Here is a 288358-nt window from a genome sequence, read left to right on the forward strand (position 1 = left end):
CTTTTCGTTGGTCGAGACTCCGTTCCGTATCGCCGATCGTAGTTTACGGCAAAATCAATAAAAGGTTACGCAGTGTTACAAACAAACAGTTACATAAACGTTGTGTACAGTCGATCTCTATTTTTGTTATCCGTACGTCAAAACTTTCCCAGCACGCTTCGTATGTCAGACGGTGTTATTTCGAAAGTGGTGCGGTTGTGTACCACGCTCGAGTCAGAGAGGCACGCGGCGCACCGATTGACAGGAGACGATTAACGAGAATCGAAAGAGACATTTGAAAAGCGGACGCTTAATTCGGCCGTGATTCTGGCGCGCATCCCCAATCGAATGACGCTTTTAACGAACCACGAATCATCGTCATCGGAACCACACGTGTCCCGATCGTAAAATCGGCGTCGCGACAGCACGATGTGTCTCTAAATTTCACAGATTCGCGTGTCGGTGTTTGTTGAGCCGCGACACGTTCGCACTCCGAAAATACAAGTGCACTCGAAGAGGCGAACGAGGGCTCGATAGAATCGTAACAAAGGCGCGCGCGCGCGCGCGCGCGTGGAGGCACACGAGTGTAATACATATCTCTCGAGAAACTTGGAAAGATCGACTCACCGAGCACAGTCGTACAATCTCCTTGATGCTCCCCGGCGGTGAAACGTCGAGACGCAGATGCGATCGAGAGTCGATCGATACCCGCGAAGAATCGGTCGGCACTAACAACAAACCACACTTGTTCCCCCGTTGTATACAAACACACGCGTTGAACACGCCAAGTAGTCACCACACACGTACGGCACTGTCGTAACACACGTGTACGTATATACGTATATTCACACAACAGCAGCAGATACAAAGTGATACAAGAGAGAAATCGAGAGACGGGGGCACAGAGAAGAGACACGCACACGAGGTGGTCCACGCTGGTCGAGTTGCACCAAAGCTCGATGAACTTCTGTCTCTCTGTGACCGCACTCTGAATATATATATATATATATTCCGCGACACGTCGTCTAGGTCGCGTCGTCACCGTTCAACGGCCAGTTTAGACCGAACTATCCGTACCTGTACACGGCACGGTTCATTCTGAGCGGTCGGTATACCGCTCGTTCGTAAGAAAAATCACGATCGCTCCGGGACGCAGATTCCCCGCACCAGTCGCGCACAACTTGTTTACTAGAACGCGCACCACGCCATGCCCCGTGAATGCGCGACCGCCTCCGTGCTCCCCTCGTCCCGCCGCGAGCAAAACAAGACTCTGCGCAGTGGCCTACCGCGCACCTTCCGGGCCATGTTCGCACGAGCCGATGTGTGCGCCGTTTGTCGTTGCCTCGTGCTCCACCAAAGGCGCCTTCGTCCCCTCGTCGGACAACGTTCGCCCCCTCTCTTTCTCGCTGGATCGAGACACCGTGAGCGCTATCCTCCTTCTCCCTTTCTCCTTCTCCCTCTCAATGGCTTTTTATCTGTCCCTCCTTCTCCCTCTCTCATTCTATCACTCTTTCACTCACTCTCCCTCCCTCTGTCTCTCTCTATCTCGTGGCTCTCTCGGTCCTGCGTTCCGCGACCGACTCGACTCCGCTTCGCGGGTTCCATTTCCCCTTCCTTTCTCCCGAACCAAGCTCGTGTCTCTATCACGTTGCCTCCACACGATAGCCCAGCTATATCGTCCGACGAGGCATAACGGCCGCCGCGTAGAATTCAACGGATCTCGTCTTACGCGTTCTACGACGCAACCACAGTTCGCCACGTAACGCGTAAATCGAGCGGGTCATCGTACCCTTGCGCCGCCACACGTTGCTTACGTTCCTTCGGAAAATTCCGTGGACCAGTCTGCGGTCGTACAGCGACATCTAAGAAGGACTAGTGAGAAGTTACGGTCGCGTTGGTACGGACGGTTTCTAAAGTACCCCGCAATGGACAAAAATATTGGCGCGAAAAGTGTATACATATGTATTCTGTTTATGTATTTATTTAGACGCTATAGTCTTTTGTACTTTCTTGTTAGTTTTGGTTAGATTGATAACAGCATTATTAATAGTTTCTGCAACTGTACTATACTTCTGTTCGATAAAGTCGTACTCCGATAATTGTTTTACTGAAAAAGTTTTATTACTACGTTTTACAATACAGCTTCTTCGACATAGTGGACAAATAGAAAAATGGATTATTTAATGCATCAATGATTATACCGTGAAAATGATAGGATCACTATGTGCTAAAAGTGTTCTTAAGTTAGACATCGCGATACCGAGAGTAAAGTGGCAAGGCCCAGTGCCATGGAGACAGCGCAGACAAGCGATAGAGTATCTCTGTTGTAATTCGGACAGAGTTCCGGTTGTCTGCACCTCCTGAAAAAAGATTCGATAAAATACAATCTTCGCGAGTGTTCATCGGTCGTAAACGATTCTTACGATAACTTAGCATCGAATTACTCACCATTTTTCGATAAATATAACAACTACGCCCGTGACAACTTTATCGAGGAAAGTCACGGTGGAGTAAACGACGGCGCTTCGCTCCGTTCGCGGACCAATGATCTCCGCGGTCACGCTTAAAGCTGTGACCATCGTGATGGAGCTTGCAGCTCCGATTAAAATTGCAACTATGTAAATGATGGCCGCGTTGTTTCCGCCGAATTTCGTGACCACCGCGGAGAATATTCCAATAAGCGTGCCCAAGAAATAACACATCTGAAAAGAAGGTTCACAGTGTCTCTCTAAAATAATGGTACTTGTCGTGGGCATTTGTCTCTTTTACTAAGAAAAAAAACCAACGAACCTTTGTACCGCAGGATTTATTTATGTATTTCAGCAGTAAAGCCGCCACAAAGGAGGACACGTACGAGACCAGCGGCACAGTCGCCAATGCTTCTTTTCCGTCGATGTCCGTTTCTTCTATGTACAACGGCAAATACACCGTGGCCAGAGTAATGAACAGTCTACTGGCTACGTACAGCATCGCCACTCTTAACAAAATGGTCGAACTGAACCAGGAGCTTCGATTGTTCGGAGGATTATCGAGCAATCGTCGAGACTCCTCGACGTTCCCTTTATGCGGCGCAGGACTCTCTAGGAGATGTCCTTTCAAGAGAACGTGGAAGAATATGGTGGTGACCATACCGATGAACGTCAGCGTCAGTACGATGTTCTGAAAGGGATGATAGTCGTTAAGTCCATTACTCGTCTCCGTTACAAATTTCTTTTAACCCTTAAAGTTCTTAAACCCTCGAAATCCTCGAATAATAAGCCAGACCAACAACTTGTTCTTTTTTCACTGCTAATGTTTCGGTATAATGAAATAATCTATTTTTTACCGAAATAGTATTGTTGGTGATTGACAACGCAAATGAGTTTTATAAATGAATAGGTGATAGTCATTATCTTGTAATTAATTCTTTCATTTAAGATACTTACTCTAAATTTATAACTGTCTTCTTGAGCAAGTCGTACGACATCTTCCTCGTTTGTGGGCAGAACTATCCACGTGACGACGAACACCACCACCGCTGCTCCTACTTGAGCTGAATATCTGTTTTTATCGTAGACTGTGGTCAGAATTAACGCAATGAAATGTGTCCAATGGGGGAATAGGGTAGTTTTACCTTATCGCGGTTAAGTCCGCTCGTGCCAACGGTGAATTCGTCAGGGCGGGGATCATGGACAAATGGGAGATTTGCACAGCCGCCCATCCTGTTTGAAATATGCTGATGCTGACCACGTAGACGAGCATCACGGCTGTATTGGAGGGATCGGCGAACCCGCCGAAGATCACAGGGAACGTCAAGGTGACCATAAAGGAGCCGATAATATGCCACACTTTCTTCTTCCAATAACGATCGACCAGTATACCGAAAATGGGCGTCATGAGAGCATCCACGATTTGTCCTGGGAGATATCGGATAACATACATTATATTAAGAGTTAATTAATTAAATTTGTGTTCAGCTTCAAAATTCGAATATCGAGGGTGAATTATTTTAATCGATCCCCTTGAAGCGCATCGAAACTGTTGATGATACCGATAAATGTTTTAAATAAAAGTTGAATGGTTTCAGAAAGGAATTAATTTGATGGGAGTAGTTTTTTGTAGATGGATGCGTATAGGACATATAAAGGGCAAATTAATTTTTTTAAATGGAATCATATATCTGTTCGTTATTCCCTATGAAAATATAGTAAACTATTTATGTCGAAAAATAATTAGTTTAGAAGATACTTTTATTTTGATATTGCGCGCGATACTACGCGCGACATCTAACATCGAACATCACCTTTAAAAAGGTAAACGTGATATTACTATACAATATGTATTACCACTGTGGTAGTATCACCTCTCAATTTTGAAATTAAAATGTCTTTTAAACTAATGGTTTTTCGACATACAATACACCGACTAATGAATTAAAAAACTACTCACGTCAAACTATTATCGAGTGAATCGATTTGAATGACTCACCCTGTATAATCTAGGTTTAACTAAGGTTTACACGAAAGCATCCCTAATCTGTTCTCAACGATGTAAACTACTGCATATTAAAAATTAATGGATTAAGGTTTTTATAAGATTCAAAATTTCCATATGTGTATTACCTAAAAGCAAGAGGGCGCCTGCAGCAAGTGGTTGCAATAAAGCCACCCTTTGGAAGTAGATGAGGGTGTAGGAGAACCACATGGCGGCAGTGAGATCATTGAAAATGTGTCCCAGGGCGTACGCCAATTTGGTCGAAGTGCCGATTTTCCTCTCCAACAGTGGAGACCGTTCTGCATCGTTCTCCATTTTTTTTTATTTATTTAAATACTGAATCGACCACTGTTACGTTGTTGCAAGACGTTTCGAAGCAGCTCCTGTTTCAGGTGAATCCGTTGTGGTTGTGCGATGGATTCTTCATCTTCGAGGTTCTGCGCTGCACAAAGTGGATCGTGAGTATGAAGTCACTGACACAGATCACGAAGTTTCCGTGACGGTTTAATAGATAATCCGATTCTTAATGAAGCGATAATGTATCGAACACTCTTTCCCCCGAGGTATTAACAGCTGCCGTTCGATCCATTAATAGTCGCCTACGTCAAATTTTGTTACGATCGCGTATTTGAATTACAGGGACGGTTAATACAGCGAATAGACATTCATATGTATCGTGAATCAGCTATTGTTTACAATTCCGCCCACGCGTTCCGACTTCTAGTGCCACATTTCCCGGTGGTGAGGAATCATCGTTTAAAATTGCTCAATTAAAATTAACACAACGAAATCACGTAACAAATTACCGGTAATTCTTGCAAGTCTTTTCCCCGTGGAACTACGATTACGATGCGTGTAAACACGTTACGTGACTTTTCCAAGTGTCACGGAAATGATGCGCCCTGTGTTTGATATCCGGTTTATGAAACACGACGCAGGTATTTGAAACTGTCACGTCTAGAAGAAAAAGACGGAAGTGTCTTTCTAAAGTTTCCGTGCACATTTTACCGAATGCTTGTTTCGTATCAGGTATAATTCTGAGTCAATGTTTAACTGGTAGCATTGTGCATGAATTCACCTTTCGAGGACGGGCAGGTTTTTTCATGACTGTTTATATTTTCGAGTTAGAACTGATATACATTTGTTATCGCGTTAGAACACGAAAAATAAACGATTCCTCTGGAGCCTGAAAATAAGCTTCCCGACCTCTAAAGATTAAAAACACCTTTCCGTTCTATTTTTCAGTAAAAGTGTGGAAAAACGTTGAAGAACAATCATAAATAATATTGAAATAACATGGGCTTGTAAGTTTCTTAAAAACTTTATCAACTTTTTTAGCACATGTGATAACGTCACCTAATCATTAGAAAAATAAAGATTGTCGTTAATTAAACGGCAAAATCTAAAATGTCCAGTTTTTTTACTTTCACGTGCTCCACGTGGAGGGGATTAAAATTCAAAACCACAACGTAAGTCGCGGTCCCGTTTATGAATTTCGCAAAGCCTCACTCACCGTCCGCCGTCAATCCGATCAGTCAAGGAGAACGCTTAAGCGTAACAAGGATGACGAAGGGACGATGCTCGCGGAGACAGCCGTGTGTCTCAAAGGAAATCGTCGCGCGCAGCTTTCCTTTCACCTGCGAATAAATTTCCGTTAAAGGCTTTACCGCCGGCACTGGCAAAACCACGTCGCGGGCCCGAAAGCTGATTATCCCCCGATGTGATTCGCGATCGATTGACCGTTACAAGACTCGATGACCATTAACTCGATTCACTTCATTGAAAACACAGAACACACACACACACACATACACTGGTGCTCCACTGTCACAGGATATCGAATTCAACGCGTCCACCGGATGAACTCTCGAATGGCCTATTTGTTTCTGGTAATTAAAACATCACTTCCGGTGTTGCCTTCCCTGCGCGTCGATCGATCACTTTCCCGCGTCGAATTGCATACAGAAAGACCGCCAATGTCCACGGTGGTCCCCTGTTCGTAAATATCCCTCCAGGAAATGTAAACGGTCTTGAAATCGGTCTAGATCTCCCCCTAGACAGAGGAGGGCCTGCAGAGACACCGTTGCCGGAAGTCACGAGCGCCAGACTTACGGGCCCACGGCCGTGCAGAGTGACCACGAAATCAAACACTGCGATCTTTCCCGTATGACAAAGCGAACGTTAGCGTACACACGACATCCACGGGGTTCACGAGCGTGAGCCCAGAGCATGCGGCCTATCCGCCGCGTGAGCACCTGGAAGACTGGACTTTCAAACCACACGCCGTTTCCCGCTTCGTGGGCCGGCCGGCTATCGCGAAATCGACGCACGTCTCGATTACAACGTCACGGGCACGGACTCCCCTCGCCGCGATAACCGCAATCTTATCGGGAACCACGTTGCTCGTGGACAATCTCTCCTTGTTTTGCAACGGAACTTTAATCGCAACAATCAAGATTCAGGTACTTTGGGAAACTTCGGTTGAATACAGCACTCGGTATGTAAACAAACTGGGCACGGCATTGCCATTGAGTTTAATTGATGATGGATCGAGTGGGGGCCATTTTGAATACGTCGTGGTCAAGCTTGTGGTTGCTGAGAAAATGATTGATTTTGTATGAGGTGATCCTTACACGTTCGAGCTGTTTGAAGAAATGTACTATTTCTTAGAGATGGACAGATGGTATAGTCACGTTGAGAAAAACTGTAGCAATGAAATGTTCGAAACAATCGAATCATTTGTTGAATGAAACATTTAATTAAAGATGCAATTATCAATACTTACAGCGCTTGCAATAACACCAGAGAATCGGAAAATACCGAGTCTTTACGATGGCACCACGCAGAATCGTTTTACCAAACAAATGAAAAAAGTGTAGAGAGGAGGACCTGCGGCACTTGTTCACAGTTCACTGATACTTAAATTTCAAAATCGACGGAATATTGAAAAAACACTAAGGAACGATAGAAAATATGATAATCGTATTTTGACTAATTAACGTCTTCCTTTCGTGAAGATTACTACCGACTGCTTGCAGTTTTGTTTGCATTCATTGATATAGGTAGTTCGAGTGCAGAATAATCTATAACGTTTCCAGTGCAAACATTGATCGAACCGTCGGAGATACTCCGAATTTATCATTGGTAGAAATAAATTTTACACGATATAGTTTTTCCAGGTAAAATCGCGAAGAAAGCCCCTGTACATAATTAATGTCGCATGGTGTTTATAGGACGGCTATATTTGCAAGGAGGGTAGAGCTTGGGCACGATACATTTTGCTGGAAAGACACGAGTAGCTGCTGCAACTCGGTTGGATGTCTGCGGTTCGGTGCACGGCCGTGATTAATACGCCCGTGGTGCGTCTGTGTGTGTGTGGAACGTAAGGGCATCCCATAGGTGGGCAGGAACGGCTCTGTAATCCGAGCCCGCGAGAGAGAAACGCCAAGTGCGTACAGAGAGAAATCGATACCGAGCAAGTTCTTGTACGGTCTCTCCAGTTAGGCGGTCTTGCGAACTACAGACATCCCGAGAGTTCGTTCACCGGCCACAGCCACGGGCGAAACCAGTATTTCATCAAACGTGACGTATTTAGCTCACCGAGACGAATTACATACGCTCGCTGATTGAGACTGTCAATCCCCAGTCGCGAGTGCACACAACGACCACCAAGGGCATTTTTATTTAAGTTCCCTAAACTATATCTAATTAATGTAATAATTCCGAGGACACTTACGGGATGGTATTTCTTGTCTCATAACTAGGTTAGGTTCGCTTATACCCACAAGTCGGTTAACGTGTTTCTTACAAAATCAGATTTATTTCGAATAGGTGTATACAAATCGAATTCTGGCTCGAATGTACCATTGACATTAATTGAATACACGGTATACGCCACATCCCATACGTTTACAGAGTTCGTAACTGAATTACTTACGCGGTCGTATGCCTGACCTTAATTTCGTATTGCGTACCTCGAATGAACACATTTCTCCGATTTTTTTGGTACAGAAGTTGCTCCCCGGTCGATCGAGGATATCATACAGGTTTTCTGGGGTTTCGAATCCATCTTCGACTCAAAGCGTCTTAGAATAGATAAACATTTCCTTAAAAAATATAACAGTACGAAATATTCGCAAGTATCGATAAAAATGGAGTGAACGCTTCGTAAGACTGAATGCGATATATGTATGTACATAGAATATAGAATACTTCAGAAAGTCTGATGTGGACGATGGAGATAACATTCGTAGAACTGTCTCGAGATTGCTACTACAATCATGTAGTCCAATGTTCCTCGTCATGGACGAAATAGAAATTTGGTTCATCACTGGGAAGTGAGTCGAGGAACTTTTATTCTGACGAGCTTTCATGCTATAACTTCGTTTTTTCAGAGGCGGCGTACTCCGTACCTTCGAATTGCCTCAAATGAATCTGTCAATTACACTTTTTACGTTAGCGATAGCATGGGCATAATTGTATGAGAGAAAACAAATCGCAAGTACCTGTAAATGTAGATTGACTTCTGCTGATCGACTTAAATATGGAAAATTCCCGCCGCTCTTTAGGTGCGCTAATTTAGCGTTCGGATAACATTTATACATCTCTTCCCTTACTGAGTTTGATAGGGCGTATTCATCGAACACATCTATAATCGTGATGGGCAAATGACATATCTTTTGTGGTTGCACGTAACAATTTACGCAATTTATCGTCAATCGAGATGCTAGCTCTGGTTGCGTCAGACTCTCCAACTGTAAATAAAAACTGTACTTTTAGGCACGTGCTTCCAGAAACATGAGGAGTGTACAAAAATATTTACCCTTTCCACCATGAAGTCTATGGCTTCGACCATCTCGCTGTCGACTTTATCCGTCACGAAGTTCCCCATCAACATTTTTTTCAAGACTAATGAGGGTAACATCCAAAACCTGTGGAATCAAATAGATTAACCATAATTGAACGCAAAACACGTTCGAGATAACGTATCGCGTTATGTTGTTGGCGTGCTTATCTTGAAACGAGCCAGAAACAAACGACAGAACGCAACAAATTCCTCCGTTTCGAAATACGTAAAAAAACGACGTAATATACGTACACTCCCGCAGAATCGTTGTAACTGAATACCGATGTATCTGTAAAGGTGTTACAGAGTATTAATGACGCTACTCTAGGACAGTGAGCGGTAACCTCGGTGAACTTTTGAGCCAGGAAGCCACCTAAAAAGAAATATTTCACCTGAAACTTCCATTATTCTATTTGATATTATAGGGTCAACGTAACGATTCGTTCATTCTGACCTAATGAAGCGCCAAATAGGTGCACTTTATCCAATTCCATGTAGTCTAAAAGTTTTCGAAATCCATCACACCATTCCTTGATGTTCCAGTATACCGGTGCTTCCACCTGGAATTTCATTTGTACCTTAATATCGATTTATTTCGCAAATAATAGCGCGTCAGTATTATTTCTAACGCTCACTGATATAATTCGATATCCCTTGGCTGCCAAGCCCAATAATTGTTTAAAGAATACATCCGCCGTTCCGCTAACTGGTGGAAGACATATTAGTGGGCATTTTATGGTTTTCGGACTGGAATCGTATACTTTCCATCCCTAAAATAATGATACTAATTCAATAATATCAATAAAGTGCACTGACTTCGATTGAAGTCGAGTGAGAGACGACGTCGACTGTGTTGATCTGATTTCGGAGCATGATCCGGATGGCGGCATAATATGAATCGAGTATCCATACTCCTGTTTGTAACAAGATTTTCAAAACACCAATATACTGGTTATAAAATATATTTCTTATTTGTTCTATGTATACATTTCTATCTAACAATTATTTAAAAGAAATGACATCGATCGAAACGGATGCGTTAAATTCGCATAATCCTAAACATCTGACGGCATTGGTTTACTATTCAATCGCGTCCTCGAGCATGAGATTTGTTTACTACAATCGTAGTCGCGAGGTCATTATTAAGTGTATGGATTCTCGATTGCGATCTCGTCGATGAAACGATCATTCGAATCGAGAAGATGCATCGTTCGCTTAACAATTTTAAAACAACTGAATAAATTCCTACTTTACCTTAGTGCCATCAGTGTCGACAATGATTTTCCGAAGCGGAATGGAGCTGCGGAAGCTGAGATATTCCTGGCACCGGGATAAATCGTTCGAACACGACATTTTCGCCTCTACTGACGCCACCGATTGCACTGTTTATCGTTACAGGATTGTCGTGTTCAGGGTTATTGATATCTAGAAACACAGCACAGATGGTACAACTGGGACACCAGATAACAAGGCAGTACAAAATCAAAACTGCTTCATGTAATCGTTTGAAATGTACTCCAAACTATAGTCGATGTTTTTTTTTTCTAATTTCTTTATTTAACACTAGTCCAATTGTTCCATGTCGCCGCTCAACACTACAGACTAAGCCTACCTCAAGTCCAGGCTACGACTGAGATGTTCTCTTTGTTGTTGCACGTAGCAGGCATTCTCTATTCTTCTTGGCGTCTACTGGAGTACAACCGTATTATTTAGTCATTTGGACGGTCACATTACGTTAATAACACTGATTCGTGACACACAGTACCGACAGCATCAACTAGCTTACACCCCCTTTCCAACATCCTTCTGTTTTATTCTACTTGCTCTTCCCATGCAATTCGTCGCATTGTCACTAGCGGAGATGCCAATGCGCATGCGCGTGATTACGGTAAACAACCATATCCCCCCTGTCACTCTCGTATCGGTAATGTCGTACTGCTTTCTTACCGTTTCTGGTAAGGTGTTTCCATCTTTATCGAGCAGCTGCAACATTATGTACATTATTTTAGATTTACATGTATGTGTGTTTATATGTACATACATAATTTCTTTATTTTTCTTTTCATTCGCCAAAACGAGGATCATTTAACGTTTGAGATAGACAAGAAATATGTTGGTCAAACAGAAAATAGGTCTGATCTATTCCCCGCTTGGTGGCCGAGGCATGCGTGTCCTGGAGCGACCTCTACGATACAAGAAAAAATTGAAGTAACTTCCTGATCGTCTATTATTATGGAACTGTATGCAAATTTAAAATTAAGTGCTCCTGTATTTTAAATGTATTGTTTTATACATATTAACGAGAATAATATATAAAAATTAGTTCACTTAATAAGTAATTTAAATTACAGAAGGCAACAATGTAAAACAATTCCGAGACTATTTCACAAAGCTCAAGTTTACACGTTGCCTGCTATGAAAAGCACAACGTTATGCATGAAGAATCCACCAATAATTATTTCTCAAATACTGCGAGTTTTAATAGTTCCGGCCAGAAGAACCAGATAGATTTAGAATAAGATAAAGAAAGATTTATTTCATTAAACACTAATCATTGAGTTAACAATTATATAAGATATCGATGAGTCTTAAAGTAAGATCTTGTTCCACTTTGGTTTCTAATATGTGTGTCGTGAATACATAAAGTCCATAGTCTCCAACAAATATGTAGTCCAAGGGAACAGGCAATCAATTCAAATTAGCTAAGTTTATCGCTAATGAATTATAATTCGAATTCGAAAGATATTATTAGAACATTGGTGGAATACAAATAACAATTTATCAAACTTATCTATACGTAATATTTAAATCATTTTCCACGACCACATACGGATAGCTTCTTCATGAAAGAACTTGCATTCGACATACCTATTTTCGCCAACAAAGAAATGCCGTAAAAAAGCTCAGAAAATATCATTAAGAACGATTAAATTCCTAAGTAACCGTTCGGTGTCTTAAACATTAACGCGTTGTCATTCGCACGGTTAGCCACGACAAATATTTACAAAGGTCAGAAAAGAGGATCGCAACCACCGACTGATGTAGGGGTGCGGCAACGCTTACTTCGGGTATCTGCAAGTGTACTCGTAGGTGTTCGATATATACACGGAATACTTCTCTACCAACGTACCATCTGCAAGATTAACGATCTCGACGCTTTCATGGTATTGCCTTCGGGTATTCGCAGGTCGGTTTCCCATCCCCTTTCTCATTTTCATCCCCACCACCGTCCTTAGTTTCGGAATTTTCCTACCGCCCGCATAAATTCGAGGGATCCTTCCTGTGTTTTAACAAAAAAAAGAAACCCATAAGACAATCAACCCTCCGGAGGTTCGAACTTTCCGCGTTGTTTAGTACGGTCAATCACGTGCAATTACAATATTGTTCCTTCAACATGGGTCCTCTGGTATTATATATAAAAATCCCAAGGACCCTCCTTCTCTATCTGAAATCGTGAACGAAAATAGAAGAATAAATTGTCTGATTCGTACATATCTTTGTTGTAATTTTTTAGCAAACGGGGCGACACTGGTTCGCAGGTAACGACGCAAAGGCAATGAAGGGATACGAGGTTAGCTGGGGTAGATATTAACGGACCTGCCACTCGGGGGAAAGAAAGAGGGCGACGGTTGATTTTTTCACCCCCCTCGTGGCCCGGGGTGGGCGTATACAGGAGGACGCTTGGGAGACCTAAAACGCGGGAATACGGCCACCGTCTGGAATTCGTTTAATTTCGCACCGAAGAGGAGTCGCAGGAGTGACGGTTCCGTCGAACGATCAAGAAAAACAAAAAGTCACGTCACCTCGGTGAACATTAAAAATACACGGCTTTCAGTCGACGCCGCTTATGTAATCGCGTAGGAAGCGCGCGAGCGATCGTCGTTACCAACCGACGTGTGCCTTTACACTTATTTTTCTCTCTTCTTATTATTTTTTTTTAATTCCTGCAGCATTTCCGCTCGGCCGTCGGTTGACGATAATTAACCGCAATTCATCGAGCTATGGCCGGCGACCTATTCGCATGGTGTATCGCGGGCATTTATCAGCCCGCGCGATTAATCGAAAGCTTTTCAGTGCCCCACGAGTACGAAACGCTCAGGCGCAAGGTTTACATTGGCAGAGGCTCGAGTCATTAATAACCGATACCGTGGAGCTTCGTTCCTGTCCCGCGTTAATTCGACGTATCGAATCGAACGACACACCGGCGCTCGTTAATCTTCTTCCCCAATCCGTCACTCGAAGCGATTTATTTAAGGAACGAATGCACGTACACACGCGGCACTGCGTCTCTCTTTCTCGTCCCATCCTTTTCTTCCCCACTTTATTAGGCTTCTTTTTGACTCGACGCTAAAGCAAGCGCGCTCGCGCTCAGGCGAAACTTAATTAATGCTAGGAGGTACGTATGTATGTATATCGTCGACGTTACGGGAGCGATGAAATATCGTTTTTGGTGACGTACCGATCGCGTAATTCCGTCGTTCCGACGTTTTTCTACGTCTTGCGAAATTTCAAAGAGATCTCAGGCTCACCTTTACACGTGAGCCGCCACGATGTCAATTTCCAGCTCTCTCGGGCTTCCTCCGATAGATCACGGAAGTTTTGAGTTGGACATCACGCGCTGAACATGAACGATTTTTATAGTTATACGCTAAGATACGAGTTCGTACGTGGTGGGTTAAGAATCATAGCGGAATAAGTCACGCTCGTGCTGTTTCTCGTGAAATGGTGTTTTACGTTTATTGTTTAAAAAATCTTCGTACACTTATTGAAGTTGTAGAAACACGTCTGTAAATTCGGAAAACTATGAAAAAAGATTTTATACAATCTAGAAGCGAATTAGTCAATTAAGATTTACTTACATCGTTATGGTTCTAAACATTTTGGTTAGTTACAAATTATTACAGTGGTAATTTAAAGAAATGGAGCTTTTTTATTCATTTCTTTTTCAGGAATGTATGAATATCGTATTTGTTGTAATGGACAACCAATAAAAAAACAGCATTAATATTTACAATTTTTTGTACCATCACAGCAGAACTATTTGTTTTCACGTACAATCTTCTGTTTCGTCATCAGAAAATTGACCAGGATCTCGTGCTTTTTTAAAACTCTTAATAGTATTGAAAAACGGACGATAAATTAATGGATGAAAAGAGGGTAATGTGATTCTACACGCTTTGGTCTCCTTGTTTAGCAACGAAAAAAAGTACTGCCATTTTTCGGTAAACAATGAAATTACATTTTAATTAACTATCAAGGTAAACATATAATATTTTCAAGATTTGAAAAATATAGTATTAACTGAAATTTTCAAAATTTCGACTTACACCAACTCAGCCGGCCATATGGCGCGTGATTTCTATCCCGTAGTATCGTAACGTTCGTTCTCCACGTTCTTTTCTTTGCAATTTTCCACGAAGTAATAACACGATATAGAGAGACGCGGTAACCGTTCGGAAAGTATCGAGGTATGTACATATATACTCGCAGGCACGGTCGTTCGAAGTTTTATTAGATAGGAAATGGTTAATGAACGGTTCGGCGAGCGTCGAATTTTCCTAAAAATTGCCGGTCGGGCTCAGCGGTATCGTTCCTATTACCGAAAGGTTAACTGTCCGAGGATTTTAGAACACGTCTATAAATACCTGTAATAAAGCGGGCGATCATTAATCTTCGACGGTAATTTCGGTTTGCAGTGGCGACATTCGTCGTCTCCTTTGCTCTCCTTACCGCTTCCCTCGTCATCCCCCTCTGGCCGTCCCTTCTTTCCGTCCCTCCCTAGACGCTTCTTCTTCTCTCTTCCTCTCTGGGTGCACGGTTCCCCGTTTGTATCCTGCTCGTTCTCGCACTTTCTAGGATAATTAATGATCCTAAAAGCGATCTACTCACGGTTGTCTCGTTTCGGGGCAATCTTTCTACGTCCCGCTCATCACCGCCCCCGCCTCTTAAGTCCTCCTCCTCGAGCCACGGGACTTTGTTACGTGGATCAAAACGACTCCCATCCCACCGTTTAATTGCACAGGATCCCGCGATGCTTCGAGAAACGTTCGTCGATCGCGATAACGTCGTCGTGGAATCCAGTCAGCCACGCTTGAATGACTGACGAACGCCTCCGTAACTCTTCGCCGTGCGTTCAATCATGGAACTGAAGATCGTGCACGATGTTATTAATAGGGGTGTTACTTACGTGTAGAGTCTGTATCGTCGACGAGTTCAGTCATTCTGGCAGCGTCGCGAGTTTCGAGCCGACAGGAATGATTTCAACAACCGTGATCGAGGTGTAATCGATTAACACGCTCGTGTTGCACGTGCTTCGGCATTTGTCACATCGGAACGTTGAAACGAAGAGTATTTATGCGAGTAGGCATTTCTAGTAGTTATTTCAGGAATTAAAGGGTTTTTTGTATTGGGATTTTATTAACTTTTTTGTTATGGAGCTGGCTAGAATAATATATATTCACGTAGTACGGACTTAGCGATTCGAATGATACCAATATTGATTCCAGATGGAAAATTATGATACCTTACCGAACAGTATCAGAAATGTATTCTATTTTTGATACCTTTCGAGATTATAGATATTAAAGAAGACAGATCTCACCGATTGAAGAAAAAATTGGTTCCGCAATTTCATTATTTTCGACATTAGTTAATCAATCCTGAAAAAATGTAGCACCTTTCTTGCAATACCCATGAGTATATACAATAGATACTTTCAAAATAACAAATGGGTATCGATAATTTCGTGAAGTATCAAACGGATATTGTTTCGATATAATACTTGTATCGGTTTGGTATCGCTTCAAGAAGTATCGGCGTCGAAAATTGATACCACATGCCTAAAATTTGAATACCTTTGGATACTTCAGATTGAGTATTTTGGTACGGTAGCCCGAACTGGACAAGGTATGTACATATTCCTATTATAATTATTGTTGATCGTTATGACAACAACAATACCTGTCCGTTTGTTGCACGTAGTATAGCGGAAACTGTCAGTTTGATCGGAAAATATAAGACCTGTTGCTAGGTACAAACAGCATTGCCAAGTAATGTTTAATTTTTCTCGGATCTCCCATAGTAGCGAAAGGGTTAATAATTATTTAAGCATATATTTCATTGCATTTTGTATTTCTTTATGTGCCGTAAGTGCATAAAATATATGCAGTATTGCATCGGAATGATAGCGTGAGGTAAGTGGAACGTTTTTTGACTCCGCCTTTAAGATAACCAATTGCCTATTACGTATACCAATTTCTTAGTTATGCAACTCATTCAACAGCCTTTGTATGCACATGTGGTTCGTGTACACGTCCAGCAGGCGTTAAGTAGAATCTACCGTTTAATTCCGTTTCGCCATTTAAAACTCCGTGAACCCACGAATAATAAATAACAAGTAACGAGAAAAAGAAAAAAAAATGAATCTCAGAACAATTAAAATCGCTGTCTTCCGAGACTCACCCCAGAGACCTTCGACAATACTCCATTCTTTTAAACCTCACTTTTATCCTCCAGATACACATTGTACATTCTCTCGAATGGTGACGACAGGTTTTCCTAAAAGGCGAAACGATTACCACCGGACGAACCGAAGGTGGTTTCGGTGAAAACCCGAAAGGGGAGCGTAGAAGAATTTGCATAGACGGTCCAGGTGCCGCGAGGCGTCTTCGACGGCTCTTCGCACCCGTCGATCTCTAATTATCTGGAAACAGGGAACAACATCCCCTCCACCCTTCTTTCCCCCATAATAAACGAAATATTTTCATGACAATCGAGCGAACGAGAGAAGCGTTAAGAGATGCTCGCCGGGGCATTATCTCACCTTGGCTAATTCCTTCGACGCAAGTTACCAGCTCAACCTCCCGTGTACCATCGGCAACTGTCCTCTCCGTGTTTCTCCCTTCGACAAATCGGTCGTCTCTGTTCGCCCGCCAGTGAATACGGAAGCGACGAAAGCTGGAATTTCCGGTTGATTCGGCACGCTAACGATGGGGTGGTTCAACACCCCATCGTGGGGACCACGAAGACTTACGCGCGAAGCATCCCCCCCCCCCTTCTCCTCTACCATTGTCAACCTTTCGCCGCAATCTGCTCGTCGATTTGCACAATAATGGACACGCACTGGCGAACACTAAATTAACGAAGAGAGAAACCGTTGTTGCCATCGCTCGCGTCTCTGCGTTCTTCGTGCGTTTCCTCCGCTGTGCTTCGACGAGGACTTTCACTGTTAAAATTTATTTTAACAGTTTAAGAAGTTATCAACGTACAGGCAGTAGTTCCTTCGTGGCAAGCGACTATAATCGCCTATCAAAAGGACTAAACAGTTACCGATGTTAAATAATGGTTTGCAAAATGTCTATTAATTCAAGAAGTATTATTTTATTATAAAAATTGGAAATTCCACGTTCGATCAATGAAAAACATCGAGGTAATTTTTCGTTTATCTTTTACACGTTATTCGAAACACTGTATCGAAGATCATAAGTCTGCCCATCTCCGAGCGTAGAAAACCGACGAGAAATAGAAAAACGTACGGAACGGAGCTCCGAGGGAATTGACCGCGTTCCGAGAAACGGACTGCTTGAGAAACGGAATCGGTTAGCCTCGGAAGGTATAATAAAGCGAAATCATTTTCATTATTCTAATGGCTGGCAGCCCCGTACCACGTACGGGAACCACGATTTCACGAGCGAACCGACTCGAACTGACGTCCACCGCGAGCGTCGTCCAATCGTGTCAGTCCGTAAGGAGGAACGTTTATAAAACGAAAATACCTATGCACGTACTCGAAACGCCACACGATTCCGTTGGATCTTGGTGATTCATCGTCGGTCGAATAAGCTGGCGAACGGGGCACCGATGGTAATTTCAACGCTCAACGTCCCAGATTTCCGCGGGCTCGCGAGCCGTACCGATTCCGCGAACAGAAAACCTTTTCCCAGTCTGGATATCCGTTCTTGCATCAATATTTAATCGTGGCTAACAAGATGGCGGCGGTATGCACGCCACCCAGATGGGCTATAAAAGCGCGAAGGGGGCCCCGGTAATAGTTAACTCACGTTCCACGGCACATCCTTGTGCGCCCGGCCTACGACGCGAGTGCTCTATGCATCGACGACAGACGTTCACGCGAAAGAAAGAGAGAAAGAGAGTTCTCGCTGCCAATGGGGTGGGAGACGAATAGAGAGTTCGAGCCCCACGGTTTCCAAAGGTGGAACGAAGGAAGGAAGAGCAAATAGATAGGCCTCGTGGCCACGCAGAGGCCTGAGAATTGTCAATCGAAGGTGCCAAGGAACGAGAGAATGTCCCGAGGCGCGGCTTCACAAACATCCTTCTTTTGCACTCCGCCAGCGAATGGGACTCGCGTAATTGCGATCGAACATCGATTATCCGTTGTATTCTCTGACCGTGTAAGTATTACCGATTTAGTTGGCGGTGTGGATGAGTGGCAAAGGAAATATCATTTTTCGAGATTTTGTTGTTGAGAAGTTAATCGTGGATAAAAAAAAGTATCTGTATATTTGGGTCCTTTGTTATGAGTATGTTGAAGAAAGTGAACAGTAGAGAGCAATGAAATGTATATTATTTGAATGATTGCTGTTATTAATAGACTGCGCGATTTTTATGGAAATTATAGTTTCGAAAGTTAGTTATGAAGACAGGAGCAATTGTAGAAATTTATTTTCTCTCGTAAATATCTTATTGGATTCAGAATAAAGTAGAATGTCAATTTTTATTGAAAAATGTTTCAAATATTTTACTTCATAAGTATTCCAGAATTTCTTCAGATTTTTTGAAAGGCTAAAACAGTACACAAAATTAGTTTCGGGCATAAACAATTCACTGTACCTACAGTGTGTGAAAAAATATGTACGTTTGCCTACGACATGTTGTAACAGAAATTTTAATAGACAGAAGTTTCCCTTTCTCAGTGTATTATATTTGTTTACAAGACTATCTTCTATGCAATGTCGTTGTTTACTGTTTCATTTACAATTTTCAAGAATATGACACTATTCCTGAATGTTCAACGTAATCAAAAGTGATCTGTACTATATTAAACGATAGAAAAGATGCGAAATTATAAAGCCTGGATTATCGTGATACCTTCTTTTACTGCAAAAATCGAGACCGTCGGGCACACCATAATGGTAGCACGGAAATTTCCCGGGATCATTAATTTTCCAGCGGATCTGAGATCGACGATAACGCGAAATAGCCGGTAATGGCACGTATTTACGAGCGCTTTCGTAGAACAAACGAAGGACCCCCAGGTCAGGGTTTAATTTCGGAATGGCCCGGGTTAATCCCTGGGACCCTCGGCTAATGTGCTTGGGGATTCCGTAATACGACGAAAGTCGGTGCCCTCACGGCTACTTCGGCTTTCCTGCCACAATTTCTCGATTACGACCCGAGCATACGGGTGGACGAGCAGGAAACACGTGTGTGCGCGCGCGCGCGCGCGCGCGCCACGTAGGTATGTTTCGATGCGTTTGCTCGTCGATGGCATAATTATGCGTGGGCTGTGCGAAATTGATAACAACGTGAGCCTCGTACAAAAATATCGTGGAAGTGATATTGCAATAATTAAGTCGAGGGAAAACCCAGAGTCGCACGCTGTAAGAATATATTTAACGCTCGTTGAACGACCGATTGTCAGGATGTACATATATACCTATTACACGACGGCTGATATGAGCACGCAAAACCGTTTGAGAATAGAAACTGACCCAGCCAGAATGTTGCGCACGTCTCGTTCGAGCGAACGAACTGGGTTTTATTTCCCCGTCGAAGGTTCTCCTATAAAATTTTGGAAATCGTAACGGTTTAAATTGGAATGAGCGAGGTCAAGTCGAGCCACGGAGGACCGTCGGTTACAGGTCTGGTGACCTTCCGAGAAACACCGTAACGGACAATGACTACCTATCCACCGTGTCGGAAATTTCGATGGCCGATCGGTTTCCAGTTGCGGTGCAAACGACCAAACGAATTGGCAAACGCGCCTCGTTGGATGTCTTCATATTGGAGTCGTCTGAAGAAGCAGTCGTTTCCGAATAAATAGTCGCTACCTCGACCAGAAGGGTACAATTGTTCTATCCGTTTGCATTGAAACGGTCTTCTTTCGCAGAAATCAAATATCAAATGAACCATTTACATATTATTGCATAGGTATACGATAAGATAAATGATACTACGTTGCTATTTCAAGAAAGTCAACGAAGAAACGACGGGACATCCCTTCGTCCTAGTCGATATATCCTACGTTTGTCGAAGCGAGCGAAATTGTAAATCGCAGGAGTAAATCGTGCATCGTCCGTGGCGTGCAATTATCTCGCGGTTGGTCCGCGAGGTCACAGGGGCGGATCTTTACGGCGTGGTTCGGCTCGTTTCTCCGCGTAGATCCATATACCCTTATAAAGGATCACGTTTGTAAATCATAAAATTCACAGTTTCACACGGTCTCGACTTCGCCCCGGACCTTCGTCCCTTTCGTCCCTCGCCCCGGCGGAGGAGAGCCCTCTCCACGGGCTGCAATTACCTGCAATTTGTACTACGAGGCACCGTCGGCGCCATCTTGGCTGTATATGTGACGTGGGGCGCATGCAGATGCGCGCGGGAGCACACCAGCAACCGGAGGACGAACCGGGGCGAAACTGGAAGAGGAGAAGCTATAGAGACCTAACCTATGGAGAAAAACGAGAAGGAAAAAGTGGTAGGAGGAAGGAAGAAACGGGAGAAAAACCAGGAGGGGGGGGGGGATAGTTGAAAAGGGTGGATAGATATTCACCGGAGATTATTGGATTTCGGAATGTTACGGAAATCGCAACGCTTCCATTTCGGCTTTAGGAAGTCTTTTATTAAGCACTTTTTTAATTCATCACACTTGTTGTAACCCTTTCAAATAAATATTTCCAGATTTCATGCTTTTTATGCGTTGCGGAGAATGTTTCCAACAGCCACAAAAATGGCGACATCGCTGAAGGGTTCATACATAAGTACGAACACGTCGAAGCGCATGAATATTGTCATGTAGACAATATGTGACATATTACATACTTACATATTTGTATAGATAATGTGTGTATGATAGTGGTGATTGCATTAACTAAATTAGTATAATATAAGCAACACATATTATCATACGGTGGAAATTGCTTACACTTGACAAGTTACAGTGGTAGTTTAACCAAGGCGATGGTTCGAATTCGGCAATCTTCCTCTATTTGCATGGAGTTTATATATGTATATTTGTGGAGTATATACATTTTAGCATTAGACTAGCATTCGGAAACCGAGAACGAAAAACAAGGAGAATAAAATAAAAGAGTCAAAGCTTGTAGGTTCGACTGACCACGAAGTGGAGGAAGAAGAACAGGAATACGATTCGAGAATGGTATCTAGCGAAACGGGCCGAGATGAGTCTTATTACTGACGGGATCAAACAGCCGTTGGAGTGTTAACTGCCCGTGCTCGCGAACAGAAACGAACGGGCGCCGAAACCTGTGGTTTAATACCATTTGCCAGTAGGCGCGTTCGCCTCCACCCTTAGACCCTCCGACTTCCTTTCATGACGCATCGCTTAAAATGGTGGTTGACCGAATGTACTTACAATACTTACATGTACTTACCTACAATACTTACTGCACCCGTTAATTCACAAACTGCAGATGTTTATACAAAATCATACCTTCGTGGATTATTTTATATCAGATCAGAACCAAATGAAAATTTATTTCGTCTATTACAGAATTCACTACCTACACTATTATGAAAAATTTTCGAAATTTTTACCGACGGTTGTGTTTCATTGTTTCGTACAATTGTACACGCTGTATATACATAAAATTTTCTGCTTAATCGTTCCTTTCCGCCACCATATGTATCTTCATAATAACCCGTATAGATCTACCGGTGCGTTCCAACACGAAGGACATTCTGACGCTTCTCGTTTTACGTTTGTTATCACTCGCACCATTTCTTCTTTGTCGCTCGTCCATCGTGGAACGTGGCAGTGCACGAGAACAATGTTTCTTCGACAGTAATGCGTCATTTACCGAAACAAAAAAAAAAGAAAAAAAATGTGCAAGTGAGAAGGAAGGTGTATCGTGACGATCTCGAAAGAGGATCTTTCGCGGCACGGTATCGCTCCGAACGATCGTTGCAATCATGGCCAATTACCCGGCGACCTTACGCCGCCATATCCTTCCGATGGAACACGACACGGCAATGAAAAACACGACAAGGGGAAATCGCAATCTCTCCCCGGGGCACTTCCATCGAACTCTCGATCGGCCGCGAGCCGCTATTGCTGTGGAAGTTAACAAGCGTGTAGAAAAAGAAATGGAAGAATATAGACATCAACCGGGACATGGACGAGCGGTGGCCGGGCGATCGTTATCGGTCGATTGCGCCGCTTAATAATTGATTCCCTTTGCGAGGAAAATCGACAGAGTAATCATTTATTAAAGAGTAGCGGTACCGTTCCGCTATAGGTTGCAGCGCGTGCACGCACGCCTCGGAGGCAGATATCGCGAGCAGTATCCCAGGTTAAAACGGAAGCGAGAACACGGTCGCCGAGGGAAATCCCGTGCCTGAGCGCATCGAAAATCTCCGTCGTCGTGTCCCAGGGCTTGGGTTCGTGGCGCAGGGGTCGTTATCCGATAGGGTGCGCGAAAGAGTGAGAAAGATAATACCACCTCGAGAAACATACATATACGAGATACAGAGAGGGATAGAGAGAAAGAAAGAGGGAAAGAAAGTGTTGTTGTCGGTAAGGGAGAGGGTAAAGGAGGAAAGCCGAAGAGGGAGGTGTCGATACCGGGCGTGACCACAGATCTACCGCCTACCACAGCCCGATACGCGCTGCCAGGCGACGGCGTTGGCGTCATAGGCCTCCGCCCACTGAATCCTATACCGCGCCTGCTGTCTGCTCGTCCTGTCCGACTGGGGAACGCTCGTAGCCTCTACCGAATCGTGCGAGAGAGTAGAGGGGATCGTGAACGAGACCGTGCTTCCAACCGTCAGATCGCAAGGGGACGCGAGTGTGCGCGCGTCAGCTCCGTCTTCGAGTCGTTCCATCGTTCCTCTGTTTTATATTACCGGTCCGTTTTCGTTCCGTTTCGCACGATCAGTTCTCGTTTCGACTTTCTACGCTCGCCGTTGCTTGTGTAATCGACTGGGATCCTTTGAGTGACGGGACGCGATGTCGAGCGCAGAGACAGAGTAAAAACCAAGAATAATCGAATGTGCAGATCACGGTATCGTTAATATACCCGGTCAGCTCGCGTCGCGCTCGTGCGTTTTCGCGAACACACAGCCGTTCCACTCTCCGCGTGTCCTGTTCCGTCTTTTACCCCACCTTTCCCCATTCCAGCCACGAGACTTACCGTCCTACCCCCTCCCCCCGTCCCACCACTCCCGCCGTCCGTCGTTCCTTCCTTCCTTCTTCCCTGAAGTGTCAGTCCCTTTCGGTATCGCGGTGTGCGCGCATTACCGTCGTACCGAACACGACTCCCGGGCTCCAATATACCGTATACTTACACGGGTGCGCGCGCTCTCTTCGATTTGTAAACTGTCCGCCTTTTTCGATTCTACTGTGTGCTGTTTGTGCATCTCTCCCACGATCGTCGTCGACGGGAACGTAGTAGACGCTTGTTGTCGGCAAGAGGAAATCTCGCGCGCATGTCAGACATCAGTCCGCCGCCGCGTGTGTTCTTTACGGCTTGGTGACAGCACGGAGGAGAAGACATCGCATCTAGAAGGAATTGGAAGACCACGGCACCGGTGATAATCGATACGGAGCCCCAGTGAAGCTTAGACCACCGCTGTGTAACGATCGTTTGTTCGGTGGAAACGGAAAATCGATCAGAGACATGGACACGTAAATCAGTAATCGAACGGGGTGATTCATCGATGTGCAAATGATACGTGATTCGATCCACGGTATTTTTCACCGGTAACCGCGCGACCATTTACCGATTGAGCCGATATTTAATCCCTGTCCCGCGACACGTGCGATTCACGCGGCTTCCGAGAAGAAAAACGTGTCGAAGATACCAATCCCGGTTTCGTTGTCTATTTAGCTACCGCGTCTACGAAGCTACTGCGTGTGGAGTGGAACACATTGAACGGTGGGGAACGACGGAATCTAGCCGCCGTTCCGCTATCTCTCCCTCTCTCTCTTTCTACCGGTCGCGATAATACGCGAGCGTTTTGGCAGCGTGTCCGGCTGCGGGGGTGTCTCTCGTGTCGTGGCGACCGCGTTCGCGGTAAAACAGCCAAAATTCGGGTGAAGAACAGAGAACCGTTGCCATCCTACGCGATGGAAATGAGCGACGAGTATCAAGACATGGGGAACCCTGGCGGAGGGGTGGCGATGGCGAACATGCCAATTGCCCATCATCGTCACACGCCCGACAGTCCAATGGTGAGTGTTTTCCTCCTTGTCGATGCTTTTTCTACGTTTAAATCGCGCCGATGTACGCTGTCGGTGAAATGCTCGATTTTTTTGTAGTAGATGAATGTCGAATGGTGATCTGTGCTCTTGATCGTGGGTTGCAATGAAGTTCAAAGTGTATATAACATAAAATTTTTATTGAATATCGTTACATCATTCAAATGCATAAAATCAGCAATTCGCATAATAATGGATTCCGGTTGTTTATGAGAATATAGTTTTTTTATTGACTCGTGTATAGAAATTATAATCGACCAGATATCGGATTATTCAAATATCTCTTTATGCTCGATTAAACTTTGTATTATGTTAAGCTTCGGAGAATCGTGTGTGTGTTAAATACATATAAAAACGGCAGTCTACTTGTGATCTACGTACGTCCAAGATAAGTGAGGTTAGATGATAGCAAACGGTTAAACGATCCCTGGACGCGAGATGTACCACTAGGCGCGACATCTTTCTTTCTTTTTGAGAGTAATCAACGTCAACTATCCCATCTGTGGTATCGATTGATTCGAGCGTGTGTACGATCGTGCATAAACACGTTTCGAGGCCATCGTTCCGTGCGCCGTTTCTAGGAAAGCACAAACTGCTCGCGCGGACTTTGCCTCGTAACTCGTCGTGGCGAATAAAAACCATCGCGTTTCTTGTTCGCCACGGCGATCGATAAAATTGGCCGATAAATAGAGAACGGTAGCCTGTTTACGTATTTACGTCGAGCGTCACTGGAAATACGAGCGAAATGCTGTGGCATACCAGAAGGGCAGCCAAAGTTTACAAACAACGATCGTCTGGTCGCCTGGTCGCCGTTTTTTGTCCCTAACCGCGAGTTTTATGCACGTGCTTAACGTTCTTGATACAGACAGTCGCTATTCGGCTTGTTTATGTCGCGATCCCTGCTCTAGAAACCACGGATAAATTTAATGACGCCGTAAATGTTACGTAGAGAGAATTCGAGCGGGACATTCCTCACAGGAATTCGTTTCTTGGGATCGCGAAGGATAGGTGTCAGGACGATCGATTCGCGCGGGTGTAGTCCCCCGATGATCCTCGATTGCAGCGACATTGTCGCACAGCAGGGGAAATGTTTGACCACCTAAGAATAACGATATCCTTGGTAGAGGGTATCATGATATAATGTTACATGGAATAAAACGACGACGTCGGTCGTTCTCCTAACAGAATTAGCGCTGTTGTTGTTGGCACGTTTGTCCACGGTCGATTTAGTCTTCAACGATACCCTTTGACGACAGTCTTGGCCCGGCTTTTCACTCCTCGTTTTCGTTCCAGGCTGACATTAATTCTCGCGTTGTTCCATGTAATCGCGATCGCGCAATCGGTCGACCGGCATGCTAACCGGTAAATATAAACATAGAACAATGAAAATGCCGGGACAAGAATGGTCTGTGTTCAATTAATATTATCCCGTGACGTCATTAATATTCGTAAGGTATACGTGACCTCACGTGTTTATTAGCGACGAACGGAAGGCCAATATCGTTATTGGGTATATTCTGATTTTTCACATGGAATACTGACGTCATCCGAGAAATATACGAAATATGGCTGTTTGCGTAGCAGTTTTGGAGACGTATCGACCGAGATTGTTGAACACGTTGTAATGAAGATCGTGGACGCGAAAATGCAAAGCGATAAAATTCGCGCCAATATCTGACACTACAGAAACGATCTACCCAATCACGATTTACACCTATGAAAATACTCAGTTACGCTAGTTTCTTCCGTCTTAAATGTCGTTTGTGCATATCCAACGTTATTTCGTATAATCAAGCACATGGGGATGGTTCGTGCTGACACCTTCATCGCCGAGAGTGTCGGAAGCCTTTTCGTGCCTACGCTCCTCGACAAAGGTTTTACGAATAATAATAACCCGTAGTATATCCCCGCGTCGCCTATTCCACGTCAATAGATCATTCGGCCGAGGTCCAGGAAGCTCGCGTAGCGTCGCGCTTTCGATCTATGCCTCGATATGTCGGTTCTAAAAATACGATCGATACAACAGCCCCTTCCACTTCTGTCCCGGTATATTTAACAAATTTTACGTAACGGCTCGCCGACGATACACATAATACCTCTCTAATGTCGTGGTGACTGTCGCAGAATATCCACGCGAACGAAAAAGTCGTTCGCCACCTCGAACGATAATAGCCGTGTAAACAGCGCGGCGATAAGAGCGGGTTAACGAGGGTGTCGCACTGAGGGAATATATATTGTGCTCTTCGGTAAATGGCCGCGGAGGGATGCTTGGTTCGAGCGACGCGAAAGAGAGAGCGTTCTCCTCTCGTGTTGTCGCGTTGAGCGAGGAGAGAGAGGTGTAAACACGGTCCAACCGTGTGGAGAGATCACCTTTACGTCTGCGCATGCATGAGCCTGCGTGTCTCACCGGCACTCTGTGCGTTCTTCGAGTATTTGCACGCACAGTCGCGACGGGGGGATGCTGCGTCTCGCGCGGTAAGAGCTAGACGGGAAAAATGGGAAGTTCTTAGTGAAGTAAAAGACGTCTCGCCTTCTTCTCTTCAGTTGGTCTTCATTCATTGTTGCTCGGGACGGAACAGTTCAGATAGATACAATTTTGTATATTTTACTAACAGTTACTGATACCGTTATTAGTAAGGCGTGTCCTGGCGGAATTATTTTCCCTACGTTTCGCGAGCATTGCAGTTAACTATATCAGGGGTTCGAATAACATCGTATTAGTATGTCATTCCACCCCCTGATAGCTGCAATGCTTGCGAAACGTTGGGAGAATAATTCCGCCAGGACACGGCTTACAACCCCCAAAGTCTCAACAATAATAATTGTATGATACCGAGCGCTGAAAGTCTCCAGTCTCTAACAGCTACTCGTTCGATTTTTGATGAAGCATTTAGGAAATTTCCGTACTTTACAAGCACTTGTGTTGCAATAACGGAATTATTCAGTTTCCTTCTGCGACTGTGATTTTGGTTGTGGATATTGTGACGAATTGTCTTAAATCGACAGGTTTGTTGGAAGAAGAGCGAAACGGAGAAAGGCGGTTTTGGAGGACGTTCGCGAAAAAAACGGGGACAGAAAGGCAGAGTAATAAAGTAGAGACGATATGGATGGTTAGAAAGAGAGTCGGTAGAGGGGAGAAGAGGGGTTAGCCGGGTCCAACGTCGGGGAAACGATGTGCAGAGCGCGGCGCAAGGGCGGGGATTCCCCTTTCGGCCAATCGGATCGACTAGCGAGTGCGCTCACTTACGCCGCTGGCCTCGCTGTTTCACCTGCAGACGCCATGTCGTGACGTCATGTCTCGTTACGGCGGGACCAGGTAAAACATGTGCGGTACCATTGTCGAAGCAGTGCCGTGAGCGCCACCCCGCTACGAGGGTGGCGTACGTAACGTTTTAATCTTCGTCGATTTTCCTGTTCGTTCTGATTTCATCAAAATTTGATCTTAACCCAAATCTGAATTTTTCAATCACGTTTCTTATTTTCAAATTTCTCGAAACCCTTTTTAACAGCAATATATCTTGTCCATTGCAGACTAGATATCGCTGTATGCATTAGCTTTATCTGATATCCATTTTGACTCGATACAACCGACAATGTTGCGATATATTGTATATTGAACGGTACACGAAGGTTAAACAATTTTCCCCGAAGGTTATCACAATGGAGTATGTTTTAGTCTTGAATAATTATTCTGTTTAAAGAATTATTATCGGCGAGTTATCTGTTTATGAGATCGGGTATTACTGCGAGGAGTTTAAAATTGCTACTGCAAGTGGTGTATAAGCGATCGATATAGCAGAGGTGTTAGTCCAGGGTTCTCTAATTATCATTCTCCCCCCCCCCCCCCACGCCCTTGACAGTGTCCGAGCACAGTCGAATGCTCCAGTGTTTCTTTTTCGAGGGTCTGCTCGTGCTATTCCCCATTATCCTGGGCGGAGGTTGCGGCTTGGTAGAGTAGTCTCCTAGCCGGCTCTCGAGGAGCTGCGAACTATTATTCGACCGTTTTACGATAGCCCTATAAAAATCTCATAATTAGATTTTAAAGGTAATATCCTCCTCGAGAGCCTGGGCCCTTTGGTCCCGAGGAAGAGAGGGCCCGAGTCCCAAAATTGCAAACACCAATCTCCTTTCTCTTCTTGTCCCTTTTTTCATTTCGCGGGATGCATCCGTGGCCGAGAACAGAGAAGAAGAACTATTGTAATTCTCCGCTCGTCCCACCCCCAACCCCCTTCCATCCCCTCGAATTTTTGTAATACCGTGGAATATTTATATTCGACACTGTCACGTTTCGCGACGGTGGTCGTTTGTTTCCTTTATCAAATTAATGACTCGTCGATATCGCGCGTAGTTAACGACACGTTGCGATGCACGCGCTCGCTCGCATGTCCTAAAACTCATTACAGACAGCCGATAAGGCGATGGTTAAAAAGGAAGGCTGGTTAATGCCGGGATCGAATTTCACGAGCATTTTGCGCGTACTCCTGTTTCATGTTCTATATCGCGTGCATACGCGGTGTACAGTCGATGACACGCGTGTAATACACCCCTATCCTCGCATGATATTACCGATGGGAGCTGAGAAGTTTGAATCTGGAAGAAAATTATGGGACTCTTGTCGATATGATTGTAGGGGAATACACTGAAAAGTTAACACGTTCAGTGTTAGAATAGCCTTTATAAAACTTTCATAGGGTCAGAACCCTTTCTTTAACGATACGTAAGCTGTATATAAACCGACATTTGTCACAGTCTTGATTTTACTGACCGCCTCGAACTTGCTGAACGTAAATCAAAATTACCTTATTCAACTTTTTAATTAGAATGATATTTTTCACCTTGAGACTACAAAATGTAACGCTTGTACGAATGTATCATACCGGTCAAAGTGATAAGAGAGTGACACGACTGATCCACAGAAGAGTTAACGTTAAGAATTCCTACAGAAGCTTAGAATATTTTCTATCTCAATAAATTACTATATACACAAAAATACATTACAGTAATTTCAAAATAATCACTTTACCCTCTCTTAAATGAAGGCTCAACACCATCTCGAAACCGTGTCACAATTGATAAATGAGAAAGCCCTCAAAATCGCGTTGTTCCTCCAACAGCTCCAAAAACTTCCAGATACTCCATTTCTTTTCTCCAGCATCCATAGATCCGATCTTTTCAGCTCCCACGTCGCTATTGAATAATTCTTACCGTCATCGCCGTTTTCCAGAAAACGTGCCGCGGGGGGCGGAGCATGCGGATTAATCGTTTGTGAATCGTGGAAACGGGCGGCGCGATTTTCATAACCGGTGTACACGTGTACTATCGTGGTTTCAGCGTGGGCGATTTTATCGTCCTGGCACGCCGCGATGGCGTCAAACACGGGCGTTCATCGGAGCGCATCGTCGGGGACGGGATTCGCCGCGCATGCATTCCACGTTGCAGCGGCAACGCGCGTGATCGCGATCCAGCGCGCGAGCGCGGGGCAAAAGCCCCGGCACCGTCGAAGGTGGGGAATCACTGCGCGGCCCGGGCCGCGGCGTTGCGGAGGGCAAGGTGGGGGGGTTGTGCGCGGAGGACTGAATGAAATAAAGGGGAAAAAAAGAGCCGGTTGGACCGGGCTGAATCGCGATTGGTCCACGTTCGCCGCGCGGTCACGCCTGCTTTTATTTATGCGCGCCGCGCCGCGCAGCTCCCTGGCCCGACTCTCTGATGCGACGCCGACGCAAGGCGCCCCGATACTATCCCCTGGTTCCCCTCGATTTCGATTTGCCAGGGGAAAATTGTAATAATGGCAGCCAGTCGATATACGCGGGAACGATACTTCACGCGTGCCTTCGTTTAGAGTAGACCTAGGCGAATTGGTTGATGTTTTGTTTGATGGTAAAAAAAAGTAATAGTCAGAATTTAGAAGGTTGATTATGTATTAGAAATTCGTAATTAGTACACATTTAACTTGAACATTAATAATCAAAAAATCAAAAAATAGTAGAAATCGTTCTTTTGCTAACAGAAAACGAAAAAGTGAGAAATATCCGATTTGCCCCAAAAGTTGGGGCGAATTGGATAATCCAGAAATCTTAAAAAAAAATAAAATTTGAATGAAAAATGTCTTTAAATTAATTTTAAAAAATATGATTTTATGATGATGGAGTCAATTGACCCTACTTGGCATATGTATCGCATGTATAGTATCCTTTAACACCACCTCTATCAGCATAATTCTCGGAACACCACTCTTCGCAGACATTGCACTGTATCCAATCTTTATTCATTTTTTCTTGACACCATGAACCTTGATTGGCCTTTTTAACGTTATTACGACATATTTGTATACAAATAATTATCACATTTATAATCATAAAAATATTCGAACAAAAAAATTCACCCCATACATAAGGACTTTAAATTGAATAGGATACATATACGAATTCTGATACAATAATCTAAAGTATAAGAAATACCAAATTTGAACACCATACAAACTAATAATAATAAACACACTTGAATTTTCAAGCTTACTTTCTTATTTTAAATGCGAAATTGCAGATTACGTATCTTACAATTAGATTCGTACCAAAATTATAACATTCGCACGCGTTCACCTCAATAACAATATGTGCAAGCCCTAAACAAGTACGTAAAACAATTGATACGCTATTGAATTGGGTGTGGGGAACAAAGATGACGCAATATGAACAATCGAACTGTTCGTTTCCATGAGAACATAAAAAATATGGACTGAATTCTTATTTTGATTCTGCGAAAATGTGATGAGTCCATGCGACTACTAATTAAGTGTTAAAGCATAGGTAGGGGTTTGATGTTTGGTATCAATGGATCGGGAGGTCTTGTTACATTAGGAGGATAACACGATTTTTTAAATATTTTAGATACAAGGTACGGTTATATATTATTTCGAGGTAACGATAAACGTTATTTTTTTTGTCAGCTCGACCATGTCAGAGACGCTTGTCCCCTGTTTCCACGTTGTTACGAAAGTATTCATTATTGGCGACGACCGATAACGGTCGTTATACCCGTAAAGGGGGTTATCGGTGCATGTTTTATTCAAATATCGTTGTTTCGCATTGCCGGACGATATCGCGACGGTTACAAATTGGCACCTATACGGCTGAAATAATGGAAACGGGGCATTCTAAATGCCCAATAACGTTGGTTTCGTCGACTGGAATTAGAGCAGCAGCGTTGATCGCGGCGATGACTATTTAGCCTGGTAGCATTATTGTGACGCCTCTGTGACAATTACGCGTATCTATAATTCGATCTATAATTGGGAACATTACCGTAATAAATGTTCTCGTAGGTGTGCAAAAGGTGACCTTTTGTGAAAACGTTTAATTACAATACTGTTGGATAACTTCCACCGCATTCTACGCCTAAACTTGAACCTACAGTCGAGAATCTGGTTGTTCATTTTAGTAGACATTTGTATCTTCCGTTCCGTGAGTGCATCTACTATAATTACACGGTGTCTCGAAGAGTTCCTCAACTACGCGCCTCTCAGCTGCCCCGTGATACATTTATGCTTGTCAAGTTTCTTCTGGTAAATTCCCTATGGCTTCGCTGTTGTTTCTGGTCTATGAACTTCGCCCCATAAATTAACCCACTCTTCCTGGAGCCTTTTCTCTCGACCACTTTACCGTGAATCCTTTCTTTAACCATTTCGTGAACAAAAACAATTTTAAAGTTGCTTGTTATATCAACTATCCTTTGATCGATACACGGATTTCTATATCACAACGTATCATCAGTCTCGTTTCTTGTTCGATCGAAAACCGTAAAACGAGCGTAACGAAGCTTCCCCTCGAAGAAGCACCTGTAGACTGTAGGGTGACGGGGGGAAGGAGAAGAACATCGTGTAGAAGGAGGAGAAAAAGACGTCGGATCTGATTTTTCGATGGAAACGGTTGCTGTCTCTTTGGTTTGTTTGTTGTCTCGGGCGAGTCAAGTGGGACTTTCTAAGGTTAGCACCCAATTGGGTATCGCACCCCATCCCGCCACGGATGGGAAAGGTACGGGCGACCATTAGGCAAGACTTATAAGGTGGCTACTGCCACCAAGGTGGTCGTAGGGTCCTCTTAGCTGGAAAACGACCCCATGCAGGTAATGGGCCCGGCACGAGCCTATCGATTCCCCTCTGGTCGGAGAGACACGGCGGCGTACACTACAACACAGTCCTGGCCCGTGAACGCGGCACCGTTTCCAACGGTTAAGCCGATTTCACGCGGACAAGTTTCCACAAAACTGCCGTTCTTCGCAACGACGCGCTCCTTGTATTATTCATCCTTGTTCCCTTTTGTCGTGTACAAGGGGAAACGAATCGCTGGACACTGCGGGGAGACAGGATGGTCGAGGAGGATTCATTCACGAGAAATAAATAGAAGTTTCGATATCTTTTCTTGTACATTCTAGGAAATACAATTGGATAAATTATCTGTAATTCACAGAGATGATTCCTATCCAATTTAGTACATAAAATAAGAATTTAGTCCATATTTTTTATATTCTCATGGAAACGAACATTTTGATTATTTATGTTGAGTCATCCTTGTCCCATCAATTGTTTTATGCACTTGTTTAGTGCTGGCACATGTTGCCATTGAATTTTGCCCCATTATCATTAAATTATATTTTTTTAAATTAATTTAGACATTTATTACGAAAATTTGAGTTTTGTCAGAGATTTCTGGATTATCCGATTCGCCCCCAAAGTTCTCACTTTTTCGTTTTCTGTTTGCAAAAGAAAGATTTTTATTTATTTTTTATTTTTTTATTATTAATGTTCAAGTTAAATGTGTACTAATTACAAACTTATAATACATAATTAGCTTTCTAAACTTTAACTATTATTTTCTTACTATCAAACAGAAAATGATTCGATTCACCTCGGTCTACCCATATACGAGCCATTCGATGCCATTTCAATTTTGCTCTAGTGATGTATCGCGAATCGGTGGAATTCTATTAGAGAAGATGGTCTAAATACGGTTCAGTATTTTTGCTTCAGGACTTATTTCCAAACCTGTTGAAGTTTTATAAAATATAACAATTCAATGTTCCTATCTAAAACGTGTTTGCTTCATGATATGGTGTTATAATAATTATCTTTTTTGTCTTGAGTCGTATTTTCGCACTAGTTCTGCTATAATGAAGCATCTAACACGATCCCTATACTTTCAACTAGCCGACATTTAGACGTCCCATAGACTATACCATTTATCGTACAATTTATGTCGCTTCGACCATCTGAACCATAGTTACAATGCTTGTGGTGCTGTCATACGACTTTTAGACAATACAACAGGCTAAAATTCTAGTGTCCTAACCGTCAGACCAACTCTCTATGCAACTTGTCGTACGACATGTCACACGTCAAACTATATATCCTCTATAGTAGCCTTAGACCCTGGTCTAGGCGTCGGCAACCTATGACCCTGCGGGGTCAATGTTAAACTATTATTTCTATTTTCTCAAAGTGTTTGTTTCATGTTTATATTTTATAATTTATTCTATATATTATACTTTATTTGCGGAACTCAAGCGGGTCATTTAAAATTATCAAATGGGTCATTTGGTGACCCTCGGGTCATATATTGTCGACGCCTGCCCTACCCTGTATATGGACCGTCTTGTCTACCAATGACACAGCAAAACTTGCTTCTAAAATTTTCTTGAAGTCCAACTTCCCTGACACCGTCCACCCGCGAAACAAACCTTCCGATCGGATTCACTTGAATCGTGACGATTCCACGGTGGCGGCGCGTCGCAACGACAGCCTCGAAAAGGGAAATCGTGCGTATTTTCGGGTGTACCCCCGCTCCACTCTCGGTTGGGATATTTAATTTGAGCCACCTTGTGTATCGCGCCGGTCCTAAGTAAACTCCAGCGTGGATGGACTCTCCTCCTACGGTGTACGGTCCCGTGCGCGCATGCTCGACGACCACGACGACGACGACGAAGAAGAAGAAGAAGACGCTTGCCACGGTGGAAAAAGGCGAAACGGGTTTCACCGTCGAACTCGTGCAAACACCGAAGAGGGCCCCGGAGACGTGCCACGACCGACCACGAACCCTCTTGTTGACTCTTCAACTTTACTCGCGCCATGCGCCCTCTCTGTCCCACCCGACGGTGGACCTGAGATCACGGTGTTCTTTCCCTCGTCTCTCTTTCTATCTCTCTCTCCATCGTCCTCGGTACACCGGCCTCCTCCAGGTCGGTCGGGTCGTCGACTTCTTTACCTGGCCGATTCGTGGAACCGCGCGAGAAACGGAAAGAGTCGTTTAATTTAATTTTGTGCGTGTTTGATGAACACAACGGCGGTGATGGGAGAAGATATTCCATCACCGTGCGCCATGATAGGACCCGTCGACCACTCCGTGAGTCTGGGCTCTGTCGTCACACGGAATCGGTGAAATCTCGAGAACTCATGAACGTGTTTCAGTCAGGGACTTCTACCAAAACATAAAATATCGATATTATACCGGTATTTGCGGTTGTGCCTTCGCCCTATATAACTATATAAATCCTACCCTTATAGAAACCGAAAAAATTTCGATATTTATTTCGATTTTTGATAATATTTTTGATATATATAATTATAATCCCAGAGGGAAATTGGTTTCTCATTGGGGGACACGACGTTTCGACGGTTCAGAGATAGCAAAACCTCGTTTAGGAGTAATGATTTACCGCGAAATAACTCGAATCTATACATATATATATATAGTATATAATTAACAGGGCGCCTAGGTGTTTCCTATAACGTTGATCGCACGCGTTCGGTCAACATATCGATATACAACGGAACCTAATGGCGCTCTTTGCGCAACCAAATGCACTTTGCGCCTCGGTGCACGCGCGCTGCGCTCTCTCGGTTCTACGGACACAGTGAGATGGCTGACGGACTCTCGAGTGGCCCGTGTAACACTCGAGGCCCATTCACGTATCATTATCCGCAACACACCGGTGCTTCGATCTCTCGCGCGTTGTTGCAATCGGCGCAATTATATTTTTACGATCCGAGCCAAGGCTTCTATTCCGTGACTATTAAATTGTCTCCCCCCACCCAGTCGTTTCGCGATCCGGCCGGTCGCGTTAAAGTTTCTAACCTGAATACTTACCACGTATCGGCGACTGCGTACCTGTTGTTTTTCTCGTGCCGTTTTGATCGGGCCCGATCTCCACGGGGAATGCCAGGTGAAAAAGGAGCGTCAGTGAAATAATTTCACTAACGGTAGGCCCCCCGACAGGCGTTCCGTTCGTTCTCTCGGTGTATTCGTGTTTCCATTCCCCGATCGTTTTTGCCGTGGTCGCTTGCCGATCGTTTCTTCGTTCGTGCTCGCCGTGGAAAAACACCGGTCTCGTGGATATCTTGGTGTCATTAACTTCTTCGCGACTCGATGTTTGATTCGTGTAGAGGAGATGGGGGGGGGGAACCGTCTCCGAGTGGCAATTAACAGGCAATTCGTGTCGGATTATTTTTGTTCGACAGGCAAAAATACGACTCGTCAGGGTCCGTGATAGTTCAGGAAACGGTATTGTCCAGTCGTATTTCCAAAGAATATCCAAAGACAAAAGGATTAAACGGAGGGAGGGGAGGGGGTAGAGACCTTTTAACATTATCTCGGAGGATCGGTATTCTTCGAAACCATCGACGAGCCAAGCGTCGCGCGTATCCGGAGGGTTCGCTTCCTTTTCTCTCTTCGCTCCGTTCAAACAATAGGAATAATTTCGTAGAAAGTCTGCCTGTCGCCAGTCAGGTCAGACCTAATGACTTTATAACTCCCGCAAGGACGGAAAGCCCTCGACGGTGGCCGCGTTACCTTTTTTCCCTCCGTCGGTGACATCACGACATTTTCATTCCGACGACGACGTAGGCCGTCAGGTAGCTCCATAAAACTTTTCGCCATTTCTTCCCGTGTCCCTCCCCAAGAAACGGCGGTCATAACAAGCTTTCTTCTTCCTATTTTTCGTGTAAACCCCGGAGTCGAAGGTTGTTCGGATTTGTATTCGTCGGTCACAATTTCAGCATTGTGCATTTATTTACCTACCCTCCGTCGATTCTCGATGTTGTCGACGATTTTATTGTCTCGTTCGAGGGCGGTCGCGGCAATATTTTCCCGTCGAATCGACACCTTTTAAGGTCCGAATAAACCGTTCTACCGGATTCGACGGACGTGCTGGAGGATAAATACATCCCAGGACGTTGTGCCAGATTTTCCATGCAGCGAAAGTTATCATCCAGTCTATGGTAGTAGAATATTATGGACCACGCGCATCCACCGGTTGTTATTGGCGCTTTTGTGATGATTATCTCTGAGAGTGTCGGGCTACCTACCGCGGAGCGTATCATTATCGATATTTATCACCGTAGATTGATTTTCTCTAAGCGCGGATATAATAATCGTGTTTTCCCCGGTTAGCGGGAACGGGAAGCTGCACGCACGCCCTACTTTTCGTCTTCACCTTTCAACGGTGTTTGACGAGTATACTCGTCATGAGGAAATGATCGTTTTCTGATGCGGTGACGAGTATTCTCGTCATGTGAAAAAATAGATTTTACTTCAAATTGAAAAATATATTCCATCTATTGAGATAAAAGAATTAAATCGTGTAAGGTTTTCATTTATGTGAACTTTTCCTACTTTCTTTAATTACGAATTTTCTTAACTTTGTATTAATAATATTTGCCATATTAATGAATTTTGGAACGGTAAAATTATTGCTTTTTAGCTCGCAAACATATATTTTTTCCGAAATTGTTAATCAAGTATTAAGGGTAGAAATAAAGGAATTAATTTTGTGGAGGTGGTTTTTGCAAACATCCCTTCGAGTGACACTTACAAAAAAAATCAGAAGTAACGCGTCACTATTTAGTTTATTATCTATACAAGTTGCAGAAGGGTCGGATTGGTGGAACATATTTAAAAAATAATAAAACCAATACCACATGATCAATAGAAAGGTCAAAAAACATGCATATTTGGTCATTTTTCTTAGGCAAACATAGAAAACTGTATTGATAAATGTCATTACGTTGTAAAAATTACGTATTCGGTAAGTTTCAGCAATTTTTCATCCAACAATAATACATAGCATTCACGAAGCGTTTTTTCATAAAACGCTTTCCAGTTACTGCCGCTACTTGAAAATGAATGATTTGAAATAAAAAATTCGAAAACAAAATTCCGCCAACGAAGGGTGAAGAAATCTATCGATCGTCGCGCCGCTAAGGCGGCCAGCCCCGATCTCTTCCATAAATGGGGATAGTCTTTCTCTCTCTCTCTTGGTCGGAGGATTACGTGCAAGCGTATCTTCGCTGTCTTTCCGTTCAAAACGGGGACATGGAGTTTCGCGTTCCAGCGGCGACTTCGGTTTTCACGCCTTCGTCGTTAATTACGCCGCGTTTCTGCATTGGCAATACTTTGTTGCTTCATCGAACCGGGGCGAAAGAGGCCGCGGTGGCGTTCACCGCTTGTTCGCGCGCGTGCGTTCGTTCCCCGGGCGGTTTTCCTACGAAACACGCGATAATTTACGATTTGATTGCCGGCAATTAAACGAAGAAATTGTTTCGGAACGAGGAGGGGAAAAAAAAAAGTTCCCCTTTGGGAAAGCTTTGGAAAGATCGCGGACGATCGGTAGCGGAGAGAGAAGGGATGACGACGACGACGGGGTCGGGGGAATTAGCATCGGACGACTATAAGTCAAGGAACGTGTTCCGTTAGACGGTAAGGATTTGGGAAAAGGAAAGGAGAAGAAGAGTTGGTGGAGACGACAGTTTGCCCCCATCTCGCCTGGCGAACAGTATTTTCCCCGTGATGGGCGGCACGATCGCGGGGACCCAGATGGACGGCGACGATATCGATAGTCATTGTGTATCGAGAGCCCTCGTATCTCTTCGGGATTATCGATCGAGCGACCCTCGCGGTTGGGGGTCTTAAGACGGTCGTCGGGGGCTCCGTTATTTGCCTCTTGTAGAATCGTCTGTCTCCTTGTTTCCTTTCCGGCCGGTAATCCTCCTTGTTTACGTTACATCGATGTGCGTTGCTTTCGGGGAAATCCTCTGATTGGGTTTTTAACAAATTTTCCAATTCTTCTTCTCGCAGGCTTTTCACCTTATTTAGTGATTTACGGTATTACACTCTTAACCCTCTGTGGGCAATGTGGATCGTTGACGACACAAGCAAGATGCCATTTTTCCCGGAATTTTTATTTTTATTGACAAAAATTTGGATTGTATAATGCAGCCGTAACTTTGATATGTATCCCAGAATTTTGTCAAAGTCTAAAACTGTAAACTTTGACGAAACAGTAATATTTGACTTTGGCATTTAGGACCTAATTTGCTTACGGAATATGCAAAAATATGTTTGCCTATGGAGGGTTAATTGTTACGTTGCAATTGGATAATGGTATTACTCAACAGAGGATAATTGACTAGAGAATCTTTTGTTTACGTCTCTTTTCAGCCGATGTAGAGTCATTCGGATCCAATGATGGTGATCTTCGTCGTATTCTATCTTACGATATGCGAAGTACACACTCCAAAGCGTGAGATGTTGATTTTATTCTTCTGACAACATAAATATTCGCCTGCAGAAGTCACAGCTAGTTCACACAATACAATTGCCCACGGTTCTATCTTTAGAACTGCGTTCAATGGGTCAAGACGACATCACGTTCGGTTATTGTGTCGCGTCCGTACCATTTGCCTTTCGAGGATCAAGGAACAATACAGAGAGAATATATAGGTAGTCGATATAGAAATGTCAATTAATTTCGATAATAAATTCATACCAGTGTATTTTGTATTATCGTATTCCTATTGTGATTATCAAAGATCAGACGGGCGATACTAGATAGAATAATGCTTCGTTGTCCCTACGGTCCCAAGAAAATCAGTCCAGATGAAAACGCACGATTGGATTTTATGTGTATTTGAATAAGATACACGACGTAAAAGATGAGAATCACTGGAGGTAGTATTCTATCTAGCAAAAGGGACTATGTAGGGTGAGCGCACGTGCCGACCGTATGTTTCCGAAGTTCTTCTCGATGGTTTCAGAAAGGAACTTTTCAATTTCCGCTCTTGTTACTCCTGAAATGCCATTAATGGGGATAGATGCATTAAGTTCCGATGAAACCTCGAGCCATCTTCTTCGCCGTTCGCGAACTCACGCTACTATATGTATATCCTCTATAAGAATAACAATAACACGTCTTTATTACCTCACTACATAGATCAATAGACTGTGCAAAAACAATGGAATGAACTTCGTGTAAACAGAATACGGCGTGTAGAATAAATCTACGGAGCAAAGTTTAATATGCAGTATACTTGCTATTATTAGACCTAACGCGGTGTAGGAGGTAAAATTGAATTAAATTATTTATGATTATGACGAATGAAGGACGCGACGGTGTTATTAAGCACACGCATGAAGATAGAGAACATACTTTAAAAGGGAAATGTAGCTTATATCGCAGCCGTAGATCGCATTAAGGGCGAGCTATCTTCCTCTGTGAGCAGCTTAATTAATGTACAATGGGCTGCACGAATAACGCAGACCTGAGATTACAGAGCGAAACGGAAATTCTCATGTTTGTACGAATATCCGTGTTTCGGTAAAATTAGACATCGATAGGTTAGTTTTTTCACACTAAAACTATCGGCGATGAACTTATAATCTCTTACAAATTAAATAATTTCTTCGCTTCCATATTGCAAGAAAAGTTCCGAGAAACTGCATTCTGAAAATATTTTAAATATTGTCGCGAAAGTGTACTAACGAGTCATTTCGACTGCTTCGGTAGTTCTGTGTACCGTAAATTCTCGATGAGTGTTCGAAAGCTTTCTGGCACTGAACATTCCATATTTCATAAACTACTGGCCATATACGGTTGAAGCAACTATCATTGGCTTCAGAATTCCAAGCTCTATTATTGTGCTAAACCTCATGAAAAAGTCAGCGTTACACCTAGGGACATCTCCTGTCAATACCGAGAAGAGCCTTCGAACACTGATCGAGGATTTACTGTACTGTTAATTATCCTCACGTTTTGTACATGCTACGAGTCTCGAGGACCCACAACAGTGTCACCATGAATGTCCCATTCTAATTTCCCATAAGTTTTCCGTTGCAATTCATCGAGGAAGCAGCCACGAGAGAGTTTCTTCGGCGATAACAGTCTCGTCGTCGAATTTTACTTGGTAATTTTTCACGGCGCGTCGCAGTGAAAATCACGCGGGCCGTCTGGTTTCTTTTCGTCTCTCCAGGCAACAGCAACAACAACGGATTCCAACAATCGTGCAACGGTACACGGTCTTATTGTGTCCGCTGGCAGTCCGTCCGTCGTTTCGTCTCGCGGCGGCAATTGCATTCTGGCTCGGCGCGGCGAGAAGGCATCATTGTCGCCCGCGGAATACAATTAGCAGTAAATTAGCATTCGCCATCGGGGCCGATAATAAAATCCTGCATATTATAACGATTGCATCGGATCTCACAATGCCCGTTGTCGACCACAAATTATTAATTTAATGGCCCCGCGAGGAGAGACAGAGACCCGCTTGCTCCGCCAGGTACCCTTGCCACATGGAGGAATCAGTGGGGCGAGGGAATTACGACTACGGGGAAGAGCGCGACCGATGGAAATTTCTCACCGCGGAAAAAATAGCCACGTCTTCATCCTTGGGAACGCGCGCGTTTCCGGGATTTGCATGCACACACTTCGGTGTACCTACGAAGAAGAGTCGAAGTTTCTCGTTAAGGACACCTGTTGACGGACGTGTGTACCTATAACAGCGTACCCCGCCGTTACGTGACGTAATTTCCGCGAGGAAATTTCCTCCCCTCGAATCGTGGAAATTTTCTGCCGATAAAGAGCGGTGAACATACGCCGATGTTTCCTGGTAAGAGAATTTAAATAAAATGTGATCTTTCGGGGCCCCTGGTCGAGTGGTAAGAGAGAGGGGGAGAGAATGGAAGGAGGAGGGGGTTAGGTGGTCGATGTTCCAGAACGAATGAGAGAGGGAGATATTTTGGAGGTTATGCTTCGGGGCCCCGCGTCGCGCCATCAAACCTCGGAACCTCGGGGTTCGCCTCTTGACGTCTGGCGCGAGTTGCATTCGCTCGTAAAGGCGTCTCGTAACTCGAGGCGTTATAGACATCGTCGGGGGTATATAAACGTCTCATCCTATGTGCTCACCGTGCTGCAGCCACGCATCCCCTTCCCATACGTCGGCCCTCCACCGTGTAGGAACATTTATGTACAGCCCGTTGTCTCGTCGGTACATGCAACGAAGCGTGTGCGCACACACATAGAAGACGCACCAATACGGTCGACGGGGAGAGGTGGGGGGCACCGTTTCTCTCGCGCTATCTGCAGAATGCGCATAACGGGCTCTCATAACTCGGAAGAGACTTCTTTGTAGCAGCTTGGTGGCCACTAGCGCGTACACACCGTATCGATATTATCAGCAGACAGGACCGAGGCGTCGCCTTTTTCTTACGCGGCGCGGACGTCGCGTTACGGAATGCAGCCGTAACGTACTGGTAACTCGAAAACAAAAAGAAAAGAAAGACGAACGGTTCACCGGCTACGACGGCGGTTGCTGGATGTATCCCCAAGCCCGGCGAGGAGGGAACTACTCGCGCGCCGATAATGGCGCGCCGCGTAATTGGCCGGGGATTTAGTTGCGAGATAGTTGCACGCCGCGAGTCGTCGAGACGTCCTCGCAACCACGCGAGTATGTACTGGCGATCAATGAATTACGAATATTATCGAAGGGGAGGATTCTATAGGTGGCGGGCCTTTTGATCCCTCGCGATTTATCGCCGTTGGGCATCGAAGATGATTTTATGAAAAATAAAGAAATACGTGTAGTTGTGTATACATAGTATTTAAAAATTAATGTTTATGAGTGAAAATGCTATTTAGGCGTCAAAAACGCGACCACGTAAGTAGGAAGTCATAGCAACATCATCCTAAAGAAAAAGTCGTAATTTTGCTATTCACCCTATATCTATTGCACAAAATGAATCGTTAACGTATATAAGAACTACTTTAATTTTCGATGCGACAGTTATAGAGACATTGGGATTGCTCGCAGATTTGAATTAAAGATAATTAATTCTTCATATTTAATGTATAAAACTATCTCATTTAATGAAAGAGAAGTAACACGTAAAATAATTAAACGAAGTTACGCTACAATCTTAAGGTGACAGTAATTATGACATCTACCTTACTGACGGCCATTTCTGCCGTAACGAAACCGTTAAAGTAAGTCTGTGAATATTAATCGAAGGGAAATTCTATACTCGTAAAAGCAATCTCGAACGATATCGATGTAATTGTTCCTGGAGGAAGTCCGATCAGGTTAGGTGCGTTCGTGTGCTGTGATATTGACGATCGAGAATGATGGTAGCACGGGATGGGGCCGTATAGACCAGTCGACTGCGAATATATATCGGTCGGAGCGTTTTACATCGCGTTGCCCCCGGGGATACGCGCCATGGCAGCTGGAATGTTCGTTCTGCGGACGGCATTCGAAATTTCAAAGCAATCCGACGATGGTTTTCGCGATCCGTTCGTTCCAATCCTCCCCGATTATGTATCATTTATTCGTGTCTGGTTTTCTGCCCGTTTCCCAGAAGCTTCTTTTCTTTCGCTCGCGATGCCCCTTCGTGGACCCACCTTCTTTTCGATCGAACCGTGAGAAGTTTGCGCTACCAATCCCTCCTCTCGTGCAATCGGTTCTCCATTTTGTTACATTATTACCGTCGATAAATGGTTTCTCCTTTCGGACGGTGGATCATCGAACATAGATACCCCTTGGTCAGCCAGAACACCGAGACAGGAAAACGTGAGCACGGCACCACCATACACCAACCACACGGAGGGCCCCTCGCATAGATTCGCGATCCCGTTCGCTTTTGAAATAAATATAAATCTTCGTGACTGACGCCCGGGCATCATGCTTCTCGGAAGTGATGTGCAATCTTGGTAATATCTCGTAACATATTTTCGCCCCGGGGACGTGTTCATCCCGACGATTGCATTTCGCTCTGCTCTCTAACAGCTTTCAGAGCATCGCGAGAGAGACCGTAGTTCCGTGACTCACGGAGCGAGGTTTCACCGAAAGCCAGAACAGCCACGAGTAGAGGATATACCATATAATACATATACCCACTATCCAAGATGGAACTCGAAACGAGGAGGATACGAAACAGGGCAGGGGGAGAGAAAGATTGGACGGGAATGAACCCGTGGTAGGAAGGACGAGAACCCGGATCGTTTTGAATATATCGCTGGGGGCTGCCAAATCGTACCGCCCTGAGAGACCAGACCGTGCTTGTTCGCCGGCCACGGGATTCCGGATTCGAGCCCGGATTGGCGGAATCCACCGACGGGGGCCCGGATTCTCCACGGTCGATCCTCACGGGCGCCCCCGTGTCCCCTTTCCTCTTCCTGCCATCTTTCCCAGAAGCAGGACATCGAGCCAACAGGAACAAAAGTTCGCCCCGTAAAAGATCGGGGGTAATCGTTATAATTAGAGATCGTAAAGCGTCGAAGAGGCTTGCTCGCGCGCCACGATACGCGAGGAGAGAAGAAACCAATCCCCTCCTGCATGGTAAAGAGGAAGAGGAATAGAGAGACGAAAGATTGTTCCGTCGAGCTCTGCTACGGGGAACGAAACTTTGTTCAACGTCGATAACTATAATTTCCAGGCGATACGACAGACGTGCTAGCAAAGTAAATCCTCCATCGGTCGCTTCGAGATCCTCCGAGACGGAAATGAGCCACGGCCTGGCACTCCTTCCTCTTCGAGCAGCGAACGGGACACCTGCGCGCGGAGCACATAAGACTCTGTATAACCGCAAGCGTGTTTTTAATGCAGGTCTTTCGCAGACAACGCGCGGGACCAGACGAATTTTATAGGGCTGTTCGGGGTTTCGGCGCTTAACCCTTTGCAGACGGGACGGTTCGAAGCAAACCATACCGTGGGGCCAAGCCGCTGTCGCGATAGTCGTTTGAAATTACCAGCGCACATTTCTGCCTAGACTTATCATCATTATAATTATTATCCTTATTATTATTATTATTATTATTATTATCATCGGCCACAGCGATGTGTTTACGTGGGACACGTATATGAGTCTTTCGCCTCTATCCGAGTACTCCGCAAAGGGTTAACCCCTTGCCCTATAATATGAAGTCAGACTCGTGCTGACTATTTCAAAATCGATTCAACAAATATATTATTCGGTTTCCTTTCAATCGAAGTGAAATGACACGATGCTGGCATTAATATTTAACTCTTACAGTAAAAATACAGTTGCGCTAAGTACAGAATTCTTTTCGTTTCTGGGAATCTATCGACAACAATGTAATCCTGGAGTCTGCAAACGTCAAGAAAATCGTAGGGCAAGGGGTTAATAGTATGTACTCGTGGTTCGTCGTGAGTCATGTTGACCCTCGAGCAGAAAGTATGTATATAACTACTCGAGAACTGGGCAGAGCCTTCAGTCTTCCATCGATCAACTTCCCTCCCGGTCGATATTTCTTGCCATTGCGCATCGAGTAGGATGTGTTTTCCGACGATAAACCCGTGTTTTATACTAGCCGCCTGCCGCCACGGTTTACACAGGCAATAAGTAATTCAGAATCTGTAGCGTTGCTCGAGATAAGCACCTTCGCCTCGTTCGAAGCGCCATCGTCCGAGCAGCTGTGCGCTTCTCCTTCGAGTCGAGGGGAAAGAAGAGAGAGAAAGAGAGGAGGGAATCACGGCGGTCTTTCGTTCGAAAGTCAAATGTTTTTCGGCCACTCGGAGAGGTAGAAGCACGGACGGGTTTTAAAGCCGCAATTTGTTTGCTCGAAAGCCGACAATTAATGTAATTACTCGTTCAATGAGAATTACCATGCGTCTAGCGGGTAGCCCGCAGCTGGCCGCCACGTCCTCTCTGTTCTTACCCGCGATCGGGATTTTTTGTCTGATCTCTCCGGTTCGAGCGTAAAACACAAGGAAGCTGGACGAAATTGACTGGCCGGCTGACTACTGGCCCTTCGTCTTCGAGATGCGTGTTATTTCCTGGCTCAGCTGGATCTCTCCGCGTCCTTATCGTCTCCAACTAGTACCTGCCATGCTCCGGTCATTCTAGGTTATGTATCGGTGAATTTAACCTTTTAGCTACGGTGGAACTATTCGCGCAGCTGTACGGACAGCTTTACCACGGATTGCACGTAAACGATATTTGTACCGCGAATGGTGAACAGTTCTTTGCACTATAATTTCTTACACTTTAATAATTACCAGTATTTAGCTATGTTTAAAAGTAAGTAATGTACACGATTTTCGACGTGAGATAAACAATTGAGCCACTATAGTGGCGTATCGTTCAAAAGTGACATTTAGAGGAAAGCCACTACAGACTTCTCTCGATTATTGTCTGGCTTGTTCTACACGATTATTGCCCGAGCGTTATCCCCACCACTGAGAGAGGGAGGGGGCGTAGAACCTGCCAAGCGCATACTTTGTTGCCGAGATTCTCACATTTCTCCCTATATGATTATTGTCCCGGCGTGGTTCCCAATTCGGGACAATAATCGAGAAGAGTCTGTATAGTGGCGTATCGTTCAAAAGTGTCACGTAAAGGAAAGCCCCTGTAGTGTGGTGTATAGTAGCTGAAAGGTTAAACGTGGAGAATGCTGGATTCCTAGAAAATTTGTGGGTTATGGCGTTGCAGCGGGCGATGCGTTGCCAATCGTTACGGGCTGAGCTCGTATAAAGCTGCATATCAGCTTAAGGGTGGTAAGACTAACTCGATTAGTCGCATTATTGGTATCGGATAATATGCAGCGTCAGGGGTTCCTACGCTACCCGGGGGCATATTAGTAACAGAATCCGTACAAGGCTGCCTCGTTTGATATTACCTACCTCACCGCGGACACGGAGAAATACGTGTGTGTGTGTGTATGTGTATGCTTGCCTTTTCCTTGCGAGTGAACTGTACAGACGATCGACCGCGCCGCCAAGACGGTAGTCGGGCCGCCGACTGCTCCGTTGTACGTGGTGTGCCCGTATACCTCGTAAATCGAACGTAAATTACGGCCCCTTTGGAGAAAACGTTATTGCCACCCGGTCTCGAGACGTCCCCGGAAAAATATCATCCTTGTAAACCGTTTCCTCCGCGTGCTCGTTTTATTCAGCTGCGATCCGCTTGACAAATTTCCGCCGTTAAGCCTGAGTACCACCTACTCTATTGGTTGCTCCTAGCCTCTCTCTCCTGGTGATTCTTATTTCACTAGGACCCGCCATTCGAGTAATATTCCCTATGCAAGAAGTATCGTACTGGTCTCTATAAGGGAATTAAACATCACGACAAACGGTTCGCCGCACACCAAGATCTATCGAGGGGACAGAGAAAGAAAGAGACGCCTCCGTAAAAATAGAATCTTTCCTCGAGATCATCGAAGAAGACGAAACCACCACGTGCGGGTGCAACGGGAGACAGGGATCGACTTTCGGAATGGTTTATTTCCGGCGGATGTGGGGAGAGGGGAACCCTCGCAGTCTTCTCTCTCTTTCGTGCTCGAACCTTCGGAGTCATCGATGGTCCCGAAGTGCCCGATGATGATCCCCAACCCCCCCTCTTTGGTCACACGTCACTGGGAAGAGGGGGAGAGCCTCTGGTCGCGCGTAGGATAGCGCGAGAGAAAAGGCTGGGCCGCCCGTAGGCGGACGCAAATCGTCTCTTGCCGCGAGCTGCGTGCACGGTACGGTGAGGTCGCGTGCTGACACCGCCAACCTCCCCTGACGCGCAGACCTTAAGTCTGTGGCGAGAAGCCCCGTGTTTACGGTATCCCATTTCTTTCTCCGTTTACCTCCTTCGCGCCCTGTACGCGAATTTCGTCGTCGTCGACAGGCCGCGTCATACGAACCCTTTCTTGTTCGCCTAGTTGCGGTCCCAGGGGCAATCTTGGACGACCGACGAATCGATGAATGAAACCATAACGCTACCGATTGGAGCACCTACAATCGTGTCCCGTACTCTCCGATAACAATAATTCAATTTTACGTATTGTCGTTAGGGGAGTAAAACGATTTCTTTTCGTCTCAGCGAGGGGCTTCTTTGGGTATTGAGCTCTCTACTGGGACTTTTGATTAGGATTCGGTTAAGAGAATTGAGGCTGGTGGATAGTTCAGAATGGAATAATCCTTTGAACTATTTTGTCGAGTGTGAACTAGACATTGATTTTAATCATGGGTACATGCAGAGTCACCAGAGATTGCTAGTTTAAGTGTGTAAAAATTTAATATAAATCTAATAAAAACGTAATTAAAACTGGGGTTAAATCGATATATTCCTGATATCAGTGAAGATCGACCATCTTCTCGATGTTCTCCCAACACGAGTTGCACCTTAATCTCTTCTACTCGGTGATCCTACTCTGCCCATAACAATATTAACTGACGAACAACGATTAATAAAGAGCCGTACACGCAATTACCAATACTTTCCCACTCAAAATGGATCGCCGTAATAGTAATAAAAATTTTCACGAGCTTCCTCGATAGACGATCGAAGACTTCCTCTCTCGCTTCGCCGAGACGCGATCCAATCCGCATTCGTCACGATCAATATCATCCTCGGCCATAAGCGAGCGTGCGTTTTCTCGTGTTGCGCCCGAGGTTTACAAACGACGGCTAATTGCTTGTTTTACGCGCCGGCAGACCGGTAGCGCGACCGGTGCCCGAGCAGCCCGAACCCACCTAACGATTTTATGGGCGAAGCGCGGTGCCCAGCCGCCGCGGCAATCGGAAGGAGCGTGGAAACGGAGCGCTGTTAAGGTATACACATGCCGCTTTTGCCGGCTCGCGATTGTTTAGCCACGAATCTGTCTCGCTGGCTCGACGAGACCGATTCTCAAAGGAGAACCGGCACTCGACCTGGCACTTGGCACGGATCGACGGGAATAAATTCGGGCCGTTGCGTTGGTTCGAACGAGACAAGAGTGGCCACGGTGATTTACAATTTAATTGTTCAGCATCGAGCACGGCTTTTTAATTTATCTGACGAACGGCTTGCCAGACGGCGACCAGCTTCCCTCGCCACCTCCCCATGGGTGAAATTCTTGGCGACGATACGCAATTAACGCGGGCGTACAAATAGAGAGCGTTTTATCTTCATTAAATCCGCGGCTAGAAGACGGGGGGACTCTGTGTACACATGCGTCTCCACGCCTGCACTCCGAAACGACTCGTGAAAACGCGTTTCCACGAATTTCATTAGAGACGAAGACCCGATGTAAAACCCGTCAGAAGCGTGTCATTTCGCGTGAAAGGTAATCGCGGGTTGTAATTGAATCGTGGGGGAACTAGACTTTTCGATTTCGTGTTATTTATAGGTTATTAAAACGCGTTATAGTATCGAAATTTGCAACGTAGAAGCACCAAGTATGTACTGCATAAAGAACGAGATTAGATAAATAAATGATGTATTTAGTGTAAATATAAAACTAGACGATTGCGAAGAAAGGACGTGGCTAGGTATTAATAATCAGAATTACTTTAATACACAGGAATGTATGTGCAGAAATAACAGGTACAAGATTTAAAACAAAGTGATGTGAATACAAAGCTACTTAAGTCGCTAAAAATAGTGCATACGAGGCACGGTGGCGTCTTAGACCTGTTATTACAGATACAACATAAAATAAGGTCACGAAGTATAAATAATTTAGCAGCGTGTTCAAAGGAAGAGTATGAATAAATATCTATTTTTTGAACATGCGCAGATGTTACTCATATAAACATAGATAATTTTTGTAATACATATAAAATCGAATACCAAGCTTGTCTTTAAAAACTATTACTTAAAACCGTTTTGAGTATTCGATAACTGTTCGTAGAAACTTAGCTTGGAAATGATTTCAACGTATATAGTAAATCATCGATGAGTGTTCGAAAGCTCTTCGGCATTGACAAGACGAGTTCCCCATGTGTAATGTTGACTTTTTACTTGAAATTCAACCCAGTGATAGAACTTTGAATTCTGATGCCACTGATATTTGTTTCATCCGTATACAGGGTCAACCACGAATCGTGATCAGTAGAGATTACTCTGTTATTAGCAAAGAGATTACACTCATTATAGCAAATTTCTTGTCAACTCTTTTTTTTCATGATTTTTCAAGGTCACCTTCGATTTTCTTTCAAAAATTCAATTCAAAGAAAAAACTAACACATGTTGTGTTATAATACTTACCGAGTTTGTCTAGAAATCCTCTAACAGATAGGCGTAAAAAAGCGATAGGTGTATTTGCAAAAAATTGAAGGTGACCTTGAAGAATCAGGAAAAAAAAGAGTTGACAAAAAATTTGCTATAATCACATTAAAACTCTCTTTAAACCAGGTCATACCTGATAAAAACCCTGTATGTGCTTTAGTTTCTGAAATATTTATTGTTCAGTGCCGATGAGTCTTCGACCACTCATCGATCATTTACTATAACCAGTAAAGAGTGTTGATGTCTCTATGAACATCCAAGTATCCACACAATCGTATACCCCAACCGCAATTAGTGTCACGTGTTCCCCCTAATCTGTTCGTTTAGGCCCGAGGACGTGTTCGATTCGATGCTCCGAAATTAAGCCGAGACGATCCGTTCGGTGTTTGGAAAAACGTCACATCCCCAGGAGCAAGCCGTCCCTTTCTCAATTACTCCTTCCCCTCTTCGAATACTTTCATCATTAAAATAGCAACAGCCAGTTTGTCCCGACGTCCTACATCTATCCGCGTAAATACGGGTATACGCGTCGTCGGCGGTCGTGTTTGACGTGGCAACGTCAACAGGGCCCTGGAAGCTTTTACAGGCCAATATGTCACCTCTCTCACGCTTTCTCACATATCTCGTCGCAGCGCCACCCGCCTCCTCCCTGCGAACACGAGCGTGTATAGTTTACGGACTCGTTCGCCGACCGCGGTCCCGTACTTTATTATAAACACGCCTTTACGCGCGCGAACGCTGGACTGGAAGGACCACCTCGGTAGCACCCGTAGCCTCCATAACGTTGATTCAACGCGTTTATCTCCGCGATTTATGCACGGTGTCCCGTTTCATCCGAACCATTCGAACTGAACGAGTCTTCATATCTCTTTCTCTGTCTCTCTCTATGTCTCTTTCTATCGACTATCAAAATCGTTTCCAACGAACGATCGGCTGAGACATCGATCGTTTGGAACCTACTAGGTCGCGCCTTCTTTCTCTCTCTCGAGCGACAAGTCCCCCGGTGTGATTTATAGTTATATCGCCGGGGATACTTTACAGTCGAGCGAAGTTAAACGAGCCCGGGTAATATAAGTCGACAGCCGTGTTATACAGTGGTCGGTGTAATCTGGGAATAATTATCTGCGCCCCGTTCGAACCGATGTCGCTGCCCAGAAAATCTAATCTAACAATCGTTGTACATATTGCGTTTACGTAGGTTGTCTCTGGGATTTCAACATCATAGATGTGTTTAAGATTTCAAGATTGCAGTTTAAGATTGAAGATTTTTTTTTGTATTTATTCGTTGTTTTTTTTTTTTATTCTTTGACTTTTAGTTGTTGCTAAGTGGATTGCAGGTTGTAAATACGAGGGATTAACGAATTTTTCGCTCGTGTAATAAGTGATTGGCGTTGGTCGTGTCGTGAACGTATGGGGGATATAGCAGTGTGTTGGTAAACATCGCGTTTGCAGCGGGAACACTCGTCTACCGTGTAACCGATAATGCCTTTTCCGCTAGTCACTTTGAGGCACATTTGATCCTGAAACGTTTTCGCAGTGGCCAGTACATAATAACCCGCGCACGGATCCATCTTTGATCTCGTGTTTAGGGTACTGCGTCCCCGATAATTGGATTAATTAGCGTTCTTTGTCGAGCGGATCCCTGTAATCTATCGGAGATTATTCTTGGTAGCAGCTCCGAGGATCTCTCGCGCAACGAGCAGTTTCAGCTCCCCGGGACCTTACCGATCTTTCTTGAAGGTAATCGATCCGTGGCGAGAGAAGGGATCCCTCGATCTTAAACGGTAAATTCTCTCTACCAACCCTTAGATTCTAAGTAGGATAGATCGGTATCGAAGACGATTCTCGAACATTTTCTTTCTTAAATATTACTCGCGTATAATTTATCGAACTTGAAAAATAATTACTGATAAAAAGATGAACGAATCCAGCAGAAGTCAAAGAAAACGAACGTTTAAACCAGAGTTTCCCAATATTTTTTGGCTCACCACCCCTTTTTCAAAGTTTCTTTTGTTCAGTGGTCCCTTCTAGTAAACTATCTCTATATTATGAAAATTTCCAAGTGTAGTTCTGCACATAACCTATAAATCTTAAGCAGTTAAATTTAAATTAAAAAAAATAAAATAACTAGAACCCCTCCTCGGATCTAGATAGCGCTCCTTTTAGGAACCCATGGATTAGGTGAATAGGATAGAAAAATAAAAGAGACCAGAATTACAATTCAGATACAAATTTGAAATTCAGAATATGAAGTCGAATGTTCACAGTACAGTAAATTCTCGATGAGTGTTCGAAGGCTTCTTCAGCAGGGGTCCCAGGTGTACAGCTGACTTTTTAATGAGGTTTAGCACAGTGACGGACCTATGAAACCTGAAGACAATGATATTTGTGTCAACCACTTATGGCCATTAGTTTATGAAATATTTAATGTTCAGTGCCGAGGAGCCTTCGAACACTGTCATCGAGGATTTACTGTACGTATTGAACTTACCTATCTAGGACGGATGAACGAAATCTTTCGAAATACTGGGCCCTGATATCCCCATTTTTTCGTGTTCCTGGGGGGGATCAAGGGCGACCCATGGTCCGGTCGTGGTCCACGGTCGCGTATGCGCGAACGACGATTGTATTATCCCGGTAGTTAATGCTATTTCGCGAGGCGAGTTTGACGAGTTTACGACGCGATTCTACGAGGGTACAAAACGGATGGACGGACGCGACCGACCGACCGAACGTTCCCGCCGCCCCATCGCCTCATCCCGGCATCGTTTGATTTATGCCCGACGTTACCTTTGCCAACGGATTTACATCCCGATATTTATTATTCGCAATATTATCGCGCGCGCCTTTATTGCGTTAGTCGAAAAGCCTCGAACGCGCGCGACGGGTTCGCTGTCCAGCTTGCGGGGCCCTACCACCCCTCCCATCCCTTCTTTTTCTACCTTTCGATCGTCTTTTGGTTCGCGGTGTCTGTGGTCGTCACGCCTGATGTGATTTCTTTTTTTTTCCCCTTGATTCACTGTGTACTGTATCCTGGGGCCCTGAGGACCGCTTCTTGACAGTCCGGGGGGAGTCTTCGAACACTCATCGATGATGTACTGTACCTCGGCAGTGGTAATTCCTAGATCGCTTCGATCAACCAGGGACTTCTACCGGTATCATACCGGTATTTTCAATTGTACCTTCGCCCTATATGTATAACCCTGTATAAGCCCTATCCTTCTAGAAATCGAAATAATACCGGTATTTATTTCGGTTTTCGGTAATATATCGGTTTCGATATAGCATTGATGGCATAATACCGGTATCAAAACCATACCAGTTTAAGTCCTTGCGATCAACGATCGAGGGATTACCACCTCGACGGTAGATTTTGCCGCGACGAACCATCACTTTCTCGAAACAGTAACACGGAATTCGTGAGCCAATGTTCAATTGTTCGGATTTGAAACGTGTTTCGTGTGTATACATACCAGATCGAGGAGGGATGCTGGTCTAGGCAGCCACCCCGAGGCGATTCTACCGAAAATTCCACGGTATCAAGCAGATCCTTCCGCGAACAGGGGCCAGGGCCGCGCGCGGGATGATGATGATGCTCGTTTTGTCCAGGGCTCCCGATCGTGTATCATTAAATTAACGTTAAATAAACGGTTACGCGGAGGCGTAATTTCGGGGGCCCCGACTGGATTTCCGTGTGTATCCCCGAGCCCCGAGAGACCCGGTGAGCACGGACCGATTATTCATTCAAGGAGCCAAAAGAGCCACTGTCGGCTCCCGTTCTTTCTGCATGGACACGCGATCGGCCGGGCCGAACGTCGTCGTCGGTCCTCGCGTCGTCTCTTCGTTTCGCATCTTCTCGCTCCTTTTCCCTCCACTCTTTCTTCCCACCGGCGGCCTTGGATCACGCCAACCATTTCGCACCCTCCTTGTCCTGCTTCTTTTTGTTTTCTAGTCATCGTGAATCGTGACTATACACATCTTTGCTGTATTGTTTATTGAGTCCTGTGCTCGTTCTCCCTTGTTACCTGTCCGATTTAATTTCTACGAACATGTCTGTTTGGTCTTCGTGAAACCCCTTCGGTCTTGTGCTCGAAATATCCGATAAACGCTCAAACTACCCGATTGATGCTTGAACCTTTTGGTTTCTGTGTACATATGATACATCCAGATTTCGAGTTTCTTTTTCTTACGGTAGTAGGAGAATGTCTCTCTGTACAGAATTATTTCTTGGATTACATAAGGTCGATTGTATGGTATTGAAGGTATAATTTTTAATGGTTTATGTGCTTGGAAGTAATTTTTGATATTCACTGTCTATATCTTGAATGTATTGCGTTCATATGGTAATCTCCGTTACTACCTTTATATTATTGGTATTTGTGTTACTAAATTGTGCTGTATCTGGTACTCTTTACACCCAATAAATTTCTTTTATCTAAATAGTAAAACCGCGAGGTTTCTTCGACACTCATTCAGGCAAGTCTACGCGTCAAAATCGTAGCAATTACAATGAGTCTCACGTGTTCGTTCATATACCTTCAAAATGACAAATAACTGTACAAATTCCCATACAATTTCTCTTTATATATCCCCATGATTGTTACGTTTACCATAAACAATTTCTCTTAATTTCGAAATAAGATTCGCATTTTGGTACGTAATCCGCCGAAATAAATGTGGATAGCCTTCTGTATTTTTACCTGAATGAACCGTTTCAATTTAAATCCTCGTTCAAGTAAAACTCTTTCGGTTAAACATCGTTACGTTACACGGTGAAAGGGTTAAAAAAAAACATCTCTTTAGTTCACTGTGAAACTAAATGCTCGCCACTCCCCCCCCCCCCCCCCCGCAAAGACTACATAATAATATTTAATCGTACCACCGAGAAATCCACGAACCATCCACGTTCGTGCCTCATTCAACGGTCCGCAATTTGCTGAACGGTTGACAGCACCAATTCTACATATGTATAATCAGTCCTTTTCGAACCGCTGTTTATTCGTCCTGTCTCGGTACCGGTATTCAATTGAACGACACTAGCATTCTCCCAGGCAATTGGTGGGGCGAAGGGGAGGGGGAAACCAAGCGTTGACTTCGAAGCGGTCTAATTAACGATCCGTCGACAATAAACGGGGTAGGAGACAGAGAGAAATTGACGAGAAATTATTAGAAATGTTGCAACGATGACCCCGTTACACCGCGGAAGCACGAAACTCGTGAAATTGTATTTACTGCCCGAACGAAGAGGGACTTGCGCAACTTCCGTATCGCGATCGACCGCAAGATACGAGTGTGCTCTATCGTGGTCGTAAATTGCGAACAGTTTGACGCTCAGCATCAACGTGTCCATCTTATTCGGCGTTGATTGCGTTCCGAGAAGCCGATGGCAGGCGTATATTCGAGCCGCGGACTTCATCCGTTTCACATCGTGGACCAGCGGGGGCTAAAAACGAACCGGAAACGCGTTTGAAGTCTGCGCGTATCGTCCATCCTTGCTACAAATGTGACAGAACTGGGAAGCATTTGTTTTGCGAAAAATGCAAAGGACCGTCAGAAGTATCACAATCTGGCTTCGAATAGTAGGATTGACATAACTGCTGACAAGTAATTTATGAAGCTAAAAAATTACAATTTTGACGATTGATGAAAGGTTTACCTTCCGAATTTCGTGAAATGCATGAATTCCATGTTTGCTTTGTTGTCACGTTTCTAGGAAGAATATAGCGTTAAATTATGTCGACGAAAACGCATAACGATTTTAGAATGTTGGAGATGGAGGCACACGTTTATCTTCGACGGAGCAACGGTCCAAGGTCAAGGCCATTTCCTTCGTAGAGCATCTGGGACCCTCTCGGGCTCTAGTTCGTCTGGAAAACCCTGTTAGAAAAAACATTGCTTCTGTTCGGCGATAAAAGCAGTAATATTGGGTTGCTCGGAAAGTTACTATCTGTATTTTCCATATTATGTTCTTATTTATGACTTTTTTTTACAGTTTCTTTTCGTTTATCGATTAATTTTATTGTACCAGTAATACACAACTTCGATTGTTTTGGCTAAAAAAAGACTCTTCAATTTTCAATGATTTACGAAAAAAAACACGATTGAATGAGTAGCCTAACCGAATGGGAAATAAATTCGATAGTCTCACCGAGCAGGTGTCTATCGTAAAAATTCGAACTGTTTTCGGCGCAGGGGTGGTAATCTCAACCGGGAGCGGGTTGTTTTCCGGTGAGTCGAGTGGAAAATGTTGCTTGTCGACGATGTTCCCTTTATCTTAAAATGTGTCTCTGATAACCAAGGAAAAATTACACGGTGAACACTTAAGGCCCCCAGACAGCTTCCGTCCGTTCACTTTCGGTTTCCCATTCCTCGAAAGTGAAATCAATTCGATTTCCAACATCTCCCCACCTAAGGTCCAATTAGGATTCCCGGTTCGAATTCGTGCGTTCAGGAATCCGAGAAATTAGGCGACGAAACTAGTCCCCGAGGTTCTTAACGATCCGTCGTCGGCCCCCGGGGTCTGCTCCCTTCGTGGACGACAGAGAGGGAGAGAAAGAGCTGGGCTCCTCTGGTTGGACGTGGGCCTCGTGGGTGTTCGTTAAAAATTCCTCCGATATCCGATGTCGTTGGCATTATTTCAGAACGCTCGTCGTCCTGGTCGTCTCGGGGTCGGCCCGGCAATCGATCTTACTTTCCTGGTCGACGGCGGTTTTTTTTTTTTATTTTATTTTCGTGCGGATGATAAATGCGCAGATTACGCCCCGCTCGCCTCGATCGATCCATCCCCCCCCCCCTGGTGTATCGATATTTAACCCTTGGACACCACACTAGTTTGAATTTGCACCAGCAAAATATTATTTCTTCTGTTCGTTTTGAAATTGAACAACTATTTATGAAAAATGTTTATACGTAAAAAATTATTTCTCATTTTAGAACTCTTACCATTGAATTTCTGAGAACATTTAAATATATCATGAGCTCAATTTGTTTTTATCCTCTTCAAGGTCGTAATCATTAAAGATTCAAAATCCCAATTCGCACTAGTATAGTGTTCACGTGTGCTGAGGTGAGGTGTAATTTTTGAGAGTGTTAAATGTCTCTGTACCGTGCCTTTATTTTCTTCGCGCATTTACATTGTGTTCCTCGAACCAGACGACGAACATCGGGGATCGAACCGTGTCCAGGGAGTCTACTCGGGACACTCGTTGCGGGGAACACCAAATATTTGTCGGTCCAGGAGACAAAAGGGACCCGTGGCGTGGACGGTACACGCGCGGAATATTCGGCGGAGCCTCTGAAAACAACGGGGGCAAATCCGAGACCGTAAGCTCGTTAAATTCCACGAACGGTCCCGTCCACCGATTCGTTCCTATTCTTACGAGCTTGGCCCGCTATGGCGAGTGCCCACAAGCGTTTCGGTTATTCTAGGTTATGGTCTAAGACAGAGAGACACGCTTTCGCGGAAGGAAAATCGGGGATTAGGACGGTGAAGGCAGGGGCAGGCTGGGTAGAGAGGAGGAGCGAGAGAGGAGCCGATCATGTGGTCGACAGATGGTGGCCTCCCGGTTCGTTGACAATAGATTTTCGGGATTTCCCGTTTATACGAGCCGAGGAACAGCTTCTTATGCGATGTGCTCGTCGAGCGTGTTAACCAATCGTTTACTTAATCACGTTTTCGTTCCTACGAAGTTGATCAATTGTTTCTTTTTCTTCGGGTAAAAACGGTTGTTCCCTGATAACCAGTTGTGTACAAGTTTCGAACAAATTGTCAACAATAAATGACAAAAGTTATCTAAAAAAACCATAGCCATCTGTTTCCCCATTTAACTTGAGTTTTGCAGGTAACGTCAGCTGACAAAATGGTAAAATAAATTGGTAGAAAATCTCAAATTGAGGGAAACGCAATGAATATGTTGCTGTCAATGTGCGCGCAAGTTGTTTATTGAAAATCTTGCATCAAACTTGTGGCTATAATTTTATAGCAGGCATTGGACAAAATTTGGCTTTGCAGGTTTGGCTGACTGGGTTGTTTCGATTACTTTCTGTCGAAAGCTTTCGTGCTCGCGATCAGAATGCATTCTTCATCAGAAATATTAATCAGAGATTCGTGATGTATACACGCGAACGAGGCTGCAGAAGATAAGACAAGGGTGCAGAAGAAGGTCCTTTGGTTTCGCTTTAATGGACATTCCATGCATACTATACCGGGACTCTTGTGTTTTCCATCCCTTCGACCCTCTTTTTCCCGGCCCTACCCGGAGACGACGTTCATCGGTAGAGCAAACAACGATCCAATCGCGATTCCTCGATAAACCAGGGACGACATCGATGGGGAACACGTTACGAGCAAGCGGTAGTCTACCGAACGTGAGTCATCATTTTGAGCATACTTGGAACCGTTCGGCCCGAGCGTAATTAGTCCTGCAGGTAGTCAAAGGGACCAGAAGATTCTTGAAAATTCTCAAGGTCTCTGTTCGAGTTCGATCGATCCATCGATCATTGGAAAACAGAAGTCTGTCGTGAGACTTCCGAGTAATCGGTATTTATTTATTTATTAAACGGGTAATAAGTAACAAAATTAACAAAATTATAAGTCACGTTTGAAACAAAAGTAAAAAAAGAAGGAAGATGATATAGAGATTAAATTACACCTAAAGGTGTGGAAAGGACCAAAAAAGTCAATCTGATCGCTATACAGGTTATACTTTATTACGACAATATTTATTTACACATTGCATGGACTTCTTTAGTTAACTACAAAGTCAGTCCGGAAGCTCATGAAGTTACAATAACAAATCACTCTGTGCACAAATACCGTTTGGCACCAGTAGACGAATTTTCTTTGAATCGTGTTTCCTCTCTCCCTACTTCGGTGAGTCATTATTTATTCATATCGGAGATTCTACACGTCGAACACACCGAAATCTGCCAATTGGTCGTAGCTGTTGATGGACCATAAAATCGTAGCCGCGGTCTGCCACTTTTCTTCGCGCTCGCAGCGATCCTCCGCGAGTCCGCCACAACCCTTCCGTGCACGTGGTCCCTCGCGTTCTTCTGGTTACTCATCGACGACCATTCTTGAAATTTTTGGCTCGTGGAATGCTTTTCGATGCACTCTGAGGTTCCTCCGTTATAAATAAAGCTCGTAGCATAACGGGGGATCGAAATACTGCACATGACCATAATATTCGATAAATTGATCGTTAGTTGGAATTTGTTAGTTCACGGGCAGGAACTTAAGCCAGTATGATTTTGATACCGGTATTATACTATCAAAACTATACTGAAACCGATATATGTATAACCGAAAACCGAAATAAATACCGATATTTTTCGATTTCTATAAGGGTAGGAATTATAATACCGGTATAATACCATGCAAAAGTCTTTGCCTCGAAACAGGGACTTAAACCGGTATGATTTTGATATCGGTATTATGCCATCAAAGCTATACCGAAACCGATATATTACCGAACACTGAAATAAATACCGGTAATTTTTCGATTTCTGTTAGGGTAGGACTTATATAGGGTTATACATATAGGACGGAAGTACAACCGAAAATACCGGTATAATACCACTCGGTCACGGGACGTAGACGAGAAAAACGATGTTTGGAGTCCAAACTTTTGGACACAGTCACGCGAAATATCTGCGCCGTAGGCTGGATGTCGTTCGTCGGCTATTATTTATCGAAGCTCTCTTCGCTCGGAAAAAGCAGCTTCCGTCGTATCGACGATGGCGTGGGAGGGCTCTAGCGGTGATCTCCATTGGTAGTCGTCGGGACGAGAAATCGGATCGAGAGATGGCGATACAGAAATACCGAATAGTTGTCTAAAAGTGTGTGACGGACGGACAGCTGGCCGTCATTAAAACCCCATTAGCAAGGAGCTCCCCTCTGGACCGCGTAACGCAGCCCCCCCGAGTTCTAACAATATCTTTCACGACGCTCCGCCAATATTGCTCTATACCCTCCCCCTCGGCGGCCAACGCGGCAACATACACACACACGTACGTACACACGCACACACACCCGCCCTCTCGAACCCTGCCGCCTCCTTCTAGCCGGTCGTTCCTTCATGGAATTCGCACGGACGTGCCTGTTGGATTTAGATGACAATTATTGCTCTCGCGCAGACGTCCTTTGTGTGTATGCTCACCCTCGGGCCCGATGCGCTAGGAACGAGCATCGCGGGCTCGTCAACTCTCGAAAGGGTGAATGGTCTTCGTCGACGCGCCTATAATCGGTGACTAAGTATTCGCTCGAATTGTTCGAGGACCATGAAGAATTTCGTTTCACCTCCCTGTCTTTCTTTTTCGAGATTTTACGATTAGCGAGCGGGTCGGGAGATGTTTTGTCCTTCGGTACTTAAACTCTGAAAAGGGTGACAATAAGGTTTTTGGGGCTTGTAACTGATTGGTTATAATAATAGCAGGATTAGTACCAAGACTTTTTGATAAAAGTGATGAGAATTCAATGAGCGTTTCAATAATATGAATTCGTTTCGTACTTTCACCTCGAAGCGTAAATTCTCTCAGGAATGATTCCAAGTTTCCTCGTGTCTATGACCGTCTGGTAATGGTAAGCTTGCTTGGAGTTTAAGAAAAATTTAATTATTCAAGTTCCAAGACTTTCCGATAAAAATGATCAGGATTCCACGACAATATGAATTCGTTTAATACTTCCGTGCGGTAAATCACTCGCTTATTTCCATACGTCCGTGGTTACGGAAATAAATCTTATGCGTGGCCGCGGGTCAGTCCCGTGCGGACATTCCGCGGGGAGGGAGAATAAAGACGCGTCTCGCGCGTCCGTCGAGCCACGATCGATCAATCTACTTCTTTCGACGCCCTCCTCGCAGTGGCCGAAGAAAAAAGAAAATGAAAGACTAACGTCCGACCGGGAATCGACCGACTCGCTATCCGTCAAAGCTCGGTTCCGAGGGAGTAGATCTGGGAATCTGGGTCAAGTTCGAAATAACTATACGGGCACCAAAAGAGACACCCGCTCTTCGGGGCGACCCGTTTCGTCGCGCTTTTCGTGTTTACTCTATCCGAGCGGCCGCGATCTTTGCGCCAATTCCGCCAGTTCCGTGAACACACTGCGTCTCGTGTCTTCTGGTCCGATTTTACATCCGATAAGAGACATCTGTGATCGCGGACAAACTCCTTCTTTCTTAAACTCGAGTTCCTAGAAAAGTCGAATTTTCCGTTAAGACGAAATTATCGGCTCTAGATCATCGATTCTGGGCGATGGATTTCCGCTAAGGCGGTAGAGTCGAATTTTGGAGGTAGAATCAAATTTTACAGGTAGAATCGAATTTTGATGGTATAGTCGAATTTTGGAGGTAGAATCGAATTTTTGTGATACGAAATTTGGAGGTAGTATCAAATTTTGAAGGTAGAGCCGAATTTTGACAGTTGAAACGAATTTTGGGCGGTTGAGTTAAATTTTGGTGGTAGAACTGAATTTTAAGCAAATAGTCGATTTTTAGGGATAGATTGGAATTTCGGTCGGTAGAGTCAAATGCTGTCGATAGAGTCAAACATTGACGGTACAATTTTTGGATGCGGCGTTCCGCGAGCGCGGTTCCCCGGCGCAATAAAACGTGAAAAGTGTCCGAACGTCAAGAGAAGCGACTCGCCGCGACAGCCGCCCTTTCTCGCGTCCTCATCGGTCGCGCACGGGGACCGAAATAAACATTCTCCTCTCTGGCTCTCCTGTTTCTTCTCGCTCACTCGACGGACTTTTGGTGACTGGTGCGCGCGAGGCGTGCAGGAGGCGGCGTCCCGTGGACAAGAAGAGGGACAAGGAGAAAGAGGTCGTGTGCGTGCGTCTCTCTCGACTTCGGTCTTTGTAGCGGCAGATCAAACTCGGCGGGTCATTAATTAAATCTGGCGGAGCAGCCATCGTCCGTCCGTCTTTACGCCGCGTCTCCGATTTACTTTACACGAAACCGCGGCACACAGTTATAAATATGGCTCTCTCTCGCTGGCGATGGGGACCCTTTTCCCCGAACTTGATCTTGCGGACCGCCCTCGGCGACCCGGGGGAGGAGGGCAGAGAATGAGAGAATACGGTATAAGCTTCTTCGTGACGCGACGCGATCGAGAGACAGCTTTTCGCCGCGACTCCAAAAGCTCTCGGACAAATCGCGTACATCGCGCCACCACCGCGCGTCTTGTACGCTGTGGCGTATCCAGAGGGGGCCTTTGGGGCGATCGCCCCCCACCCTAGAGTAATAAAACATAAAAATATTATGTCACGTGCTGAAAAATTTATTAGGTGTATTTTGATTTTTTATTGTGTAGAAATAGTTCATGTGAATTTAGGCTATAGTATCTGATAGAAATATTAAAATAGAAATTACAGGCCAATTTCATATTTTGTGATTTCTAGGTCCATGTTTCTTTAATTGTCCATTAGAAGGACGAATAGAATTGTATCCTCGTTTTTTTTTTCAAATTTTTCAGTTGGATCCTACTATTATAAAATTGCATTTTTTACAAATAACTGCGAACATAAATGGTTAGCAAATATTTTTTTAACTGAAATAATTTTTGTCAGGTACTCTCAGGTATATCTCCGCTATGAGCACCCAGAAAGCTCATTCTGATCAGTTCGTTAGTTCACCAGTTATAATTTAAATTAGCATTAAAATTTTCAAAACTTCTTCGAGATACATTTATATATCACTGCATACTACAACATATCGAAGTATCAACAAAATCCGAAATGTTACCTCAAAAAGTGTCTGATTTACTCCAAAAGAAAGCTAAAAAATGTATCTATGTTTTTTACACATATCTCCCTCTCCCCCCACCCTAAGAAAGGCTCCTGGATCCACCACTACTAGCCTGTATATACCGTCTTTTTTCCTCGAATTCCTACCGTTTCTGTGTCATACATTCAGATCAAATCAGTCGACGAACGCACACGTGTCACCCGAATCGGAATCGATTAACATCGATTTTGCATGTCGTTGATTTATTGCCACGCATATAGGCGCGTGTTTTATTGCGATCTCGATGTAGATTCAAGAAAACGCAGCAGCCACGTAGGTGCATGGAACTTACCCCCCCGACGAGACGACCGTAGCGCGTTGCATAACCGGCGGATTGATAAAAATAATTCGTGGCCCGACGCTCTAGGGCAGGTTCTTGGGGATCTCTCGAATCTGGCGGACACGTGGAGCGCAGGCTCGCAGAAGCCAGGGATGCATGCGTAGGGTTTAACACGTTGACTGACACGGTGGTCACCCGTGATTGTCCTCTAAGTGGGGCCATGGTGGTCACCGATGACCAGCGTTACTAAATGTTTTTGAAATAAGACGATTTGCCGTCGACTAGACAATTTTTGAACAACGTAAATAGCTACGTAACAACCTAAAATAAAAAGTGCGCTATTCAAGAATTAATTATATTTATTGTAACGTAATATTTTATGGAAATATTTCAGACAAAAGTGGAGCCGATCGTTGCAGTCTTTGCAATATATCGTTATTTTTTTGGTGCAATTTTTCGCTGTTCTCGTACCGAAAATTGCAATATTTTTCTCGTATCTAGACTGCGCATGTTTATGCAAATATTAATTTTTGTTGACTGGTTTACGGAAATTGGTACTTAAGAAAATTTTCTTCCCATTATTAAAGGTTCCGTAAAGTTGTAACTAAACTAAAAACCTCATTAAACTAATCGTGTGCATACTATAAGTGCATAAAATCTGCAGTCTGCTCATAACAACACTTTGCTACAATTTCGGACGAGATATTTTATTAATTGTAAAGTCGAGTGTATCGAAACTTTAAACGCGTTCATCTCAAAACGACATTTTTGTAAATGGTTACCACGATATATCAGAAATTATTTAGGCATGTTCAGTAGGTGCATAGTTCTCTCCCGTACTAAAATGAAGTTGATATTTGCAAAATTCGAATTTTGCAACTTGAAAAACGAGCGACTTTTTTCGCGAAAATCAGCACTTTTTTGCAAGACTCCACTATTTTGTTATTTTAAAATATTATTGATACAGATTAAGAATCTTTCTCGATTTATACTTTGAGACACCGTAGACAGTTGATATAATGGCAGCCATGGAGCCAATTACAATAACTTTTAATCTGTACTACATTTTCAAACGAAAAAAATTAAGCTTATCCTATTAGTGTATACAAATTCACAGAAAAAAGTTGAACATCGCTATACCACATAGTTTTTTTCAAAAAAAATTCCTGAATTTTGTCTAATTTTTGACTCGTCACAGTAGGGAGACCCCTTAAAAGAGGATCATCGTGACCATCCGTGAACCGTGGCCACGAAAATCTGCTCGGTGAAAGATATGCGAGCAAACGTTCGTGGGACGTCGTCCCCACGGCGTACGTATATACACAAGTCCGAGGATCGAATTCCGCTGTGCGGCGGTCAGTTCACCTCTCGGTTCCGTGTCCAGGTATCCGCGAGGAGGATGTACTCTCGACGAGGTGTCCCTATAGGAAGCTTCACCTAAATAGACAGGTTTGATCGATGCGCCTTCCCGGCGATATTGATAAATAAAGGCGATTACAGCGATGACGATTCCGATGGTCAATGAATTTATATACCTGACAAAAGTCCTGGCCGAGCCGATAAATCAGTACCCACTCTCCACAGTCCTCCCCTCCCTTCCTTTCCGCTTCATCCCCCCATGCGCGACGTTCGACCGCCGGGGGGGTAATCTCTCAATCTAAATCGATCGATCTGCCAAAACGACTTCGATTCGGAGCTGTTTATCATCGGGGCCCACTTATGAATTTATTTCACCAGCGTGCACACGACTGGGCTCTCAGCCGCGTGGAACAACGAGGTACGCGAGCTCGGTGCACGTACCTACACACACGCGGCGAAGACGGAGAAAGATCTGGTGATGAAGCCGTGATCTCTACGTGGGAGCACCGCAGGGGGTCCGAACGGAACTCGTGTAGATACTTAAACTTTCGTTTTTATTGCGCGCGGATGAACGCCGGGCCATTCATTAAATCGTTTCGACTCCCACCCCCGCCCCTCTGCCTGTACCTCTTCTGTCGATACGAGCCTCTCTGGCGCGGTCCCCGTAGGTGAGACGAGACGAGGCTCGCGTAACAGCTCTTTAAATCGTCGGGATCGGGGTCCCATGGATCGGCCATGACGGAAAATCGTAAAGGTTTGTCCTTGCGTGTCTGTTTCTCTCTCTCTCTCTCTCTTTCTATCCCTCTCCCCAGTTGGCACTGAGAACAATATCCATTGTGCGAGTCAAGCGCCTAAGTACATAAAAGTATTTTGCGTTTTTTTACTTGTACACGATTAATCATCTGTCTCGAGGCTTTCGATGTATTTCGTTCCTGCTCGAGGAAAATATCGAATCGATAGGTACCACCTAACGCTCACCTGGCCGACATATTCGAGGTAATTTACTCGAAAACTCGTTTCCCTTCTAGATCGAACCGTTCCTCCTGCCACTGGGGCGTAACGAGCTCGATAACGTTCCCGCGATAACGCAACCCGTTTCTTCCGCGCGTTTCCTCGTCGTGTATTACCGGAATTTTACGCGTTTCAATTTGCCACGGGGCACACCTTTCTTCCTCGTTTTGTCCATAAAGATCTCGCGACAGGTGGCGAGCGACCGCATGAGGGCTCCAATTTCCCGGGTGTTGTCGTGTTATGCACCCTACGATAATTCGAATCGTTTCTATTTCTTCGGACGGAATAACTTATCATTATCGAAGTCGCGCATAAATTAGTAGTGCGCATCGCTGGCACAGTTTATTCGGTTTTACTGGAGGCTCTTCGAAGGCTGTTTTATATACGGGGTGTTAATAAAAATTAGGGACACTTTTACGGGGTGTCAGGATTCTACGTCTAGGATTTTACGTTTCAAACTATGACGAATTCTAGAGGCTTTGTTTACGGAGTTACTAATGGTAGGAACACATTAACATCGCGTAACGTAAAATTACACGCTATTACGTGATTTCACGTGACATTCGTAGAGTGAGCCGACGTGTGTTTTTATTGTTTTAGATTTGTGGGAGACAAATTATAATCACGTCATGCTGTTCACAAATTTGTGTATGTAAATATGTATGCAACGTGGTTGCATGTAGTTCACGTCACGTGATATTAACGTGTTTCCACCTTAATTTTTTTAAATCCTTTTCTCAAAAAAATTTAGTTAATCAATCTACGTGCGTCTCATTGGTCCAAAGAATACAAATTCATCATAATATAAAGAAAATTCAACCGAGAAAATAACAAATATTCTTTCAATTCCAAAACTTTGATAGTTTTTTTTTCTTAATGGTTGTATCTCCAAATACTAAAAATAAATTAAAATTTATGTCAAGAACAAGATAAAACTTTGTTACACATTGTAATAAATAATTATTCAGTAGATAATACTACAAGGTACTTGATTATTTCACTACTTTCCTGCTGCTATAATATTAAACTACGTAAACACTAACCTCAGTTTAGAAACGAATGGAGATAGAACAATTAAGAACTAGAGCTGAAAAAAGAAGTGTCAAAACCAAACTTTGGCGAACAATATTAAAAATTCCGTAAGTTTTCTTTACTAAAACTCACCATCGCAACGGAACTTATTAAATGCCATTTATTGAACAGCGGGCTGTAGCCTTTTTTACGGAAATACCGAACTAATTTAAATAACTTTTGTACAACTAAATTATTATTTACCTTTTTACATTAAATAAAAAATATTCGTACTAAGCAAAAATCATGACGTGATTACAAATAGGAACATTATGATGATTGTAGAAGAATTCGCGACGTTTCGCGTCTGCAAACGAAAACGGAGAGCATTTCGGTAATCATCGAGAAGAAAAACGGTAGCGCCTTTAGCGCAGACCGGAGACCGCCCACTGGTTTCACGGTCTGTAATTTATATCGGGAAACGCGACGCTGAAATCATCGAGGTGGTCGCGTTGAATAATCGACGAATCATGCGACGCGGTGTCCCGACCGCCGCGATATATCTTGCCGCGGCTCTCCGCGTACTCGAGGTGGGGTCAAATTAATCGTCCGTGTAATACGCTTGGAATCGTACTGTTTCTTCATTTTTCGACCCCCCTCTGCGTCCGCCGGCTTGCACCCGGCACTTCGTCACGAACGCACCCACGAGAGCCTCGAGGCAAGAAGACCCTTCAGCCTTTAATTTTGTTCAATTCTCGTCGTTGTCCGTTCCTGTACGCAACTCGACTACCAAGCGTATGTTCTTCGTCTTTTGATCTTCTTTTACCGAACGAATCGTATCGACTTCCTGTTTCTTCGTTCAACCACCGACGAGGTGTATGATTAGATCTTTCATCTTATGGGAGTTGGTGGCCCAGCTAAACTATAGTAACGACACCTTAAAAAACCTGCGATTTTAGTGATCTCTACATTATGATAACGGTGAATCTACGGTGAGTAGTGACACTAAAATGGCAATGTTGCCCCAGAAAAGTGTATTCTTATACCTCGTTGGTGGTTCAACGACGCATACGTTGGTCACAGATTCTTCTAGTGACGTTTTAGAGACATCTTTAGGGTAGCCCAGGGACTGTCAAATCCTTTGAATGAACTCTGAGGACCATTGCCAGACTTGAAGATTGAACGAATGTCTGTTCAGTTCTCTTTATTTCCCCCCCCCCCCCCCAAGGGTTGCTTAGGGTTTATCAAGCAAAAAAATGGCCAAAGGGTTGAGAAGGCCGGAGAGCCCGGAGAACAGAGTCAGAGGTGTCCCAGAAGGTAAAGGGAGTGGAAAACATCGAAGAAGATTGCCATAAATTCCCAAGAGGTCGTTGCAACCCATAACGTCCGCATCCCCAAAAAATCCATTACGCCCAAAGGCCTTACGAACACGTGAATTTTCGACTACGTTACTCCACCGGTAACCGTCACCCAGCACACAATTTCTCCCGTCCATCAAATTAACTTTCCCAGATAAGGGATCGGTGTCACACGGAAACATTGCATACTTCCATTCTGCGTCGTGATTCTTTTCCGGTACGTTGCAAAACCGCCACAGTTGTGCAATGTGTGCGCGCACGGATGTTTCTTCGTTCGATTCACCGCGTTCTGACGGAAAGACAAGTCTCGAAACTTTATTGCTCGGCTCGTAATTACACCAACCAGAACAGGCCATCCCGTATTATATAGAGTTAACAACGGAGTTACCGTATCGGAGATGACGTTAAGTAGATTTATCTAGGGGGATACCGTAAATTAGTCTAACGGACGTACGCAAACGAACGAAAAGGGGACAGATTCTTGTATGACGGCGCCCTGATAGTGCACGCGCGACAATAATTAGAATATTCCAAGACGGGCGTTGCTCTGCCGCGGTGCCTCGAGCGTTTAGGCGATGATTTACAGACGTTGGTCACCGAGCGTTCGAACCAGCGGCGCGGTACACACGCATGAACGCACGGTCACGTCGAGTCTCTTTGTTAACGGAGACACACGGAGTACACCCGCGAGAACCGTGCAAACTATAAGGTATAAACAATAAAACGATCGGGGAACGGCGTCGCGGCGATAAATCACGTTACGGTGCTCAGGGTTATCTACCCGCGCTGACTCGTACGGGGATAACGCGTAGCTGCCTGGCCCCCGGTAAATTTAGCTATTGTCGTGGCTAGGATATATATTAAATCTCGTTAAAACGTCTTCATGCGGCCGTGGGGCCCGACTTCAGAGGAACATAAGTCGCTGTATTGCCCCGCTGCGTGTCATCCTCGATCACGGTCTTGGGATCTGTCTGATCTCTGAATACGTTCAGATTGACATCGATTCAAGGGATGGGTAAAGGTTTTTCGTTATATTTCTGAGTGTGTAAAACTTAGAGGTTTGAGAAGTGTTATTACTAGACTGCGGAACTTTATTGGGAAATCTGTTTCGATGTGATTTAGCGAAGGTAAAATTTCACTTCAGGGACAAATTATTAAAACTGGGAAATTATTTTTTTTTCTTGTGCATCTGTTTAAAATTTATTTATGAATATTAATGATAACCAATTGGTGGGTTATCCTTTTTTTTGTTAAGATATTTCTGACTGAACGTTTATTCGCAATAAAGTCAGAAGAAACTAAACGTACATATTTGTGCGAGTATCCTTTAAGAGGTTAAAGATTTCCTTACGATTAGAATAATTTGATGTTAGCTTTACTATTTATCATATTTCACATGGTCGTTCATGCTATACAGTAAATGCTCGGTGAGTGTTCGAAGACTCCTCGAGACTAAACACTAAATATTTCACGAATTAACGTCCATATGCGACTGAAACAAATATTATTTTTATACTATCACTGTGTTAAACCTCATTAAAAAGTCAGCGTTACACCTGGGGATACCTTGCCAGTGCCGATGTTTCAGCTAGCCGTAAACGAAGCTACAACCACTCGAACGAAGATTTCATAGATACACAGGTGCTATTGTATCCAATAAAGAGAGCACAAGGTTGACGGTGTCGGAGGACCGTGAATAGAGAGCTCTTGTGATTCGATTGGCTGCCCACGAACGGGCACGAGAACGGGGGTCCCTTTCGGTGTTTTTAATAGACGAACCTACGAATTATGCAGGGACACAATCACCCGTAGGTATTCCCGGTGACAGGAACGTGGGAGTGATTCCCCGTCTACCACACGGACGACACCAGGGTACCGCGCCCACTTGTTTGCCCAGGGGGGGTGACAGTTTTACCTGAAGCTCTGGGTGGCGGCTGGGCCCCAGGACCCATAGGATCGTTCCGGTCTCTCGCGACGCTCTCTATTGAACGGCTAGGCGAGAGACATCGTGGCGAGAGAAGTGTGTCGCGAATCTACTTCCTTTTCTCGGGTTGTAAAAGAATCGATACGTGCCTCGTTAGTCAAACAACGTTCCCCTTTTACACTGTAGAGTAAAGTAGCCTAATATGAGACCTATTTCCGTTATGGAAAAGTCTTGAACGTCACAAATAATTTCAAAATTGCACTATAAGGAAACGCGTAACAAGTGATAGTTTAACAACCGATGAATGTGAAGAAGACATTGTTTTGAACGATGAACGTGATGAAGAAAATTATGATGCAGTATGCTTCTTTTGTACCGGACTTTATTCTTTATGTGTATATGGTGAACAATGGGTTCAGTGCAGAGTTGGGCAGAATTTTATTCGAATAATACACCGTGAAAAGCAGTATTATCTAAGGGTGTCGTTCTGAGCTTTAAACAGTTAATGAGATTAAATAATTGTTCAACAAATCTCGATCCATTCATAAAGAAGTATTACTTTATTATAAAAAGTGAAATTTCCACGTTTAAACAATTAAAAATGAGGAAATATTTTTTTTATCTTTTATTCGTTATTCGAAACTTTTTATCTAGATAATTAGTTTGCCCACCTCTGGTTCAATGTATCAAATGTTACCGGGGAAAAAATAAGTTTTGACAAGATGAAACCTGGGTGTCGTATTAGGCGACCAGCTTTGGAATACTTTTCATTTTGATTTTATTACGATGGAACTCTATCTGTTTTGTTATAATTTATATGTTCTAAAAGTGTACACATTTAAAACGTGTATCGTATTTCAATAAAAGTATTTTAATCGAGAATTACGCTTGCTTAAAAAAATGAGTCTCATATTCGGCTACTTTACTCTATGGGTGTTACCTCGAATGACATTAAGAAAAAGGTGAGAAACCTTGCGTGGGGCTCGTTGAGAGGCGAGAAGATCGGCGACCCCCTTCTGCCCCCTTCGTAGCGTTCTGCACCAAGGGGGGGGGGGATTCGAACACCTACGTGGAAACGGCTGGTTCCTGTTAGAACAATAGCACACCCTGGACGCGCCAGCCGTGATTATCGTAATGACGGGACCGTCCTCGAGCACCCTGGGGACACCTATTCAATGATATGATTTGTAGGCCCGCGACGGGCATACCGATCGGGAGAGCGTTAACCGTCGTAATTCATTTTCACGCCTCTGTGTCCTCCCATGTCGTTTGGTCGTTCAACTTTCTACGCCGAATGAGAAACAGTTAGTTTCGTCGAGAGTCCAGGCACTTTAACGATGTTTTATCTCGGGAACAGAAGTTACTTCGATGACGGAGGGGACTAGGAATCTCCGACGATCGGCGGGTGGATGGATCGGAATCCTAGGGACGAACTTGTTTCATATTTGATTAGGATTCCATCGACGGTGTGTCCATCGTTGGCCACCGTGAAGGGTCAATATTATCACACGTGCTTGGAACGCCGACAGAGGAAACGGTGCATGTATATCTGCTCGTCTTCTTTTTTTTTCTCTCCACTCCCCACCCTCCCTCCACCGATCACGATTTCATTTCAGATCGGGACCTTCGTTGGTTGCACCGCGGCACCTGCGCCCGATGGGCATATATTTATACAAGTCCGCCCTTTTCAGGTAGACGCAGCACCGCGGCATTTGAATACACTCGAAGATTCGATGAATCTATTTGCATCCTCGCTTGGCGGATCAAGGGGGACACACCCTGACGAGAGCCGGTGGAAGCCCCCCCTCTCGAATTCTGCTTCGTGTCGATTATCGTTGTGAGTGACAGGCCCTGCAATTTCAGTCTTGGCGCAAATTTCGCCTGAATTACAAGATATTTGCCTATCGCTAGATTATAATACACCGCGTGGCATGACTAATAAAACCACCCTAAAAATTTCAATTCTTATGTATTCTGGTTCAAATAAAAACGAACCAAGTATGATGTCTGATAATTGTGTTGAGAAATAATAATTCTGCAGAAAATGATAGATGGTATTCCCTGGAAGTTATTATTTTTTCTCTTTAAAGTGGTTGCCCTAAAATTGTTTATAAGAAATGTCCGTAAACCTAGAGTTAAAAACAAACATTCGAAATTATCGTGTTACCAAATTTCCCTTGTTACTAAGAAATATTAAGAACAACAGTATCCATTGCACTATTTCAGAAACTATTCGAGAAAAAACGATCGGGGCAACAATAGAAAAAAAAAAAATATTGAAAAAGTCGTTTCGCCGTCTAAATTACCTCGCGATACAGGTGGGAAGTTCTATACCACGGAACGGGGTAACAGTGAAATGTGTGACATGGACACTTATCGTGACGAGTCATGATTGCACCGTGTCTCGATCGCCCTAGCCCGCAGAAAGTGGTAATAGGTAGCTAATAACGAGTCGCGATACGATCGTGAGAAAGGAATTCTCGAGCGTTCGCGATAACGCACGATTCCACCGTGGCCACGAAGCAAGCGGAGTCGTACGGTCGTTTACGCCTGAAATTGAATAAGAAAAGGGGGCCACGAACGAATACAGAAAGCAATTTCATCGACACATACTCGTCTCGGGGGAATGTGCCCGATAACGACGCAAAAGGCGATTTAAAATACAGAACCGACGATTGATTCGCGACGATCACAACGTCCGAGCACGTCCCGTTTTTCCGCTCGCGGTTTACGACTGCCATTTCCGTTCACGGTAATGTCACTTTGTATAGTTTTATCTCGGCGCACCGGTGCAACGGGCACAGCCGTAAAACACTTATGACACCCGTAGCATAATAATGCCCGCTAGATAGCGGCTATCTTGGCCGGCGGTATAACGCGGCGCTCATTCGGCCATTTTCCTAATTAATGTTTAATGATTCTCGATATCTGCCCTCCTTTAACTCGCCACGATTACTACCTCGGGACGGACGGGTATATCGCGTATTCAACGACGTTCCCTGGGCTTCCATTTCGAGCCGTATAAAACACGGGTGGAACGTTTGAAGCTTGCGCAATGACATCGTCATTTATGATCGAGAATTAAAAAACAAATTGTAAAAGTCCAGAGATTTACGAGTGTGTATTAAACGTTTCCAGCTCGTTTCGTAACACGCGGAACGGACATTTAAATAATTAATGTGGGACAAATACGGATGTTAGAGTCGTACGTTGGTCTTTGCTTTGAACGCGATTCACCGACGCAGTTGATCACCGACCACCGACATAAGTAATATGAATTCAAATGTGACGTGGTAGCTACTGTCGATGTACGTAAAACGTCAGTCGAAATGGACTCCACGGCGAACGCTGTTGACTTAGAATACAGTGATATCCAGTGAAGGAACTACGGAAATATGTAATGGAGCTGGGAAATTTATGTGCTTTGTTAATATTCTGGGAAATATTTTCGTTATTTCAAACGATAGGCAAAAATTTTACTAACGAAAGTTGTAGGATTTAAATCAATAGATAGTATGGTAATAATGGTTTCTTGACAGGGTGGATTCGCTCAAGAGGAGATACAGAGGTCAATTTTGTTATCTTAATGGAATGTCCAATTTTTCATGTTTGATTTCAATAGAATATCAAATTCTAAGTATAGAAGTACTATGGTATATTTATCCTAAAATTGACCGTTTCTAAGATATTTGACCTTATGAAACATATAGGAACATGTGCGTAGTACTTTGAATCTAAACAAATAGTAGAAACGAAATAGCATTGTTGTTGGAGGTTTAGTACAGCGATAGAGCTTGAAATTTTGAAGCCAACAATATTTTTTTCAGTCGCGTATGGCCATTAGTATATGAAATATTTATTATACAGTACTGAACGGAGTTGGGGAAAATGAAATCTAATTACAAGAGCCAAATCACAATTCCAATGTAATTGCAAACCAATTACAATAACATTGTAATTAACTATACTAAATTTACAATAAAAATTACAATAACATTGTAACTAATTGTCCCGCAATTACATTGCAATTACACAATAATTGCAATTTAAATTTTCTAATTAAATTACATTTTAATGTAATTAATTATTATTGAACACTCATCGAGGATTGACTGTATAGCGATACTAAAACTGAATACTGAAATGGTACAGGGGCTTCTGACGCCCCCGAAGGATGGGACAGAAAATTACATTGCATGTTAGGTCTACTCTTATATCTCGTCTGTGGTGGGACATGTGGTATACAGGCAAATCGACACGCGATCCGCGGCGCGAGTAGTCTTCGAACGGTATAAATTAGACCTTGCTTCACATTCCCTACCATTCACGAATTATAAAGAACTTATGAGGATAGGAACATACGAAAAAAAGAAAGAAAACGAGGATTTGACATCGGTAACGATTAGAGAAACGAGTCCTTGTCGATCCTGTCCGTTTGAAGGAACTAGAGATAGCGTGAACAGCTACTCGTCAATCACGATTGATTCAATCACGTTCGTTCTAGATCTCGGTGATTTTTCTCAGTGCTTCGTGATTTTTGTGAAGGAACATAACAACAGTTCTTTGCACGCGATATATAACCTGAATATTTTATATTAATCACATGGAAACAAAAATTCGAGTTACATTGTATAAAGCGAAGGAATAATTAATGATTATAAATTACAATCTACATGTTACCTAGCAAATCATTCTTTTAGAATTTCTTGTTTCTCCTACTGATTTTCAAAAACACAAATAGTAATGTAATTCGCTATAAAATCATATTGAATACGTCTTTCTGTTTAAAGATCAAGAACTTAGGATCGCAGTGAGCAAATTCGCTCAAGATAAAAAAAATCGCAATCACGATCATGAATGAAGTTAAATCACGACCTTGATCATGATTCGACGAACACTGTGATAAATCACCGTTGGTGATTTTGTACACCATCTCTAGAAGGAACAGAGGTGGACAATGGTGAACGGAGTCGCGCGGGAAAACAAAATTGGGGGAAAGGGAGGGGGGAAAAATTAATTCCGTGGCAGGCCTCATGATATTCTCAAATAATTCGCTGCCTCTCTGTCTGTCAGTGGTCGCGTGAGTCACGCGTGTATAACTTTGCGGACAAAATCAAACGAAAAAGAAGCGATCGAAACCCTCTTTCTCTCTCGTTATTATTCGCACGCGTGCATCGAGCACGGCGGAATTAATAAGTTGTAATTACGTGTATCGTGCGGCGAAAAAAAAAAGAAGGGGGGAACAACTGCGACAGCGGGACCAGTCTAACCAGAATCATTGATCTGCTTCAGAGATGGGCAAATTCGTTATCTAGATAAAAAATTTCGAATAACGAATAAAAGATGAAAAAAAGTATTTTTAATAGCACAACCGTGATAATTTCAATTTTTACAATAACAGAATACTTCTTTTCGAATCAGTAGGCAATTGGCAAACAATTATTTCATTTCATTAACTGTTCAAAGGTCAAGGTGACGATCCCATGTACTGCTGTTTTTCACGAATAAAATTGTGCCTAACTCTGATCTGCTTTCAGTCGCATCAGGAGGAGGATTTGTCGGATCCAGACCTCCAAGACGAGGAGAGCGGCGAGGAGTTACCTCAGCAGCCGCTCCAGGGTAACACGCACACCACGGACAATGGATCCATGCCGGTCAGCACACCTACTCCATTAACACACTTGAACAGCCTGATGAGCACGCACCATCCGCACTTTCTGGCCAAGCTGAAAATGGAGGTCAGTGAAAACATTTGGGATTTTTCTTGCCGCGGCCCTACTCCCGTTTGGTTAACACGTTGAATTCAGCGGGGCGGAAGATGGGTGGGGGTGGAGGGGTCACCGACAGTCGACTTGCCAGTGGCTTCGTGGGTGTCGGTCGGTGACCACCAACCTGCCTAAAATCTGTACATTTATTTACATTTTCATTTCAATTCGGTGACGATATACCTAAATGGAATGTTATATAAATGTTAACTCCTCGAATTTCTTCGAAATCATGTCAATATTAATTAAAATGAATCTGTAATGTTTGTATACTTTTCGATATTGTTGATATTGGGCTATGAAATGGTGACTCTTCATAAACTGAATGTGTACTAGGTATGAGAATTTGTCTGCGGAAGTTTATGCAAATTTTTATGTTGTAATTTAGGGAAAATGAAGCCAAATAGAAGTAGGGTAAACATAGCAATGAATGAACATTTAAGAGATGTTGTAACTATTAAAATCGAGTTGTAAATGTTGATAATATTAATAAATGTTCGGCATATGCAAATTAGATTTTAGTATCTATATCTTTTTATTACGTATAGATATTTCAGTTTGAAAAATTGAGAAATTGTCATTAATTTAATTAAAAGAAAAAAGTACAGATTTTACCAATGAATGAACAATATTAAATTTTACAGTAAATGTACAGTCAGTATGAACATGTAACTCCTACTGCTTCCACAATATTATTAGCAACGGTCTATTTCTACCGAGAGTAGTCGTTAAAAAGTTGCATGTCAACGGGTCAAAGCTGGTAGATTCGAAATAAAAAGGAAATCTAAATAAAATTTCTGAAACTTTTTGCTCTACTGAATTTTAGTCGATTGCATATTCTATAAATGCATAAAATCCGCAGTCTAATTAGCACGAACTGAATGTTTTCCGCAACATTAGAGTTTGAAGTACATATTCCACAGTCAAACGGTTAAAGTATTACATTTTGAAGTACCCTACACTAAAAGTGTTAAGACTGGATGGTAGAAAATGTTGCTGGTAATCTAACACTCTCAGATGAAAAATGGCAAATTCTTGTCGGCTTAGAAACTAAAAGATATTGTGTTCGACAGAAAAAGGTCACAAATTTGAATAATTCTGGAAGCAATCGAACAAACGTGTAAAGTAGCGTGCAACATTATCCTTTAATCATTTGCACTCGAATAATAAAATATACTTGATATTAATGTATTACTCTACACCGATAATAAATATTTGACGACAGCGCAGCGATAGGTACAGTTTAAAATGTATTACCGGAGACTGTCGTGGACGTCACTGAATACACTATCATAAATCATTTTCTATTTGTGTGATATACTTGCAATAATATCGTGTCCGTTTAAAATAGTTTCAATTCGGTCGCGATTCGAAGAATTCGCAGTCCTTCGAGGAAAAGTTTTCAATGCCCCGCGGTCGAAAAATCGAACAATCGTTTAATCGTTTAAAAGCGGGCTCGCTGTCGAACGGTTATCTGCATAACTCGCGGTGGAACTCGGTCGGCGCAGAATTAAGCGTTCGCCGCCACAAAAACGGGGAAAAAGCGGCAACGAGTAACATAAAGTTTAGCAAATCGTGAGAGTCTGTCGCAACTTTTCTGCCACCATTGCCATAACAGTATTGATTCCTTTTTTTTCCTTGTTACGCAATAAAATTATGGGACCATTTTTAACGATCTCTGCTTTCGATTCGCAACCATTATCTGTGTTGATCTACTTTGATAGCTGTGGTTCGTTCGTGAAACGGAATACACTAGAACGCCAATCATCCCAAATAACGAATTACGATTTTTCCTGTAAAAAAATCCGTTTAAAAGAAGCACGGGGAACGTACCATCCATTACTCTTAAACGAGTTTAAAGTAACAATTAACATACCCTGGATTCGACGTACGTGAAGATAATCAAAGATATATAATTGTAGAGGAAGATGATCTTGTTTAAAAAGATAACGACAAAACTACAGAAATAGTCGTTAGGTGCAGTTAAAGTATCTATTCGCTTTATTATGCGGTCTTCCATACAATAAATATCCATCCTTCAAAATTACTTTATTTCCAATGATTTTCCACTCGTACATTACATATAGCTATGAAAAAGATTTAAAAATTCTTTCATTAACCGATTATAATAATGTACGTGACGCCACATACCAAACGGGAAGAAACGAAAAACTTGCACCGTCCTTAAAGGATCAATTCGGATAATCGGTGTTTTACTGTAGTAAAAATTTCCTGGTAGAAAATCAATTCGGTGAATTGATAATATTATTAGTCAAAGTGAAAGTAATTTTACCATTTTATTCAAAATTCGCTAATTTCTGCCGCGACAGAGCGACGTGGACGCGTTGAACAACAAAAGCGGCCTGGAAGCTCTTCAGGCGGCCATGGGCGGGACCGGGTTCAATCTTCCGTTCACGTTTCCGCCGCCAGCGGCGTTCCTGACCCCGCAGCACCACTCCCAGAACAATCATCCGCAGTCGGGCAATATCGGGGGCGGTCTTGGCAATCAGATGACATCTTCCGCGAGCTCGCATTCCAGCGAATCGTCGCAAGGCAGCGCGAGAAACGGCGGCGAACCGCGGGAGAGCAACAATCATTCGCAGAACAACACGACGGGAACGAATCATCAGCAGCAGACCAGCTGGAGTTTCGAAGAGCAGTTCAAACAGGTGCGTCAGGCAAGTATCTACATAGCTCTGTATATGCATGCTTGTTGTTGCTGTCTTTACCTGGACCACCGAACCGACGATCAGAACCGTTTGTGGGTTGTTGGCCGCCTAGGTGCAAAAACAGTATCGCCGATCTTATTATTTTAATATTATTCAATTAAAAATTTGATATGCAGTTTTTACTTTTATATATATAATAATGAATTCGATTGGCGATCTCGAACATACGCGAAACGTTCTTTAGATCAAAGGAGAAGTAAAGTCTGGTCCCTTCGGATTATTTATCCTGCCAATTCCGGAAAAACTGGACATATTAAATAGAGATTTTCGTGCTCCTTATAAATTCCCTTTTTGGATCCTCGGAGCATAACCAAAATAGCGTTCAAAGAAGAAGTTTCTTATTTTGGACATCGGGAACTTTGTGAAATTATCTGTCGAGTGTGTTAGGTCTCCTTAAAGCCTTTAAGACTTCTTTGCGATTGTTAATATTATATAAGAATACGTACTTACCCGGTTAATATTCAGTGCCGAGGAGTCTTGGAACACTTATGGAGGATTTCCTGTATCTCGAATAATCGTAGAAAACACGTATCGATTCCCTCTCCAGACGAGTGGTCGAAATCGTGGAGTGGGGAGGACGCCTCCGGCTAAACGACACGAAACGCTACAGTTCGCGGTGTATACGATCGTTCAGCCCAGATGAGGAAGGCTGGTCGTCGCGCGGGGGCGACGTGGGCGTGTAAAGCGGTCGCCCTTTGTGGGACAGTGGTTAGTGGGCACAAGGGACGCGTAATTACGGTCGGCGAGCGTGTTCGTGGCGGTGGAACCGGCTGGACGCGGGGGTGGGTGATGGCAGTCGTATAGGTGGGGGGGGGTTTAATTAATGCAACGATGGGAGCTAATTATTATTTTTACACGACCGGGAGATAATTACCGACCGACCGTCCGCCGACGGTTGCGGCAAGAAGAACCAAATGATCGCGTACAGGACACAAAGAGAGGGTGGACGAACACGGAGGAGGAGGGGGGGGTTGGGTGATACGCAAAAGAATAAAGGGTTGAGGGGGACGGGGGACGGAAGAAAAGAACGAACATGGGAAGACGATAAAATAAACGCCAGAGACGTAGATAGACGTAGCGCGGGGTGACGGACACACAAATGTGAAAAGGTTGAACGAAGTTATAGAATTAGCCGGACGCTCATCGCAGCCTTGTTAATGCTTTTTGCCCCATTCCCCAAGCCCGTGCCCCGAGCCAGCGCGCGCACGCGTGTATTTTTGCGGGGTCCTCGGATCAGCTCGTACGACGACGCTGGCAACCGGTGGTTTTCGGTTTTTGCGAAGAGGGTGTGGTGTTGGATTACCATTTAGATTGTTGTTCGCGGCCGAATGGTTCGCCGGGGTGTCCACGGCCTACGACAAACTCTACATCTCCGAGAACGGGTTATCCCGTTCTGATTTCTTGCTGGGAAATTGAACCCTTCGTCATTATCCCTGCTCCGTAGCGTTTGATCCCTTCGATAACACCTTCGAGTAAATTGAACGAGAAAAAAAAACGGACGACGAGAACAAGAACGTCTCCTTGTATTGCGGTGTGAATACATGATAAAAAGTTACATATCGAACGAGACAGGAAACGTGCATGTGGAATCAGCGAAAAAGAAAACCACATTATATTTACACAGTCTAAAATTGGATTCGTATAATTCGATGCTTACAGCGTCATATAAGTTGATTTATGTAATCGAGCAACCTATAAAATTAATTCAGATAGGCGGGCGACCATGTTTTTTTTTTTTACCTTTTCATACTTCTACATTACCGTTATCCGCCCCCGTCCGGCTCGATTTTTCTTTGAAGCCTGCAGAACACACACACACCCTCCCCTAAACGTCGATGGATCAAGGTTCACGGTTCCCCTGCTCCCAGACAGAGACTGCTCCGAATGGTACAGACTCCGCTCGATTATCGTCCTGAACTCGGTCGGGACAATAATCTTATAGGGAGAAATGCTTAAGACCCTCGTACATTCGTTTTCTGCCCGAAGCCCAAGCCTTGGCAACAAAAGTAGAGAGGCAAGAAAGTATGCGCTTGATAGGTTCCACGCCCCCCACCCCTAGTCCGTGGGGATAACGCTTGGACAATAATCGTGTAGAACAAGCCAGACGATAATCGAAAGGAGTCTCTTCAGACACGACGATGTCAGACGACAAGATAGCGAAATTTGCGCGAGGCATATACAGGGTGCAACAAAAATGTTGTAGGACCCGAAAATGGAAGATTCGTGAGATGATTTGAAACAAATTTTTCCTCAGGAAAAATGTTATCCGAGGCTCTCTTATCGAGATATTAACGAAAAACCCCGACCAATCAGAGTGCGAGTCTGCCGGCCGAGTTCGCACGGTAACGCTGGCTACCAATCGCAGCGCGTAGCCAATGTTACCGCGGGAACTAGGCCGGCAACCTCGCGCTCTGATTGGTCATGGTTTTTCGTTAATATCTCGTTAACAAAGCCTCGGATAACATTTTTGCTAAGGAAAAACTTGTTTCAAATCACCTTAAGAATCTTCCATTTTCGGATACTCCAACATTTTTGTTACACCCTGTATATCGCTGATTAAAGCGCACGGATAAGCGCGGCGGCAGAAAAGAATCTTCCATTTTCGGATACGCCAACATTTTTGTTACACCCTGTATATCGCTGATTAAAGCGCACGGATAAGCGCGGCGGCAGAACGCGCGAAAGAGCGACGGGAACACGGGTGGTGGAGGGAGAGAACCCGGGGGAAGAACACACGTAGGAATGAAAATGGAAGTCTCCACCTACTCGAGGAGCGGCGCCCGCGTCTCACGGATCGCATCCATCATTCCTGGTGGGGGCGTATTTGCCCCGGGTCTTTAATCTTTCCTCATCGCGGTGGAGAGATGGTGGTTCCCCTCGGCCACGGGGAACCTTTGGACCGTTTCTCGAAGCTGACGCAGATGGGGGCCGATGTTTGGCGGTTGTCTGGACCGACTCGCGGCCAGATTTAACTTCGTCGCGCGCGTGTCGGCGTCGTCCCGTTCCGGATCGATTCGAAATGGCCAATAGTAGAGCGAACCGATGGCCGTCGGTCCAACAGTGGGCTGTTTCGGCGATCTAGCGGGACAAACGTCGGAGGTGGTATACATAAATTGTCAGTTGGGTGGAAGTGTTTGGTATTTGGGTAACCCTTTCGTTCCCATTGTTGTCATGTGTCTGTGTAATTCAAATTACGGAATAAAATATTAGAATCGTGTATTTTCTCGTATCTGTGAGTATTTAATAGTTTCTTTTGGTCTTATGTGGTACCTTCTTATTGGTAAAATAAGACGTTATTTGTCCTCTGTTTTCTACATTTGATGGAATTCAGGCGTTGAGCATTATGTATTATAAATGTAATAGCAACTTACAAGACTATAATTTTTTACATATATTTTCAGACGGTTCATGGCTCGAATGTTTGGAACATTGGGTTTTATCGTGTATAATTATAGAAGTAAAAATTTTGTCAAATGGCAAGGAATGGGGAATGGTTTGAAAATGTTCAACCGAGAAGTTCTGATATTTAGCTAATACTGAAGCATCGTAACAATCGTTGACTGAACAACCGATTCACGTTCATCTGGCTAATCGTTATTTTCCTGAAATACATAAAATTGTCTACTATGTCGTCCCAATGTTTCTGATTCAATAGCTCGTTGTACGATTTATTAACTTTCGCTTGGTCACGATATTCGACTTTTGTCCCGTTAAATTATTACTAGACAAACCACTATGCTATGACGGTGTCGTGTTTTATCAAGCCACCCGTAACACGAATGTGGAACGACGGAAATGATGTATTCCGCGCACGCGCGATAAACGTTTATCGCGATCCACGTGTATATCAGAATGTTTTATTTCGATTTGCCCGCGTAACCGAGCCGCTCGACCATCCATTCCGGGTGAATGATAATTTTGCGTGTACACCGATCCTACACTAAAATTCACCAGCAGAGTCGCATAATTCCGTGTCGACGGTTAACGACGAATTTACGGCCCCCCCCCCGGCCGATTTCTTTCTTCGTTTTTCCACAATAACGCCACGATTGCGTTGGCAGCGTTGGCCGTCCAACGATCGTTTAGCCATTCGCGCGGCGGATTGCAATCGTTATCGGCCGTAAAAATTCGCGGTTAACGGTGAAAAGCACACTCTTGGCAGTTCGTTTGTTCCCTCCGGATCTCGTTTGCTTTATTACGAAACCGTTCGTCGAACGACGCGATCGATTAAAGTCGGGAAAAAGAAAGAGCTCCTTAACGGCCCCCCAGGAAACTAGCATGATTTACTTCAAGGCGACAAGCTGCATTGATCAACCGAGATACTTGCTTCATCCTCGATCGAAATCACCAGTTGCTTGACGATCGATTTATATGAACGGTCGTCTTATTTTCCCAACTCAATTTATCCCTCGGTGTCAAATTGACACACAGTTATAAAAACTCGATACAACGAAAAGACACATAAATTTAACATTTGCAAATTGTTTAAAATAATATCATTAAATATTACCATAATTTAAGAGTAACATCGTATTTCTTGAGGAGAAAAATTTGTGAAATCGACACAAGGGACGGATCAAAGGTTAGTATCATAGGCTCGATATTTTGCTACGAATGCTTCAGACAGCTCTAGAAGTAGGTAGGCTAAAAGTACATACGTACACCTTGATGTTCGTCGAGTTTATAGTCCGCCCGTTTGTTCTCTCGAAATAGGCTACCAGGCCGAGACTCGAGTCTCCTGTGGCTGACCCGCCATGAAAGCGGGGGCGAAAGGCCTCGGTTTCAATAAAACAGACCAAGCCTCTTCTCTACTGTACACAACGTGTACCACACATCGGTGGCTAGGATCCACTCAACCAGTAGGTACCCCCCTGTTTCAAGGTGCCTCTAAGCACACCTACACGCATCCCGCGGCGCATCATCCCTCCACGCAACCGGCGTTCACTGACCGTGCACTCGAGAGCTACCACGGCCAATATAATACTGTAGCACTATACTTTGCAGCCATTGCGAAATAACTCGTAAACCTGCAAATTGCCGGGTGTTTCGCTCCCATATATATGCGTATGTACAAGTATACACATACGTGTGTGCACGTCGACTCTTTACACCCGGTTTCCCGAGGGGCTGTGTTGGTAGCGTGCATCCATATCGTGTACAATGCACACCCACTCAGCGAGGCCGTTCCTGGCGGGGGTGCAAAAGGTGCCCCCGTACCTTGGCGGCCAAACCCAGGGGCGGCCGTTTATTATATGTAAAATTTTGGCTGGTAAGAATGACAATCGGAACTTTTTTTTATGATTCTGAAAATTTTAGATAAGTAGAGTTCAATTTAATGAATTTTATAAGTAATTTTTGTAACACTACTCGTATACAAGAATTAACTGCATGAACAGCCCATAATACCGTAAGATATTTAGACATATTTATTGGATTAAATTCGTGTAGGTAATTAATGGTCGCTATTTATCAATAACGTCGTTCCTGCAAGCTCACAAAATTTTGTCCATCGACTAGTCATAAAGGAAATACTGTATACAAAGGTAATTCAGTACCCGATGGCAATTGTCCTCATACATTTCAATAATAACCCTCGGCATAAAAGGCACGAACAGCCAGCCAGCGAGTTAATTGTCAATCGTGCACGGCTCATTGTAGTATGAAATCGTTGCACGCGAATGTGGAATAACGATAATACCGGGAACTGTTTTTCCCAGTGTCTGTTTCGCGAAACAAAGCCGTGGGCTCGAGTTCGCGAATGTCCTTGCGATACGAGAGGTGTACCCGGAGCCGCGAAACGTTGTAAATACGAGACCGAGAATGGGTACTTGGCGGCGGTATTCGTGTCTATCGAATGTTTCGAAATCGGCTCCGTCGAGTGCCGTTGCTGGCGAGAAACCACGAGAGACGTACGAATCGTAAACTGTATCGTAAAAGTTTATCCGTGACCGACGCATAATCCGCGACCAATAAACGCTTGCATTAAGATCGAGACGGGATTAAATTCATTCATCGAACAAAATGTAACTTCAGAGAAGACGGCGGCGATCCTTTATGCTGGATCTGGTCCACAGTCACGCGTATCAATTAGTCGTCGAACGATTAATAACCCCCGTTTCGCGGATTCTCGTTTCTTCCACTATCCGGTCATTATCTCGACGATTCGATTATCGATCAATTAGCAGGACCGTGCATGCAGAAGCGCAATTACGGCACGGTGCAGCGAGACGATCGTTTTGAAAGCGCTCGTTCATCGGAGAGGGAAACTTGTCCGAGCGTTCTGTGTCCCATTGTCGCACCCCTTCTTCGTGAAACGGTTTGTTAATTCGCTCGCGTTCGGCGAGTGTTGCGTTTCTTCAAAAGAATTAAACGGAGGACGTGCAGCCCTTGTTGCATCGCGAGGAATGAAAGGATTCTAACGGTGGTTGTAAATGAATACTGGTCCTTGGAATGGTTGAAATGGGTTTTTTACGAAATAGAAACCTGTAATATATGGAATCACGGAATGTCCCATTTCATAGGATTGGAGGTGTTCTTAACAAATTCAGTTTCTTGTCGGGAATTTCGATTTATTCGTTAAGTATGCTGGGAAGTGGAAGGATACTTACAGTCTGGAGTGGAATAAGATAATTAGAGGGTTCATACGACACTCTGTACTTACACCAAACAGATGAATGATGATAGCGTTGAATTATATTCTTTTAACCCTTAAATACCCATGATTCTTCCATATATAATAAAACATTTATAAATGACTTATTTATGAGCCATAAAACACATAGAAAAATAGTAGTCTTGTTTTATTTGAAAAAAAAAAAGCGTTTGTTGCAAAGTGGCTACACCATATCTAGAACATATAGGCAAATCGCAAACTAATTACCGTGAAAATTTCTGAAACAATTATTATTTATATATACATTCGACTGTATATACATTCGATTACACCATGCAGTAAACGTTTATATGCTTACTACATTAGAAAATCTTTCCAAATAACAGCACTATGTATTTAAGGGATAAATTCAAGCATAAGAAAAGCCACATAATTTCTAGGATGATTTAATTTTATAGCAGAATGACGACAGCGTTACACCATCTCAGCAATACTTAACCAGTCTCAAAGACCCCTGAATGCAGAAGCAAAATTACCGATTGCCGTGGTGTTGAGCTCGAGAACCGTGCCGGACTAATCCACTTATATTCGCTTAGAGAACCACCTGCGTTGCTTGCCCGTAAACGGCCGGTCCGTCCGACGCGTCAGCTTTTCCCCCGCGTGAAAAACGAACAAGAACAATATATATTGACCCGCGGATTCCTCGTGTTTACCCAATAATTGGATGAGGCTGTAAATATGGCTATTAAGCTACCTACGCTTTCCTCGCGCTCGCGCTCGTTAGAAGCAACCGATTGAGAGTTTGCTCCCTTGATGCCTGGCTTGCCTACCACTCTTGTTCGCGCCTCACGTCCGGTCGTTACTGAAACCACCGAGGAATCGGCCTCAACTAGCAGAATAGCTCGCCTCGATAGTGTTTTTCCTCGCAGCGAAATTATTTTTCCTTGGAAGATGCTTGCAATCGGTGGCACGGTTACTTCTGACTAATTTCGTTCCCCAATTGGAGATTCGAAGCTTTCGTGGTTTTATGGGAGAAATAATCCAAAGTTGTACCAGCGTTCTACGTTCTTTGCCTTGTAAAATTTATGGTTCGCGAGTATTACATTGAAATATGAACAGAATATTGTTTAACCCTTGCATGGTAAGGGGATAGGCCTTGGTAGAGGAAGATTCCCGAATTTGGATCATCGCCTAGGTTAGATCACTACTCCAACTTGTCAGGTGTAAGCAGTTTGCGCTCTCTGATAGACAGTGTGTGTATGGTAGTGCTGATTGCATTAACTAACTTAGTATGCAACACAAAGTTATAGTAGTAGTCCATATCGATCTAATAGGCGATGGTCCAAATTCGGCAAACTTCCCTTATCCAAAGAATGTGCAGAAATCAATTTTTATAAAAATGCAAATTTTATATTATTTTTCACAAAATGTTATAAATGAATGTGGAAGTTTTATGTATACAATGTATAGGTCACAAATGATCAGAACAACGACTTTCACGTGCTGTGAGGGTTAATAGGGAACCATTACATTTTAGAGTCCAATGTCAGTAGGAATTATTTGACCCTTTATGAAGCTAATTGCAATGAACTTTGAACATTTGTAATTAATCCCCAGGAGAAAATGCGATCGGCCAATGGAGTGCCGCATTAGGAATCGAATCCAGGATCATTCTGTAGTCAGACAATTACGTTGGCTAACTCGAGCTACCCAGGCCATTGGCGATTCCTATCATCCTAATTCATACCCGCGAAACGCTACAGTTTACACTCCAACGCCTCGAGAGTAATAATTTTACCCCAGTTCGAGCGTATTTGATCTTGGCAATTATTGGATCACCTACTCATAATTGTAGAGACTCGAGCCGAGGCTAGTCCCAGAAGAAGACGTCAAGGTGTTATCTTCATCTTAAATCGCGTGCAGGTCCTCCCCGTGCGGCGTTTAACGTTGCCACTGTCGTGACCAGGAATCCGTAATTTCTTGTAATTCCACGGAAGATAGGAATCGCGAGACCCTGAGCGCATCGATCGAGATATGACGCCTCCGTTCGGCTGCTCTGGTAAATTGGTTCGTTACGCCACCGTGCACCGCCACGAAAATGTGATTTTCCGTCACAGGATGTGACGAGCAGTTGCCCTTCGTCCAGACGTTACTTTGCAATTTATCTTTCTCTTCCTTCGATTTGATAAAAAAAAATTGCAACAATAGAAGCGTCACCGTGATAGAAACGTCTTCATCTTGTTATTAGATTGCTGTAGAAATGCATACGTTCATTTCGAAAAACCATTGCTCTTCATTGATAGTTAATCTTTCGTTAGGCTTGCGCCCTGGAACGTCTGGTATCCTTTTCCTGGTATCGACGTTAATAACAACCGACGGGTTTCTTATCGCTTGAATCGCGTGGTACCAATTCCCGCGTGCACGCCACTAAACGAGTCCGGTAAAAAACAAGCCCTCCTCCACTTTTTCTCCTAGCCTCTTCGCGCCTCCCGACGCCACGAACACGTCTTTCATCTCAAGCCGTTCATCTCGGGTCGGTTGCCTTTGCATCGATACCCTTCCGTATCCCCTGTAATGTCAATTAACCGTTATTCGTGGATTTACAATTTAAATGTACAAGTTTCGCGACTATTCGCATTGCATCCTGAATTCCAATACTCCTTACCGTCCACATAGAAAATAGTTACAAACCGAAAGTATGCCCCTGATACCATTCAACTTTTGTCTGAAACATTTTTTAATATCGTCAACAGTTTCAATAATATTCGAATGAGTCGATTTACATAACTGAAAATTTGTTGTTCTCTATACATGTTATCAGTTGGATCCTTCCGAAACTTACCACGACAGACCAGGCGCTATAAAAAGCTCTTCGTACGAAACTGTAGCAACAGGAACATTCAAATTAATTTTCCCTAAAAACCAGATTTCCGAATTATATAATTATTGCAGAAAATCAGCGATACAGCGTGGTCTTTAGAGGCCTATAGTAGAACCATCCTGGTAGCCGATCCTCGACGAGCCAGGCGGGTTAGCCGCGTCGCAGGAAGCGACGGCTCGTTGGAATTCGGGGATGTCTCCATCGGTCCCGGCGTACAAACGGCCGACACGAATCTCGACGCGCCGCCCTCGGAAGAGTTATATTTTGACCCCGGTTAGCATACCAAAGCTGCATTCTATTACACAGGGCCTGGTGCTCTCTCGCTATTATAATGAATATCTTCTCGCCGGCCCATAAGCATATATGTAAAGCACCGGTGCGCCGTTTCCATGGGGTGTCAGCCTAGTCTCAGACGAACGAGACGCGTCGTATCGACTACACACTCGTATACCTATATACACACACACATGTACACGATCCTAGCACTTTGAACGCAGACTGGTCCAGGCGTGGAGAGGGGTAGTCGGCGGAGACGAGCCGCCACGGAGGAGATATCATTTGAATTTCAATGAATCATGTGGGTGCAAGTGTCGCCCGTGTATTCATTCACGGTTCACGCTCGAGCGTACGTCTCTCGATGTATGGAACACACATATATATATATATATATACACACACGTAGTCGGATGAATGGTTCGAGCGTATAACCGAGAGCATGTTCGTATGTATGTAAAATATCATCTCCCTTCCAGAAGAAGAAACGACTCCACCCCCGCCTCACAGCGTTCTGTCGCCTCGTTCTTCGTCCGCGTGGAAAGAGGAGACAAATGTCGGGGATCGTTCGTCTCTTTCTCCGCGGCGTATTCATCGGCCCCGTGTGCTCCACGATGGGACAAAGGTGGTCTCGCGATTCAAGCCGCGGTCACAAAAGCGGATTATCCCACCGATCGTTCTTTGTCAACCGATCTCCTTTCCCCTGGCTCGCGGGCACGAGCGATTATTAGGGTAAAGTAGCCTAATATGAGACCTTTCCTAATATCAGGCCCCAGGCTATCTTCGTTACGAAGGAGTCTTGAACGTCGCAAAGAACTTCGAAAAATGCACCAAGAGTGTGAAGATGACATTTTTCCGAATGATGACAGTGATGACGCAGAATGCTTGTTTTGTACAGGACTTTATTCTTCAGATGTACATGGTGAGTGGGTTCAGTGTATCAAATGTTACCAATGGGCCCATGAAGACTACGGTACAGACGCGATTAGAAGTAATAAAAATAAGTAACGTAAGAAAAAATAAGTTTTGACAAGATAAAACCTGGGTCTCATATCAGGCGACCAGTTTTTGAATTCATGTTTTTGCATACTATCCATTCTTATTTTATTATGATGGAACTCTATCTGTCTTCTTATGATTTCTAATATGTTCTAAAAGTGTACGCATCTTACATTTAAATCATGAATCATATTTCAAGAAAAGTATTTTTAATCGAGAATTACGTGTGCTTAAAAAATGGGTCTTACATTCGGCTACTTTACGAATCGTCTAATCTCGCCCGTCCCTTACTTTCTCACCTTTCTTTGGTAACCGTATCAAAATTTCCGTAATTTGTCTTCTCTCACGTGCTGAGTGAATGGGGGGAACAGTCTTTTTTGATATGTTACTGTGACCCCCTCTCGAGACGCGCCGTGATGACGTTCTTTCGTCACGTGGATTCAGCGTGTCAGACTGACTGGAATGCGCGTAATGGAAGATCGTATAAGGTCCGTTGAAATGTCTCGGTGCATCCGACGGTGATTTTTCAGACGGTGTTGTGTTTTCAGTTTCCGTCGGTGGATGGACAATAGCGCCTTTTTTTCCAGCCGGTCGAGCTCTCGAGTCTCGTATGCAAATTCCGTCTCGAGCGGATTCCACACGATGCACTCGTCCGCGGCGGGTAATTTATACGGGTTCTGTATAACGCCGCAGTCTCTCCCGTTCGTCTCGGCTCATTACCTCGCCTTCCGCCGTGAACCCCGGCGACCAATTATCCACACTTCGCTCTCGAGACAATGCGACCCGCATGTTACAGTAAATCCTCGATCAGTGTTTGAAGGCTTCTCGGCAGTGAATATTAAATATTTCATAAATTAATGACCAGATACAGCTGAAACAAATATTATGTTTATACTACCACTGTGCGAAACCTCTTGTCAGTCTCGAGAAGCCTTTGAACACTTATCGAGGATTTACTGTACTGGATTACTATCGCTATTTCGCTCTAAAAAAGATTCTCTTAAGTACCTAAAAATACGTAGAATAAATCTCTGTTAATAGATTTCCTACTTACTTGATTATATTCGTCTAAAAATTGCCCAAAATAGTTTTCATTTTTAGGCCCAAAATGGGCGGACTCCCTTGTACACTGTGGTTCTAAGGTCCAGAATTAATATTCAAGGTAATATTACGTCTTCAGGGTCAACCTGTCAATGACGAGGAGACTTGGAACACTCATCGAGGATTTACTGTATTCTGTTCTTTTGAAAATTTCGATTGCTCGTGGATATTGTCGATACGGGCTGTTGATATTTACCACGTAATCGTCGAGATAGGGACAGTTAGTGGAAACGATACAGTGTGCTCGTAAAATAGGCCTCTGACAAGTCCATGCATATATATGTACTTCTGTTTATTTTCCGTTGCATTTTATATTTGCGACTAACTGTATTTCGTGTGCTGGCGGTAAAATGACAAATTTCAATTAGCATTCGCAACGATGGAATGTTTTTCTTGTATTTAAATACGCATTTTAAGTTGAGGTTAAATGCATCGTGTTCAAGTGTAACACGTTAAGTCGTATTAACGAATCCAATGACTAACGAGAATATTCAAAATGGCAGCGAAATTCGTGGGTTTATTCCATAGACGTATAAAAATATATATATTCTGAAAAGGTATTTCACGTAAAAATATTTGTAAAAGAACTGCAAAATCGAAAACGATCATTTTCTGACTTTGGAACGAAGTTACATATCTCTGACCGAGTCAAAATTACACCACCTTATGATACTTACATTTCAGTATTCTTTAATACTAGAACTACCAACCCATCAAAATGACGGATGACAGATTTACTATTTTACCATTACTGAAATTACAATGGTGCTTTCAATGGAATTTATGTTGGCTTTTAATTTACTACCAATCGCAGCGTGTAGGTCTCGTAGACTCGCGCTGATTGGTCGGAAGTTTTCTTTAATATCTCGTTAACAAAGACTCGGATAAAATTTTTCCCAAGGAAAAACTTCTTTCAAATCACCTCCCAAGTCTTTCGTTTCCGGGTCCTCCAACATTTTTGTTACACCCATAGCCTTGGATGATCGCGAGTACCGTGCGTGCCGATAACGAAAACCGTTCGGCACGTGGAAATTGCACACGAGCTTCATCGAAGCTATTTCTTCGAGCACACCCGTCGTTTACTGTCGGTCAAGGGGTTTGCTCGCGCATCATCCACCTCGGTGCTCATTACCCACCATTAATGTTATCCCCATTGGGATCTGACAACGGCCGAAAACGTAAGGTGTGTACCGAGGGTAAACCGCCATTGTCGGTGCGCGCCTCCACTTCCGTGATTGCAGGTGTTCCGCGAAACGGCTTTGTTCGTCGGTTCGTTCGTTCGGGAAATGCGGGCCTGAAGAAAGGAAGGCGTGCTTGAAACAGGGGGCTTTTAGTTGCTCGTTGTAAAGAGACATTGAGATCGGCCGGTGCAAGTGCGCGGTGGCAATTGGCCCTTTTTCCGCGGTACGGAATTCCGCCAAAAGGTGACGGCCGGGCAAGCCACCACGATCGTTACCATCTTCTTCCGACAAATTACAAATAATCGCCGACAGCGTGCCCCTGAGCTAACTGCACAGCTGCCGAAAAATTTGTGTAGCTGCCAGTCAAATATTGTCGTCTTCCGTATACCCTCGGTTTACCCGGAAACCGTGCACGGTACCGATTCGATCGATTTGAGTTGCGACGAGTTCCTTTCTCACGATGAGAACATCGAGTCGCTTGACACTAGGAGTACCAAAGCAGTCAACATGACTTGATTAGTTTACTACACTCTTATGACGATGGTAAAGATGTTAGAACAATGCATTTTTAAATGAAGAAATGAGTTAATTTTTATGTTTCTATATTTTCAAAAGTTTGTCATGTTTTTGGATCCGATAGAAATAGATACAAGGTTATCGTCGGTGGTTCTGGTGTTAATGACCGTTTCTGGAGCGTGCCTTGATCATGGGACACTTTGTTAGTACAGAGATTCCTCGTTGAGTGTTCAGACGTCATCCCCAGCACTAGGGATAGGGGTAGTGGAACCCAGAGTGGCCAGCAAAATCCTTCAACGAGGGAAAATGGCGGATGATACTATCTTGGTAGTGGGAGAAAATAAAGTAATGACAATCATAACGTAACCTATCACCAGGCCGACTCCAAGCTGAGTCAAGTGTCGTAACCGATCGCAATGCTACAGTTGTGACGTCATTATGTTACTTTCCCCCACTACCATGATAATATAGTCCGCCATTTTCCCCAAAATCCCTCAATCCAGTCAGGCTACTGGAACTAGTCAGGCTAGGAGCTTCGGGTAAAAAACAAATTTATAATTTGCTGATGACTTTTCGCCTATCGCGTGAATGTTCCATCGCGGAACCAAGGCCCAAACACTCAACGAAGATTATGTGTGGCGCCTTTTTGGTGGTACAAACAACTGAATCCATAAGAACGTGATCAGAAAAACGTCCTTTCCGTGAATCAGACATTCACAATTATAGTATAATATCGCCACTGGTGGCAATATAAAGCGTCGACACCTCGAAGAATCCCTCATTTTCCGTTTCGTCCCCCAAGCGATCATACGCAGGGTCTTCCATCGCGTCGCGGAAAGGTGGAAGACCGCAAACGAGCGAAGACTTTAAGGTCGTCGCGCCGTTTATTGAATTACCTCCTGTCCCCTGGCCTGTCTCCAGCGGCGAACGGCGCTCGAACGAAATTAATTTCGGCGCGGGTGCGACCGCGCACGTCCGTAATACCCCGCTCGTGGAATCGCGAGCGGAAAGGAGGTGCAAGGGCGGGGGGAGATGAAATGGCACGCGTGGGACGCGTCATTTGCATAATTGCGCTATTCCGCGACGACGCTCGTTCGCATTATTCGACCACGCGTGTAGAGCCGCGACGATGCGCGCGAGTTGAGGAGAATTCGAGCCGACTCTGGGCAAATAGAGCGAGAGGAAGTATGCGTATACAGGGTGTCGCAGAATAGCTTCGACTTCCGAAAATGAGGGGTTCCTGGGATGATTTGAAACAACTTTTTCCTTAGCGAAAATATTATCCGAGGCTTTGTTAACGAGATATTAACGAAAAGCCCCGACCAATCAGCGCGCGAGTCTGCCGGCCGAGCTTCCGCGGTAACGTCGGCTACGCGCTGCGATTGGTAGCCAACGCTACCGCGGAAGCTCGGCCGATAGACTCGCGCGCTGATTGGTCGGGGTTTTTCGTTAATACCTCGTTAACAAAGCCTCGGATAAAATTTTTGCTAAGGAAAAAGTTGTTTCAAAGCATCCCAGGAACTCCTCATTTTCGGGAGTCGAAACTGTTTTGAGACACCCTGTATGCACGATTCGGCTCCCGCGCCTCACTCGGGGCCGCTTTCAGCGGAACGCGTGCTCGAATTGATGCGAAGCGAGTGGGGCGTCACGAACATGGAACTTGGCTCGCGAGTACATCGTTCTGGACGGACAAAGTGGTCGAAACTGTTGGAAACTGTAACCTTGGGGTCTGTTCTAGTCGTTTTACCGAAACTTTTTTTTTTCTTGATTCTTGCAAGCCGAACATTTTTTTATGGATGTACAGACAAGGGTGGCTGTGTCGCTTTTGATCTCCGTGTATTTTTATATTCACACGTTGAATGCCGTGGGGATCGTCCGTGACCAACGCCGTCAACATTAATTAAAATATTTACAAAGGAAGGACCCCGATAGTCCGATTTCGATTTTAATGGATTTTGTAAGATGATTGTATAGAAGTCCCTTATAATATTAGTAGACACTCGATAATTTTATAGATATAAACAATTACATTTACGATCCTGTAAGATATACAATAATCATCAACGTTGCGTTGGCAAAGTAAAACAAAAATATTTAGGAGCTCCGATTTACCTGTCTTCGACAAATTTGACCTATGTTCGTAGTATATCTCAAAGGTACGTAACTTTAATTGCTGATGTCATTAAAATTATCAATTAGAAGTGTCTACGCCTAATATTTCATATATATATTAATAGGAACTTATATATTATCATCTTACGAAACCCCGTTAAAATAGAAGCTGGATAATTGGGGTATTTCCCTTGTTAAGTACATCAGAGCAATCTGTAATATTTGTATACTTTTCGATACTATAATTCATTTTAGAATTTTTATAGTTTCCTTCACTCGACACGCGTGACAGGCCCATCTATGGTAGCGACCCTCTAATTATTTCGAACACTCTATAAACGGGTATCAGCTTACATTAGACATCATAAGTAGTCGAAATAGATGAAGCTCTCATAAAAACATAGATCCCAATAAATCTAAGCCGCGCCGTCCAAAGAGTTCAAGATAACTCAAGGAGTCTATCGAGTGAATTTAGAGAAAGCCAGGAAACAGAAAAGGACGATACTAAATTCCTGGAATCTTCAGCGTTCAATGATCAGCAGAAATCCCGCCCATAACTCGGGACATCTGCATCCAGTCCCCCCCAAGGGAGCGCGGAACCCGATGATCTCGATGGAGCCCCCAGGGGGGATGGTCGCGAGTACGGAAAACGATGCCGTTCGGGATATTTACGGAACGTTTGAAAGCGGAGAACGGAAAATGGGAAGCGGAGATCGAGTGGCGCAAGAAACGGGATGTCGTGGGCCAGTATGTACCGATGGAAGAACGCTCGAGGGGAGGAAGAAGGAGGAACGTAGGGGCGAGAGAGCTAGGATGATAAAGAGAGAGAGATCGGGGAGGGGCACGGGTCCGCCTTTTGACACGACATGTGTCGGTCGTCTCTCCCGCGAGATCTAAGACCGGACTGTGCTTCCGCTAATCCGAGAATCGACCCTTTTAATGCGAGTCGAGTTTCGCGATTATAAATATCAGAGATACCGGGAACCCGGCCCCTGGGGACGTCTAGACCTCGAAATGAAAGCGGCTGCGTTTAGGGGGTGCGTTGGATCGAGAGAAAAAAAAGCTCACTGCGGGAGATTCCTTGCAGAAATTCGGGACTCGAGCTTTTTAAATAGCGAACTATATGTTCGAGTCGAATGTTGACGTGTGATTGGAACGTTGAGGTCTGTTCAAATCTGGGTGTATCTACACTTGAATCCGCATACGATGGATAGGGTAGTTGTACCTATTACTGCCATCTTAAGTAGCGTAACTTCATTTAATTATTTTACATGTTGTTTAACGTAAATATCGTCTCAGTTTGGAACATAAAATTAGAAAAATTTATTTTATAGTTATTCCAGTGTCTTCGTAACTGTCACCTGAAAAGTTAAAGTAATTCTTATACACTTTAACAATTTATTTTGTATAGTAGGTACAGGTTGAATAGTAACATTACGGCTCTTTTTTTAGTACGATGTCGCCATCACGCTCAAATTGCACTTTCATGTTTCAATATTAATTTTTAAATATCACGTATACACAAGTACATATATATCTTTTTTTATGTAAATCAGAGTCTTTACGTTCTTCTACAAATATACATATTTTGCGAGTAGTGAAACTTTTCTTGCGACGGTGCGATATTTGTGTTCATTGTTCTTATACAATACGTACGCAGTCTTGTATAGACAAGACTTAGCCCTTAATTGGCCAAATGGAATTCGAGGAATTGCATGAATAATTTTAGAATATTTTATTTTTATTCATTAGTTACTAGACGTTTGTTCCTTTCGCCATTTTCTTCCAACAGACCATAAAATAACTAGTTGCGTAACAAGAATCATAAGATTGGTCTAATAACTAAGAAGTAACAAGATCTCCACCTCACCACTCAAGGGTTAAAACTCCAGACCCCGAACTATAATAAACCCAGCATTATTGGTTCCTACATCGGCAAGATAACTCGAGACCATATATTCGCTTATGGCACCACACCTCCATGCTCCAGCGACATTACCGTGGATATTAACGCGCGCAACACCGATTTTATACTCTTTTTTGCCCGACCATTCATTTCGGATAATAAGTCTCTATTTAATTCCCGCGTTTATAAATTAGCCCATAAACCCGCGAGTTTGCATAACACACACTGGCGGTCGTATAAACGATCAACGTCGATCGTCTGACCACCACTGACCGACGCAAGACCGAGGGACCCAGCGACGTGTTTCAAGTTGTATACAACAACCGTCCCAGGAACTCAATGTCGCGTCAAGGGGACCGTTTGCATCGTTCCCCAGACGGTGTTCGTCTCGGCCGCGTTACGAGCGCAGTTAGCGGCTTTTCCATGTGCGGACGCAATAGCACGTTTTAAATTACCGTCCTCTCGCGGGTGAAGAGTTACGAGCTGCCGTTGCGGCGTCGGCGGTGGCTTGCAGCTGCAAGGAGCCCGGGGTGTCGTTCTCGAGCAGGCGTTAGGAAGTCGACACACACACACACACACACACATACACACGAGGGAGACGCAACGATAGCTCATGGGACAAGGTGAAGAGAGAGAGGAGCAGAAAGAAAGATGGAACGGGTAGGGACGGTCTCGTACGTCCCCGGTGACGGCACGCGACCCGTGCGATGGGTTATATCGAAGGCGTCTAGTAAAACGGGACGTCGATCCTGCGAACGAGATAATTTTAGGATAACTGTCGGCCCCAGACTGGTGCTTCTGCTGCGGTCCACATGGATCGCTGAAGAGGCCCGTGCCCACATTGTTGCGTCAAGAGCAATCCTCGATAATTTTAGACGGAAATTAGGGAAACAAACGGGACTTTTCCGTATTTTCGATATTAACCGTTTGGGGTAAGGCCACTTCGTTTCTGTGTATATATATAGAGAGAGAGAGGAAAGGGGTGGTGATTCTCATGTCGAACGTAGCAGAGGGTGGTTATCCGAGCTATTTCGTGGTCCATTTTACAGAAATACGGTCGCAGCTTTGCCATCTTATCGTAGTTCGGATATAAATCAGGAATTCGGTGAAACTTGAGGATCTGGGGATTCGAAAGGGTGTGTTTTATCGGTGCTACCGGTGGCTTTTTCTGGATATATGTACGTACGGTCTGGTCGTTTCGTTCCGTCGCGTTCCTTCGGTTCACGTTGCCACCATTGGGGACGCGATCGCTGATGCCAGCCGACCGAGGAGAAAATTTATCCTTTTTGCGTCCCTCTGCCGTTACGCCGGTGATTACCCTCGAGCGACTACTAGGATCTTTACGATTATCGCCCCCGGCAGATGAGTATCCGACGTTCAAAGACGTTGCTCCCGTTTTATGGAAATTGCATCGATTCGGGAATCCAACACCGTGGAGAATTAATTACCGGTTCACCGTCAAGTCTGGGTTTTTAGACTGTTCTGGGGAACGCGAGACAGAAAATGCTTCCTCGAACCTTGGAGATAGCATTCCTGTTCGATCTTAACCGATGAATTAACGACACGTGGTTAACTATAAAAATTGTATACAGTGGGACCTCGATTAGTGGATATAGACATATCATATACAATTCTTAGTGTAAAATTTTTACGAATTAAAATTTCTCAATCTACATTTATTTTCAAGAATGTTACATTTTGTTTCTTTAAATGAAATTACATTTTTAAAATAATTTTCTTTATTAAATCGTGGAGAAAAAATACAAGATACCAATATTTTATTTCCTAATTTAAAATACGTAGCCATATGGCAACAGTATGAACGAAGTGGTTAAGTGGAATACCCTCTAAATATACAGGGTGTCCTGTGGTAACGTTGGCTATGCTCTACCGCGAGAGCTCAGCCGGCAGACTCACGCTCCGATTGGTCGGGATTTTTCATTAATACCTCGTTAACAAAGCCTCGGAGAATTTTTTCACTAAAAAACAATTATTTCAAATCACCCCAGGAATCATCCTATTCAAATACTTACACCTATTTCGGGACACCCTGTATATTCTCCGTTGATTCGTGCTCGAATCCACGGAATCGCGAGTGCGTTAGTTCATATCACGCTCGATTTACGCGGCCGAAGATCCACGGACCGCAAACCCTTTTAAACCGCGCACGAGCCTCGTGGCCAGATCGGACCGGAGATCTGGGTTCAATCGAGCGTGCAGTTTCCCCGGGGACGTCATCCCTGTCCTGTTGGGGCACGTGCCGCGCTTTGTGTACACCGTTTGCAACCGAGAAGACGAGTGCACAGAGCCGTGCAACCCGAGCAATTTCGTACGACACACACGCGCCGGTTTCTGAGGCGGGTTCGACGTTTTCGCGAGCGGACGCGGGTGTGTTACCAGCGCTGGAGCAATTAGACGCCGTGGAATCCTCCCTCTCACCTCCGCCCCTGCTCGACCCATCCCTTCGAGGCGCCTCCACCTGCCGCCTCGATACGTCCTTTCGCTCATACGAGTAAACGCTGATCGTTAATAAGTAGACTGCGGATTTTTATGCGAAATAAAAGTTTCTAGAGTAATTTATAAAGACAGGAGCAATCGTAGAAATTTATTTCTTATTGGGTTCAGAATAAAATAGAAAACTCGTTGGATACGATGAAAGTTTCGTTTATCATTGTGTTTCACAGAGCACTATAGAATATAAATGCATAAGTCCGCAGTCTACTAATAAGAGTCTTTCGCGGCGGTGCAAAGTTAACCGCAATGGCAATCTAGGTAAATTTAATTTAAATAATGGCGTTAAGTATTATTAAAATAATACTTAAGGCAAGAAAAGTATTATTTGTTGAAATACCAAAGGGGGGTATTAACAAACCTTCTGAAAATATCAACTACCTATGACACTTCTTGAAGTTTTTCAGTAAATTTTAATTTTTTAAAAGATAATAAATACTAAAACTTTTTTCATTGTAAAAAGTATCACTACAGCTACAAATTTTGCCTTAAGTAATTCTCCATTAGACCTATCAGTTATGTCCTTCGAATCAGAGATGGGCACAATTTTATTCGAATAATACATAGTGAGAAGCAGCAGTATCTAAGATCGTCATCCTGACCTTTAAACAGTTCATGAAATTAAATAACTGTTTACAAAGTGTCTACTCACTCAAGAAGAAATATTTTTTTATGGTAAAACTTGGGATTACCACGTTTAATCAAGTAAAAATGACGAAATATTTTTTTCATCTTTTATTCGTTATTCGAAACTGTTTATCTAGATAATGAATTTGCCCATTTCTGCTTCGTATTCAATTCCACTAGATTGCCTCTTTTGCAAGCTTATTACCATCCGCAGCTCCCGCTGTTTCCGCCTCCGCTAGGCTCGCGATTGCGTGCACGTCGCGTGCACCGCGCAGTGCGAGGTGAGAGATCCCTTATCCCAGGTGAATATCTTCCTTTCGTTGTGCACCGGTGTGATCTCGTTCCGAGGGCCGCCACGCACCGCCCCGCTTTGTCTCCGCTCGTCCACCGTTCACCCATTCGCGATGCAATTTCGATGTGGTTCTTAGCGCGGGGGCGGTTCTACGATGAACGAGGAATGGCCGCCTGGTTCTAAGATACATTGTTATTATTTCTGATCGAGGGTAAATTCGCAATTGGTTGATTCTCGTTGATTTAATTTTGACGCTTGGAAACGTCAATGGTCAATTAGCAACGCTGGGTGTATTGGGATTTATACGATTTCATTACGGTCGCAGGGTTTCATTCTTCTGTTAGTTGTCTTGTGGGAGTAATCTAATCAATTTTAATTCTACTGACAGAGTTTTGTGTACAATGGAAGTCTTTTTATCGGAACGAAATTTTTAGTTGGTGGTGCAACTGGTGGAGCTTCCATTGTCGGAACTACACAAAATTATTTTCTTCGCAATTTCATTTCCAAATCTGTGGAGTTTGAAATACTTTCTACAAACAGAAAACATCGAACGAATGTACGATTGCATCCGCTTATCCAAACTCTAAGGTTACTTGAACGAAAAATCGTAGAGGTAGGTGAGAAAATTAGTAAATTCCTATTATATGAACGGATACAGTTATACGAACTGTTCGGTCCCCCGACGGGTTCGCAATCTGAATTTCAGATAAATGGAGTTCTATGGTACTGGGAAATACTATGCGTCACACAGTTAATGCTCCTGACGGGAATTTTAAACGTTCAGATATCTCTCTTTGTATGAAATTTCTGCGCTTGCGTGTATTATATTGAGACCCAACGCAGGTAGCCAAAGGTCGCAATGATCGTCACGTCTAAGGCCCATCAATATAGTCGGCAGACCGTCATAAACGGGGATTCTTGGACAGCTGCACATCACATGCAAATATCCACTGTCCTTGGAACAGTTATTTATTACGACTTAACACCGATTTCCGGGAATCCCAGAAACAATACAAGCCCCACTTCGTTGTCGTTCAATCATACCCACATAAACGTACACCAATCAGGAAATCTTCATTTCCACCATCGCGTAAATACATACCTACGACCAATCAGAGTTAAGGCTCCCACAAACCAACGCGGAATATTCGCAAGCGGCAGCGAATATTTCACGGCGATAGATTTTTTATAGAAAAATTTTGGCGGAAATTTTTTGTATTGTTGTGAACAGTCTAATAAGATGCCATGCATTTTAAACTGTTGCGAATTAAACTGTGAGAGCCTTTACACTGGCGAGCGATTACACACGCAAACATTCGGCAGAACACATTCAGCACTCGTAGAGAACACATCCATGACACAGATAGAATACAATTAAAACAGATTCTCATGTGCCACATTTATTTTATTTATTAAAGTTTAAGTATGTTAACAAGTTCTGTGCAATTATCAGAAATCATATCCACATCACCATCCATAATCACGTCTACCTTCCAACGAGTAACAGGCATCGAAAGATGTAAGAATCTTTAGATATATTACAGATTTTCAACATTTTTCACCGTTTGTATCTCATAACAACGTTAACTGATTTCGTTGAAATTTTCAGCATGCATATAACTAACATAAATCTAAGCTACGTATTCTTTAAATTTTTATTACAATCTCAGATAAAAAAGTTGCAAAAAGCGACCTTTACTGTTTTCTTCGCGATTCCGACCAACTTTTTCAATATTTTTTTAACACATCATTTACTACACTAATCCTTCTAACTTCACAAAGAAACTCAAGTCACTTGGTCCAATTTTCAAAGAGTTGTTCAGTTGTTCTGTTATTTGTCACTGTATAATATGTATATACTAATCTGTTAATCGACTGCTGCCTCGATAAACAAGAATTCCTCCCCTCCGGTCCCACCACCAAAACGAGCCCATTCATCTCGAATCTCCTTCTGGAAAGTACCCATCCAAAGAGAAAAGCGTTCGGAAGTAGCACCAAAACGGACGTCTCCCAGAAGGCAATAGAACAAAGCACGTTCTCCCTCGCAGAACAAACTTGTCGAAGTGCCGATAAAGGATTATCAGCGCGGTATCACCGGATCGTCTTACATTTTACGCGGTTTTTATCGTCTGCCCATGGAGCAAGGAGCCTCCCGGTTACTTAAGTGGCTACTCTCCTCCCTACCGCAAGGAATGTGTTCTTACGTGGTCCTAGAAACACTGGCCGTTCGGATAATCGGTAACTCGGGTAGAAAAAGATTTCGACGTTTCAAGAATTTCCCCCCCCCCCTGTTGGTGGAAAGTGTTGTCCGACTGGCCCCTGGTTAAGGGCTGAGCCCTCTACTTTCCAGAGAGAAAGAGAGAGACGGACCGTCGTCGAGGGGTTGATAAGATCGTGCGTCGTAAACCGTTAAGTATCGGTCGGCGAGTACGAGCGAAGCTTGACTGAAAAGGAGAATATATTGGAGCGTGGGACGGAAGCGGATGTAGCGGCCATAACTTCCTCAGGCGCGGGCTAGGTTTCGCCAGAACCTGGTTGGACCGTGATAGATTCTGCGCCTCGGTACTCTTCCGTTTCGCGTTCCCCCAACCCCTGCATTTTCGCCACGTGATCGATAAAAACGGTTGTAAATCAACCTCCCGTTGTTTCGATCGGAAAACAAACTGATGCTGATACACGTACACACATACAAGACGTGTAATAATTTATGACTCGTGCGAGATCCGTGGGGCGATAACGCGTCACGGATCGACACGGATCTTCGGGGGAGATGATATCGCGATGTCCTGGCTAATTTTCGCGTCATTCACGGGCAATTAGATGAACAGCTTGGTACGGAAATTATTGGCCGCAAAATGTCGCCACGGGCAGCGACGATCAGTTGCGGGCTCTCCACGAAACGGGGCATCTGGAAACGCTGTGTCGCACGATATTACGATCGTTCACCTGCGTGTACCCCTTTTCTTTCGAAGCCGAGCTCTTGTGTGTATCGGAGGGGTGCTCGACGATTAAGGTGTACCGTTGAGAATGAGATACATCGGTGACATGATTTTCAGTGAAAGGAGAGATATTTTAGACGGACAATCGTCGTGAATAATGTGGTTGCGTCATTGTGTTTTGAAGAGATTGTCTAAAGAGTCGAATGAAGATTACCGAATAATCACCGGAACCTACAATAGGTCGCGAATTGGAATTAGATTCTACGTGAACGAATTGCCATGAATTTTATTGTTTTATTGACTTCCAATTAATCGTCGAGGGATACGAATAACAGTTACCGAATAATCATCGGAACCTACGGTCGATCGCGAGTTAGAATTAAACTCTATACAATTCTTAGCAGATTTGCAGTCAAACGGAACCCATTTTGGACGCACAATCGTACGTAACCGTCGTAAATATTATACTATTATTTCAATCTTCCAATCGATAAATTCCAATGAAATGTTTTATAATTATTAACACGACTGGCTTGGGGTGGGGTACAGAGTGAATTTTAGTCGGACTGTACGCGTTGTTCGTAGGACATTTGCAATGCAAAATGATAAATGAGATCGGTCTCTCGTCGGGGTACCCAGACCGGTATCGCCGCGATATCGGCGACGAGAACTTACCAGAGAATCATTAGTGTATCTTTAATCGATCGCGCTAAACGTACGTGCACCGTATACTATTAACCGTCGACGGGTGTGACCTCTCTCCCCCTTTAATCGATCGCTTTAATGACCGTGCCCGAGCGATCGAACAATCTCGATGGTAATTAATGCGATCGACGATGAAAAATGATCGGACCCAGGGGCCCCGGCGTTCCCGTCGACGGTGTACAACCGATCCGCCGCGCGCGTTTCGCTCCTTCCCTTCCGCTCTTTGTGATTTTATCGACGCGTCTGAGCGACATCTCATCTCCTTCGACGTTATTCTCGATCCCATCGGGGTGATCGATGCGTGGATGGATTATTCGAGCGACTTCTCGCAGCGAATCGTGCTTCCTCGATCGTTCGAGTACCCTTCGATCGAAGATTTGGCCCATTTCACAATAACACGTCTGGTAAACTCTTACAATTATAACGATTCCTAACTTTAATTAAATAAATTGTTACATGTTTCAATCTTGACATTATTAGGTGTACTACTATTTCTTAATTACATCTAAATTTAATTCTGCGATAGTCGAGAATCTATAGGATTTCATAATAATTTTCTCACAGTCTGCATCAATTTTAATCAAAAGGAAATCTTTACAATAAAAGAATAGTAAATTAGTTACCTTTGTGAATTAGTCATTTTTTGAGGAAGAGAAAGGTGATTAGCTGTAAGTATGAAACATTTCTCTTTTTATACTGTAAGACAGTACTTAACTTTAATCTCGTTTTTCTCGCAGCTCCTTTTTCTTAATCGACGGCCTCGATAACTTAAAAACTAATTGACCGATTTAGTTCAAACTTGGCATATCTGTTCATCAGATGTGTCATTCTAGCCCGTACCACGAGTTCTTCGATATATTAAAAATTACAAATTTACGGGTTAAAAAACCAGCTATTATTATGCAAATAAATTTAACTTTTTGTTTGGGAAGGCGCCATTTTTTTATTTCTCAAATTTTTTAAATTATTCTAGTACGGGCTATAGCCACACACATACAAATTAAGAAAATATTTGTTTTTTCACAACTACAAGAGTCTATACTATGGCGCCCTCACAAACGAACTGTAACTTTTAAAAAATACATTGTTTTTACTTTATAAAAGTATAGCATACTCTACAAATATTATATTATTCAAATTGATAAGTTCAATAGTTTTTCTTTAAAAAATTCCCAAAATTTGCTTTATTATACATATAACCGTCACACTAACATAGCCCCTTAATGCTACAATCCAGTCGAAGTTGAAAATGCTCTTCCCCTCCTATGCCCTTGAAAATCACTAGAACCGCGCCTCCGCGAAGACCGCGATCCCCGAACGTTGTTAATATTCCTCTCGCGGCGATCGAGACAAATTGAAATCCTCTGGTCGGCCACCGACCATTCACTCAAGCAGCCGCGCCACCTCAGTTTCGTCTTTTGTGCCGTGATTTAGCGTCCCCGGTCGGCGCATACCATTAACGAGTCAGCCGATAATGGGTCCAGGCCCCGAGATCGTTCCGTGAATCCGTAATACGGTTCCGTAGGCCCTTTTCATCGTCGGTGAAAAACCAACCGAGCACCGTCGTTCTCCTCTGCATCTGCATGAATTCGTTCCGTGCGTCCGTCATCTCCGCGAAAGAATGCCACTGTCCTCGTGAGCCCGCTTTCAACGGAACCCTCTATACACCCGCGGCTCTCTGACGTCCAATGAATCTCCTTCGCGTGTACGTGGAACGAAATCGTCGCCCGTAACCTGTCCCCTCTCGAGTTTTCGATTCTTCGTTTCCGCGTTGACAAATGCCGATCATTTGTTCCGACGGGTGTCCAACAAATCCGTGATACCTTAGCCAACGTTCTTGATAATCCTTTCTTCGGATAGTAAATGAAACGTTTCGGTTGATCTCATTCTTCGATTGATTATCGACCACTACTTGGGCGATCGTTTATAATTATTTGTTCTACTGTAAAATTGCGTGAATCGCTAGGCATTAACGATGTTCCTTTTGTCAGCTGGTAAACGAAAAGATTCGATCAGTCGGGTCATCTTTCAATTGAGTATATCCACCACGTAGGGTCGTTGAAATAATCACCAGGTGACCGTTTATAATTCATTTTTCCGACTGTAAATACCCAATAATCGCTGAGAATCTAGCCATCGCTCGATATTCCTTTTGCCCCGTAGCAAATATCAGGATCCCCGTCATTATTTTCCCGTCGAAATATTCACGGACGATTACCAAGTACACCCGGCGATCGTTTAGTAAAACACACATCCCTCACGGGTAATCGTTTTCATTCGATGTCGTGTTAGCCTAATTTTCTGGCATCGTTTCGCGATTCGTATCGGCGTGGCTCACGGTCTGTATATAATATCCAGCGATTGTCCTCAAAACCAGGGAATGTCTTAAAGAGAACCAGGAGTCGCGTGAACGATCCAACGATAAATTGCTGAGTCCAGACTAAATTGTCTTGTGTGTGTGTGTGTGTGCGTCACCTTGCACACTCTCTTTCCCCCTTGTGTCGGGCTCAATTTCAGCGCAATTAAGGAGCGGAGGCCTTCTAGAGGTGGCGACGACTTGCCGCCTTTCCCACGCGGTTGATTCGCTTTCAATCAAACCGACGAGCACACCTCGTCGCAGCGATGCGATCTTTCCAGCTTCGGGGACTTCGTTAGATCCCGAATTACACCCCGAGCATTACGTTTCCTTTCTGTAATTGTCCAATTTGACGGTGGAAACACGCCACGAATCGCCGCTCGCCGTTTCACCTTCAGCACCCTGTCTTAATAATGTTATTAAAATAGTTGGCGAGTTCTCGGTACCGAGCCACGCTTTGGCCATGTGCACGTCTTGAGACACAAAAAAAAAATGGACCTTAAATCTTCGATTTACAGATCATCGAACTAAAAGTTTGTTTTAGCGTCGTTAGGAAAGCTTTGGAGGTCTTCTTTAACTGAACGTACCGTGTAATATGTAATGACTAGCAGGGCCGTTCCTGGCGGGGGTGCAGAAGGTGCCCCCGCACCAGGGCGCCAAACTCAGGGGCAGATTGTTTATTATATGTAAAGCTTGGACTAGTAAGAATAATAATCAAAAGTTTTCCGATGCTTATAAACAATTTTAGACCGACAAAATTTAATCGAATTAATTGCATATGTAATTTTTGTAACAGTACTCTTATACTAGAAGGAACTATCTTTATGGAGAGCCTAAAATTGTTGTCCTTCATTGTATTTCACAGAGATGTACAGGCTATAAATCCATAATCCAAAATTGAGTACAATTATCTGAAGAACGATAGTGTTTGATAAGATTACGTAAGTACATGTTCTCTGATAATCTATTCCAGCGTAATGGATAGGTAGAACTCGCGTGATAATGAAAGACTATAATATTTTCGCCTACGGTTTTTTTTTCATGACCATTCAGGGACGATGCAAGTATCGGCCTAAAATCCAATCACCTAAACAGTGTGACCTTCATGTGAACTTATCGAGTGATAAGTACAAAAATGTATCGAAATTGGTGAACATCACTTTTCTAAATTTTCTGCAAACCAAATATTTAAGGTGCCGCATTAGCTGGGACACCCTGTACAGGTATTACCCGAATGAAATTCAGCTCAACTCTGCGGGTACAGGGACACACCGTCCTTGATGAATTAATTCCCTCCAATCCAAAGTTACACAGTTCGCCACCGTACGACCTGTGGGGTCCCCGATACACTCGAGGGTCGGTTCCGAAATTTGTCGATACACCTGTAATTATAGAACTTTAGACTTCTGTCGGGGCGACGGTTCTTTCTCAGAAATCTCATGTTCCCGTTCTCCGAGAATGGGCCCCAGCGACCTCAGCGACCCGTGGCTCGACCCTTTCGGTCCTCGGTCCATTTAACGTGTCCCTTCCCGTGGACGGAACAGGCGAGAACGGCACGCGAAATGCGTGGGTAAACGCGACGGTGCGCTAGTAGAAGCGTAGACGGAGAGAGGTGGAAAAGAAAAAAAAAACTCTGCAGGAAATAACGGTGGAGAGGCGAAAGGGCACGGTTTAACGCGATATCGCGTTACACGACGACGATCACTATGTTGCCACGACCGCGGTCAAGCTCCGAGGAGTCGTCGTGGTGACGCCGCGCGCGTGCATCGAACGCGTGCGCGTCGCCGTTGCGTGAATTCGCGCCGGTCGCGTGCCACACCTGCATTCGCGTGCGTATTCACGTTCATCGAACGAACCAGTCCAGCACCGCCGACGTCCGCGTATATTGGAAAAATGTTTTCTACCGGTGGATTATCGGAAGATCGGCCGAATTGGATCGATTGGGCAATCGCTTGAGGAGATGATTGCAGACTGCGGGTACGATGGAGACAGTCAGGTCGAGGTAATGTCACCTCGAAGGTCTTAGTTCTGGACTCTAGAGCCACAGTGTATTAACGGGGTTAGTCCATTTTGGAGGCGAACAATGAAAGCTATTTTTGGCAATTTTTTTTTATTGAAACATTTGAAGAAGCGACAAGGTAGCTGTTTCTGTACGACGGTTCTTTTCGAAAATGGCGTCTGCTGTGAGCAACATATTTTCGTTGTTTTTTTATCGGAAAGATGAAAGGGGAAATCGGTCTTAACGTAGCCAAGAACACTATTGTTTGTCGTAACCGATTTTCTTTTTTCAATTTTTCGTAAAAATGGTTATTTAAAACCCTTTGCACTCCGATGTCGCCGCTGCCGCGAAATCTATGTAGATGTAACTTTGTATTTTTATACATTTGAAAATTAAAATATCCTTCACTTTTCCATGGGGGCATCTACTGTTACATTACTTTTCTACTATTCAAGGAACATAGAACGTTATTCTCCTATCGAAGCACACGTCCAACCGGCCCCAACTACTCAGCGGAACTCTGTGTACATTCCTGCCCGGTAATTGCGTCTCCGATCGTTGTTTTCGCGGACGGGAGACGTTGCGCTACTATGTATGGGGCGCGAAACGGAAAGCGTGTGTAAGGAACGATAAATACTCACCGTTGGAGAAACTAACTTCGGTTCGTGACCACGGACAAGCCCCCACGTTGGGGACAAAACAATATTGTCACCAGCGGCGGTCGGGCTCGACGGTCCGACTCGTTAACGTCACACCGCGTGCATTGTTTCGTGCACGAATCTTCGCGAGCCATTTCGCGGGGTTCTCTAAACAGCGTTCACCGAGGCGCGAGAAAATTCCCCGTAGCCGAGAAAGCTCGCGCTTCGTCTCTCCTTCAATGGCTCGGTGAACCACCGCCGACGCGTGACGATCACAGGGGCACAACCAAAGACGATCGACGTGTTGCATCCGTTCGTACATTTTTCCTTTTTTTTCTTTTTTCTTCTTTTTACAAACTCAAGAACAGTGCAAGGATCGCGGCCAGACCAGTCAGAGTCCCCTTTCAGAACGGTCACAATAGGTACATGCAGGGAAAGCTTTACAGACTGGCGGAAATTATTATTTCTTTTGATACCAGGCGTTCTCCAGGCCACGCAATTGCAAGTTCACGACTGGTGGCACCTGGTACCCATTTCAGAGCACCTTTTGTTGGTCCCGCGCATAACGTCGGTCCCATTAAGGGGCTACGTATACCTATAACGGGAAAAAGTAGGATTTATTTATTTATTTATTAAGCAGTACATTTACAGAACATAAATTCTATAGAGGTTGCAAACACATCGCCTGTACATAGGCCTGGCTTACAAATAGATATGATTTTCTTAACATTTTCGGGGTGAATAGGCAGTCAAGAAATTCAAGAAAAAAAATCAGAGACAACCTCTGGTGTAGGACAATTAATTTTTATTCACAGTACTATCGACAAATTTGTATATTTTCATATTTTAAAATCAAATTCAGCTGCAAGTGCGTTCTTGTGTTTAGTAACCCAAAATAAACAGTAAAGGTGGTGAAAAATTGTTCGCTGGAAAACCCTTCAAATGATTTAAGTCCTTAAGTTTCCACAGTCACTAGATCTCAATATAATAGAGCATCAGTGCCAAATGTTAGATTCTAAATTGACAGAAATAAATATAAATGAATCCCACATGTTCAAAGTGTATACTCACTTTAGACTCTCACTGTATACAGTAAAGGCTTCATGAGAGTTGGATAGGAGCTTCCTCGTGAGAGTTTCTACTTCATCGCCACCATTAGTGAGGCGGAGGGGGCAAAATTTACAATGAAATTTTAAATAAAATTTCACAACGGATACAGTTCAATGGTAGTAAAGCGGGAAAAATGAATATTTTTGTATAAATCGATTTTTCTGACCAACCTTGATGTATGCAGCCCCTTAAAAGGCTTTGAGGTCATCGCGAGCAAACGAGCCACGGGCAACCGGCTCCGTGGAGGAGAGCGTCGGGTGGGTGGGGCGTCGTGCTGTTCGGAGCGGGGAACGCGTTAACATTGTTTGAAAGCCGCGTCTTTGATCTGAGCCCGGTTGGCGTACATCAGTCGGATTTTATGCCTACCAGGAATTCGCGGCGGCCCCTCCGTCAGCGTGTAAACATTCGGACTTTGGTACCATTCAACGATTTAGTAGGGTCCTCAAGCGGCGCGAATGCCCGCGAACACGCGCTCTTATGTTTTCGATTGCGACGGTACCGCGGTACCCCCATGGAAACAAATCCTCGGCCGTTTGATCGTTGGATCCGCTGATTTGACGACGGCAACGTCTGGCCGGTCTCCATCTGAAACCCGTCCAAATTGCGCGATTCAATACGCCGTGTAATGCAGAATGTCTTGCTGGCTTGTATGCTCCGTCAGCGTCTCTCCCGCTAATTGGGGAAAAAGGATGAACGTGAAACAAGTATCTGAAACATGGCGCATGTCCGTTGCTCCAAACACCACCTCTTGAAAGAGAGATGTCGAATGTAATGATTGTACGTGTAACAAACTTTTGAATATGTTCTATGTATGGAAAGAAAATTTAATTACGATACTAACCCCTTGATTTTTTTTACCATTCGACTTCACTCCCGAGAATTACTTTATTATTAATATTTTCCCAGACAGAAAAGGAATTAGTATTCTTATGGTTAGTGTTACATTTATTCGAAACCTTAAATGATAACAACAGCAATACAGTATTTCACGTCGACTTCAAGAAAATTAATAATACGGTCACTAAGTTCAGTTTGAAACCGATACCGCGTTTCGGAAGTAAGTATCTATGCCTGTAATGCACTTAATACTTGCTTATCAAAGAATAATCCCAAAGATGACGTCTTCGAGGATTTATACAGTGAAAGGGAATATGGCGATTACTTAAGCAATAATTAAAAGAAAACTAAAATATGAGATCGGAATATTAGAAGTTACAATTTACAAGCTTATAGTATTAACTGAATACCAAGATACATTTCTTGGATAAAATAACAGTTAAACAAAAAGAATGAAAACGGTTCTGTACGTGTCCCTCGTGTATCCTCCATTTATTCTATACCACGATACCATATCTCGTCCACGAACGTAGAAATCTTCTTCGTAAACACCAACAACGAACTGCCACATATCGTTCTCGATTTCGCCCGCGAAAGGTGTAACTACTCACACCCGTCTGCACCAAGCCGGAAGTGGAACGTTTCTCGAGAACGTTCTAAGAGGGGAAACGGGCCTGTGTCGCCGTTGGAGCGCCCGTAGGGCGAAAAAGGGGCCGCCGTCGCGTTCATGAAGCCATTAAGGTAGATAGATCGACCGTGCTCGGTCTCGTTTTCACGAAAGCGTTAGGGTCCGTGGGCCGCGTGGCACGATACCACCTCGAACGCGTATACACCACCGTCTATATACGCCCTAGCAGCTCTTGTACATATGCGTAGATGTGTATTCGTGTATCTGTGTGTGTGTGTGTGTGTGAGCGCCCCTTAATGACGGGGTACGGTCCGGTATAATGCGTTGGGCGGACTATTGTGTATTCGTGTATCTGTGTGTGTGTGTGAGCGCCCCTTAATGACGGGGTACGGTCCGGTATAATGCGTTGGGCGGACTTTGGCGCCTCCCTAATCAATTAATCAGCGAATCTCGCCTTTATCTGCGCCGTGTAACCACCACGTCATTTTCTCCCGTTCCCCCCTCGGTTTATTAGGGACCGATTAAGGGGCCCCTCTCGTTCTCGTATGGGGGATACACTACATCCCGTAAAAGGGGAGTCAGCTCCTCTACCCATTCCAAACTCACAATGGGGGGAATAAACTCCTCCGACACGGGACTTAATTGCGGACAATACGACAACCTTACGGACACGTCTTAAACGGAAGTGGCTCGTTCGTAGGGACAAGCCCCACGATGTCTGTGGTGTATCGTTTTATCGATCTTGCGAACCGTAGTACCAGGGGCCATTTTTATATATATCTTGCTCGTCATCCGTTCCGCGTAGACGCCAGTAAAATTGTCTCGGTGAATATAAACGGGACCGTTTTGTCGTCAATTACCAGTTAATCGGAGGACCTGTTCCACGTGAGATCGGCCAAAGGGAAGGGGATCTCGCCCCTTCCATCGTCTGCGAAACGGCAGGAAATAACTGTCCGCGAGATCGTAATCGTTACAAATATCAATTAGGATAAAATAATTACGCCCCGAGCGGACCGTGCCTCCCCCCCTCCCCTTCTAATCCTCGACTAGCGTTATCTAGACAGGTACATCTGCGCCGTGGCAGTGTAACGAGGGCCCCGTTCGTTATCGTCGAATTAACGAGCGTTTCGCGATGGTGCGCGCGACTCGTCGTCGTGTGTGTGTTTGAATTCTCTCTCCAGAGAGTGGCCCGCGAGGGAAGAAAGAGGGATCCAGAGGAAGCAAGAAGGGCGGACGAAGGAGGAGGGGGGAGAACCTGCAAAACAATAACTCGCGCGGCGAGTCGATCCGCCGAGAGATCGCTTACGCTTGCAGAGAAACAGAGTTAGAGGATCGAGGCAGCCACGAAGGGTGGGGGAGAAGAGAGAGATCATCCCCGTGGTCTGCTCCTCGTCCGTTAATGCGTTGCCACGAAGATCTATGGACTGCCCGTAGTTTATATGCTAATCCGTAAAGAGTGTTAAATACTCGATCATTTATCACGCCATCCTCTTCCTCCTCCTCCTCATCCCTCCAGTCGTACCAGTCTTACCTCCACCCTCGGTTCCTCCTTCTTCCCTCTGGCCCCGGCATTTGTCGGTCGACCATTCGAGAGTGCTGGACTTCGAGCGCGCGCGCGTTGCCTCGAACCTTTCTTCCCCCTCGCCCTTGTCTCTTCACCACACCTTCGTACTTTCGACTCGTGCACACACGCGTTGTTCTCTGTCTCCCTGAGCCGCGTCGAGCCCTCTGTTTCACCCCCCGCGACAGACGAGTAATTATTATTTTTCACCCCTTCGGACCAACCACCGGACCCCTTTTTTACGCCGATTCGCTCGGGCGAGCTTGCCTCTCCCGGGGCGGGAAAGAATGATTGGGGTACCGCGCGGAACGCTTGACCCGACAAAGCGGTTCCCTCGGAAACGTGTATCTTCTACGGAGCATTTTTCAGACGATCCCATCCTCGACTGGGGGTGTTTCCGGTATCCGAGCAGGGAATTTTACGCGTGTACCGTTGGAAACTGAGATATGTACCGTGGAATAAGACGATTAGGGGAGGTTTTTGGAGAGGGTGGTTTGTTAGGCGTAATAGATAATTGAGCTAGCACGGTTGATTGTCCTATGAGATGTTGTTATTAAATCGTTTCTAGTGTATAGAAATAATTTGGACCATTCAGAAAGGATTCACGTATTATTGGGACATATGTAGTAGGATCGTTGGTGTTTGATGACTAGACTGCGAATGTTTATGTACAGGTCATTCTTATTCATTTTTTAAAAATACAAATCTTTCTTATTCGTTTTGCAAGAACTGGTAACAAACCGTAATTCCATTTACTCAACATATAATTTATATTTTATAGGAATATATTCTATTGGCATGACAAGTTACAATAATCCTCCAACCTAGGCGATGATCCAAATTAGGGAATATACCCCTAAATACAGACAGCAAAAAGATGACCAAAACTTTGGTATATAATAACTGAAAGTGAATCTGAAACGAGAGCAACAACTCCTATACGACACGCTAAAGGTGAAAACGCTATCTTTATCTCGTACAGTATCTCCAATTCCATAATTCCCACTCTCCGTTCACTCGACTAGTTGTCCTCGTCGAACGATCTGTATCGAGATACAATCGATCGTGGCCCCGAGATAACAAGTGCAAAGAAACCTACCCCGGACCTATTAATTGTCCCCTAACCAGTCCAGAGACGCGGAACAATTACCCCGTACATTATTGCAATTACCTTCGCGAACGTACACATCAATATCGGTATCCGCTAAAGTAAGTACCCTGTACCCAACTTCGAGGTCTGTCCGTGAGGTGGGGATGACGTAGAAGGTGCGAAAGAAATGAATGTTATCGCGAGGGCCCTCGGTCTTTTAGCCGGGCGCCGCGGCGGCGGCCCCCAGAGGGGTGTGGGGTGTTTACGGGCCGCGAATTGGCAACTCCGGTCGAGATTTACGATTCGCCTCGGATAATCCAATAAGGCCGCGAACGATGAGGCGTGGGCGCAAATGATGGAACTCCGCCAGCTGGTATATATGCTCGTCGACCGCCGCCACCAGTGGTGCAAAAACATAACAAATCGGGAATAATTCTGGAAATGGACGGTTTGCGGTGTTTTCGATTTTTAGCGATTTTTGTGTGGGAGTTTTAGGTTACGTGATATTTTCTTAGAAATTTAGTTAATAATTGATGTACTGAGGTAAAGGATGGTCCAATTTTTATGATTTTTTGAGTCACCTTTTATTTTTTGTTTCAAAATATTTTTTATTATTTAACCCGTTCTCTGCATCTTGTTTTGAATATTGTACAGGAGTGTTTTTTTCGTAAAATCGAGAAGCAATAGTCGTTTTGAGACTGTTTAACACATTTTTAAAAATATTTTTGTTTTTGTTATTTTTTTTTATAAATAATGTGTTTGAACTCGATAAATAACGGCACTAGTAGTCACAGTAACACCGTTTCTATAATGTTTGGATGGTATTTAAAGAAAGTTCGTACTGCCGACCTTCAAGAAATGTTTGAAATATTGTCACTTAAGTGATAAAGTAGGCGTCCAGTGTACAGTCGACAAATGCAGCTACGGGTTTATGTAATGAAATATACAAAATAAAGTGAGTATACTAAAAAAATCATTTCATTTATTCTGGTTCTTTGAAAAATTGTATAAATTCTGGTGAATACTTCACGTTTTCCGTGGGGAAATATTACATAATCTATAATTCTGCCCATTGCTAGAATTATTTCCAATCTGTTAGGTTTTTCACCGCTATTGCAATAGCCAGCATACTCATTTTTTAAATTTTATTGAAAAACACTGCTCACCTGTTTATTTAAAAGGGTAGAACGGAAAATCTTTTTAAATTTAATCTAGAAAAATACAATTCTAAGATCAAGTTTTCGATGGCCGAATTTTTTTCCAATTTTTTACGATTTTTCACCGCGCTTTAGGTTCGATTCGCGGTCTTACTATGACTACCAGTTATCATCCGCGATAGCTGAAAAAACTGCGAGTTTTGTCTAGTAGCCAATAACGTCGGCGTCGAATTCGAGCACGGCGAAATGATAAATCACGTCGCGACCGGGGCGCGTAGACGCGCGATCGTATCGAAGCCCTGTGGAAACTCCAGAGCCAATAAATCTTCGGGCCGCGACGATAAAAAGAATTCAACACGTCGGACGGCGATTGTCTGCGAAATAGCATTTCGCGGTAGTCAACGGGAACGGTGAAACGGTCGTTCTTTCAAAACCCTTCCTGCGTTCCCCTTGAACTCAAACGGTACAATCTTATGGTATAGCAATACACCGCAGTACGTAAGTACAGTGGACTCTAACTATATTGCCACTGAACATATTGCCACGCGAGGCACTTCCCCTTCACACGTACTTTCGAGCACACAATTTCGCTCTCCCACCATGTTGCGTACGCCGGCGCAACAGCACGATCCACGTTTTGCGCAGGCGCTAACATGAAGAGGGCTCTGTACTCATTGCCATTTCACTCCCCTACAGCCCGACCATGGCAATATACAGTACCAGACAAATGTTTTCCTACAAAAACTGTTTCTTATATTATTCGACTTAAGGATACTACCAATGTTACATTAAATAATCAATGTCTGTCCTGTGTATTTCTTCAACCAATCGCAGCGCGTAGCCAACGTTACCGCGGGAACTCGGCCAGCAGACACGCGCTCTGATCGGTCACAGTTTTTCTTAAATATCTCGTTAACGAAGCCTCGGATAACATTTTTGTTAAGGAAAAACTTGTTTTAAATCACCTCACCAGTCTCCCATTACCGGGTTCTCCAATATTTTTCTTACACCCTGTATAACGCGAGGTATTTCCTTGAGAAGCAGAAGGTGTTACTTCGCGAGATATTCCGTACAGTGTCGCATGAACGATTTTGTTAAACATCTCGTCCAAAGAATATCATGAACAAGATCATGTCCTCCGATTCGAAGGGGTTAAACGAGTAAAAGAGGACCATATTTTCGTATAAGGCATCTTTTACTCAGCAATGTTTTCGCTGAGCAATCACCACAATCTGTCCACGGGTAAGGGACCCACGAAACAAGGACCACCTGTCTGCGTGTGGTTGCGCGTCGCGTTCGCCGGATGCTGCGTGCAGAACGTGAGGCGCGCGCACGTGCACTCGGCCACGAATTTTTCGTACTTACATACCTACTTACCGGCTTGCTTGCTTATGCACTCGACGGTTTCAGCCATCTCCGTACTGCAGAGAACAGAGAGAAAGAGGGAAAAAAGAATGGCCACGGGTGGAGAAAAAGGGCGCGGTGGTACCGGTATTCTAAAATTAAGCACGAACGCGTCCGACACGCATCTACCAGGAATCACTTCGGTGTCCCCGTCGAGAGCACCAGCAGCAGGCCCCTTCCTTTATTACGAGGGGAACGTCGAGTGACCGGGAGGAATGAAGATCGTCCGCTTTTCATCGTTAGCCGGTAAAAAAAAAAATAAAGAAACCGAAAAAAAAAAGAAGGAAAGTCGCACGCGAGCCGCGGAATGCAAACAGACGTGACTCGCGAGGAGACCTTCTTCTTCCCTCGTGTTCCCGTTTCGAGGAGGCCCCGAAGTGGACGGAACCGAAAAACGGTCCCTGTTTGGCGTCGCCATTGTCACGTCTCCACGGAACTTCCGTTCGATGCCCGATTTTCCACGAGGAAATGGTCGGTCTACTAATTTATTGCGGTCTGATTTTAACGGTTTTATTGAGGAGGGATCGGCCGTGCACCTGACTCTATCGAGGGGGCCGCTAACTTTCGGTTCGATTTGTTCTTTTTATTTCATTGCCGCTTCCAAACTGTACGACGATCCTCGTAAAATCGATTCAGTTGTATGGTGGAATCGACCACGATTAGTCATCAATTAGGATTCCGTTTGGGACCGTTCTCTTATTTTGGACCTGGCGGTTGGTTTATTTTATTGGGGGCTTTGTAGTACGCCAGGCGTGTACAGTTGAGTTATATTTATTGTGTAGTGATCGCCATGTTTCGTTTATCGATTTACTGTTACTTACAGTTTCCCTTGAATGGAATTTACAAATACCTATATGCACACCTGAGTGTTTTATAATAGATACAGTGGCAGCCAAAAGTTTCCGGCCAAACTGTAATTTTATCATATTTTTCTCATAACATTTGTTCGAAACAGGTGAACATATTATTTTTACGCAATAAAATTTGTAATGTCACCAAATTTGAAGAAACAATGTATCTTCAATATCGGTATATTAAGAGTTTATTCGTACCTACTATATACTTTCAAGAAAATACGTTGTAATTACAGTTTGTTCGGAAACTTTTGGCAGCCACTGTACACAGAACGGGACAGAAAAGTAAACTAACAAAGTAGTCCAATTATAATATCGGAAATTCCATTTGTATAATCTGACAGAATAATAGACTTACATTTAAAATTATTCAGTAAAATATTTCTCTGTAGATCTTTTATCAGCTGTAGACATGTCATTCATCTATCGTACATTCTAGGCTTGCACACGTTTCCAATTCCCGATTAACATTGTCAATTACCATTACCTTCTGCGTTACACAATATTCAACTGTTCGTCCGCGAAGTATCGATCTTCAGGCACGATTTCGAGCGCAAAGATTTCCGATTGATGGGCTTCCACGAAGCATATATACAGTCGACGACGTGGCGCTATTAGATCGTCGATTCGTAGAACGTTCAACGTCCATCCCGTCCATCGGTCGGTACGAGCTCATTAGAGCGCATTTGAGCTTGATTAATTACGTTTTCGACGAGGCCCGTCGTCCCTACGGTTCGAGCAGCCGGGGGCCAAAGGTGCGCGTTAATCCGGCCTCCGTCGACCCTCGGACTTCTCGTCCGTATCGGCGATTTTGGAACAATGTTAAGATTCAGAAGCAATAAATTATGTGGGAAACGGCTCCCTGCGCCCAGGTAAGATAATTCCCCTGGGCGGCCAGATTGCCTCCTGGCGGAGGATTAGAAATCGTCAGGTATACACAGGAGACACGCGGCGAGCAACGGACGAAACGGCTTTTTGTCTTTCGGCTCTCTTTTCCCCGGACTTGCAAAAATATTTTCCACTACCTTGTCTGTCGTTGTTGTTCTCCTGTCTTTCTTACTGGCTGAATTGAGCTATTGGGAAATTCGTAAATGTGAATCTTCCGATAATGGAGCAACTGCAACGATATTAATTGATACGATGGAGTCTGAAGAATTCCATGAATATTTTTAGAATATTTTATTTTTACTCGATAGTTGATCAATCCTGTTACGGTGCTCAGTTCAGCTATATGTTTGGAATAATTACGAGGGAGGAGAAATAAGGAGATCAGGAAGAATTTGTGTAAGTATATTTCAAACCCAGGAACATTTCTGAAAATACGCAGTTAAGTCGATAATGTCTACAAAGTCGTAACACTGTTAAAGAACTGAAAAAAAACAAGAAATATACTTGTTTATTTCGATATTTTCTTACATGAGAATGCAAAAGAAGTAATTTTGTAATAAGTAATAAGATTTGTGTAATAAGTAATAATCTACATCAACAGTTAAGGGTTAACACTTTGAATACCATAGTTTTTATTTTTGGGACAGTGACATGATAAAATACATTTGTTTAAGTAGTTATTCTTAAAAACGCGAATAAAATTATCGGAGCAATTGTCCGAACAATCAAAAGCCGGAGAAGCTATAAAAATCAAAAGAGTCGAAAAAGGATGGCTCAAATAAAAAAAAACATAAAAATTACAGAAATGAATCAACTAAAGAAAACAAATTTTCAAATAACGAAAGAAGAGAGCTCCATCGTTTATTATTCACTGCTACAACCCCACTGCTCGACGATGTTTACACACAAGAAAATGCACAGAACACTGGAAGAAAGAGAACCAAAAAAAAAAAAAAAATAGAAGCAAGCATTTGTAACGATGGTGTCGAGACAGAAGCAAGAAAGAGAGCGATAGCCGAGGAACGTTTCCTCCACGAAATTTCGGGCGTGTCGAGATAAAACGAGAGGGTGGTACAGCTTGGTGGGGATGCGGACCGACGAAACTGCCCCATAAGGAGCAAGAGCGAGAGAGGCGGTCAGGAAACGCCTCGGTGGGAGAGAGAGGAGCGTATCGAAGGGCATGAAAAGCCTCGAAGCTAGGTTTTCGGGAGGCCAGTTTTCAATGGGCGGCCCTCGGAACGAGGTCTCGTTTTTCCCCAGCACGTGACTGCAAAGGGGAAATCGTACTCACCGTTTGACAGTAATATAGGGGACGTGTTTACCTGCATGATTGACAGTGTCTCGTTCGCTGTCGTCGTTCGCGATTGAACTCTCGTGGTGTTTCGTGGTGTGTGACGTTTCGGGGCCTGTCAGCGATGGGACTGAAGGATTCGGAGCCGATCGACTTGCAATCGTCGGATATCCGGAACAGGATTCCGGTGGACGCCATGAAGAATCCTAGGGAGACTTCCATGAACATGCTGGACAAGGTGCGTTTACCAGACACGCGATTTTATTATACGTTCGATTGAATATTCTAATCGATAGATTACAGTGACGGGGTGTTTTTTGTCGACTCGATTTGGTTTGTTCACGTGTGATGCCCAGTGAGTTGTAACATGGAAATACCAGAGTTAGTTGTGGGTGACAATGACAGTTTAGAACTTCACTATTGAATGTGGAGTTAAAAAAATTAAGCTTGAGGTTCCTTCGATTAAATTGAGCTTTAGTTAAAATCGAATTAAGGAAATATATCTGCATATCGGTAGATTATGGTATATACAAGCTCTTGGGGTCAAATTAATTTTCAAACTTTTATGGTGAAAAATATAATTAAGAATCAAATAGATCTCAACAGTGCACAAGGTTAGTAAGTCCGGTTGTACGACGATTTGTAAAGATTGTTAATGTTTAACCCTCTGAAATCGAGTTTTATTCCCTTCTGAAAGGTATTTCGTAACAAAATAAGCTAACGAAAATTAAAGCTACAAATAACATTCAGAGTGGAAATGTTTCGTTATTGAGAAGCGGGTTGTTTTGAATTGAATTTCTAAACTTGCGTTCAGTGTCATCATTAGACCGCGGATGTTTATGCAAGTATAGACATTTATGTACCAATTTACAAAAATTACAACCCAAGAACAATTTTTTCTAATTATTAAGGGCTTTTTTAGGTTTCAAGTAAAGTAATAAAATCTGAATAATTTTTGTTATACGTCCTACAGTACTGAGATTTTCTAAATCCACAGTTTAGTCATCACACATAAGCACAAATGAATTTTACTCCTCTAAATGATATCGATGATTACATACGATAGTTCTATACGAATAATCATTTTAAAAGTAAAATGTCTCAAAAGTTCGATCGAAGGAAACTTTCCAACCGAGAATCCTTCGCAAAGAAGCTCTCCGTGGTCTGTTCCTAATCGCGTGGCAACCGCCTACAACGCAGAGATCTTGTCGATTGGAAACAATCTGTTTGGGGCAACCCCAAAATTCCTAAAGAGATAATCTCGGGTGCCTTCCTCCCATTCCGAACGTTCCCGTTATCCGGAAGGAATGCATTTCCGGGCCCACCTCTGTCTTACATTTTCCCAACAGCAGGATTACTAGGACACGATAACGTTCCGCTAACCATTCGAAGAACACCCACGGAGTACCATCGCAAACCCAATAATTTCAGTTACCAATCTCGATCGCAACTTTAACGCTAAACGTCCACGATTTTAACCCAAAACGTTCATGACTTTAACGTAAAATATTCACGATCTTAAGCCAAAACGTCCACAATCTTAACGCAGAACGTTTAAGACATTAACGCAGATATTCACGATCTTAAGGCAAAATGTCCACAATCTTAACGCAAAACGTTTAAGACCATAACGCAGATATTCACGATCTTAAGGCAAAACGTCCACAATCTTAATGCTAAACGTTTAGGTCCTTAACACAAAATATTCACGATCTTAAGGTAAAGCGTCCACGGCCCTAACGGAAAACGTCTACGATCCTTAACGCAAACGTCCACAATGTTAACCCAAAACGTTCATAAATTTAACGCAAAACTTTCACAGATATTAACGTCAAATGTGCACGATCTTAATGCAAAACGTCCATGGTCCTAACGCAAACAAACGGCCTTAACGCAAACGTTCCCGAACTTAACCAAAAACATCCACGATGTTAACCTAAAACGTTCATAAATTTAACGCAAAACTTTCACAGATATTAACGTCAAATGTCCACTATCGTAATGCAAAACGTCCATGGTCCTAACGCAAACAAACGGCCTAAACGCGAACGTCCCCGAACATAACCCAAAACATCCACGATGTTAACCTAAAACGTTCATAAATTTAACGCAAAACGTTCACGATCTTGCTGCAAAACGTCCATGATCCTAACGGAAAACGTCTGTAACCCTAACGCAAAACATCCACGGCGTTAACGCAAACATCCCCGATCTTAACCCAAAACATCCACGATTTCGCCCAAGTGCACGAAACATCTCTATCGATCCGAGGATCACGATCGATCTTTATTCAACAGCATTCGTAAGCCTGCTCCGGTTTCACGGTTACGAACTCGCGCACGAAAAGACACGCCGAAATAGAATTCTCGGTCCGGGGGAGCAGCCCGTAAATGAGCGGGGCTTGGCAAGGGGTGGCGAAGGAGATGGAGGGCTAGGAGGTGGTGGGTAGGAGAACTCGAGCAACCGCGAGATAATCGCGGGCGTTAAACTTTTATAGGCCTGATTTTCATTTATATGTTAAACACGTCATAACTCGGGAAGGGAGGAGGATGAAACGAAACGAGGAGGGAGACGGAAAAGAAGTAAAGGGGGAACACGAGTAACTCTATATCTTTGTGTATATGTGTGTGCACAAGTTTTTCGACGCTAGGCGGTGGGGCTCGTTTCGTGCAGGTGTTGGATCGCGCAGGTAGGGATTTCGGAGAGAGGGGAGGGAGGATTGGTGGGGAACGAGGGGGCCCCCGAAGGACAGACTTTTATTTCTAACAAATGAGCGGCAGGTATGACGATATAATATAAAAAAGATCGGGGCTGGAATATGCGTGGTCCAGACCGATCGGGGGCCAGAGGAGGAACCGATGGAGAGGGGAGGGGGGAGGGCAGAGCGACACCTGATTAATCGTCTTTTTATGGCTGGTAAAATATCGCCGCGCGTAACGACGCGGCGAAAGGATACATAGAAGACTTTTGGCTGACAGATACGATTTTCGGTGGATCCTCCATCTCCCCTCTCCCCTGTCTGGGGTTATTGAAATATTCGTCCGTTTTTTTTTTTGTCCCGTCCGGGATTTCGTTCCACCATCATGGAAGCCGATTCTTCACCGAGGACCCGATTAATTTTCTCGGATTCTCGCGTCAGCGCCGAGAGAATGATCTTCAGAGGGAGGAGGGACTTCCTCTCGAGAAGACCAGAGAACGTTTTCGAGGCAAAACGACCGATATTAATTTTCATTCCACGGCGTTTACCACGATCCGTCGCGCGCAGCCTCGAGATCTCCGGAAAGAATTGGGCCCGGTTATCCGGCCTCTCGCCGCCGTGTCGTCATCCTTTCAATGGACGCGGTACGACAATAACTCGAAAAATCCCCTTTTGACGTCGCGGCGACGGTCGCGCCGGCGAACGACTTCCCGTTCCACAACGTGAAACGCCGCGTGACAAATGGTGGGCCACGGTGGAATACATTACCCGCCACTTATCCCTCGAAAATATAGACTAATAGGTGTACCGGACACGTACAGAATGGGAGAGGTGTCCAGGGTGATGCGGATGAAAGAGTGAAGTCGTCGAGGTATTGAAATCAAAAGGTTTTTGACGGTGAATCGGACGACTGGTCGAGCGGCTACCAAACTGGTGTACGGAGGTGTTACGAGGTCAGGAGAGATTATTTCTCGGTACGATAATGAATTCTTGAAAAACCACTCTCGACGGTCGTCCATGTTGGTCTTGATGCGACGAACGAAATTTGGGTACGTTCACAAGTGGTTTATTTATTTATTTAATTATCGATGTTTTGTACGAAAATCTTCCAGTGAAATGAAGATGAACTTCGTGTAATAAACTTCGTGGCACAACTATAACAGCATCCTGAAATTTTTAATATGTAGGCATTGAGGTTAGAATAGAAACGAACCGAGTATGTAGTGTCTGAAATCGTGTTGAAATTATTGTAGAATAGATTGTTTACCTTCTTTTCATGGGTAGAAATAGTTTAACTTTCTTGTAGAAAAAAAATACATTGCTTTTACCGCAGGTCGTAATTTTATTCAACTGTTAATGGGTTAATATATACATCTACGAAGACAACTAACGCGAGTAATCTGTAGTTCCCCGTGAATCCTCGCGATGTATTAAAAGGTATATCCTGGTCGTATTAATTTTCCTTGGTGGAAGCTGAGGAAACGAGTCGAGGCCGCCGATAAAGATTAAACGACGCCCTAAACGTTCTTCGTTACGGTAATCGTTTAATCATCCCGCGATACGCGGTAACCAAAACAGAGAGAGAGAGAGAGAGAGAATGCACGACCGTCCATGTAGCTGTAAAACTCGTCTAGAATCTCATAAAGAGGGCCCCTCAGTAGGCCCCTCCTAATTTCGATGGATATGGTCGACAAACGTCCGGGCGGATATCTTTTACAGGAGGGCGGCCCCCTGTGCCTGACGAAAGTGCCAACCGGTGGCTTTTACGAGGATCGGCAGCGGGGCCCCACTAAAAATTATTAATAAAAACGTTCGCATCGGCGTCGACCCTGTAAACATCGCTTTTTAGATGTCGTGTATATCCGAATCGTAAAAAATTGGTCCCGAGCCTCACGGGTCTTTCAGGGATATCTCTACGCCCGTTCGACCAGATCGAATCGACTTCGGCGTTTTACGAGCGTGATTCTGTCCCATCAACGGCGGGACAATGTCCCGGCGGTGTTGCGTTTCGCGAGGAACACCCGCCGCGACGGACAACCACTCCCCTACAGTCTGACTTCACCGCATAGAACGTTTCATTCCTTGAACGCTTCCGGCAAGGTTGTGGATCGTGGAAGATTTAAGAAACGATCATCAGATTGTTGTGGAAAAGTAAGGAATTTAAATGTTACGTCAAAGAGCGGATGGACAACAGGTAGACCATCGACCACCCTTTTTCTCTTTCTATCGTTCTTTTTTCATTTACACTTAATTAGTCCTTTTTCAATCGTCATTTGTACTCGACTGAATTATATGATCGTCTCAGTTTTCAAAATTCTTGTATTCGTTAAGCTGTGTCTATACTATATGGAAAAATAGTGTTACATAACAATAAATTATACTTTTGTTTTGCAATATGTGTTTATAACTTGTTAGAACACTACTATTAATAATTTCGTCACACTTATACAATATTTTCTTATAAATTTGCCACAAACTACATCCATATAATATTTCTGGGACACCCTGTATAGCCGCGAAATCGCAGACTATTTCTAATATTTCCAAATAACTCTTCCGAATGTCCAGTCTTGGGAATCTTTCATCGAAGTATTCCCCCATCCAAATCGTCGACGTAGCACCTGGCCCTCCATCTTCCTGTTAATTAGCGACAAGACATGCTCGAGATATCGCGACGGAAGGTAGCAGCGGCCGGATCATTGGTCGCAATTTAAATATCAATCTTGAGTCTGGACCACACGGTGTTAACTCGCTCTACTGGACCCAGAGAGGGTCATTACGCGTTCAAGGGTCGAGCCAAGTAGGCAGTTTGGAAGAAGGGAGAAAGTTGGAGAGCTCGAGTAAGAGATGGAAAGAGACAAATAGAGAGACCGTGGGCAAGATTCGAGGGAGATAGTCGATCGCCGCGGGAAAGGGAGACGGAAAGAGGTGTTCCGACAAATAGAAATGTTCACTTCGCTCGGGCTCGAGAGACTGTTCCTCTGTGAGGTCGCCGGCTACATAGCGCTGTCGTGTAAACACGCGCTAACTGCCTCCTCTTGCCGACGCCGGCCTGCGTCTCCACCCCCCTCTCCACCCCTCTCCTGCTCCTCTCTGTCCTCAGCTTCTGCGGAGTCCCTCGATCGCCTTCGTGTTTCCCTTCGCGCTCGTTCACCTCCTCCATGGATCTCGATTACGAAATTTCATTTTTTTTTCTCTTTCGAATCACGATCTCACGATCAACCCCTTCGAGACATGAAGACTTAGACCATCATGATATCTAAAAGTGTCTTTACGTGATTCTGGGAGTATCCAAGTCTGGAGTAGTATGTTATTCGCGATTGGTTGCGATGTTTGCAGAGGTCGAAATACGAGTTTGAGAAATTTCTGGTCGTCGATGGAGACGCAAGGGAGGGGAATAATGACGATTCCGTGGACACGGAATTTTTCATCGAACGACGCACACTCGGCACACTCTAATTCGATCGTTACATGTTTGTTCATTAGATCTCCTTCGATATTACATACATGTGTACGGTTTATAAACGACGAGCTAGAGCCAGTGTATTTTCGAGCGTTTCATGGAGTTATGGGGTGGGGATCTTTTCACGGTTCGATAAATTCCCATAGGCGGGAGAATCGCGGTGTTCACGGTGAACAAAGATGGCCGTTGATACCGCGGGCTCGGGAACCGACCGGTGCGTTTCTGTATGTTCGTTCGATTAGCATGCCGGTGCGAGTTGTTTCGCTTCCTCGTTAATAAGAGAGCCCTCCCCTCTCTCTATCCGTTGGTCCTCTTTTTCCCGGTCCGTGTGGATCTCTCTCTTTCTCTCCGTCTTACCCCACCTACCCCTCATTTTTTTTTCTTCCTTCTCTCCCTCGACTAATACGTAATTCAAGCCAGACGCATAATCTTCCCATGGCTGAGTCCAGGTAATTCTGTGGTAGACAATGCTCCGGCTGTCTTTGCGTGGGACTACGACTTCCTTGCTCGTAGACTCGTCCGGGGGAAGTCTCTGGAACCCGTGGCCCTTCTGCCCTCGAATCGTTCCACTCGCGATATAGCAGGACGAAGCATTTTGTCATCCTAGTTTCTTGGTTCTCGTTTATATAGTATTGGTATATCGATACTTCCGTGAAGTATCTAATCTGTACCGATATTTTCGTATAAATGTCAAAAAGGTATACGTTCGAATAAGTATCGAAGAGGTATCGATGCTTTTCGATGCCTATATCCTTGACATTACCCGATACCAGATGAAAATTTACGATTACGTATCGGTAGGATCCATAGGTACGGTATCTGTCCCAACACTACAGGGTGACACGGATGGAAGGCGGGACCGATTCGTAAAAAACTTAATCGTCGTGGACATTAATTCCATTTACACGGTCCATCGAAATAAATTACGTTATAAAATCAAACTCGTTCCGCGGTTGACGGAGAGAGATATCTCGTTCCCCCAGGGTAGAAGCATTAATCGCCCGGTTGCAAGGCCTCACGGATCGGGTTGTTCGCTTGTTGCGCCGCGCGAACCACCGGGGGAATTCGATTGCAGCCGTGTTTCTTCGGTCCCCCTCCCCCCCCCCTTTATCCTACCTCTCCGTGGGCCCACATCGCTTTCGGGCCCATCCGTTCCTTCATTATTTACGTCTTGATTTATTATAATCGAAGCTCAGCTCCGTTTGATCCGCACCGAGGTGGGCCTCATCTCCCCCCTCCCTTCAACCCCCCTCCACTGCTTCGTCTCCCCACCATCTTTTCCTCACCTCTGGTCCCGTGCGTTTCTCCCGCGCGACGGACACACGCGAAACGGTGCTTCGAGGCGCGCGAGAAGGACGCCCGGAGCCAGGACCACGAATATATGCCACTTGGAAGCCGTATTTCACGTCGAACGTCGCCGAGTTAATCGATCTTTCGCGCCGCGCGCAATTTCATCTCTGCGCGCCGGTTGCTCGCGATCGCGGCTTAGCTCCCCCACCCCTTCGCCCCCACAGTGGCGTAGCCGAATCCGTTTGCCAAACAGGGGATTGTTGAATATCGGAGGTTGGTGAGATTTTGTGAAATATTTCGGTTTTAATCAACGATTGATGTTCGATACGCTTGCTTGTATGTGGTACACCTTTGTATTCTTGAAATTACAAGTTCAAATTTACAATTTTCGGGCACTGTCTTACATTTCGCCAATAAGAATGGAATCTCGAAATTACGCTACTGTGTCTGCTCGCTGTGCTCTTGTTTCGATCACGATTGCCCTGAATTGGCCGTGTGACCACGACGGTTTTATCGGGATATCGCGATCAAATTGAACGAGCTACCGAATTAAATTCCGCGCTCGTAAATCTCCGGAGCGGGCATCTCGTTATCGGTTGGCTCTATACTCGTACCAAGGGAAAAGAAGAAACGTCTGGTCGAAAGCTCCGACACCGTGGAAGAAGTTATTACCCCGTTGCACACGGACGTTTACATCCACGTGTGCGTACCGTGGACGTGTTGATAGAAGAGCAGAGGCATCTCCACTAGGGTTGAATCGATACTTATTCGGTATCGAAACAAAAGTATAGATACCTACTTGTATCGAATTATATTTTCCTAACCTTGATACCCAACACAAAATTTTATACCTTGAGAGAAAATGAAATAGAATACTATACTTTATATATTTATTTAAATATTCAATATAAAACATATAAACAAACACAAGTATAAGCTATATATAATGTACGTCATATATGATATACATAATAAATAAATTAATAGGTCGATACTAACTCCAATCGATACGAGAACTATTTTCCAATACATACTTGGTATCGCACTCGTACGTATCGATAACAGTACTATCGAAACAAATCGAGTAATGTACTCGTATTTACTTGTATCGATTCATCCCTACTCTCCGCCGAGAAAAGATTAACGCGTTGGTTAACACACGTTCGCGTCAGGTCCCTGAACCCGAGACTTGCAAACCGCAACTTCCTTTGCGCGGCTCCCCCGTCCAAATTGAATTAAAACGGAAACGTTTTCGACGCCCAGAACGGAAAGAATCGACGAATAAAGGAAGCAACAGGACGTGTGGTTGTCGCGTTATTCTGTTCGATCGCGAATTAATCCATTTCACGTAAACGATGGGCAACGGAAATCTTCGAACGACAGGTTTTCACGCCTGTGTTATTGTAACTTAGACACGCGAAAGTTTGGGGAATAATTCAGAATTTCGAATAACAGTATCTAAGAATGAAAATGGAGCACAATTTTTAATTCTGTGGCTGAAGGCTTTGCTGCGTTAATAATAATACATAAAAAGTATTCAATTTTATACGAAATCCATAGAGAGTGTGAGAAAACACTGTGGCTCGGTTGATTAAGGCATGGGTTCGAATATTGATTGCCTGGGTCCACTTTTTGGAATTTTTAAAAATGATTCTCCTGCAATTATCATCACAGATTAACTGACCTCCATAATAATCGATTCATTTTTTATCACAACGCCAGTTCACCTAATTTACTCGATAAGGGAATATTCCGAGTTCGGTGATCGAGGCCCACATCGTCGGAAATTAAGCAATGCTCAAATGAAAATGCGAAAAATGTTCCAATACCGAGGGACCATTTTCGTGACGTAAAGCAGCGTTGGGGAAAATTGTACGTCGGTGAATAAAAATACGAATCGTTAATACATGATACACATCTTCCACGATTTTCTAGTGGCAGTGAACATATTAAGGACTCGAACTAACCGAAAAAAAATATAAACAAAAAATAACCACGGCTGGTATTCTCCACAGAAAATTCGTGTTCGTCCAAGGGACGTACGACTTCTAACGGAACTAAATTGCGACTTTGAAGATTCTTATCGCGCGGATAAAGGCGCGATAAAAAGCCGGGTCTTAATTGAGTGACTAAGTAGGTAATTAATAGCAGCTCGCGTGTCGATGGAAATATTAAACAATCAAACATCGATTCAATATTTGCGCTTCGATAGGGCTGTTTGCGCTCGCGCCTAGGCGTGACGCAACGAGCCAGCGGGACTGAGATAAGGGAGTCGCGGAAGAAAAATCCGGCTAACAAGGGAAGAGGACTACAATTAGGTCCGACTTCGATTTTAACGGGATTTTCTAAGATAATAGTAGGTAGAAGTACCTAATGATATACATGTATGAAGTATTCGGTGTAGGCACTCGATAATTTCATCAAATTGAGTGCACACACCCTAAGTTTCTATAAGTGCGCGTGGGGGTCGAGTGACCCCAAGCGATTCAAAACTTCGAAATATCTAGCAAAGTATAGATTTTTCAGAAAGAGTTATGTAAGCGTTTTTTAAAATTTCTTTTCGTACTTTCAGGTAGAATAGTTAATATTAAAGAAAAAGATAATTTAAAGTAATAAAAACGAGATCTAAAAGTGAAGACGTTCTAAAAAATCGAGGTTCAAACTTGGGCTTGGGTCCTTAAGGTCCTTTAAGATTAAGAATCTCTCTCAATTTTTTATTTGAGATAACGTAGACAGCTGATATAATGCCAGTCATGGATGCACCCTTTTTTTAGTCAATCCCGGAAAATTACAATAACTTTTAAAGAAAAAAATTAAGCTTATCCTATTAGTATCTACGAATTCATAGAAAACAGTTTAACATCGATATACATCCTAGTTTTTTCTAAAAAAAATTCCTCAACTTCCCCTAATTTTTTACTCGTCACAGTAGGGAGACCCCTTAAATCGGTTGAGGTCACTTGTCCCCCACGTGTACTTATATTGTTTGTGTACAATGAACCTTCAATATACACCTACTACAAATGTAAGCCAAAATTATCGAGACAGTTCGAGTGCTTCCCTTGTAGTGTGGCCAGGGGGTGGAGGGGATAACCGGGGTTTAATAAGCGGAACCGTCCCGCTTCTTCCTTTCCGTCTATTTTCTGCCAGTCCATGACGCGTCGATCGTGGGGCCTGGATGGCGATGAGCACGAGGAAGCGCGGACACGCGAGGAAAACACACGGCTGTCGCTTGTCACATAACTCTCCGCGTTAACGCGCCGCGCCGGCACGAGCGGGACGAGGCGTTTTTTTTTTTGCGCGTGGAATACGCCTTGGATGCAGGGAACGACGCCTCGTGCCGCTTTTTCCGTTACCTCGAACGTGGTTTTCCAGCCTGGCGGAACAGTGTGTTATCAATCACGTCTTAGGTATGTTCATTTCTTGTCTTTGTTTCATTGAAGCAAATGTACAGAGTGAGGCAATATGCCATTATCATATTAACACACTGACCGATTGTAAGCGTACTAGTACGTCACAAGGAATGTCATTTTTGGCACTCCCATTTGAAATATTCATTTTCTGCTCAGTTGCTTCGGATAAATAATGGCTGCGGGTCGGAAAGGTCCACTTTTCGATTTTTATGAAACTTTGGATAATTGTTTCAAATAGTATGATAATTGTTTCAAGTTATACGTAAGTTGTTTTTTAGTTTTTTAGTAATTTATAATGGTAGGAGATATGTTATTGATCGATATCAGTCGTGAAGTGTCTCAAATCAATGTAAATTTAAGAATAGGGCGTGAAGCTGAGATACGATAAAAGACTTCTTTTGCAATCTGACTTTATAGAAATACAAACACCCCCCTTATAACAGGGCATTCCTATATGCCTAAATGCCACCGAATTGGGAAGTGTATTTTGTACCTCAAAATCAATTATAAAATTCCAGGGCACACGAGTTTATACATTATTTACTGTGGGGATTTACGATGAGCAGCAACAAATTTAAATTTCTTCGATTTTCGTTAATGGGACCACTTCGAGTCAGTTGTGTATTCTCAGCAAGCATAGACTGTTGAAACTTTGAAACCCCACGGATTATTTGCAGACGCGTAAGATGATATCGAATGCGATGCATGAGGTCCGAACAGCACGTGCTACAAGAGAAATAGAATTATAGGAGTGTGTAAGAATATGTAGAACGCGGGGCCTTAAACGTGTGGGGTGAATAGGGATAAAATGAGAGGGTTTTATTAGAGCTATCAGAATGATAAAAGGAATTAGTACGAACTGGACTAAACAAATGGGAAATCATTTATGAACAATTTCATAGATAATCTAGTCAAGATGACCTTAGCCGTTCCTGATTTATTGGCCGCCCAGGTGCAAAAATAGTATCGCCACCCTTATAAACTTAATATTATTTAATTAAGAACTTGATGTGTCAAGAGGTATAATTACAGGGTACAAAATTGCTGGTCCTCGAATCGTCGAAAGTGTTACAGAGACCCAGAAAGCCAACGTGGTTGTCAGGAGGGTGAGGGTTTTTCAAACCGTTCCCGAGGGAAGGTGGACGACCACCAACGATCATTTCCTGGCCGAATGTGAGTCGAGGACGCGAACACTGAAACAGTTTGAGAACCGTGTTTTAAATAAAAAAATATGTCCCTGCGTTGGTCCCGGGGCGAAACGGGGTGACGAAAAGACGGACTCTTTCTCTCGACGGAGAGTGGGCAGAGGATAAAATAAAATCCGACTGTATTGAGTGAGAGTCTCTCGTGGAACGAAGGAAGGAAAGAGAGTGGGGGAAGAACGCGAAGGGACCCACGAACTTCGCTCTTTATGCTCGGACCTCTTTGTGACGCCGACATCTGGCGTCATCGAACGTCAACCTCCTTCTCGTTCCTTATATTTTATACCGTTCGTCTCGTAAAAAAAAGCTCCTCGACCTCCTTGGTCGCCGACGAGACTCGAGGCCCTCTTTATTTGTATTTCCAGCCCAGTCTCGGGAGATCCGCGGGCCTCTCCTCAGTTGCCCCGTTTGCGTTTCACGTGTCTGTGTGTGTATATATCGTTTCTTCTTAATAACTTAATTCCCGCCAGTTTCACACTCCTTCGACTCGACACAGTGTTGCTGGTGGATTCTTCCAGTGGTTAACTTCAATTAGATAACTAACATCCTTGTTGGGGGAATGGGTTTCGTGTCGAGTCCGAGGTAATACTGAAACGAACAGAACCAAGACGATCGTGTACGGAATGAAGGTCCCGTCGATTCAGGTGGACAGGTTGTTCATCCAAAGGCGACCGAGAAGCTCTTAATCATCGGGCAATCTCGTTGCGAGGGGATAAACAGAGAATTGCGGAAAAGCTTTCGGAATCGGTTGGAAAAAAAATAAGTCAACGATTCCTCCTGCAAGCAGTCCATCGCCGCGGACCGGCTGTTCGCTCAAAGGCAAGTCGGATGAAGGCGAGGAAAACCTCATTCGGATTAGAGGATGACCAGAGAGCTGAGAGAATAGGGAGCTTTTTCTTCTTTTTCCGTGGATCGATATCTATAGGATAAAGCCGATTGATTTGGCCCTGATAATGGAGACTCGCGAACCACCCTGCTCTCCTTTCATCGCTATTGGGGTTCTTGGTCTGTCGAACAGACTGTCTTCCTGTATATCGTGCTTCAAACGTACAGATTATGTCACAAAGCAGTTCTGAATCGTCGAAGAAACGGTTTTCCTCGTTTTTCTGACTTTTACGGATCGTTGACACGAAATGTATTCGAGGCACGAAGTTCTGAACCTTAACCCTTTAACGGTGTTTGACGAGTATATTCGTCATGAGGCAGTTACCACTTTTTGGGTAATGACGAATATACTCGTCATGAGGAAATTACCACTTTTTTGGTAATGACGAATATAATTGTCATGCGAGAAAATAAATTACCTTTTGTTGTAAAAGTTGAAAAATATCAATATTTCTTTTATTAGAATAAAGAAATCAAACGATGTAAGTTTTTCGGGTTTCTTTTCTTTTCAATTTTCTTCAATTTCGAATTTGTTACGTCAATGAATTATGGAATAATGAAATTATTGATTTTTTAAACGAACTAACTCGTACATTTTATTAGCAAATTTACAGTAGGTCCATCTACTCTACGCCGAGTATACTCGCCATCGCTTGATTTCAATTACGCACGCAGATACAAAGGTCTACCGTTAAAGGGTTAAAGTCTGCCTATCTGCGCGCTTTCATCGATCAACAGTGTAGGTCGAGAGACCCATCGATTCTTCCCAATCCTCAAACGGGGTGGGGGGACTTAACTCTCGATCGTTCGGCTTCGAGGCCACACAATCTTCCCCGAACTGCACAATGTTCCGCAAACCGCAATTATCGGGCACCCAAGTCGATTCCCCGGCAACGACCAGCCACTATTATCCCCCGCGCTGTGTGATCGTTCGCGCGAGAAGCCGACAGGAGACAAAACCCGGCTCGATATAAACGAATCTTCTCCTTCTCTGTTCGCTTACGGATGTAGTAAGAAGTGTGCTGCTGCTGCCGCGTCATGGCTTATTGCTTCTTCGTCGGTAGTACAAACAATCCCCGTTTCACCGATCATTTCGCTGGTATTGCGCTTTCATCGAGTTTCCGCGAATCCGCCGATCACCCACGAACGAAAAGACAGTTCCCCTCGCGTTTACCACCATTTGTCCCGGATGACGATACGACTTCCGGCCGCCCCTCTCTTTCACCATTAATTCGATGCTCCTCGTTTTCTGGAAAAGAAACGACATTACTCGAAATAATTAACCCGTTAAGTGTAACATCTTTCTTCAATTATTAGACACTAGACGTTGAAGAAGAAAAATAGAACAGTACACGATCGAATTAGTGCTTGTCTTCAAGCAGAAATCTTCTATACTTTTATTCTATATACATCAGGTTCGTATTTAACGTAATACGGAAGAAATGATTTTATTCATCACCAGGACTCAGGCTCAATCCATCTAGAAACGTAGCAAAAGCGGATGAGGATGCCCAGAAGAGGCTATCGGAAGATCGTAACGATTATAATTGCCCCCGCGCTATCTTTTAATGCCCTGGAAGCGGGTAATGGTAGCAGCCGCTATTACGGCCGCTCGTATAACGCTGGATCTTGATATTCCCCACCAGCCTCGGCGCTCGGCATCACCGAGAAAGCTTCGAATTTTTCACTGTCCCATCGTTTCATCAACCTATCGTCGTTTAATAAAATCCAAATGAAACTGGTTCGCAACAAGAAATCGGTAGAGGGGATAATTTAACTACGTTCGAAGAAGCGTTTCTTAACCTCGAGGACGATGCATTATTTAAGGCTGCACCCGTTTCCGTTTCGTCGGCCACAGACGCACCCTTATAAAAGCATTTTACGACCGGAAGTGGACGGACCCCTCGCGAGGGCGCCGGATCTCCTTGCATACGGGTGTGTAACTACACCTTCCGTGCGAAAAACTATAGAAGACAGTGAACAATTAAATAGTCACAGGCTATACGACTTCGAATTACAATTGTCCTTTTGTCAACCCAACTTTTCGAATCTCTCTCACGATCTCCCTGTCTTCGTCGCTCGTAATGTCGCCTAGCTAGGCCACGATCGAGATCTTTTCCACCTAGCTGGTTCGTTTTCTTTTTATAACATCGTTCTCAACCTCACCGTAACAACGATCACAATCTGCCAAAGACACCGTGCAAAACGGTCTCTACCGAGAGGGCTTTCGTATCGTCGCAAACGGTACGCGCCAGCCTCTTATCGTCGCTGCTTATCAGCCGGAAGACACCGGTTTATCTGGATCTCGGGGGCGGCAGAAAGAGCCGCGCGCATCGATAATTACCCCTCGTAAAGGTAACGACGTGTGGCGTGGCTGTCGGCCCTCCCCCCTTAACCTTCCGCGAATTTTACGGCGACCTCCCATCCGGATCTTTCTTCTCGCGCTCGTAAAGTTTGTCGCGCGTAATCGCCGTTCCGCGTCCTGGATAGATTTCAGTTTCACGCAATAGTTTCTCTTGGCAGCGACTGCAGACCTTGCACAGTCAAATTTTGTCCAATACCAAGTTATAAACTTCTGTAACCAGAATGGCTACAGATTCGATGCAGGATCTGCTATAAGTAATCTACTGTCAATCTGCCTCAGAATTCTGTCAACGTTCTTTGTCTGCAAAATCGAAATCAAATATGGAAACAGATGGTTACATATTTGTCAACAGATTTCGTTAATATCTGCTGCCCATCTGCGCGCAAATTGTTTACAGGGCTAACACAAAATTCACAAAAAATCCGAAAAATTGTATTGTCACATTTTAATCGTCGTTGTGAAGATTGTATATACCAACGATCATTTCAACGTGTCTGGTAGTTCGATTTAGTGTTAACTGAATGTTTAACGCGACAGCCGTAGCCGCAATCATCATCATTCCGGGCTAATGACCGATCAACAAGTCCCTGGCACCGTAATCGAATCGATCGACCATACAAGCATCCGACGACAAACGACCCGGTCGACGCCGGTACTAATGGCAGTTAATCGTCCCGACGACAAAAACGCGATCCGCGCTGCGTCTTGATGTTGGGACCGAGCGCGTATTATATACTACACCCTGGACGACGCACGGCGCTAGCAGCGTTCCGTACATCGATCATCCAGGGCCCAGGCTGCGCGGTTCCTCCCCGGTTCGCTGGGACAGATGGGGGGAGGGAGGGGGGGGGTGAGTAGGGAGAAGAGTAACCCGATCAACGTCGGCTGTGTATCAGGAATTATTATTCACCCGGGCCCGTCAGTCGATGAGAAGGAGAGGGCGGGGCCGCGAAGCATGCATCATCGAGAGCAAATTCCGTTCGCCTCTCTTTATTTTACGGTAGGTGAAGGATAGGAGAGAAGGATCTGTAAACCGTAGGTGGAACTGAGACAACGAACACACACGGGACCAAAAGAGCGGAAAGAAAGAAAGAGAGAAAGAGGAACGACGGAGCGGGTTCTACCCGATCTTCACGTGGCTGCCGTCAGTCTGCTTAACTGTAGATCAATCAATATACTGCTGGTTGAACCCCTTGGACTTGGACTGGGCTGTTCTCTCTCTCTCTCTCTCTCTCTCTCTCTCTCTCTCTCTCTCTCTCTCTCTCTCTCTCTTTGCTGTGGGGGACCATGTGGAACCGTGGTAACGTCCCTCTTACTCCGACCTTTTACCCCGTCCTCTCCCTCCGGCTGCCCCTAACGAGCTCATCGCTCGGCCAGCCAAAGAAAAAACACGAGAAAGTGGTACAAAATGGCCCTTGAGAAATGCCGTCTCTCCCGTCACGTTCGTGTACGTTGGTGTTCGTTCGTTTGTCCAGTCGCCTCGTTTCAGACGATGCGCGAAGGGTGGATGGTGAGATCGAGTTGCGGGGCGTTGCCATGAAAACAGGAACGGGAATGCATGAATAACGCAGGGCCACCGATCCGTCCGCCATTTCGGTGAACCTGAATAACGTTTCCTGAATTCTTTCTGTCGATTTATGGTCGATAGAGAGTACATATTCAGGAATGGACAATCTTCACGAGTGTGTTCTACTGATTTTTAGGGTGAAAAGGGATCCTATAAATATTCCTCTAGAAAAATGGTCCTCTCGATGTTATGGACACGTTTGTTCCACAGTGAAGATTGCAAATTATGGGGTCTTTTTGTGGAGACATTTCGCGTCCATCTATTCAGAAATTTTTCCAAACAATTGAACTTTCGTTTACGAGTTTGCAGAATTTTTGTGGCTTTGGCACAAAGTGATGATACGATTTTTGAAAACTTATGTAGTACAAATACCATACTCCTATTTTTACTACGTCAAAATCGTATCATCACTTTGTGTCAGAGCCACAAAAATCATGCAAGCTCGTAAACAAACGTCCAATTGTTTAGAAAAATATCTGAACCGATGTGACAACTTTTGTATCTGTCGAACCTGTAGAAATTAGTTCGAATTAGTGAACTGGACGCTCGGTCTACCTTCAACATCGATAATGAAGATCTTCCATAGTCATTGACTAACGGGAGTGACGAAGTAGAAATTGATTACGTCATCGAACACGACGATAGGGTATAGTTCTACTGGTGTCCATGGACGGTGTCGATCGCAAGACACCTGTCAGCGACCCTGGCAACCGTGGTACAATAGTCGATACACCGGAAGCACCTGTACGCCTTCATCGCGTAGAAAGCAAGTGCATCGCGAGAGGTATCGATCGCCTTACGATATATATAAACAGTCAGACTCACGCATTCGCGAAGATCTATGGATATTTTTAGACCACGCGAAAAAAAACACAGCAAAACACATGCCCCGATTACGAAAACGCCACGGAGTAGATTTTATCTGCAAACAGATCGAGAAGGCATCTATGTCACAGGGCATATGTTTGTATGCTACATTTTTTTTTTGTGACTGAATAATTCTAATCGATCCAATGAAGTGACTGTTAATTACTCCCGGCTAGATGATTAATAGATGCGTGGAAAAAGCGATGGTTGTGCAACGATCTGTAGATATAAAACTATGTAGACGGAACTTTTTTACGATAAAACTGAAGTTTTCCTCGATGGTTTCGAGGTTGTTTATTTGTTATGTTTTCTTGATGTTTATTTATTTATTTATTCTACGGGGTAATTAGAATAGAAGTGAAAATTTTCTTTTTCTCTAAAGTATCGCATTGGGTTAAGAATAAAAAAAGGATCTCGTCAACTCTAATGAAAGTTTTGTCTTTCATTGTATTTCACGGAGCTTTATAGTCTATAAATGCATAAAATCCGTAGTTTATTCATAACGAAACCCAACGTCGGAGCTTCTATTTGTATTAATTCTTTCCTCAAAGATTGTAATCTATGCAATTTACTTCTAAAATACATATTCTGTATTTGTAACTCTATACTCGTAAAGCTAAATAAACCCATACGTGTTTGAGGAGCTTGATAAAAAAAAACGTCGAACGTCAGCTGCCGCCATTTTACATCGTATAGACACAGATGTGTCACGGTTGCATTTCTGAAAGAGGAAATCGATGAATCGTGGAATCGTTTTGCGTGGTTTATCTTCAATCCAGTGAGAGACCACCACCACGGTGGTCAGTGAAAAGAAGAGAAAAGACACGATCAGCTGTGAGAATAGGTGACCAAGTGTACCGAGAATAGCCGATCGCTGCTAACAATGGGTTCGCAAACGTAACGCTTTGAACCGCTACTGAAAATAATCCCTGCCGTTCTAGAAGACGATTTTACGACTAGAGACGAACAGGGAACGAGCGGTTAAGTAGAAAAAGGATGGCCGTGACCGCTAAGGAAACGTGGAGGCAGGTTGGTGGGATAACCGACTGTGGGGTAGGTAGAGTTGGTGATGGTGAGGGGAGAAGCAGCTCGTTTTATAAAAGCAATTACAGGGTCTCGGATTAGATATAGCACATCGTACATAACAAATATGATAATACGGGGCCGCCTAGCCTGAAGGGAGTTTGGCTTTCGTCCGGTCGAGGGAGTGGGGGGGGGGGGTTTCGGGTTATGAGGCAGGTTAAACGGAATCATTAATAATCGAGGCTAACTAATCTGCCTGTCGCTATGAGCACACTTGTTTCACTCCTGTTTTTATTAGTCCAGACCCCGAGTAACATTTTATTCGTCGTTGAGGCAGGGGGAGAAAAAGAAGGAAAGAGGTTCTATCAACGCGAGATCAATTTTCTATCGCGATTCCTCTTTTGCTCTTCCTGTTTCCGCGTCGTTACACGGTTCGAGAAATCGATCCCGCGATATCGCGCAATGATCCCAGCGTTCGTTTCTTGGAAAAAAAGAGAATATCACACGCACGTCTCGAGACGATTGACGCAACTCTGTATTTATCGTTACTCTTCTGACTGTTTCAGCTCTACGAGATCAACGACGACCCGAAAAGGAAGGAGTTTCTGGACGACCTTTTCAGCTATATGCAGAAACGAGGTAAGTTTATTAATTGATTTAGCTTTCACTAGCTGTAAGATGCCGGTTTACGACTTTGCTACACACAATTATAAAAAAATACAAGATACTAGTATTTTATTTCGTAATTTAGAATACGTTGCCATATGGCAACAGTGGGACGGGAAGGGTTGAACGTGTCCCCATATTCTCAGATATCGATTCGTCGTTGACTTCATTCGATAAGCGTAAAAAGAAACGCATCGTCGTCCAAGCAAACAGCAAAACGAACGCGTTCATTAAGGTGGTTCGTGCCAAATTCGAAAGAGTAGATAATTAAATAAAATTCATACAGATTGTTTATTAGAACGAAATACACACACAATAAAAATTCGAAGCTCGGTTGCTCAAATAAATAAGAAAAAGCTTGTCAAAAATTGAGTTTTCAACACAGTGCTTATGGCAGTCTTACGATTTCTTACCGGAAGTATCTTTTCTATTCACAAAAATTAGAACTGCTAATTAAAAACTAGGTACTGGAAGTATAAATCCTGAGCTTTCTGATAATGAACTGAATCTTGTACCATGCCGAACATTCCAGGAAGATATTTTTAGTGAATTCTAATTTTCTAAATTATAATGCACTGGAATATAATTAACTTTATATATAAGAATATTGTATATTGACTACGCGGGAAAACTGAACACTCACCACGTATATAGATATGCGTGAAAAAACAACGTTGTCAAACGTACCAGAAACGAGCACCGTGGAGTCATACGACTACCCAAAATATATTTTTTATTTACAATATAATGATGAATGATCAATTGAAATGTCGTTGAATTTCATAGATGTAATTTTTATACATTATTAAAATGTATTAGCGGATGTTTAATTCCAATTATTAATACAATGCTTTATTGACTAGAAACTCAGGTACGAATCACCTTAAATCGCTACGTTGTAAGTCTCATCTCCGCGTCGCAGATTATTATCGGCCCGATACTGCGCGAATCATCCGCGGGAATTGATTCCGCAAATATTGATCGTACCGATCGACGTCCAAGGCCGACGATTCGCGTCGTCCCCGCGCGAAAGATCTTCTCTCGCGAGCACAACGCAAGTCGAAGCCCGAACTGTTTTCCCCGCAGGGCCGTTCCTGGGTTGTTGTCCACCCGGGTGCTAAAACAGTATCGCCACCCTTATTAATCTAAAATTATTTAACTAAGAATTTAATATGCAGTGTTTACTTTTATATCTATATAGATACATATTTTTCAAACAATTATCATGCAAAAGGGATATTTATTAATTTTTATTTTCATAAAATGAACCAAAGATCCTTAAGAAATAAATAATTTAAAATGAAAATTTTATTCCACATATAAGTATAAAAGTACCGTATAATGTTTGTAATAATGATGTTATGATTGATAAATAGGGACCACCTACATGGATTTTATCCGATAAATACGGTGAAATGTCATGTGCTATTTTGGGCTGCCCATAAAGATAGTTCATTCTTGTATATGAGTAGTTTTACAAAGATTACGTATAACATTAATTTGATTGAATTCTGTTTGTCTAAAATTTTCATAATCATCAGAAAAATTTTGGTTATTATACTTGCTTTATTCTTATATACGAGTAGTGTTACAAATATTATATATAGAACAAATTTGATTGAATTCTGTTTCTTTAAAATTTTCATAATCTTCAAAAACGTGTTGATTAATATTCTTACTAGCCAAAATTTTGCATGTGATAAACGATCTGCGTCACCTTTTGCACCCCCGTCAGGAACGGCCCTGTTCTCCCGCATTTGTCTCCATCGTCGGCGGGGCGAAGACGTATTACGAATCTCTTGGCAGACGGTCGCGCGTTCCAAACGGGCTTGCAATTTTGTCATAATCCCCCGTGGACGTCCGACACGGGACGCCTCCGAAATCCCGAAACGAATCTCCGGATTTAACCTTAGACCACCTACGCTAACCACGAGGAATCCGACGATACACTTTCGAACCGCGAATATTACACACGCCTCCATCGGTCATGGAATTTCAATTACAGTAATGTCTCGATGAGTGCGACATACACGGGTCCACTTGGGAGCATTCATGGCAAGGCGGAAACGTTTTCAGCCCTTCATAAATTTGTTTTTTGCCCGGAGCCGAGTCTCTGTTTAGCTTGTGTTTACTCTGTTTTAATTGGTTCCCAAAATCCGTAGTTTAATTGCCAGTACGAAATGAAGAAAAATGTTTTGTCGCCAGGATAGCAAATTACGGTGAATGAAAAATTGCGCGTAGACACGATATCCAACCCGTTATATTTAGCCAGCGCACCTGTCGACGTTTGCTGTATTGTTGCATGCGCGGGTGTATTCGCATCGCGAACTTCGGAAACCGTGCCAAGGTATTTAGAATTCGGTGAACACTCGCTGTGTGGAGAGCCGCGAGTCACATCATCTCCCCGCGGTTCGATCCTTCCCAAAGGCGCAACGAACTCTGAGGGCCTGAGATTCGCTTTCTTCTTTTCGAGAATATTCGTCTTCTGTTTGTTCTGTCATAATTAGATTGCGGATGTTTATGCAAAATCAGAATTTTAAACATTAATTTATAAACGTAGAAATAAAATAGAAATTTATATCTTGTTATATGTTAGATTTATTTAGTTTTATTGAAGTCTTTGTTTTATTACATTTTACATATTGAAATTTGCCATAAGTACATATCCCGCAGTCTAGTAATAATATTGCAGCAGAATATATTATTTGTTGGCTTTGGATATCGGACGTGGTATCTGAACGATGAGTCAATTGTGACGATCCTCCGTATCAATACGTAAATGCGTAGCATGTAATAAATGCGTATCGGTTAGATTCGAACCTTTAAATCGAATTTATCGTATCTGCTGGCAACAAACACTTGATTCTTTCTTATCGATGCTGTAACTGACGATGGGACCTAGATAGGTCCGTAACGGTACCAAATATAAACCACTTATTTTCACAGACTTTAGTTCAATCCAACTAAAGAAATCTTAAACAGAGTGTCCCAAAATAGATTCGACTCCCGGAAATGAGGATTCCTAGGATGATTTGAAACAACTTTTTCCTTAGCAAAAATGTTATCCGAGGCTTTGTTAACGAGATATTAACGAAAAACCCCGACCAATCAGAGCGCGAGTCTACCGGCCGAGTTCCCGCGGTAACGTCGGCTACCAATCGCAGCGCGTAGCCAACGCTACCGCGGATGCGCTCTGATTGGTCGGGGTTTTTCGTTAATATCTCGTTAACAAAGCCTCGGATAACATTTTTGCTAAGGAAAAAGTTGTTTCAAATCATCCCAGGGACCCCTCATTTCCAGGAATCGAAGCTATTTTGGGATACCCTATATACCGAATCGATCGTCACTCGTAAATAAATATTAATCTTTTGCTCCCTGATCAAGACTATAGAAACAATGTTCCATTCTCGATTCCCGTACAAGGAACTTCCCACGTGATAAACCGCTTTTCCCGCCGATCGAATATTCTAATCAGCACACCCGGCGAGTCAGGTGCGACGGAATTCCGGAACACGTGTATAATCGAGAGTCAGTTAAGAATTCTCGTCGATCGTGGGGGCCGCGTTTTCGTCGTCGCGAAAATTACGAGAAGTCATTATTCACGGTGTCAGGGACGGTTAAAAGTGGCGGGGGCACACGTGCGACCCGCATCTTGTTTCCTGCACACGTGGATTCTCCGGGAAGGACGACCCGCCGTTCTCGCCTAGTCCGAGGCTTCCTCGTAAACGTCCACGTGGTTAAAAGGTTCGATAACACGTTGCATCTGCCTCCGTGCGCTAGACGAGCCGAAATTAGAATTCTAACGCGGCCGCGACAACGGAGCTCCCGTGAACTTCTCGCCCCTTTCCCCTGTTGTCTCGCGAGACGATGACGAGTAGAGATGGCGTGAACTGCTACTTGTGAATCACGACTGATTCGATCACGTTCGTTCCCAATCAATGTGATTTTTCACAGTAATTCGTGATTTTTCGTGACCGTTTCTGATTGGTGAAGAAACCTAGCAGTTCTTTACACGCGAGACATAACCTGTATATTTTATATTAACGACATCGAAACAAAAATTCGAGTTATATCGTATAAAGTGAAGGAATATTTAGAAACAATGAAGAATAATAAATAAATTATAATCTATATGTTACCTAGCAAATCATTCTGTTAGAAGTTCTTTTTTTTCTACTGATTTTTGAAGACATAAATGGTAATGTAATTTATCGTAAAATCATATCGAATACGTTTTTCTGTTTAAAGATCAGGGACTTATCAAAAATAGAAAATAAATTTATTATCATGATCATTTTCAAATAATATTTTTCATTTGGGTTTTATGATTTACGACCGTGATCCTGATTCGGCGATCACTGTGATAAATGTTTAATGACGAGAGCCCGACATTCTTCGGATTCAGAGACTGCGATCTTATGGTCAACAAGGCTGTACAAATTCTCGTGACAAGATCACTTATTAAATGAATTGAAGTTATTAGAACAATTGTGACACGTAAATTTTGTTTTTCAGTTTTATTTAGTTAGCAATCAGAATACATAACATTCTATGGGCTAATGTGATGGTTTGCGAGTTGTATGGCCCTATTATCGCGCGATGAGGTCTTCTCCACTGACAAGTCCTCTTCCAATTTCATTTAAATTCTTCTGTTGTGGTTCTAGTAAAAAGTGTATGCAGTAGCTTATTGGTGTGGCCTGCCAGTTTGTCATGATGTTTGGTATTCTTTTCCCTGATGACATCCCCGACAAACGGCACCCGTAGATCTTCGTGTAGAGTTTGGTTTGACACGTACCAGATTGTATTCTTTCTCTGATGTCTATATCTGATTTACTGCCACACATCCAAAGCTCTATTCCATCCACCCAAATCGGTCCAATATTCTTGTATGCCAAAATATTATTCTTTAGTGTTAGTCTAGACTTTCTTCCAATCAGCCAGTAGAATTTTTTTATTTTTAAATCCGTTTACTTGCGATTTTCTGGCAGTATGACCGTGGATTTCTACGTAACTAGCTAGAGAAAATTGAAATTCATTAAATTTGTAATTTGTCAATTGTTGGCCTCTTCGTTAAGTATGTCGCGTAGAAGCAGAAGATAGAGGCAGTAAGTTTAAGGTTCGATTACAAAGCGATCCTGAAGTTCAGCCACTAGTCAAAGAACCGGAAACGTCGGTCTCTAATTAGAAATGCTGTGACGCGTCCATCAATCAACCGCGCCAGCGATGCGCCCAGCCATCGTCTGCTTCCTTTTTCTTTTTTTCCCTCGGACCTTGCGACTTCGAGCCTGAGACCGAGCTATTATTGTATCCATCTCCGCGGTAATAATTAGAGAAGATGAGATCCACGGTGCTTCCAGGAGATTTTCCGCCTCGGAATCAATTAACCGAGTTTGCACGGTAGTTGACGTTCTCGACTTGGACGGAAAATCAATCGTAATTACGCTATTTATCCCTTTCTATAGATAATACAAGAGAAACTCGAGCGATTTCTGAAATATGAAGGAAATCCTAACGAGTTATTATTAGATTGCAAAAGTTTATGCAAATACAGTTTTTCATGAACTAATTTACAGAAAACAAATTCAAATGGGATCCTATTTATCTTATTAAAGACTCTACAGATTCCTCTCAATAATCGTCTGGCTTGTTCTACACGATTATTGTCCAGACGTTATCCCCACCACTGGAGGGTGGTACAAGGTCGTACCAGTACTATTACCTGTCATCGTCAGTCGTAAACACATTACTTAAACCTTTACCCCTTACGTACGTATACCAACATCTTTCTTCAATCAAAAATAACAAAACAATGTGCTACTACATGCGGTGTTAATGCCACATTGCATTAATTTCCCTCATTATTCTAAATAGTTTGCCTGCGTTGACCCACCGATGAGTCACGTCATCAAATCACCGAATGACCTAGCAATGGGTCTCACCGTCCTAAAGTGTCAAGCATCAAAACTATAATCCACAAACTCACCGGAATAAATAACTTTGGTCTTGCCTCTACATTGTCCAAAGAGGAGTCACGTTGTTACTCGCTATTATACCATGAAAGGATGCGAACAACCCTGAAGAAATACGAGTGAGGTGGCAGGGTCGATCGTATTTCAGAAATTATATCTCGCGGACAAAAGGGCGATGGAGTCGAGGCGAGCATCGAGCCGTGTATAAATTCCCAATCACCGCCGATTGATCGACTCCGATGATCCGGTCTTTACGAGGTCGATTAAAATCGCGCGGAAACAGGGGCCCAGCAGCGAGACAGAATGAAAGGAGGGGGGCTTAGACGCTCGGAAGGGAAAGGCTGTACGGCTTCCCACCCGCGGGGCCCGTTATTGTGCCCGACGCGCGAACAATGATACGATGCTAACGCGATTCATAACACCTCGGCCACGTCCGTGTATATAAAAGACCATTCATCAAATCCCGCTACATTAGTCGATTGCCATCGGCAATCTGTGTTTGTTATCGGCCCTCCCAGCGGAGAGAGCGCTGGCCTATCTCGCGGTTCTTCGCGCCTCCGCGCCTATCGTCTTTAATTGCCGTGAATCGATCGTAACAGAGTGAACCATTCTCGATTCGTGCGATAACGACAAATTGAAAACGTTCAGGAACGATTCACACATTTCTCGTCGAACGTCTGAACAGTTCCGAGCTAGTTGGGTGGTGCGGCGAATACGGTAAATCGTCGATGAGTGCTCGGAGGCACTTTGGCACTGAACATTAAATATTTCGTAAAATAATGGCCATATGCGGCTGAAACAAATGAAGAGTCTAAAGGAAAAACGATCCTAGTCACGGAAAGTAAAATTTTTAGTATTCGAAAAACAAACTCTGTGAGCTCCTCCTCATTATACACCGTAAAAAATTGAATATTCCTCTTTTTTATAGTCTGTATCTGAATATTTTGAAGAACGTTAAACGTTTAAAGATTTTGTGAAACTGAAATTTGTTTTTATAGTCCAGACTTTGATCTATCTAATTGGACGTTTTTCCCCTGGACTCTTCAAATATCATTGGCTTCAGAATTTGGAAAAGATCGTTCGAGAAAAAGTTCTTTTGTGAAGTTAGGAACATTATTTTACTAAATGATGTGTAAAAGAAATTTTGAAAAAGTTGCAGTTGGTCCGAATCGCGAAGAAAATAGTAAAGGTGGTAACCTTTAAGGTATTTACAACGTTTTTATTTCAAACTGTAATGAAACTTTAATAAATACATATCGATGATTTATGTTAGTTATATACATGTTGAAAATTTCATCAAAATCGGTTAACGTTGTTATGAGATATAAACGATTGAAGATCGGACCAATTTGAAGAAAGTTGTTCCGTTTTAAAGGGTGTACGAATACTTTTGTCCCCCATTGTATGCAAGCTTGTCATTTTTTCAATGAAATTTTGCTAGATCGCCATTCTGTCCCACTGTGCGCGACGCAGGTCTCGAATACGGACTCGTCCGTTCCGTCTGGCAGCTACGACTGGATTATCTTAATTAACGGTCGTAAAATTAATCATCGACAGAGAGTTTCTGTCCGGCTGTTTTATCGCGTAACCCCTCGTGAAACGAGGATCGAGAGCCGGTGTTTCGCGTCGCTTATCTTCCCGTGGACCTCTAAATTCGGCGCGGGGATGGACAGTAGGCGGTCGTATTCAGCTACAAAGTGTCCCGCGCTGTTCCCGTATCAAAAGGGCCGACCTGGCAACCGGAACGCACGAATTCGCGTAAACGGATCGTAATCACGGGGAGAGCGATAACTCGGACGTTAACTGAGAACCGGTTCGTCTCGGGAGAAACGACGCCTCTCCTGACGTTGGTAGCTTTTGAAGAACACAGCTCGATTTCGAGCATTCTTGATTCGCCGATGCACTTTCAGGAATTGATGGTCACTGAGTTGGTAATTAATAAAATTTTGATTAAATACTGTCTTAGAAAGTAAATTAACACTTGTTGGAAATTGTTTGAATTTAGAGAAAGGTATGAACGTTGTATTGCTATGCGACTAGATTTTCTTGGGGTTCTTTTGTCACTTTAGGGGAGATTCTTCTATACTTATGCGACTTTTTTATTATAGGTCATTATATGTTTATGTACACTGATAAGATTGATCCTGGTTAGTTAGTAAATAATGATAGAATAACAAAGATATTGTCGAGCGATGCCTATTGTTGCAAACAAAATTATTGCTGAACTATAGTATTAACTAATTTCTATTAATTTAGGCTTCAAATTCTAAGGGCTCAATCTAGTAATCTGGTCCATTTTAAGGACCATTATTCCAATAATTTTCTTTACAACAACAGCATCGATAATATTGATCATTCGTAGAATCACCACCATAAAAATATAAACGGTGTTTACAAAAAATGTGACAAATTTGTCCATAGTATTTACCATGAATAAAAACCAACTGTCCTACACCAGAGGTTACAATACTGCCCTAAACTATAATAGTACATTCACCATGTTTAACGATATTTACAAAATTTCGTAGGTTATAGCTCTGAATTTTTTTTCTCAAATGTTGTGCCTGCCTGTGCCTCCCGGAAATGTTCAGAAAATTATATCCAATTGCACTACTGCCATGATCATGCAACAGTAGGACGCTACAGAAGTATTCCCAAGGACCTCACTTTTATAAAGCGTACACTTAGTTTTGACTTTCATTGTATATGGGTATCAGGCCCCAAAAAGTTGCATTGCTTTTCCATCAACGCAGTTCACCAACGACAAAAAGTTCGCAAAAAGAAAAAAAACAGTCGGCCGGTCTCGCTGGCGGAGATCGATGATCTATCGCGATTAACTTCATTGTTTTCGATCGTGCCCGTCAAAACGATCGAGAGGATCGCGAGGAGCCGCGGCCAGCAGTCACGCGTTCGCCCGACGTCTATCGAAGAGGAACGTTCTTTATTTATCGCGCGTATTGCTGGCACCTCTCCGGGGCCGACCGTTATAAATCTCAAGCCATTTAATATGCAAATCCTGGCACCACCGGACAGCCCGAGGTCTCCTCCGGTTGGTCGGTCCGGTTGGTTGCTTGCCTTTTTTCATCGCGAACGAGTTTCAATCGCCGATGTAATTCATACTACGCCGCGGACGACCGGGGGGCGCGCGAGGAGCAATGCCATTCTCTGTCGAATGCGTTATTATCTTACTCCTCCTGGGCCCCTCCCTCCCCTCCATCGAACCGCGCCTCGGCGTTCTTCATTCTAACCGTGGATGGGTCCTCCGGGGCCGACAGTTACGCGCCAACACTCCCACGAGCCTCTTCACGCTTCAATATGCCCGCTCAATTTCATCGAGCAGCGCCGATAAGCGGCTTTCGCGCCTCCCGATACACAATATCTCTCTCTGCTCCTGTTTTGTTTCTGGTAAATACTTACAATAAATACATAATTTTTTAATTCGTTGGCAAGGTTTTCAACCTGAGTAGTGTTGTGAAGGTTTTGGTTTGGGGTCGTCGTTTGTAAAAAAGTTATTATCGAAAATTTTAGGGAGACAGTCATTTAGAAGTTTGGTCTTCTCACCGATTTCGATGCCCTGAAGTCAAAAACACATCTTCGTGAAATTGCTAACTATTATTAATAACCAAAAGTTATTCAAAGTTGGTTACAGACAGTTCAAGAAAAAAAATCATTCAAAGTTGGTTAGAGACAGTTAAAAATAAGGTGTCATTGTTCTCTTAATAACTTTGAAATAAACTACATTTGATAACTGAAACTTTCTGAAGGTCAGTCAAAAGGGTGACCTTGTCGAAATATGTCAAGGTCATCGGCCATTTTACTTCTCAATACTACTAAAGTACTATACTAAATTTTTTTGATAATATCTTTTTTACAAAGAACGACCCCCAACTAAAACCTTCACAATACCACTCACGGTGATGACCTTGACAAGGTATTAAAAAATCATCGAAGGGGTAAGAGCAGAAGCAACGATTTGGACGTGTCGTGGCTACATGTTAAGTGTACTAATAGGTAATCCACTATATTTATAATTCTAAAACAGTATATTTTAACCCTCCGTGACCCCCATTATTTTTACTTCTTTGATCACCCCTCTGTGTCTTTTATGTCCAGACTTATATTTTTTATAGGCTTCCAAAAATCGCAAAAAGTTCAGGAATACTTCCCAGAATTTTTATTACAAGATCCAATAGTTTTAAAAGGTCTTTTAATAACAATACCTTCGTTTCGGAGATATTTGAGCGCCAAATTTCACTTGTGCCATTAAAAACTCAGGAGGATCACGGAGGGTTAAATGGAAAATGTCTTCCCAACTCTATGTTGTGAAAAAATGGCGTATAGGATGCTGGAAAAAAATTACGAACACAAATCTAAGAGTATAGATCCTTGGCGCCCATAGAAGCGAATTGTACAGATTTCGTCAGAAAATGGTGGATTGCTTATTTCTAGACGTAATAGTAGCGCTGTATAAGCTTCACTCGTGAATAGATCTTGCTTTCCCTCCTCTGCATACGTTCTAAAGGAAAGTAAATTTGAAATGTCATGATCTTCGTGCAAGCTAAATATCCTTTGGTTCTCTGTCTTTTATTCCTACCGCTGTCCTCAATTAGTATGACAATAGGGTCCACCTGTGGACAATGCTGTTCTACGGAATTCTTTTGTTACAAGTTCTTCGTTTTGCTCCGCGGAACACCTTACTCCTTAATCTATAAATTTATATATTTCACAACTTTTCCCGTGTTTATCGATAAGAATAATATATCATCGGTAGTTCTAGTGTTAGAAACGTTCCTGTAACTCCAAATGACATCTTTCCATCTGAATCTCCGTTGTATTACGCTTGTAGTTCATTAGCTTTAGGAGCTTTATCGCGACCAGGAAAGCTCAAAATAATATCTTAATAGGTGAGCCCAGGGGGATATGAAAGTGCGTTGCGACGTGTATGTTCACAATCCGGCCGTGTTACGACCGTTCTGAAGAAAAGTACCTTTTTACGGGGCGCGCTGGGTAACGCGTTAGCGTACGCTTGGAACACGTGTCCGGCACAAACACTTTTCGCTACACACTTGTGAACAGGCACGCCGTGCGTGCCGTCTGCGTACACAACGGGTTACATGGGCCTGTGTCGCAGCTCCGTTCTCGCGCCTCCTCTTCGCCCTCGCGGATACTTTGTACTACGGCCCGTTCCCCCTTTGGTTATCGCGCCATTTACGCGGTGACTTGAGAAACGAAAGCCCCGTACATACCTGAACCGGACAATTGAGACGTTGAGCAGAGCTGAATTTTTGTACGTAAACGTTTTATTGGAGAAGAAATTATTACAATTATTTTATGATTTACTTGTGTCGCACCCCTGCAAGGAAAGTGTCAGGAGTTGAAAATTTGTATTAGGTAAATGTAAAAGCTTTGATTTTCACTCGACAAGAGTAGACTAGTAATAATAATATTAATTGTAATTTAAGACTAGAATTACAAAAGTAAGTGGTTAGGACCCTCTTATAACGATGATTGAAGTGTTAGAACAATGCATTTTCTCAGAACTTTCAGACCTTTTATTGCAAAATGAATATGAAGAAATTAGTTGATTTAGAAATTTTAATAGTTTAAAAATTTGCATCTTAAATAATTTACTATGTAACGTTAATATCTCTGTTGGGCGGGCAAATGGGTATAAGTCAGAATTATTAGCTAATATTTAATTCTGACCTACACTCTTTTACCCGTCCACCAGAGGGTACCACCATAAATTCGCAGTCAAATTTAAAACAGCAGTTGTCACGGCAACAACGACACAATTATCGTTTAAATTCGAGGAGCGAACGTATTAAACCAAGTCACGACTCCTAGACAATTCTAATATTTTCTAAAACACTAACAACTGCTACATCCCTACCCAGTCGGTTCAAAATTACAATCCCCTATTTGCTCTAACCTTGGCTCACGTGAGACCTAACCTCTCCCGCCAGGGGTTTCACCTTCCGCCCAAACGAAAGCTTCATCCCAAAATTGGTTTACGGTTACCGTGCCGCACAGCCGTTACCGTTCGCGTTATTTAAAAACTTTGCTCGTCCATCGGCTCGCAAATCCGCGACATCGCGTCTTCATACGCCCGGAAACGCACGTAAACGCTCCTGGTTCATTATGCAACGCGCATGCGCGATGGAAGGCGACGTGATTTTGCCCGCGCGCGCGTTCCCCCTCCCACCACCCCTTTTTACCCTTCTCTCTCTGTTCCCCACGTTTTTCCCCTCCGTCTTTTTCTTATTATTCGGTATTTTGTGCCGGGAGCACGTTCGTACGCCCGTTACTCGATAACTGCGCGTCGTCACGGCATGTGGCAACTAGTTTGGAACGTTGACTTCACCTCGCAACGACGCGCGCGCGAGCTGCGCTATCGCGAAAATAGTCTCCGCGCGTTCTGTGGACGCCCTGGCCTTCGACGGTCTTTTCAGATGCAAATTGAAAGTATACGCGACGCACAGCGAGGAACTCCGTTTCGTCTCGATCGAAAGTCTTGTTTAACACGTCGACGCCCGTTGTCGCAGATCTGCGTCATTGGTGGGGACTCGAGCAATAGAGACGAAAAATCGGGCAAGGACGTATTAAATAATATACAGTAAATTCTCGATGAGTGTTCGAAGGCTCGTCGGCAATGAACATTAAATATTTCAGAAATTAACGGCCACATATGGATGAAACGTATTTGTACAATAATTATATATACAGGGTGTGTCAATAAGAAATATTATCTATAACTTGTTACCTATTGATTGTGTCAGAAAAAGTTTTAATGAATTCTGTATTTAAGAGGTGCATCGGAGGGATACAATTTTATTTTTTTATATGACAAGGTGACCTTGAGTTTTTTTCGAGGTCAATGCTTATTTTTGTTAATAGGAGGACGAATACAACGACCTATAGTATGATGGTATAGCATGATATGCCATCGTATGTAGTTTCAGAGCTTAATTTGAACACCCTAGAGCAAGATAAAGTGAGAATTCAGGACAAAGTATACACAAGCATTGCTGATCAAAAATCAAAGCTTTGTGCTCACGACGATAATGAAGCGGTATATATAATTTCAAGCGATTTCGCTACGACACCACAGGGAAAAAATGAAATTCCAATTACTCGGTAGAATTTTGCAAATATTACCAGTCGTGCATTGCAAGCAATCGCTGGAGCCACGAAATCGCAACGACATTGCATCGCTCGTGTGCACCGAGCTTAATGGCTCAACGAATCGGGGTACGTTTCCTCTCTCTCTCCCTCTCGAGAAGCTTTATTACGTAATAAATATTAAAATTCATACGGGTTGTAACGTTACCAAGAATCGATCTTCTACCGGTCCAAAGGGACGGCTATAAAAGTCTTGAGGGGAGGGAGAGAAGAGGCGCTGCTCCTCTGTGCCGAAAGGCAGCTCCTTTGGTACGACGCTATTTTACTTTTATTCGAGCAGATCCATTCCCGGACGGTTTACGATCTCTTGCCGCTACGGGTATGGTCTATCGCGCGCGGCTTTGTGGGACGCAAGAACAGCCCGAGAAACGAGACCTCTCCGTTCCTCTGATCTCTCCTCCACGTGGAAATGGATCGATTAATTAAACGATTCTAGGAACATTCGAAACGGCTTGAGAAACTAGGCCCTTCTGTATTGGTTCTTCTCGCTTTTGGGACCCATTCCATTTGCAACCGTGATGCCTTCCTTTGGTGGTATTTCGTATCATTAGACTGCGGATTTTATGCATTTAAGGACAATGTCCCTATTTCTAAAGATGTAAGAGTTCTGCTATCGCAGAAATTGATTTTTATTATTTATTTTTGCAACAATCGACAAAAGAACCTATTAGATATAAAATTTAAACGTCCCTTTATAATTAAATTGAAATAAAGGGATTTGTAAAAACATTTTAATTTAATAATAGTTAATTTAATATAAAGTACAAAATGTCCCTATTTCTGCTCAGCAAAAATAGAAGTGTCAAAACCAAACTTTGGCGAACAGTATTAAAGATTCCGTAAGTTTCTTTTAGTAAAAACGCAGTCTCTTTACTCAGAAAAAGTGACGTAAGAGAAGGGCCTTCTACCATTTGATTAGGGGAAAAAGTAACGTAGGAAAGTCTCTTACTACTTGGTATTGGGAATTATTGAAATTTATGCCAAATTAACATTCGATTTAACATTTATTTCAGTAGTTGAAATAAATTTATCAAGTGGTGCGAAGCCCGCCCCCTTCGCCACTTTTTCCCCTAGCGGAAGCCTAGTTTACTCGTGAGCGTACTTACGCCAGTGACATAATTAGACTGCGGATTTTTATGCAAAATGGAACGAAGCCCGCCCCCTTCGCCACTTTTTCCCCTAGCAGAAGCCGAGTTTACTCGTGAGCGTACTTACGCCAGTGACATAATTAGACTGCGGATTTTTATGCAAAATGGTATTTTCCAAAGCAATTTATACAAGGAAGAGCAAATCTAGGAATTTCTTTATTTTCTTAAGTATCATATTAGGTTTGGAATAAACTAGAAAACTGAATCTGACAAAACTTTTGTTTTATACTGTATTTGACAGATCCCTGTAGGCTATAAATGCATAAAATCCGCAGTCTAGACATAATTTTGACAGCACATGGTCACACCATCAATCATAAATCACTGATTCAGGCTATACAGGAGAGCCGAAAACCCTGAAACGAACAAGTGTTCTCCGACCCCCTTTCCCTTCCTCTCCAAAGACCCGCAGGGCCGCGACAATTGAATCCGCAAACGTAGCGGCCACAGATCGATACCGTTAACCGCGTGTGAAATCGAAGCGTCGAACGTACCGATTCGAAGATACCAGGCGATAACGGCATCTTCGTGGTCGAATCGTTCCAGGAAACTATGAGAGAGGGAGACACACACTATAAGCTCTCCACTGGAGTCTTTTTCCCCTCCCAAAGCGAAACACCTCCGTGTTTCTACCTTTATTTGTATCCCCGCGAGCCGCTCCAATGTCGTTTTATCGCGTTTACGACCTTGTCGAGCAAATGTACGTGCCGGAGAGCCGTTTGGACATTCGACGACGACAGACGGACAGAGTCAATTCAGCTTGTCCATAAACACCCATCCACGGTTACCGTCCATAAAACGAAATAAAGTCCTAGGCGCGTCGGACGCGCGGCTTCGTCGACGTCCCGGGGATGGGCGGACTCTCTCCGCCGGTTCCTGCGAGTGATGGATTTCCTCTTTGACGGATCGCTCGTAAACCACCTCCAAATGCTTTCTCGGAAACGGGGATAGAGTGAGGGGGATGGGGGGGAGAAAGAGAAAGAGGCCCAATACGGATTTCGAAGCGGACTCGCGGCGTTGAACGGTGTACTACCCTCTCGGCCTCCCCCGGCCGATCACGGGATCAGGCTGCTTAAGGCCACCCGCTGTTTTTAGAGGGTCTTAAATCGGGATTATGTCGGGATTACAGGATCCTGCGCACGGTGCACGTCCTCTCTTCTGGTAGCTGGCAAAGGATTGCACGGACCCATGCTCCACCGAGAAACCGAAAACGATCCTCTCTGGTCATCCCCCAGAGAAATCTCTTTCTGTCTGCCTTTCTCCCTCGGTTTGGTCAATGGCAGAGAGCACTCTTTAGACTTGAACAGTAATCACTTGCTTTTAATATATTTTCTTTTGGCAATTTGCAATTGTATCGAGTGAGTTTTACTGTTTCCTGAAAGTTCTGAAAGGAATTCTTGTGACATCCATTTTTTAGTTTGAGTAATAATCAATGGGTTTGTTGATATTTCGATTAACCCTTTGACTGCTAGAAAGGTGTATATACGGGGGGTTAATTTTAACTCGAGCACTTAAATTTTTGTGCTACTATTGAAAGTAAGAGAAAATGACTAGATAGGATGTACATGGTTTTAAGGCGTGCATCTGATTGTGATAAAATGTTTTTTACTCCTTATTTTGTTTATTTATTTCTGCATTTTTCAAGCTGATTTCTTCGCCTTTAAGGCCACTTCAAGGTTATGGTGTGTTGATCGTTGAACTCATCTTGACGCCAACAAACACATCGCGTTATAAAAAATACATGTTAATATGCAAAAAAAATACGATGACCTTGAAAAAGCTGTTAAAATGAACTTCGCAGGATTTTTTATCACCATCAGATGCACACTTTAAAACCATGTACATCTTATTTAGTAATTTTTTCTTACTTACAATAGTAGCGAAAATAATTTAGGTGCTCGAGTTAAAATTAACACCCTGTATGTATACATGCATTCGGAAAGTTGCCTATTACTGGCCGATTATATGTTTTTTAGTGTTTTAGTAAATGATATGGAGAGGATGCAGGGGAATAGATGAGAATAAGATAAATAAATTGAGTTTAAAAAGTTACTAAGGGCGAATATATGAACAAAGCTTACGGAATCTTTAGCATTGTTCGCCAAAGTTTGGTTTTGGCACTTCCATTTTTGCTGACCAAAAATAGGAACAGTTTATACTTTATATTAAATTAACTATTATTAAGTTGAAATGTTTTTAAAAATACTTTAATTTATATTTAATCATAAAGGGAAGTTTAAATTTTATATCTAATAAATTCTCTTATCGCTTGTTGCATAAATAAATAATAAAAATCAATTTCTGCGATAGCAGAACTCTTATATGATTAAAAATAGGGACATTGACCTTACGATTTAATTGCATCTTATCCTTATCCCTTTATTTTGTTTTTCTTATTATCATAACACATCCTATCGCTATTTTTTCTGCGTACCGTCAGAAATTAACAAATCCACAAAGTTAGTTACTTTCCAGGATCGAGAACTGTTTAACAATTTTTGCCTGAAGTTACGTTCGGTATTACAGGATTCGGGGGTTGCGGATGGTCTTCCAAACGGTACCAGTCGAGTCATGGGGGTGTGTCGTGCACCATTTTCGGGGTTTATCTCGCCCGACACGAAAGCAAACGTATATGTATAGCATACCGGGCCGTCTCGGTCGGTGCTAGGATCGTTTCGCGAAGAATTCGGAAATTGAAAACCGGGGGCGCGCGAGTGTCTGTGTTCCCCGCCGTTTACGTCTCGGCGTGTTTCGGCTTCCGTCGGTTTAATTGCTTCGCACGCTCCACCGGTTCTCCTCATCCTCCTACTCCCCCACCCCCTCTCGTATCGATCACTCCCAGGGCGCCTGGTGAATCGGAGAAACGGTTTTTCTATCGTCAATAATTTCCGAGAAGTTTCGTGATAAGGTTTGATTAGTGGTCCTTGGACGGTGGAGAAAGGGGGAGGGGGGCGTGTCGTGGATCTCCACTCTGTTCAGCCACGGAGAGAGAGATAGGGAAAAAGAGAAAAAAAAAAGGGGTTGAGCAATCATCGGGCAATTATTCGGAATGCCAGAATATAACGACGTGCCCCCGCTGATGATTGATGCCTTGGAGCGAGCCAACCGGGGGCCCGGGACGACGTGCGGTGTGATGATCGCGTTTTCGTGCAGAAACCCGAAAATTCCTTCGACATTAATTATTATAATGCGAATCCGATGAGATCTGACCGAACCGACCGACATTCCGTAGACCGGTAGCTGCCCGATCGGCCACGCAACCACGTACGGTCGTGCCCATGGAAATTGTGTCATTTTTACCGGGCAAAAAATCACGTCGGAGTTCGACTTTGAGTGAAAACGGATTCTTTATCCAGCGAATTTATCTCCTACGCTTCTGACCATAGAAATTGTCTATTTTATTTCGTAACGGGGCAACTATTTTACTGAATGGTCTTGCAGGAAGCTGATATTCTAACAAGAGGATATACAGTAAATCCTCGATGAGTGTTTGAAGGACCCTCAGAAACGTCCACAGGTGGAAGGCTGACTTTTTAATGAGATTTAATACAGTGATAGATCTTCGAATTTTGAAGCCAATGACACTTGTTTCAGTCGCATATGGCCATTACTTCGAACATTCATCGACGATTTACTGTATCCTGAAAATTAGAGGAACATCTTGACTAGATTATCTCTTCGTTCGACTTGACCCACCGAAGCCACTTGGTGAAAATCTTAAACTATCGTCTCGATTTATCGTACAACTAATTATACAACATAAGTTGCTTCAACCGTTTGAAAGACAGTTGTAACATTTGTGACACAGTTGTACGACATTTTAGAAATCTGTCAATCTGTCTTTGCAACTTATCGTACACCTTGAATCAACGATAAATTCGCATCATCTAAAGATCGTTTAACCCCTTGCCGTACAACATCGAGTCAGACACATGACAACGATTTCAAACTGAATTCAATAAACATGTATATTATTCCTTTTCTTTGAGTCGACGTGAAACACTCTTCCACTGGTATTAACATATTTAAGATTTACAATAAATCTAACACTCGTCATAAGAATAGAATTCCTTTTGTATCCAGGAAAATATTAACGATACAGAAATCCTTCAGAATGAAGTCATAAAAAAAATCGTGTAAGAGTTTCCTAATGGAGAAACATTCACACTAAAAAAGACCAGAGGCTCGCGACAGGGTATTCCAAGACGAAATCCCAGACACGATCCTGGGGAACAAGGCAGTAAGTATCGGACGCAAGTCACGGGGGAGGTAGCAGGCGTCGTCGTTTGGTACACCTGTCCAATTAGTTGCTCGCTCGTGCTCGAATTCGACCTACATTTTCCAGCGGCGGACAAGTGACCGGGTGGCTTCCAGCGTCCGAGAGGGAGAGACTGAAACAGAGAGAGAGAGAGAGAGAGAACAGAGCCACAGCTCTTCGTGGCACGTTCCAGTGCTATAGATAGCACCGCGCACACGCGAGCCGATGCCGGAGCACTCGGAGGCGAGCGAAAAGCATTTAGCAGGATGACGTTCGCACATTCTAGACGTCTCGACGCCAGCCCGTTCTCCGCCGATCATCCGTTACGTTCCCCCCCCGTGACGTAATTGTCGAATTCTTGCCCCCGACAGTCTGACTTCGCCGTCGACTTCCCATCAAACGTTTCCCGCCCTCTCCGTCGAGTCAGCTAGCTCTTGCGCTCGCGCGTTTCGACGGTCCGTGACAAGAATTATCGTCCGGCCCAGGACGATTGATCGATGTCCGTTCGAGTTTTTCGCGATTTCGAAGCGGTTCGGATCGCGACGTCACGAAGACACCAGAATGGGGGGGAGGGGGGGAAATGTATGGAACCTCGGGAGCAAAACGCGCCCGCGCGCAAAAGAGAGAAAGAGGTGGAAAGGGTAGTAGAAATCGGAGAACGGGTTCCGCGTTCTGCGGCCTCGAGTCGCTCGCTCGCTGCGGCCCGGGCGTGGGAAGTGAAATACGAGCGTTGTGGAACGGCCAACGGCCATTTCCATCCTGCCGGTTTAGTATTGGCGGGCCACTAAGTCTGAACTAATTTGCTTATTAATATTTCACAACAGCGCCGATCGCTCTGGGGGTTCTTGATATATCGCCTACTCCCACCCCAGGAACCGTTCTCTGTCTCCGCTCTTTCGCTGCTCGAGCTTGGCCTCTTGCGCCCGGAGGAGGACTTGTGCCTTTTCTCTCGAGGATTCGAGTACATACTTTGAGATGGAGACGGGAAAGCTTTGTTTCTTTTCGTAAATTACGTTTGGTACACTTACGAGCAACCTCGCATTAGGGGAAAAAGTGAGATAGAGGAAAGAGCCTTTCATGGGCGTAGCCAGGAAAAAGTGGCTTTTACCCCACTCTACAAGAAAAAAATTGGATATTGTCCACCCCTTTCCAGAATTACAAAATTTTTGTGTAATATTTAATATTGCAGTATAATTTGAAACACGACCAACAGCCTCCTTTGCATTTAAAAATAAAATAAAGAGTGTCTGACTACGTACAGCCTTTTTCACTGTGGCAGTCGATGTGTTAATATTTATTCTCCCCCCTGACTGATAACCTGACTACGCCCATGGGGCCTTCACCATGCTCCTACCATTTAGTATTGGGAATTACTGAAATTTATGCCAAATTATTTCAGTACCTGAAATCAATTTACCAAGTGGTAGGAGGCCTCTTACGCCACTTTTTCCCCTAGCGAAAGCCGAGTCTGGTGAACGAAAGCAGTCGGTGATTCCTCGAATCCTACCGCTTCGATAGATTTCGAAACCAGATTACTGTGATTGGTAGGGTGGACCAGGTAGTGCTCTTTTCGTTTCACCGACGAGGCAAGCCAAACTGGTGCCAGCTTTTACCACGATCTACTCCACTGGTGATGACGTTATCAGACACGTAACTACTGCGATCCGTGTCGTATAAAACGTGAGTGATGGAGCATTCTGTGCTTCGTGAATAAATAGTGTTAATAAAAAAAATTGTCACTCGTGTGACTACTCTTCTCATTATTGAGGCCTTCGTATGTAAGCTGTGTCCTTATGGAATTAATTTCCTAGAATTTTGCAAGCTTCATCAGGGGTCGAATGACACAATGATACTGATGTGTGGCTTGTAATGTTCCACTATTAAAGTAGAATGTCGCCCATATAAAAAACATTTTGAAGTGGTCAGCTGAACAATTAAAAAACTGGGAAGAGGGATATCCTGATTGGGTTCAAGCAGTAGCTTGTATCCCTTTTCATGTTGTTATAGTGTTTCATTATCTCCAATCATCTATTACTCACATTGTCTTTCTGTGATTCTGAATTCAGTGTTCCTCTATAAGAATGTAACTAACACTATCTTTTGTTAAATTCACTATGTATATACTTTCGAGAAAATTACAAGCCAACGTTGTTTCAATGAAATTCCCCTCTCCTAATCTTCCACATACACCGCTATTTTGTAAAGGAAAAACGAGTAGGAAAATATTTTGAATTTCAGTTCTCCTAGTAGTTTACAAAAAAGGAACCTTGGATTACTTCTTCATACATACTTACTATACACACGCGTGTTTCTGTTAAAATATTATTTAAACGATTCCAAAAATTAATTATTCTATATAAAGAAAGTTTCTTCAATAACAACCAGATACATATTAACAAAGGTAGCAAAGTAAAAAGAAAACCTTGCAAGATGATCAAGAGTCGATCAATTCCTCGAAGTACAGCTGAACGCTCCAGCGGTTTCAGCCGTCGCGACGCCGTTTAACGAGCTTTTCCGTCCAAGACAAAAGCAGGATACGCGCGAGAAAAAAAGGTACAGAGTCGTGTGAGTAATTACAGCGGCGACGAGTCGCCTCTCCGCGATTAACGTCGTTAAAGCTCGCGTCCGTATCGGCGCGCGTTTACGATCCCCGACGAATCCGCGTCGCAATAATACAGAGAGACGAAAACGCACGCCGCGTCTCGCGGCCATGGTGTTGCACACGCAGGGAATATTTGGGTCGTGACGCGACGGTGGCCGTCGGAACGACGGACTTAAACCCTTATTATTCTGGCAGAATGACAAGCTCGAATCGAAAGTTATTTCTGCGTGCCTCGACAAGCCGCTTGATTTATGCCTGGCATCGGACAATAACGCGACCAGGCCACCGTATCGCGGCCTGCATTGGCATTTTATAACCCTGTAAATAGCCGCGTCGTCGACGCGCGGCTTCTCAGAAGCATTTCGATTCTCGAGAATAACGCGCGTTGAATCCTCCGACGCGTGTAGAATTTGTGGTTAGAAGTCAATGATTTTCTTTGGATCGTTCCCTTGGGCATGGAAAAGCCACTGTCGATCCATAAATGATTGTAACGTTACTGCATTTGTCGAATGTTGTAATAGATAAAAAGTTGGAAGTATGGAGTATTCGGATTGGAGGAATTGTTGACTACCTAGGGAGCTTGATGATGATCCCAATTAGAAGAAATATCGCTAACCTAGGTGCCTTGATGATGATCCCAATTAGAAAAATTGTTACCAACCTAGAGATAGCTTGATGATGATACGAATTAGAAGAATTGTCGACTACCTAGGTAGCTTTATGATGATGCCAATTAGAAAAATTGTTTCCAACCTAGAGATAACTTGATGATGATACGAATTAGAAGAATTGTCGACTACCTAGGTAGCTTTATGATGATCCAAATTAGAAAAATTGTTGCCAACCTAGAGATAGTTTGATGGTGATACGAATTAAAAGAATTGTCAGCTACCTGGGTACCTTAATGATCCGTATTAAAAAAATTGTCCTGAACCTAGGTAGATTGACGATGGAAGCATTCGTTGTTAAACTGCAGGATTTGAAGTTGATTTTCAATCTAGATCTAGATAGAATGTTGTTACCATTTTCTTTTCCAGTTGCGTTATACCTATACTGACATTGAAACAAAGCTGGAGAAGTAACCCGGCCGTACAGGAACAGAGTACCGGTTAACGTGCCATTTTACGTCACATCAAAGCCACGCCACGTTGTTGGCAACTGCCTGACAGTCCTCTCATCCGTGCATCCCTCGTGTCCGTGATCGCGACCGGGTTCCTTTTCGTCCGCGTGCAAATACCGTGCTAAAGACTGCTCTCAACATTTCTCTTCTTCTTCTTCTTTTCTGCCTGTATTCGTCTGCGATGAGATCACGGTTGAACTCGTAAGAAACAGTGTCGATATTCGGCACAAACGTACCGGGACAGTCATTGACTGCAATTTTGGTCGACAGGTAAATTTATTATCATTAATAAGGTTGTTAAAATATTGATGATACCAATCCGCGGCCAGTGACTATTCAATCATTATTTAAACGCCGTTACAAAATTTTTGCCTAAAATTAATATCACAGTACAATTTAAAACAAGACGATAATGACTGTAGAACGAAATAAATCGTGTGTCTGGCTACATACGGCCTTTTTCACTGTGGCAGTCAACATGTTAAGAAGTGAACATCGTCTTCATTCCACAGAAATAACACAGTAAAATCAACAAGAAATACTACAATAAACCTTATTATGTAACATTCCAAACACGAGTATAGTACATAAACAAATAGTAACATCTTATTAACAATTGTCCCAACATTTTTCCATAACTCTCACCCCGAGGATGATTTCGCCGTAAAACCGGTCATCGTAGGGTTAACGATCCGCACGTCTCAGAAACGCGACGGGATCCAAGGCCTCCCTTTGCGGATCCGTTCAACGGCGTCCGTTTGTTGCGTACGGGGCAGACCTGGCAAATCAAACCGGCTCGTAAAGTCTATCAAGAGGCTCGTAATAGAGGCGCGAGAAAGGTCGGGTTTTATAGGCCGCGATATTATTCGGGGAGTTTATTGTCGCGCGGGCGGCCAACCGCGGTTATATAGGTCGCGAGAAGGTTCGTCGAGACAACACGGCCCACCCAGGTCGCTTGCGCGTCTCTCGGGGCCTTCTACCGAGGTTCCGTGGGTCAGGGGAACCGACGAAGAGAGGGGAACCGGAGGTGGAAGATGGACGAAGATGGACGAGGTGGAATTATTCGTTCGCGAGCCACGCCCTGGACGTTGATCGTGTTTTGTCTATCTCTTCTGGGCTAGCTCTGCTGAAACATCATCCCTGAGTGACGCGCGCGCGCGCACGGCTGGACGTGAAACGTGTACGGGGATTGGACAGGGATATAATAATTCTTGGGGACGACTGGCGACGGTGATACAAATGTCGAGAACGCGCGGGTGGAATTATGTATGGTTTCTTTTACTGTTTTCTTGATCAACGGAGGTTTCGGTTCTTAAGTCTTTATAGGACTGATTTTGGGTTTAATCTTTTTTTGTTTTATTTAGCCCTAAATGATCCCTGCTATTTGTCCAAGTGAACGTTCGGAAGGTTGTTATATTATTTAATTATGGGCAGCATGTGGGTGCTGTGGTTTAATCATAGAGACACACTTCGTAGGGTTAACCCTTTGAGACGTGAATTTTCTTTTAAGAGTAAAAAAAATATTTCATTATACAGTTTAACTCAATAAACTGTTTAGATGATGTTTGGTTTAGAAAAAATGTTTGTATGTTCCATAGTTTTGTAGAGTCACATTAGGTGAAAAGGGCACATTAAATGTACACACATTAGGACTCAAGTATCGCATGACACCTAAGAGAGATCAAGTTTTTCAAAGTTGCTTCTTAACTTTGTTCTTGAATAAGGGTTGAAGGACGTTGGATATTTGTTAACTACGTGAAACAGACGTATAAATATTCAATAATAATAATACCAATACTGGGTACATATACTGTATCTGCGCAAAATCGCATTTTTGGCCCGTGTCACTGTAACTAGAAAATTAATAATATTATACTAACCCTCACACTACTCATCTACTCGACAATCTGTACCAACCAAATTCCATTACATTTAGACGAAGCATAACGATCCATAAAGACCAAATCCAACACAATCGAAAGTTCCCCACGAGGGGTGGTGGTTTGTGCAGATCGACAAACGAATTCGACGAGTGGATAATCCCGTTCCCCCTCCCCCAAAAGAATCGGTGTTCAGGGGCACGCGATACAGGCTCGTTTTGTTTTCCGGGATTAGACACGGGGGACCGAGAGCCAACAAACGTGTGGATGCCACCCACGAATCATAAGCCACACCCGGGGTCGGCCCAGGGGTTTGCCACCGACGGAGATACAATTATTTGATCGGCCAGAGCAACAAGTGGCTGCTGGGACCGATGGAGGGGTGAGGTTCGCTGGGGGGATCGTCTATTCCAGCCAGGAAGATTTCGACGCCTCGATAGAGGGTCTCCTGGCACCAGCGTTCCCCCTCGGGGTCGATAATCCGTCTCGCGCCGGCGTTATATCGAGATCCTGGCATAATGAGCCTCTCCAGTTGTGTGTGTACGCGTGTACAAGCAAGAAGTCGGGAATGGTGTGACGCTTTAAAGGCTCCTGCGTGTCACGATTTTCGGAAGGAAATAATTTTAAAACGCCAACCAGTCGAATAGAAAAGAGGCGGCAAAGAAGCAGGAGGCAATAAAGAGCGACGACTTGAAGAGAAAGGGGACGCGCGTGACTGGTTGAAGGGGAGGGGGGACCCAGTGTATGCATGTGTGTGCGCGCAACCCCTCGGCGTTCCATCTCTCGCGACTCGGCTTGACAGTTAACTCCGCTAAGACGGATCGTAAATTACACCAATATTTCCGCGAAATCCTAACAAGATTATAAAGCAGATTGTAGCAGTGTGTACGACGCCGCCGCCTTCGGAACCCCTTTTCTGATCCCCGACGACCGAACGGACGTGCCGTCGAACGAAGAAAGAAACTGTAGAATGGATTCGCTGGTGTAAAAGGGGGCACGCGGGGGCGCGCCGCGAAGGGAGGCAGGGGAGGGGGAAGACCTATTTATAATGCGTTTGCGTCTTTGCTGGGGCCCCACCGGCCGGTGGAAGGCAGTAAATGTCGCGTGTATTTCATATGAAACTCCACCCCCTCCCGGCTATTCCTCGCAATGCCAATCTCGGTGTTTCGCTCGTCTGATAATACCCAGCGCTAACAAAGTTAACCCGCATGGGGAGACCCACTCTTCCTCTACCTCCCCATCCCCCCTGTTGCAGTACCTTTTTCTTCGTTTTTCTTCTAACGTTTCGCGCTCTTGGACGTTTCTCACCGTCTTATCTCCCTCTCTTGACTTCTCTCTCTTTCGTTTCACGAAGCTGATCACGGAGCACGGTGTATGTATGTTATTAAACGTTTATATATCGGACGATCTGAGACGATAAAGCATGATTCACACTAGGGGCCGAAGGTACGGTCAGATCACGATCAGTCGGTATCTAGGATTTAACCAGGAAATTCATACTTAATGATCAGAAACAAACTAGTGCCGTCGGGGTTTCTTTTTTTCATTTTTGTGTTCGTTCACTAGAAATGGAATCACCAGTAATTTCGGAACAATTACATTTTGCAATTACAATGTAATTTTAATTGTAATTGTCTCACAATTATATTGTAATTGTGATTTGGCTTTTGCAATTAGATTACATTTTTCCCAGCTCTGGCCAATAGTAGGTAAATCACACGTAAGATGTCTGCCTTCTAAATGCCACAATTTTAATTGATGATACATATAAAAGAAATGGTAATAAATCGACATTGAACGACCAATTGAGCAGCCCAAAAAAAGAATCAACGCCTTTTACTTTCCAACATATCCATAAGAAATGCTGTCACAGGATTACGTGTCAGCGATATTGACTGGTGACTTGGCGTAATCTGACTCTACCGCGACCGCAAATGTGAATCAAGCTTAAATCCATAAGAGAAACTTCTTGCTGGACGATAATCGTGCTCGATAGGTAATTTCGATAATCTTTATGCCGTCGTAAAGGAAACGATCTCCTTTACATTATAATCCAGTCGCGTGGAAAATCAATCGGTTTTCATCGTGAGCGTATACCCCGGTGCGTTTAGGGGACCGTGAAACGTCCTCGAGGAATTTCGAGGCATCGGTGCAACCGTCGCGGCGGGACTGCAAATTAGCTCGTAAAGCGCGCGTCGAAAGTAGCGCAGCCAGCCAGCAACATGCCTCCCCTCGCGAGAAGTTGCCCGGTCGGTTCGGTCGAGCCGGCCTCGCAGGCGTGAACCAGGGTTTTTCGGGCCGGTTAATTAAAAAACACACATTCATCCGCGGAATCCACACGAGATTGCTTATTAACTTAATTGAATTCCACCGTGGAACGGCCGCCGCGGCCGATGGTAACGTCGACGGCAGCGACCCTTGCGTCCGCGAGGTGTTCGAGTTCCTTCAACCTTCGACATCGGTCCGTGCTTTAGCATCGCGTTAAAATTCCATCGGCCAGGCATCGAGAGGAAAACGGAAGGTGTTTTGTAACGAACATGAACCCGTTCGAAGGAGAACGTAATCCGTTGAATCGCGCTCGGGATGGAATTTCTTCGCCGGTGATTTGGTTTAAGAGTTCGTGGTTATGGGAAATTAAATCCTTCGAATCGCGTATAGGATGGGATTCCTTTTACGGCGATTCGGATTAAAAACTCAAGGTTATTGGGTACTAGAAGTTTAATCTTTAGCGTCCCCACAGGTCTTGTATGATTCAAGTTCGTAGTTTCTTTTAACCAATCGTGTATAATTGTCTGGTTAACTTTCATATAGGATTTACATGATAATTTGGGAGCAAAGATCGCGATCACGAGAATGTTAGTTTTGCCCTCTGAAGTACAGAGAGTCGGATCTGGCGGCTAGGTCAAACGTGACTCGTAGCAATATCTTATAGATACGTACACACATATAAGATGATATTCTCTGTGTCGTTACATAAGTAGATCACTGACTGATAACTGGTTAATCTTGCATTTGCAAGTCGACGAACGTTTCATGTGAATGGTTATACAGGGTGTTGATTAAAATGTGGGACACTTTTACACATGGTGGACTCTACTTGCTGAACGAAGACGGAAATCAAGAATAACGAAATTGCATTTTAGGCCTCGTTTTCGAGTTATTAATTGTTGAACTTATTCTACTTGAAAGGAGGCGCGTTCTTCAACTTTTTCGTGAGTAAAAAATAATGTAATACCAAGGGTTAACGAGCTTGAACACACCGAGAAGGTTCATTAACACTTCGAGTGCCATGTCGGTCATCGGTGACCGACAGTAAATTAAAATTACAGTAATTTAAATACCGTTACAAAATTTTTGGGTGAAATTAATATCACGGTGTAATTTAAAACAATACCAACAGTCTCTACTAAATAAACGCATCACATATAGTTCCAACGATTTAAAACTTAAAAAAAAATAAAGCGTGTCTGACTACGTACGACCTTTTTCACTGTGGCAGTCAACATGTTAATTGTGTTAAAATATTAATATACTAATACATACTCACATTTATTTTAACAGGAAAAACCCTTTCACGCAAACATAGTATGAATATAAACAAAACAAATATTGAAAAGACAGTATTTTCAGGCCCTGAAAAATGTAATTTCGGTTTATACGGCTGTGAATAAGCCTGTGGGGGAGCAACAATGGAGGGGATGAAACAGACGGTAACGCAGTGGTAATATTCCAACAGCAGCTTATTTCAATAGATTCCAGGGTCGTCACGCGAGATTCTCGGAAAAGTCGTTTCGCGCGCGTCCGAAAGGCTTTTAAAAGCGGAGCGCGCGGTCGGCCCACGGCAGGCCCGAGGAGTAGTCTTCTGCGTCGGGTTAATAAAGGCCTCCGACATAGTCGATCGTTATTAGATCGGGGCACTCCCCCGACCCGCCGATTCTACCCCGCCCCGATATAACCTCGCAATAACCCATAAAATGCAACATTTTGTTTCGTATACCAATTACCCCCTCTACAGGACGCATCGCCGTAGAGAGAGCCGGCTGCGCGCCATCCAAGACCGCTCGTTTTCGGTCAGATCGTCGTCCTGCCCGATTCTTTAAACACGATGGACGAAGAAAGAAACGACTCACCATTATCGAAGATACCCACCCAGTTTCATTTCGTGTTCGCGCAGTCTCGTTAACGTCTATCATTAGACACGACCGACATCGAGACAGCTAGTGTCGGTGGAACGATCATTAATCCAAAAAAAAAAAAAACGACACCAGAAGTGGGCTGCCCAGGTTCGGTATTGTTCGATTGTTGAATATGTAGTAGGTGACACTGGGTAGATAAGGGGAAATTATTCTGTCGGGATACAGTAAATCCTAGATGAGTGTTCGAAGGCTCCTCGGCGCTGAAGATGAAATATTTCATAAACTAATAACGATATGCAGCTGGAACAAAGATCATTCGCTTCAGAATTTCAAGCTCTATCACTGTGTGCTAAACACACACACAGTTCTATATACTACACTAGACCGCTAATGTCCATAGCTTGGCCCAGAAAAAAGTGATGTGAGTATTGGGGGGTGTTTTATATTCTTATACAGACTCCTCTCGATTATTGTCCCAAACTTATAGGGAGAAATGCTTCAGACATTCGTAAATTCGTTTTTTGCCCGAAGCCCGAGCCTCGGTAACAAAAACCACCCCCCTCCCCCAGTGGCGGGGATAATGGCTGGATAATAATCTTGTAGAACAAGCCAGACGATAATCGAGAGGAGTCTGTATTCTTATATTCTTGCCTACCTGCAAATGGCGGACACCCCCACCACTTGCATCACTTTTCCCTCGTCTATTACCGGTCTAATATAGTATATAGAAGTCCGTGACTAAACCTCATTAAAAAGTCAGCGTTACTCCTGGTGACACCCCGTTGTCAGTGTCGAGAAGCCTTCGAGCACTCATCTAGGATTTACTGCAGTGCACAAAAGACGCTTTCCGCCATTGCGTTTACCGTCTTATGTATACATATATCGTAACGATAGAATCGAGGGGACCGTAGGAATTGAACCGAATCGTATTCGCCGAACCTGGATGCCATTGTATCGACACCTGGGCTCGACTTTCGGCGAGTACAGCCGAACCGTCGAAAGTGGCGAGGAAGAAGGTTAATAGGGGTGAGCGAGTCCGAGCGATTCGCTTCGTATATCGGCGCCGGTCTCGGCCAACCCTCGTCCCCGTTCCACGGCGAGAACCGCGCGCGAAATTATGTACAACGAATAGTACATAACGCCTGTACGCCAGTCGAATGGCTACTTTGGCCAGTCGGTCGGGGCGAGCATGCAATGACCGCCATTGAGAGAGCCTCCTCGCCCCACGGCTCTCGAATACGCTGCCGGGACGCGGCCGCGGCGGCGGCGGTGGCGGCGGCGGCCATTATAAAAATAACTGCTGATTGGACGCCCTACCAAGAAAAGTCGTAATCGCATCCTGAAATGCCTCTTCTCTCTTCCCTCCGATCCCTCCCTCGCCGCTTGAACTCCCTCTGTTCTCTTCCTTCTTCCTCCTCCACTCCCTTCCCCTCCCCCCTTTCTTTTCCCCCCTCGTCATTTCTTTCTCCCTATCTTTGCATCTTTCTCTCTGTCTCGCCTGTTTCGTCGCGGATTTCTACTCGGTGCCGAACAATGAAGTCCCCCACACCTTCATCCCGGTTACGTACCTCTCGGGTCCTCCGCGACGTCCATGATGGTTCCGTGATGGGTTTCCTGAGGTGAAAGGGTAGGAGAAAGAAGATGACTGTTGAGGATTCGAACGTTCTGAAAGAAAACCTGATAACTTTGTGTGTATGTACTCGCTAATGTGTCAACCGGTCTGGGTGTTATAACGGATATGAGGAATTTTGCTAAATCGGTAAACGATTTAAATTACCAAGATGATTTACTGACTCATTAAAACATTAGTGACACTGCCCTTAGTCCATCTATGACATATAAAGTAGTACGAGATGAAGGGAAAGACAACGATTGTCACTTTGTGTGATAAAGCTACAAGTTTATTGTTAAGTTAACCTTACAGTATATAGTAGACTTATGTAAAATTCGGGACACTCTTGATGTACTTTTCGTATAAAAGAGTATGAATTGTATGCTACAACTCTCATTAAAAAAGTACCACCATTTTCCACAGAATCGTGAGCTATCCCATTCTGCTTCGCGAAAGATTCACGAACGATGATGCAGTAGCCAGGAAAAGTGCATAAAACGCGTTGGACAGCGAACAGAGGTCTCGAGTTCATCCTCTTGGGCTGGGACAGAAAGGATGGGAGGCAGGGAAGAATCGGCCGCCATTTTGCGAGCGCAGCTTTTATCGCCGCGCCCTATATAGGAGCATTATGCCTGGGTTGCCGGGTTGCGCGTATATCAACAATAATTGCAGGGCCAATAATAAAGCCGGAGGGGCCACGCTCGATAGCCCGAAATTGCTGGTTCCCCTACCCCGGCGTGCAACGTTTTATTGCCTCCACTCTCGGGAGAGCAGGAAAGCGTTCGCTAGCCCCTCGGTCTCGAGCAATTTTCTTACGCTAATAGCGAAACGTCCGCTCCAATTTCGTTGGTGTATCGATCGAATTTTTGGCGAAGGTTCAAGAATCTTCACTGACACTCGTCTAGCGAACGTAAGATCGTTTTAACCTAATGTGATGGTAAACGCCATATTTATTTTACTAATCATTTTCATTCCCTTTGCTATTTTATTATGTACACTGAAAATGTGAACCTCCATTCGTGAAAGTCACACAAGAATTATTAAGCTATTTTATGTATCGCTTGGATACAGAACCCCCGAAGTATAATCTCAAATATGCACACACGCATATATACATGTCTAAACAATTTTCTGCCCAATTTGATCTTCAGGCCAGTGTACAATAAAACAGCTACCACTGGTCAAAATTAATTAGTATTCGATCACTATATAGCATCCAGTGTCATTCACCCTTTTCAGGTTAGTATAAACTGGTACCCAATATTTCTTTTGTTTTTCAAAATGTTCTATCAGAAGGCTTTCCTTACTGATATCTGGCCTCGAATTGGCATTCTGTGAAGAGGTCACTTTATAGGTTTGGATACATTTACAACTAAGCCAACATCAACCTCATCATCCCAAGCGTCAATCTTTCAGTATTCTAAACGAACCAATAGACTCCAGATTCACAACACCCAGTTGAATCCATCGCTAGCCGTGTCCGATCCACAGCTACACTCGCTGTGTTTCAGCTCGGCTCCACTCGGTACGCCGCGAGCCACACCGAGCCTAGTTACCTCCTCTCGCTATTATTATTGCAGATACTGCTGCCGTTTCCGCTGCTTCTTCTCGTTATTATTCCCCTGCGTTGTTGTTGTCGTCGTCGTCGTTGTCGTTGTTGCTGGCCGCGCGTTAGAGCGAGGCGTGTTTCGTACGAGGAATCGTTCGCGAGCTCGTAAACAGCCGCAAAGGAGAGCTCTCGCACGCGCGATAGTCACGAGTATTGCCCTTGTTAACGCCCCGTTAACTCGAACCTCTGGACAAACTCGTAAAATTTACCGGCTTCGGAGCCGGGTACGCGCGCTGCCAGCACGCGGCGCGTCTCGGCGGCTGCCGGGTGAATTTTCGCGTGACTTTAAATCCCCGATCGGAATTATGTGTTTAACGCAAATGCGCGTCCGTTTCGTCATCCCGACTCGGCGAACATCTTCACTGGCCAACCGATTTTTTCATTCCTCCAATTTTCTTCACACGGATTTCTCTTCTGACAATTTCCGAGAAATCGAAAACTCTCATGAGCTGCACCAACCGATGGATCGAATCTGATTGACTCTACGTTCAGATAATGAGACCTGTATGAAAATTGATCACCGAGTACGGTTAAGGGTTTCACACATAAGCAGTGCTCTGTTATTACCTATCAATCCGCGCAAAGCCTGAAACATCACCGAATACACGAAAGTTCAAGACTCGTTCGCCGATTATTTTCGACCTCGAACGCGTATTTACGAGGACATCGTGTGAAACTACGGTAACGCGAAGGCTCGTAAAGACCGACGTTTACGTACACGTAGCAGAACCCCGCGAGATGGCCGCGTCGCCGTGTCGCTACTCCTGTTAACACACCGTTAACACGAATCTCGAACGGCCTCGTAAAATTCGACGGCGACGGGGATAACATGCGTTCGTCGCGTCGATGAAATCCTACGGTGTGTTATAGGAATCGGTGCGAGGGACACTTACCCGCGGCCTCGCCATCTTGCTTCCTCTTGCAATCGTAAAGCGGAGATTTGCGGTCGTCCGGGTGTGTAACCTTCGACCTGCGTGCATCCGTTCGCGGTTTATTCGAAAACTTGTCAAGATCTCGTAATCATCGGGGGTGGTTCCGTAGAAGTATTATGACCGCTCGTAACGAAGATACCGCCACATCTCGATGGAATTACGATTCCAAGAGGATCCTTTATTCCGTTGTCGGTCACGATCGATCCGTCACTCTCACCGATCCTCCTCCCCCCGAGCTTTCTCCCTTCGATCCTCCTCCCCCCGAATCTTCTCCCTCCGATCCCCCTCCCCCCGAACCTTCTCTACCCGCTGATCCTTCTCCTCGCCGATCCTCCTCCCTCTCCCCACAACCGACTACCCTTCTCGTCCAGCGGTGCTCCGCTTTCGTTCTTTTGTTCTATTTGTTGTACGATACGGGTAAGGAGATCGTAAAAGCCGCGGCGCTCGCGTGATCGTTACGAATTCGTTATTGCTCTTGTTAACGCCCCTTCGCTGGAAGCCTTGGACAAACCTCGTAAAATTTCAGCCGGTGCACCCCGCGTAAAGCATCGTCGAAAATGCGCCCGAACCGATCACGTGACGGATAAGGAGACCCCGGGTCTCGGGAACGGGCGAGTTCGCCTCGAAGCGGCCGATATACACACCCGCCTCTTTAACCATCGCCTGTCTCTTTTTTTTTCTCTCTGTCTCTCTCTTACTTTATTCCCCTTTGCTCGCTCCGCGGTATATACTCAGGCTGCGTTGGAGGTAATTTCGACTGAGAGCGATAAGGGAGCTGTGACAAGGACAGTAATTACGATGGATTCATATTTTTCTGCAATTTCTGATCGCGTCGGACTTCCATGCTATTTCCTATAATCTCACTTGTCAATCTTTACCCCTGGAAGGACGCTACGTGATAGCTGGTGAATAAATTATCGTTTCTACCGTTGACGATTCTTCTAATCCATATCACGGAAACCAAGATGGCGCCCTACCGTTCACATAGTTACTCTTACGTACTTAATTTTTTTTAATCTTGATCACTATCGTTGTTTGTATGGCAGTTTATGTTAGATCTATCAGTGTATACGACGTCCTTTGGTAATAATTAAAAAAAATTGTTTGTCTAAATTTTATAAATTGTAACAACTACAGTTATCACAGGAGAAGTATACGATGGATGTAAAGCAAGGGGCAGATTAAAAAATAAAAAGGACCTGTAGCCAGTCAAATGGTTAAAACTATATATTGAATATGAGAAAAAAAATTTGCATATTAATCGACGGTACACAAAATAATTTCGCACAAGGATTCCCAACCGTTCGCCCCCAGGCTTATCAGGACACGTTTTTTGTTTCAGGCACACCGATCAATCGGCTGCCGATCATGGCGAAATCGGTTCTGGATCTATACGAGCTGTACAATCTGGTGATCGCCCGAGGCGGGCTGGTCGACGTAATTAACAAGAAGCTCTGGCAGGAAATCATCAAAGGCCTCCACCTGCCATCGAGCATCACTTCCGCCGCGTTCACTCTACGCACCCAGTAAGTAGATCGTGAAGTTTCTCATCCGGGACCCTGTATCCCGCCCCGTGTCTGTTCGCCGGTGATTCGCATACAATGAGTCCCCGTGCGCGCTCTCGACAAAAGCGCATCTGAGCATGAAATCTGCGCCGATGACTAAGAACCCGGGGGCCCTTTTATGTTTCTCCGCTTCCCGAAGAAGCTGGCCCCCAGTGGCCCCGCGGTGTGCCCCTCCTTTCGATTGCTACGTCGAATTTGACGGATGACGCGCCCCTTGCCGAGCTACTCGGGTTACCATACAGTTAGAGTGGATATAAACGGGTAGGAGACGTATTGGAGTACGTTAATTTCCTTAAAGTACTGTTTACAAATATAGACTCCCACTCATAAGTATTCGAACACTTCATCGAATACACAGTAAATGTTACAATCCTAATCTATTTGAAGTAATATTATGAAAGGGTATCGGAAGATAAAGAGATCAAAAGTTCTCTTAGACCGATTTGGACTTGGAATGTACCATTCGATAGCTTGTCAAGAAAAATAGTCTGTGCCAAGTTTCAACCCTCTATAATCCGAATTTTCCATATTACTACCCTCCTGATCGAGATAGAGGCTTGAAACTTGGCAGAGACTGTTTTTTTCTTGGCAAGCTGCCTAATGGTATATTACAAGTCCAAATCGGTCTAAGACCACTTCTGAGCCCCTTATCCTCCTATACCCTTTACCTTGATAAAGATCCCCCTGACTGATAACCTGGCTACGCCCATGATTCTCAGCTACTATATTCTCCAAATTGTACGCAACTTTTTCCGTACATTACACAGAGACACCAGTGCACCAACGCTTCTTCTATCCGCTAAAACACGATTTTCCAAGTGGGAAATCTTTCGCCCGAAGATCCTCTCGATTCAAACGCTTCCGAAGCTTTATTTACCCTCCGATGGGAACACACACGGTTGGCCCAACTATCACGACCAGGAAACACGTTCCCATCCCCCTATAATTAGATTTAAATGCCTCGGAGAGCGTCGCGGTTTCGCCCAAAGTATCAGAGATACCCACACGTATGTACACGGTAGGTGGAATCGAAACGAAACAATCGCGGTGGTGGCATGGGACATCAAAGGGCGGTAGGACGGCTTCCGGACAGCCGTTGTTTGGAGAACGGTATCATCATTAGCCGGTGGCCCGGGAACACCGTCCGTTGGTGGGTTGTTTGTGTGCTTAAGATGGCGGCTTGTATCAGGAACCGGCCCCCGTGTTCTCCGCGAAACAAAAATATACCATCGGCCGGGCACAAAAGAAACTGCTCCGCCGCCACGGGAGCACACAATATTAGCGTTTCTCTGGGCCGTGCTGCGAACACTCTCGGAAACATGGAAAGACGACAGCAGCCAGCTCGAGCGGCTCGTGCCGGTTTAACCCCATTCGTCACCTGCCAGAGGAAACGGACGACGCCGCCTTTCCGCGCCTCGTCCCCCTCTCCACGTTCCCGTTGTCCGAGGATCGAAGCGGGTGTCAAAACAGAATGTCCGTTCGGGACGGGGATTCGGCGAACACGGGTCGTTCCGCGGCTATCTCGTGGGGCGGAAGTTACCCGGAAAAATACGAGACAATTTCCTGGAATCAAAGTCTCCCGCGGGAGCTACCGCCGTCGGTATTACGGACTAAAATTAGTCGGAGCTTCCGGGTTTGCTGGCTGCGGGGAGCATTGTCTCCCGTCACTGTTGCCGCTTTGCGACCGAGATTCTTGCGAATTCTGGGCATTTTAGGGTTATGAATGTGATTTGAGTGTGCTGCTTATTTTTACGATTGACAAGTTAGACAGAGAGTTTGACTATGTAGGTTCTGCTAACAGTCTCTGACTGTAAGTGTTGTCGATGTGGGACTTAGGAACATGTAGCGATAGGTACTTGAGGGTGTTATAGGTTAGGATTACTGAAGCTTCTGTGACAAAGGCATTTATTGGTAGATGTACTGCCGATAACGATAATTATTCTTTGTCTTGTATTTCCATACAAAATACACTGTAACGTGTTTTATTTCATAAAGCAATATTTGGTCGGAAACGGTAGTCCCATTGAGCCAGCAGATGGCGCAGTGATCGGGGTCCCCGATTCGCTCGAGCAACGCCATATTGTTTTTCAAGAGGATAACAACCTCGCGAAACTCTAAGAGTCGCGGTAAATAGGACAATCGAGCACGTGATATTCTTTTTATCATTTTCTTACAGAGAATAGGAGTTCGTCTCCTAGGAGACACAACTTCTTGAAATCAAAGTTTCCCACTTCCTCGATCGACATTCAGTAAAAATCAGTCTATGCTTTCAAGTGTGACGACTATTTTTCAGGAAATCTTCGCAACTTTTATATACGTTACGTTACCGTTTTTGTTGTTTTTATGATCAACGAGATCGACGAAAGCAGGGGTCAGCAAGCTCGGTTCAGGAACAGAAAGTTAATATAAATTTGACGGTATATTTATCAACGAGCTATTTTCGTCGAGCGATTCGCGACGCGTCCGCGGGCGCGCTGAACAGGAGGATGAAATTAATTGAGGGCCGCAGATTTGTCTCGACAAAGGAACCGTTTCGTGCGAGTACATCGCGGCCAATCGAGAGGAAAAGCAAACAGCCGCCTCGAGACGGGCACGTGCAGGCAACAGCTGTTTTCTTTCGCGAAGCCGTTTAATCGTCCTCCACGGTGGATCTTGGTGCACGGAGCGTTTACCCACACGGATCATTTTACAATAAATGTATCGGAACGAACGATCACTACACACTAGTAATAATCACGTTATTTTAAAGTTTATAATTGGTAAGGTAATAGAAATTTCTATAACATAATCTAGAAATCTGACTGTACCTTGTATACGCACGATTCTAATTTGTTATCTGTTATACAGGGTGTTAATAAAAATATGGGACACTTTCGCAGGGTGGATTCTATATGTCAAATTAAGACGAGAATCAAGAATGACGAAATTACGTTTGAGGCTTCATTTTCAAATTATTAATTGTTGAACATACAGGCAAAACACGTGTAAAATACGTCTCACGCGACTGGTTATTCTAAATACTTGAGAGAATCATTCAATTTTTTAAACACATTTTCTGTTATAACCCGCCTTAACACATTGGCTCCCACAGTGAAAATGACCGTACGTAGCCAGACATACTTTCTCTCGTTTTTTAAGTCATAAATCGCCGAAAATATATACGTATAGTTAATAGAGACTGTAGGTCTTGTTTTAAATTATACTGCGATCTTAATTTTACGCAAAACTTTTAAAATATTTAGATAATCCATATTTGGGTGACGTGCAGTCAAAGATTAATGCATAGTGTCCCCAAAATCGTGGTACAACCGCCCAGGTGATAATTCTTTAAACAAAACTAAGCAAATTAGAAATAGCATTTTTTCATTTAAGGCTTAGTTTCGGAGATAGATAATCAAATTTCATAATGTACTGGATACGCGTCCAGTTGAATGTGACTTGGCCATCGCGTCTGATCATTGCATTCCGTATTTACTTAATATCATGACGAATACACGCGATTCAGATCAATCTTCGAGTTCGATTTTCTCGAAAACGAAAGCTCAATCGAAAAAAATGTATTCTTTCATTTCGATTTATTTGTCGTAGTATTTCTAAAAAGTGGGCACCATAAGGTAGGGTGACTTTAATTCAGGCAAGGTAACTGTGTCCAAAAGTCAGAGAATGATCATTTTCGATTTTACAGCTCAGCAAATTGCTAAATTAACTTAATTTTCATTAAAACTGAGATTTTGTCAAAAGTGATCATTTTTTGTTTTTGGGACGAAGTTACCCCTAATTGAGTCAAGGTTACCCCAAATACGGTACACGCAACTACACTTTCCACCAACTGCATCTAGATATTGATCAGACATTCGTCTCGAAGATCCGTCTTGACAAAAGCGAAAGCACCCTCTGGAGAAAAGGTGGAGGGGAACCAAGCTCGACAGAGCGAGGCGAACACGCGGGCTCTCCGGAGTAGCGCGGGCTAATACGAATTACACGTGAAAATAACCCCTCGCGACGCTCGGCGCGTGACGCGCGACAGAACGTCGGGACGCCGGCGCATCCATCATTCCGGCAACCGGTTATCTCTCCGCCAGTGGAAGAGGGACAGACGTAGGAAACGAAAATGTAAAAGGAGACACGGTCAGACGGTGTGAAGAGAAAGGGAGAGAGAGAGAGAGAGAGAGGGCAAATGTATCGCCGCGATGCTACGACTATATCCAGCCACGCGCCTTCCTCCGTGTAATTATTTATACCGCGAGGGAGGTAGCCCGGTCCATTGTGCTGAAGGACAACGCGCGATGCTTTCGACAAATTTCACCTGGTTCGAATGAATCATTCCCGGCGGGACCCATTTCAAACGTTGATTGAATCGTTGAACGCGAGAAGATGAACGACTACCAGCCGCTTTTGCCAAGCTTGGGACCACGTTTCTCCGTTGAATCACAAATAACACGATGCACGGGTAATAATAATGTAGATTTTTATCGTAGACGGATAAAAATACGCCACGTTGGATGGTCGCGTCGCCGATGAATAGGTGCACCAAGGCACGCTCGAGCGGTTTTATTCAACCGCTTAGTGTCCCAGCGGACGCGAGTTAACGAGACTCGACTCAGAACTGGTCTCTGACAAATGCTCACGCGCGGAGCTCGAGGAGCCAACAGACGGGAAATCGGTGCCAACAATCAGTCGGGACTCCGAGAAGTCGACGGGAAAGGATACCGATGCGTTGTTCGATGTTCTCGGCCAGGCTCTTTGAAATCTTGGGAGATTTCTAAAACTGCTGGAAAGCTGAAACGAAGTCAATATCTTGGAAAAGTCTTATGAACCACGATACTACGGTACTACGATATTGCGATACTACGATACTACGATACTGCGATACTACGATATTACAATACTACGATACTGCGATACTGCGATACTGCGATACTACAATACTACGGTACTACGATACTATGATACTGCGATACTACGACACTACGGTACTATGAAACTACGATACTACGAGACTACGGTAATATGATACTGCGATACTATGAGACTACGATACTATGATATTACGATACTTCGATACTACGATACTACGGTACTATGATACTGCGATACTATGAGACTACGATATTATGATATTACGATACTACGATACTATACATATTTGAGAATGAATCAACGATTCTCGGTAAACTCGTTGAACCGTTGCATCGCGACTTTGATTATCATCTACATAAAAAGAAATCACACGGTCCCTTTCTTAAAGTAGATACCCCGTGTACGGAACATGTGGAAATCATCCTAACAGAAGAATGTCGATAAATAATTTGATATATTCGACCAAGCTGTCCGGGATCATCGAAGACATTCTAACCTACGAGGAAGCCGAATACAAGTCGAAGTCGCTGAAGCCTCTTTAAAATCGACGTGTCTCGACGGTTACGGTTGCCATTCAGGTACAAATTTCTCGACAGGCTCGTTCGACCGTTACAGCGCGAATTTGATTATCACCCAGAGGAGGGAGATTTATGCCCATGGTCCATGGACGCACACCTGGGACAAAGACTCGCGTGCACACGGTGAGGAACCCCGGCGAAACTATGCGGCCGTCGTTGTTGAAGCACGCACGAGACACAGGAACTCTCGAACGGGCTTGAGAGGGGAGGAGGTGGAAGGACGGAGGATGGAACGACCGGGCCGAAGGGCTAGTTTCGGCCGCAGTCTGGCAGACAATCGTAAAAGCCGAACGATCCCTGCGCGAATTATAGGCCGCGGTTCTCTTGCGGGAATATGTCTATCCATGAACGTGTGTGCGAGAATGTCTGTTACCCGTGGCCCACCTCTCTTAAAGGTTTCTCTCTGTCTGGCCAGATAGCGCGTCAGAATAAACAATATTTACGAATTAACCCTCTGAATAATGCCCCTACCGGACGAAAAACTCGATTTCGAGGCCCTCACTGCGGTTTCAGTGGCTTCGGGATTGTTACGTTTCTTCTGCTGCTTAGGATTCTCGTATTCAACGTTGTGGTTTCTGATTTAATGCGAGTGAACGGCGTCCAGACCATTCTAATCAATCTTCTGTTCCTTTTGTTGTTAATAATAGGACATCGTTTCGATGCGTTCATCTCGTCGGAATAAACAGCCCGTCGACTTGTCGAAGATCTGTAACGAAAGTGTCGAGCACACGTGCGATAATCGTTGCTCTGCACGCCGGTGATAAGTTTGCTGAACTTCGCGAGCCAAACTGTCGGAATCTCGTGTATTTCTTTGTGTAGTCGCAGCGACGACACACACACTGTATCGCTTGTCTACACGGAGGCTTAAGAAATCGATCTGAAACAGGTGTTCGGACGGTTCCCACATTATGGTACATTGGAACAGTTGCCAGAGAGAGTCCGTTTAACCGGACTTAGTAGCACGGGTGCAATTAGCGCAAAGAGACTTGGGATGGAGCATCAAAGCCTGTAGAGCATCGCGCCAGAGACGGGGGAATTAAATTAACCGGCTCATAGGAGGACGCGCGTCGTTCGGATGCGCCATGCCAACTTCGCTTCCGGCGAACCACGACGCGTCGTCCACGATGGACAATGCCGGCTGCGTCTCGACGTGATTCCAATTAACCTGACGATCCGGCTGGCATACGTTCTTGTCTCGTCGAGCATTATTGGACCGTGTTGAACAACGACGTGTCGGGATTTCGCGAGTTTTCCAGTCGAATGATCGATACACCTTTCGATACAGGGTCATTCCACGCGAAATGTGACACTTTCTGAAGCACCATTTCGGATTTCGTTCAAATTCGGATATGTGTAGTCTTTAAGGATAAGGATTTTTGGAAATTTTAAAAATTGTTGATTTTACTGCTGTTTGAAATTTAGGGTCAACCTTGTTTCAATAAATCATAACTATTGAAATAATAAACTGATTAATATGAGCCTTGCGGGTACTTACAGTGGAGACATAAGAGTACCGAATAAAAATTATTTCAGTGAGAAAAAGATATTTTTTAACCATTTATTTTGCAATTGTTTTAAATAAATGCTCTGCTTTTATACCGGGGAACTATTTTAAAATTTTGAAAGCAATGAGGATATAGCCCTATTTGTTCTCTTTATGGACGTATCTTCGAAAATATGAACACTTTTAAATTGACCGTATGAAAATTAATTGAAGTGAACGTTGCGTCCAAGCGCACCTACAAGTGCGGTACTAGCAGCAGCCTTGCAAGGTCTAATACCATTAATAGTTATCGGAAACTTACCCTCGTCGATGATATTAATTGCTGGAGATATTTTTCTGTCACTACCTGCGTTTCGAGTCACCCTGCATTTCTTTGATTGGTTCGTAGACGTATTTACCTTACCAGGGGTGGGTTTCTTGGTCCCTTAGTCCATGTTTGTCAGTACTGTTGTTACAGTCAAACCGAGTGCACGTGTCTTTTCGTACTACGAGAGTTTGAAATGTGCTACAATCCCCTTTGCGAAACCCAATCACAGTAAGTGTTTGAAACATACTAGACCTATTACAGAAACATTACAAAAGAAGTGTCCCAACTATTACGAAACACTTAAATCACAGTAGCAAATTACATTCATGAACAATAGCAAAAAACTCTAACAGAATAACATAAAAATGTCTCCTTGAACCCTGGTCTAAGAGTAATATTAATAGGCTTCATACTTACAACCACTGAAATTTAAAATCCTATTAATAAGCTACCGGTCGATAAAGCGGTTAAGACCGTGTCGACGCGTATCGGAACTGTGAACGGTGACACCGGGTGAAAGCTCTCATTTTTTGTCGTATTACCTCGACTCGACAATGAAAGAAAAACGAGAACGGACGACGTATCGGGGGATCCGTTTCATTTGTCATCGTCTCTTGCGCGGGCCTTAAACCAATATTCCTTTAGAAAGCGTGAAACATCGACGCGACCGAATCCATCTGTCGGTGTCGGCTTTCTATACAATTAAAAACTTGCCTTTATTCCAGGTACATGAAATACCTGTATCCGTACGAGTGCGAGAAACGACGGCTGTCAACGCCCGCCGAGCTCCAGGCGGCGATCGACGGTAATCGCAGGGAGGGACGTCGCAGCAGCTACGGGGCGTACGCGGGCGGCGGCGGGGCTGGCGAGAGTCTGGTGCAACGGAGCCCGCACACGCCGAGCTCGTTAGCGTTGCACGCGCAAATGTCGCCGTTGTCGTTGGTCACCGCGGTTGCTGCCAGTGGTCAGCACCATGGACCCCAGTCGTTGGTGAACGGAAGCGCCGCGCACACCCCTTTGACACACCATCCGCACCATCCGCAACACCCTCAGGGACCGCTGGGACAGCCACCGAATGCCGGTTAGCCTGATCTAGATTTTTTTTTTTAGCCTGCTCCATACACTTTCCGTGAAGCAGAGATGGGCAAATGCATTATCTAGATGAAAAGTTTCGAATAACGAATAAAAGATGAAAACTATATATTTCGTCATTTTAACTTGATTGAACGTGGTTATTCCAATTTTTATCATAAAATAATAGTTCTTCTTGAATTAGTAAAGAATTTGCAAACAAGTATTTAATCTTATGAACTATTGTAGGTCAGGATGACGATCTTCGTTACTGCTGCTTCTCAATATTATTCGAATAAAAGTGTGCCCATCTCTGCTGTGAAGCTACTGGGGTAACCTTAACCTTTTAGGTACAGCGAAAGGATGTAGGAAGAGTTGGGACAGTTTGATGGAATGGACACAAGGAAACATCAATGGTGTCTTGATATCCATAAACATTTATAGGTTCAAAATATAACCAGAAGATGAGATTGCTTATATGTGTCACTTTGTGGTCATGTTTTGAACTTTTAAATGTTTATGGATATCAAGATATTCCATTGTGACCTGTTGCATCAGTGTCCCAACTCTCCCTACCGCTAGATGGGCAGCTTTGCCGCGTAAATAACGTTAGTAATGCGGGGACGGTGTTTAACTCTTTCCACTATACATTTAGCCATGTTTAACCTCTTCAGGGACAAATTATTGAGACTTTTGTTCAGCTGCATCTACTTAAAATATATTTATGAATATTAATAGGTTATCCTTCTTTTTTGTTACGGAATTTCCCAGTAAGTGTTTATTCATAATAATATTTATTGTATCTTTAGAATCCTGTTTGAATGAAAGAAAAACTAAATGTAAACATATGTGCCAGTATCCCTCAAAAGGTTAAAAATAAATAATACACACGATATTCAACGCGAGAATAAACAAGTGAGCCATTGTAGTGTAGTATCGTTCAAAAGTGTGACTTAGAGACAAAAAACGAGTTAATGGGAAGCCATTATAGTGGCGTATAATAGTTGAAAGGTTAATAACTAGTTAGACGAAGGTGATTCTACCGCTAGAGGCCCCAAAGATAACTAGCCGCTGACATCGGTATTATAATCTACCGCGACTTGAAGGGCCCCCTGTGTCATCGACGTCTACCGTCACGGAGACCGTTGTGTACCCTCGCGAGCAAACTCGGCTTCCGTCAGGGGAAAAGGTGGCGTAAAGCTACGTCTACACTATACATATAACATATCAAGTTATATACCAAAGTTATAAAACTTGTCAGAAAAACAGAAAGAAAAATGTTACACAATGTGATGTTATATAATATTTTTCGTGTTATATACCAAGTGACATGTTATCCATCAAGTGTGACGGCATTATTAATAATGAGATACGAAATGTTACACAAACTTGTTACGGACTTTTCCAAAAGGTATAATTTTGTAATAAGTTATAAAAACATGTTGTATAACAATTTGTTATATAATACTCTTTTGTTACATAGTGTAGACACAGAAAATATCGATATTTCGCACTTAGAATCGAAGCATCAAAGAGAACAGCCACATTCTAACCTAAATTCAATATTCTTCCGACTGCGCCGGAAACTGAGAACGGAGCAATATTGAAAAACCAAAAAAAAAAAAAGACCGGAAACAGGAATCGGAACGAGCAACGGAACGTTTAGATGAAAAGTTAGCGTTAGGAGGCGGACAGGAAAGGAGGAAAGAGATATACCCAGAGAACGGGGGAATAGAAGAGGACAGTGGGTTTATTTTAAATCGGTAGTTAGGGTTTCCAAGCCTCCCCGGAGATGATGATGCGAGAGCGAAGGAGGCGTAATTGATTGTACGATCCCCCGGGAGACAGGCGTTAACGGATGACTCTCGCTAACGAGCATTCCTACTTCCCTACCCCTTTCTTCCCCGTTTTCGCCCCTACCGCGATCCAACCAACGGCCGTTTCCAACCCCGTTTCACCACCCTCCACGACTCCACGGTTGAACCAATTTCAATCGGTTCGCCCAGTCGCGAGCACCGCCCCTCGAACTTGCATTCGCGCCTGACTCGCTGCCACTCGGTTTCTCATGAAATAGGGCGGATTTAATGGTACGTTTTCATGTGACAATGAATCGTCACTTCCTTACGGTCATGACTAAACTTGCGAATCTTTATGCAAAATGACATTTTATACAATAATTCATAAGGGTAAGAACAGAAGTAGGAATTACTTTCTTCCCCTAAGTATCTTATTGGATTCCAAATAAAACAGAAAACTCGTTACATCTGCTGAAAGTTTTGTTTTTCATAGTATTTCACAAAACCCTATCAGGCTATAAATACATAAAATCTGTAGTGTAGTCATGACTCTAAATATTATGACATTTGTCGTCGTGAAAACCGGATGGTTGTCACATTGGTGTACATCGGCTCATACCAGTGTCACAACAAAACCCCAGGACTTTTACTGTCACATGAGAACGTACCTTAACTTTCGTTCGAATACCAGAGGTGTCTCGAAAGGATCGTATGTATCGATTACGCGACAATTTAGACGATTACTCAGCCCCCCCGAGACTCTCGCCGATGATTCACCACGAAATTTTCGTTGCTTACCGCATGTTTCTATTCTCCGCGTGGTCTACCCCAGGGACGAAGAGTCGAAGCCCCGTTCGAGATGGACGGTGGCGAAACCGCACTTCCAATGGGTCATTTGTCGAGACGTCTCGGTGCTCCCCCTCCCCGGTAGTCCCGTACGGACGCGTACACACCGTCTCTAGCAGATGTGTGTTCCTCACCCTGGATGCTGCTTCTCCTCTCTCGCGGTTCCCTTCGTCTTTCCCCACCCCCAGCTTGCCGATGGGGCAACGCCAATCAACGACCGTCGCCGTTTTAATTTAGTACTCCGTGAATGCCCGTTTAGACGCGGCCCCGCGTCGCGACGTCGCGTCAGAACGCTCGCGCGATTGATGCGGGCGAACCCGGGCCGTTTGATCGATCGTTCCGATGAACATCTTGGCCCAGCATTTACACTAAAGGTGTGTCTCTCGATAATATCGAAATGTTATCGATAATTCAGTACATCGGTAATATCGAAATGTTATCGATAATTCGATACATCGGTAATATCGAAATGTTATCGATAATTCGATATATCGATGATATCGAAATGTTATCGATGCTTCGATACATCGGTAATATCAAAATGTTATCCATGCTTCGAGATACCGATAATATCGAAATGTTATTAGTAATTCGATACATCGATAATATCGTTAAGGAGAATCGAGCCAGATGTGATTGAAATAGTGTGTAACACACAATAAACATATCATACGAATGTATTTATTTTTTGTGTAACTGATAACAGACAGCATGTTTGTGTGTCTTCTGCTGTAGTCTACTTCTTCGTCCGTCCAGCTTTAGAAAACAATCGTTCACTTGGAACAGAGATTGCTGGAATGGATAAATATTTATTATACGGTCATAGTCCAAAGACACGGAAAACTTGTAGCATCTTCGTTCTTCCACCACAAGACTGGATCAAATTTCCTATTCATTGCTTTCTTTAAAGTATCTATAAAAAATTCATTTAATTGTATAATAAGTATCAATAATTAATGTATCGATAATCGATAGTCCCAACTCTATGTTACACACGGCACGACTGCACAATAGTGTTTTGCCCTCGGGATATCTCGATTTGTTGATCTCCACCGCGGTGTGTGCACAATTAACCAGCGGTCTTAATTGTTATCGATCCCGCAGGACCGATCCCGGGAATGGCGCCGTCCGAATTCGAGGCACGAATGGTGGAGTATGTGAAGCTGCTGAACAAGGAGTTAAGGAGCGCGGGAGCGGGCACGCCGCCGCCGATGATCCATCGGCAAGGTAGCGCGTCGCCGCCGTCCTCGACGCCGCCGAGGGACGCAGCGTTCAGCGCCCTCGAGATGTCACGACTCACCCTATGGAACATGTACAACAACAACACACTTTATCCAGGCGTTGGTCACCAGCCACCATTATCGCCGCAGACCTCGCACTCGCCGGTACCTCCAGCGTCCAGCCCAGAACCGCAAAGGGAAGCCCTCGATCTTGGACTCAGGTAATTTTTAGATTAAAGATAAAATTCTCATATTATTCCACTGCTAGCTGTACGTTCGAACATTTTGTTTTAGCTGGCATAACACGACTCAAGAAAAGCTTTAACTTGATGATATTTATATATTACTATGAACATAATAAGACGTTTACTACAGGAGCTACATTTCTAATTTTCATGTTTATAAATAAATGTCTAAAATTCTGAATTTGCATAAACATCCGCAGTCTACCAATAACGTAGAAAGTGTCCTATGATTTTGAAACTGAATTTTGTACCAAATGATACCTTAGTTTAGAGTTATAATTAGAGTTCTTGAATTCTTTTTACACAATATTCTTTCTTGTTACGACAAAATGTTAAACATTGTCCGTGGAGGAGTAGTGTGAATTGGACCGTGTTAATTATTCTGTGTGTTTTCAAAGGAACATTCGTAACCAGTTAATTATGTTTCAGGTCATCGCCGGTATCTTCGTCGCCAGCGAGACAAAGTTCACCCTCTTCAGGCGGTAGCGTGCAAGTGAAGAGGGATCCAGACATAATCGGCACCCCTGGTCCTCCACCGGCGAAAAGGTTACTTTCCGACGACGACAGTCCAATCGAGAAAAACGCTTCGGCCTCCATAGGCACGCACATTAAAATCTCCAATCGAGGTAGGCAAACATTTACTCTTTGAATACTTTAGGTTACGTTTGTATCACGTAAAAAAAATGTAAAAAAATGTAAAAAGAATTAGGTTCCTTTTGGCCACTGTATTAAAAAAATGAATGACACAGTATCCAAACTAATACAGGTGGCCCATTAGGTCCGAATGTATTGCATTTATTTAAATACAAATCGCGCGTAACTTGTTGATGTCGCGAAAGTGCTATATCGCTAACCACAAACTTCGATTTTCATTCGTAGGAGACGGCAGGAACGGCGACAATTCCCTGGTGGTCAGTATGGAGCTGAACGGGGTGATGTACCAAGGTGTTCTGTTCGCCCAGACGGACAGCAGGACCGCGAGCAGCACATCGGCGAACAACAACACCGCGAAAGCGTCCCGGAGCGTGGTCTCGTGAACGACGGAACGACGTGCATGACACGCAGCCTACCCACGATGTGTCTCGATACTTAATTAACGACCCTTGTAGCATTCATTCGTAGCGATAATAGTCGTCCTCGTGGGCGGACGCGAAACACCGGTCTGCCGCACGTTCATTCACCACCGATCGGCAACGACGGTGCGTTCGTAATTGTACAAATCTTAAAGTTTATTTCTTTCGAATCGTGTTTCGGATTCGTTCAGAGGAGAGAGACAGACGGTTACGTTCAGTTCAATTCCGTGCGTTCCCCCCTTCCCATTTTGTCCACGCGGGAGGCTCCATGGGATCGTTTAGTTTTGCTTTTTACCGCGAGTGTCTATCCACGGGTCGTTGAAGGTTTTCTCGGGTCGGACAAAAGGCCGACAGGCAGGTTCTCGAATGAGTTCTGAATTTGTTATTGTGATACTAGTTGAGCGTTCAACCGATCGTCGGTGCTTGCCCCCCCCCCACGAACGGATTCGTTCGCGATTCATGTCGTACCGTTTGTTTTTGAATTTTTTCCCCCGATCTCGCGGCAGACAGATCTTTGTTCCCTCTCGTGTGCGCAGTGATCGCGTTGATCGTCGAGAAGATCGTACTTTGTTGTGTACGCGAAAATCGTAACGATCGGCGGTCTCGTCCCATGGTAGGCTGCTCCGCTTCGACGACTAATTCAATTGTTATATCGTGTGAATAGTAATGTATGTATGATTTGTGTGCAATGAAAAAAAAAAAGATGTCTCTCTTTTTTTTTTTTTAATTATGTTTCTCAATACGCCTTGCATTCCTTTCGTTCAAGGAACTTTCGGGAGTGTTTTGCGCTCGCCAGATCTATCTCCGTATTTGCCTTTTGGTTGCACGATCGGATATATAGTTGGACGAAAAAGAAGGAAATGAACCAATTACAACAAAGATAAGAATCTCATTTTCCGGAAGTATCTTGACTGAAAGGCATTCGGCCAAATTGGAGCAACGATTATTCACGAGAGACCGAACTTCGAATACAGTTGATGGATCATTTGTCCTCGCTTCTTCTTCTTTATTACTTTTTTTTTTTTGTAATCGTGTAATCAGCGAATCAAAACATCTTAACTTATTTATTGCCGCCGATTTCTCGATACCTCGAGACTCGAGCGTCGCCTATATTCTGGCGTGGTCCCAATTAGACTCGAGGAATCGGCCTTTTTCCGATATTTTATAGCATTTTAAATCAGCACGTGTACATTTGTTTTTACCGCGACTATTATCTATCATATCACTGCGAATGTTAGACAGTGACAGAGAGAAAGAGAGAGAGAGAGAGAGAGAGAGAGAGAGAGTGAAAGAGAATGATAAAGTATATACATATACATATATAAATATATACACGCACGTATATACATAAAGAGAGAAAGAGAGATAGAGAAAAATCGTCCATCTTATCGTTCGCTCGTTAAGTGTACATAGTCATTCAAACTTTCCTTTTTTTCCTTCGTTTTTTTTTCTTTCGCAAAGGGACAGAACTCAGTGCGACAATATTATACAACAAGATACGCTATTATTAATTATTATTATTACTGCTAGATTTAGAGAGAGAAAGAGAAATAGGAAAACTCTCGTATCGTGATTTTTATTCTTTTACACATGGATAATTTTTATTTTCTTGTACTTTCTTCTTCATTGCAGCCCGAACGGTTCTGTTTGATCGACACGGGGCTTGTATCGGGGAACCGGAAGCGAACACGTTAAACCCCGCGGATCGACGTTACTCGCTTCTTCTACGACCTTTTCTTTTCGTTTTCCTTTATTTTCTCGATGTTTCCCTCCATTATCGCGTGTGATTCGGCGCGGGAGAAACGAACGATGGCCGGGAAAGCATTTACTCTTGGCGTGCGATCTTGAAACGTTCGATCGACGCTCGGCGCGGCACCGTTCTCTTAGTTGTCCTTTTCGAATTTCTCCGATGTTTCGCGAAACGGCAAGAGACCCGTTTTTCTACCGGGTGTCGATTACTTGGGCCAGTCTCGAATACAATTTATTTACCGAGGGCGAGTGCGCGAACGCTGCGAGGCGACGCGGAACACCGACAAACGGATCTATAAATATAGAAATAATAAGAAACGTTTACCTTACATAATGCTTAGTATGTATGTGTACGCAACGCGCGGAAAGAATTACGGCACGAACACACACGCACACACACACACAGAGAGAAGACACACACACAAGTATATCCCCTCTTCTGGAGACGGACCGTGGAAACACGTAAGGTACGTGAAGTAGCGAGAATCGGAAATAAAAGTACATACTTTTTAGTCATAGTCGTTTAGGATAACAAGATTTAGCGAGGGTAAGATATTAGCAGAGTACGCGTGCGACCGTAATAGAAAAGGAAAACTAGATTAAAAAAAGACAGAAAGAGTGGTGTGCTCGTGAACCGTCAATCCGGTCATCAGACGGATGACGAGAAGCGAGAAATGGAAAAACTAGTTTCTTTTCAATCGTATGGAAAACAACACACACACACACACACACACAAACACAAACATACACACGCGAGTCGATAACGATAAGGACGAGAGAAGGATGAAATTGTTTTATTGTTTATAGTTCGATGGTTAGGCCAAAAAGACTGTTATATAGGACGAATATTATATATATTATATATATGGTAGAAATACTTTCTTATTATGGTTATTAAGAACGATATTATTCTCATCGTAAATATTATAATTACGACTATATTTACTGCTATTCCTAATCACTCTACTATTAGTATTATCGCAGCTATTTACTATTATCACCTTGTTACAGCGTGATAGCGAGTAACGGTTCTAATACAAGTAAAGGAAGAAAAAAAGATAAACACCGCGGCGAAACGGAAAGAAATACGGGAAATCCTTGTCGCTCCCCACGTCTATCCTTCTCGGCGGATACCATATTTCTTGTTCTTGATCGAGACAGCTTCTGTCTCGGGTTGGACCGGAAACTACATTTTCCGCGACGATCTCGGAACCGAGGACGATAGGTCTCGTCTTATTTTTTTCCGAGTGGTGCTCCAAGTTTGCCCTCCTTTTTATTTTCGGTCGATTACGACACGCGAAATTGGCCAACAGAAAGACAAACGATGTTTATTGAAAGTGTAGGCACGTCGAAAAGGCGAAACTCGTGAAAACCACGTCAACGTTGTCGCATTGTTCGATTGTGATTCTGGCACGAATGTTAGCGCGGCGATTGTTAATATTTATCGGGTCGTGGTCCACGATCCGGTTTATAGGTATTATTAATTTTCTTCGTCGATACCCGTAACAAAGATGCAGCACCACATTCACAAGCATAATATTGTAATAGTTATTATAAATGTTGTATATATTATATATGATATTATCGAAAGATGAAAAAAAAAACAGAACACTGACGACATTCAACTATTATAGTTCTCCATAAGTAGCAACTTAGTTATCTGTAAATCTATGTAAACGAGCCCACGAATATCATAACGAATAAAATCGACATTAGTTTTATATCAATAGTCCTGCTACCTCGTCGAGACTTTGTACTTACAGATTTATTTGTGCTCCTAATCTGGCCGAATGTTTGTAACCACAAAATTTTTATTGTTCTTATACCTGAACACATTTATTCGTTTCGTTAAAGGATGTTAAAACTTTGATTCATGATTAAAATCTTCAATCCTGGACAGTAGTAGTTTCTTTTCTTCTTCTGTCGTAAATGCGTATTGCACGGACAACATACACAACTTTACGAGCTCCTCTCTTCCGAGATCAAACGTCGAACTAGCTAGTTCGTATTCTTTCGACAGAGATGTATGAAAAACACCTTTGTCGTCGGTCTAAAAAACGAGCGATCCTTTAACTGGAAATTTGCTTTATACATTAAATATCTGCTTGTATGAATATTAACAACTCTACTCACACAAAGACTAATAGGATGTCCAGCTTCGTACAAATATTTGAACTGATGTGATCCATAAGAGGGTACTGTTTTACATTGAACATTTGAGGTCAAACACAATTCTAGATGAAAAATAATACTGAAGTATTTTGTAGATTTATGGCTAATGTAAGTAACTGTACTTAGTAATATTGACAATGTTCTTACCCACAGGAATCTTTGACTTAATAAGCATATCAAATAACTTATCTGATCCCTGTAAATTAGGATGAATGCAAGTACAATGTCCCAGTCTATCTGGTTTGAATTCAAGAATATCTTTTGTCTCTATTTCATTTGAAATCTGTGCTAGAACAACAATGTACTTCAGGTCCTTGGCGAATCTATCCAATTTATTATACTTTTAAGTAAAACATGTGACTTGAGTCTTACCTCTGCACAATGAGCTGCAATTTTAAGACCAGCATTTCTGGCTTTCTTTAACAACTCTAAAAATGCATCTCCTGCCATTGGATCCCCACTGAGATCTAGTCCTACTACACATTGTGGATATTTCTTAAAATAATGTATTGCTAGCTGTATGTTTTCTTCTGCTGCTTTATATCCTTGCTTACGATTAATAGATATTAATAATTTTACCATTATGTCTGGAAAATCTGTTTTACAGACCCTATAATTGTAAAATATAAGATTTAAATGTTATAGATTTACAAAATTTTCCAAGTTGAAACTATATATCTATTGAATTATGCTTACTGAAATGCTTTTATAATAGCTTCTATGTATTCTTGCTTTGTCATTTGTCCATTAATAGCACGAGGAGTGCTTCTGAGTTCTAAATATATTACATTATCTTCCTGGAACTCTTTGATTACATCGTAAGTAGATTGAAAAACTGCTTCTGGTGTTACTGTTAACGAATGTGCAACATCAAATACTTTGAAACACCTATGAAAAATTATATATTTAATTCAAAATATTGATACAATGCATTGATCGTGTTAACAAAATAAACGAGATAAAATATAAGGCAGGATTATCGTACTCGCCTAATGACGAATATTTTTCAGTACTCATAACTATGTTTTCGCAGTCCTCAGAAGTAGGATTTTGCATTTTATATAGTTTCTTCAAAGTGTCTGGACTCAACGAGCCGTTTAAATGAGCATGAAGTTCCTATAAAATATAAGATTCAAAAAATAATTGGTTTCATCTACAGACATTAACCTATAACTCGTTCAGAAATTACATGACAAATACGTACCACCTTCGGCAGAGATTTACAAAAATTTTTAATACTCATTCTGACGGATAAATAGAATCTTTTTATATAGGTACATATGTTTTTTCCAATTTAATTTAATTTACTGTTTATCTGACAGTTACTTGTTATAAGACAACAATGATATGAACGAATACTGATTGTACTTAAGTACATAAGTATGTATGTACTTAATGTACATATACATAAATATAAGACGTAAGTACATGAATTTGAAAATATAAGAATACACTTCTCAAAAGACTATACAAAACATTAGTTATCTTCTTAAAAAATTTATATTCTTATTTTATAATATTTTAAATATATTTACGGATAAGAGAGAAGTTGAATTCTAAGGTTATCAACAAAATTACGCGAAATGAATCTCACTAAACAGTGTTAAAGGCACTTTAATTAACTTTATTAAGTTCACAAAATAAAAAGTAACAGAGAATAATGAGACTTTAGATTATATATTTAGAGGTCACCCAATAAATCGTGACTTGTTGGTAATGAATAAATGATAAGTACATATGTATATAAAAACATATTATGTTAAATATGTTCAGTTACAATAATGTAAGCTCTTTATGAGATTCCATCAAGTAACCAAATACTTACGGCCAATAGTGTATATTTTTTGGTGTACAGATACAAATTTATTGAATACATTTATTTTTTTTACTAATCCAGTAATAAACAAGTACAGAAACATAGATTTTGTATATAAATAAAAATAGCACGTATAACTGTACTTTAAGAAAGCGAAGTTGAACAATTTGAATTTTTTAAATCTATCGTCGCACTTATGAACTATTTGATAACTTTTTGAGTATGTTGTACACTATAGTAAGGAGATGTAGTATCTACCAATCGCTAAAAACTTCTTACATAAGATTAAATCAGTTTTGGCATACTTATAATTGACATTTTTTTGTTACATTATATAAAGTATGAAAATTTATAAATTTTACACGTGTTAAAGTATATTGTAGAAAAATTGTTTATTCGGTGATTAAGGACAGAATCGTTTATTGTTGCTTAATAGATCTATATTCATAGTTTGTATAACGTTTACCATTTGTTCCTTTGTTAACGTTATAATAAATCATTAAGCAACATACGTTAAATTTCATCACTGTTTATCAATAAACAAGCACAAATAACTATATGTAGATTATGTCCGAGCATAAATTATATGTATACATTGTCTTAGGAATGTCTTTGAAATATATGTTACCGTTTAGAAAATATTATTATCCCTTACAACTTTTCATTGAATTTTGTGTATATGTGTAACTATGAAATATGAATGTACAAGCAAAACAGATGTACAAGATCTTAAGTTTAATTTTGGCATCAAAAGATTCGTGCAACATTTATGCTATAAATTATACAGCTGTATGCTAGGCAAGAATGATTCTAATGAATTCAAGAAATGTCTTATATTTTAAGATTGAATACCATTCCCAGGAACTGTTCATAATGAATTGTAATTACACCATCCAGATCTGTATCCAATTGTCTGAAGGCAGCAGTTAAGGTCTGAAAAAAAGATATAAACACGAAATATAAGTTTTCTTAAATATAGAAAGCAATATTGAATTTATAAAGGACACTATACGAGGTTGCACTTACATATAGGACAATGCAACACTGAATGAAATCATCAAAGTATATGGTTCCGTGACCAGCCCGATCATATTTACGTATAAGTGTATCTATAATGTGATCTGACAGTCTGTATCCAAAATTTATAAGTGCTGTTTTCAATTCATTTCGATCAATATTTCCACTGTTATCTCGATCAAATGACCGAAAACAGTTTTGCCAATCTGTTACATACTTCCACAGAGCCCCAAATTCTTCAAAACTGACTGTTCCCTTTTGTTGCTTGTCGAACATACCTGGAGAAGCAGGATCATTTTTGTCAATGTCAAACATACCTGCATCAATAAAATAGACTAAAGATGTATTAAAGATGATAAAGGACCATGCAAATTTATTCTGACGTAGCATACTTGTGATGACTATATGTAATTCTAAACTATTAACAACATTGCTAACACATATATTGCAAATCTATATTCATTTGCATGGTCATTTACAAACATATTAATATTATTTAAAAACATACTTACCAATCATTAAGCGAATGGTTTCTGGATTAAAGGGTGTCCAAGTGCCATTTGAAAGTGCCTGTTGTAATTCATCTGCAGTGATTGCACCAGATCTGTCTTTATCCACTCTTTAAAAAATAATTTGGAAAAGGAATAATATGTTTAAATTTAAAGTTTTTAAGATTTTAATGAAATTGTTTTTTTGTGCATTTGAAGTAGTTAACTAATGAACAGACTTATCTTCACAGTCATTATCAATACTCATGTTACCATTCATAATTACACTATGAATCATCAAGATAATTTTCATTTTGACGGATTGTTTTGCAAAAAACAGAGTAAACAAAGATACTTTGACTATTAGGAATTTATTAAGTTGAAAATAAAGTAGAAATATTATAAATTTGAGATGTATGTTTTCATCTCACTCCTCGTAATAAAGTAACGTGTTATAACGGTAACCTACAGAATTAAGTATGTCGAAATGCTTTGTTCGTTAAAAATATTAACAGTAGGCGCAGAGTAAAACCAAAACGATAATATCGTTTAAAACAAATTCTAAAATTCTTTGAATGAAGATATAAAATTCAAACACATTTATATTACCTTTGAAAAACATCCCATAGGAATTCCCGACTGGGCATAGCCGATACGAAAGTCATCTTTTTAATTAATGTTCACGGTCTTAAAGTATTTACTCAATAATAAATGTAAATTGAGTCAGTTATATTAGACCAATAGTACCTCGCGATTAACTGAAAGAGCACCACAAGTATGAATAAACAATTTGCGAAAAAATGTGCAAACAGCAAACAACGTCACGAACACGTCACTGTTTCGAGAAACTCTGGCGTGTTCACCGGTGTTACTAAATTCTTCTGAAAAAGTCACTAAAAGGATATTGCATACTCTGATTAACAGGATGACCAACTTATTTTTAAATAAAAGAATTCATTTATTCATTTTATTACTATTTATTGAAACATTTATCAATAATATTTATTACAGATCGTAAAGAATACTATACATAAAAGTATATTTAAAAGGTTATATACCTTGCGAAAATAGGTCTAAATAACCTGAGTAATAACAGTCTGAAAAGTCCTCCAATTTTGAATGTATATGAGTACTACATAGATATATACAATATGTATAGTAAAAACTATTATCTTTTATGTTGTTTTCCTTACAAAGGATGAATATTTAGTGATTACCATATTAAAGATAATGTTTAATAAAATCTTTAGTTCTTATAATTAATACAAAAAGCATTTTTTTATAAATTCGTTCAGTTCTGTGTAACTGACGTGGAAACTCGACTTCCGCTAGGGGAAAAAGTGGTGTAGGGAAGATTTAACATTTCAGTACTTGAAATAAATTTACTGAGTGGTAGGAGGCCTTTCTCCGACGCCACTTTTTCCCCTAGTGGAAACGGAGTGTGCTCGGCAGGGTACACTTAAGTTTGTTTAGATGTTTTTATTTTCCATGCTCCAATTCGGTATTTGTACCAAATGAAAAATAAATCTCTGCCCATTTGTAGCCAACTCCAAAATGGTACAATCTTAGAACCTTCTATTTCAGTCCAAGTTACAGGAATCTCAGTAATAGGAATGTTTAAAGATTGTGCAATATATAACATTTCCACATCAAATGCCCAACGTTCAACATGCAAGGCTTGGAATATAAGTCTTGCAGAATGTTGTGTTAAAAGTTTAAAGCCACACTGTGTGTCTTTAATACCTCTTACTCCCCAGAACCATACCAAGGAATGAAAGCCACGCATTAACAATAATCGGAAAAAAGTTCGTTTGGCAGTTTCATCTTTTTCTAAATGAGCTCTGGATCCACATACTACTGCATCTGCTGAACTCACTTCATTTGGTTTCTTCAAGTAATCAACTAAAATTAAAATTCTTATACCATAAATATTTCATGTGGCATATAATTAAAATAATATTTCAAAAGTAACTTACATCCTAAAATAGATCTCAGACTATTATCTAATTTTTCTAGATCCCCAAATTTGGTAGCACCATCAGCATCTGCAAATAATATTGCACTGCCCCTTGCACTCAAAATACCCTTAAATGCAAATGAATAAAGAATAAACTAATGATAATGCTTAAAACCAAAATATGGGAAATTTATGTATTGTTACTGACTAGTCTTACTGCACCCCCTTTGCCTCTATTCTTAATAAGATTTAATACTCTAATAGTATTATATTTTAGTGCATATTTATGTGCAATCTCCACAGTCTTGTCAGTGCTTCCATCGCTAACTACAATTATTTCATAAGTACATCCATTTTTTAAACGTTCTTCTAAATATTCCAAACATTCATCCAACATCAGTGGCACTATGAAACAGAAGTAACATTATACTCTTATGATATTGTTGTTAATGTATTGGTATTTACATCGTTGTTCTTCATTATACGCAGGTACTATGACACTCAGGTGTATGCTCCAATTATCATATAATGATGGAAACACTTCTGTAGATTTTGTCTTTGGATTGAAGAAATATTTCTCTTTTTCATCACGCCATATTTTGGGATATGGTTTCGTTATTATATACAATATTACAGAAAACTGGAAGTAAATAATGTTAGATCAATTACCAGAAATACAAAGTTGTCATAGGTATACATAATTATTGTATAAAACACTATTTGCTAGTGTTTAAAATGTTATAGTGTGTATAGAATTGCCACGTTTATGAATATTTACATGACACATAAATGGTAATGTAACCTAGAGACATACCGAAATCACACATATTACTACGAATATTATAGCATAAAGAAGTAAATATTCCAGGGCTATCATCTTAACATTAATAAAGTTTTAAATATCAGTAAAATGCACTTTATAAAAGAAACTAAGCGACGTGTACACTTTCATAGTTTTCTTTTTTACGCCGCTACCATACTACTACTCATGGCTGAATGGCCAATGGCCTGACTGAAGACTGAAATTTGAATGCCTGAGTATTGTATGGTTAGGGTTGAATCGATACTACCAAGGTATCGATACTTTTACTCATTGCTAGTATTTTATAAAGGTATCGATACTTAGTCGGTATCGAAACAAAAGTATCGATACCTACCTATTACTGTAGGAGCTCCTTTATTTCAGGCTATTTTATTTAGCTTAGGAACGCCCGTTGCTTAGACGTATTTCTCACCCACGTGCGTGCACCCCACTCTGTCGTCCAGCATATTATTTATTGCAATGACTAACCCGTGCTTTTCTATACTTTTATACATAAATAAGATAACGAAGCAAATTTAGTTATTAATCATTTTGTATAGTATAATTTTATTCACACTATTGATTACATTGTTTTCAATAAAGAAGAATGAATGAAATTACTGTTCAATCATACGTGCATTATAAAAAATTATTTCACAATAAATTAAACATTTTCGACAATGTAATATTTAAATTACATAAAGTTAAGTGAAAAAATATATACTTTTCCGTTTCATGTTTCATGACTGTCATATTTATCCCTTAACGTTAAACTGAAGCATCAGATATTTTTATTTCCGTCAAATCATATAGATACACGCATTATGAATGGAATATATAACACTTCATTTGTGCTAATTATACTCAGAATTTATGCTTTATCGGTAACGTCGGGTATTGACACTAAAATGGTAAGGGGGCTTCTGACGTCCTCGAAGCATGGAACAGAAAATTACATTGCATATAGGTCTATTCTTGTATCTCGTCTGTGGTAATATTCGACGCCAACTGTATCCTCTGGTGGTGACTGCGCGCATTACTCTTCTATAGATAAAGTAGAAATTTCATGAATCGACGACTGAATCGATAATGTCGCAATAGTTATCCTATTTAAAAATGTTCGGCCACAGGCGGTATATTATGTAATTTGTACCATTATTAACAATCTTTCTTATTTTCATTTCTCACTTTTACAACTTTTCTCATTTATTCTTCTTGTAATTTCTTTAATTCTGCGAACTATTATGGGTACTTCCGGTAAGTATGTACCTATGTACTTGTAATTAGAAGATATTTGACTGCAGTAGTAACTTCTAATTCCACAAACATAAGCTGTGTGTTACATTTCTTGTTCATGTTTAATACAAATTGTGTTCAGTCCTACAGTTAATAAGTTATGGTTACGGGTGTATATGCACGGGTAACATAGTTGTAAAGTGACAAATCCTTCATCATGACTTTACCAACGTGGAAGGTAAGAAAATACTTGAAGGAAATTATTTAGTCGATTTCAGCGAGACATTTTAAGAAAGTCGTTATCACCACCTGTAACTAAAATTATTATTGAAAACAATCCCTTAAATATGGATAATTGCAGTTTATTAGTTATACTGTCTCTAATGTTCGTTTTATTTGTCCAAAAAGTAATTCAATATTCAACGATAACTGAAAGTCAAGCAATTATTTGATAACAATGAAGAAGCGTCATCGGCTGTCAGAGCGTGATAACGTGAATCGATTTTGTGTCCAGAATTTCGTCCATCATCAGAAATCAAAGAATTTTCAATCAAATAACTATACGTATATAGGGTGTCCCAATTAATGGGATACATTTTGTTGTCCACGAAAATATTATAGGTAGCGATACAATTCGTTTCATGTATTATGTATCTAATTGGTCATTCTGATCGATATAACCGATTAATCATTGAAATAAGCGTTTGTAAACAGACTTGCAAAGTTTCTGGTGATGTCTGAAAGGATTAATGAATTGTTAACGTGAAAGGGTTACTACACTATACAGTCATTCTAGTATTTTTCGTCATATCTTTTTAATACCATAAAGTTGATAAAATATAAATAAATACTGTCAGAATTAAAAGGAAGCCACACGAAAACATAAATATTCATACAACATTTTATTAAAAGAAAGATGAAAGAGGTCTCCTTTTTTTTTGTTAGAAGTGTTTAATAGCGGCACCCTGTCAGTGATATGAAAGAGCATAGCGAACAATGACAAACTGAAAAAATCGAACGTTATCGTTATCCATAATAGTCCCAAAGGTTATTTGGTTGCAGCCTGTACACAGAATTAGTTTATCGTTGAATACGTTCGAATATGCTTTCTAGCTCCACTTCTAATATGATCGACGTCGAGTAATTTCAAAATATTCCGTGAATCAATACGAATTACCGTATCGCGAACGGTTCGACGATGCTTTACACAGTATTCGGAGTTTGCAAAATGGCCTCTATTATCCGTACGCGATCCCTACCTGGATGAATGATTACACGTTCGCCGTCGCTTGGTGCCTTTTTTCCGCCTCTCCGGCGTGGAGAGCCCTTCCCGGATAATTTCGGTATTTACGGGATTAATGTTCGTGCTATGAACAATACATATAAAGAGATGGGTTTTCGATAGATTGCCGGGGAACAGCTGCCCGGCCGGACACACGCCGCTAAGCGGCTTACGTCGACTCACGAAAAATTTTTGCGCTTTTTTGGAATATCGATCGCTAATCCGACAGGCGTTGGAATTACCGGTAATTTCGTCGGAATGAAATGATAATTGATTCGAGGGGTCGGATGAGGTTGACGGTGGGGTGGGAAGGGAACCCTTCGGGTAACGTCGTGTGCAGACGCGCCGGGGTTGATCGCGAACAGGAGCTGACCATCGGGATTGTTTTCGTCGATACGATGACGATAAAACGTAATATCGAGAACCGAAAGAGCGAAATGGAGGAGAATTTGTAATTACGAGTGTTGGCGGTGATACGTAGTACATTATGGTGAAATGTTTTTTAATTAACTCGATATAAATTACATTCTACGCTTTATTGAATTTTGCTTTGAGACGGTCAGTCGCGTTTTAATATGTCGGAGTTTAAGTAGGGAAGTTATTTTCTGTCACGGTGTATTACGTACGTGTATTTCAGAAGTGAACTATTAAATTATAAATTATTACTAACCTTAGTGATTGCATCTGGGCGTGTGGTGTTCATTCAACTTTGTAATATAATAGAATGGTTCACAAAAGGAGGACGAGTGTACATTTAATTCGTTCATTAAAGGTTTTAGTGAATTATAAAGAAATTAAAGATGTAGTTAGATCAGAGTTGGGCATAATTTTATTCAAATAATACACGGTGAAAAGTTGCAGTATCTAGGACGTTAACCTGTCTTCTAAACAGTTAATAACATTAAATAATTGTTTGTTAAATGTCGACTCATTCAGGAAAAAGTATTATTTTACTATAACTGATTCGCAAACAGAGAACAGATTTACGTTTTCAGGTGTCTGTGGGACACCCTATACGTTGTAAGTGCACGCATAAACATCTGAACTATAATTATCACATGTCAAACAATCGATTAACTTCGACCGATTGCACTGGGATCCGCTTCTAAACAGTACCGCGCACTGCCTAAACTAGTTAAAGCCCAGTGTACCTACGATCAAAGGCCATCTAAATAATGGTGTCACGTAACGACGCCTTATCTTCACGCGTAATTAATCGAATATCTTGCTTCGTGAATGAAATGTCAGAAATAATTTCACACTTGCATCAAAACACGAATAATCATAACGTTCGAGAACATCCGGAATTGTTACGGAACAACTGTGCTTCATTTGCAGGGTCGTCCCTACTTGGGGGGCCGTCCTAATTTTGTTTGTCTAAAACTTTAATAATCACGAACATCTTACATATAATAAACGGTCTGCGGCCGCCAGGTTTTGTCACCCAGGTACGGAGGCACCTTTTGCACCTTCGCCAGGAACGGCCCTGTTCATTTGGCGCGCGAATCTTCAGAAAGGGAAACCGTGACCCAGGTCATTGTTCTCGGAATATTTGCCGACTGTGTACACGGAATTCCGTATACGCAATATACAATTGAACGTCGTGACGACAGAGGTAGGCCTAATTCTGAGTTATGTGGAACGTTTTCATCGGGAATTACAGGCAAGTTACAAACGAGGCTCATATATCGCCGGATTATACCGCCGCGCGCGCGGAATTGAAAGGAGAGACCGCAACAGCCTGTGCAAATAAGGCGGGATGGTAATACGGTGTGCCTTCGGCACGACCGAGCCGGCAAATAGAGTCAAATCGAGGAAGAGGGCGATAGTGTAGTCCGTGGTGTCGGTACGTTTGAATACACAGCAGAACACGGCATATGCCTGTTTGCGTATATACGGTCGCATAATTCACAGGGATATCGTTGGTGTCATCCACGAAAGAAACCCCGTGATCGGTTTGGCATCGAGCCACAAAAGCTTCGCCAATGAACGATGCTGCGGACGCTTCCGTTCTCGTTTTGCGGATACACTGTCGCGCTAACAGAGATCCTCCATTACAACCCGGGGATATATTTAGACCTTGATATTTGAATACAATTGGGACGGTGACTATGAACGTGGCCTGAATCCATAATCCGTAAAAATTGAATTGTCACCGACGTTGTGTTATACAGGATGTCACTATAGTATGCGGTCGCGAACTTTATCGGAGCATTAAGCTTATCGCAGTGGTAAAAGAGCATCGTGTAACTGTAGAATTGTAATTGCTTCATTTACAAGATACAGTGTTTCAAAAGTACTTATTACAGGAAGTATTCAGGATGAGATCGTATAAATGTAGATTGGTAATTGCTACATTTATAAGGTGCAGCGTTTCGGAGGTTTTTCTTTGCAGAAACTGTTCAGAATGACTCGTTTGTGTTAGAATGTATGCTTGATGGACTTCCAAAACATGTAGGTAAGGGAATCATTTGCATTATGTGGAATAGTTTATATGTTATTAGGTATCGATTATTGTCGCCGGTATTATTTTTCATCTAGAGACTGTTAGATCCACTGGATGGATTGTGAACAAACGCAGCCGGTAGAAATTAATTATCGGAATTGCTGCCGCCTTGCTAAGCTTTTGGATTTATGGCCGAATGGAAAGATAGAACAGCAGGACACAATTGTGGAACATCGCTAGATTCACGGAGTCAGTCCGTTGTCGAGATTAAAGCTCGTTTTTTAATTAACTTCGGTGGTGCGTGAACGATTAGTGCTTCCGGTTGATTTCTTTAAAAGAATGAAAATCATAATTGCATGATCCTTGACGCGTTAACCCTAGCGATACCAGAATGAACGATTACTTACACTTACTTATTTTATGCAACTTTATAGATTGTTAGATTATTAATTATGCAAATCATGTATTCTTTATTATGGTATGTTCTTTATTCTTTTCAATGTGATCAATAGATTACATGCATTTTAGGTAGGGTATGATTACTTAAATGTTTAGTAGAGTAAAAAGGTGAGCGACGTTTGATATCTAGACATTATAATAATATTTATAACAATATTTATCTGAATAATCGTAGGGCATCGAAAAACGCTGCGGCGTTCATCATTGGATAGAGGATACGGTTAACGGGTTCGCGTGACTGCTCTCCACTCAATCGAACACCAGCCATATCCGACAGGGCACGATAGCGTTTCGATTAATTGGGTTATAAGTCATATTTTTCACGGGGGAATTTCGTTACGTGTCGAGCGTTTAAGGTTTGCCACGCGATGCGAGCCAATATTTGATGTTGAGTGCACTTGATACAATGCATCCCCAAACTGACTTTCCTGGTTAAAAAACTCAATATTTAGCGTCCCTTTTTCCTGGTCCCGTTATTTCAGGCTCCCTTTGACAAATTTATCGACTGTGTCCACTACGATTTTTCAAACTCCGTGTCGAGCCGGCCGGTGAAGCGACGACGCAGTTTTGGGACTCGAAACGGTGTGAACTGAACACTTCACTTCTTTATTGGATTGGTGTATAAATTGCAATATGGTCCAGTAGCCGTGATATACGTTCTATGTAGACCGACAATAGTAACTTAATATTTGCATGCCATGAATATTCTTCCTAATGAAATTTCTATATTTATTTGAGGTTTCTTCATTTGAATCTTAGACAGAAAAGAATGAGTCGAGCCTTGCGTATATAAGTATTACTGTCTACAGTATGCACTCTGAAAGAATATCCAGAATCAAACGAAATATTAACATTACCGTATTTCCTGCATCACAACGTCCACACAATGAATTGCATTTCGTTCTAATAATTATATTACCTTAATAATTGCATTACACAATGAGACGAGACAAAAGAAAAATGACACACAAACAAGTTAGAGGTACTGGTCAGTATTAATGGACCAGTCTCTATCAGTATACCTTTATATTTAAACAAACCGTAAAATAAAAACTTGCAAGCAAATAAAAATATTTGTTTCAGTTATAAAATATTGTATTTCTAAACAGTAAAGTGTAGTAAACATTTTTGCAAGGGCGCACATTAAGATTTCGAGGGATTTACCTAAACCTCTTGTCAAAAACAATAAGAAACACGTAGGTACTTAACAGAGTTGAATAAATTGATAATTATCATTACCATCGTAAACATCCGCGCACAAGAACATTTAAATTAATCGCTGCGTTTGCAAGTAAGGTTGTCGTTGGAAAATCGTTGATTCACGGAATCGTGAGAATAAATTTCGTCGATCCAAGTGCCGTACCAGTCGGATCTACTACCGCGTTTTCTCTCTCCAACGGGATATAATTTATCGCGAAGTAGGCATTGCGTAACTAACGTGGCATAACTAAAGACGAGCCCAGCCGACACTCGAGGCCACTCGAACACAATATCGAGCCGCGTTTGTTGAAACGGTGTCTCTCCGTCGTTCGAGTTTACGTTGGTAAAAGGGAGCCCCCGGAACATTGTCAACGCTACGTGGCGATTCGATTCGCGTTAATGGCACCGGGGAGTGACGTTAAGTAGTCCTGCACTCGTGTACCACCTCCTGTTTTCACCGGCCGGGACGGCTAAATGAAAGAAAATTAAACGGCACGAAGGGAACGACTGTTAGCGAATCCTTTGACGAGAATTTGCGTGTTCTCGATGCAGCAAATACTATTGGAATCTGTTAAAAAAACATTTACCGATTATGTCTTAAAGATGAAATACATTTTGGTAACTGTTCTTGATACAACACGAGTTACAAGTATATACTTCGCTTATTTGGAATAAATTGATTGTCCAAGTTACAGAAAATTTGACCTTCTTTTCTAGTTTGGAAATATATTCACTACCGTCCATAAGTATTTGCCCTCTTATGGAGGATAGATTTACTCTGTTTTACTTCACATCTTGATTTGAGAACTTTCTATACATCATGAATTTTATTATGAATTTCGTTCGCTTTATGGCTCTTATAGCTAGGAAAAGTGGTTCTTCTGAAACATTTGGCACATTTTTTGTGCATCTAACATGGATGGGGAAATACTTATGAGGGGTAGTGTATATTGGTGAATTTGGTGGGGTGTCGATGAATCGAGCCCTTCTATACCATAGGAACCATATAGAGCCCGTACATACTTTTGGATTACAAAGTATCCTGAATTTTATTTTAATTTATTTTATTTTATTTTATTTTATTTTATTTTATTTTATTTTATTTTATTTTATTTTATTTTTGAAAAAGTACAATGATGCAAATGATTTAATCGTAATCCCTTGCCGTTCTTATTTTCCCGCCTCCGATCGTCGATTTAATTTAACACCGTTCTTCGTCGCGATCGCCGTTAAATTGTTTCATTTGTCGTCTCGATTAGCTTTCTTCCAGAATTTATCGCGTGAAACCGATACACGTATAATCGATAAACGGAGAGTCCACGATGGAATCGACTTTAAAGAGAATTTCCCCGTGTTTGTCGTAATTCGACGATAATGCGATAATTTCCACAGTAAAACGACGCCTCGGACGTGACAATTAGGGGAGGAAACGGGAAATTGTTGTTTATCGTGCACGTCGGCGGCGAGTTAGACGCGAAATTCACGTTCGCGTGTGAAATATGAAGCGATATTTCCGTTTCGGACTGGTTACAGCTACGTGATTATTATCTCTCATCGTTCAGGGACGGGGAATTCGATTCATTATGCCCGGGGAGTCATTTGTTTCTTTGAAGACGTAATGAACGAATGAAACGAGGAAAAACAACAGAGAACAATGTAACCCCCAACGGTAATATCAATCAAAGGGAAATTATATTTCTACTCTTATCCGATCTACTATCTTTTTGGTTTTTAACTATTTCGACGTGTTGTCCCGATGCAACGGTGTTACAAGTTGTGTTAAAAAAATTGAAAAACTGAATTTTCAAATGTTCTATTTCGTTTAGATGGGATTGGAAGCAAACGTTCCTTAAATCTATGAGCATTGTAATCTAAAGATATAAACAACCGATTCAGGTTAGTAAATAAATGCAATGTCGAATTAAAACACACAAGTTGGTAGACCTTTTGTGTTTTAGAAATGGTTTTCTTTAATTTTTATTATGAAAGTGAGCGAATAATGTTCTACTTTAATGTTAATAATTAAAAAGGCTCGTATTTGAAGCTATGAGTAAGTTTTGGTGATTCAAATGTTATTACTTTCTTGTCAGAACATTCCGTAGTGACTTCTAAAAAACGAAAAATGTCGGTTCATCAATTTTTTCAACAAAAACTATTTCCTTTTACGTCCTTCGATTTGACATAAATTTGTCTGCTCCTGAGTGCTCCGGTGAGAGGTTTTTCCTTTTAAATTCCATAATCCATATACTAGAGTGCTTAATTTTAACAGATGCCGAGGTTGAATTTCTTTAAAATTTAACTGAAACCGACAGAAACAGTAATGACGACGAATAATTTAAAATTCTAACGTCAGTGGATATTAATTCAAAAAATCTCACATAGAATAACATTTCCTAATGAATTATTTAATGTCAGAAATCAAATCTATAGTCTATAAATATGATTAACATATCAATGATCTCTAAATAAAACTAGTTTAAGGGACAATGGATTTTCGATTTTTTTTTCTCCATATTACCTGTTAGACTGCTTTAAACAGCCACGTACGATTATTTTCATCCGGCTGACTGATCTAGTAAGTAAATGCCAGCTATTTAAGCTTCACGATCTCCCGTTGGCTCGTGGGCGATAAAGCAACGGGAGGAAACGTTTGTTGTCTTGAAACGGTCTCGACGGGGGAGAAAAAAAAATTGACCCCGGTAACCACGACTTTTCCACCCGTTCCTTCGTCTCGCTAACAGGTCAAATTAAATTTCCGTCTGTGTTTCAGAAACGGGGAACTCTTTGTTATCGATTCTCTGCCCTCTTCGGGATATCTCTGTTCTTTCTTCAGGGGGGGGGGGGGGGGGGTTATGCACCGAAACGACGGAGCGTTAAACGAGGAGCAGTTTACGAGCAGATACCTTCGTCGGGTCGTTTTGTCGAGTGCTCGGAACGGTTCCAGGAAATTAAAATGGAATTAATTGCTCGTTTTCTAGGGAAAACGAGATAACGAGTCTTTTCTGGCTTTAGTTTCGAGTTCGTAGAATTTATTTCGTGTTCATGGATATTGTGAAGCGACCTTGGTAAAATTGTTAGTCGCAGAGGAAATAAAAATATTAAAGCGTCTGTACTTTCAACTCTTTTATGTATTCAATTTCGTATTTTAATATTGTCGTGGTTCTTCAGTCTAAAAATGAAAGTACTATGAAGTCGCACCTGTACGTAAGTAAAGGTAAATAATATTTCTTTATAGAACAAAGTAAAAAAAATATATATCAGAAATATTACATTTTCAATAAGACACTCCATAATGGGTGCAAAAGACACTTTCTTCTTCGTCTGCACGGTATTTCAATAATTTTCCATTATTCCATAAGAAACTTCTGTGAGGTTCTGGAAAAATTAAACTTCCCAGAGGGCACGAAAGAAAAGAATATTACCCGTAGTTTCTTATTATTTCTTAACAACAGTAAGCCCGCGTAGGCACTAATCCGACCATAATTGTGTCACTTATCCCATCTCCAAAAATGTCCTTTCGTTTCTTTTTCCGAAAAAGCTAATCAATAATCCGCTTTCAACCAAGCGTGTACTCCACAGATGAGAAATATTCCATATTCAAGCGTTACGAGTCGTCGTAACGATACCCAATATTCATCCGATTAACGTCCACTCATAAATTCCGAATATTCCTCCTAATAACACGGCCGTTTGAGCGAGCACCGCGCATTATGATTCGATCATGAATCACGGTGGCCCCGGCATAACACGGAAAAACGTCGTTGCCTTTCGATGAATACTATCACGGGCTATTGGCCATTCGATCGGGACACGCGTTTCCTCCATTGTGGTCTAGCGTCGTCGTCGTCGTACATACACATACCTGTTTTTGTGCGAGCAACGAGGACCCGTTCCCGTTGATCGTCGATTCGTTAATCGAGTGCCCGGAGGCGTTCGTTGCGAGGGAAAAAAAAAACGGGCGTAACGGGGGAAAAATTGTACATTCGGCGTCTTCTCTGAAACGGGGGAGCCGAGCATGGAAAGAGGGACAGAGGATTCACCCCGACACCTGGCGCTGTTCGTCTCATCTCTCCCGTCGGAGCGGTGTCATCCGATCGGAAAATTGCCGTAAAATTGCCGCAAAAACCGATATTTTATTCCATTCAGAGCCCACGATTTACCAACCGCGTTGGCACAGACTCTTAGGGATGTTTATGGGATTTTATGGACTCGTGTCGGCTGTTTCCCTTGTTCGGGAGACGTCATAGGGGTAGATAAACGTATATAGTATACGAGCGCGAGCCATGCGCACCTGGTTGGATCCACGGCGATCATCCAGTGCCAAGGACAATAATTATTTCTCCATACGCTGTCCTGCTGACCGCACGGTGGTCCAGAATCATAATTTAACAGCGATCGTGGTCAGGAAAATATTTCTTTTATCTTCTAATAGAACTCACTTCGACTTATTATCAACGATGGACAATTTGTCTCTATTTTTCCATCATTAATCTCAGTAAAAAAATTTCTCTAAAAATTCATACTTTCACGAAGATATCGGGAACATTGTTGGGAAATGATAACTAGACTACGGATGTTTATGAATTTATAGCATCCCTTAACTTGGAACATACAATAAAGATTTTAATAAAGTTTAAATAATATTCCTGTGTTATCAGAGGTATATTATACAATTTAATTTACTATACATTCGGTACTGGTAGTTCTAGTGTTAAAGTACAATTAACTCTTATCAGCAACGTAGTGAAGCCTCCAGTACAAAGTTCAAAATTCGATCTCATTCTAATTTTCAAATATTCACGTTTGAAATTGCGAATCCGCAAAAACTTTTAGAGGTTCCCTAAAATCGATATAAAAATCTGCATATTTATCTACGTCCACGGAAATAAAATTATAAGTTTCAAAGTGTCAGATTGCTCGAGCTAAATAAGCGTACGCGCTGAATTTCGATTCCGGACCACCGTGGCGACCAGGACAGAATTCCAATGTCCGTTCCGACAGAATTCCAATCACTCGGCCGCCCACGAATTCCGCAATATCTCCCAATCCGCGGTATCAACGAAACCGTATTATCGCGAACAACAACGCCGTTCTGGAGTGTCCGGTAGAAAGAGAGAGAGAGAGAGAGAACAAAAAAAGGGAAGTCGTCTGTTCTCATCATCCACTCGTGTGCGCACGAATCATGGCGTTGAAACGAGTAGGTATCATATAGAAGGCCTGTCGAGGATATCGATTCGGGGAGGGGCAATCAATTTGCCAGCTTTCAGGGACTCGGAAAAAAGGGAACTTCACGTGAGATCTCCAGCCCGTGTGTCGTGATCCTTGACCAAGCGTTCGCGAACGAGTTTTCCGGGTGCTGGACAAGTAATTGCGACTGGCTAACACGATCGGTGTCTTTCGAACCGATTAATTTCATTTGTGTCTCCGTGGCTGAATGACGTATCTATGTGCATGCATTCGAGGATATAACTGAAGATGATCGGAAGCGTGTTCTGGTCGGTTAAAAACTTTCAATTCCCAGCGAGAGCAATTCCTGCCATTGATCGCGGTAATCCTGTTTGCCGTGGCCCCGATTCGAGTATATTCATTCGTTAGGCGATGATTTCTCGTTTCGAGGCACGTTTCACGGCCCCGCTATTTGAAAAATCGGTGACCTCCGAAGTGAGAGAGATAGATAAATAGGGATAGAGGGAGAGATAGAGCGATGCCTTTATACCGCGATGGCCGTGGCACGAGCGCAGCGTCAGACCTCGCGCTCGGCCATGATAATGGGATTAATCATGGGATTTGACGCGGGTCCGACAATGCGCCCGTTAACACGACGACGTAGCCTTCATCAGGAGGTGTCTTCAGGAATGATTATCCCGGCACGCGCTTATTATGCGGGCACGTGATCGGAACCCGGGGCCGGCACGGCGGCCACGCATCCGAAACGAAGTTACAAGCGCAATCTATCGTTTATTGTGCGCCGTTGAAAAGTCGACGACCGGCAACTTTCGTGGATCGCTCGGATAACCGACTGGAACGGATCGACCCCCTCGGTCGGAGTCTCCTCGTTTCTCTGGTAGAGTCGACTGATAAAATTTTGAGTTTGGGGTTGTAGCTTAGTTTAAGCCTAGATCAGACGAACGGTTTGCGTTTGAACAGTCGTAGATTCGTCTGATGCTGTTCAAACATGTTTGGATAGTTTTAAGCATAAGATGTTTGGACAGTTCAAACAGAGTTCGGTGGTTTTAAAGAGTTCGAATGTTTGGATATCTTGTCGGGAACAATTTTTAAAATATTAATGGTGTATTCGTTAAGAATATTTCGACTCTATTAACTCTCATACATCCCTTGTGTAAGTGTGATAGCGAGGGATAAATCAAGTTGAGAAAATGAGGGATGAACGAGGATTACCAAGTGATTGCAGAAAATCTGTATAAATGTTATCCGAGAATATAATCCAATAAATAATTTCTGTACCTGCACAACTGAAGAATATAATATAATTGTTAAAAAGATTTTCATGTTTCGACAGCTTCCCTAAGTTTCAGTAAAAGAATCCTCCGGTCCGATTGTTCGTTTATTTTTAACCGATCGTTAGTGACATTAAAATGATGCTGAGGATACAGAACAGGCAAAAAAATGATTTCTAAAGAGGAGCCACCACATTGAACTTTTTCCACAACGATCAGGCGTAACGAGGGCAGATTTTCCATTCACCCTTTCCCCAGGCTAGCCTGATGAATTTACAAAATGGCTGACGTCTAAGGGCGCCGGGCCGAACTCCGACGGGGAAGAGTGGCTCTCGTATCGCCTTGTCATCGAAAGTTCATTTTTCGCGTTCTTGCTCGAAGATACAGGGAGGGGAAATTGTGAACTCTCCGGGAGCGAGGAGGCCGCGATACGGTTGAATAAAATACGATCCGTTTCCTTCCCGAATGTTCCTCTAAATCTTGCATTGTTCCGCAAACTTTACCGTTCCTCTCTGCCGACCGCGGATCGCTTCCGACCGAACCGTTCCGGTTTTATGTCAGCGATACGGGGTTTGTCGCGATCCACCGAAATGATTTATAATAACAATTCAATTTTATCACGCAATACAGAGTTATGGCGACGGAACAAAAGAAGGGGATAGAATAAAGTGTACAAAAAACTTCAGAGTGGTATAAATGAAAATATGCGATGACTAGACTGCCAAACTTTATGGAAATACTCTTGTGTTCTGTAGACTAATTTATGAAACTGGTAAAGATTATTGATGATTTGTTGACGCTTATATTACTCATAAATGCCAAAAATGAGTAGATTGCGAATCTTTATGCAAATATCAATCTTTAACAATTTTAACTACGGGTGTATGTTTATGAAACTGACAGTCCAAAGACAAGACTACTACTTAAAATAATAAGTAGATAATAATAATAGTAAATAGTGAATAGTAAATACTTTCTTTATCACTATCACCATTATTTCAGTCATCCTAGATTTTTGAGTCCGTCATTTCAAGGTCATAGTACTCCATATTGCTGAACTCGTCTTAACATCAGTAACAATTTTATAAAATTAAAATTACATGATTCCATTTAACAAAAACATCGGTGATCTTGAAATAACGTTGAAAATAACATTCAACCGAAAGGTTCGTTTATGCCACCATCCTTGCTCTCCTGAACAATACAACTTTTGTCTTGGACATAGTCTCCAATCTTCAATCCCAACACAGATATTCAGGTGTTCTCTTTCATGTGTCTAACTCCCTATAAAATTTTACTGGTCTCTTGTCAGATGATGTCCTCTCCAATAATAGAACGCTCCAAAGACGCACGAGCCACGATAATAATCTCGTATCATGGATGGTCGCGTCGTTGCGAGTTATTGTTTTTCACTCCCATGGACGTACGCTAACTTTCAACGAAACAAAGGAAAAAGTTTAAGAATAAACCGTGGCACTTTAATCCACAATTTACCAAAGCGCGAACGTAGCTTTGCGGTGACGCAACTTGGTCCGACACGGTGGCGTTCGTAGTTTCTGGAAATGTCACGGTATTTAGAACGGAATCCCCTCTTTGTCCGTGGAAATCTCTTTTCCCGCGTGTAATCCCCCCCCTGTTTTCCGTCAGCGGTCGTTTAAAAAAAATGCCCGCGGATTAAGCTCTGCAGCGAATGCCGCGACGCGGTCGCGGGATCTATCTCCGGGATTTTCCTTGGACAACATTTCCCGTCCGTTCGCTGGGATTCACCTGGAAGTTGTAATCGGGAATTGAGTTCTCGTAGAAAATTACATTTTAAGAATTCACATTAACCGCGGCGAATGGAAAACAGAAACTGTTCCGACGTTCCAGTAATTTATATCGGCGTGTAATCGCTTAAGGTCACTTTCATACGTAATAAGAGTAATAATAACTTCTCATGACAAAATGAACTGAAAAGTCTACCTTGTAGACATGGCCATTCCTGACACTAACAGTTTAACAAGCACTGATACTAAAAATATAGAGAATTATACTGATTTATCCATCAGAAATAACATTCGTCATTCTGTTTTCAACAGAAATCATACCGAAAAGCCTACACGATGGTATACAAGTTCTAAATTTCCCAGCAAATAGATAACAAGTACTGTAAAAGGCTAGCATATAATCTTTGTATACCGTTTTATATCGACACCGTGTTCTCATAAGGAAAGAACCCCAACAGTCCAACAGTACTGTAAATTTCCGATTAAAGCTCGAAACTCGGGACCGTTTTGGAGCAATTATCGCGAAGGGACAAGATTTCTGCTGTGTCACTCGATGAACTGCATAGTAGTGTTGAAGCATTTAGCGTAGAGATCGTTCCGAGCAGTTATCGAGAATTTACTGTACACGTCAAACCTGATAATAAAACACCGTGTTTTGTTGAACCGGGCCAGCAAAAATCAGTCAAACGAACGTGTGTGAAACTAGCCCCAAAAGAGAATCCTCCGAATGGATCGTGTTCGTCTCTCGGTCACGGCTCGAGGAGAGAATGCGCTTAGCGATCCTTCATCCGTGGCTAAGAGGTACAGTCTTCTTAACCTCTGACGGGGTTGGTGGGTCATTACGTCTCATGATACTCTCACGGCTTGTTCAGAAATGACGAAGCGAACAAGAAGATCGCGGGCCGATTCACGGTGTTCGGTAAACCGTGCTGTATCCATGGGCCGTTCGACAAATCCGAATCTGACTGCGTTATTCGTGAAGAAGGCTCTTTGGCGCGTGTCAAAACACTAGTACCAAGGCGGAAACGGTAAGGGAAAATAGCGTCGGTTGGAGAAGGAGAAAGAATACATTCGGACGGACAAGACCTCTCTGTTAGAGGGAGACGAATAGAGAGAGAATATTCGGACGAAATTATCGAATGATTTACGCTAGGATGATCATCTTGATACGGGGAACAGTCATTGTTGCCGACAATGCGGCGCGAAACAATACGCTACTACCCCGCCGACAAAAAGATCATCGATGCACGCACACGTTGGATCCAGCCCGAAACTCATGAATTCTACCGTTCCATCGCGCTATCACGTCCGTTAATTCATGAAATTTATTAAGATCGGGAACCTTTTGGGATACACTGCCGAGTCGCGAATAGTTTTGGTCCGCCGGTAAACTTTCTAACGCCTCGGGAGAAAGTTCACGGAACTATAAAAGAATGATCCACGAACACACGCAGGCCTCTGGCATTAAGGTCTTGTCCGTCTTTTTACTCGGAACCTCGAACTCCTAGCTGGGTCTAGCCTTATGAGGTGGTTTATCGAGTTACGGACTCTCAGGATCGACGAAAGTTTTGAGGATCGCTAAGTACGTAACATACTTTTCATCCAAGCGCTGTGTTTCGGTGGTTGGGAAGCGAAACGGGGTGTAGCGTGGCCCGACGGGGAAAACTTCTTCCCCTTTGGAGACAGTGAGAAGGTGTGCGCCTGCGTGCCTTTATAAAAACGATTAATATATTGGTTTATTATTGGCTGAAGTGAGTCGGGTTATTGTCAATTTTAGAAAATGAAAATTAGGATTGAAAACGATCCAAATTTAGAAACGAAACCCAGTGTTTGATTCTTAATTATATTTGCTGCTATAGAAATTTGTAAATTAATGTAACACCAATAGCTTATATATATTTTAATATAGCGACAGGTAAATGTATTTCCTGAATTTGATTGTAATTCAAACATAATTTAATTTAAGGAATAGTAATACTATATTTTGTTTGAATAGTGCACGAGGGTGAATTTTCAAAAGCTACCATAGGTGAAATATCACGTCATGTGAATTTTATTTTAATACTATTAAAAAACGTCACAACTGATAATACTAATTTATTAGGTAATTATTCATATTATCAATAGTGATAATATTATTACAAAACAAGTACGTAGATATAATTAAAAAAGATTAAAATTTATCTGACGAAGATTTTGCCGCGATAACGTGATTAGATTGTAGTTTGCGTTAATAGAGATTAGAGATACATATTATAAAGTTCTCGTATTGTATTATAATATAGTTGAGTGACAGTTAAATGACAGAATAATTATGCGAATAAATAAAAAATTGAGAAGTAATTACATAACGAGTTAACAGGTTAACTGTTTATAATTGATCACAACAGCGAACGATAAAATAGAAAAAAATGTATATTTATCGACTTCTGATGAGAAATACGTCAAATGATATAAATTTCGTCAAGGTACGTGAAATTCAATGAGTCTAAAAATAAATATCCACATATAACGTGCATACCGTGACGAGTTCTTGTTTTTGCTATTTTCCGCTCTCAATTTCAGATGAAACTGCGCGTGACAGTGTGTAGGATGAGGATTTAATTGACGGCCTTCGTATAGAATTTTCAGCTTTGACTGATGCAAAGCACGATGATTTTAATATAAAACACGATATGCTTGCAATGAAAGTAAAACGATACGTGTACCGCCCTTGAATCATACAGGGTCGTTCAGATTATTAGAGTTAAATTACGAAAATAGGTAGAAGTAAAAAGAATCTTTTTATGTAAATTTTTGTTTAAGACATGAGAAATACACATTCAGTATTTAATAAATATATCAATATTTCAAATTCGACAATACATGTTGCTTTAGTGAACTTTTCGAATTAGGTTTCTAGTAAATTAAAGTACAATAAAGATTCAACAAAATTCAAATTAATTCATCGAAACTACATAAACACCACGAAAAGAAAACAGTATAAATATAGACACTCAAAGATTACCTGTGAAAAAACAGCTGTTTCTTATAGAAAATAAAAACAATGACATTTATATCACTTTTCATTGTTACTATATTTTTACTCCATAACTCGAAGAAATGTTGAAGTTATGAATTGGTACATAATAATCATCGTTTTGTAGTATAACTAAACATTTCTACGACGAACTAGCAAATCAAGTCCAGTAATTTCTACATTCTTCTATAGAACAATCATTACATTTTCTCGACCAGTTCTTACAAAAAACGAATTAACTCGTTCTCCCCCGGCGAACAGATTAAAACCGATTTAAACAGACGCGGTTCGTCCACCAAACATTCGTCCCGAGACCATAAACGACCGATAATCGAATCGACGGAAGATCTCGTTCGTCGGGATCATCTCGGTCGATCGATCGTCTTTATTTAAACCCGTTCGAATTCGTTCCCAGAGACAAGGATCGAATCGTAAGGACAATCGTTCCGTAAAAAAAAACGGAAATTGTTGCGATCGATTGCTCGAGCCGATATCCTTCCGCCAGGGAACGACAATGAACGGGGTAAGCAGCCGGGGAATGAAAGGATTTTCGCGACGAGAGTTCGCTGTTGGAACTGTGGCCGAATTATTTGGTCTGCGTGGCAGCAACAGGAGGAGAGATCTGAAATCGTATTTGCCATTCCCATGATTATTTGCCCGTGACCGGCGCCCACGTCTCTATTCTTCTTTTGCTTTCCCTTCTTCAAGTTCACCTTTCTTTCTTTCGTTATTTTTTCTCTCTATCTTTCTCGTCCCTCTTTTTGGTTCGCGATGCCCTTTCACAAGATGACCAATAGGCGTGGGTTGTGTCTGCGTTGAATGGGATGCTCCTTTGGGACCAGGTTGCATTCTATCCCCCCAAAAAGAATGCACTTTTCTGGTCTGGGTGAAATGAGCCGAGCTAATTTCGTGATCCTTGCCTCGAGAGATCGGGCGAACGAAACGGCCGGAATAATGGGGGCGGAAAAGGAGTAAGTTTACCGTACGACGACATCGATCTCGCAATTCCCTTTTCACCCGGGCAGCGATCCGGGGGGGGGGGGGGGGGGGGTAAGGGAGGGAGCAGACCCGATTGATCCATCGGATCGATCGTTCGAACCAGAACTTAGGTTCCCTTTTTCCACTGATGTTTCCCTGTCCATTCGAGCAGAATCAGCGTCGAACGCGATTACGGTTGCGTTCTACGTGGATTCGTAAGGGTTGCTGTTTCCCCGTGTGTCGTTATTTCGTACGCTTTATCGCGTTCATCTCGACAGATTTTCCGTTCGACGGACGATCGTGGATCGTGAAAGGTCGTGAAAAGGGATCCCGCGGATGTTACGATTCGATGTATGTGTATGTCGCACGTTTAACAACGCGATCTATGGACGTCAATGGTTAGTGTGAATGCTGTTTGCTGTGGATAATCGGAAAGGAACACAGGAACTCTCGGAATTTACTTTAATAATGATATGAATAACAATCAATAGATAGTAATTAAAGTTACATTTGTAAATGATAAATAACTATTGTTTTAGATAACTGACGTAATTTTGTTTAAATAAGGGATTGGGTTGGCTAACAGAGTAATTTGTGCTGTAGAGTCTATAGTGTAGATGATGCTTTTTTGTTTATCAATGCAAAGCACCGCTTCTAATTAATGAAATAAAGTAGCGGACAAAATGTTATCACTTTTCTGATATACTAGGTTTTATTTCTCTAGGATAATCTAGCTTTTAATTCACTGTCAGAATAATTTGTAGATTGTATCAGAAAACGTTTTAATGATTTATGATAATATATCAACAGAGAGGTATCAAGTATAAAAACTGGAGGGTGAATTTATCGAAAGTTCTGCTTCCTCTGTGGATCCCTTTACTAGTGCCTATTCGAGGTATAAGATGCGAATGATTCGACATGGTCAACGTGACTTTGCTGTTCTCGTTGCTTCCCATTTCGATCGTGTTTTAAATTCCTAATAGACAGAACTCTTGAATTAGCGGTTCAAGACCACTGCAGAAGCTGGAACATAGAGAGGGCAAAACATGCTGCGGGCAAAATATCATATTACTCGCGGAGTTTCATTACTTTCGGCCTCGAAGTCGAAAAAGTTGAAATCAGATCTATCTGTGATGTCATTGGAGAAGCCTGATGTTCTTCCAGTCGGTGTTTGATTACTCCAAGTAACCGAAGGTCCGAAATTTTATAGGTCCGTCTTGCCCCAGTGAATATATTCCGGTAATGCATCCAATCGTTCAACCTTTTGCTGTCAGAGGAGTTTTACAGATATCGTATCTTTGTATATAGAGATTCATATAAAACCATTCGGATGAAACTTGAATAAGTTTAATGATAAAACTATAGAAATTGTACGATTATGAAAACGGTAGGAATATAGTCTAATTTCTAATAATATTAATGAATACAATACAATGATATCACAATAGTTATTCTAATGCAGTTTGGTAAAATATTTTAACCAGGGATGAGATTTTCTATCGGAATTATCACGAAGTGTTGTTACCTTTGTAGTTTAATTTTTGTGTTAATTTGTTGTAACATTTCTTGTACAATTTCTAATTTTAGACACTCTTCCATCCTTTCATGTAATCAGTGACATGCTTTCCGACGCTTACTTGTATTACCACTAATTTAATGGTATTTACGTAGCGTGAATGAGAAAGTTAACAAAACCAGCTCTGTGCTTAACTTGTTAGTAATTACAGAAATTTACTGATCAGTGTGTACATAGTATTTCATAACCTGTTGAAACTACTTCAGAGGAAGAATTTATCTAGTTAAATATTAAAAAATTAATTACAGCTGCTCCAATTTGTCATTAAGAGTTACTGGAGTATAAAGTTGGTTATACCTTAAGACCTAATATCAAATACACAAACCTTTTTCGTCGAATATATATCGCCCGTTTACTTTCGAACTTTGTCCAACATGTTACGAAGCACCCCGTATGGTGGATGAAAATTTGTTTGGAAAAGTCACAAATTGAAACTTGACTGTCATTATTTCGAATGTATAGCTACACTAAGGACCGTAGCAGGATTAAAGTGGATTCTATTTCGTGGAGCAATCTGTTTGATTGTCATTCGATCGGCGTTACTCGCAGGTTCGTTAATCTTGCGTGCAAAACCGACGATATCGTGTATCAGCATTGTCACTTTTGAGGAAAACTTCGAAACTACATCGGAACTATGCGAGCACAGTTTCGGCGGCGAAGTGTGGAAATGGTTGAGCCGAGAAAATTGGAAATTTCGCTGCCTATATGACGCATTTCGAAAATAGACGTACTCGAAAGTTCGACGGTAGGCGAACATGAAAGACGGGAAAATTGAAACAGGGCCAGGGCTAGCACAGCAGAGTGCTCTTCAAAGAAGAAACAGAGGAAAACGGGAAGCTGTTCGACGGGCTTACCCCTGGTCCTTTACTTACGAACAAGTTTTCCAATTATATCGGCATTGAATTTCTTCCTCCCGTTCCTACGGGAGAATAAAAGAAACTCGCGAAATCAAAATACGAGGGTACCTGTCTGAAGAATACGATTGAAGATATATACAACACTATTTTTACATTCCAATACGTTCGAAGCTTTTCAATCGATCTTGTATGTACGGAAAGTTCTTGTACGTTGTTCGTCTGATACACGTAGAATTCATTAACCCTCGTGCATCATTGAATAAACTATTGCATTACTGTTCCTTAGATTGGGCATGAATTAAACTTGAATTAAAGAAATATATATGTGTATGGCTAGATTCTGTGTGGACAATAGGATCGATATACGGTATTGACATTGATTCACATTTTTTTATCCTAGAGCATCCGTATCGTTTAGTGGTGGAGGTAACGATAGTAATAAAGGTATGTAAATACACGTAATTACCTGTACGCATATTGTAATTAGTAATCGGACCGATACCGATATATGTTGACACGTCAAAGTGATGAAATTGTGGAAGCAATATAAATTCTTTTTGCGGTAATCATTTCATATCTTTTTTGTTTATCCGATGAAATTTAACCCCTCTAATATCTATAATTTCAAAAGGTATCAAAGAGATATGAACACGTTTGTGAAGTATCAAAGGGATATCGATAATTTCGTGGATGTATTGAACAGGTATTGATTATGTTTGATTCCATACCGTGTTTCATACTATTCGATACAGTATCAAAATTCGCGGACTGTAATCAATAGTATTGATTCGGTATCATTCCGATCAACAATTGTAATAGAATATATGAGAAGATTTCACGCTGAACGAGTAGCAGTACTGATTATGAGTTGAAATATAAATGGTAATACTGATGGTGCTTGGTCGTGATGAAAGGTTCCGAAAATAATAGCATGCAGGATGATCTGAAAGGGGGTCAAAATAGTTTAGAGGCACATAGTACCAAAGTAAACTCAACATAGTATCGAAAGTCAATTTTGGAGAAGATATAGGTACATACTCTATTTTGGCTTATACGTACAGTTCAAACTACGGCACACTTGTTATAACAATTCGATATAAACGAGTAAAATTTGCATCCATATGGAAGGTAGAAATGTATAGAACGCATTTTATAAAAAAAAAGTGGAACGAAAATCTGACTTGAAATGAATTAATTTTTATGTTTCTCTAGAGATTAATTTATGGACCATTGTTTGTAGAATATTTTTTTTATTCCTTATCCGTTTCTCATTTTCCCAACATAATTTGTCCCTCGGTGTCGAATTGACATAGTTGTAAGAAATTAATATAATGAACAAATAAATACTTAAATTTGCAAATTCTTGTAAATAATAACGACGGAGCTTCAGTTAAATTTACCTACAAACGACAGAATAACATCATTCCTCAGATGAAAAATGTTTCAAATTGAAGCAAGGGACGGAAGGGGGTTTTTCCAATGGGCACTCCTAAATCAGTTGATCTTTATTCAGGTCAGCTTTCTGATCAATATTATATTGTCACCACCGGATGTGTCACCGCACGTTATATTATCAATTTACAAAACAAAGAACAAGTTCTTCAGTTGCAACGAGTAGCGTAGCAACTTCATAGCGTCGTGACATAATATTATATTAACTATAGAAGGTCCTCTTTAAGTCTCTAAAACCAAAGGATACGTCGTACACGTTTTCCGTCGGTACCAGAGGCATCGTAGATTGGTGTCTAAGGCTCTTTCTCATCGTGGACACGCCCCGAGCGAAACAGTTAGCCAATGGGGTGGCTCGAGGTGGGGCTCGTACGCGAAATTAAAATATCCTTCGCTGGTAATCACTCGAGATACGTTGGTAACGATGCACGTGTACCGTACATACGTCCGGGCCAAGCGTAACTTTGTTTGCGATGCTCTGTGTGCGTAAGAAGAGTGGCGTTCGGGGGCCCCCCACCCCTCCCAGCCCCTCGCGGAGGGTGCGGCAACCCTTCGATACACTCGGATCTGCCGGACATATGCTGGAATAGAGAGAAAGAGAGAGAAAGATATGCGCATTGTATTATTCACGGGCCGTCCGTGAGATAACCTTACCCTCTCCATCGCCAATTTTTTTAATACAGACCGACGAGGGTCGAACCACGCTCCTCCGCGTGCTGGCTTCGCCGACATTGTAATGGGATTAGTCGCGTTATTAGGGGTTTAAAATCACGACGATGTTTTCTCTGATCCTTCGCGTGCTCTAATGGCATTACCGGGGCCGCTTAACGCAGAACCCGACTGGTGTTTCTGGAGACAAGTGGTTATGGGCATTATTGGCCACGGGGGTTGCGTTAACCGGACATTCAGGAAAATGTGGATAACGAGCGTGGAATGAGGGATAAGAGGCTGGAACGAGAATTTTAACGGGTTGAGTGTATGGGTGATGGAATGTTTCGTGTTTGGTAGAGAGATGCGAGTATTGATTATTGATAAATTATTATCGATGTCTTATGAACGATATATCGATAATAGCGTTAAGATATCGTTAAGGAGGATAACAGCGACCGAGGTAGAATGTAAGGTGTCAATTGTAACAAAAAATAAAATATTATCTAATTCTCATTCTTACATGGTAGTGTTCAAATGCTGGCTTTTAGGTTGTCGGTAGACTGCGGATGTTTACGCAATTATTGCGTAAACATCCACAATCGACCGACAACCTGAAAGCCAGCAATTCTATGATTAATTTCGTTCATAATACACAAATTAAGGTAATAACGATAGACGTATTCATTACGAAACACAACTCGCGCGAGACGCGTGGCAGGTGCAAGGGGGACTGGCACCCATTTACACGAGAATATAACATGGTACGACGAAGTGGTGACCGGTAGACAATAGTGATACTGGCCATCCAAAACTGTGTTTTAAGTTAAATATTAATTTTCCGGTTCGCGAGCACCGTGCCCCTTTATGACACGCTCGATAAACCGGCCTGCGAATAATCAAGACATTAGGAACAACTTACGACCGTGTTTTGGCTTGCGCTAACCACTGAGTATTAACCGTTACCATTTACCGGAATAAACGTTGTTTCACGTTGCACTGCTCAACAAGCTAATTATTAACACTATACCTACCGACAATTTATACGTACGTTTTTCTACTGAACCGATCAAATGATCGGTTATTAAATAAAAGTTATATGTTTTACTATTGAATACAGGCAATAGTCAATTTAGTACAAGCAATGATAAATAAAATAATAATTTAATATTAAACTTAAATAATGACTTACAATTAGCCACTTTTGACCGAAGTCATGTAATACTCAGGTTACCTTTCATGCTTCCGATCAAACACCCTCCAGTCAAATATCTCTTGTCCCACAACTGCATCAATTGCTGCACATTTTCACATGGATAATGAACAATTATAGTTGTATAGTTTTAGAATTGATACTTCAAAACAGATAACATTATAAAGGGACATAAATTTTTCAATCAGAATTTTTAATCAAAATTTAAAAACGCTTATTTGACCGGCTGTGGTAGCTTTAGTGTTACAGTTTTAGTACACATGCAGTTCGCGACAATGAAAATCAATTGCTTTTGTAATTTACGAACCAACAGAAGATTTTTCGTGTTCTTTGTTTTTCTTGAAGGAATTTCATATCCGCGGGTATAGTTATGGAAGCTATGTGTGTCCGACGGATTGTTTGAATTTGTAAGTCCGTGTCTCCACCCTTCGATAACCGAGCCTCCCTCTCTGGCACGCTCGATGCTTTGCATAACAGGGATCGTTAAAATTCTGAGCCGCCCGAAAGTGACACAGATTGTTCGTAATTACGTAATTTTGAGGGGAATCGTACCCTTCGTAGTATGTAGGCACTTTCACTCTCAAATTGTGTCGTTGCTATTCCTTCAATTAATCTTGATTTAACAAGGGATCTTCGCGAAGTGATATAAGCTAATTTTATTGTAACTTTGCTCAATTGTTCATGGAACCAACCTAAGAATTTCGCTGTATTGGTTGGTGGTTCTTGCAGACTTTAAGGGAGAAACCATTTTTTAAATCTAAAGCGTCTATTTTACTTGTTTGCTTTTAACTTGTAAATTACAAAAGTATCGAAAAATAGTTTAGATAAACTTTATATCGTTTTTAGTTGTTAATAAAAATTTTGTGGAGAGAATTATTTTTTTGAAAATTTGTTCCTACCTATGGATACTTTACCTATAAGGATTGACGATTTTCTTTTAATTGTAAGAACAATTGACTGAACGTGTTTTAATTTACTAGCAATTATAACGAGTAATATATAAATTATATATTACTTTTCACTGCTAGTAATATTAGTAAGTTAATTACTAGTATATTAAACACGTTCAGTAGTTATTACAATCGTAACATTATCATCAATCCTTGTAGCAATTCGAATATTATGATAAATAATTGAATTTCCACATGATTGCTAATTATGGTGTCACAATTTCACGTCATAGTTTCCAGGTTCGTTCTCTTTGTTTTTCATTAACCCCCAATTTCCGTGTCAGAAAATTCAAATTGCTTGTAGACAAGAAAAGACCACATATCTAAAAATATGTGATATTCTTACCCTAATAACAACACAAATTATAAATACGGTCTTTTGTTCTCGATTCACTAATAATCATGATTTATTTACGGTTTAATACTTCTCGTTCATCCTAATTTCATTTCGCTGAAACCCAATTCAAGTTCCATAGTCCGATCATCGAACACGAAACATGGAATAAATTTGATATTCGCGAGCTCCTCGACCTATTCTCATCCTCACCGTCGAATCGATGAATGATTCGATTTGCATTCTTTCTCTTACCCGGTTCATAAGAATCAATGGCAACACCTAAAGAATATTTCAAAACTCTTTTTTCAATGAAAAATTAAATAGTCGGTTACCTGAATTTTTGTTAAAGATAGTCAAGTCGGCACACCGAATAAGTAAGGATTTTATCTTGCTTCACTTCAAGCCATCTTTGAATGGCCATATAAAACGTAGGGATAATACGGTGAATTCACTCCGAATTTACGTTAAAAGCGAACCTGTCGGGTTGGCGTGAAACCGTCCAATTCCACGTCTGGGGCGACTATTAATGACACTTTTCTTAACCGCATTGGATATATACCTGAACCTGAGCCGTCCCCTCCTACCGACTTATCTTGATTGCCCGCACAGATTCTTCAGCACGTTTCAGAAGAATCTGGTCGATTATCGGCGACGACAAAAACGTGTATTACCTTCCGCCGTACCTCGCCCTCCGTGTGGAAAAATGGCTGGATAAAATACCTTTCTGTCTCGTTCGTAGTTATCTTGGAAATTGGGGTTCGTCGACTCGACAGAAGAAATTGGTTGAAGTCACTTCGTGTGTTTCGAAAAAAGTATTTATATTACAAGATGGAGTTGAAATATTAAAAGTAACAGTTACGTAGAATGATAATTTAGAATTTTTAACGTATGCGTTTGTTTCCAAACTTTTAGTATCTTATAATTAGACTATGAAAGCAAAACTGTTTACGATGACACTACTGATATTTCTGCTAGCATAGGAAATAAATACCTTTCCAATATTACTAAATACTTTCCTAACCCCTCTTGCCTAAACATCCACGGTCAATTCGCATCATTATCAATTACCTCAACTATTTATCCCTTGGAAAGACTCCAACCAAAAACTGATCATGCACGCTGCCATCGAGAACGTGTGTCCAAGCACTGAAAACCACCTCGTCTACCCCACAATGGACTTCCGTGTCCTCCGACAATGGCAAACAAACGAAAACGTAAAGCACTCACGGTTTCCTGTGCGTGCGCGCGCGTTCACGCTGCAGCATCCGGGGATCATTTCCGTCGATTTAAAGTCATACTTCAAAATCATCGCGAGGAACGAATTCGTCCGGGGGTATAACGAGTAGATGGTCCGCAGGGGTCGGTCCCGTGGGCCAATAATAGTCTAAAGATGGGTCGTACAGGGGAGGGGGGTGGGGGTAGTAGTATAAAGTTTCCGGACGTATTAGCCACCCGTCGAATTAGCGTTGCGAGAAAATGCCCTGCTCGGTGACGATCCCAGGGGAGGCGAGCCGTCCTGGTCCCCCCTTTGGCTGCGTTTTGGGGTGAGCCGAAAAAAAGGGGGCAGCAAACCTCGATGGAAGGGCGGGGCCCCCGACAAAAGGGGCCCCGGAAGGAACCAACCCCTGGGTGGAGTTAGCACCCCGTATATATTCCTTCGCTGTGGTTCTACGGGGTGCAGAACACGGTGTACCATCGTGTCGTGAACATCCCGTGACTCTGTACCTGCTCAGACCGCTCGACAGAAACCTTTACGGATCGTTCGAGTGTCTCTTAGAAAGTTCGTAGCAGCAACGGAACTGTTCAGCTTAACGTGGTGAAACCTAGTGAATCGATGGGATTCTGTGCACGTCGAAGTTTCAGTGCTCTCAGGATTGTTTAGTGTTTACGAAATCGGTGTGAACCCCGACGAGGACCTTTATATCTACCACGAGAGAAGACAGGGTTAGCTAACATGTCGCGAAGTTTCCTGGTGGACTCGCTGATCGGCAACAATTCGCCACCTTCTTACCCGTTGCCTTATTATGGGAACCAGTTGCCCAGTTATATGTTCAATTTCTTCAATCTGGGACTGGGTTATCAACCGATCAGACCGGTACCAAGGCCGCCCGCCTTGCCTGTCCCGGTTCCAATCAGCCCGCCAGCATTGGGGAGCTTGCCTGTTGTCGGACAGAGCCCTCCGTCGCCTCTGAACACTTCGACGAGCAGATTGTCAGGTAAATATTCTTCTACCCATACATATAACTCCTGACGATTGGTACAAAAATTGTCTATGCATTGCACACTCTATTTGGATTCTCAGACGATTCGAACTAACATTATCGTGCACCCGTCAGATGTTTCAGCCCCGAGCGAGTCACCGTCGCGCAACAGCACCCCAACACCGCCACCAAAGTCCCCAAACTCTATGAACAACAGCTCGAAGAGGATTCGAACCGCGTTCACGAGCACCCAGCTGTTGGAGCTGGAACGCGAGTTCAGCTCGAACATGTATCTATCCCGACTCAGGCGGATCGAGATCGCCACGAATCTGCGGTTGTCCGAGAAACAAGTGAAGATCTGGTTCCAGAACCGTAGGGTGAAGTACAAGAAAGAGGATCTGCCCGCGGGTCAGAGCCAGAAGTGTTGCTGTCTGAGGACCTGTGGGAAGAAGAAGGACGGCTGCGAGGATTCGTCGAACCGGAAGTGCGAACAGGAGGATGAGAGATCACCGAAGAACGAGAAGACAGAGACTGCTGATAAGATCGCGGAGGTTACCTGTCACGAAGAATCCTCGAACCCCATTGCGGATCGGTTCGAGCAATCGATCCCGTTGCACGTAGAGAATTCGCGATTCCATCAAAATATCGAGGAGAAATTAAATCTTCCGAGGGTCAGTCCGGTTTTGGAGCGTCCCGGCTACGAGATAGAGGCGTACAATTTGTCCAGAGGCTTGAAGAGAACGATCGGCGAGCAGCGGGACGAGCCGGACGATAAAAGGAGACGGATCGACGGGTCGGTCGTTTATCAGAACCCAATCCCGGACGCTATCTCTGGTAACGTGTTCAGAAACGTGGGATGCATCAAGCACACCGTGGATAGAATCGTGAATTCGTAGAGAAGAAAATATTGGATCGCGCTACTCGCTGGGAACGGAACCGTATTATTCCTGTCGCGCTTTCTGCTTATCACTGTAAATATATATATTTCCCACGGTCTTTGTAAATATACATATATATTTTCCATGGTTCTTGTAAATATTGTAGATATATTTTTGTACGATTCACGCGAAGGCTGTATATTTTTTAATATAATATTCAGACGAATAAAGTGGTTCATTGAAATTTATCGCTGTACACATGTGCTTTATTTCGGCGAGTTGTCCTTCATCGGTTTTATATACCGGTGCCTTTGTGGAGAGATTTTAATTACAAATTTTCACGAAATATTCTGTACGCGTATTCATTAGGTTATTAAATTGGTGTGTGAATAGTAGAGCGTGTCTGTTAGAAGTTTCTCTGAGAACTTATAATTTGACAGTTTAATGATGGAGCAGCGACGGACTGTTTCGTATATACATTTCTGTGAAATATTAATTAATTCTGGAGTCGACAGGGATCGCGTGGAAAATGATGATTCGTCGAGTCGATAATTATGCGACAACTTAAAATTGGTGAACGCTTTGTTCTAATTTCGAAATATTTTTGCCTGTTATACGTTTGGTGTAGCGACGAAGAAGCTGTACGATTATTGGTTTTTTATAAATATATAGTCACGTATTGCCATCGTATAGCGAAATGTTGTATTGCCTGGTCTGGATTATTTGTATGTAAAAAGTTTGGCGAAAAGGCGACGTTATTTTTATTTAGGTCGAAACCTATCGAGAAATTTATTGGCCGCAAATCTCCACGGAAAAATATCCTTTTGCTCTTCGAGCACGATATTCCGTAAATTCGTCACGGGCAGCGAAAGGGACGTGGGAAGTAAAAAATTTCGAGCGGTTCGTACACGTCGTGCATTTAAATAGTTGTTCCGAAAAATTGGAATTAAAGTGGTCGTGTTGAAAATATGTGAATTTCGGGCGAAATTCGACGTTGATTTCCATGAATAATTTACAGCAAGATTCTATTGACGCGTTTCACTGTCGAATCAGAGCAAGAAAGATGTTCACAGAAAATCAAAAATGTACTAACTTATGGGGTCGGTGAATATACTTATCGTTGTACTTGTACACTTAGGATTGAAATTACCAGATTGCAATTTTGTATGATATACATGTCCCTTTTCCAGTTTTTTTATTTTAATTTTTATTGAAAAATGTTTTAAACATGTGGCTAACGGACGATTATATATATTTAGACAGAGACTTTGATAAGTATTTCAGAATATTCTCAGATTACTTGAGAGCCTAAAACAGTAAAAAAATTAGACTTGGACATAAACGATCCAGTTTGTTTACAGAGGGTTAAACTTCGTAAGTGTTACAAACTTATTATTATATATTGAACACTATTTATTCTTTAAACCTAACAGATCTTTACGATCTTTATTCAACGGAGTGTTTTTCGGTATCTTGTTCCAAGGATTAATTTCCTTAATTTAGATCAAATGCTGTACTCGTATAATAAGGGTCATAAGGTTCATACAATTGGTATATTACACGGTATTCCCCTATATAATTGTGCCATGTGGTTCAAATAACGCGATTATAGGGTAGGGTCATCGGGTGTGGGTGCCTTTCAGAAATGTATCCCACGGCGATGCTTACGCGAGAAGATTAAAGCGCGTGACCGTCAGTAGGCTGACATTTGTTCCTCCACATTTCCTATTACTAATCCGCTATTTAAACAGATCCATGTTCCTCTAAATTATAAATCATTTAAATGGCGCAATTATACGCGGACAGGAACATCGTACAATAATACGAAATCTACAAATATTCTGTCCCTCACTGAAAACACAGGAGTGATTAATCCTATTTCCGCAAGCAAACACAATTCTCATCGCACCGAGTCCTTTTCCAAAGATCAATTTCCCCAATCCAGTTCAAACGAAAAACGGATTAAAGACGAGGACCAGTTGAGAGAAAGAGAGGGGGAATAGAGAGAGTGAATGAAGGACAGGGAGGCTGGAGGATCTCGAAACTTCAGAGTCGTGGTCGCCGGAGTGTAGTCATTGTCCGCGAGAAATCGGCCGTGATGCCGTAAATCCTGGAAATTTGTCAAGAGGGCCCCCACTTTGGGTTAAATTTAAGGTAAAACGTAGTTAATGGTGTTAAGGAGCGGCGCGACAATGCCCCGTAGGCACTCTCGTATCCTCGTCGCACGACAATGGGACACTTGTGTCGCCTTCGTTCGCGCAGCGGGTGAGTGGCGAACGTGAAGACCGGCTGCCTTCTTTTATTTTTTTTTTCCTCACGGTCCCCGTCGTTGTCCGGGCCCATTCACCACCGTGTTCCCGGGGCCCTACGAGTCCGTTCTGCCCCGCTCTCTCATTCATTCGTTCGTCGAGAGCGAGGAATCCTGCCGATGAATGACCGGGTCTCGGCTCCGGGAAAAGTCCGAATCAAAAAATTGTCACCCTCGCGCGAATGGCCCAGCTTCCTTTTCTTGGACGTTCCCAGTTTCGGGGACGACGTGTCTCGCGTCCAAGGGGCCGGTCGGTACTTTTGACGATCGGTTTAAAGGACGTTTAAGCGGTGCCGTAACGTGAACTTCTACTACGAATTTCGCGGTCCTTTAACTACCTGTACATAGCCACTTCAGGCCGCGTTTTGTTGGAGGCCTGATTCGGGAGGGCCCAATCGAATATGCTTCAAAGTATCGTTGCTGCTCGGAATGAATTTTTATTGTCCACTGAAACATTTTAATCTTTAATTTTGTAGAGTACTGGAAGTTTATATGGGGCGTTCGCGAAATTCACGAAGATAATTGAAATTTATTATAGTGTCAAAGTGTCTACGTGATAATGTACACTGATGAGCAAACTCGGCTTCCTCTAGGGGAAAAAGCAAGGTAAGGGTCTCCTACTGGTTGGTAAATTTATTTCAAATACTGAAATAAATGTTAAACCGAATGTTAATTTGACATAAATTTCATTAACTCCGAGATCAAGTGGTTGGAGTTCCTTCCTTTAGTGGAAGTCGAGTTTGCTCGCAAGGGTACCCTAGTATACTGACGAGCGATCTGTTCCCTTGAAAATTAAGGAATTGTAGTTTGTTTAAGAGAACGGTTTAATGAGATGCTCAGAGTTCTACGCTAGTTTTAACCCTTTCGTTACGTTGGGGTTGGCCGCCAGTATGATTCCACTGTATAAAAATTGGAATTTCCAGATTTAATCAATTAAAAATGGCGAACTATCTTTTTTGTCCTTTATTCGTTATTCGAAACACTTTATCCACATAATGGATTTTCTCATCTCTGTCGTACACAGCAGCGAACTCTTGATTGTTTTGTGTATATTCAACGATAACGCTCGTCAGCTGCGTGTGACATGCATTGCACGATGCCTGTTTCACGTGTAATAATGCACGGAAGGGCACGCTTTTCTCTCAGCGGCTTTCAATTACTTTCGAGCACAAAGGAGGTCGTCTTATCTGGCACGAAACTGGCTAATGAAAGAGCATTCCGCGATGTCGTAATTACGTTATCGTTACAACGTCTAGTGAACTTTCGCCTCTGGTCTCGACTCGTTTGTCGAAAACAGTAGATATTCCCCCAGAGACAAATAATCAGTCTATTTCGACGACGTTGCTTTCACGGCACGCTCGTACACGTCGCGGTCGACTGAAGTAAACGTCGACAATAATTTCTACGTATTAGGACAGAAATATTCCCTGAAGCTTGTTGTGTCACTCTTACGTCACGTCCAGATGTAGGTGTCTTGAATTTCAATGCAATTTGTGTCGTAATTAAGTCAATAGACGATGCAAAATTCAGAGACAAAAAGACCGCCGGCTGAGGATATTGTCGGATTCACTTGTTTTATTCAAAGCAGGTCGATACAGTAAATTAAATTCGTGTCCGTATCTTCATTTAAGTCAGAACCATACAAAGTATGTAGTAATGAAGTAAACTAATAACAACAGTAATTGAGTAATCAAATCACTAGGATAGTAATTTAATTAAAATTTCCTATAATTTAACGAATTTCTATAGCAATTATCAATTCCTCTACGATCTATGAATATACAAATATTTTTATAAACACCAATGCTCAGCCACGTCACGTTTCGCCGTCGGAGAAAATAATTCAGAAATCGCAAGAGAAGCTAAACCTGATACCAACCTCCACTTACCAATTCACTTTAGAAAACTAGAACAAAAAAACATTTCAAAGGTGCATAAGCGCAGAATGAGATTATATTTAATGTTGCTAAGATAAATGATTTATACATAAATTCTCTGAACTTTTTGTTCAGACCTTGTATTTCTAGTCCATCAACGAAGTGAATCAAACATGTCATAAAACATCCTGTAAAACTCACACTTCCTCTTCATCCCGAATGCAAACGCTCTCTCACACTTTCCAGCAGTATATCTCACGAAACCCACGGTGCACTATACATTCGTCTGAATGATTAGAATCCCGAATTCCGGTCTAACTCCTACCCGTACGGTTATAGCGTGCCGTAAATTCTGTATCGACCTAAATGATCCTGCGAACGCGTGCACGGCGGGGTCCGGCGGTAGGTACCTAGCCCGCTGCAATTCAATTTTCCGGGTTCTCGCGTGCTCAGCCTCGTCACGCCTCGGATTCAATCCGTTTCCCGGGGACCGCGAGCGATATGCAGATACGGGGAGCCGGCTCCTTTACAAATCTATTAACATCCGGTCCGTTTCAGGAGGTTCACCGAAACCACCCACGAATTGCCATGATCCCGGCTAACGAGCAGCCAGATAATTAGGTACGTTTCGAGTTCGCGTAAACAGGAAGGTTCGTTTGCCGGACGCGAAACAATCTCTTGGGTGGCCAACAAAATTTAAATAAAAAACCTCCGAAAAATGTCTATATTTTTTCCTTTCATAAATTGACTCCTGCTCGTGTGATTCCGTTTGGAATTGTTAACTTACTCAGCGTTTATAGTTTATACACTGCGTGACATAAATCTAAAACCACCCTGAAATTTTGAATTCTTATGTAGTTGTGGTTAAAATAGAAACGGATTAAGAGTTACTGAGAAATAATGTATCCTCAGAAAAGGATAGATTATATTCCCTAGAAGTGTTTTTTTTTATTTTAAGCGTAATATAGAACGATTGAAAACTTTAGGGTGGTTTTCTACTTATGCCATGTAGTGGTTATATACTATTAATAATTATATACTATTAACCTGAAGATTCCATGTGAAATAGATTATATTCCCTAGAAGTGTTTTTTTTTAATTTTAAGCGCAATGTGGAAGGATTGAAAACTTTAGGGTGGTTTTCTAGTTATGCCATGTAGTGGTTATATACTATTAATAATTATATACTATTAACCTGAAGATTCCATGTGGCATCGTGTCGCATAGTTTTTATTTTTATTGATAAATATTTTTCTTTCCTTACCGATGCATGCACAGCTTGCTAATTGGTTCGCAGACTCAGAATTTAACCACGAAACTTCGCGAACCACTTTGTCGCGTTGTTATAGTTTCAGCTTTTAGATACTACACGCCACTATAGTCGCTTTCCTTTAACACGGAGGGAGCTCGTTAAAATAGCACAAGTTGAGCCTGCTAATAAATAAACAAATAAAAAAATTCCAGAAAGTCGTCTCGAGCCCTCATTTTGCAAATGGCACTTCTGAACCATCTGCTACTATACTGGCTTACTTGTTTATCTCTTGTTGAAAATCGTGTAGACTATTTATTTTTAAATCAGGCTACATGCATAGTGATAAGAATCAAGCACCGTTCGTGGTACTAATATTGTTCACGTGCAGTCCGCGGCAAAGCTGTCCGTACAGGTCCGCGGAAAGTCCCACGCCGCAGCTAAAAGGTTAATTGTGCCCACGACAATGCCGCGGTTATTGTACGAGGACGCGTCACCGATTGTATTACCGTAATCGTTGTTGGAATTGCAATTACGCGGCGATACATTGATTACCATTAGCCCGTTGGATATCGGGAAACGTCATTGCGATTGATTTCCAACGAATCGACACGGGAGAGCAAAACGACGGTGTCGTATGATTTGGTTGGTTTCATTGGATTTGTACGCGGGGAATATGGATCGTTGTGTGGCCGAACCGATTGCGGGAACAAGTCATAGTGATAATTTTGTGTCGGAGATAACCGTGCATAATTCGATCGAGTTAGAGGAAGGGAATTGGAGTCACGGTCGGTATGCATCCTCGACGTACGCGTCTTGGCGTGTATACACTCTGTCTTTGGCTGCGCTTTGATCCTTTAGCCAACCGGTGGAATGTATTTCACGTATGCATTGACATTACTGTTCGCAAGTACCTGGAGAGGTATACGTTTTCGGAGAAGCACAAATTCTGCGTTCCATATATAAACCGCATCAATGGAACTATTTCCATTGTTATTGCCTCGTATTCGTTAAGTGATTTGTGAACTCCTATTTCAGTTTCACTCGAAGAATTTGCCTCAAACATACTTCTCAGAAATATTCTAGAAGGTTCAAACGATAATCAGCTAGGAATTGTGTAATATTTTTTATAGCCGGTTCACCGTAGTATTTATTGAAACTTGTGACATTAATAGGCAGGAATATGATAAATGTGTACTGAAAATGAATGAAGAACTTTCGAAGAAGATTAATACGTTGACTTCCGTGAGAGCTACCAGTGGCCGATGTTAGTTAATTGATAAGAATTTTTGTACTTCACAATCTCAGTCACGTATCATTCATCCATTCCAATCTTCTATTTGAAAATATCGAATAGGTAACTTCCAGAACCTGGTGCGCCGAAACCGGTCACACGGCCCATTAAATCTCCCACAAAGCGTCAGAACCGTCTCCACACGCAATCCCTTCAAAACAATTTCACACGACACGGAGGAACTAACAGTTTCCGTTCCACCGTTCCCTTCGCAAATACGGAACTCTTTCGAGTCGCCTGTCAGGGGGGTCCGTGGAGTGGTATTAATGAGTTTCGAGCGGACTCGCGGGCACTCGAGAAAAACTGCGGTCGCCGGAGCTTGGGGAGTAAACCGCAACGGTTTCTTGCGGCTGGCGGAACTTAACCTAGAAAAAGGGCGAAGTTAAAGGAGCGGCGACGCCGAAGGGAGACGGAGGAATTTGGATCGAGTGGAACGGGATGGAAAAAGAAAGGGAGAGTAAAACCTACCAGAGAGAATAAAGGTGCTGCTGCTGTTTGGAGCGGGACAGAGACACGGTGAGTCGAGCTTTCCGGTTTACGGAGCGCTAATTCATTTCATCTTATGCGCACTGAAGTGGCGCTCGATCAACGTTGAAAAGAGTCAGCGCGACAGCACTCGAGCGTTCCGCAGAATGGCGGGGGCTGCTCTCGTGTGGTCGTCGAAGGGGAACGGTGACAAGACGACCGAGGCGCAATGGGACACACGGTTGCAGGCCACTTGAAAGTTGAAACCGTTTTTTTCTTTTTTACTTTTTTTTTTTTCGTGTTTGCCAGGAGAGAAGTACAATAGCGACACAATATTGGTCTCGACGTACAGAGGCTCGACGCGCGCGTCCCTTTCAGTGGCGCACAACACGCGCTGGAACCGCAACGAATTTCTCCTCGTCACACGAGGACACTCCGTTCCGTAATACGGAAAGACGCAATAGAATGGGGTAGGTTCGCGTGGTTCGACGTTCCACCGGGCGGAATTTATTCGACTAGAACGCCGAGACCCAATCGAGTTTTCATTCGCTACGTACCGAGTCACGTTTCATAGAATTTCGTGTGGGTCACTGTCTGCGAATTTTCGAATTTAATTTTCATCCGACCAGCTTCGTCGGTTTTAATCCTAAGGATTATGGGGCGGAACTGGGTCGCGATTAAAATATTTACCTTTGGATTATCTTTCTGCCCGCTCTAGTAACCTGTGACCGATTTCCGGTGTGGTTTGCAGAGCGCTTTGACCGCAAATGGAAATGTGACGGACTGAATGGTGGCTGGGGCAAAATTAAAAAGAGCTCGTCGATAAATTTTCTATTAAATGAAATGGAATTAAGCTGTGCAGGCATTTACACGACATGAAAATTGGATTAAATGCAACGGGAAAAAAACTTCGACCGTAATTAACGAAAGCTTTACTTCGCTTTTAATTTAATTCTGTAAACAGGCTCTCGGGTGCTACATATACTTTCTGAAGTAGTTATAGTTGTTTCTTCATTTTAATTAGCGCATTAAATGGCCATTTAAGGTTTAATTGAACGTACAAGGTAACTGTAACCTGAGTGCGGAAGATTATACAAATTCACAGTCTTTAGATACTAATTTGAAGAATTTTTTACCGTTCCTGTAATTGATGAGCATCCACAGAGCGTTCAAAATAAAAGGATATAAGGTCTACAGCTTTATGTGCTTGTAACTTATTGTATTATGATGTGTTCAAATGAAACAGATTCTTGTTTGATATCAGGTTCCGTGTATTATTCTAGAACGTTGTACTATTACTCATAATAATAATACTTTCTCCTTACTATCACTAAACGTCATCGTCAACAACGACACTTGCCCCCTGCCCCCTGAACGGAAAAAGTGGCTTTTCTCCCATCCTACAAAAAATTGCATTTTTCAAACGCATACATTTTCAACGATTTATGACTTTAAAAACAAAATAAAGTGTGTCTGGTTACGTACAGCCGTTTTTACTGTGACAGTCGATGTGTTAATATTTTTGCCCCTTCAATTCATTCACCAACAATTTCATCAATTTTCATCGTAACAACTTTTAGAATTTTCATAAACATCGCTAGATCAACCGGTTAACAAAGATTTCAGCATTCCGTACTGATTCCTTGTCTAATCAAGATTCGACGTGCTCGCCAATCTTCGATCGGATCTACTTCGCTAATAGCAGCCGTCGACTTCCACGACGGGAATTCACAATCAGGACCAGACACTGCACTTTTACTTGGGGGCCCCATTGGGCAAACAGTCACGCGGCGCGCGATATAATGTCGTCCTCCGATAAAGAAGGAATTATTACGGGTGGTTGGCGCGCTCGCGCGCTCCATTTTGTCGCTCTCGCCGTCTGCCCAATGACAGCGCACAAAAACCCCCGGCCACGATTTCCAGAAAAGAACGTTAGAAAGTCCGTGTATATTGGAAGAATAGAAGGTCCGTCTGTATTGTGCACAGAGTAACGGGGATCGTGTATACGTCGTCGATGCCATCGGGCGACCGGTTAAGCGACGTTTCCACTAGGCAACTTTTGATCGGCCGACCGAGTCGATCGACTTGAAATCGTTCGACTAAAAGGTTTACACTATAGGAGGCTTCGTCGTCTGACTTTTTTATTAGTTTAGATGGTTAATAACGGAGCTGCGTGTAACGTCAGCAATTGCAATGAGTTTCCTGGGCGAATTGAAAAAATTCATTAGTCGGAAAATTAACGACACCGAAAATCGATTCGGTCGGCCGACCAAAAGTTGCCTACTGTAAACGTCGCTTTAGCCACCGGAGCTACGCGGCGACACTGTGCTCGGCCAATGACGTGAGAATAATTCCGGTGCGCCGCCCACAAACACGGATGCCTTTCACTTGAATCCGACTTGTAGTACACACACGTATATACATACGTCAATGGAATTCATGGGGGCGTCACTGTGTTGTCGTTTCTATGGCTATTTGGAAGTTGTGAACATGAGAACTTGTCATCGATGATGGTAGCTAATTTATGAAACGACGAAAATCTCGTATTGTCGTTCGAGACACAAATATGGGGACTACCGTGGAATCCTTCACGGCAGAACTTCCTTTCAGTTAGCGAACGGTCTCTCTCCATTCATGTTTCTGCCAAACGGAGCTTAATTTAATATTTAAGAGGCGACCTTTGGGGTGGATCCACCCTTTTCAGGACGTGTCACTGATCGGTTACGAGGGGCGCTGGCATTTACTTTATACTTCAATTTTAGTTTAATATTTATGTTTTATTTCAGAAGTGTGTCCTAAACTATTGGACGGTAGCTCATGTAGAGTACAATAAAATATTATTGCTGTGAAGATATTCCACGAAGTATAAAACACTTACAGTATAAAACACCGAACGAGAAATTACACGAAGAAGATGGGATATAGCTATACAGCTGCTGTGAAACTTAACCCTAAGAGCATATAGAAACAAAAATAGAATAAAACATAGAACAGAGTAAAATCAGTATAACATGTACTAACTCAGATAAGCTTCAGCGTCACATAATTTAAGCTAATGTACATACAAAGTAACAATATCAAATATAATCTGATGACATAAAGTGTAAAGTAAGATTAAAGTAAGATGACGTGATATTGTGCAGCGTCGTGAACTTAACAAATGCACTGGCGATACCATATCTAAAAATGACTTCTAGACGGTGGCAACTGAGACTAGAAAGTTACATAAAAAGAAGAAAAAATATAATACGACAAAACAAAGGATCTGGCTATCTATCTGAAGGAAGGGTATATAAAGAAATTATGGACATCAAATGATAAAGAGTTGTAATTGAAGAAGAATACAATATTTACTTCTATTGTCCATTTAACACGTTCCATACCGAACCGCCTTTTACTTTACTTTCCACGTGAATTGAAAACGGTACACATGGCAGTAAACGTGTTAAATAAGTATCAAGAAAAACAGTCGATCTTCTCAAAGGAACGAAACACCTCCGTCCACGATTAAACGAACCACCGTGCGTATAAATTACATTCACCCCGAAAATTATAGAAGTCAATTAGCTCGGAATAAACGTGTCGCAGCTGCGAGGGAAGCTCCTCGAACTCGATACGGAACAGGTCCCTCTGTTTAAGCGTTGGAAAGATCCGGCCCGCCACCTTCCCTTGGGTGACCCCGATTTTTCCCGAGTTTCCGTGATAGGGGCAATAAAGGGAGGGTTTCGACGAGTCATTACACGATCGTTACACGCCGGCAGGTGCCTTCCCCACGCGCATACCGTATCACCTTGCCATCGACGGTCCGCATTTTCGTTGTTCCAAGAGCGTGGAACACGCGTGTCCCACGCATCTGTGCCCGGAGCGTGTCCATCGAATTCCGGTCGGACAATTTTCAGGAAATTAACCAGTCCATCGACGTTCGGCTCAACCGAAAAGATCGGCGAACCGTGACGATCGGATCCTTCGAGACCGGGCCCCATGAAGGGTTTAATAATCGACGGAAGAAGCCAGCCGGTTATAACAACGTCAGGCTAGATTCGACGTCGCTTATTTCACCCACTTTTCCGCGCGTGAAATCGATACCTGGTCCCAGCGTTGTTTAGTGCACACGCCTACTTTGTGCTTGAGCTGGCTCTCCGTTTTACTGGAATGCTGAACCTGTGGAGATGTTGAAAGTTGCATCAATCATTCCGTTATCTCGTAAAAATTGAAAGATGAGAAAGTTTTTGATGTTTTTTATCATACAGGAGGTTAATAAAAATGTGGGACACATTCACTGTGTGGATTATACATGTTAAATTAATACTATACTGTTTTTTATTACTGATATTAACCCCCAGTAAACAATGTGGGTCGTTCAGGACCCAAGTAAATTTTCTTCTGATAAGTATTCCAATAATTTTTTAGACTTTTCGGAAGTTTGAAACAGTTGGAAAGATTAAGCTTGGAAATAAACGTCCCAGGTGGCCTGTGAAGTGTGAAAAAGTCTGCTCGTCCACGGAGGATTCACTATCACAAACACTTCCTTTATTCAATAATTTTTTTAAATAACTAAATCATAAAATTCATATCGGCTCGAAGCTTCCAATAAACAGAATTACGTTAGAGTTAATTACGACCGAGTACTAGCACAAATTTTACGAGTCGATTCTCTTCTGTTCGCGAGATAATAATCTCGGGGCATTCTATATGTCATAGATACAGTGGAGATCGGTTCCGTTCAGTCGCCTAATAGTAAAACGCCTGCGATGCAAATGAGCATCTGCTTCATCTGCGGCGCAGATTGATTTACGAGCTTGACGCTCGTAACTCGGCCCCGCTCGCCTATAGTAGGTAGGTACACGATGACGCGATGAAACGTGGACGCGGATGATATTCGCGAACGGTCGATATATCAAATTTTTAACGCGCGGAACATCCAATCTCCCTGGGGAATTCCGATTGTCTGCCATTTTCGTTTGCGAGCTTATTTGTCTCGGTGTATGCAACGAATAAATTAATGAAACAGGTGAAATTGAATAATTACCTCTCGCCATTATTACGTACGGAGACTTTTCATGTAACCCCTTAACCCTTTTGGGAATTGAAGTGCACGCGACTAGAAAAGGAACTGTCAGTGTGGTATGGCATGTCAGGAAATTATGGTGTAAAAAGACTATGATCATGTAATTTGTATTTGGGATCTTTGGAATTACTGATTGGAAATGATAATATAGTCAAAGAGTTGTTGCTCTTGAAAACGTAGTTGTTCTTTTACAAATAGTTCATCACCTATTAAGTATTTGAACATTTATTTTAATACGACTTCCTTTTTATAGTTCGTTTCTTCCATTTTTCGTATCTCGAGTTTAATAATTTACATAATTACTAGTATGATGTAGAAAGCCTGTGCTATTATGTATTTATAGTGTATCTAGCTTTAAATTGTATTGTTTTATTACTGGAAGATACGAAACAATTAATAGATTAAACCAAGAAATATAACTAAAATTTAAATTAAAAAGAATGTATTAGTATATTTATGTCTCTTATAAATTTCTGCTTTATAGCTAAGGATTAACAACAATAAAAAAAGGAGTTAAAGCAATGCCAGAGAAAAATACGTGTCGCAGTTCAAATACATTTTCTACGTTAAAAAATTGTTATTATCAATTCCATAAATGATTGTATCGTGTGTTATGATTTGGTGATATTGGTGATCATATTTAGTACGTTGTTGGAAAAAAAAAAAATTGGGCTCAGCCGGGATTTGAACCCGGGACCTCTCGCACCCAAAGCGAGAATCATACCCCTAGACCACTGAGCCGCTTATGAAAGGTTTGTGTTATTGGGTGATATCATGGAACACGGTAGCACACTTTTGGAATTACCTGTGTCATTAATTATTGCGCAGCGACGCTGTTGTTCCATTTCTGAATAAAATTTATATATGTAATCATTATATCAATTCCCGTAATTAACAGCATATATTTAACGTTAAAATTCCCTTGACATTTATCTGGAGCATAAACTAATCATATCGATAATTTCATGATTAATAATAAATATTTAATAATTTGATTAAATGAAGGGATTCAATCTGTTCTGTTTTATTTGGATTGGAATGTTTGCTCGTGCGAGAGAAAGTACGTGCAGGAATCTGGTGTTAGTGAAAGTATCCACGCACACGTCGAAAGCATAACACACTTGAGAATTTTTTGCCTTCACCTTGACTCCGGTGAAGATATTCTTAAACGCTCGCTAACAAGAGCGCCCGTGTGACGACGTCTCGAGTAAAAATATTCATGTTCTCTTATCTCGTACGTCGAAATGAACTTCTTGACAAACTTGACGGGTTTATCAGTTCCGTTCGCGAGGCCTTTGACTATCCAATTTATCTGACAAGCGTACATATTTCAACTACGCCGCTCGCTTTATGATTGTCATCGAATACTTCGAATTTGAAAAATATGACAAACGATTTTTTTTACATTTATAATAATTTTAATTACAAAATTCACCAATTTCTTCAAAACAAATATCTTGCGATGATTTTCTTTAATATTATTTACTTGGTCTTTGAGTAATTCGATGGATTTTTGTTGAATTTTTGGGTATACGTTTTTTCTTTCTTACATTGCGTTTTACTTCTACCCAAATAATTTTATCTAATCTCTACACCGCTTGATCAAACACAAGCTCCTGTTTATGACCACAATAAAATCGACATGTGTTCATTGCGTTGAGGCAGCCAACGTTGACATATGAATCCAGAACGAAGAACGAGTTCAGATCGACAGAGCCCGATGATTCCTGGTACATATTTGTCACAATTAGCACCATGAAATAGTCAGTTAATTTCGGCCTCCCCTCGTCGTAGTGGTTCCTCGTCGTGTCATCGGTGGCCAGGTCGTAGAAAAAACGTTCATTGTGCGTTGTCGCCTCGACGACGGGGCAACCAGAAGACAAGGGTGAGCCCTTCGGACCAGCTATAAAACGCAATCGTGGGGCGGGCTTTCAGCTGGCCACGAAGGGTTCGGTGGAACCATCAATTGTTCCACGATCGAACATCGGCTTTACCCAGGCGAAGTTTAATCTGCCATCGGCCGGGTAGATGTTGTCTCACGATTTCCCGGCGAGTTTCGAGGCAATCAACGGGATTGGACATGGCGGAACGGTCCTAGCTATAACAAACTTCGAACGACGTTACGAATTGTTCTTTCGTTACCCCGGAGCGACACGGCGACGGTGTCTTCCGTGATGTTCCGCGATCGACCGTTCGGCTACTTGACTGTTTCGTAGATAGAATACATACCTCGGTGTAGATTACTTCTTTCGAGGTCTCGGAGTATCGATCTTACCTGTGAACTGGAGAACAGTGGTGAACCTTCTATAACCCAGATTAATTTTTTTGTAAGAAAATTTTTTTATTCGTATACGTTGTTTATTACTGACCAGTCGAACAGATGGAACTTAAATTTTTTGTTTTGAAGATTTTAGTTTTTTTTTTTCAAAATAGGTTTTTGACTTTGAGGTTACATTATGCAGTAATGCACTTGCAAATGAACATCTATATTGTACTGTTTTAGTTACATTGGTCAACTGTGGAAAAGGAGATTTTTATTTGCTTGATAATGGTAAACGTGGTATGTGACTTGAAAGTTATCTTGGGTAGTAGAAGGTTAATGCACTAACTGTTGGACCATCTTTTCGAAGAATTCTCATTTAACGCCGATGTGCTTTTGGGGTCAATTTGACTTAAAGTCAGTTTGATTTTTGATTATATTTTTATCACAGGAATTTGAAAATTAATTAAATTGAAAAGATAGATAAATACCATTTTCCCAACTCTGTTCACAGTATGGAAGCAGTATTATCTTCAAATTTGTGAGTTGCCAGTACATTAGCATTCTCTAGGTGGTATTTTCAATGATAATATTCATCAAGTTAGACAAAAGAGCGCAGCCACCAGAAATAATCCGAATCTGTTAATTTTTATAAACACAGTGGCCAATTTCTACACATGTTGCCATATACGGTTATATCCGCAGATCGCAACAACGCGTCCACATTTTGTCGCATCAGCAAAAGTGTCACTTGATACCCACCAAACCGCATGGTCATCGAACAGCACATTTTTCCCCGTGTCCATCCCCCCTCCCGGATACCGATACTACAATTTCGATCTCGAATTTTTATCAGTCACCGATGACACAGCAGTGACCACGTTTAAACGCAAATTCGTCCTGCATATTAATGAATCGGGCCGAGGTCTGTCTGTCAAAGAGGGAAAACGTTCCAGTTCGTGTTCCGTGGCGAAGTTCACCTTTTAACGTCACTTTAACAGGTCCCGATACCGATCTTTCCCTCGACTGTTGGGGGGATATAGGATAGACTTTTTCACGGCAATTTCGGGATCGCTCCGGGACGAAACCGATCGAGCCGCGATTGCCCAGTTCGACCATGCCGATCTTGGTCTCGTTTTCTGGCGATCGGCCACGGTTCCTGGCCCTTCGAATCCCGTCGAGTCATCGCGCTAATCCTTATTTAACCCCGTGTTCTATCGGCAGGATCGAGCGACGGGATTAACTTAACCGCGGCGGGCAACAATGGGGCACACGAGAAGACACCACTTAGCGCAGAGGGCACCAATCGACTCTCCTCTCTGTCAGAGACGGTATCTTGATCGGTGGTCATCAGGATCGCGCTGGAAAGTTGTCAGTCCTCGTCGTCGAAGGAGATACTATGTCGGTGGTCGCTCTGTAATGGAAATCGAGTAAGGAATGCAATTAGAGGGGACACGGGGGCTACGCAAAGCGACAATTAGCGATGGCACGCTTGACAAGCCGACCGGTGCTTAGACAATCCGATGGTAATGATCGTTATCGGCTAGGAGATATCGGCCGGGAGATGTCTTGAGCATGTCGCGGACTGTTAATTAATTAACGTCCTTTAGAGTGTTAAGGGAGACATCATCTGCATGATCTAGAGTCTACATTCTAGAGGAAATAATAGTCGTTTGGAACGTGATATTGACAGCCGGAAAGCGGAAGTTAGGCGAAGATGAAAAATTGAGGAAAATTAATGGCTTTATAATGTATTGTTATGTATCAACTAGATTAAGATTTGTTGAGTAGTTGACCAGCTCTGATAATTAAAGAAAGAGGAAAATGTTATTTTACCAAGATTTGATGAAAGTAATGTGGTAAAACTGATTGGAATAGATATTGTATAGATATTAAAAAATCTGATTTTCATGTGTCAAACATCTGTTAATACTATTATCATCTAAAATTCGACTTTAACAGTTACAAAATATCTTAACTTTTCATTCATAAGTGCGTTCACGTTTTATATTAATGTTTAAAGAATGAAGGACGACAACGTTACTCAACCATCGTCACCTAAAGCTTAATAACCACACGAGACTCACTTAAAACAATCCTATAAATAATTAAAAATAAATGATTCAAGGCTCAAATCGTCGATCTACGAAACAAACGATCTCGAACGTGGCAAAAAGACTGGCTTGAAGAAGCGTGCCACTATTTCTCCAAGGATAATCTATCGAACGGGATGGAAAATTTAGTCGGGCTGTTTCGCCTCTCGTTTGAAACGGACCTTCGCTCTTCGGAAATTAATTAATTTCCATAATTGGAGTCGCGTTCTCTCGAGTGTCGGAAACGAAACGAACAGACGTCGGCCGTTAACGAAGCCGTGTACACCTCGGAATTATTCGTGGCGACGAAAATTGTTTAAGTTCCAAGATTAATTAGATGAACCGCGGGTTCGCATCGTTCGTCGGTCGAGCGCGTCACGCGCGACAAACGCGGCCGTTTCGAGTGGCCGATGGGGGCCCCGCTAATGAGGAATTTGCATAACATTAGACTGCCTTTTGACACCGAATTAATGTCGTCCCGCGACGCCCGACATAATAGCGGGACAATGAGCACCGGTCGGAGGGGCGGGCCCGTTAACCGGCTATAAAAAATCGCAACCACTTATGTCTATGCTAATTTTATTCGATGCCGTGACCAATCGCAGGTATTAAATCCGCTCGACGCCCCGGAGACGCGGAACGGGAGTTAATTGGCCCTCTCATAAGCGCGAGATTTAACATACGAATGTACGCGATGATATAAATGTGTACCTTTTTTCTTCTTTTTTTTTCTTGTAACGTCGAGTTGAATGAAACGATGGGGGAATGAACGATGCGGTTTATGGAGGAACTTGTAATGTTTAGGACTCGTTGAATTGTTATCTCTAGCGATGTTAGTTGTCGGTAGTGTGGAAAGTGTTGATATTCAGGAGTTAATGTTTCTGGAAGTAATGGGAAACTGGAAAAGGAAGATTTTGATACTGTTAATTTTGTTGTCTTGGTTAGGGAGAGAGAAAGAGAGTACCAGTTGTAAAGATATTGCATGTTTCTTGGATATTGTATAAGTCAAAGTTGGTCAATTTAATTGGTAAAATTTCCAAATGCTATTTGATCATTGGTCATTCAGTTTCCATTTCATTAAAATAATTGCTATGACGTTATTGGAATGTTGATGGATACCCGTGATAGTAAATCTCGAGTTTCTACAGGTTATGAAAAGATAGTAATCACATTACCATTCAGGTCCTATTCAGGATTTTTGTCAACATTGATGGAAAGTTAAAATCTTCTATTGACATTCATGTGGGCGGAACTTCTTTCCCGCTGACGGAAAAGGTAATTTAATTAACCAGGGATTTTCCACGGAATTCATTTTCTCGAATATAAAAAGTGCCCCTTTAAAACGCAATGACGGTCGTGCAATCACAGTTTCCCTTTAAATCGCCTGTACTCTTTTCTTTTTCGAGTTGACGGTGAAGCTGACAATGCATTGTGATTCTCTCGCCTCCCTTTGAAGATGATCTTGGAAGCACGCTGCCTCGCCCGTCCAGGAACGATCCATGCGAGAAGCTTGTCAAACGGGAGACAAGTTTCGGTACGGAATAAAATTACAGCGCGTGGTCCAAATGAGACCGCGTTCTGCGATACGAATTTATCATGGACACTGTCCTAGAAGATTCGTTAAACTTTAAATTGAAAATTCCCGCCCCAAAACCACTTTATTTCAGTCTAGAGAGTGACAGTCGGGTACCATTAACACTTGATTAGAAGCAATTTATTTAAAAATACGAAGTAAAACGCCACGAACACAACTTGTTCATTTGCAAATAATTATTTTATATGTGGGGATAGATGAACAGGATTTAATGGCACTTTAGTGGAAGAAATAGTGAAAACAATTAGAAAACGGTATTCATCATTAAAACAATTAGAAAACTGTAATCGTTGTTAAAATAAGTATTTGCATTTGAGGATACAATGAGTGTTTCCCGCGAAGACTCATAGAACCAGATTGAAAATACATTAAGGCTACTTCTATCTCAATTATATACATGCCTTATGGTAATTGTTTACCATTTGTCTTTCGTTAGAATCATATAAATTGAAATAGAGTGCTCATATCTCTTAGGACTCGACGCGAATTCCAAGGATCCTGGAGTCGTTTCGGGAGGATCACTTCGAGGGCCTTTGGGACCATTTAGGGAAGTTCTTCCAAAAGATTCTGAGATCCTTTTAGGACGTCCCTCTTAAGGCTTCTTGGATCATTTGAGATGTTCTTTCTTCGGCCAATGGTATTCCCTGTAGAAGTTCCTCTGAGCACAACTTTGGTCTGCTTGGAGAGGAATCGCTATGAACCTTCAGGAACTCTTTGAAAAGTACTCTGGAAGCATATCTTAGGATTCCTGCGAAAGTACTTTCATCAAACGCTGAGACCTTTTGGGGATATCTTTCCTAGGTCCTATGGGACTTTCTGGAAAAATCCCTCTGAGTACCACATTAATTGAGTGACAGTCCCTCTGAGAGGCTAATTGAGAAAGAATTGCTATGGACCTTCTACGATTATTTGAGAAGTACTCTTCAAGCTTCTGTCAGGATTCTTGAGGAGATCCTTCCAAGGGAATCTAAGATCCTCTGCAGAATTCCTTCCTAGGTCCTCTGACACCCTTGGGTACTCCTTGCAAGGGCCTCTTGGGTTCTTTAAAGAGATACTTCCAAGAGCCTCTGAGCTCATTCTAGAACATCCCTCGAAGAGCATCTGTAAACCAACTTTACGGATGGAATCTTTCCAAAGTGTTAGCGATTCTAAGAGATCCGAGACGAATGATTGACGGATCATTAGATATTAGTGGTAAACACTTGGAATACATACAATAACTAATATACTAGAAGCATATCAATGAATCTGTAATTTCCGTCTGTTAGTCGTATACAATACAACGTTGTTTGTCCAACAAGCGTTGACCCGTAGGTAAACGGGTCGGTGACGTTTATTAATTACATGCTTGCCAAGGGGAGTACATGTTTTGCAGAGGTTTACCGCACATGATTTATAGTTCAACGTAACCTCCACGCGATTGTTTTTGCAGAAATTTTGGCCACCGACGATAATGATTAATAGTTCTACGATCAATGGACGCTGCCTACGCGGAAGTAGCTTGTTTGAATACAGGTTATTAGAAACTATAACACTTCGAAACTTTCCCCGAAGAAAATTCGTAAGATGTCGAAGACCAACCGAATGGATAAAAGAAATGTTCCTCGTGTATTCGTGCGTTCCGAAACTCGTGTACACAGTACTGTACCGAAAACTTTGCTCGTAATGTTCCACCGCGTCCGAATTTTAATTTCTCCGTCGGCGAATGCTCGCTGGAAATCGCGGAAATTTATTTCGTTACGCGCGGGGCTTGAAATGTTATCAGCAGTGGAAACTATTCCCACGAGGAATGAGAACTGAACGATTAAAATGACCCCTGTAATTACGGTCGAGCGGCAGTTTGCATCCCGAAAAGACGGTGGAACCCTCGGAATTTCTAAATACCCGATGTTTCTTAAATGAGAATACTTTCCCAGCCGATCCCCGCCCCTTCGATCGAAGATGTTGAAATTCCACTTTTCCCGTGAGCTTTTCACTCGTTTCGCAGCGGACGCATAATACGATCTTTCTAAGTCGGAAGATTTAGTGATTCTTCTGCTCGCCGAGCTTCTTTATCACTGATAAGAAGACACTGGGCGCACGTTCGGCGTATACATTCTTACTTCTCCTGGGATACTGTCTATGTACGTAGATTGCATGGCTTCTGATAGCTTATCGCACGGCTGAGACGAGAGACCGGGCCCCTTTTGGCAAGAGCGGCTCGCAGTCGACCTATTTCCTTTTGTTCGAGGGGTTGAAAGGTTGCTCCCGAAAGAGCATAATGCTGGCAGCCTTTGTTCGCGAAATTAAATATCGAGTTGTATCGTAAAGACTACAGAGCTTTATTCAGTTTTGTAGAAGGAGCATCGTTGTTATATGTAGAGACTAATGATTCAAGGTTGGTGGAGCCAATCTGGGTATTACGAATATTTTAAGAATCTGACGATTGGAATTCTGAAATTTATCCAATATTCACGGTTCATATCCTTAAGTGTTACACAGGGGAACCTGTCGTTCGACGCTATTACCTTTACCTGTAATTGATTTCCCACAGTTACCTCAAAAAATCAATCATTATTTCCGTCTACTTAATCAAGCTCGTTATAATTAAGATTCCGTACACGGGATCGTATTGTTCGACTTACCTCGAAGAATTCTCGACGAGTGACCCGATTTAATGCCGCTCGTATGGGAGTTCCGTTCCGGGGAATACCGTCGGTGGCCTCAAACGGAATTCATCCACGCCGATATCGAAATCCACCGCTGGAATTCTTCCGCATCGCGTGCGAGTGGGGCCACTCATAAATCATGGGGAATGCTTGGGCTGAATGAATTAACGCTAGCCAGATTACCCCGGTCAAAGGGGGCGCTCGTTGTCGTTCTTCTTTTCACTGCAGAATCGTACTCGACGGAAAGAGTGCACTTAATTAAATGGCCGCCCCCTGTCCCCACCTCCTTTCACGGCCTAAACAGCATTGTTATATCGTATATGTGTTTACGAACAGGAGAAATACGTTTGTTTGACGTTCGATTCGACGATTCGAGCTGGCAAGTGAACCGTTAAAGCCGCGCAAAGTGACTCTCTCTGTCGACACGTTATGCAGATCCGGACGCAGCCGAATGTGCAGCTCGATTCCGGAGAAACTGTCCCACCGAGCGTCCTCGATTACGTCCGAGGAGACGTTTTGCGAAGGAAATGAACGCGGAACCGCCGGAAGTGTCGACGGTTCGCGAGATTAACGACGATCCCGTCGACTCGTTAACGCTGTAAGTTTACCGATCTTGTTAGTTGTGTAATTCAATATCATTCGGAGACAAGGGAAATTATTTATCACTGGACGACAGTCTCGAGTAAAGGATTTTGATTGTAAAGTGAGTCAAAGGTGTATTTTGTTTAAGTGAATATTTCGACCAATTTGTTCTAAAAAGAATAATTTTTTGTAAGGTATTGATGTAATTTGGTATGAATTAGTGGGCACAGTTTCTTTGGGAAAAACACATTGTACAGTAAAGGTACCATGAGAGTGTTAAACTCGGTGTAGCTTCAAAAGTTTCATAGACAGTTGAGTATTAGTTCATGTTATTTCACCTGCGAGGAATTCAATTATTATCAGAAAAATGGCAAAAGGTATAGAACATTAGGGGAACTATTTCGAATAATTAGAATCGTTTTATAACACTAGAATTATTAAAGCAGTCCAAATGTCTCGTTAGACAACAATGGATCTTCTCAGATCCTTCACAACTTTCATTACAATATGAAAATGGAGAAATTATTTAATTTATAAACTAGAGTATATTCAAAAAGATCTGACAGAAATTAATATACGTTCACCGTCGATAATTCTAATGTTAATAACATTTTCAACGGAAGAACATTTGCACATATTTAATGACAGCCTCGAACAAATCTATAGGTACTGGCCATTACTTATCCGAAGAGAATTTATCCCATTTCTGACATTGTCATCGAATATACCGGAAAGACACCGCCCGACTCTTTGTACCATTATTTTCACCTGGAAGTTCTAACGAAGTTTGACGCTTTAATCCACGGCCGCCTGTGAAGATATTAAAAAACTCCGCGATGACGGGAGCGAGTTAATTCCCCCCTTCCTTTCACCTCGCTCAATTTTCTACGGACAATTTTTAATACGTCGTATTAAAACGAGATAGGTCCTAGATCCGACGAAATGCTGGCGTATCAGGTGTACGCGGTAAATCAAGGGGACAGGGAAGTTTGTCGGAAGAGAATCAAAACTTTCGTAAGAGGCTAAAGACGATTCACGGTGGAAATTTATTGCGGAATTAAGTCGTTGGTAAGAAGATTCCCTCTGATAGTTTTTCGAACGCGATCTCATTTCCTGTCCGGATGTTCACGCACCCAGCGAATGACGTAAGCTCGTATCTGAATTTGCTTCGTCTTTTTGTCCTTCTCTACTGGAAGTTTTCAGCTTGTCTTTGTTTAATTTTTCAGTCAGTTGTTCAGTGGATTACCTTGCTGTACAGGTGGTGTTTTAGTGTTCTTAATGGTGATTAAAACCGATTGATTTATCGTAGTGGGGCTCACCGAAAACCGGTACATGTACATGCTACTACATACAGTAAATTTTCGATGAGTGGCCAAAGGCTCCTCAGCACTGAACATGAAATATTTCATAAATTAATGGTCATATGTGGCTGAAACAAATATCATTGGCTTCAGAATTCCAAGCTCTACCATTGTGCTAAATCTCATTAAAAAGTTCGCGTTACATTTTGGGAGGAGTCTTCGAACACTGATCGATGATTTACTGTATAAACAACCTTAACGACCATTTTCGATCTAACTACATTCAGTTAGATCATAAAGGTCGTTTCATCCTTTCAATAAAAGACAAGCTTCCACAAGAATGCAGGCCGATTTTTCATGGCGTCGCAACAATACACTAAGAAAGTACAGAAAGAAAGCTCTAAGAGAGCCTAAAATCAGTCGAAGCTAGGCTTAGAGTATAAAAGCACAGTAAAAGTAAAATGAACCGAAGGAAGGCATACCCGTGATCCCACCCTGACCCAATAAATTCTTTGACAAGCTCGACGATTACTGTCCCCTCCCCTCTCGATACAAGTATTCTCCTCGAGTTCACGCCCCGTAGTTATTTGACATCGGTTTCGGTGATCCTTTCTTGGCCCAGTTCGTATTTACAGTTCCGTGTGTGCGGTGGGTCGTTCGATCGGCCGCGTTAACCGGATCAGAAAGGGGGTGTAACGACAAACCTTCTTGCGTTTTGACTCGTCGATTACGGTTGCTTTACGGTCGCCGGTTGCGTGTCACCGGTTGTTTACCGATCGGTTTCACGTGTCGCAGCGCACGACCGCGTTACCCCCCGGGGCCAATGATGAATCCTTTACTGTTCTGCACGAAATCGAACGATCCTGGTAATGGATGAAAGGAGGAGAAAATGGGGACGGTAGGGTTTCGTAAGGAGCATTGGGATTACGAAACATTAGAACGTGGACGTCATTTTAGGAACTTGGTTCTCTGGGAACTGAATCGGAGCTGCACCAACGGTTCTGAAGATTAAGGACACGTGTCGTTGGAAATGGAAGTAAGATATCCTGGCAATTATAAGTGTAGGATGAGAAATTGTTATTTAGAGGATACATTACTTGATATAAATACTGTTTTTCTCTTGTCATAATTTTGTAGTACTTTGATGTTGTATATCGAGATGCACTCGATATTTAAATTATTTTCCTTACACTATATTTCTTGTTACACAGTTCTTTGATGTCCTATGTTGAGATGTATTCGATGTTAAAATTTGTTGTAATTACTACGTGTTTTGGCGACCTATGGTAGATTTGTTTATAATTTTACTAAGATATCGTTTGTAAATACTACCTTAACAGGTCTTAAATGGAACAAACATGTTATTCGAGTCAAGTATTAAAGTCTAGTTACACTGTACGCCGTTCATGCCGTAATAACTGAGTACTGAGCAGAAAACCTAGAACAGTATGGACCATAAAGTAATAGACAGTTATCTGCTAAGCTTTTATCTACTATGTGATAGACGATGAAGATGCTACTTTTTTGAATATTAATATTAGGTGCATCCACTACTTTTTTTAATTATGATACGGTATATTATAAATTAAAATTATCTTCCTAAACTTTTACCGACTAAAAATGGTTTGCAACGGTGAATACTCATTATTAGTATAAATGAATCAGTATATATCCGTGACTTCTGCAAAAACTTCTAAAGAACACTGGTGAATATATTCAAGGTAAAATACATGCTTGAACTCCACAGAAGCAAATAACAATTGCAACAGAAGGAACTGCATTATTCATTCACAACCAGTTATCATACAATGTGAACAATTTATTTCTCTGTTCCTCTGGACCTAAAAGTTTTCTCCGTTACTGTGGCCCATTTAAGATGAATATATTCGTCTCCTTTGCTCAGGAAAAGACGGTAGCCGAGCAAATTCTTGGAAGATCAAATTCCGTAAATGTTCGGAAACTCCAGGAAGAATGAAGACGAATTGTTTCTAGACTCGTGGACGGTAGTGTACAAGTCGTCTTCGTGTTCCATTCCTCGCTGGGAAACATGAATATTGTTTATTAAACGCTCGGTAGATTCGCGAGGGGTGGTGTGTGCAGTCGGGGGCTCCACGACGCGTGACACCGCTTCGACACTCGTCATGATGCTTTTATCGAAGAATTTGCGGTGGATTGAAACGACTGGGCAATTTTGTTGCGAACACAGAGCACGCCGCCTTTTGCTATTGGTAGGGGACAGAGGGATTGGCAGTTGGGGAAATTGCACGCCCATGGGCTGATCTAGAAAAGGTTCATTCGGCTCGTAGGGGAGCTCGTGTCGCTCCGGTCTGGCACAAAGAAGGAACCATCGGTTTAATAAATTTAATATCTGAGATTTGTCAATCAATATGCTATTCATTGATGGGCATTTCGAGTGTAGCGAAAGGATTCTTCGGAGAGGGTAGTCACTCCCGTCGTAGAATTTAAACATTTTTGATTGTAGGCTGTATTTCATATTGGATTCTGTTATAAGTAGGGTAAATATGTTTACGCAAATTCAGATTTTTGTAGATTAATATTGGGTAACTAGAAATAAACGGAAGCTAATTTTTTTAATAATGGTTTTATACACTTGGAGATAAATTATAGACTTTATTGTACATTGTGATTTGGCATCGATGTTTATAATATGGTAAAATAAAGAAAAGACTTGCATGTGCATTTGCAGAACAAAAGAAAAGTTTTTGTAAGATTTGATAATGGAAATAAATAGAAGTAATAGTCTCATATTTATTAAGCAATACTAACAATAAAAATACTTAAGCTTAATAATAACAAATATATAGTATACAAAAGTTAGTTTATAAAGTTAGAAATTATCTATTACACAATTTTCCATAATGATTTAAGATTGGGGCGAAGGAACTTTATCTATGTAGAAGCATGTTAAAAATAGACGGCTGGCTGGCTCGCTACAGTAAAGAGTACAAATACGGCAGCGTCAAATTGAAAAATTCCTTCGAGAGCAGGCGGAGCTGTCAGCGTGGAAAAATCGTGGAAGAACACGCGAGGATTGTTATGTAGTGGGACACGTTTATGTGCCCGTGTTCTTGATCGCTTCTAGAAACGAAACCTGAAGGGACATTCTATTAGAGCTTCCATTCTCTGTACTTTAATAATTTTAACGAGTGATGTGTCGAAATTATATGCGTAATCCATAATATTACATGTAATTCAAACTACATAGTAAGGGGTTACAAAAATTATTACACATCTTAGGTCACCTTTTGCTATTGTTTTTTAAAACTCCTCTTCTTGTTCTTAGTCCCATTAGAACAAACATTATTACTGCCTTTATTCTCCATAAAGTACAAGAGATAAAAGAATAATGTAGGAAACATTTATCTCTGTAAATATCTGAGTAAATAATGTCTTTACATCACTTGCTATACGATAGCCCTGCAAGAATTTCATTACTTTTATTTATATATTCTTCTCTATCATTTTTTCTCTGTAATAAAAATCTTATTCTTGCATTCACGACCTAATAAACGAAAGTTTACAACATGTAATATTTTCTGGAACATTTTAATACTAGAATACTTATATTAACGAGCAAAAAGCTTAAACTTCCTCCACTCGTGTACAGAATGTAAGAGAAGATTAATGTCGTTGCAGTTTTTAATAGAAAAGCTGACAAAAAAAAACGCTTTTGCTGGTACGTCGCGACGGTCGTGCGCAAACCGTTCATTCAGCAATCTTGTGTACTATGTATACCGTCCGAAAAGCCGAGGAACGATCGTTTAATGGCTCGTTAAACGCGCCGGCTTTATACGGGGAACGTCTCATTCGCTGGGTAAACAGGCATCAAAGTTATGACGCGAATAGCTCCCGGGCCTTCGGTTATAATTTTTTCGTTGCCCATAAAGAACGGAATGATCCTGACCGCTCCGGATCGGGCCTAAGTAAACGTTTGAAACGCTAACGTTTCAATGTCGGTTGGCGTTTCATTAAAAAGAAAAAAATATGCTAACCTTCTCGTGAACTCTCGACCTGACTACCCTGGTAAGTTGAATTTCCAACATATTAGGTGTATCAATAAGTAATCCACTATGGTTTCAACATTACTGGCCATGCAGTTTAAATTCAGAGTAGTTTACGATCTTCTGTCTAGTCCATAATGGCGGAGAATGATGAAAAAATAAAAAATGAATACTGTTAATATAGGAAAGGGTTTCTGATTCATTTCAAATTAGATACATAATTTAACAGAAAATAGTGGACTACTTAATTATTCTGTAACAATTCTTCTAAATACCTTGTCAAAACAGTTAGAGGATTGCTATTGTAGGTAGTCCTGTTGCTCCAACCATACAAAGCAAAAGAAGCAAGGTCTGATGAATTAATACTTTTTCACACGACACCAATGCCCAGTTTCATTTTTATCAAAGAAATTTTGTACACAGCTTGGCCTATATTGAAGTGCACCACGGCTTTCAATTACACTAGCCCCTAATTCTTTTCTCGTGCAAGATAACTTCGGCCTTCAATAACGCGCTCCCATGTCCACGTTACATTTCCCATCGTGTAATTCGAGAAAATTACAGTACACACAGAGGTTCTCGGCTGCCAGAAACGGTGAAACGTTCCGGCGTTCCCGTTTCACTTGGTCCCGGAAAATGCGACTAGAAACTTTCGACCGGTGACACATTCAAACTTTCCCAGTGCTCATTAAAACTGAAACCTAGCGGAAACGCAGACCCCGCGGTGCGTCCGCAAGAGTATTAAAACATACGAAAATTCGTTCTCTCGAATTTCCAAGTTGACCGAGATTTTTCAAAATTTCAAAAACAAACTTTTTATACTCTCAACAAGTGTATTAATAAATAGACAACGCTTCATTTATGTTGAAAATTTCGTTCACTAAACAAAAAATTCCCCAAAAATGCCAATTTTTCCTTGGTTCACCGTGGCAAGACCCGTTAACGGCTTTTACAGGTCGATTTAATATTCGCCCTGAGGCCAGGGGGAACGGGCCCTGCATGTTATAATAATTCTCCTGTCGACAAACACACAAGTAACGCGGATCGGCCGCGATACCGTGAACGAGGGACTTGAGCAAACGTACGTCGGATCCGCGGTGAAAAGTAGCCGAACGGATTCGGTTACGTGTGTATCCACGTCGAGAGGATGCTCGCGTTTTGATCGAGGCTCCACGGTCTATTGTTGTCCCCGATAATACGCGCGGTGGGGACGGTCGAACGGATCGGGTCCATGGGGCCCGTGGGTGCCTCCCTCCCCCCTCAACCCCCCAATTGTTGCCCTCGACGATGGTACCCTTGGTTGTGTACAGAAGTGCTTAATGCAATAATGCACTATAAAGATACCATCGGGAGTTCGATGGCCCGTGTTCTTTGCACGGCGCACGGTTCGTATAACCCCCCTGAAGCCCGACGAGATCTTCCCGACCGGGGAACGTAAATTAATAAGCGTGTACGCCACCCTTCGAATGGCTCCAACCTTTTGATTCGTGATCTCGTAATTGCCTGAATTAAGGCGTCACTGGCAACTGTGGCGTTCGTTCGTATCCGGTTTTAGATTGATTAGCGAATGATGCAGGTTAGTTTGGAGATGTTTTAGTGGGGTTATTTCATACGTTTGTCTTATCTAGGCTGTTATATTATTAATAGATTGCAGATCTTTGTGAAAATTCAGATTTTCATAGACCGAATCTTGTCAGTGGTATGTTTCCTTTATTAAAGATTCTTTAGGTCGAAAGTAAAGTATTATTATTGCTATAGATTAAATATGCTATGTGATATACTACATAATTAAAATTGAATTATGAAAATATATATGTGCATACCGTTCGATTACAATATACGCAAACTATTGGTGTTAAATTAATTCACAAGTTACTACAATAGAAGATATAATTAAGAATAAAATATTTGCTTCGGGTCGAACAGTGCACGGTGGTTAAACCAGTCTAGACCCACGATCTTTTTGAAAATAAATATTAAATTTAACGAAAACCAGTGGCTTATTCATTAATACACCTAATATATTAATAAACTAATGATTCTCTACTAATAACAACTAATCAAATTCAAATGCCTCCGTTTCTATACTTGACAAGTTCTCGAAAATTCAAAACCGTGCCGCGCGATTAACGCCGCCAAACAATCGGTTTGTCTCAGAGTCATCCCGGATCACGCCTCGAACGCTCGTTTCGTGACCGACCATCCGTCACGTCAGGTATTCGTCCGACCCCTGTTCAGAATCACGACATTTGAAGCATACGAATAATTAACTAGGTCAGGTCAGCTGCCACATCGGCTATGAGAGTCGTAAAACCGAAGAAACCGGGCGAACGTAATTCCCCGTTTATGGTTATGCACAGGTGCACCCGGTCGCCGAGTGGGATTAAGTATAGTCAGGTAGAGATTTATCGGACGAACAGAATACTGATGATGTTTATAGCGAGCCGTTTGTTAGGCGTCGCTGCATATTAATGTAATTGCGTAAGGTGGACCATGGGGCTGGACGACGGACATCTGGGTCATGGATGACCTAACCCAGTTCCTGATTCCTCTTATTCCAAACAATATCATTAATTACAATTACCTGGAACTCCGTCCATCTGTCAATATATGGAGTATCAGTGGCTATTTATGATTTACGACTGGACTGTCGATCGCGTGCATCTGTGTCACACGCAAACCTGTTAAACAGAGCAGAATCATTTGTACCGAGCCCTCCAATCGATTAACTATATTTTTGAATTATTCCAGTTTACATGTAATGTTTCGTGGAAATTGGGAATACGTTTGAACGTACACAATCTATTTTTCTATTTGAAAAATATTACACATTGCAATTTCTCTTGACACACGTTCCATATTACCCTATAACTTTTAAAAATGTACTGTTTAATTATTGATTTTTTTTTAAATTTGTGTTCCATCTAGATCTTGTACATATTACTATACAAATAGTTTGCATCGTCTATTAAACGTAGGTTTATTAACAGGATCTTGTATCTTCTACTTGCATCACTACGTGGTTAATATAATTGAAAAAATATAAAGATTTACTAAAGACTATATCATTATTACAATTATTGTACACAAATTATACTTTTCTGGATTAGAGATCACAATGAATAACAGTGTTGCTATACTATCTCATTTAAACGACACGTCCAGTTGACGAAAAAGAGGTGAGGCTCAAGAGAGTTCGGTACTCGTGAACAGCGGCCAGGTAAATTACGTCACACCCTGCGGTGTCCAGGTATCCACCAGGTGTCACCAGACCCTGCCTGTAGAGCCATTAAGACCATTCGAATTCTTCTGGTCCTCGAATACGTCTCTTAAACGTGCACCCCCGTCTTTCCGCGTTGGTGTTCCCGACTATGTTTTGCCACAGTCTAAGAGCCAAAGTTGCTCGTTTCTAACAGTTCGTCTTTGTCGGCGAAACGGTGCCTCGTTGGTCTCCTGACAAATTGGGGGAGACGAGGGTACCTCGTAACAGAGCGAAAACAAATTTGTCTCTGCAGAGTCATTGATGGATGGAGACTCGTGTGGCCTTTCCAATTTGCCGTTGGAAACTGGTAATGCGCTTTGTCGATTGATCATAATATCAATTCCTATTGATACGCGTCGAAACCACTATTCCAATTCTCTAATCAGATTGTAAAGATACATCAGTCTGAAATTCTATCCTACCATAAATTTAAGGACACACGAGACATTGGCAATCCTAACTATTTAATTGTACTGTGTAGGTACAACATAGTCTGAACTTTTGATCTATATAAAAGAAATCAATTGTATACACTTTGAGAATATAAAGAAGGTTCTCAGTTTTTGAGGACGATACGGAAAAACAGTTTCACCCAAAGTTGAAGATTATTCGACTGGAAATTTTGAATCTTTATTCTAGCACTATTCGAATAAAAACTATGAATACGTCCAAATTGTTCACAAATAGGGGATAATTCTCTTCGAATAAGAAAACAGGAATAAACCCTACAAATGACTGATCCACAATTATAATGACAAATATTACTTACAATTACATGTTACATTAATTATGTAGCGTTAAGGTTAATCACCTTAGTGACGATTAATCGACCAATCATCATTAGTAACACGACAATATTGTTTAACCAATTACAAACGCAATCGCAAAATAATTAATTATTTCCCAATTCTAGTCATATTCACTATTCTTTACTTCTCCCTCGAAATGAACTTCGCCGAAGCTAGGTTCCACCCAAAGGAAGAAAGCAACGCGACCTTCATTCAAGATGACTCCCAGAACCGATTACTGTCAAACTACGCCACTGGTGATCTCGAGTGGCAAAAGAGTCCCCGTATTTACACGGCACGCTGTCCCAGCGTGAAAGAAGACTCTCGAGAGCCGGCCCGTTCGAAAAGACTCGACGGCAGCTGCGCTGCGTCTCGAGACTCATTGCACGCCGATTTCCTGCGTCAGGGCCGAGAAACGATTTGTCGAGAGGCACAGTAGGCCCCCATTTAGATTTGATACGCCGGATCTCCGAAGGATCCTGCGGTACCGAGGACCGAAGGATTTCACGCCTCTCGAGGAATACACTGCGTATACTCTGCCGCATTGGATCATCTATGCGGAATCAACGACGAAGAAAGGCAAATATCTCTTGCGTCCTCCCTAATCCATGTGAAAAGGACGTGTCGATGAAAGCTTTCAGTTCTGTAAACCCACTTAAAAACCGTACCGATACTCCGTCAATTTTGCGGAGAACGCGTGAAACCAAGGAAACTCTCCAGAGAACCGCAGATGTTACGTCTTGCATCTATTTTTTCATTTTTTTCTTCCTACCATTCCATTTTTATTCGCCTAGTCCTCTATCGATCTTGATAGTCATTTTCCCGTGTGTCGAAGCTCAGAAATTTATGAACACGTATAAATTTGTGAACTTTGTCGACAGAAAGGAAATTTCCAATGAACCGTAACATGATGCATCTATTTCTCTATTTTTTTCCCTCCATTGTTCCAGGTTTATTCGTACATTTCCTTATTGATCTTTATTCTCAGTTGTCAAAAGAAAGTATTGATGAAGATTTAAAATCTGTGAACGCTATTAAAAATTCTACAATGCTTCGTTAATTTCGCGGAGAACGCGTGAAATTGAAGAAACCTTTCCAATGAACCTCGAATGTAACATGTTGCATCTGTGTTTTTATTTTTATCAGGGGATTAGGTTAGATAAGGGTATCGTTCCAGTTTCATTCGTCCGTTTCTCTATCGTACTTTAATCTCATTTTCCAGCACGCGTCGAATTCGCAATCGATTGCGAGCCTTTTCAAGTACAATACGACATTTTGATCCAGGTAATCGCGATAAAGTATCGATGTCCTCCCCCGAGACGTCATTGGTAACATTTTCTGATACCCTTTTCCGTGGATGTGGGTAATATCCGGCTCGGTTCGCTGCACCCTGTTCTGTTCCGTAGACCGAGCAATCGGACGTTCCTGGATTTTCTCCCGGGAGACGATTATATAGACTTTCTGCTTCTCTTTTTGTCGCTCGATAACGATTTCCGCGAATTTCACGGACTAAACTTCTCTGGAGGATGAGAGTAACGGTTCTCGTAGTTTTATGTAATAAAGTCAACCATGGATAATGTGGTTTTGAAAGTGGAACAGTGATTAAAGTCAATGAAACACTAAATTTCGTGTTCAGTGTGCGGAATTTTCTTACTATTTATTATTTAAAGCATTAGAAATTGAATAGTCGGCTTTGAGAATTATAGATCCCTTAATGGCTTACTGTTACAACGTTAACATAAGCTTTTTAGGGTAACAATTAAGTTTCATGGTATTACAAGGTATTGCGTTGAACGAAAGTTATAATATTCAGTTACATTATTTATTAATAGTTATTCTTCTACTTACGTCCACATCTAGTATTCTATTACGTAATTTCTCTACAATTGGATCATGAGATCCCTGGTGATTTTCTTGTTACAAAAATCATCCAAAAACGTCAGGTATATTTAATTACCCGAGACTGATAGATATGTCTCTCCTGCTTACCTCATTGTTACTTAAGGCGGTCCAGTCAAGTGCACCGAACGAAGGCACAAAGGGGGTGAAACAGCCGTAGCGTTCCGTGCATTTGATAGTTTCGTACAGTAGTCAAGTTCTTTCCCCTTCAGCGGAATTAACGATGAAACGGTAAAGCCTGGAGTGGTTTCAAGTATCCCCGAGCCATCGTAAACGTAACCCGCCACTCCGATGGAGCAAATACACGAGGCTCCAGTGACTGGAGATGGGTTTCCAAAGAATATTAACTGTTTAGACCTTCTCCAATGAAGCCGCCATAATTAACTCCCACCGTTGCGTAATTTCCTCCGAGCGATCGTTACGTTAACGTTAAAGAAAAAAAGAAAAAAAAAAACAAGAACGAAAAATAGAATATAGTCTTGAACCTGTTCCAATGGGAATCGTGACGGAGGATTATTCCGAGAATGTGGGACGGGATTCCATTTCCTAAATTAGTCGCGGGGCAACGGACGTTCGTGGTTTCCATGTGGATTCGTTCATTTTGGATGATGGGCCGCATCGTTTTCGAGAACGACAGTGTTTTGATAAGGGCTTCCTGACGGTGGTGATAAAACGGAAATTGTTCGAGGCCTGGCCGAGGAAATGGAACCGCGTGAACGCGCGGCGTACCCTTTAACTTGACTTTAACCTTCCCGGCGGTGTTCGGTTCACGAGATACATCCCAGCGATTACGCGTGGCTCGTTTTTGGATTTACCAACGGTTCCGCGAATGCCATGCTTTCCAGGAAGCGTTTCTGCGACCAGCCTCCTCGCTAATTGTTCCCTTTGAACGGTTCGTTGAAACCTTATCGTTGATCCAACAACGGCACAGGGGCTGGTGCTAAGCCGTTAATGGCTCCCGACGAAATACGCTTGCGAGCGTTGTTGCGCTTAAATCGGAGCAGAAGAGGTTTCGGGACGATTTTTAACCCCTTAATGCACATGTTTTTCAACATATTTATCAGCTAGAAATGAAAATGGTTCTTTCCTTTTTTGCATAAATCCATAGTCTGAGGCTATTGTGTCAAGTTAGTTTTTCGTTGTTAGTGGTAGAGGAAGTATGTTAAGGGGTTAAATCTTAAAAAATACCTTCTGCGTACGTTTGTGAACCTATAGTCATAAAGAATTGGATGGTACCGTTTTTTCTGGTAACCAAGAGGATTTTTTCAGAATGGATTTATTCGTCTGAATATACATATATACATGGAGTTATTCGCACGACACACGACACACGATATCAACATGAATTGTGACCATATATTGCTAAAATAAATTTCACATAACACCTTTACTGAGTCTTCAATTATATTTAAAATAAAAATTTCAGAAGCGACGCAACATCTTGTATAGCACAATCGCAACGAACCACCGCTTTTCACTTTTTCGTCGAGGTACGAAGGAGGAGCAAGTCGTCTGTAAAGAACTTTTCCCTCAATAAACAATCCTAAAGGAGAACGCGAAACGGAGCGAACACCAGTCACTCGTCCCAGCTAAAGATAGGTCAGTTTTAACAGCAGGGAGGCCAATTGCAATTTCACCTCGAATCAGCTCCGGCACAAAGGCTGGAAATTGCTGAAGCTTCCATCGGTATTTACCACCCCCGTCGCCGACCGACCGACGATACATTCGCAGCGTTGACGTTCGCGCGATGAAAGGAATCCGCCGAGCGACAAAGGGATTTGCTTTTCTTTTTGCCTGCCTCTCGCTCGACGAGCGAGGGAACCGCCGAGTAAATCGATTCGCGAAGCCTCGCGGGAATACCGGGCGCCTCGGGGATCTTTTTGTCGAGTACCGAGGAGAACCCGCGAGAATTTCGCGTCACCCCCACCCCCTCTCGCACCCTGAATCACTGTCTTCCGGAACGTTTCCGCTTTACGGTAACGAGCGTGTCGCGAAACTGATTGCGGATGGTTCCCTTTAAACTGTGATTACACTTTGCAACGGAAAAGATCGTGTAAAGGCATTGTGTAATTTTTAAATATTTGATTTTCACCCTTTCTGTACTACGTGGATAATTTCTGTGGGGGAGGATATGTTAGATCAAGTACTGTTACCGTGGGGTGTCCCACGCCATATTTTATTTATTTACTTATTATTCTAATGCAAAACGCTATTATTTTTGTTAAGGGACTAGATTAATTAAGGAAACTTTGTACAATATTTAGAAACGACAAATTCAAGACGCGTCCGTTCTGTAAGATTCTCTTTCGGAGACTTTGTTAATTGAGAACGAAATGAAGTATTTTGACGGAATTGCATTTCTGTTTCGATTTCCACTTTTTCTCAAAACAATCAAGTTTCCTGTGACTTTTAGACTAGAGTTACATTATATCGGCTCTTACGATTAGTCTACAGCGAAAGTTTTGTGAAAACCCATGTCTACATGGGTTCGTAGTTGTGAAAGGTTTAATGAAAGTAAAGACAATTCGATGTTTGTCGTGTCTACTAAGTCATGCAGAATAAGTCTCATAAATTCACAATGTCAGTACCTGTAATTGCAAAAGATGTCAGGAAAGTGTGTGTAAAATTGGAATACATACTTTGAACATCGGAACGTTTCATTCTTCGTCGAACAAAATGACATCCAAGCGCCTTGAACAACCTATTACTCAATGTCGACCTGGCGACCAAGTATAAACCGAAGAGACTTTAAAGATACATTCTGTGCCATTATTCACAATAAATATTCCAAGATTTGACCTTCGACCTGTCAATATAAGGTCCCCGTAAGGCAACACATCATTTAATCTTTAAACAGCCCGGCATCTAACAGCGAGAGATTCAATGCTCAGTCATCAGTGACTCTAAAAAAAATTCTTGATATTATTCTTAGAATCACTTTTAGAATTTTTAATGTAGGGATAATGAATACATGCACTAAGTGAAGAGCGTATATAACTTATATACGCTCTTCACTTAGTGTATGTAGTCATTATCACTACATTGATAATTCTAAAACATGTCAAAAGTTACCCTGTTTCACCTGGCGAGAGTTAAATATCAAATAGTCACGCATATAAAAATCCTCGAAGAATCTCTATCTTCAACCACCAGTGTATCTTCATCCAACGAAAAAATTTGTAAATAGCAAAATTTCGAACCACTTCTCCGAACTCGGTAGTTCACGCGAACGCCCGACAGGAAATTATCGTCATCAATATTCGTGACGTCCCTCGAATCCGATTACGAACTTCCCGGCGGCGAATTCGTTTACCGATCGCTGTCCTTCGCGATATGGGGGATGAATTATATCCGTCGTTCGCGAGTTTCAATTTCTTCCAATATCATTTTTCGAATTTCGATTCCGTCGTAAAGGCTGGCTCGTAAATCAGCGGCCACTCGATATTTCAGATTGCGGCAAATCTAGCCGGATCCCCTGGTTTCCGCCGTTAAAGTGGTTGTTTTAAAGAATACAAAAATACGTACTCGGAAATTGGAAAGCCTTAATAATTATGGAAATGGCGTCGTTTAATGAAAACAAATCTGTACTTTTAGTAGGCACCTTTTACGAACACCAAAGGACGTTCTATGTATACCAGTCTTATAAATTACGAAAACTACTTATTGTAGACACTTAAAGCTCTCACATTATGGAAAAAAAATTTTTACTTCCTTGAATCCGTCGAACCGAGCAATCTCCTTAACTCCGCCCCGCAATCTCAAGAAATCGATCGTTTATTCCAATGGGTAAATCACGGCGGGGATCGTTAACGGTGAACTAACGTACCGATCAATCGGCAGAAGGCACTCGATATAGAAATCGGATCAACAACCATCGGCCGACTGCCCTTTATCCTTTCGTGGCTGACCGCGGAGCCGGATCGATGCGATGGAATTCGACGAAAGCCGACGGAAATCGAGGGCAACAAGAGAGCGGTGGGTTTTCGAGGGTGGGATTTTTCACCGCGCATCAAAATACTTCCCTCGATGGTGCTTGGATCGCTGACCTCTTGGCTCCCTTTCGAGATGCCACGCGCAGATCGGAATAAAAGCGCTCTGAAGGGTCTCGAATCGAGATAAAGCTTTATTCTAGCCCGTGATAAGCAATGATAGACTCCTCCATTGATACGGTCCTGTGACAATAGACGGACCCGGCGAGTGGAGCTGGAAAGATAGCTCGTCCAATGACGTACACGTGTATCCTCTAAAGCGGCCTACACACGCCGCAACATGTGTTGCGGTGTTCACCATCGACTTCCTCGGCTCCATGACGTAGGTTGTAGTGTGTGTAGATTGGAATCGAGTGTATTGGAGTCAAAAGCGATTTGCATCGATGCAGGTATATCGTCCTGGCTGGTGAGTAAAGCTCGATTCTGTTGCAGATTTCAAATCTGTAGAGCAGTACTGTTCAGCCGAACAGCTCAGACATTGCTCGGGCAAAGCTGCGGGTAGTGACGTCGATTATTGTTATAGTGATGTGGGGAAGCGTGGAAAGATTGTGACGGGATTTTGTTCTAAAATAAAAATAGATACGGGGTTATATGCCAAATACTACGCTGAAAGATATGAATGCACGTTTGCCAATACTCAAAAAAACGGTTTCCGTTAATAAATATATATTTTGAAACCGATTGAATTCCAGAAGCATGTCACTAACTCGATACAGACACATAAATTTTTACACTATCAAAGCTAATACGTATCGACTAATACGAAACCGATAGTGCGAAGCGTCCAGGAGACTTTGGGAGTTAGAGAATGGTGTCCCGAAGGAGAAAGAGGACCACGGGTATACAGCGTGTTACAGATCCTCGGGAGCTCCTAGACGTCGATCCTCCATTGAGCCACCGAACACGTGTCCATGGCCGACGTCGTTGTTCAGGTCAGCCGATACGGGGATCTTTCGCAGGGTGCCATAAACCACTATAAAGGAGAAGAGAGCGATGCCCCGTTCGAGGTCCCCGAGGCTCAATGATCCCCGAGAGGCCATTATTATCCTCTCGTAGTAAGTCGGGCTGACCAGATGCTAAGACTCCCTCTCTCCCCGTTCTCTCTTCGAGTTCTCCTTGACCGGTATGGATTTCATTCACAAGATCGTCCGGTGGCTTCTCGAGTCGTTCCATTGTGGCTCTCGAGTACCTGTAACCTAGAAGACCCGAGGAGTAGAGAGGACCATTCTGTAGTGTCCTCGTCTGTTGCACACCCGGAGCAAACGTAAAATTCAAATTTCTTGCACGGGAGGAGGGTATCCTCGAAAGAAGGCCTGGACTCTCATTGAGGAACACCCGAGTGCCGCGTTCACAATGATAAAATGGTCCCGAGGACAGAACGGCAGAGACACAGCGGCGAAGTATACCCCTGGAGGAGTAACAGAGATCGAAAGGGGATATCCTTACACCGGCCATTCACCAAAAACACGATGGTATCCTCTCGAGGCTGTTTTCTTCCACGGCGATCCTCCCGCGAAAAGCCAAGTGCCTCCTCGAACGTTCATTCAACGTTCGCGGGGGATGAATGGGGAGAACCGAACTGTCCACTCGTAGGCGTTGGACGGAGTAATGTCGTTCGTGGAGTGTCGTGCACCGCGGGGTGTCCTCGTGGCCGACGAAAAAGTCGATCCCCTCTATAGGACGAAGGGGTGGAACGGATCAGGTGCTGTAGGGAAGAACGTACCGAAAATCCTCTCGTTCTAGGAAATTAAATTCTTTCGTTCGATCTTCACTAATAATCATTTCAACGACCACTCGAAACGGAGGTTCTACTTTTCCTCTTTTTTACGGTTAAAAATAAATACAAGATATTCAAGGGGATTCTGCTATGACCTAGTATTCCCCAATGACGTTCGTTACGCCATTGGGAGGACGACGGAAATAAGGGAGGAAAATGGATTTTATATTAATTAAGAACCCTCTTCCTCGAACGGTCCTTCTCGAAAACAAGACGCGCGGAGGAAATAAAACTCGGAAATCGACATGGGAGAGTGGACTTCGATGAAATCGCGTCACCTTCGAGGATTTCAGAAGGAAACAGGAGAAAACGAGAAAAACTGGATCGCGGGGGAAAGCAGGACGAGGGCAAATATAGGCGATAAAGAGCGATGTCGAGGTCTCTGCCAGCTCTTGGTGACGCGAACCACGCTTGTTTTCGTTCAGAAAACCGTTTCCTTTTGTACGCTTGTGTGCACCAGAGGCTGAAGCTGGGGGCTTCCCCTCTTTATGTGTCTAAATCTCGCGCGCCACGCGTTCTCGGGGCAAGCGACGTGTAATCACTTACCCCCGCTCTCATGGCGCACCGTGTGCGTGGATACATCGTTATTTCGCACGTGTGACATTGTACCCCACCTTCCTGTGTTCGCGCCAAGAAGGCCGCGACGACGCCTTCTCACCTTTCCTTCCTGTGTCGCCCGGCGGATCTATCAAGCGAGCGGCTTAAAAGAGACGGGACTTATTTTCGTTACCAGGGGGGTGAAAACAGGCTGGCGGAACTGAAAGATGAACGTATCCTTGGAAAGGTATGCGTGGAATGCTCCCACATAATTATTACTTCGCTAAGTGATGCGTACGCATTTCAGTAAGTTGATGTTTAGTTTCTCTTTAGCTGAGACAAAACGCAAAAATTCAAGCTCGGGGTTAATTCTAACAAATTGCTTGGGGAAAAAGTAACATATTACTACTTACCTCACTTTAAATGGTGATAAAGCAAACTTGCTATTTGCTGAAATATTAATTACTTTTAGGATGAGAACATACAAGAAAAGAACAAGAAGGTTTATATTTTAAGAAATTGAATTGTTCGTAACTAGTGAATTAATTGGCAAGCGGCATGAAATATCCTGTTTCGCTAGCGCAATTAAAAAGAACAGTGGCAAGAGTTATGTAGGTCACACCGCAGATTGATTTCAACATGGTACGGAATGGAGGCAATTGATTCCACACGTGTTTCTGAAGTATGCAACTGCAGAGTACTGGAGAAATATATTTAAAAAACAAGTATTGAAACATCAAATAATTCAGTTTCATATTTTTACTAGTTTTCAATTGGTGATTACTATTTTTCCTTTAGTTCATTAAATAAACATGGTTACACTTCACTTCATCTCTTCATACGTTGTACGAGGGAAAACGTCTGCATAACGAATGTATGTAACTAACACAAGACCTTCTATTTTACATTTCCGAATGTATAAATGAATCTCTGCGAAACGGAGCATGGAAATTCGTTAAAAGCGAGCGCGACTTCGTCGTCCCGTGCTCTTGACAAAATGGCGCTGCCCATTGAATCGGGGTCGTAAACGAAGGCCTCCATAATCAGTGACTGGTTCGCCGACTCCATAGTTCAAACGTGGCGCAACGTTAAGTGAATTAAGCGCAAATCGAGCCGTCAAACCCGCAACCTCCATCGGACAATGGTTACAAGTTTACATTTGCACTTTATAGGCCAGCCGTTCGTAATTGAGATATCCTGATATATACCGCGTTACCTAGCCTGACCTCATTCGCGGTGACACTAGCCACGAAATTACAGTTAAATTATTTCTGCTCCGAAAATGAAAGATGTAATGTAGAGAAATAAATGGATGGGGGCAGTGTATTAAAATCTTGAACTTGTAGTTTGAACAAATAAGGCAGGCATTTAATATAAAACGACTAAAATAAGATACGAACAACTCTTCAACGACTCGATCACAACTGACCCGAAACCACGCACTCTTCATTCTTGTTAGGGCGCTTTCCCGCGTCTCGTCACTCTGGAAGAGGAGGGATTGTGCCTTTGGATTTTTGCATGTATAGTGATACCTCAACTATATTGTAGAGAGTAAAACTTAGATGTTATACTAAGGAAGTCACATATAATAAGATGTGTATGTTGAATTTTTTATAAACAATAATTCTGTATACATAATAAAATTTTTTAATTTTTCCTCACATTTAACAGCTCAAAGGAATGTAACCCCTTAAGCACTTACACCTGTAAGACATACTTGAACCCATAGACATATAATATACATTATAAGTCTATGCTTGAACTATGCATCCTTCACTCACGAACTGCACATGCATTCATAGAATCACTATCTACCGAAATCCAAGTTGAATGCAGCAAATTACGAGGTCTTTGGAGTTTTAAAGAAAAACTGGAATGATTGTGGCAAGGATCCGTTTTCAGGCAATAAGAACAGTCGGTCACGGGATCATTAAATACGAATTTGAGGGAAACGGTTTTCACGAGTGCTTAATTTTATTAGCGATATAACTCAGGGGGGAATCTTCCGCCGGCTAAAGGCCTGGCACGCTTTCTCGATCGTAAATTTTTATTTGTCAAGAGTTTCTTAAGCCCTGCGGGCGACACCTTGCTACGCTCACGCACGGGGGCCCTCCTCTTTCTATTCTCGAGGCAGAAGGTCGCTGCCGGTTCTTCGTAACTTGTAGGGAATCCGAGGAATCTCCTTCCAGCGAAATATCCATAGAGAAAAAGCTGTTTGTCGTTCACAAAGAGAAAATGCTCTGTAGCCTACGATGGCTTGGGAATGTCTGCACCGAAAACTAATATTATCAGAGCTACTTCTTTAAAATTATATCTCGAGGAAAGCAATAGCTTGATGGAGCTCCGAGGAAATCTTTGAGACTGGTGCTATTATATAAAGAAGAATTCAAATTTTTTGAACAGACAGATTTCAAATCTAAATATAAATTGTAGTACAGTAATGATTCAAATAACGAATGTCGAAGTCAAGATTTGAATATTCGCACTGTTAATAGCAAAGACTTACACAGATATTTTAATCCTCCGTAGGTAAACGTATTTCTTCATACTCCGTAGGCGAACTGGGTAGTTTATCTGAATTTTGTAAATCTGAAAAAATTCCGGTATATTTAAGTCTCTACTACAATGTACATTCGTTCGTCACGTCAAATGTCTAAAGCTGGTCTTCAATAAAAATTAACATTCGGGAAAAATGAAATTTTAATTGGATCGACAACGACCCACATTGCTTATAGAGGGTTAATTATTATAATATTGTCCGAATAGTAAAGATAGTTACCGGTGATCGACATTACGAAATTACCTGAAAAAATGTACAATTTTTAATCAAATCAAAAAAAATTTAGTAAACCTCAATAATGAGTATTGAAGTCAACAAGTAAATGTTTCTATTGTCAATTCCTGATATATTTCATCATGATATCGTCTCGATAGGAAAAACATGGGCAGACACCCAGTGAAAATTCAATTAACCGCCCAAATAGCTGAGACTCACAAAGCCCTCTGTTTCTATTTCGCAGGAAAAGCTCACACCCTCAATAAAAGATTCAGGATCCAAAGCCACCGGTGGCTTACCGTCATAAAAATGTGCCGCTTGCAACCTAGGAGATACGTCACGTGATGCGCCATTATGCCACGCCGTTTCTGATAATGTCGCGTCTTATTCGTTTAAAACCCTCGCGATCCTTCGTGAACGGGGAAAGACGGACGAGAAATATCCCGACAGATTTCCACGGTCATAAATTTTTATTTATCAGACTTCCGGAAGCCCTCCGGGTGTGTTCTTACCCAGTGGTACTGGCGCGCTAAAACTCTCGACGAGGAAATTCGCGCGGAAGCTCCGAGGGGAAGCTGCAATCACAGCGCCCCGGCATCGACACACTTGGTGTTTGATGTTTTATGCGCCAGCACTTCTACAGACTTCTCAAGCCGATGTCGGGAAAAGTTGTACAAGCGCGAGAACGGACGTTTCGTTTCACGAAGATTTTATTTCAGTCGAGTTTACGTAGCTTCGTTTCGAGTAGTTGGAACAGCTGTTGACACGTTTCGTATCTGGTGGAGCATCGAGGATCCATAGTTACAGAACTTTTCGACAATTAGCTATCGAACTTTACAGGAGAGTTTTGGGAAAGTGTTGAGGTGAATTTGAGGCAGAGATACTGTTAGGATCATGGGAAATAAATGTCTATTTAGAGTGTTGTAATTCCATCAAAGTGCTACCCACCATGATGCATTTCACTTTTGTAATTTATAATTCTTATCGCCTTATAAAAATAATCGACGAAATTGTATATATCATTTGTAATGGATTAACAGGATAGGATGATCCTTATTTTCCAGCAATCTAATTAAATAAATATGTACAATAAGGTTCTATTAAATCGAGAACTCCTAGGGGGTGGATCTCAAACCCACAAGTCAAAAAAGTTTAAATTCTGACTTTTTTCTTTCTGTTAAACATTCTCAAAAAATTATTTGCTGTCATATACATATTTAAGGTTGATATTCAGAAGTGAAAATGTTCTTCAAAAAACAATGTTTTCTAGGATAAATGTGTAACAAGATGGGTTTTAGGAACTTCCTTCCCCGCTAGGCGTCCGCTTGACAGCTCTAGGCTCAGGAGTTCTAGGGTTAAACCGTTTCTTGCTTTAAATTCAGTTTCGACAAATATGGTATATTTCACTAAAAAGAAAAACAACAACGTGCACACAAACTGTATGAACTTATGCTAGTATTAGTCTATCATTTGACTCTCCATGAAGCTGCCTATAGAGGTGATTTTCCTAAAAATTCACGATTTATAATCAAGAGCCTCAATACATGTACTCGACCCTTCAAACGACAGCGTAAAAACCAGGAACAATGTTTCATATTATTTATTTGCAATTCCATGCGTATAATACAGCTTTCGGATGATCACCAGACGTCTGTGGACGCACGTGAAATAAACATTCGCTTTTTCGAAACGATATTCGAACGATAATTACCGGTTCACTTCACGAGCTAACAAACAGGGGGCGGGAATTTATTAAATTTCTATTCAGGTGCAATAAAGGCGCGCGATAATACGCGTTCGCGTGGGCTGTCGGGGGCGTTCGTAAACGCATTTAATAACGATCGGGGCCGTTAGAGATTTACGCGAAACTTTTTGGCCAATGCGTCGGAAACAAATAATTTGCGACAAACTGGTGGACGTAGGAGTCACGGGAAAATTAATACGGCGCGACATACGTGACAGCGCCGAAAGTTATCGGTCGCCCCATAATTAACTCCTTATAACATCCAGCCAGGCTCGTGGTGACGATTTCAAACTGGATTTTAATGAATTAGTATTTGTTATCCGTTTCCTTTTAAATCGAATTAAAAATACAATTCCGCTGGTATTAATAGTCAACTTTTGAAGTAAATCTTTCACTTGCAATAAATATAATTCCTTTTGCTTTCGGGAGAATTATGAACGATAATGTAATTCTGGTGATTGCAGGGTTGATAACGTTCCTTATCCTACTTCATACAAAGGTACCCAATAACTCTGTCCATCTGGAATATTTTTTGCTATTTTTCAACATACGAACCGGGTCGTTTATTTCCAAACCTAATTTCTGTACTACCTTAGGCTATCAAAAACTCTGAAAAAATTATGGAATAATTATCAAAGTCTCTACTACGTAATACAATCGTTCGTTAAGTTAAATGTTTGAAACTGTTTTTCAATGTAAATAAAAATTCGGAGGAAAATTCGGGAAAAATGGGTATTCGCTTGGGTCGTCAACGACATAACCCAGACCCATATTGCGTATAAAGGGTTAAATGACATTAAGGGAACTTGGTTCGCTTCTAACTACGTGCGATTAAGGTTCCATTTGTGAAAACGAAATTTCACACACGTCAACCTGATTCTATTATTTTATACTGAAAGTTAGCGTAAAAGAAAGACAGTATATATGGTATATATACTGTCTTTTTAATATGTCATAAAATGTCAGAAATATACCTTATAATTTCCTCTCACCCCTGGCCGACCGTTTCAGGGACGAATCGCAGAGCCCGGCCGGTTCCTTTCAGTAGACGGCGTTTATTAAATTAGAACCGAAGGGAGCAATACGGTGGATGCAACTATTTCTCCGGTAGGTACAGCTGGGACCAGAAGCATCTGTACGCGGCGTGGAATCTTCGCGACGAGTTTCGATAAAGCGAAGCACCCGCAAGCTTGCGAGGAATCCGGCGTATCGCTGTTCTACCGTGACTATCGATCGAAACACGATATGAAGCTTCGAGAACGCGAAAAATATTTCACACCACGGCTTGCTCGTCGGCTGCCGTTGCTCCGTTGGTGGCGAAAAATATTCTGGGAACAAATGGTCGTGTATTCTAGTCGTTGCTTGTCTGCGATAGTAAACAGGAACATGTATAATAAAATAAATAATAATTTCAGTTTTAGTATATTTGTACGAATTTCTTACCGAGCAATCCCTTTAGTATACAAATTATGTGTAGTGAATGTAATGTAGAAGGTAATATTGTACAGTAGATAGTAAAGAGTTCTGTCAGTTATCAAATGGCTTTTGTAGTTCTGTTCTCAATGAAGACGTAGAATCACCGAAGAAGCTTAATCTATTAGATAGCTTGGTGTAGTTAAACCTTGATGTGTTTGGACGTAATATATTCAGAAATTTGACAAGGAAAATGAAGTTCCTAATCAGTTCTCCTTTCTGTAAATTGAGCAGTAACAATATAAAATAATTGCCCAAACATACGCAGTCTAGAAATTACTATTCATTGAGACGTTAAGTCCCATTCCACTTTGGAGGGTCAATTTTAAGCGATTTTTTCAACTGAAAATTAATAGACCACGAACTTGTAATTTTTCGTAGATATTTGTTCAGCTTTCAAGAAAGCATAGTAAACATTTTATGCAATTATCTTCTATATTAACAAAGTTATACATACACGCCCTTAGATGTACTGCTGTTTTTCACCATTATTCGAACGAAAATCGTGTCAGACTCGAGCCCAGAAACCAGAACTGTAATTTCGAATGAGTCAGTCATTTAAAACGCTATTTAAACCGGATTCGTCGGGACCCAGTAGGAAGCAGCCGCTCCGTTGCTTCTGACCCGAGGAATTAATATCGCATCATCGGAGATTCATTACGCTAAGAACCCCGCAGATTCGTCGGATGGCACCGGTCCGCTAGATATTCATCCTGGCCCCGAAAACTAATAATTCCGCGATCGTTCCACATCGGTGCGGCATAGCCGGGCGCGTCCCCAGTTGGTGGTCGCATTAATCTTCCGGCTGAACTTTGCAGCCGTAATAAACGCGTGATATGACAGTTTCGGCGTTACGGGGCAGATCCATTGTCGGGTGTTCCGTCGTGAAGCACCTCGTTACGTTTTACCGGGACCCAAGCACCCTGAAACAGGGTTGAAGGCTCCGAACGTTACAATTACGAACCAACTGGCCCGTGTCTCCAAGTTCATTCTATGAAATACCTTGTATTTCACCTGGATAGTGAATTGACATCAAGGAAACACATACAAGCTGAAATAAAAGAAATCAAGTTAACATACTGATATAACCTAAAATATTCGTTTTATTCTCAGTTGTATAGGTTGCTTAGGAAAAATAATGATTTGACTTCGTTGGGTTAAAATTTCTTGTTATTACATTTAGGAATAATCTATTTATCACGGTTCTATTGATACATAGTGGTACCTAGAACACTTGTTGTTAGATATACCGTCAGTTGAAGATGCAGTAACCAGATTCACGATCAGATACACGTCGGGGGGACACACTGAATGAGAAAAGTTCCATTTGACGTATTACTCGGGGCACATCCGGTTATGTACTGCGGTAACTTTTATTTGAATTTCTTATCAGAAATCTGCTACAATATGAAAATTTGTTAAAATTATAAAAATTGTAATCACGAAGGTGAAACTGACATTTGTGTGAAACACCTATTCGTCATCCTCACCTTTACACTGTTAACATCATTAAATAATTGTTCGCAAAGTGTCTACTCATTCAAGAAGAAGTACTCTTTCATTACAAAAATTGAAATTTCTACATTCACTCGATTAAAAATAGCGAACTATCTTGTCTTTTATTCGTTATTCAAAACTCTTTATCTAAATAATGAATCTACCCATGTTTGTCGCACAATAACCTTGCCCCTCAATTTCAGAAGTCCCCCCACCTGTATCAGAATTTCACTAAATTCATCCTTAAAGTTAACCGTGTTCGAAACATTACCCCGTCATCCCTCAGTGTCATCGATCTCGTACGGTCTTGCTTTCATAGGTAAACAGACCAGGGGACAAAAAAACATGTAACATCCTTGTAGTTGCACGCAGCTGAAGGTGATCGGTCGTGTACAAAATCGTGCGTTTTAAGTAGTGTCCCGATGACGCGTGATATATCATAATTTTGTAACTGGTCCGACAGAAAAAAAAGAGAAGCGCGCTCTCTAGCTGCGAAAGGGGGGGGGGCAAAATTGAATATGTTTCGTGTATTCATAACCCGACAATGGACACTTGAACCTGCCTTGTTAGATGGACGCAGTGAAGCGAGAAACTGGGTGGAGCCGGCACCTATAGGCCGTTCCAGGCAGCATCCGTTGAACGTTATTGATGGTCCTGCGAACGAGGGCCGCCGAGCTAGGAAGGCCCCAGGACCAAATCGTTTGACGGATACGTCTCGATAACAAGGTACTCCGGGCCGCTGAAGGATCCAACGACGCGAGGAACGTGCTCCTTGGCGAGATTTTGTATTCCCTCTAGGAGGACTACGCAATCGAATTAGGGCCAAAGAGGTATTCATGGGCTTATATCTTATTTGAAGAGGAACGGATAAAATAGAGTCGTATTTTTTGGACTTGCACTGATCTCATAAAAGGAGTGTAAAATGAGAAGTGACGCCTTCGATTTTATAATTTCTATAAAAATTACGGCGTTTTAATGAATGGGACATTGGAGTTATAAAATCGGAGCCATTACTTTTCATTCTACCTGAGTATTTTTGCAATTCATTTAATGCATTGTTCAATTTAATCTTCTTATAAGGCATCAAGGTTCTCTTGGTTTGTGTTAAAAATGGTTGGTGGAATCTATGCATTCATAGCGGATGGGAATGACTGAAACACAAGAGAATGTTATGTAGTATTAATAAACGATTAACATTCGTTGTAATTTTTTGTTCAATGAAACCATTTCATGAACATTAGTTTATCTTCTTTACATTTTTAGCTTCGAAGGTAATTTGCAATTAATTTTAGTATATTGATACACTAATGATTGACGTTGACTGAAAGAGTCATAAGTAGATTATTTCTAAATGTAAAAGCGAGATATTTTAACCTAATACAGTTAAATTATTGTTTTAAGAATATTAATTAATTTATTTTTATATTCATAGTCAACTATAAGCAGAATTGCTACCAATACGTTTCTGTTTTAATGTTATATCAAAGTTTGCTGTTAATGGCTCAACATGTCCCGTGTTAGCTACTGCATTTATCCATTGATACGTATACGGTAAAATAATTCCGACCTGTCAGAATTCGACAGCATACAGTAACGTGTGCATTCACGTCCATCCATTTCCGTTGATTTCGTTAATGGAATATTCTCGATTAAATACTAAACGCCTTCGATAATTGGATAAACTCTAATTGAAGTGAAATAGATCAAAGTAATTGCGGTTATAATTGCACGAAGTAATAATTTAGAGCGCAAACCGCACATAAACTCTAAAAGCCCCTATAAATATTGTATACTGTTAAAGTTTTCCGTGCTTTCAATGAAGATCTCCAGAGGATTTATGGACTAAACACTCCATATCTATAATATACAATACAGATATGAGTATGTGAAGTAAATAACATAAAATGTGAAAATAAATTTATCAATGTTTTCAATTTAATTTTAACGCCTACAAACTCTTAGGAGTAACTTTGTAAATGAACTTACAAGTTACTCAAAAATAATATGATTTTGTACCATGCTTCTATATTGATTTCATATTAAGGGAGGATATTTTAGATCGAAGATTAACTACCACTGCCGCTCAATATAAAATTTCAAAAACATTCGTATCCGCAATTCTTGAAAAACATACCGTCAAATGCAGCGTAAAAACCACACAAAAACATGCATACATTGAAAATTTTATCTCGAAAACCCACGTTTATTTTCTCGTCACTGTCTTCCCCCAGACAATTTAATTAAATCCCTTGTCGCCTGATGGTCGCTAGACCGTTAACTAACGAGCAACGCGTGTCATTCGCGCTAAATTCGAGCACGATATCATGTTTCTGTGTTTTAAATCCAAAACGAATCAGTTCCCTCTCACGCGCATAAACGCGATAGTATTCCGTTCGTTGGATCGCATTCGCGTGTCAACGTTGTCATTCTCGTTGTCATTTGCTGTCCGTTCGGCAAATTGGAACGCGGTATTGGTCGTGATCGCGTCGTTTCACCAGCACCCCTGCCGAATTTAATTCTTAATTAAACTACGAAACGAAAAGTCCGATTCTCCACGGTGCTGCGCGGGACCACCCTTCTCTGGATGTCCTCCAGAGCGCACCTGCACGCCCCCGTCACGGTCGTCCCCTGTCGCCACGTGGAATCCGTAGAACATTAAAGCGCATACCGGCCGAAAACAAATACCCCATGTCACCCCCGAAACGAGTCCTCGACGCAACGGGGCAATATGTGTGTGCCCCGATCCCTAAACTGTCGACATGAAAAAGATGAGGCGACGCGCCACTGATCTATGCGTTTCTCTTCAATGATGCAGTGGCGCGGGCACCACGGGGGGCACGGTTCTCCGCAAACGCGACCGATCGAAAGCGAAACGGTGCGTCGACCAGATATGGGCGAATTCATTCTGTAGAATTTATACTGTAGATAAAGAGATTCGAATGACGAATAAAAGGTTAATATTGTGCTTCCCCAGTTTTGGTTGATTAAATGTGGAAATTCAAATCTTAGCTTCTCTTGTTGAATGAGTAGATAACAGTAAATTAACAATGTAATAATTTCAAGTGCCCCGCGTTGTATACATAATTGGGGTCTATGGATTATAATTAAGAGCCGTTCAATCAAAATTTTGTGAGTGTCGGTGATCATAATTACCGTCAAACGTTTAATGGCGATCCAGTTTGCACTTTCCTAAAATGTGCAAAAAGAGACCGTCACGTTCTTCATGTTTTCGCAGTTAATACTGAGTTATCGATTCTTACGTCCATTAATGGCGAAAATATTGCTAGCGAGGTAGCTGAAACAAACGAAGTTTGACATTAAAAATGAAAATTGTAAAAGCAGACAATTTCTCGGAGAGAAACAAAATCACTACTAAATTACTGGTAATACCTTCACGCATGTCTGTTTAATATTTATCAGAACTGCTGGCTGTTCTAATAAAAACCTGTTTTAGTGAGAACCATAATGATAAAAGCTACAAAACTCTACACTAGATTTCTAAATTTAGCTAGAGTGTACGAACCTATTTCATGATATTTAGTATTCGACTATTGCAGTATATGATAAAATCTTTTTTTTTTCATTTTATCTTCTCGATCTACTGAGAGCCATTCTGTACCTTTTACAATTCCTTACTCCTTCTTAACAAACCCGAATGAAGGAAAACTACATGTATATACAATATTGGACATATTTATTGCATCACTCGAATATTAAACACGTTATCACTTATATTTTTCTTACTATCAGTACTACGAAAATTACTCAAACCAGATATTTATTGCAAAAATGTATAGCTCAATAATCTTCGTCAAAATAAACTAGATACGAATAATTTTATCAATCATATTGCTATGAAAATTGTGCTTTCCACTGAAATTTTACGTGATGCGATAAATATTTCTAGTATTTTATATATCTTCAAGCAAATAAGTGCAGTAGGTCAGGAACTGCGAAACAGAACGAACGAATGTCGTTCTAAATAACAACATTGACAGTGACAATTAAAAGTTCTCTGTTTTCTGTTTGCCAGTGGCAGTTGTGTATCTTCAATTCTCGTCGTCAAATTCGACGGTAAATTCGACGCCATTGCGTTCGGGGACACAAAAACGCGGGGTTGTTCTCGCACCCTCTCAACGCGACGCACGTGTGCGATCGTAGAAATTCGTCATGGCTCTGGTTTCCAATGCGTTCTACAATAACGGACGTTAATATGCATTAATTCGCGTTATATATAGACGACGGTGTTTATATTGGATACCAGTTACCGGATATTGCCTTACGCGGACGACTATCGCGTCGGCAGAATCGATATCCGATCGGTTTGGTCCAGATTTTATAAACGTAAGCCACGCGTGAGTAGTAAATATTCATGGGGTGAAGTAAACCGATGGAAATGGGTCAGTGAATTTGGAAAATAGAAAAAGAAAACGATAGAACACGAAAATCGATAGGGAGTAAAAAATGGGTTACGTGCGTGTAGTCGAATCGTTGAAACGATTCTACTTTTCTGTATACATGGTCTGTCCTGCAAATAACCGAACCTTTGAGAAATAGAAAAAGTTCGTAGCGCGGCATCCACACGAAATTTTTGTCGTCGAAAAATATATGTTTGATTGATACTGCGACAAAGTTTTATGAAATTTGTATCATTGGAAGCTGAGTTATAGTAATCAAAGTGACGGTAGTTATTGTACACGAGCTGAAAAACGAACTCGGAATAAAGAGCCAACATTAAATTCTGTTTTAGACGTGGTCAAATATTTATCGAAACGTATAAATTGATGCAAAAAGTGTATGGCGATAATTGTTTATGTATCGAGTACACAAGTTTACTGCTGAGTTGGAGGTGTATCTGCAGACTTGACGCTTAAAAATGATTACAACTTTTGGAAATTTTATTAACCTATTTTTAGACACTACATAGTTTCCCATTTTTATATTATAGTCATACAAGAAATTGTTTCTTGTTATAGAGGGTGCTGACGTGAACTCCTTACAGGAGTTTGTTTGCGATATGCAATATAGCACCTCGTTCAATCATCCGAAATCGAAAAATCTAATTATTTTTCAAAGTTTAGGTCGTAACTGTTTATTCAAACGCGCGCCAGTTCGGTTTGTATTTTCCTTTTAAACATTTTCAAAGGAGTCCATTAGTTCCAGGCAAAGGGAATATATTTAAAATTAAATTTCTCCTTCCAACAAGTTGCCCGTGTTTTATTCTGAAAAAGTTCGGTTCTTTTCGGGGCAGACCTTGTATATTCTACCGGCGGTGGATTCGTTTGACAAAAAAAGGAACAAAAATATATTTACGCTTAGGGGAGACAGGAATACGCGGCTGCGTGTTGACGGAATGAAGGCAGAAAAAAAAATTAATGATCCCTCGTGTAATTCGTCGATGACCGCGCGCCTCTGTCGCGACGGAAATGGAGTCGTCATCGATTACGCTCGCCGGTACGACAAATTCGTATTAATGACCGGGCAACTTTCTTTCTCCGGCCAAGTTTTTGCATACTCATCCCCCGGGTACAATGTGACGTAACAGTTGGGCCCGGCGTTCGACGCCTGTGATCGTCCAGAGTTTCTTTTATTGTCGATTCTGAGTCCGATCGGAGTGATCATATGTCGAAGAGGATCGCCAGTTGCGCGCGTCTGTCATGCAGATTCTGGTGGATATCCTTCGATGGCAGACGCGACACGCTCGACCCGATGTAATTAATTTAGCCGGCCTCCACCTCCCTCGGGATTATTTACCGTGTCAACGTGACGAGAACCACTCGAATTTGCATCCTTCTTTTCGTTGCATGAAACAAACACGGCCGTCGACAATATTTGCCAACCGGTGATTACGTTTTCCTTTGATCGACGATTATAGGAAATCGTTAAATATTCACGATTGGAGACAGCGTTTTAAGGTTGGAGGTTTTTTTTAACCCGTTTAAGCTTCTTTCCCTGTTTATTTTCTACAAGCAAAGAAAATGTGGTTTTGTATATAATCATTCGTTGGGTTTCAGACAATGTGGAAATTTGATAAATTGTTAAAATATTTAAATGATGCTAATTGACGTCATTGAGACCCTGGAATGGATATGTGGAAAAATAACATAGGTACCATGTATCTGTTGTGATTTTTTATCGTTATTTCAACATATTAAATACTAAATTACACATTATTATTGCCATTCCATATTGCCATCAACGCCATTTTCCGAACGATCCAATAATCCTCAACAAAAGAAACACATGTTCAAAGACATAATACTGGTATTTTGAACTTTAATCTTATTACTATCTAACATAGTGTAGATAATGTTTTACATTTCTCAATAAAGATAGTTAAATTGTTCATCAAATTGGCCTTATCGAAAGTTTTGATGTCGGTAAAACGTAAAATCTAATAATTATGGCTGAATACTACTGTTTCGGATAAATGTTTTCAATATTTCCACCTATTTCCCTATTATTTAGCGACGACAACATTCGTTGGAAATAAGACTATCGTAAAGGTATATTGATTACAATGGAAAACACTTGAAATTGTGCAAGCACATCGACCTGAATTGAAAATACCTGAGATTGTAGAAGAATATTGTATACAATTGAAAATACGTGAAATTTTCTAAGCATAATACAATTGAAAATATTCAACCACTGTACAGTACATCTCAGCAAACATGGGCATAAGTTCAAAGATGAATTAGGTACACAGAAGCGATGAAAAAAGTTTATACAAACGTTTGCCCTATGTGACCTCCTTTCAAAACTGTGGAAGTTCTATACTACAATAATTCTCGCGAGAAAGGAAACTCGAGTAATTCGTTTCACTCCGTACGATACGCCATCGACGTCTTTATATTATTTCTTTCTTTCTCGTACGCGGTTTTCCACTATTTTAGTCGTTTGTCTCGGGGTATCGTTCACTTTCCGCTCTATCCTCCATTGAGCACGAGTCATAATTCTTCATTCTACACTTTCCTTTCATATTTCGAGTGGATCTTCAGGTTTTTACCTATTCACTTCTACCGCTTATTGTTCTTGTTACACAGCTTTTAACAGTATTGGGTTGAACGGAAAATTATTGCGATTTCAATTTCAATATAATATCCTGTTATATAATGTATCAGCTATTTTTTTTAATTTTTATCGTTTCATCCAGCATTCGATCACATACTTTCTTAACAATTGCGTCTTCAACACCCCGGTCTTTTCCTTGTTGTAAAGATCATCCAAAAAACGTCAGACAATAAAATTCATATTCCTCACGCATTGCTTTATGAGTTTTGGAAATCACTAGTTTTCGACACTACTGTCACACAAACAGTGAAAACTATCTCTGAAATGTGTGAAGAAAGTGTCGATAAGGTTCGATTTCCTATTTTCCGAATAATCTAACGTGGTTTCAGTGGTTTCTTCGCGAACAAATGTCGTTTTCAACAACAACATCGCGACGATTAAAAGTTCCACGTTTTCTGTTCGATTACGAATATTTTCTTTTTGCACACATATGATGAATATACCCATACCAGTCGACTGAACCCAATAATTTCTCAGGTTTGATAAAAACGAAATCGTACCACACACATTGTTCTTTTTCTTTTTTGAATTATCGATTCGTCGGGATAGAACATAGTAGCAATATATTGTTACTCAAATTTACCTTTCGTGCAATTAATTCAACTATCGACGGAGTCTCAGCGCGTAATTACAGGGATATTTGCATTGTTCGTCAGCCAATTAAATTCATTTCTCCATTCCATAATGTCAGGTTTAAGCAGATTGCCGGGCACGATATGAAATTTTTTGCCCAGGGTACAAAAGGTTCTTCGCGTGTTCGAAAATTCTGCACTCGACCGATTACTTCAGCGTTTCCCAACGGGTATCCAGCGAGCAATCGATTTCAAACAATCTCTTAGATCAGCGTTCGCAAAATATCCCGAAAGGTCAGGGCACAAGACAGAGAGCATTTACTTCTAAATAGTTCTCCAGAATTCATTATACTCAATCAACCGTTGAAATGCACTGTTCCGAAAAAACGAAATAAAAGTATCTGTATATTTAACGTGTCAATATTTCACTGTATTCTCTTGCGTTTCTGAAGCTCATACAGTAAACCGTGTATATTATGTATTTACAACATACACGATCGTGGAGGACAGAGTAAACTATTATTTGTAATCCAATAAAATCTTTGTAAAATATTATTCAATGTAAGAACTCCAGCACAGCGAGGTTCATGAATGCAAAATAGCCCATAGATCTATGATATTAACTCCACTCCTAAAATTAATATTTGAAACATTTCTTTGAAAAGTTATTCTGCGTAGATTACGCTTCTATCAAAGTAAATTCGATTTAAATCAGTACCTCTTCGAAGATTTTCCTAATTAAAATTCAAAACGATTCTTTGCATGTATAATCATCTGCTCTTTGAAATCACCGCTAATTGCAAGAATCCCAGTTTATCCAAAGCAATATCCATCAATGGAAACCCTCCCAACGATTTTACTACTAACTTCATACTTAAAAGAATATCTCGGAGATTTGCCGTTCATAATATTCTGCGTAACTCATCCAAAAATATCTTCTTAATCTTTTTGACGACTATTCACATGCATAATCACCAGCACTTTAATATCGCCACAAATTGCCAGAATCCCAGTAGATTCAAAGCCAAATCCATCAATCGGAACTCTCCCACACGAAGTCACTACTTCTCCATTAATAAAAGAGTATCTCGGAGATTCCATGACAGTCCGTACAAATGATCCTTCTATAAAAGTAAAGACATTCGAAATCCGCAGAATACTTCATCGAAAACTTCCGTATCAATTCTGTTCGAACCTTTTTTCCGCACGAATAACCACCTGTCGAGCGATATGAAATCCAAGACCAGTCGATGAAAACCATCCCGCGCGTTTTTGACATCGAGTTAACCGCATCATCCCCCTGAAAACGATCATCCCACCTTCTCTGTTTGCCATTCGTTATCCCGCAAGTTTACGATGTCTCGGGGACACAGAAAGAGAGGCAATGGGGATCGGGCATGCATCATCAAATACACACGATTTTTGTGCCCAGACGCCTCCCCGTGGGACGATGTCCAAACAGCGCAGCGGCGCGCGTATATACTCGAGGAGGGTTACGTGCGCACAATCGGCCGCGGCGGACACGCGTCTTCGGCTTTGCTGCACAATCAAGTGTCCCTCATTATTGTCGGCGGTTGTTTGCCCCGGCGAGAGTAGTCAATGAGAAGTGATTTAGTAAACAAGTAGCATATTGCCGATGGCCGGTTCGTTCAGCCGTGTGATTTAATGTTTCGTGAAGTAAACCACCGAACGGCGATCGATCCGGCACCCACACATCGCTGGGAACAGAGATGGGGTGTGTGGGACCGAGAACTTTCCGATTTAAGTGCGCGAATCGCTAAACGATTCATTGAACTTCCCCACCGTGGCACGCGTAAAAACACCGGGGAAGTTCGGTGGTTTTAGGACACGTAAGCGAGCTCCCGACCGCGCTGTGAAACTGGTTAATTAGAATCGGAGATAATTGATCACTCGACGATCTCTCGTTCGATCAGCACACCGAGGTTCCGGATGTTTTGGGCAGGAGTGTTCAATGAACATCAGTTTTTAACGGTTTGTATAATTGAGTGTTTTCCAAATTTTTCTGTTCATCTGCTGGACTATGTTCGTTTGATTTTTGTTTATTTAACCTTGATAGGGTGTTCGGGTCAGATTGACCTGAGGTCAATGTTTGATTCTTCATTATACAGGGCGAGTCAATGAGAAGTATTATCTAAAATAATTCTTTACCTATTGATTGTATCAGAAGACGTTTCAATGAATTATGGAGTATTTTAATCTTTGCATGTTGTATTAAAAAAAGCATTGCATGTTTTTTTTAATACCACGTTGCTGTCGATAGGAGAACGAAATCCATTGAAAAAACTCAAGGACACCTTGATATCTAAAAAAAAAAACGGTACAATGAAATCGAATTGCATCCATCCGATGCGTTCCTTGAAATGTTATGTAATCTATTACAACGTTTTCTGATACAATCAATAGGTAATGAGATAATATAGATAGTAGTACTTATTGACTCAACTTGTATATTTTATTATGGAAATTTGTAAATTAATTAACATCAGTTATTTAGGTTATAATCTAGCGACAGGTAAATATATTTTCTTGGTTAAATTTCTTCAGTATCAATTTAATTCAAGGAAAACTAATTCAATAGTTTATTGAACAGGGAACGAGGATTAAAGAGAATGTGTTATTTAGCATATTACAGTTGATGTCAGAGAAATCTTTTTGTAAAAGACATACCTACCCGTTCATTGACAAGGCTCACTGATTTCTAGATCTTTAATTTCTCTACGTCTTTTTTCTCCTTAGATGGCTTCTAGCCTTTGTCATTCTTTCTAAATACCTGTTCTGTGTACAAACAATTTCTTATGTTAATTGCAAGAATTGACGTATTATACCCGACACGGTGACTTTTGCCAAACTGTTCATCAATATTCAACAATCCAGCACTCGACTAATCATTGTGTATTACCCAGCAAGTGCCATACACATCGACCCGTTACCCCTAAATTACAAAAGCTTCTCTGTCCTGTTCACTGAACCGTGCCAAGTATATTTCTTTAATTCTCCCCGTCTGGCTACTTGTGGACCAACCGGGCGAAAACGATTCAAATTAATACCATAATAGAGCAACAGCGACTCGATCCCCAGGATCAATTGCACACAATCCAATTTTATTAACCACGGATCAAAAGGGTCCCCCGACATTCGAACGAATCGTTCCACTATTTCGTCACCTCCTGACGTTTTCTACTGACCGAAATCTACCCACTTACTCTTACAGTCTTCAGCCGTGCTCTCCAGTCATTCTATCGAACAATGCTCTGTATCTTCGTGTACAATTGGGGACACAGAGGAATGGGGACGCGATTCGTACACATGTACGGCCGTCGCAAAAACCTGACAACCGGGATCGCGTGTCCGGGAAAGTTAATGGGCCGACTTGCAGCCGAGACTTCGAGCAAAGACGGACAGAGAGAAAGAGAGAGGGACCAGAGAGAGAACATTAAGGAGGTCAAAACGGGTAGAAAGTTTAAAGAAGGACGGCCGGCTGAAGCATGCACAGCCCACAGCCTCGAGCTTCCAGCCAGCTCGGTAATGTAACTAATCTGGCAATTTTCCGGGACATTGGCCCTCTACAGACTCGAACTTCGTGGAAGTCGTAGGAAGTCGGGTTAGTTTAACACCTATTTGCGAGGAACGACCAAGCCTGGACCGACTCTATTTTCCAGTGTCGCGGAATATATTTCACGTGGATCGACGATCCAGACGGACCCTTGTCCGCCGCACGCTTCGCAACAGCATATGTCGGGGCCTTTTGTGCGGGATTCTGAAGATTTTCTCGTTCGATCCATCGAACGACTTTTTTTCTTTCCTTCTTGTTCGGTGTTCCTTTCTTCCGCCCGGACACCCCCGGCGACCTTTTCGACGGGACCAACGGCGCATGGTCGATCAGTTAATGATCCACGCCCGTGCCAACGATTCGTTTGCTTTTTTTGTGTCCCTTTGAGACCCGAATAGGTGCCGTTTGATTCGGGAAATTGGACCGATCTTTTGTCGGGAGGGCTGGGTGAACGTGGGGGCAGGGATATCGATGTTTCAACTGGTGGCTAATTGATTCGGTAATTGGGATTCATGTCGTTTGGGGGATGTTTTTGTGGACAGTGTGGGACGAATGTGTAATTGTCTGTGTACAGTGACATACGAGTTTAGTCACGGACGATTGTTATTTGAACAAATTACACAGTAAATTACATATCCTGTTTTAAAATTCAGAAAAATGTGTCACGGATGGATGATGAATGTGAAGGTAGTAAGGATGAATAAAATCAAAGGGGGAAAGTATCTTTATATAAAAAAGTCTCTAAATTAGAGGAAATACAAAAGGGAAAAATTAAAGTCTTATAAAAATGTTTAGGCTTACGTATCTATGTCTGAATAAATCTGTGAGTCAGTGTGTAATTGTATATTTTTTATACTTCAATTTTGGTAGGGGAAGGTGGCAGAATTTGGACCATCGCTTAGGTTGGATTACTACTGTAATTTGTATAGACAATATGTATATTGTCATACGTATATTGTCTATTATACGGCGCAAATTGCTTATACATGACAAGTTACAGTTGTCGTCCAATCTAGACGATAGTTCCAATTCAGCAATCTTCCCCTATATACATATATGCATTATTCAATTAATTTTTGTACCCTATACACTTGTTATTAATAACCTGCGGATATTTATACATTTATATCACTCCTTTACTTGGAAAACGTAGTAAAGTAAAGGTTTGAGAAAGTTGAGTACTATTTACATGTTATTAGTAACGTAATAAAGCATAAGTATAATTAATGACACAGATAATATTACTATGCTTATTTCCGCATTCTTACTGTAGGAGCACTTTCGTTCCTCGTCATATATGTATACGCTTCAGCTGCACATATGGTTGTTAGCGACGATGACTTACGAGAAACGTACTATCAAATGTTAAATTCTCTTGTAGACCGATGAATCCATCAAATATAACATTAGCGATGATTGATGAAATAATTTTCTTATAGATCCTTCCATTATAATTGTATCAGTAGAATCAAACTATTTAAAACAATTACATTATTCGAACAAGAGGTACCTACTTCTTGCCGTTCCATAAAATTTGAATCACAAATTAATCACAGTGCGCCGACTGAAATAAATTATCTAAAGGTTTTATTGAATCTTCCAATCGCCGTTGCATAGAAATCGCAGCTACGCGTGGAATCAACGATAAACTTGATTAATTGCATCGCTCTGACGAGCCGAGAGCTGTCATTCGTCTGATAATATCGCGAGGTAACTGCTTGGACCGATCATAGTGCAGGCCATACACGGTGAGGTTTACCTCGAGGCCTGGCCTCATGAGATTATCTCATCATCTCATCACCAGCCATAGTCCAGTAATGCCTCGATAAATACGACAAATTCGGTTCTACTTTGGAGCATTCGTGGCAAGGTGGAAAGATTTTCAGCCCCTCATAAATTTGTTTTTTTTTCTACGAAGCCGACTCTTTGCTTAGCTTCTGTTTACTCTCTTTTTATTGGTTCCAGAGAAGGACCCATGCAGTGGTGGGAATAACGGTGTTGTTCGTGTCGCGTTCATCGAGGAATGACTGTACGTCTTCCTACACATACTTGGCCACTAATTTAGTTTATTACCACCAGATTTTTGCAATTTTTTCACCAGATTACCACGAGTGGTGATATTACGTATCAAGCAATATTGAACGCAGTTGCCCCACAGCATTTCGCTCAATGCGTCACGCGAATCAGGTGTATTCTATCGCTCGCAGGAATTCGAGTCCGGTGTTACCGTGCACGCCTCTGTCGTTTCAATTTCAATCGCCTTTCCTCGCGGAGGTCGTGGCTTTCGTGCTTTTTCGCGACGCGCCGGATCGATCGGCACGTGTGAACGATATCCGAGAAGACCAATTGTTTGCGGTCCCTCTTCCGCTTCGCTCGGATCCTCGCGCTTCCCTCGCAAACATTCGCTTCTCCGCTTTCCTTTTGCACTCGCTGCGCTTTGTGACGCGGCGAATTCACACGCAGGCGGACGCTTTCGAAGCGACCTCGAATCGTCGACGACACCCTAAACGAACATCGCTTTCGCGTTTTCCGTGAACAAATTGCGGACTTCTGGGAAAACCTGAAGCAGAACGTTTGGGTTTTTTATTTCTACTTTTTTTGAGGTGATTTTTCCTAGAAGAAATGGAAGGCAGGAATCTTTTTCGAACCGTACGTCGAATTGAAAAATAAACAATAAAAAGAATGCAGGTAGAATATAGGTAGAAACTAGTTTTTAGCTGTTATGGGAACTTTACATAATATAAATTACTGGGGATTATATTATATAATATAAATCAAGGAATTAACATAATATAAATTACTGGGGATTATATTACATAAATCACTGTGAAATTTCTCTACGGTATAATAACCTCCGCTATTTGAAAGGTATGCCCTAAAAATGCAGCAAAGTACTGAAACGTCGACACAATCGTGGACGCATTCACAGAACCATACCCAGGCCATTCTTTCATTGATTTGGTTGATAAGTCTAATGCAGTGTGGCGTATATAAAATTGGTTCCAAACACAATATACAGTTTTCCACTTTTTTTTTTATAATAATGTACTAAACGATTAAGTTGCATTTATATATGAATGAATGAAACCATTAACTTAAAAGGGCTTTAATCTCAACAATTTCCACGTTCACCAGCGCTGAAGTCATATGGGCATTCGTGATATGTAGAAATACGAAAAAAACATTGAAAGCTTATTTAGAGTCTGGATCCGGTACTATTCACGCAATCCTGTACAAACGTCCGCATTTTCACGTGGAAAAACCCACTGGCTCTCATTGTCAGTCAGTTGAATTGGAACCTTTTAGCAGCGCACACATAAAATCCCTTTACACTAAAGTATTCAGCATAAAATTGCAAAATATTGCAAAATCAAAATGTGTTAATTATTCCAGTAAAAAAAACTTTTGAAAGCACTGTGTTACGCAACATCCTCGTTACATTCGTTAACATCAGACGAACTGTCCAACTTCATTTCACACCCCGGAAGTAGGTTAATATCCTCGAATGGGTAACAATACACACAAAAGCAGAATCTCGCGCAGTCAAATTCACGCTTCCTCGGTCTGTAAACTAACGCTATTAGATTATCCAAGTAGACTAATGCCTGGAACGAGTGGAACTCCCCGAACGCCAGTCAACGAAGTGAACAGTGCACGTATACATACATACATGCACACGAGAATCACTCTGCTCGGTTGTCGCCTAATTCAACCTGCATCTGCCACACACGAGTTTCTCCCTCTCCCCAATCTGAGATTACATTCTGGGGAATATTGCGTCGGTGTTTACGGCCGACGCACTCTATATTTATATTCCGAGCTGGCTGCACAAGCCCGTGGTTGAAAAGCGACGGGGGGGGGGGGGGGGGGGGGGGGATAGTCGGGACGGATGGAACCACAAAATGGTCCGCGCTCGATACGTTCCGTTTAATCCGTGTTCCCGTTAATTGACCCCGCTATCCCGTCCCATTTCGACCGAATAACAGGGATATCCCCTATCTGCAACGTACGTTGTCGCGAGCCGCCTGTAAAAACTAATTAACCTTTTGATTAAACATCACGTCGAGCCCAGCGAACGGTTTTGGCCATTTTCCCAGCGGTGGGGATTAATCTTCAAAGGCCACACTCCATTCTCCTACCGATTCCACCTGACGTAGGTTCGCAAAACCCCAGAGCGTTCGTTCACCTATATCTCAAATAGAGTGTAACAAAAATGTTCCAGGCCCCCGAGACTTCATTAATATCTGGTTAACAAAGCGTCGGATAACATTCTCGCCAAGGAAAAACTTGTTCCAAATGACCTCAGGTGTGGCCCATTTCAGGGACCTGCAACATTTTTGTTACACCTTGTATAAGTAATTTAGTCACAAATCTTTTGATAAAATATTAACAGTAACTTTCCACCTTATATCGTTCAGAAGTGCCAGGTGTCTTTCGGACGGACTGGGTTATCGTAATCCAGTGTGGTCTTTGAGGGTTAATCCTCTCCGAACTTCGCTCTTCGAAAGGGATGATTATGCGCTCGAAGGCTTAAGTCGAAACCACGGGACCAGGAAAATTTCAATCCAACCGGAATGTCCCCGTATGGTTTCCACAATCGGGCCGAGCTACCCTCCTTCGGCCCTTGGTGAATGGCGGGAAGACTCATAAGTGCGGGACCGTACGAAATTCTCTGGCCACGTGTCATCAGGGCTTCCGGATAGGACACCGTTAATTGGACAAATAACCTCCTTCCCCCCCTGTATTAACGGATATCCCGGTCCAGTACTCTATCTTCGATGTTTAATCTCAGGGCATTTCGAGAAGCGGGTCCTCCTTTGACCCGACGTGCGTCAAGTAATCTACTTTGCTTCGGAGACCGAATTACACCTTTTACGTCACCGTCGAAGACGATGTAAGACGGTGCATGCAAGTACAAGGTACCGACGTCTTATGTGATGAGATCCACGAAAAGATCACACCGTGAAACGATGTTGGGTTATCTCCATGGAGTGACTAACGTTTTGGGATCAGTTTAGATGGATTTCTTTGCATATCGATGGATGTTTGGTTATTAGTAGACTGTGGATACTCATGCATTTATATCGTTTTTTAATTTGGAAAATACAGTAAAATGAAGATTTTAATAAAGTTCAATACTATTTATGTATGGGGTAATTCTCCCGCTACGCAAACCAAAAGCCGTGCCGCTCCAAACATCCGCGACCTCTGATTTTACGCAGCGAGACATTACACTATATTATTATTAACATGGTAAATACTGCAGTGTAAAATTGAAACTTCTGTCGTATGTTAATATTTAGAATATTTAGACTTGCAGAATATTAAATTGTTTGGTCTAATGAAAGTTACAAAATTTTGAGAAATGGATCTTAAAAATTGATGTTTAACAGTGAAGCACAGAGGTGGTTTAATAATGGTGTGGGGTGTATGGTAACCAATAGCGTACAAATATTTATAAATATTAAAAGACAATTTGACACAAAGCCCGGTAAAATTAGGTTCTGTTAAAATAAGGAAATCTAGGAATCTTTCTTTGTACAATTCTAAAATTTTCTTTATTTATGATATAATTCATAAACACTTTTTTTTTTACACTACCTGATTTCCTAAGTTATGAAACATATAGTTCATTCAGGCTTGTATCGACGAAGTAACGAAATTCGAAATCCAATATCAATATCCTTAAAAATAAAAAGTCCTACAGATCGTTTTTTTCTATTCGTAATCATATAAATTCTCTTTGTTCGCTGCGCAATTAATTGAGACTCTTTTTCAATGTGTCGGAGAAACTAAAAGGAAATGAAATGAAATATTTCATCCATTCAGGTGTACACATCGACTCGATAACGAAATTCAAAAGCCAGTATTAATCGTTGCGAACTATTCATCCGTGTCCCTGGAATATCATATCCCTGTGTATTTAGATACAGCGACGTACTCGTTTCAAAGCTCTCCATTGCAATATTTGTACATACGAAC

General features: G+C 42.4%; 7 protein-coding genes and 1 non-coding gene across 9 annotated transcripts; 2 read left to right on the forward strand and 6 right to left on the reverse strand.

Moving 5' to 3' along the window:
* Positions 1–2218: 2218 nt before the first annotated feature.
* LOC107188822 (major facilitator superfamily domain-containing protein 12-like) lies at positions 2219–6021 on the reverse strand. The gene is made up of 7 exons (XM_015577190.1): positions 5966–6021; positions 4581–4889; positions 3593–3875; positions 3405–3519; positions 2770–3138; positions 2428–2681; positions 2219–2339 (listed from the first exon to the last, which is right to left on the reverse strand). Exons 2-7 carry the CDS (start codon positions 4765–4767, stop codon positions 2219–2221), a joined length of 1329 nt encoding a protein of 442 aa, XP_015432676.1. The 5' UTR covers positions 4768–4889; positions 5966–6021.
* Positions 6022–8309: 2288 nt separating this feature from the next.
* On the reverse strand, positions 8310–11149 carry LOC107188831 (maspardin-like). Its single transcript, XM_015577201.1, has 8 exons — positions 10911–11149; positions 10553–10723; positions 9934–10068; positions 9753–9858; positions 9551–9671; positions 9275–9383; positions 8958–9206; positions 8310–8886 (listed from the first exon to the last, which is right to left on the reverse strand). The coding sequence occupies exons 2-8, from the start codon at positions 10649–10651 to the stop codon at positions 8827–8829; spliced, it is 879 nt and encodes a 292-aa protein (XP_015432687.1). The 5' UTR covers positions 10652–10723; positions 10911–11149; the 3' UTR covers positions 8310–8826.
* A 13454-nt stretch (positions 11150–24603) lies between these two features.
* On the forward strand, positions 24604–186134 carry LOC107188018 (protein dead ringer). The gene is made up of 9 exons (XM_015576242.1): positions 24604–24725; positions 75325–75525; positions 77883–78221; positions 138090–138162; positions 171980–172163; positions 180177–180532; positions 184269–184605; positions 185059–185255; positions 185509–186134. Exons 1-9 carry the CDS (start codon positions 24621–24623, stop codon positions 185664–185666), a joined length of 1950 nt encoding a protein of 649 aa, XP_015431728.1. The 5' UTR covers positions 24604–24620; the 3' UTR covers positions 185667–186134.
* A 2425-nt stretch (positions 186135–188559) lies between these two features.
* Positions 188560–190866, reverse strand: LOC107188225 (adenosine deaminase-like protein). Its single transcript, XM_015576485.1, has 7 exons — positions 190828–190866; positions 190609–190739; positions 190320–190511; positions 189996–190233; positions 189771–189906; positions 189585–189685; positions 188560–189501 (listed from the first exon to the last, which is right to left on the reverse strand). Exons 1-7 carry the CDS (start codon positions 190864–190866, stop codon positions 189310–189312), a joined length of 1029 nt encoding a protein of 342 aa, XP_015431971.1. The 3' UTR covers positions 188560–189309.
* A 1404-nt stretch (positions 190867–192270) lies between these two features.
* LOC107188365 (programmed cell death protein 6) lies at positions 192271–193793 on the reverse strand. Of its 2 annotated transcripts, none has more exons than XM_015576653.1 (4): positions 193554–193793; positions 192969–193075; positions 192466–192734; positions 192271–192372 (listed from the first exon to the last, which is right to left on the reverse strand). In XM_015576653.1, the coding sequence occupies exons 1-4, from the start codon at positions 193607–193609 to the stop codon at positions 192271–192273; spliced, it is 534 nt and encodes a 177-aa protein (XP_015432139.1). In that variant the 5' UTR covers positions 193610–193793. The 2 variants fall into 2 exon arrangements, with proteins under 2 accessions (XP_015432139.1, XP_015432131.1); XM_015576645.1 differs by having other exon boundaries at positions 192466–192773.
* A 610-nt stretch (positions 193794–194403) lies between these two features.
* LOC107188511 (dolichyl-phosphate beta-glucosyltransferase) lies at positions 194404–195778 on the reverse strand. Its single transcript, XM_015576816.1, has 5 exons — positions 195716–195778; positions 195367–195541; positions 195110–195306; positions 194921–195029; positions 194404–194846 (listed from the first exon to the last, which is right to left on the reverse strand). The coding sequence occupies exons 1-5, from the start codon at positions 195776–195778 to the stop codon at positions 194404–194406; spliced, it is 987 nt and encodes a 328-aa protein (XP_015432302.1).
* Positions 195779–223531: 27753 nt separating this feature from the next.
* Positions 223532–224674, forward strand: LOC107188522 (GS homeobox 1-like). Its single transcript, XM_015576827.1, has 2 exons — positions 223532–223793; positions 223914–224674. Exons 1-2 carry the CDS (start codon positions 223532–223534, stop codon positions 224672–224674), a joined length of 1023 nt encoding a protein of 340 aa, XP_015432313.1.
* Positions 224675–237586: 12912 nt separating this feature from the next.
* Positions 237587–237658, reverse strand: Trnap-ugg. The gene has a single exon. It is a non-coding gene; the product is annotated as a tRNA-Pro (tRNA).
* Positions 237659–288358: the final 50700 nt, after the last annotated feature.

This window comes from Dufourea novaeangliae, unplaced genomic scaffold (assembly GCF_001272555.1).
Source record: "Dufourea novaeangliae isolate 0120121106 unplaced genomic scaffold, ASM127255v1 scaffold16, whole genome shotgun sequence".
Classification (NCBI taxonomy): Eukaryota; Metazoa; Arthropoda; class Insecta; order Hymenoptera; family Halictidae; genus Dufourea; species Dufourea novaeangliae.

Coding starts and splice junctions, on each gene's coding strand:
- LOC107188822 (XM_015577190.1), bottom strand. CDS start 4,767: ATGGAGAACGATGCAGAACGGTCTCCACTGTTGGAGAGGAAAATCGGC. Junction 3,876..4,580: donor AGGCGCCCTCTTGCTTTTAG/GTAATACACATA, acceptor GATATCTCCCAG/GACAAATCGTGGATGCTCTC. Junction 3,139..3,404: donor AAGACAGTTATAAATTTAGA/GTAAGTATCTTA, acceptor CATCCCTTTCAG/AACATCGTACTGACGCTGAC.
- LOC107188831 (XM_015577201.1), bottom strand. CDS start 10,651: ATGTCGTGTTCGAACGATTTATCCCGGTGCCAGGAATATCTCAGCTTC. Junction 10,069..10,552: donor TCGACACTGATGGCACTAAG/GTAAAGTAGGAA, acceptor TCATTATTTTAG/GGATGGAAAGTATACGATTC. Junction 9,672..9,752: donor CCTATTTGGCGCTTCATTAG/GTCAGAATGAAC, acceptor ATTTCTTTTTAG/GTGGCTTCCTGGCTCAAAAG.
- LOC107188018 (XM_015576242.1), top strand. CDS start 24,621: ATGGAAATGAGCGACGAGTATCAAGACATGGGGAACCCTGGCGGAGGG. Junction 24,726..75,324: donor ACACGCCCGACAGTCCAATG/GTGAGTGTTTTC, acceptor ATCTGCTTTCAG/TCGCATCAGGAGGAGGATTT. Junction 180,533..184,268: donor GGGACAGCCACCGAATGCCG/GTTAGCCTGATC, acceptor TCGATCCCGCAG/GACCGATCCCGGGAATGGCG.
- LOC107188225 (XM_015576485.1), bottom strand. CDS start 190,866: ATGAGTATTAAAAATTTTTGTAAATCTCTGCCGAAGGTG. Junction 190,512..190,608: donor AAATATTCGTCATTAGGCGA/GTACGATAATCC, acceptor AATTTTTCATAG/GTGTTTCAAAGTATTTGATG. Junction 190,234..190,319: donor GCTATTATAAAAGCATTTCA/GTAAGCATAATT, acceptor TTACAATTATAG/GGTCTGTAAAACAGATTTTC.
- LOC107188365 (XM_015576645.1), bottom strand. CDS start 193,609: ATGACTTTCGTATCGGCTATGCCCAGTCGGGAATTCCTATGGGATGTT. Junction 192,774..192,968: donor AACCATTCGCTTAATGATTG/GTAAGTATGTTT, acceptor TTATTGATGCAG/GTATGTTTGACATTGACAAA. Junction 192,373..192,465: donor AGTGTTGCATTGTCCTATAT/GTAAGTGCAACC, acceptor TCTTTTTTTCAG/ACCTTAACTGCTGCCTTCAG.
- LOC107188511 (XM_015576816.1), bottom strand. CDS start 195,778: ATGATAGCCCTGGAATATTTACTTCTTTATGCTATAATATTCGTAGTA. Junction 195,542..195,715: donor TAGTAATATGTGTGATTTCG/GTATGTCTCTAG, acceptor ATTTACTTCCAG/TTTTCTGTAATATTGTATAT. Junction 194,847..194,920: donor TCTGAGATCTATTTTAGGAT/GTAAGTTACTTT, acceptor TTTTAATTTTAG/TTGATTACTTGAAGAAACCA.
- LOC107188522 (XM_015576827.1), top strand. CDS start 223,532: ATGTCGCGAAGTTTCCTGGTGGACTCGCTGATCGGCAACAATTCGCCA. Junction 223,794..223,913: donor TTCGACGAGCAGATTGTCAG/GTAAATATTCTT, acceptor TGCACCCGTCAG/ATGTTTCAGCCCCGAGCGAG.